The sequence below is a fragment of the Rhinolophus sinicus genome, linkage group LG06 (genome assembly GCF_036562045.2).
Source record: "Rhinolophus sinicus isolate RSC01 linkage group LG06, ASM3656204v1, whole genome shotgun sequence".
Taxonomy (NCBI): domain Eukaryota; kingdom Metazoa; phylum Chordata; class Mammalia; order Chiroptera; family Rhinolophidae; genus Rhinolophus; species Rhinolophus sinicus.
Genome location: NC_133756.1, coordinates 115,959,764 through 116,203,147, shown reverse-complemented (window position 1 = coordinate 116,203,147; position 243,384 = coordinate 115,959,764). Strand labels below are relative to the sequence as shown.

The 243,384-nt window shown below is 43.8% G+C and overlaps 3 protein-coding genes and 1 pseudogene across 9 annotated transcripts; 2 read left to right on the top strand and 2 right to left on the bottom strand.

Annotated features, from left to right (window-relative positions):
* Positions 1-257: 257 nt before the first annotated feature.
* KCTD21 (potassium channel tetramerization domain containing 21) lies at positions 258-17,062 on the bottom strand. 4 transcript variants are annotated; one of them, XM_074335710.1, is made up of 3 exons: positions 16,073-16,145; positions 14,970-15,121; positions 258-3,247 (listed from the first exon to the last, which is right to left on the bottom strand). In XM_074335710.1, exon 3 carries the CDS (start codon positions 3,215-3,217, stop codon positions 2,435-2,437), a length of 783 nt encoding a protein of 260 aa, XP_074191811.1. In that variant the 5' UTR covers positions 3,218-3,247; positions 14,970-15,121; positions 16,073-16,145; the 3' UTR covers positions 258-2,434. The 4 variants fall into 4 exon arrangements, with proteins under 4 accessions (XP_074191811.1, XP_019581945.1, XP_019581943.1 ...); XM_019726386.2 differs by lacking the exons at positions 14,970-15,121; positions 16,073-16,145 and adding an exon at positions 16,903-17,062; XM_019726384.2 differs by lacking the exon at positions 14,970-15,121 and having other exon boundaries at positions 16,073-16,206.
* On the top strand, positions 16,361-44,857 carry USP35 (ubiquitin specific peptidase 35). Of its 4 annotated transcripts, none has more exons than XM_074335706.1 (12): positions 16,361-16,629; positions 19,238-19,341; positions 22,977-23,659; positions 24,766-24,898; positions 26,424-26,553; positions 26,945-27,046; positions 28,587-28,745; positions 32,938-33,131; positions 39,848-39,941; positions 40,880-40,986; positions 41,449-42,715; positions 43,686-44,857. In XM_074335706.1, the coding sequence occupies exons 3-12, from the start codon at positions 22,987-22,989 to the stop codon at positions 43,851-43,853; spliced, it is 3,027 nt and encodes a 1,008-aa protein (XP_074191807.1). In that variant the 5' UTR covers positions 16,361-16,629; positions 19,238-19,341; positions 22,977-22,986; the 3' UTR covers positions 43,854-44,857. The 4 variants fall into 4 exon arrangements, with proteins under 4 accessions (XP_074191807.1, XP_019581940.2, XP_074191808.1 ...); XM_074335707.1 differs by lacking the exon at positions 16,361-16,629 and adding an exon at positions 18,799-18,816; XM_019726381.2 differs by lacking the exon at positions 19,238-19,341.
* A 1,002-nt stretch (positions 44,858-45,859) lies between these two features.
* GAB2 (GRB2 associated binding protein 2) lies at positions 45,860-228,492 on the bottom strand. The gene is made up of 10 exons (XM_019726383.2): positions 228,030-228,492; positions 96,582-96,882; positions 69,161-69,404; positions 56,968-57,560; positions 55,642-55,736; positions 54,377-54,641; positions 53,009-53,099; positions 52,606-52,708; positions 50,869-50,994; positions 45,860-50,001 (listed from the first exon to the last, which is right to left on the bottom strand). Exons 1-10 carry the CDS (start codon positions 228,102-228,104, stop codon positions 49,858-49,860), a joined length of 2,037 nt encoding a protein of 678 aa, XP_019581942.2. The 5' UTR covers positions 228,105-228,492; the 3' UTR covers positions 45,860-49,857.
* LOC109444803 (large ribosomal subunit protein eL15) lies at positions 134,420-135,116 on the top strand (annotated as a pseudogene).
* Positions 228,493-243,384: the final 14,892 nt, after the last annotated feature.

Sequence of the window (243,384 nt, the reverse complement as noted above, 5' to 3'; positions counted from 1 at the left end):
ACCAAGTACTCTGCAGGGTTTGTGAAAGGGGACTTGTGGTGACCCCTGCATGACAGTCCGTCATTATCACCTCCTGTGTACCAGGCCCAGTCAGGCATTTTCACACACACTTCATTTAAGTTGCGTAACACTGGGAGGTGGGCTTGTTTTCTGATGAGGAAACAAATCAGAGAGGTCTGTTATACACAGCAAGTGATGAAGCCAGAATTCAAACCCAGGCCAGGGTTTTTTTCCTTTATAAAGCAGACACAAAGTAGTAACAACTGTGTATCATGTATATGGTATTCTCACATACATTATTTCATTTGATCCTCACAACAGCCCTGTGAGGTAGGTAGGGTTATGTATTACTGTTATGCCCATTTCACAGATGAAGAAATGGAGGTGGCTCAGTGAGGTGAGTGACTTGCCTAAAGTCATACAGCACATTAGTGGCTTCATAGGTCCTGTAGTTTCTCTAAAGTCAAGCTGCTTGAATTAAGAAGCACCGAAAAGATGGAGAAAGGGAATTTTATGGAGAAGAAAGGGCAGTGGTAATTTACAAGATTTCTTCCTTAAACTGTTTGGTTGTGGTCACAGCTTCGAGTACCATTGGCCTGGTGGCCTGGGACAGCTGTCAGAGACTCCGGGGTCCCACTGTAGGCAGAACAGGCCTTTATTACCTAAGGGATGTGGCCTTGCCCACGGCCCAGCGTACAAGCTCCGTACTCACAGGGCACAACTATGGGGAGCCCCATCCTTGGCCCGTGTCCCATGGCGCCTGTGTCACCAGGCTTTCCTGGCTCTGTCTGAGGGTTCCTGCCCAGTGGGGAGGACCTGGAGACTCCCAAGACCGTTCCCACTCTAGGGATGAATCATACTGTACAAGTGTGTGGCCTGCACTGCTCATCACACCCTGGGAAGGAAGTGGTGGCTTGGGGTGTCTTGCCCTAGATCTCACCCCACATAGGTCCATGGTCTGCTTATGAGCAGAAACAGCACTCCAGGGGAAGGGCACCTCCTTCAGAGCAGTGTCTTAGCGTCTGGACACCTACGCCAAGGGCAGCGTTATGGTTTAGACCACTCCTGAGCTCCTTGCTGCATCCTGCCCTTTGAGACACTCGTCTGCTTCCTCTGGCAGCACTTCCTCGGGGGTGGCAAATCTTCATCCTCCAAAAGATGGTCATAGAGTTGTGACTGTTGAAGAAGGTGGGGGTCACAAAGGAGGTGAAGCCATAATAAAATGGGGTTGGAAGAGGGCCAACCTTGGTTCTGAAGACAGATCCCAAGGGGGAATCCTAATATTATTTTCAGGATGAGTGTGGTCTCTCAAGGTGACTATTTTGAAAGAGAAAATACACATTGGAGTGAGAAGAACCAGACCAGAAAATGGGAATGGAAGGACAGATTTTGGCTCAATATAAGAAAGAACTTTCTAACAGCTAACACCGGCCAACCACGGCAAGGGCTGCCTTGGGGGTGATGAGCTTCCCATCACTGGAGGTATGCAGGCAGGGATAGGTGATGCCCAGGAGGTACTGGGGACAGGCACTCATCCCCAGATGCACTGGGGTATGCTGGGGTGGGGGAGGACTAAGTGACCATTGAATTATTTTCCAACCCTGAGAATCCATAATGTTTAAAATGACTTGTTTCATGATACCTTAAATTCCTGGGGAAAGGATTATAAAAGTCAGGTAACAGGCCACCATATGAAGTGCCTTTCATTGCACTGGCTCCAGATTTTCAAACCTTCACAGGCACAGCAGCCATTTCTGAAGCCGGAAATTCCCAAATGCTTAAATTTGACCTACTCAAGAGGGATAGCCCCATCTTCTGAACCCTGCCTGGATGCTCACTCCCCTAGGCCATGCCGCAAGTCAAATCTGTCCCCCAAAGGGGGCCAGTAACACAGCTCTAGGACATACTCATTTCCAAGGCAGTCAAACATGGTCGCCCTCAGGCAAACAAGTCCAAGGTGCTGGCCACATCCTCTGGACAGAAGAGCAGGCGTGATGGAAATCTCTGGGTACCTTCTGTCCTGGGAAACTGAAGGGAGCATCTTGTTCTCACTCCATCCCCTCCACCAGTGCATCTTATTACAGATGGCTGAGTGAGGCACTGCCGAGTGGCACAGAGAGAGAAGGAGCCCACGACAAAACCGCTGCTCCTCTGTCCAGCCAGAAAAGTCCTCCTGTGGCCTCTTTTAGGACACAATGGCAGACTCTTCACTTGCCATACAGACTGCCCGTCTCTAGCTCAAAATGGCAAGAAAAAAGGTGGCTCTGTTGAGAGGACACATGGATTCCTACAGGTGGGCTGCATTGTGGGGGGTGGGGGTCAAGTCCTGCTGCGGTTCCTACAGGTTAGTCTCGTGCCCTGCCTGAGGCCACCGGTGAGACACGCTGACTTGGAGCTTCTTGGGAGCCCCCCTCCAATGTGGCGGGGGTTCTTTTTACCTGTACCGTATTAATCGAATAATCTTATTGTTCATAAAATCCAGAGCGTGGGGGTGAGAAGAATCAATGCAGAAGCCGTCGCTCAGCGCGATTTTCAGCACCTCCTCCACGAAGACCTGGAAGCTGTTGATCTGCTTGTTGGCTGGCACCACCCAGAGCCTCTTGAGGTTCTGCTTGGTGTACTCCTCCTCTGGGAGGCCCTCCACATTGGCCACCCAGTCCAGAGTCAGGTGGTTGGGGTCCTGCAAGTGGCTGGTGATGGAGGAGAGATTGCCGTTGGAGCAGTAGAAGAGCTTGGAGCCGAGGAGCTTGAGGAAGAGGCAGGAGGTGCTGAAGATATTGGCGTTGAAGACCTCCATGCTGGAGGAGGAGAGGCTGTAGATCTGCGGGGCCTCCCGCACGGTGAAGTGCACCGTCTGCACGCGCTGGTTCAGCGTGATGTTGAGCATGGCATTCTTCTCGGCCTTGGAGAGCTCCACCTCCTTCTCCTGCAGCGCCTCAATCAGGGGCTGCACCTGGTAGAAGTCGGCCTCCCTGCGGAGCAGGCCCATCTCCTGGAAGTCCTCGGGCAAGTCCAGGTGGGAGGTCCGCAGGAAGTTGAGGATGTAGCGAAACACTTTGCCGTCACGGTCGATGAAGCAGTTGCCCTGGCTGTCCCTCTTGGTGGGCATCTTCCCGCTGAACATGGCACCCAGCATGGAGTCGGGGAAGCTGGTCAGGGTTGCCAGTGAGGTAGTGTAGAGCTTTCCCCCGACATTCAGTGTGATGGGGTCGGACATGGCAGGGGGCTGGGGTGCTGGGCAGTAGTCCTACAGAGGGAGACAAATGAGAAACGACCGTCACTCAGCCATAGCCGGTGTTGGAGCTGCTAGAGCAGAATACCACAGACTGGACGGCTCAGTAACAAACGTGTTCTGGAGGCTGCGAAGTCCAAGATCACAGTGTGGGCAGATCTGGTGTCTGGCAGGGGCTGTCTTCCTGCTGTGTCCTGATACACTGTGATTCCCCGAAAATAAGACCTAGCTGGGCCATTAGCTCTAATGCGTCTTTTGGAGCAAAAATTAGTATAAGACTGGGTATAATATAATAAATACCAGGTCTTATATAAGACCGGGTCTTATATTAATTTTTGCTCCAAAAGACGCACTAGAGCTGATGGTTGGGCTAGGTCTTATTTTCGGGGAAACACGGTAGGAGGAGGCAAGAGAGCTCTGTGCAGTCTCTTTTATAAGGTCACTAATCCTGTTCATGACGGCTGTACACTAATGACCTACTCACCCCCCAAAGGCCCCACTTCCTTATACCATCACATTGGAGGTTAGGATTTCATCATGAATTCTGGGGGACAGACATTCAGTCCATACCATCTAGGTTGTCACAGTTCTTAACTTCTTATTGTGGGTAGGTCAAATCTATAGTCCTCGGGGTCAAAATGAATTAATATTTGATGAACAAATGGATGGGTGATAATTGCTACACTGTCTAACGTGTATTAGGTTCACTAGGGAGTTAAAAGAGAAAAGAAAAAGAAAACAAAGCCTGGGTCCCACCCTCCAGAAATTGTTTTAATTGGTCTGGAAGGTGGCCCCAGCATTGGTATTTTTAAAATGTGCTGTCAGTGATTCTAAATGTTCACTTGGGACAGAGAACCACTGGTCTAAGGAAAGAGAGGAAATGTGCCTGGATTGAATACTGTGTTACCTGCTCTTCCATAATGGTCATGTATCTTTTGACACAGACAATACCACCACCCATCTATCGTGTTCAGATGAGGAAAATTGTGCCTGGCTTCATTCCCCATGCTCAGAGAGGGGACGGGCCATGCCCGGATTCAAACCCAGGTCCCTTTATATGAGAGGGAAAAATGGGCACACTCTGGTACACTCGAAGGACCCAACAAATGCTCTGAGATTGCTCCAAGCCCAGTGTTACCTTCTTATTCATTTTTCCATCCCAAAGAATTTACAACAGTTGGCTGTGGTCAGTGCCATTTCCGTCTACGTGCCAGGCCCACAGTGGGTTCTTTAGTCCTCTGGATTTGAAAGGACACCTTTTCTGAACTCTCCTCCTCCTGTAACAACTTGCTTTGCCATGAAGATGCTCTTGGCTCCTGGTGGCCTTCCCGTTCCCACGCGATGGCAGCACGCCTCCTCTGGAACTTGCTTCAAGGTCAGTGCCAATGTGGAGTCTGCCACCGAGCACCCTTCACCCTCTCCTTAACAGAGCCTCTCCACCCCTCACCCCCCCTCCCCCCACAGACCTCACAGCCTCGTGTCTAGGGCTGGTGTGTCTCCTTTAATCTGAAGTCTTGCGTTCTAACTTCTCTTTAACATTCTAGAAAGCAGGAGATGTACCATCTCCGCTTCCAACATGGTACTTTCCCAACAGGCCACCTGTGGGATGGACTCAGCAGTCTTTCCTTGATGCTGGGTGTGGGTGGCACAAAGAACTGACCTCAGAGCTGCCCTTAAGAGCTCAGCTCAGCGCTTAGGGGGGACCAAGACAAGGGGAGTGGCGGGAGATGTCCCAGGCGCTGGGGGGGGGGGGGGAAGGACTGGGAGTGAGTCCTTGGATGCTTACTGTCCATATGGGAAAACAGAGGTCCCAGGGGGGACACCCCCAAAACCACCCAGCAAGGGTGGCGAGCCAGCCAGAGTACTCTCAGCGCGTCTGCCTTCTGAGGAGGCTGCTGCACCGAGACCCTCTTCCTCCAGAGGCTGGAGGCCATGCTCAGCTGCCCCACCCCACTGTCTGGTGGGGGGGGTCCCCTCGTGATTGCGTCCCTGTCTAATGGAGCACTTTGATACTGCAGAAGGGCATTAACCATCTGGAGTGTCTGAAGAGAAACAAGCTGATGATGAAGGTACAAAATCAGCAGCAGCCTGAAGCAGATGGGCTGCGAGACAGTGGGGAGGCCCAGCAGAGAAGGGGGGGAGGGGCCCACGGCAGGGGCGGCTGCCGGGTGGAGACCTGCGGCTGGGGGGGTGCGAGGCCTCGGGGCTCAGTCTGGGCAGATCTCTCTCTGGAGTAGGCCACACCTCCCTCACTTTAGAACCTTCTTTTCTGTCTAGATAGTATTGTGCCTATTCTAGTTTTCAGTCTCTCCCTCTCCATGATTTAAGGCCCAGGCTCAGATGTGGCTCAGCTCCATGGAAAGAGCGGGCTCAGGCGTCAGAGAGGCTGGGCTGTCTTTCCTGACAGTTCTGTGGGCTGCAGACCCTGTATCTCCTCTGTGCATTCGTGCTGAAGAGCTCAACACTGGGGCTCGAGGAGACAGGAGCCACAGGGCATACCTGGAGGCCCTTGAGTGGGCACCCCAATTATTTCTCTGCTTGTAAAAGCAGCAGAGCACCTGCCTTCCTGTCCCCAGACACCCCAGCTTGTGGCTCCTGGTCATCTGTCCGGGGAGAGCAGCAGAGAGAGCTGCACAGTCAGTAGGGGCAGAGGCAGGTCTCCTAGGGCGCCCTCCGTGGTAGTCTCCCCACACCCATGAGTCACAGAGCCCAGTCCTTCCAGCCCGTTTTCTAGTGGCAGCAGCATGGCGCCACCATCACAGATGCACAGGCCTTATTGTAAAAAGCACGATGACAGAAGGGGGCAGGAACTGGCACTTCTGGGGGGCTGAGGAGCTTTATGAATGTGGCAGAGGGTTTGTGGTCGGGGGGGATGAACTAACATCACTGAGCTGCAGCCCGTGGTGTACCCAGCTGCCTCTAGACACCTCCCCCTGGATATCCCTTGTGTACCAGGATCCCAACACAGAATTCCTCCTCCCCCAAACCTGCTGTGGACTCTTCTCAGCCGCCCAGCTGTCTGAGCCCGAGACCCAGGAGGCAGTCCTGACTCATCCCTAAGTTTTTTCTCAACTCCATCTCCCTGAAACCATCGCTTAGCTACTCCTGGCGCTCAGGCCTCAGCCACACTCCCCTTACATCCTCACTTGGCTCCTACCGTCTTTCTCTCTCCCTTCCATTGCAGCCTGCGGCTGTTCTTCCTGAAGCACTACTGCCAGCCCAAACCACCTTGCGTTTCCAATCTCACCTCCAACCTCTCCCCTCCCCACACTTTACACGCTGGCACTCTAGATGCACTGCACACACCCTCACAGTCACCTGTCCTGCCTCTGCTCTCCTTCTACCACATTCTCCACCTTTCCTGCCATCAGTCAGCCTTTCAGGCCCTGCCTCGGAGGCACTGCCTCTCCGTAAGGCTACCCCAAATCACTAGGTTAACAGCTCTTCTCCTGGGGCTTCCAGGTCCCTTGCACAGCCTTCTCCAGCCGTGTCCACCATTCCCTCATGTTATGACCTGCTTTGCACATGGCCCTCCTCTTGGATTTATCAACATGCAGATCACTGGACATCCATTTGCAAAAAAAGAACCTTGACCCATACTTTGCACCATATGTCAACAGTTAAAACAGATCATGGACCTAAATGTAAAATCTTTTTAAAACTATAAAACTTCTAGGAGAAAATCTTTGTGACTTTGGGTTAGGCAGAGAGTTCTTGGACAGGTACAAACCATAAAAAATTTGACAGGGCCGGCCTGGTAGCTCAGGTGGTTGGAGGTCTGTTCTCCTAACTCCAAAGGCTGCCGGTTCAATTCCCACATCCAGTGGGCTCTCAACCACAAGGTTGCTGGTTTGACTCCCGCAAGGGATGGTGCCCCCTGCAACTAGCGATGGCAACTGGACCTGGGGCTGAGCTGCACCCTCCACAACTAAGACTGAAAGGACAACAACTTGAAGCTGAAGGGCACCCTCCACAACTAAGATTGAAAGGACAACAACTTGACTTGGAAAAAAGTCCTGGAAATACACACTGTTCCCCAATAAAGTCCTATTCCCCTTCCCCTAAAAAAAAAAAAAAAAAATTGACAAACTGGACTTCATCCAAACAAAAAAACCTCTTTGAAAGACACTTAAGAAAATGAAAATAAGACAAAGACTAGGAGAAAATACTTGCAAAACATATATCCAATAAAGGATGATTAACCAGAATATATAAAGAACTCTTAAAACTCAGTAAGAAGAAAATGCAACCCAATTAAAAAATCGGCAAAAGATCTGTCTGTTCACCAAAAAAGAGATGTGGATGACAATACATGAAAAGATACCTGACATCATTAGTCATTAGGGACATGAAAATGAAAACCACGATTAGATACCATTACACACCTATTAAAATGGCTCAAGTAAGAAATCTGATAACACCAAATGCTGATGAGGACACAGACCAACAGAAACTCTCTCTCATACATTGCCGGTGAGAATGCAAAATGGTACAACCGCTGTGGAAAACAGTTCGGCATGCAGCTTCCAAGTGACCCAGCAATCCCACTCGTTCTTTATCCCAGACAAATGAAAACATATGTCCTTGCAAAAACCTGTATGTGAATGATTACAGCAACTTTATTCATAATTGCCCAAACTTGGAGACAACTACGATACAAGTGGATAAACAAATGGTGGTACATCCATACAATGGAGTAAGACTCAGCAATATAAAGGAACTACTGACACATACTACGACATCGAAGAATCTCAAAAGCATTATGTTAAGTGTAAAAAGCCAGCCTCAAAAGGTTACATGGTGTGTGATTCTACTTATATGACATCCTGGAAAGGGCAAAACTAGAGAGACAGAAATCAGATCAGTGATTTCTAGGGGATGGGTTGGGGAGAAGACTGACTTTGTAAAGGCACTGTTACCGAACTCAAAGGGTTTGCCCCTTAGCTGCTTGGGGTGCTCTAGTCAACAACTAGATGGGGTTGTTGTGAGATAGTTTTATTTACTTGCAGCAAGTAAAGGAGATAGGATTCACATACAAAGCTCTGTCTCCCTGGAGGGAGGCGTAGCCATTACATATGTAGTGGTACCTCGGTTTTCAAACATCTCCGTTGACGAACATTTTGGTTTATGAATGCCATAAATTTTATGGTTCTATGATATTATTAGATAGTAAAATTCATACTAACTTTGCAGTTGTAAGGGTTGATTTTAAAGGTCTGGAACGGATTAATCCATTTTGCATTACTTTCTATGGGGAAACCATGCCTCGGGTTTCGAACGTTTCAGAACTTGAATGGTCTTCTGGAACGGATTAAGTTTGAAAACCAAAAACCGAGGTACCACTGTGTACACTACTTGGTTAATTACATGTTGATTTCTTCTTTGCAGTTAGCTAAACTTATCTGATTGGGTTCCCCTTCAAGCTCATCTGGTTACAGCTGCTTCTGCAAAATAGTGTGTTACATTTTAACGCTTAGCACGAATAGCATTTATCAATAGTAAGAACTGCCCATACCTTTTGATCCTTGCCCTAACAGCACAAGGGAATATCTTGGAGTGATAGAAATAGTCTGTCTTGATGTGGTGGTGGTCAAATGACTATATAAAGATTATAAAAAGCCATAACTGCAAACCTGAAAAAGGTGAATTTTACTGTATATAAATTATGCCTTCCTCAACTTGAAAAAAAATCAAGATTGTGATTGTGTCATGATATCCATACAGTGGTTTATGCACCAGTTATATACATATTATATTGTTGTGAAACTTTTGTTTCAGTGGTGTATGTGTGTACTGAATTGTGATACAAAGTGTATCTTCAGACTTTGGGCTGTGATAAAATTGTTTTTGCAAACCACTGCCTAGTTTGTGATCTCCTTGAGGGCAATGACACCATCTCCTGTCCCTGCATATTCACTGCCTAGCACACGCTGGGTGCTGGTGGCAGTGTGGTGGCAGAGGTGGGCAGCAGGCCCTGGGAGGGAAGGGATGAACATTTCCTGAGGGTATTCCTGCATCCAAGGCCTTTCCACTTACCAGCCCTTTTAATTCTCACAGCACTCCTACAAAACAGGCACCATTCTCCCTGGTAGCAGATAGGAAGCTGAGACTCAGACAGACTGGTGACTTGCTCAGGACACACAGCCAGCGAGCCGAGAGCCAATTCTCTTCCTACTGCACAGGCCGCTAAGAGTGCTAATGGTGACAAAAGGCTGTGTCATAGCTTCGACCAGTTTGAGAATGCCCAAAGCAGCCTTTGGAAAACACTGCTCTACAGCCTGCTTGGCAAGGCAACAGCCACCACTTGCTGAATACACAACTCCTGTTTTTACAATGTGAGGAGGCTCACATAATAGTTGGTAGCATTTGATTTATTTTTAATAAAAATACACAGAAAAGTACAGAGCATGATACTGTTGTGCTAACTGCGTTACATACATCCCCTCATTCGATGTCTTTCTAAGCACCCGGTGAGATGGATAAGGTCATTATCTCATTTTTACAGATGAGGAAACTGATCTCAGAAAGCGGAAGAGCTGGGCTTTGAACGCAGTCCCACACCGCTGGTCGTTTCCCCTCCCACCGCAAGGTCCCAGTGGAGTGAGATGCACACTGCCACGCTCTGTCTAGACCAGACGAGGGTACAGTCCTGTGGCGGCTTGTCCACTGCCAGCTGTGGCTCTGCCCACTCACATCTGAGGACATGGGGACAGGATGGCAGTTGGCTCCAAGCCCCTCCACAGTGGACACAGGGCAAGTCCACTGACAGGTCTAAACCCTTCTGTTTCAATAGCAACTTGACGCCTAGTGATAAAGCAGCGAAACACAAAAAGCCATGTTTCTGAAAGCCAGATTAAAGACGATGAATGGAAACTCAAACTGAACCAGGAAGTAGGAGATGAAGCCACCTCACCACTGTGTCTGAAGGAGTAATTTTCTTAAGCAGGATTCTTTCCAAATCCGCCTCTCGACTTGAAAAGGACCAAAAAAAGACCAGCCGTGTCTCCCTCTCTGAGAAAACCACTGGTGTCAAACCAGGAAATCATGGCTATGCTGATCACCGGACCATCTGACGGGGCAGGAAAGGCCAGGGACCTGAGAACTTGGAGTTGCAGTGGGAATTCTGAGGTGGGTCTGCGGCCCAAATGAGAAGAGGTCTTAAGGCCCAGCCTTGCACACATAAAGGGCAATTCCAGCCTGAAAATCATCTGATTACAACCTCTAATTGTGACACAGGAAATAGAATTCTTTGAGAGATGTCCCATGAGGAAAGACAGCCAAGACATCGCTCTAGAGAGTCCTACTTCAGAACTCTGTCCTGGCACCCAGGTCCCCACAGGCCTCTCGCGGGACATAGCTTATGCTTGGTGAGTGCTCATCATGTACCATACCGGTGCTAAGTGCATTATACACGTTGACTCATTTAAGCCCCAAATGAGGAAAGTACTATCTCTACTTGACAAATGGGAACCTGTGGGTAACTTGCCCAAAGCAGTGGCAGAGCTTGGATTCATGCCTAGGGCTGCCTGACCGCAAAGTCTGTGCTCCGAGAGATAACACTTCTCCTTGGGCATTCGGCAGCCAAGACCCATGCAGAGGTCTGTCACTTGTCCCCCTACCACCTCTTACCAGGTCTTCTCACACTTGCCATCTCAATTTGATTCTGACCTACACAAAGACCAGGGCACAGAGAATCAACCTTTCCTGAGTACCTAGGACATAACTGGAGCTAAGTGAGACATTTTCCTCTAGGTTATTTCATTAAAGTATCACACTGATGCTGAGGTAGGTACAATTATCCCAATTGTTAGGATTTTAAAACTGAAGCATAGAGTAGTGAAGACAGCTGCTTAAGATCACACAGCTAGAGCCTGCAGAGCTAGAATTCTAAGTGAGGTCTCCCTCCAAAGCCTGTGCTACTTTAAGTACATAGGCTGGATGACATTTTACTAAGAAGCATAAATAGGATTTGAAGAAAGACCTGTAATGTTCCTGAGAGGGAGACAAAATATCTTAAAATTGTTCTTCTAAAATTAGTTATAGTTGTTATGCTATCCTAATCCAAATCCTAATAGTATTTTTTCAAAAGATTTAAAAAAGAAGATTAAAATCTTAGTTTGGAAAAATTGATGCATGATAAACTGAAAGAATATTTGAAAAAGGGTAGTGATGTTAGTCTAATGTATTAAAGTAGATTATAAAGCAACAGCATTTCTAACTGGTATTAAAACAAGGAAAAAGAGAAGGAATTTTGTAATACATGTGTCAAAAAGACTGGAGAGCAATCAAAACACACGCGCGCGCACAGATTCTGGGACCCTGGCAGGACAGGTCACATTATCTTTATTTCACAAACTTAGGATGAATTCTTGGCCCAGGGCGTTGTGTGCATTCTTGACCTCTGAGTCATGGCTTCTGGGAGATTCTGTGTTTGGACACTGCTCAGAGAGCAGTCCTTCGGAGACTGCCCGGGTGGGGGTCTTCTCTAATTCAGGTCTTGAGCAAGAGACTAAACCCAGCCACAGAGATCCCAGCCAATAGCCTGTACACTCATGGCGCCCTAGAATAGGACCTGGAACAGGATTGGGTGCTTTCTGTGCAATTTCCTGCATTACTGCCCACTGAGTTTCCATAATGAAACTACCTTCCATGAAATCTACTCTTTTTACACAGAGGACCAATTGTGACAACAATGACTCTGCTAAGCAATGTATCCATCCATCCATCCATTTCCATCATTTATTAGCTGTGTTGACTCAAAGAGCCTAGAAATGATACCCTAGTAATAATGAGCACACCTAACCGCAGATCTCAGTTTCTAAAAATGTTACCTCCTACGAAAAGAAGCCAGGGCTTTCGGGAGAGATTGATGATTCCAGAACTTTGACAGGAAAAGTTCAAGGTGAGCTTGGAACATCTTTTGCCAGGTTGCAAAGAGGCAATCAAAGATTAATGAATGAGCTCATGTCAAAAAAACAGACGAGATCTTAAAAGTTCCCATCAAAAGAAAAAAAATCTGGTAACTACCTTAGTGTGTTGATGGATGTTAATTAAATGTATTGTGGTAATCATTAGTCAAAACATACATATGTCAAATCATTATGTTGTACACCTAAAACTAATACAGCATTATATGGCCCAAAGGGACTCTTCACTGGCCAAATTTGGGATAGTTTGAGTATCAAAAATATTAATGATGATAATGGGTTATAACACATTGCATTCTTAAAAAATCATGAGTCTATGTTACTCCAAAAAGGAAAAAAGAGGAAAGGAGAGGGTGTGAGAAAGACACAGAGGAAAAAGTTTTTCTATAACAAAGAATACCAACTAATATAGAAAAAGAATGGCATAATTAGAAAATCACCATTTTGCGACCCCCAATGTTGCAATTCAGGCAAGGATCATCAACGGATATGGAATGAAAGGTTATTGCAAACACATAATTCCAACTGTCTTACAGAATCACTCCTCAAACTACTTATTAATTACAAAAAGGAGAAATTTACCCTTGTATGGCAAGATCAGGCTGTCATAACCTTAACCAATAACCGGATTTAGCAGTCATGGATAGTAGGACCCTGATAGCATATGCTTCCTCATGGGATGCAGTAAATACTGCATACAACATTATCAGAAAAAAACCTAATCATTGATAAAATAATCAAATTAAATAGGTAGAAGGGCTCTATCTAGATCAAGTGAGTTGCTTAAAAATATAACTAAATGCAGTGCATGAATCTTCACTGCATCTGATTAAAAAACTAAGGTTTGTTTTGGCAATTGGAGATATCTGAATATCAACAATATTGACTTCTTGCTAATTATCTTATGTCTGGTAATGGTATTATGGTTATGTAGGAAAATGATATAATTAGATACATGCTGAAGAATTTAGGGGTCAAGTGTCAAGAGGTCTATAACTTTTTAACAGTTTAGTGAAAAGTGTGTGTGAAAGCAAAACCATCAAAGTGAGTTAGTACATGTAGGTGAAAGGCTATTCTTTAAACCTTTCTGTAGGCTTGACAATTGTAAAAATATTTTGATTTTGGAAGAAGAGGGAATAAAAAACACTTCCCTCACAGAACAATAGATGTCAAGTTCCAGTCAGAGTGCCCTTTTGACCCCAATAAATAGGACATTTGTTATTACTAATACTAAGAAGCACTGATATCCTAATTTTCCTCTCCAGATGTGATTGTGGTTTGGAGGATGAGGAAGCCAACCAGGGCAAAGCTAAAATAGCCCACAGTTGGTGGAGGAGTTAGAATTTAAACCTGAGTGTTCTCCCTACATGGACCCACTACCCACAGAAACTGTAACACTAGCCCTGCCTGCCTCTCTGCTGGGATCCAGGCTGGGAGAAGATGGCTATTCAGGCCTTACTTCCCGTGTCCTGAACCCAGAGACTGCTACTACAGGAGGAAAGAAACTGCTGTCATGGCTCATGGAAAATGTTCACAAACGGGGGCCACTTCTGGGCATCACAAGTGTTGTGGATGGGCAGAAAGAACTGGAGGGGCTTTGTGGGGGAGACAAAAGTGCATGAGCTTGGCCATCACCTGGGTCTGCCTGTGAATCAAGACTCTGCCACTGAACTGGCTGTGTGGGCCGAGGCCAATTCCTGGACAGATGATGTCACCACCATCATAACAATAGCAGCAATAATAATGGGAGCTGACGTTTATTGGGCAGCTATTTCTGTGCTAGGCACTTTATGCACGTTGATATTGTAAATGAAGTAGATATAGACGTACGTTTTATGGAGCTTCATAGGTGTTGAGTTTTTTACAAAGGGAAGGCAAGACCCTCCACCTGCAAAAAGATGACTTACTTTACTGTGATACTCGCTTTACTGTGGTGGCCTGGAAGGGAACCTGCACTATGTCTGAGGCACGCTTGTACTATTATTATCCCTACTTTTATGCCAGGCCCTCTCCTACCTCTGTAATTTGGTACCTGCTATCCCCTCTGCTGGCACTCTGAAGGCAAATCCCATTCATCTGCTGGAATTCATTCCTTCCTCTGCCTCTCCAGGGGGTTGTACTCTCACCCCCTACCCAGGCCCATTTTACTTAAGTAGGTGGGTGCCTGGCCACCCTGTTGGCGCGGGGATCTCCCCTCTCTGTACCCACAGAAGCAGGTAGGGGGAGGGGAAGAAAATTCTTCCCCTGTGTAGTCAGATCCATTTTCCTCATCCCAGACTGATTGTCACGTACCAATAGGGAGGTTTATCACCCTCTCCTGAATTTTCAATTTGGAATCTAAGACAACAGGGCAAGGCCCAGGTGACCACCTGGAAATAAATGCAAGAACTCCCATGGTGTAGAAGATGGACAGAACATGGTTGGGTAAATCTCAAGGATGACAGTGCTCAGAGTGAGCCGTGTCTCCCAGTAAAGCAGATGCGACTTCCCCACCTACTCAGCCCACCAGGATAAAGACTGGCTCACAGCCCTGGGGACTGGATGGGGGCACCACCCTTCACCTCCCCTTCCTGGCCTCCCTATACCCAACAGCTGCCTATCTTTAGCCATTTTGCCCAGTTTATCTCTAAGAAGTTCACAGGCTGCTCCACTGTCCCCACAGCCCACTCAGTAGGGGCAAAAGGTGTCACACATGGGCCCTGGAGTCAGCTGCCCAATAGTCCAAAGGACAGGGAAAGGTGGGCTGGAGGAGGGAAGCCACTGACCTGGCAACCTGACTTCCCCATTTGCACAGCAAAGTATTCGCTCACCTGTTACAGAGTCCCAACAACCATTTTCATCCCCCATCCTGTTCCAGAATGTTCTTTCATTCTCTCAGCTCACTCTCAGGCTTCATCTTGGAATTTTCCTCAGGCAGAAGCACCCTATTTCAACCACTCTCTTCCTTATGGTTTTCCTGCTCCTAACAATTATAATTATAAACAAAGGTCTTTTAAATCCATCTCATTTCATCCTTACAACAACCACAGAAGCACTGCCTTACAGGTTGGCATTCAGAAGGGCTGAGGAAGCTGGTCCAGTCACACAAACTGAGAAGGGCAGGGCATCAACTTCTTTTTCTTTCCTGCCACCCATTCCAGACTAAACCTCTGCCTCCCTGCAGTGCAGGAGAAAAAGCAGGGTCTTCGGAGCAAGGAGGCCTGGGTGGCTTTGGGCAAGTCACTTCACTTCTCTGAGCATTTTCCTCACCTGTAAACAGGTATGGTGCCGCCTTTACAGGGTGTAAGAGTTAAATGAGATCAACTCAGTGTGTGACGCATGGAGTTCAAGGGTTGGGCTCTTTATTTCTAGCCGGAAGGACAGGAAGGTGTTGTGCATCCCAAGGTATTTGCCCACTGTGGCACCCCCTTGCCCACATTATACCAGCGCGGCCGGCACTGGGCTTTCCAGGGCTGGGAGGCGTCCTTTTCATATTTTTGTCTCCGCCCCTCCGTCCTCAATGCTTTTCGGCCCATTCCACCCAGTCCAATCCAGGCCTGCCGCATCGGCTTTCTCAGCACCCACTCCCCACTCCGGGAGCGCCCCTCCGACCTCACGCACAGTCTCCCGTATTCACCTAGAGACTCCGCCTCTCCTTGCCCCACCTACCAAAGACTCCTCCCAACAGTTTCGACCCTCGTTATCCGGGCTTTTCCCTATCATCACCATCCATTTCAGCTCCTTCCACCAGCTCCGCCCTCTCTCCTCGATAAGCGCGCCCTCCCCTGCTGCTCACCATCCCCATCGCACAGATGAGAATGGCGAGGCTAGGGTAGGCTAGGTGACCTCTCATGGTAGGACAGGTACCCGGGTGGGCGCGCGCCCCCTCATCGGCTGTCCCTAAGCCCCGCGACCCCGGCCACGCCGCACCCACCTCCTGCCCTGGCTCTGCAGCCTCCCCTCCGCGGGCGGCCAGCGCAGCTTTAGCGAGGGGGGCGGAGGGCTGGAGCCCAGCTTAGGGGCGTGGCGGCGCGGGACCCGCGCGGGGCGCTCCCGGACTTGTAGTTCTCTCTGGGTTCTTTGTGGCTAGGTTCCCCGAGCGCGAACTCCATCTCCCAGGAGGCGTTGCGGTGGGCCGTCCAGCTCCCCACCCCGCCCTCGCCAGCGCTCACGCCGGCTGGCCTTAAAGTGGACGCGGCTTGAGTGGCGGTTCGCGGGGTGGCCCCCGCTCGGGCTCCGCCCTGTTTCCCGCAACTCGCCCCTCCCCCCCGCTTCGTCCCGCAGCCCCGCGGCTGCGCCTGTGATACAGACTTGTGCAGAGAGGGGTGGGGAGGTTGGACTTCGCAGTGGAAGGAGCATCCCTGCGGTCTGGGACCTGGCGGAGGGCGTCCTCACTCCGGGGGGAGCTGAGGACCCGCCCTGACCTGGCCTGGCCTATTCCTGCCCTGCCCAGGAGCCGGGTCTGAGGCAGGGGCCACTGGGGTCCCAGAGGTAAGCGATCTGGGAGGCATGTGTGCGGATTGGGGGAAGGAGTATCTGCACCCTGGATGTTCGAGAGCTCCGGACACCGGCATAGGGCTCTGAGGGCTCGGGGTTGGGAAGCGAAAGGTCTGGGTGCATCCTGGGCCTCGCTGTGTGACCTTGGGTGAGTAGCTGCCCCTCTCTGGGCCTCAAACATCTTCATCAAGTGTGTATGGAGGTGATCCTGCCCCCGCTCCCCTCACGGCTGAGGGCACCAATGCCCAGTAATACCAAGAAGCTCACCTGCCTTTCTCGGGTCCCGCAGCCTCAGCCTGGGTTAGGAGCAGGTGCACTGGTAAAACTGGAGGGAGGGGTGGCTTGGAGCCTGGACACAAACTGGGGGCCCAAGAGTCCTCCTCCGCTGGGAATGGGCTTCTGCTATTCTCAGCCTCCGGCTCAGGCGTACTCCTATCTATGAGAGCTTAGTGAACAGGAGACCCTGATGTGTCAGCCCGGTGCCCGCCCTTCCAGAAAATCAGGGGTGTGGGTGGGGACTCAGCCATCAGAAGTATGTGAGGGTGGCTCCCAGCGGAGATGCGTGAGTGGTGGGTTCCTGAAAAGGGCATATATGCTCCCATCCTCTTCCCCTCTCGCACCCCCCCCCCATACCTCTTCATTAAAAGAGCAGTTTTTTTTTTGTTGTTGTTTTTTAACCAGTAAAACCCCTTTTTACCTTTCTTTCCAGGAGATAGTTTGGTGGCTCAGATGAGGGCCTCACAGTAGTAGGGCAAGGGGCTCCTGCCCAGGGCTGCCTTGGGTAGAAGTTTGGTTAAAAAATACACAGAGAGATGCTGCTGCTCAGAGACTTGGGGGATCAGAGATGGAGGGACTTCTGGTTGTGGGGAGAGACAGCGTGGTGACCCACAGGGAGTCAAAGGAGGGAAAGTGGGTATGAGAGTCAGAGAGGGCTGAAATGGGCTACATGACTCCTAGGTGCTGAGCTGGGCTTGGAGGGGCTGCTGTGCTCTGGGGGAGGGAGAGGGTGAGTGAGACCTTGAAGCCCCCTTACCCGTCCCTTGAAATTCTGTGAGTTTCTGACCTGAGGGTTAACAGGGAAGTTTTTCTTTTCCTTTAGCTTTGGTTTGAGTCATTTCTAGAATGGCTAGAGCCTCACTCAGCCCCTCCCAGTGACCTCTGGAGGGGCGTTCTTGGCCCATGTTTAGAAGTCTCAGAGTTGTGGATATACGAAATCAGACCTGGGCAGATGTGGGGGCGGTGACTGGACAAAGGGTTAGGCCAGTCCCTAGAAGGTGCTTTTTTGGTCATATTCTTGGTTTTATCTCATTTTACTATCACATGTCTCTTGTTGGTCATTTGGCACTCCTCTGCCTGTGCCTGGTCCTGTGTTGGGCACTGGGCACAGATAGGGCGATTGGACCTGTTTCCTACCAAAGGAAGGTGGGGGAGGTAGACATACAGTCCAATGACACTGCTGAGGGATGAGAGAAGAAGGCTTTGGGAAGCCAGAACTCAGAGACTTGGACTGCAAGGAGATTAAGCTAGGCTTCCCAGAGGAGGGGGCATGTGACCTGAGCATTGAAGGAGTCGGAATTAACCAGGAGAGAGGAGGGGGAAGCCCTCTCTCAGCAGAGAGGACATCACTAAAGTTGGCCAGCAGGAAAAGCCCAAATTCCTGTAGATTCATCACTGAACGGTGTTTGTCAAGTTCCTCTCCACCCCTGCCCCACATCAGCTAAGTGTCCCAGAAAGGGCTTGAATGCCAAGCTCCGGAGTTTGGACCTTTACCTGAAGGTGCTGGGAGCCTTGAGAGTTCCCAGCAGGGGCATGGCAAGATGAAGCTTACAGTCTAATGAGATTAGTCTGATGATATTTGCAGGGTGGGCCAGAGAGACCAGGAAAGGATGAGGAAGCTTAGGGCATGGGGGCAGGGCCAGGCGTTGTGTACACACACACACACACACACACACACACACACACACGATGCTTTGGGGGTGATGGAAATGAGTCATGCTCCACCACACAGAACAGAGACCAATCAATACTCAGCAGAAATGCAGAGGGTCATCTGAGAGGGACAGATAACGGGATCTGGGCGTCCAGGGGCGGGAGCGTAATTTTGCTGTGTGCGTACTGTGTGCCCTGTGGAGAACTGGGTGCTGCTGGGACTCAGAGGCCGTCACGCCAGCAGTGAGAGGTGTAAGCCTAGGGTTTGGGAAGGAGCAGCAGCATTGGCTGGGAAAGGCTGGGGTGGGGGGTCATCTTCTGTTTTGGGGTTCAGAGGCTCAGAGAGGTGAAAGAGTACCAACCTTGTGTCTGGGGCCACCGTGGAGGGTAGTGGCTGGGCTCGAGGCAAAGCCTGGACTGTTCTCTTGCAGGAAACGTGCCTCTATTGGAGGAAGGATTGTGGGAGGGAATGAGGAGACTGGTGTGGAGACTACTGCACTAGTCCAGGAAAGAAGTAAAGAGCAGCTGACCTTGGGTGGGACTGGGGCTCGGGGAGACGGTGGAAATGAAAATTGGCAATGAGGGCTAGTGGGTGAAATTCCTTATGGAACCAGCAAGATCAGGAGTGTGTCTCCTTGTCTTCTTCCCTGACAGTGTCTGTTTCACCCCTCAGTGCCAGATGACCCAGGAATAGCTTTGTGACTGCCCCAGCCTTCATCTTCTTTCTACCTTGTCCCAGCCCCATCAGTGGCAGGTGGAATGGTCCCCATTTTCCAGGTGAGAAGGCTGAGGAGCCTGGCAGGGACTCGCCCAAGGTCACCTGGTGATTCTGAAGCAGAGAACCTAGGTCTCATGCTTTTAAGTCAGGCTCAGCCGAGGGAGGACATGGCTGCCATTTGTTGCTGTGTTTGGCGTGGGGCAGCTGTCTCTTGGGTCAGAGCCAGCATCCACAGGCCACGTCTCCTGGTCCAGCGCCTAGAGGGGTAATCCAACCTCCCCTGAAGAACGCTGGGTGCCTGCTTCTCCTGCCCCAGGGAGGCCAAGTGCAGGTTCTAACCCCACTCTGCTGAGGCTGTGTTCTTCTCCCTCGGGGATGCTTGGCTTCCCCATTCATGCCACAGGGATAACAGGCCTAGTCCTGCCTCACTTCTGTGGCCCCTGATGACGTCAGGTGAGCTTTGGGCCTCTAAAACCCTTTTGCATGAATGCATGGAAGATATTATTGAGTGGGTTTGTTGGTAACTATGGTGACCGCTGACCTCAGACAGTCTGTGTGGGAGTGGGGGCAGGGAGGCAGGGCTTGCCTGGAGTGGCCAGGCCATGGACCCAGAGGCTGCAGGGGTGGCCTCGGAGATCAGAGCTTCACGGAATGGCTCTCCTGACTGAGCCCCCAGAGGCTGGCACAAGGCATCTTATATGATAGGAATCAGGTAGAACGATATGAAATCTGATCCTTCACTTTCATGTGGTTCAACCTGGGATCATTTATCCCCATTTTACAGAAAAGATTTGCTCAAGGACACACAATGAGCTACAGGACTAGAGTAAGATTTGCTCAAGGTCACAGTGAAATGCAGGATTCCTCGTTCTTCATCTTTCTTTCCACTTCCAGGATCTGCCCTCATCCCAGACCTCCACTTCTACCTGCCCCATGTTTTCTTCCTCCAAATCTCTCTGATTAGGGTTTCTCCTTAGCTCCCTGAGTACAGACATACCTTGGAGATATTGTGGGTTTGGTTCCAGACTACCACAATAAAGCCAGTATTGCAGTAAAGCAAGTTGTAATCTTTTTGCTGGTGGAGGGTTTTGCCTTCAATTTGTAAAATACACAACATCTATGAAGTGCGATAAAGCAAAGTGCAACAAAACGGGTATGCCTGCACCTGGGTTACTTGGTTGAAAGCATATGAAATCCACTAGTACAGAGGGCAGGGGTAGGGGATTGGGCAGATGGTCTGCAGGGGAGGTTGAGCACTGCCTAGGAAAGAGAGGACCAGGGCTGAAGGGAGACGTTTTTAAAGGCACGTTGAAAGGCCTTTTGAGATTACGCGTTGCCTTGGCACTCTTTGCCAACACCTCTGCCTCCATGGTCAGACCGGAAGCTGCCTAGAGCAAGGGCTTTGCTTCTGATGTGAAGGACACTCATGTTTTCTGAGCACTTCCTGTGCCCAGCAGCATGGCAAGGACTTTGTATTTGTCTTCACAACAATCCTGCAGCGGGGAAACAGGCTCAGAAAACATAAGTAACCTGGATGGGAAGCAGAATGCATCCCAGGTGAATCTCATTCAGAGTAAAAAAGCAGAATCGAACACACGACTTCAGGAGGCTTGGAGTGGGCCCTGGGCCCATGAACTTGTGCTGAGTACCCAGGTGATTATCAGGCCAGTGCTGGGGCACCACTGACCTGTACCCTGGCTACACCTACAGTAATCTCTTCAGAGGCATTCAGGCTACAGTGATTGGCATAGGAGATGCCGGCCGCTGAGAAATAAGCCTCAATCCCCGCCCAGCGGAGCTCACAGCCTGTTAGGACAGAGACTGAAACCAATGGGCCCGTTGCATTGTAACACAGGCAGTGGTGGAAGGCTGGTCTTGGCCAAGAGCTAGGACAGAGGAGAGTGTCTGCATAGGGCACACAGCTGGGGTCCCACAGTATATCTGTGGTTCTGAATGAAAGTTTCTGGCCCCTCCTCTAGGAAAGTTCTTGTTTATGTTCCCACCAACTCCAGGTCTCAATCATAGTTCTTATTTTACTGAGTCAATAAGTTTAAATGCCTACTGTGTGTTGAGCCTTATATCTGGGCCTTGCCTAGAGTGGCATTGTACAGAGAAGCAAAGAAATGGCCCGGCCTTTTCGGAGCTGAAAGTTGGCTATTATGAGAGCAAGCTGTAGCCATGTGAACTAGCATGAGAATCAGGATTCAAGTGGGTCAGTGGAGGAAGGCTTCCAGCCCACAGGGAGGGGAGGGCAGAGGGAAAGCTGTTATGGCTCAGGAATAAGATGGCAGTAACTCACGCTGTAGTCTGCATTGGCTCATTTAACAAATGCCTACTGTGTGCCAGGCACTGGGCTAGGTGACGGGGACACCGTGGTGAGCAACACCTGATGTGGTGCCCGCCCTCAGGGATCTGGAGGCGTACCTCGGAGATACCTGCAGACTCGGCTCCAGACCACTGCAATAAAGCGAGTCGTAAGTTTTTTGCTGGTGGAGGGCTTCTTGCCTTCCGTTTGCAAAAGCCAGATCTGTGGAGCGCACTTAAGTGAAGCACAATGCAGGCACGCCTGCATACTCGTCTAGTAGAGGAGGAGGCCGACTCCAGTCAAGTCGTCATGATAAATGCTAGGAAGGGGGATGGGATGCTTTGAAGTTGTTAACAGGCATTGGACCCAGGCAGGAAGGTCAGGCCAGGCTTCCTGGAGGAAGTGAGTTTGAGCTGAGGTCTGCAGGGTGAGCCAAGCTAGGAGGGGATGGTAGAACACATGCAAAGGGTCCAGTGGCAGGGAGAACACAGTGAACGAAGCTAGAGGGGCTGCTGTGGGCTGAGGCTGGGGAGGCAGGCGGGGCCCTGCGTCTATGGAGCAGAGACCGGCTGCTGCTCCAAGGAGGGGATTTGGACCCATACGTCCCCGGCACTATGTGAGTCCAGCTATGAGGGAGGAAGAGACTGCAGGCGGCTCTAGGAATCCAGGGTGATGGATGAAGTGGTGCCTGGAGGTCCAAGGCTGTTCTCACTGAGGACAGCGTGTTTGGGGTGGGCTTTGAAGGAAAACAGTTTGCCTGGTTATGTGTGTGGTGGTGGTGGAGGTCTTGGGAGAGAGGACGTTTCAGGCAAAGGCACAGCGTACGCACAGAAGGGCAGTCTTGGAAAGCTGTAGGTCATTTGAGAAGAGCAAGAAGCCAATTGGGGGCAGAATAAAGTATGCAAGGGATCTTGGGAAGACCTGTTGGCCCTCCCTTGGCGCCCTAAGTCCTTCCCTGGAGGTGTGGGGTGTGTGTGTGTGTGTGTGTGTGTCCTATTTCATCTGTACCACAGGACATGACTTGGCCAAAACTCTGGACAGCAGCTTCTAGATCTAGCTCTTACCTGCCCCAAAAGTGAGTGAGGTCAGCAGGGAAGCCTGGGGAGAGAAGGGCAAAGGGGTGGGAGGTGGAGGAGAGCTCAAGTGTTGCCTTTGGGAGATTAAAGACGCACATCAGGCATAACTAAAACACACTAGGGCTTTTTATATGCCAGGCATTGTACTTTACCTCATTATGACACTTCCCAGCGAGGTAGGTATCCTTGCCACATCTCACAGATGAGGAAACGGAGGCCCAGAAAGGTTGAGTTGCTTGCCCAGCACGCAGGGGAACACGTGGGGTATTGGAGCTGCCAGGCAGAGTGTGAACCTGCGCCCTGTTCCCCACAGCGCGGCCGCCATGGACAAGATTCTGGAGGCGGTGGTGACGTCGTCATACCCGGCAAGCGTGAAGCAAGGGCTGGTACGGCGCGTGCTGGAGGCGGCGCGGCAGCCGCTGGAGCGGGAGCAGTGCCTGGCGCTCCTGGCCCTGGGCACGCGCCTCTACGTGGGCGGCGCCGACGAGCTGCCGCGCCGCGTGGGCTGCCAGCTGCTGCACGTGGCCGGACGGCACCATCCAGATGTCTTCGCTGAGTTCTTCAGTGCGCGCCGCGTGCTGCGCCTGCTGCAGAGTGGCGCCGGCCCGCCGGGGCCCCGCGCGCTCGCCTGCGTGCAGCTGGGTCTGCAGCTGTTGCCGGCGGGGCCCGCGGCGGAAGAGGTGTTCGCGCTGCTGCGGCGCGAGGTGCTGCGCACCGTCTGCGAGCGCCCGGGGCCCGCGGTCTGCGCGCAGGTGGCCCGGCTGCTGGCGCGGCACCCGCGCTGCGTGCCCGATGGCCCGCACCGCCTGCTCTTCTGCCAGCAGCTGGTGCGTTGCCTCGGCCGCTTCCGCTGTCCCGCCGAGGGCGAGGAGGGTGCAGTGGAGTTCCTGGAGCAGGCCCAGCAAGTGAGCGCGCTCCTGGCGCAGCTGTGGCGTGCGCAGCCTGCAGCCATCCTGCCCTGCCTCAAGGAGCTGTTCGCTGTCATCTCCTGCACAGGTGCGTGTGCTCTGGGGCTGGGGCGGGAGCTCGCGCGCGCGCCGAGGTCCTGGATGCACGCCTGGGCAGGTGGCTGCTCCTGCACATTCTTCTGCTTGGCGTGCTCGCGTAGGTGTGGTATGTGTGAGCCAGGGGCAAATGCACAGGTGGGAGAAGCTATGTTCCAACTTTTAGTTAGCAAGCCTGTGCGGAGCGCCTGCTGGGGGGCCTGTCCGGTGGCGGGTGCCGGGTATGTAGGGAGGAGCGGACTGCTTGATGTGGGATAAAGGACAAACCCGATTAATCTGGCCAGAAGGAGGACCTGGAGGCTGAGCGAGGCAACGGGAGGCGGGCCCGGGCGGTCATCATGCTCTGAGGCAGGTGGGTTTCTTAGCAGTGGTGACTTTTGAGCCAGATCTTGGAGAGCTGGGCAGCAGCGGGGGCAAGGTGCTCTGGGCAGGCAGACGGAAGGTCTGGAGACACAGTGGAGCCTGTCCTGTAGGTGTCACCTCTGCCGTGTAACATTTTGGTCCTCCATTGACAGCTGGAACTTGGACGATAGTATAAATAACTGAAGATAGTTCTGTGCCTTCCCTCATATGGGAAAGGAAGGTAATGGACCTGGTGGCAGGAAGAACCAAGGCCGAATGTGTAAGGACCTGGGTCCTTAGACAAATGGACAACCAATTTTTATAACTAAATGCTCTTTCTCACCTTTAGGCCTTTGTCTTTGTGGTTGCACCTGGAATGTCCTCCCTCCCCCAAAGTCCACACGGGCCTCCTACCTGCTCATGTCAGCTCCAGTGTTACCCCTTCTAAAGGCCTTGCCTGTTCACCCGCAGTTGGGGGTCAGTGCATGGGTTTGTGTGTGTGTGTGTGTGTGTGTGTGTGTGTGTGTGTGTGTGCCTAGCACACGGCTAGGCCCAAAGCAGTGTCAGTGGAGGTTTGATGAGTGAATGCGTTAGTTAAGATGGACTCAGAGGCTGTGATGCTGAGGGGGTGAGGACGTGGTCCTGATGTGCTCTTTGCAGAGGCCCAGCCGAGTTCACTCCCATCAGGAGGAATGGGATGATGGGAGGTGGGGGGCACATGTGCCTTGCAAAGCTCAGCCCAGCCCTCTGTTCCAGAGGAGGAGCCCCCGTCCAGTGCACTGGCCAGCATGGTCCAGCACCTCCCGCTGGAGCTCATGGATGGCGTCGTCCGGAACCTCAGCAATGATGACAGTGTGATGGACTCCCAGATGCTGACCGCCATTGGCAGGTGGGCTGAGGGCGGGGCGTTGGTCAGGTCCCTCTCCCTTCTAGAAGCCCCGTCCTCTGGGTCGGTGCTGGGTTAGATTTAATGTCAGAGGGCCCAGGCCCTCATGCTTCTTCATTCATCCGTCCTTTCTTGAGCCTTGCTTTGTGCCTGGCCCAGGGCTGGATGTGGGAGACATAGATCGCCCTGCCTTAGGATGCTGTCAGGCGGGGTATCAGCTGTGAGGCCCTGGACAGGTCAGTGAACTCTCTGAGCCTCAGTTTCCCATTCTGTAATAGCAAATGTGGGTGGTGGTGAAAGAAGTTGTCAGGCTGCCATGGGGTTATATTAGAAGGTGAAGGTACTTAGTAATTGCTTTCTGAGTTCGACAAGTATGACAAACAGTTTGGCTGCCTTTTAGCTCACAGAGCTCTCGCGCGTCCCCCATCTCATTTGGACATCATTGAGCCTGTGATCGAGCCACACTCGCCCATTCAGTGATCCCGGAATCTGCTGCCTCCCCTCCTGCCTGTCAGGCTTTTGGCTCTGCACACCCCCTTCACCTGGCATGCCTCCCCTTGCCATTTATTTCATACCCACGTGCAGATCCACTGTCTCCATTGGGCCGTCCTAGAGTCTTTGTCTAGTGGGTAACAGGGTGGCCTCTAGAGGTAAGCTGCCTGGGTTCAAATCCTGGCTCGACCACTTCTTGTCTGTGTGACTTTTGGGCAAGTTATTCAATTTCTGTAAGTTTCAGCTTCCTTTCCTATAAGTTGTACTATGATCGAATCCATCTTATAAGATTGTTTTGAGGATTAAATTAGATAAAATCGGATAATACATGTAAAATGCCTAGAAGCTATTATATTATAGTTACTGTCACTTTGCTCTCCATTGTTTTGCCTCGTTAATAGCATGGTTTACCGAGTATAAAAATAATCGTGACATTTTCGTGAGCACCGACTAGGTGGCAGCTTCAAGCTCTGTGCATACCGATATTACGTGGTGGGGTCGGATGGGTTAATACGTGTAAGACAGTGCCTGGCACAGAGTGAATACTACAGAAGTGTTAGCTCTCGGTATCTCTTTTAATCCATACAACAACCCTGCTGTTGGTAGGTGTTCCCATGTTACACAGGAAGAAACGGGGGCTCAGAGAGTAAGCGACTTGTTCCAGGTCACAAGCCATGGTTTGGGGAGCCAGAGCTTTTGGCCCAGGGACAATGCTCCTCCTGCTATTGGGGTCTAGGCAGAGGCACCCCCCAAACCCCGTTCTTCTACTGCAGCCAGTGTATATGGGGGTGAGGTTTGGGGTGCTGAGAGGGCCTGGCTCCCCTCCTGCTGGACTTGGAGCGCTCGTCTCTGCCAGGTGCCTTACTGGGCTCAGTAAATATTCCGGAGTTGTCTTGTTCATTCCAGGGACCCCGGGCTGCCCTGTGCAGGTGTGAACAGTGTAGGGCCTCGGGACGTGGTGGCCAGTCCCCGGGCTGCCCCCTCCCAGGCATCGGGGCCTCGATGGCCCCTGTGTCACTGTCACTCGCTTCACCAGGATGATCGACTGGGTGTCCTGGCCCCTGGGGAGGAACATTGACCAGTGGATCATTGCACTGCTGAAGGGTCTGGCTGCTGTTAAGAAGTTCAGCATCTTGATCGAGGTTTCACTCGCCAAAATTGAGAAGGTTGGTGGGCCCCTGTCCTGGCCCCTGCTATGGCTTTGCCCACTAGCCTCTTGCCAGGGGCAGTGCAGGTCTGAGGGCAGCGCACTGGCACCCCCACCCAAGCGCACTGTGACCTGGGACAATTCACTGTCTCTCTTTGGGCCTCAGGTTCCCCCATTCATTCCTCTGACTAGTCATTCAGGCATGTGTATGTTACTTTTGGTGTGTCTGTCCATCCCTTAGATATCTAAGTATAGTTGTCCATTTCACCATCTGTCTGTCCACCCAGGCCTCTGAGCACTTCTATTCTTGCTCAGGCCTGGGTCTGCTGCGTCAGCTCTAGCTGGTGGGGCTGCACGCGGCCTTGGGTGGGCCAGGCCTGGGGCACTCCTGACCAGGGATTCTCTTTCAGGTGTTTTCCAAGCTTCTGTACCCCATTGTCCGGGGATCTGCTTTGTCTGTCCTCAAGTACATGCTCCTGACTTTCCAGCACTCCCACGAGGCCTTCCACCTGGTAAGGGCCCATCCCACTGCATCCCCACTGGTCTGGCTGGAGGCCAGACATGCTGTTTCTGTTGGGGGTTAAGGGGTTGGGGCTTGAAGGCCAAGCCTTCGAAGCCCTGGATGTTAGGACTGTAGGATACTTGGGACCCCGATTTACAGATAGGAAACTGAGGCCAGAGAATTTGTATGGCCTCACCATGGGCTGGTAGTGGAACGACAGGCCTCGAATGATGGCAGTGTATGGTTCCTGGGTGCGAGCTGTGTGCCAGTCACAATGCTAAAGGCAGTTCATAGGTTCATTCATTCAACTCCTAGAGCAACTCCTCCCAAGGAGGTTCTGTCATTTTCTCCATTTTTCACTTGAGGAAACTGCAGGACGTTAAGTCACTTGTCCCGGACACATAGCTGGAGAGAAGTACAGGGAGGATTCTACCCATGTTGATCTAACTTCTGACCCAGTGCCCTTCCTGTACCCTGCTGCTTGCCAGCTCCCAGGTGGCCTGGCCTCCAGCTCAGGCCCCTTTCTGCTGGCTTCCGGGCCCTCCCTTGGGAAGGACAGACTGTGGCCCTGGGGGACTGCCTTCTGAGGACCTGAGATGGGGCCCTTGATTCTGATGGCCCCTGGTCAGGGCAGAAACTCCCTGCTTCCCTTTTTGCTGCAGTGGGAGAAGCACAGACCCAGAGATTGAGGTACTTAGGGTTGAGTCCCGGCTCTGCTGTTTGCCAGATGTGGTGACCTTGGGCTGAGCCCTTATCTTTCAGAGCCCAAACAGGGGTGTAATCCATAGGATGGTGGGTGGGGGTCAGATGAAGTAATATTTGTCAAGAGCCTGCCACGTCCTAGGGACTTGACAGATAGGGGTTTCTTTCCATCCGTCTCCTGGGCACCCCTGCTCCCAGTTCCTGTGGCCTCTGTCCATCCCTGGGACGTTGTGGTGTGGCACCCCCATGGGTTTGAAACTTAACTCTCCATAGCTCAGAGGAAAGAAACAGGCTTTGGATTCAGACAGACCTCATTCATACCCCAGCTTCTCCCATAACCCACGGTGAACTTCTTGGCAGGTTACGGATCCTCACGAACTTTAACATCTTCATCTAGAAAATGGGGATAATAATCACTGCCCTGTAAAGTCGCTGTGAGGGTGACATGCTTGACATGCATGTTTGCTGAGAGAATGATGGTGTTTGCCCCCCGGGCGGCCACCTGTGCTCTATCAGGCTGCCCGCTGGCTGGCCACACTGCGACCCCAGCATGACTCCTGGGTGGGCAGGGGAGCCCTGCTCATTCAGGCCTTCGGGCAGGGCCGGTTGTGAAGCTTAGGCTTGGGCTCAGGCCTTCCCTGTGGTGAGGAGGGAATTATAGATCCCATTTTATGGGTGAAGAGACTGAGGCAGGGCATCCAAGATCACAGATCTTGTAAGGAGAGTCACCTGCCTGCAGAGCTCAGAGCCCCATGTGGTCAAGGGAGCAGACGTCTCAGGGAGCTCTGGGTGTCTTCAGCAGTGACCACCTTCCCATGTCTCAGCCTAACCCCACTCTGCTCTCACAGCTTCTCCCTCACATCCCCCCCATGGTGGCCTCTCTGCTCAAGGAGGACTCCAACTCTGGGACCAGCTGCCTGGAGCAGCTGGCAGAGCTGGTCCACTGCATGGTGTTCCGGTTCCCGGGCTTCCCGGACCTGTATGAGCCTGTCATGGAGGCCATCAAGGTGAGTGACAGCCCTCTACGGCTCCCTCGCCCCACTCTGACGAGAGAGAGTGTCTATTGGGGCCTTGCTCAGGGCCATGCCACAGGTTGGGGAGCCCCCATCATTTGGTCCCTGGCTATCTCTATCACTTCCCCTGGTCCATCCTGTGCTTCAGACACACTGAGCCATCTGCCGTTCCCTGCACGGCTCATCCTCTCTCATGACTGCTCTGAGCTTTTGCATATGCCATTCTCTCTAACTAAACCCTTGTTTTGCCTGGATCGTTCCTACAAATCCTTTAAGGCTCTGTTCAAGTGTTACCTCCCTCAGGAAGCCTTCCCGGGTAACTCTCAATACCTTCCTCCCACCAGCAGGCTGGGTCAAGGTCTCTCTGGGTTCCCACAGCCCTGGGGCCTTCCTCTGCCACATGTTGTCACTCACTGTGTGTCTGTCTCTCCCACCACGATGAGCACGCCACAGCAGGGATTGTTTATAATTAATTGTTCACGTGATTTTACTGATTCTGCTATGTGCCAGGCCCAGGCTAGGAACTGGGGACACAGGCATGAGTCACCTCCATTGAGGAGCTTTCAGCCGGGGGGGGGGGGGGGGGTTAAACACTTGTATAAAAGTAACTGATCTAAGCAGTGTATGAATTGCCTGAGAGGGTTAGCCACAAGCAGTGAGGAACCAGAAGAGGGAAAGCTCGTCTCCAGTAAGAGGAGGAGGCTACAGGGAGAAAGGCTTCTGAATTAGGCGGCTGGGTTGCTAGGACAGTAACCAACCCGTCGATAGCGCCACATTTGGCAGCGTTTTCCCGTATATTTTCTCTTCTCATGCTCACAAGAAGCCTGTCGAGCAGATACTATTGTTACTTCAGTTTCATAGATGAGGAAAATGAGATTTGGAGAGATTTGGTGACTTGTACAAAATCATGGAGCTAGTGAGAGAGAGCAGGACGGGATTGCTTGATGCAGAGGGCAGAGCCAAGCGTGTGTGGAAGATGTGTGGGTAGGTAGAGGCCCTTTCAGAGTCTCTCCTGTGACTTCCATTTTTGTAGCAGGGCAGACAGGTCACCTGAAAAGTGTCCCACTTACAAAATACCAGAAATGGTTGTTAAGATATAACAAACATCTTTTTAAGTACATAGCTGAACTTGCAAGACAGTAAGGGGGAATCCCCAGGGGCCAAAAAGGAAAACTGAGTTCCAGAATGGTAAGTGAGAGGTGATGCTTTCGTCCTGGGATGTGGAGGGAGGGTGGGTACGACAGCCGACCTCAGTCACGGAGTGGCTTGAGCTGATGGGCACATGTGGTGAGGCTTAGGGCCCGCCCCTAGAAGGGGGTTAGCACTATGAGGCCACATAAGCCACGACCCAAGAAAGGCTTGCCCGTTCGCAGGAGTTGATCTAGAAAAAATATACACATGGTCCTCAATAGACATCAAGGAAACTTTTCTGGCTTGGTCTGGGCTCTGAATTGGAAAAAAAGAAATTTGCAATCAGTGGCCTGCTCTCATGTTGGTTTAAGGGTTCAAATTCATACCATCTTTGGGGTTGTGGGACCCCTAAGCTCAGAAACTAACATTAAAAGTGATCCTAAGCTTGTAATACCCAGGGTTGCCTAGTAGAAATGGAAATGAAACTGCTTTCAAGCCACAAAGATAAGATTCTACTGAAGATGAGTTTTCAATACAAAAATTACAAAACATACAAGGGAACAATCTACTGTGAGTGAAAGTTGGTGACAACACACAATACCTCTGGCATTGACTTGGATCGCCTCAGTGTTTTCAACTTAACATGAAAAAGTGTTTTTTAATAGTCAGTGTGCACCTACAAAAGCAGGGGCTTCCTTGCTAGGTAGTGAGTTCCCTGTCACGAGGTGGATGAGCAGAGGAGACAGGACTTCCACGTATTGGACGTGACTGTTACTGTTTCCTGCTAATTGTGAGCTTCTGGTGGGCAAGGGACCCCGTCATTTTGGTCTCTGTGCCCAGTAAATGTCAGTGAGTGCACGTGACTGTGGTGTGAAGCCTGCTGTCATGGAGGTGTGAACCGGAGGAGGGAGCAAGGCCCTCGGTGGGCCCTGAGGGAAACCCACGCTGAGTGAGGCCCAGGCTTTGCACACCAGGGGCTGTGGTCTAGTCCAGGGGACAAGGTGAGTCTGCCAATACCTGTACCACTCGGTGCGGGGGTTTAGGCTTTATAGCACAGGCACAGGTAGTGTGGGGACCCCATTTGAGAAGATCCCGGAAACCCTGCTAGAGAGAGGACAGTGGTTAGACCTTGAAGGCTGGGGACTGGCAGAGGGCTGGGTGGGGGTGGGAACATGGTGGAGCAGAGTGGAGACCAGTAAGATCAGCAGAGCAGAGGGCCTTGAAAACCAGAGCAGATCTGGGCTTTTCAAACGCTTCCGCTGAAGGACTTGACGTCAGAGGAAGGACGGGACTTACCCCCAGTAGCCTGACGCAAGCTTAGAGTTTCTCAAATATCTCATTTCATCTCAGAGACTGAAGGATGTAGTTCATAATTATATTTGTTTTAATATGAACATACATTTCTTCCTTGAATATTAGAGCATATATGTCCAGGAAGGGTTGCTACTTTTGCCCCAAGGCTTTGAATACCCGTTGGTACAAGGCAGTTTGAGAGGCAAGACAGCAAATTTTCTGCAGGATTTTGTTTATAAAATTTTCACATGTATTCTAGGAGTACAGAATACATATATTCTGTCTTTGTATACAGGCTCCTTTATAAGTTAATTCTGGAAAGTTCTCTTAAGTAGGCAGTTGTATCAGGTAATGGCAGTTTCTCTGGGAGCTGTGGTCCTTGCTAAGGGAGCCATTGTAAATTTCCAGTAACATTAGGAGCTTGAGAGTGATTTGGACGTTCTTGTTTTATGTTCCTAAGAGGACAAAGTTACCTGCTTTAGGAAGATGACATTTGATGTTTTTTTTTGAGTGTGGATATTTTTGGGTCTTCTGTGTGTGCGTGTGTGCATGTGTGTGGTTCTCTCTGCTTTTTCGTCCCTATTTGTTCATGTTGTGTGGAGTGGGGATTGGAGAGGGAACAATACGAAGATAAAAGAATGGTCTACGAGACATGACACTGAGCCATACCGTCTTATCTCCCCTCTGGCAGCTCCTACATTTTTTTTTATTATCTGTGAGAGCTGTCTAACTAATCTGATAAGTGATCCTGAGAAATGAATGAGGAGAAGGGTTAAACCACTGCTGGAGCCAGACCTGCAGTGGCCAGAGCATGTGTGCTGTCGGTGCTAATCTGGTTTGAAGCTCTGGAGCCTTGGACAAACGTAGGGACTGCTCAGGGTCTGGAAATAAGAGCAGGGCTAGAGGAACTGTCAAGAATGTTGCCTAAGTCTACGAAGTAACTCTAATCGTGCTTAGGTACATTTCTTTAAAATGTATCATCATTAGAACCAGTGCTAATATTCTTTTAGGTGCAGCTATTTAATGTGAAAAAGGATAACGAGTGGGAAAGCGTGTAGTCCCTGAGCCCGTGACTGGGGACCCGTACTTCAGACCCCTGGACCTCCCACCATTCTGACTGTAGGATTAAGTTCTGGGGTGTGGGTGGGGCGTGACTAATTCCAAAAGGCTGACTCTGTAAACCTGAAAGTAGGAGTGTCATTGTGTGCAAGTGTAGTGCGCCAAACGGACATCAGGTGGGCGTGTCCTCATTTGCCAAAGGAGGAAACTGAGGCCCAGGGAGGTTAACTGACTGAGTCACAGAGGCACATGGACCACCACAGTCAGACAGCTCATGAGGATGAGAATCGGACTAGGACTGAAATGTCGACACCACTGGATGTGGCCTGGGTGCCAGTGCTGTCATGGCTTAGACACAGACCCTGGGCTCTTCTAAGAACCTACAGATTCTTCTCTGACTGCCTGTATGTCCCTGCAAAATTCTTTATCTGAGTCTCAGTTTTTTTCATCTATCAAATGGGGATTTTACCACCTTCTTAAGGCAGTTCGACATTAATCATGTAGAAGGCCCACATGTCAAGGTGAGAACCTAGAATAAGTTTGAAAGCTCGTGGCTATTCATACCCATTTCTAGAACGTTTGTGGGGGAATGTGCTTGGGTGCGTGTGGGGTAGGCTGTAGTCCAGGAAGGCTTCCTGGAGGAGGTGACATTTTTAGAGCTGACCCTGGTGCCCACTCTCCTGCTGACTTGTTCTCTCCTCAGGACCTCCACGTTCCCAATGAGGACCGCATCAAGCAGCTGCTGGGGCAGGATGCCTGGACCTCACAGAAGAGTGAGCTGGCTGGCTTCTACCCCCGGCTCATGGCCAAGTCAGACACGGGCAAGATTGGTTTAATCAATCTGGGCAACACGTGCTACGTGAATAGCGTCCTTCAGGCTTTGTTCATGGCTTCTGAGTAGGTGCTGCTTTTGAATTCCCTGGGTGCCTCTGCTTCTCTCCTTTGGGCTCCCGGGCGTGTGAAGGTGGGGATGGGGGTTTGGAGAAACTGAATCATGCTTTGCATTGTTGGCATAATTCCCTGAGGACTGTGGGTACATGAAGGACAGGAGAGTGGCCCCAGAGGTCTCCAGCCTCCCGCCAAGGCAGTAGGTCAAGACTGGATGGGAACTCGTGAGGGGGCTGCAGGCGCTGGGCTGGTAAACATCACTGACTTCTGGAGTCTGTGGGGTGGGTCGTGTCTTCCAGAGTAGAACTCCCCCTCACTCTGGTATTAACCCCCCTCTGCCCTGCCCTTTTACTAAAACAAACAAAATCTTCATTGTCAATGGCTACCTAACTTATGGCTTACTTAAAAATCAGTCAGGGTTTCAGCCACAGAAGTAGACATCTTTTTCCCTTCCAATTGTGTGTGTGTTAAAATGCATATAACATAAAATTTACCATCTGAAACATTTGTAAGTGTACAATTCAGTGGTATTCAATACATTCACATTGTTGTGCAGCCATCACCACCATCTATCCCATAACTCTTCATCTTGTAAATCTGAAATTCTGTACCTATTAAACAATAATTTCCCAGATTTCCATTCTCCTCTCCCCACCAGCCTCTGGCAACCTCCATTATACTTTCTGTCACTGATTCTGTCTCTATTCTAAGTACTTCATATAAGTGGAATCCTACAGTCTTGTGATTGGGTTTGTTCACTTAGTGGATGTCCTCCAGGTTCATCCATATTGTAGCACGTTGCAGAATTTCTTCTAAAGGCCGAATAATATTCTATTGTATATATAAACCACATTTTGGTAATCTGTTCATCCATTGATGGACACTTAAATGGCTTCCATGTTTTAACTGTTGTGAATAATGATGATCTGAACATGGGTGCACAAACATCTCTTCGAGACCCTGCTTTCGATTCTTTTGAGTGTATATCCAGAAATGGAATTGCTAGATCATATGGTAGTTCTATTTTTAACTTTTTCCTGAACCTCCATACTGTTTTCTACAGTGACTGCACCACTTTACATTCCCACCAACAATGCAATGTTCCAGTTTCTCCACATCCTCACCAACACTTACTTTCTGTTTTTGTTGTTGTTGTTGTTGATAGTAGCCATTCTAATGGGTGTGAGGTGGTATCATTGCAGTTTTAATTTGCATTTCCGATGATTAGTGATGTTGAACATCTTCTCATTTGTTTATTGGCCATTTGTATGTCTTCTTTGGGGAAATGTCTATTCAAGTCCACTGCCCATTTTTAATCAGGTTGTTTGTTTTTTTGTTGAATTTGAGTTCTCTATATAAAGAGAATCAATCCCTTATCAGATACACTATTTGCAAATATTTTTTCCCATTCTGTGGGTTGGGTTGGCTTTTTGTTCTCTGGATAGTCTTTTTTTTTTTTTTTTTTGCTATTGAAAGAGGTTGCTTCTTATTTATTATTTTTTAATTGAGATATAATTGACAATGTATTAATTTCAAGTGTACAATATAGTGACATCCCCAGGACTTATGTATGTTATAACTGGAAGTTTGTACCTTTTGAGCACCTGTACTGATTTTGTCCACTTACCACCTTCCACTTCTGGCAACCAGCAATCTGTTTTCTATATAAGTTTGGTGGGTTTTTTGTTGTTGTTGTTGTTAGATTCAACATATAATTTGATCATACATTGTTTATCTTTTTCTGTCTGTCTGATTTCACTTCACATCATGTTTTCCAGGTTTACTCAGTTGTCACAAATGACAGGATTTCCTTTTTTCTCATGTCTGAATAATATTCCTCTCTCTCTCTCTCTCTCTCTCTCTCTCTCACACACACACACACACACACACACACCACATTTTCTTTATCCATTTATCTCTCAGTGGACACTTAGGTTGTTTCCATATCTTGGCTGTTATAAATAATGCTGCAAAGAACATGGGGTACATATATCTTTTTTTTTTTTTTACATCTTTTCTTTGTTAAACTTTTATTTATTTAAGTGTGTTTTTCCAGGACCCATCAGCTCCAAGTCAAGTAGTTGTTTTAATCTAGGGGTGGAGGGCACAGCTCACAGTGGCCCATGTGGGGATTAAACCGGCAACCTTGCTGTTAAGAGCACCGCGCTCTAACCAACTGAGCTAACCTGCTGCCCCTATCTTTTCAAGTCAGTTTTTTGTTTTCTTTGGATAAATACCCAGAAGTGGAATTGCTGGGTCATAAGGTACTATTTTTAATTTTTTAAGGAACCTCCATACTATTTTCCATAGCGGCTGCACAGATTTGCAATCCTACAAACGGTACAGGATGGTTCCCTTTTCTCCATCTCCTCGCCAACACTTATTTCTTGTCTTTGTGATAAGAGCCATTCTAACAGGTATGAGGTGATAGCTCATTGTGGTTTTGATTTACATTTTCCCGATGTTATTGATCAACTTCTCATATACCTGTTGGCCATAGGTATGTCTTCTTTGGAAAAATGTCTATTTAGATCCCATGCCTATTTTTTAATTGGATTATTTTTTGCTATTGAGTTCTATACATTCTTTATATATTTTGGACATTAACCCCTTATAAGATACATGGCTTGGCAAATGTTTTCTCTTGTTCCATAGGTTGCCTTTTCATTTTGTTGGTGGTTTCTTTGCTCTGTAGAAGCTTTTTAGTTTAATGTAGTCCCACTTGTTTATTTTTGCTTTTGTTACCTCTGCTTTTGCTATCAAATTTAAAAAAATCATCACCAAGACTTATGTCAAGGAGCTTATAGCCTATGTTTTCTTATAGGAGTCAGATGGCTTCAGGTCTTACATTCAATCTTAATTCATTTTGAATTGATTCTTTTGTATGGTGTAAGAGTGTGGTCCAGTTTCATTCTCTAGCATGTGGCTGTCCAGTTTTTTTCAATACCATTTATTGAAGAGACTGCGCTTCCCCATTGAATATTCTTGGCTCTTTTGTTGTATGTTAATTGACCATATATGGGTAGGTTTATTTCTGGGCTCTCTATTCGGTTTCATTGATCTGTGTGTATGTTTCTATGCCAATACCATACTGTTTTGATTATGATAGCTCTGTAATATAGTTTGAAACCAGGAAGCATAATGTTCCTCTATTTTTGTTCTTCTTTCTCAAGATTGCTTTGGCTATTCAGGGTCTTTGTGGTTCCTTACAAATTTTAGGATTGTTTTTTCTATTTCTGTGAGAAATGACATTGGAATTTTGATAGGGATTTCATTGAATCTGTAGGTTGCTTTGGGTAGTATGGACATTTTCACAATGTTAATTCTTCCTATCCTTCCATTTTTTTTCTATCTTCTTCAGTTTCTTTCTTCAGTGTCTTAGAGTTTTCTGAGTAGGGGTCTTTTATCTCTTTGGTTAAATTTCCTCCTAGGTATTTTATTTTTTTGATGCAATTATAAATGGGATTATTCTTAATTTCTTTCTGAAAAAAATTAATATTCAGAAATCAGTGCATTTTTATATTGGTGTATAAAAATGCACTGATTTCTGAATATTAATTTTGTATCCTGCCACTTTACTGAAGTAGGTGTACTGTGGGGCCCAGTGGCACAGTCTTTCTGGTCTCCTTTACTGGGTGTCCCTTGTGTGGGTTGTGTGTGCCTTTCTGTTGTAGTTGAGCATTGACTGCTGTTGGTACATCAGTGAGTGGGATTGACCCTCAGGCTGACTGGTTGTGAGGAATGGCCCCACTGAGCATGATTCGCTTTAGCAGGGCTCTAGTGCCTGCCAAGTTCACCCTTTGGGTATATTGTTTGTGGAACTGCTTGGGTGGTGCTCTGTTGTGATCTGAAGCTGGCCGCCATGTATGTTGGTTCTGGGGCCTCTTGGCAGGGCTCTGGTGCAGGTCAAGTTCAGCTGCTGCCTGTGCCTGGCCTGGAGCCACTTTATAGGAGCTACAAAGTTATCTGCAGATGGTTGCTGCCTGTGCTGGGCTTGGAGATGCCTCAGAGAGGCTAAGCTGCAAACCAAGGCCAGCTGCCACTAGTGCCAGGCTTGGGGCTACTTAGCAGGAGGTATGTGGCATGCTGAGGCCAGATGCTGCTTTTTAGGGGTTTGTGGACCTTTGGGAGATTTTAGGTTAGTCTGCAGCGTGAGGTGAGACAGGCCATTTGTGTAGAAAACCCACTGGAAGAGGTTCTGGCCACATACTTGGGTTGGGTGAGGTGGGTTCTCAGGGGATCACCAGCGCAGGGTGAATGGTGTTAACTAGGTTGATGGAGAGCTCAGATTTGGCACCTGCTTGTGCCTGCTGGCTGGATGGGCAGAGAGCTCAACAAAGGAGCAGTGGCATCTGCTGGCACTTCTGTCCCTGGACTGAGCTGCCCTGACCCCTGCCCCTCCAGCCCTCATCCTCAGCCAGATAGTTCAGTTCCTCCTCCTATGTCCCTGGCACTTTTTGAGCTGCTGCCCCAGCACTCGAGCTCAGAGCAAGTGAGTCTGTCAGTGGGTAAGATCATGCATGGGCCCTTTAAGAGGACACCTGGGACTCCAATACCCCACCCCCCCTCACTCAGCCACAATCTCTATGGGCTTTCTGAGCCAGAAATTAGGGAGACTTCTCTTCCCAGCACTGGATCCCAGTGCTGGAGATCCTGGTGTGGGGCTGGGACCCCTTGCTCCTCCGGGGAAACCTCCACAGCTGAGATATCCCTTCTGTTTCTTAACCACCACATGTGGGTGTGGGGTCAGCCTGTTTCATGCTTCTGCTTCTCCTACCAGTCTCCATATGACTTCTTCTTTATATCCTTAGTTATAGGACTTCTGTTCAGCTAGTCTTCAGGAGGTTTTCCAGGGTATGTTTAGTTTTGTAAGAAACTGCTGAATTAACTTCTAAAGTGGCTGTACCATTTTGCATCTCCAATAACAATGAATTCGAGTTCCTTTTGCTCCACATCCTCGCTGGGCATTTGGTGTTGTCAGTGTTTTAGATTTTGGTCATTCTGATAGGTATGTAGTGGCATCTCGTTGTTTTGGTTTGCATTTTCCTGATGACATATGATGGTGGAATATCTTTTCATGTGCTTTGTCATCTGCATATATTCTTTGGTCAGGTATCTGTGAAGAGGTTTGGCCCATTTTTTAATTGGGTTGTTTACTTATTGTTGAGTTTTAAGAGTTCTTTGTATATTTTGGATAATAGTCCTTTTATCAGATGTGTCTTTTGCAAGTATTTTCTCCCAGTGTCTGGCTTGTCTTCTAATTCTCTTGATAGTATCTTTTGCAGAGCAGTTTTTAATTTTAATGAAATCCACCTTATGAATCATTTCTTTCATGGATTGTGTCTTTATTGTATCTAAAAAGGCATCACTATACCCAAGGTCATCTAAGTTTTCGTCTATATTTTCTTTTGGGAGTTTTGTTTTATATTTAGCTCTGTGATCCATTTTGAGTTTATTTTTGTGATTGGTGTAAGGTTTGTGTCTAGATTCATTTTGTGTATGCGTGCGTGCATGTGGATGACCAGTTATTCGAGCATCATTTGTTGATGAGACTAGCTTTGCTTCATTGTATGGCCTTTACTCCTTTGTCAATGATCAGATGAGTATACTATTTTGGGGCTCTATTTTGTTCTGTTGATTTATTTAATTATTCTTTCAATAGTACCATACTTAGAAATCTTTAATAAAAGTCAGTGAAAGTAAGCTTTGCTTCTGGCTTATGTAGTATGACCTCGCTTTCTTCTCCGAGGTTTTGGTCCAGTAGGAGGAGGTTGGAGCTGATCTCTAGGACTTGCTCATGTGTGGCTGCTGTGCTTCTCAAACTGCCTGCTGAACTAGTTTTAGTGTTTCTAATTTCCAGTCTGCTGCAGACTTACTTTTGCAAAATATAATAAAACGACTTACCAGAAAAATGATCTTATGCTTGTATGGTCATAGCAATGTCAAATTGCTACACAAGTTTCTAAATGCTCAATCTCTGAACTTCATCACAGTCTGCTAAGTGGAGCCCACTTTGGTAGCGCTGTTCTACACAGTGGGTTTAGGTGGGAGAGATGTCTTACCCGTCCGCCCAGAGCTTCTTGTGAGAACAGGAACTAAGCTGGGTCTGGAAATCTTCCTGTCCCGGGGAATGTGGGTGTCAGGAGGGGCTCCTTCCCATCTCCCAGAGGATCAGTTGTTCACCTGTCACTGGGAGCTAGTACCCCTGCAGCATCTTCTTTGAGCACATTCCTCACAGTGATGCCTGCTTCCCTCATTAGAAGGCAGGGAAACAACTTGGGGTGGGCCTAGGGGCAGGGGCAGGGGCCTTGAGAAGGGGCTGTCACTTGGAAGGTTGATGTCTGAACAAGGCCTGGTGCTCTAAAAGGGTCCAAAACCATTTCCGGGGGAAGTAGGGCAAAGGGTATGAGTGGCCAGTAATGACACTGGCATGGACTCTGGAGGATGCCAGAGAGTTCCAGCCTTAGAACCTTGGGAGCACAGGACCTAGGACATTCAACTGTTTGACTCTTGGATGGGCTGTCAGAAGTGGAAGGGGCCTCAGGGATCACCTCATTGGCCAAACCCAGCTGTTCACCTCTTCCTCCTCCCTGGTCCCTGGCCCAGACTGGTGCTACAAGGGTCTGTTCAGCCTTTAGCCTGGAGGCCCCATTGCCTGCAGTACGGCTGAGTGGAGGCTCCCTGGGTGCCCTTCGCTCACACTGGACTCCTGCTTTATTTTGAAGCTTCAGACACTGTGTGCTCCGTTTGACGGAGAACAACTCGCAGCCCTTGATGACCAAACTGCAGTGGCTGTTCGCTTTCCTGGAGCACAGCCAGGTGAGTGCTTGGGTGTCGGGCGTGGTGAGGCGGAAGTTCCGGTGGACACCCTTTCCACAACCTGCCTGCATCTGGCTGTAAGCCCCCACTTCCTGGTGTAAGTGGTTAAAGTCCATTCCAGGCTGGCCTGGGTTCATGGCCGAAGCCCATGGGGCTGACTGAGTGCCCTTACCCGGCAGGAGAGAGGGTGCCTTCCGAAACCCTCTTCTGTGCTGTCTATCAGCACGTTCTCCCGTCAGCAGTTCAGTCCATTGCATTAGGTGTCGCTGTGTCATTTGCTGTCATTTTTGAGCAGTCACATTGCCAGGCACCCGGAGGGCCGTTTTGTTCTGTCCACTGTCTCTGCCCTCATGGCACCTAAATCCCTTGGTCAGGCATGAGGCAAGGCCGTGTGGGGGCATGGGATTGGTAAGCAGCAGTGCCTGCCCTCGTGGAGCTCAGTCTGGTGGGAGACGGGCCTGCAGATAACAATTATAGCTTGAACAGGGAAATGCAGTGTGTGGTACAAATGCAAGGGAGGGAACGCGATTCTGATGGGCAGGGGCCACTGGGAAGACATCACGGAACAGGGGACACTGTAGAACAGGAGCATCTGGGACTTGAACTCTATAGCTAAGCTTCTGATGGGGAGGAAGGGGGTGTTAGGTCCAGGGCAGGGCCGTGAGCAGGGGCCTAGAGAGAAAGCAGGAGGAGCGTCAGGGGGGAACACATGGCTAGAGGACCCTTCATCTCTGTGAGCCCTGCTCGTGGCTGTAGGGCTTAGTGAGATGGGTTGGGTCGAGGACAACTTGGCGGGGGTAGGACTTCTGTGAGGAGGCTGGGAAGTTTGGGGCACCCAGTTCCCAGGTAGACCCTCAGGCCTAGCACGCCACAGAGCTGGTTAGCGAGCGGCTCCTGCTCCTGCTCCTGACCCTGCTTTTCACTTGTCTTGGTCCTAGCGGCCTGCCATCTCTCCCGAGAACTTCCTGTCTGCATCCTGGACACCCTGGTTCAGCCCCGGCACCCAGCAGGACTGCTCAGAGTACCTGAAATACCTCCTGGATCGGTAAGGGAGGCGAGGCCCCGGGGAAGGCGCCGCCTCTTCAAGCTCTTTTGCCTCTTCCCGGAAATGAGGGTGCTGCATCGCAGTTGTAGAAGCTCGGAGGAGATGTGTGCCATGAGTGTGGGGGCAGGGGCTGAGTGTGAGGGAAGTGGGGGAGATGCTGACTGGGACCGTGACCTGGGAGGGTAAGTGTGCGTGTATACATATTGCGCTGTGCATGCCTGAGTGGGCACATGTATTTTCGTCACAGTTCCGGGGGCATCTGCACACAGATATGTACGTGACAGGTTTGTGTGCCTGTATGCAGTATGTAGCATGTGCACAGATGCCATTTTGCACACATATGTATATTGCCTGTGAATACTCCTGCATGTGTGACTGTATGGCCAGCTGAGTAAGGTAGGTGGCATGAGTCACTGGAAATGGATCCATGTGTGTACGAAGACCCCGTGCTTCCTGCTCCAGGCTGCACGAAGAGGAGAAAACGGGGACACGGATCTGCCAGAAGCTGAAGCAGTCCAGCTCGCCGTCCCCACCTGAGGAGCCCCCCGGCCCGAGTTCAACCTCCGTGGAGAAGATGTTCGGAGGCAAGATTGTGACTCGGATATGCTGCCTCCGTTGCCTCAATGTCTCCTCCAGGGAGGAGGCCTTCACGGACCTCTCTCTCGCCTTCCCCCCGCCTGAGCGCAGTCGCCACCGCCGCCTGGGCTCAGTGATGCTCCCCGCAGAGGGCGTGGGGGCCCGGGAGCCCCCGCCACCATCCCCGGCCCACGTCCCAAGCAGGGTGGGTCTGCGGAGGCAGAGGAAACACTGCATCACAGGGGACGCCCCCCACCCTGTCCTGGACATTGAAGGCCTGAGCGCCCAGGGCCCCGGGGAGCAGAGCAGTCGTGAGGAGAAGGTGGAGAGAGATGAGGAAGCAAAGGAAGAGAGAGCAGAGCAGGAGGAAGTGCGAGAGGAGCAGAAGGAGGAAGTAAGGACCAGGGAGAAGGAAGAGAAGGAGAAAGAGGTGGAGGAGGAGAAGGGCGAGAAGGAGGCTGAGAAAGAGACTGAGGAGGAGGAGGACGGCCTGGGCCCAGGGACCCCCAGGGCCACCGGCGCCTCTGCGGAGGGCTCCCGCTCCGTCCTGGACCTGGTCAATTACTTCCTGTCCCCTGAGAAGCTGACAGCAGAGAACCGCTACTACTGCGAGTCGTGCGCCTCGCTGCAGGAGGCGGAGAAGGTGGTGGAGCTGAGCCAGGGCCCGCGCTACCTCATCCTGACCCTGCTGCGCTTTTCCTTCGACCTGCGCACCATGCGGCGCCGCAAGATCCTGGATGACGTCACCATCCCCCTGCTGCTCCGCCTGCCGCTGGCTGGGGGCCAGGGCCAGGCCTACGACCTGTGCAGCGTCGTGGTGCACTCCGGAGTGTCCTCGGAGAGCGGTCACTACTACTGCTACGCCCGCGAGGGCGCCGCCCGCCCGGGCCCTTCCCTGGGAGCGGCCGACAGGCCTGAGCCCGAGCACCAGTGGTACTTGTTCAACGACACCAGGGTATCCTTCTCCTCCTTCGAGTCTGTCAGCAACATCACCTCCTTCTTCCCCAAGGACACGGCCTACGTGCTCTTCTACCGGCAGCGGCCAGGGGAGGGCGCTCAGGCTGAGCCAGCCTCCCCCCGAGGCCGGACGGAGCCCACGCTCCACAAAGAGTTGATGGAAGCTATTTCCAAAGACAACATCCTCTTCCTGCAGGTGAGCAGACCCGCCAGGACGCCATCCGAGCTCCCGGGGGGAGGGGCTTCCCAGCACCACTCCGGGCTCAGAGAAGTGGTTGCTCCTCTCTGAGTCTTTTCCTTTTTTTCTCGTCCTTTCATCGGCCACCGAATGCAGGGCTATATTGGTGAGCCAGACAGACAGAACCCCTTACTTCAGAGGAACAGACATTGAATAATTGTTATTTATCCAGTTTTCGAACGTGTGCTGAAGGCGCAGCGTGGGGTCTGTGAGTGAAGAATCTAGTGGGCGAGCAGAGTGAGCGCCTCTGTGGCACCCGGCAGACTGCCCTCGCCAGGGACCGCCTCTGTCACAGGGCCTTCGACTCTTCAGTGTCAAGGGTCGTGTCAAAATACTTAGCAACTGGAACAGCAAGGGCTCTGACCAGTGGGGGGGAGGGGGAGTAGCCACGCTGGGACTTACGGGCAGTCAGTGTTTCCGTGGGGAAGGCGGCACCCGGGGTGGGGACATTCCTGCCAGGCTGTCCAGGTGATGCAGGGCCAGGCTGAGGAGGAAGCGCTTTCTCACAGACGAGTGTGTTCCTAGCGCCCTGAGAGGCGCAGAGCTGGACAGCCGTGCTGGGAATCCAGTGGCGAGGTCCGCGTGTGCTGGGACGTGACCTCCTGCTGCCTGGTGCCCATCATGCCCTTGTCGGCTATTACAGCCTAGTATGAATGAGTTCCTTTCCTCCAAGGAGCTGGGATTTTAGTGGGAGGAGGAAGAGTGATTCTGTAGCCTGGATCTAGGCTGGAAGGACGGGTCCATCCCACTTAGTCTCCCATTCAGCTGGGCAGAAGCTGTGGCTCCTCTGCGCTTGGCCTTGGGGATGCAAGGCGACACTCAGAAGTGCTTTGCTGAGCCCGATGGTGTTGGGGGAGGGTTTGAAGGGAGGATACTCGCTTCAGAGCCTGAGCGTTAAGCTTCCTTTCCCACCTGCCTCTGTTTCCAGGAGCAGGAGAAGGAGGCACGGAGCAGGGCGGCCTACATCTCGGCACTCCCTGCATCTCCGCATTGGGGGAGGGGTTTTGACGAAGACAAGGATGAGGATGAAGGCTCTCCTGGGGGCTGCAGCCCTGCAGGTGGCAATGGCGGTGACTTCCACAGACTGGTCTTCTAATGCGACTCCATCCCTGGCCTGCTTCTACCTGTGGGTGTCACAGCCAACCTCACGGGAGGCCTTGACCCCTTTCTTCTGGCAGCTGGGTGGGGGCCCAGGTCCTGGGAGAGGCACCCTGCCAGATGGGCTACGAGGGAGGCAGGCCCAGTCCTGAAGGCAGGCCCTTCCAAGGACTAGAAAGAAGGGTGCAGAGGGAACTTCTGGGACACCAGTCCTCAGCCTGCAGGTGACATGGAGACTCAGACACAGAGGTGAGAGCCAAGCCCCTTAACCTGGGCCTCCGGTCCTGTCACTGGCATCAGCCCCCTTAGGATTTTACACCCAAGTGTCCTGGTCAACTTGAAGCAGCTTAGATGCACACTGGCCTTGCCCCCCGCACTCCCGACAGGGCTGAACGTCACAGCTCCAATGTTTTGCCATCAAGTAGCATTTCCCTTCCAGCTCCTGTTAGACAATCCTATTACTCTATAGTATGAAAAGCAGAGTGGGATCCACGCCCTTGCACAAAGAAGCGGGCTCAGCTCTGGCTACCTCCTTGTTTCTCTGAGGGGGTTTCAGAGGCGCGTGCGTGGGTGCCTGCACCGTTTGTCCTTGTTTTGAGAGTAGAGGTGGGAAGTACCCCGACACAGGAGCAGACACCAAGTGACAATGCATAGAGGTGCGGACAGCCCCCGTCACAGTGGGAGACCCTTAACCCCCTCTCCCTTCGCCTGCCTCAGTGCCTGAGATGCTGCCGTTTGCATCCCCCGTCTGGTTGAGATGGAGAATCCTCATTTTACTGGAAATACGTGTGTTTCTCATGAAGCCATTGTCCTGAGGAACGCTGGCTGGCTCGGCTCCTCGTCAGGTGGCCAGCAGAGCAGCGGCCTGGGGGCTGGTGGGGCGGGTCTGGTGACGAGTAGCCACTGACCTCATGTGCCCTGACACTGCTGTACCCCTTCTATGGAGAGAAGAGACCCGGGGTCTCAAACAGGAATAAAACTAGTTCTCTGAAGCCTTTCCCACCTTAGGGTTGTCCTGTCCTCCATACCCCCCGTTTCTTGATGTCTAGGCAATAAGGAGGGTACACCCCTGCGCACTGACCTGTGCAACGCACCATAGGAGGTGAAAGCACCCTCCACTGCCGTGCTCCGTAAATGCAAGGGGAGGGCCCAGAGGGCAGAGGCAGGCGCGAGCGGGCTCATTCTCCAGAGAAGCAGGAGCCCACTGCCTGTGCAGGGCTGGGCGGGTCCACAGGCTGCCCAATGGGGTGTGGGCAGGGGACTCACCGACAGTGGGGCGGAGCCTAGGACCTGGGGATGTTTTCAGACTATGGACTGTTGAGAAACAGCTACTGCTGATGCCCGGTTCCTCCTCCCTTCTCGCTGGGAACCTAGGGGTGGGTGGCCTCTCCTGGGCAGAGGCCAGGAGGAAAGCTGGGACGCAGGGCCTCCCCACTGGTGCTGTCCCGCTCTTGGAGCTGGAGAGGCATGCAGGAGCCCCTTTCTGCCCGTCCCTCTGGGAGAACAAAAGTGGGGAGGCAGGGGTAGAGGTGGTGGCGTGGCCAGGTCTGGGCTTCAAGGGCTGCCCGCCTGTGCTATAGGTGGAGTTGAATTTTGGTCCAAATGTCATCAACCCTTAAATGTCAGACCTCAGAGAACAGCGAAAGTGGCCGACAGTCTGTCAGAGACCAAGTCACACTCAGAATTCCGTCCCCATCCAGGGGTCTTTCTAAGAAAGACAAATTGGCAGGTGTTACTACAATTACCATTTTACACATCAGGAATACAGATTCTGAGGTAAGGAGGGTTCATTCTTGTTTCCAGCCAAGAAAAATACCAAATTCTTTACTGACTTCCTTCCTATTAAAATGAAAGTGGAGCAGACTGGCCCAGAGCCTTCCTGGGACCATGAGAGAAACCATTTTCTCATCAAGAACGTGTTGAAGCCGACACACCGCAGCCCCCTGGCTGGCGTATGCCATCCCCCAGCCCCTCAGATGAGGGAGACTTGGTAGCTCGCTCTGGTGACTTCTAATGGACTTTATTGTTGTCCTGTTCCAACACCACAGTAAAAAGGGACCCGCAAGCGCCAGGCCTGTACCATGTGTCACCACAGCAAAAACAGGACCCACAAGAACGCATGCCCACCCCCAACCCAGAGCTACTCACAGGATAAATACGTGTTACAAATTTTTAAAAAAGAAAACAGAATAAATTAATAACTTAAGTGATTAGGCACCAACAGTGATTTGAAAAATTAAATGTCAATTTTAAATGGTGACAGGACAAGAACCTAAGACTGGGCTTCCAGCCCATTTTTCCCTTCCCCACAAATAGCAACAATTCCTTGTGAAATGATTCTAAATTTCAAGACATATGTACCAACAAACACACAAGAACACGTATCACCAAATACCAGGACAGCCTGAATTTCCAGTGAGACCCCCTCAGCAGGGAGGGCCCATGCCTCAAAGAGCTCGGAGGGTCCCAGAATTAGGGCCCCATAAGAGGGGCTAGGGCTCCTGCGGCCAGACTCACTTCCCCCACAATGTGCAGACAAAGGCCCAGAGAGAGGAAGGATGAGCTTCTTTCCCTCCCGTCCTGCACTCGGCTTCCAGACCTCTGTCCAGGGTGTGCGTGTCGGTGGGGGCAGAGTTGGTCAGCGTGGCCTGGGGCTGGGGCCTTAGCCCTGTGGCAGGTAACACGGCCACAGTGCATACCGAGTTGAGCCTGTGCTCCAATCACGTCAGAATGGTTGTGCTTCTGTCCTAGGAATGGGGCATACTTGAATGGTTTCAAATGTCGAAGTTGCCAAAATTAATCTAGGGAGGGGACCCTGTGTTCACTGGCAAATGCTCTGTGTGCTGTCCTTCCCTGGTGATCCACACCCTTGAGAGAGCAGTCACAGAGCTGGGAGTTCTCCCTTAAAACAGCTGCGTTATCAGCCATATCAGGGGCCCCAGAAACCATCCACCTGATCCAACCACCCATTTCACAGACAGGCAAACCAAGGTCCGAAAGAACCACAGCTCCCATAGCACTCACTCCCTCTTCTCACTGTCCCTGCTCTACTTCCATTAACCTTGCAGAGATGGAGCTGGAAGTGGGTAAGGACGGCTCCTTCTGTGGGGAGCCCCAGGCAGGGTGAATCCTATGAGCTAAGCTGACTGAGAAAGCATCTCCACTCTTGCCAGGCCACCAAGGGAGGTGGACTTTGAGCCACGGATAAGCCAAAGGACCCGTTTTTTAAACTGAGCTGACGGGTATGTATGAAACACCGGGCAGTCTGGAGCTTGTGAGTTCCTCTTGTTCTACTTTCCATCTCTACCCCTGCCTCCAGCCTAAGAGTTGGGGAGTTATAGGAACCAAGAACTGTGGGGAGGTCTCCTTGCAGATTAGATCTGAACACCTTAGTCTCTGAAGATGCCAGCCAGTTTCATTCACATCATGGCACGTTCAGAAAATGCTTCCATTATTAGGGCACCAGGGGTCCACAGGAGGCTGCTGGAGCGGGAACCGAGGGCATCAATACCTGAGACCACCTGTAGTCATTCAGAGCACTGCCCCAGGAGACCCTTCGTAGAAGGCCTTTAAGAGACACAGTCAGGGCTGCGCAGAGTGAACCAGCAAACCCCGCTCCTGCAGGCCACTGTGGCCATTGCCACTGCACCTGTGGGAACACTGGGGCATGGACACCCCGAGGTCTTTGTTCCCAAAGCACAAGGATTTGCAAGTCTCCCCTCCCTTCTGCTACTGGACCCAGCGCTGCTCTCTTTCCCTGTGAAAATCTGACCCACCTTCTTCTAAGGTCTATCTCAGGCACCTCTTTTTCTTAGAAACTACCTTCTCTGAACCCCACCCCCGTCCCACTTGTGCCCCCGGCACCAACCTGCCACAGAAGCAGTCTTGCTTCCTCTGCACATGCTCAGTCACGTCAGAATGGTGGTGCTTCTGTCTTGGGAATGGGGCATCAGCATTTTAAGTCTCAGGGCCATTACCAGTATCTTTTGTCTTTGTCCTTTTCTTTCCTCACCAACTGTGACCTTCTCAAGTTCACAGTCTGATTAATTCCTTGGTCCTCAGTGTCTAGCCCAGAGCTGGTCACAGCAGCCATGAATAAAGGCTGGTTGAGTTGATCTGAACTAATACTAAGAGGAAGAGGGTACTGTTGAGAAAATAATTTCTCCCAGGATGGGATTTCTCAGGGAATGGTCAGGCCATTGGGCTGGAGAGGGGTGTGTACACACACTCAAGGACGCTACAAGGTGAGTGGTAGCCACCTCCATTCAACATGGTGGGAAGTTTTTTTTTTTTTTTTTTAGGAGGAAGAAGGGCTACTCATCTCAGGGTAGGATGACACGTCTGGTCTGCCCAGTTGCCTCTGAAACTCTAGAAAATTTGGCCAAGTGCTTTCCACATAAAAAATTTGGATCCCCTCTCTCCGGGCTCAGGAGCAAGCCTGGGGTGAAGCCCTGCCTACTGTCCGGGGCAGGGAGGGAGGAGCGGCCTGGCCTCTCCTGTTCCTGTAGCCTGGTTTCAGTCCACCATGGCACCTGACGCGAGGGGAGCAACAGAAGGTGATCTGAGCTGAGAAAACACTCTGAGCCTGGCACTAGGCCACACGTACCTGCCCTGGGACCTGGCACAAACCCTCGCCACACAAGGCACAAGCTGTCAGCGATTCCCACCTGTCACCCCCCAGGCTCCATTCTGCTCCGCTCTCTCCCTTGCACTGCTTTACCTGTCGTCCTCAATCCGGGTACCTGCCCTCGTGTCATGCCACCACGCACATGCTCTCCTGACACGACATCGCCCCGTCACTTTCTGCTCCACCTGGCATCCCCGTGGGACTGCCTCGGGCACACCAGGCCCTTTGGGTGTATCTCCCCGCTTGCTACGCTGTCCCCCCATGGCCTGCCCACCTCTCTCATCCCATCAGTACCTGCGCCTGCCCCTGCTGCACCGCCCCCTGCAGTGGCCTGTGCAGGGCTCTGCCTGTGCCTCCGCTCTGCCCATTCCTGTCCCAAGGTGGCCCTCAGTCCTGGCAGCCCCTCTAGTGACCCCCTGTTCCCACATCCCACACTATGCGGTGCTTTCCCACAGCTCCACCAGCCTCCCTCACGTGCAGGCACTGCCACACCTCACGCTGCTCCGCCCGGCACACACTCCTCGGTTGTGGGGACTTGGGGACGTCCTGGGCAATCTCTGTCCTAGAGCAGACTGTGTGGCCTGTGGCTGCACAGTCCAGCAGCCACCCGCAGCGTCCTGTCTCCCCACCTCCTGGGCTCTGAGCCCTGCTCCTGGCTCTTGGTGGCCCATCATCCTCGTTCTCCCTCCCTTTTGTCCTCATCCTCCTGCCTCTCCCACCCGCAACAGCTGCACTGCCACTTGGCTGAACGTGGGGGGCCACTCCAGGTACCAACTGCCCCTCTGGATGTGGGGACCTAATTCCTTTGTCCCTCAAGACCACCTGTATGTAACCTTCCTTCTCGACTCCTGCACCTTTTGGTGGCCTTGCCTCCTCTGCCGAGATGGACAGGGATGAAGTTCGTTTTTGCTTTGGTGCTGGTCTCTGACTCCCTGGTCAGTGAGACGCGGCTCCTTCCAGGACGGAGGGACGTAGCCCAGGGGCTGGGGTAGGGGGCTGAGGGCGGGGCGGCACGTGAGGTGTGGGATCCAGCTCAAAGCCCCAGCCCTTCCGCCCACACGTCTGGTAGGTACTCAGGTCTAAAGGGCAGGAAGAGGCTGAAGGATGCTTTTTGGCAATAGCTCTAACTAAGGTAGGAGGAGGCATGGCCATTATTGATAAAAATCAAAGGTGGGGCCCGAGCGGGCAGACGAAGAGCCTCGATCAGGCTCTCACCTCCCAGGGGAAGGGTTCAGGGTCCCTGATGTCAAGTGCTTTGAAGGCCAGAGTGGCAGAGTGGAGAGAGGCGGGCGGGAGGGGGCAGCGGGAGAGGAGAAAGGGGAGCTGGAGGAAGCCGCTGTGGCGCCTGCAGGCCCCTCTCCGCGTGGGGCCCGGGTCACAGCTTGGCGCCCTTGGAAGGCTCCGAGGACTGCCGCACGTCCGTCCACTCCTGCATGGTGCTCTGCAGAGCCTGCGTCTTCTCCTTGTCCACCTGGACGTAGTCCACCTTCTCGTCAGACGTGACGGACGATGTGGATGGCTGAGGGACGGAGCGGGGAAGCACGCGTGGCTGTGAGTTCTCACGAGCTGGGGGCCAGGGCTGGGCTCTTCCTGAGCTGTTCCAGGGGAGAGGAGGCGGCCTCCGCCTGCCACCTGACTGGCCTTAAGAGCCTGTCTGCTTTTACCCAAAGTGGGCTTTAGAGCCTGAAGTCCAAACTGCATCCTCCTTCCTGGTGCCACAGCAGCTCCTGCCAGCCCTGCTGACTTCCCAGCCCCTAGGAGGACCCAGGCCCTTCCTTGGCCTAGTGGATGGGCCCATGCCTCCATTTCTGCCTTTACCCACTTATCTGTGGCCACTCATAAGGGGAAGGAATTTGCTGGGTGCAAACAAGCACCAGCCACAGGCCCTTGTGTGTATGCGCAGTGAGCACGCATGTCCACCCCGTGAGGGGACCGGTGCTGAGGCAGCGTGCCCACCCTGCTGTCTGGACTGGGCCGCTAAGTGGTCTTCCTGTGGAGAGCATTCCTAGGCCTGGGGGTCCCTCCAAGGCCCCTACATCAACAGCAGGGCTCTGGGACCCTCCAGACAGGGAGTCCTCCTCAAAGAAGAGCTTGGGACCAGGCCACGGGAGGCCTGAGTCTTGGATCTGTAGCCCTGAGCCGATCGTGTCTCTCCGTGTGCAGTTACCTGCCCATCTGTACACGGGGGATGGATGGGCTGAGGCCGTCCCATGGGCGTGGGGGGCCTGTGTGCTGAGAAGGGGGACGTGAGCCATGTGAGACCCAGACTAAAGCACAGTCAGGTCGCAAGCAGCTGAATGCTGCTGTTCAGGGGTGAAGGCGCCTCCCCAGAGCCCGGGGAGCACCAGCTGACACCCCGCCCTACTGCGCCCCTCCCGCCACGTACCTTGCGGTGGGGGCTTGGGGAGCTTGGCTGGAAGTCCAGGGCCAGGTAATCCACGCTGCCAGTGCTCTTCTTGGGGGCCGGGCTGTTGGTGCCACTGGGAATGGGGGACGCAGACACTGGGTTTTGCTGTCAGAAGGAGGAAAAAACTGTTAGTTAAGTTTAGGAAACAGACTAAGCCACCACCCAAAGAACAACACCTCTGAGAATAAGAGCTACGAGCTCCCTGAAGGCCTCCTCGGAGCCGTGCTCTGTGCTAGGGACACTTCTTGTTCTCATTTAAACCCTCACAACAATCCTGTGACATGCGTATTATTACTATTCTTATTCTTGTTATTTTTTTTAAAGATGAAACACTGGTTCAGAGACGTAAAGTGACTGGTTTATGGCTGTATGGCTGGTGAGCAGGGGTGGGAAACGCGTGTGCTTTCAGACCCCCGACCTGTGCTGACCCGGCTGTGCCATGTCCCCCCGCCAGGGCATTGGCCAAATCCCATCTGCTCTCCCTGACAAACCCAGCCTTTGCGTGCTGGGCTCTAAGGAGGGAGAGTATTTCCTTTACGTACTGGACATGGGAAAGTCTCCAATTGCAGCCAATCTGCTTCTCTGAAGCTCCTACCCACGGCCTAGAGCGGGGTTGTCACCCCAAAGCAGTTGCCCTCCCCCCAGCTCCCGCTCCTCAGAGACGTGAACCTCGTCCCCGGCTGCAGGGGCCCTGGTCCCTTCAGCAGCACTTCACACGACATGCCCTCGGATCCTGTCTCCATCCCCACACCAAGACTAACTTGTCTGGGATTTTCTGGACGTCTTAGTCTAATGAGGAAGGCAGTATCGTTCTATTTTGGGTTTTGGCTGCTCTATTGGGTAGTTGGTTTGTTCTTTCAATACGCAGCCACTACCAGGTGTGGGACAGCTTTTCTCTTTTCGATGACAGTCTCAGGGAGGACACTTGCCCTGCACTGCCCGTGTTTCTACCTCTACTATGGCCTTCCCTGCGGGGTGTCAGGGATGAGTTTCCCCACCGATCAGTAGATATTCAGCACGTGTTTACACTCACAGACATGCTCATGGGCATAGGTACAACAGGACAGGGTATGAAGGGAAGACCTTTTAAAAGGTTATTTTAACAGGATGGAAGAAGGAAGGTAACTTTGAAGGGTGCTCTTGTCCCCAGCGAGTGTTCTGAAACACCTCTCTAACGACTTGGCCTGCTCATCCTTCTGCGGCTCCCTCCTGCCCACAGGAAAAATCCAGACCCCAGACAGCATTTGAGGTCCTTCGTGATCTGGCTTCAGTCTAACCTCCCCTCGCCTATGTCTGCTTCAGCCACAGTTCATGACTGTCATTCTCCATGTTCCCTCCCTGCCTGGCCACCCCCACCTCAGGGTCTCTATTTCCCAGGCCGGTGTGATGACCTGCCCTGCAGGTGTACCCCCTGATGTCCTCTCCAGGGGCACTGACCATGCCACCTGTGTCAGAGCCACAAGAAAGCCAGGCCTTCTCTGCCCCTTATGGCTGTGGCCTCCTTGAGGGCAAGGACCACGTCTTTACTGCCTCTGACAACGACCCCACAGCGCTTGTCATATATTTGGCTCAAGACAGATGTGCAGCAGCAAATGAAATCACAAAGTGGGAGCCCCTGGGCCAAGGTGAGTTAGCCGCGCCAGGAAGCAGGGACCTGGGAGTCAGAGTCGAGGGGACTCCGCTGGGAGTCGCTCCTGCAGACCCCAGGGGACGCACCATAGGGACGTAGTTCTCTTCGCTGTCCCCCGAGTCCGTGCTGGTGATGCTTTGTGTGGAGATGGGACGGCAGTACTGGGAGGCGCTGGAGCTGAAGGTGTGGCTGCGGAGGGAAGACAGGAACCCGGGTCAGTTCCAGCGCCGGCTCGGCCTCTGACCCTCACACGCCCAGACCGCTGCCCTCAGAGCTTCACACCCCATTATTAGATGAGGCGCTGATACAGAGTGGGTACAATTATGTCCCCTTACAGATGCGGAAACCAAGCCCTGAAAGAGTTACTGACTGCCCCGCTACTGACAGCATTACCATCGTGCAGTTTTCCTGACGCACAGCCCAGCCCCTGGTCCCCTCACCAACCCTAATGGCCCTGCGCCAAGCTCCCATTTCCAAAAAGACACTCACATGGCCCTAGACCAAGACTTGGTGACAGGCGACTTGAAGGGGAGCTCATCGATGACAGCGTTGTTTCTCAGGTCGAGTGGTGTTGGCTTTGCTGGGGCAGGAACAGAAAGTCAAGAATCAGCCAGTGACGACGCCGCCACACACACGTGCTTACACAGGGCACACAGGTGTATTTATGAACGCTTTCATGTTCACCCGTTTTACAGAGGGAAACTGAGGCTCGGCAAGGCTATACACTCTTTGCCCACGTTGACAGGGCTTGAAGTCATGTCTTCAGGTTCCAAATTACATATTATTTGCCTTGTATCTATGGCAATTGTGTTTTCAGAATCCAGAGTGGGGACACGGGGTTTGACAACGGATTGTCCTCCCAGATTTGTGACTACACAAATGAGACATGATATTTGAATTGGAGAAGGCCACCATGAGGGCTCCTTGCTGCTCCTGGACCAGAGCTGGGGGACCTGAAGTGGGGGAAGGGGAAAGCCATGAGACCCGAAGGTTTCAGTTCAAGGGCTAAGATCTGAATTCCCTGTTGGCCAGAGCAACGGGGTTTATCTCTGCCGAAGGTGACTCTACTTTTCCTTTTGAATCCCTGCTACTGTTCCAAAGCCAGCAGCATGAGGGAGAGGCAGGCCTGGAACCTGAACTCCAGCACTTCCTCCTGTCTAGACGCAGGGGGCACAGATCTACGTTTACTGAACACCTGCGATGGACCGAGTCAATGTCCTAGATGCTTTCCTTGGAAACAAACCCAGGAGGCAGAAATCACCACCCCCATTTCACAGATAAGAAAACTGAGGCTCAGAGAATTGGAATGATTTGCCCAAAGACACACGTAGGAAGTAATGGATAAGGATTCCAACCTACATCTACCTGGTTTGAATACTCAAGCCTTTTTATTACATTATAAGGTATCTTTATTTAATAGACTCCTTTGTCAGTTCTGCCCTACCCAGCCCCAGATCTAATACTAACCCTTTATCCTTGATAGATTTTATGTTACGAAGCACTTCCAGATAGATGACCTATGTCCCTCAGTGCCCCCAGGAAGTAGTATTGCAGTTCCCATCTCACCAGTGAAGAAACAAGGCTCAGAGATACAGAATGATTGGTCTGCAGTCACACGTGAGCAGGTGGCAGAGCTGACACCGAATCTGTCCTGTCCTGGTTCCTGCACTCCTCTGCCCATCAGGCGACTGGGCAGCCAGTCCCCAGGCTGCTGGACCACCAGGATGAGTGTGGAGCGTGTGTAGGTGGCCCAGAGGCTACCGCTTCCTTGCAAGCAAAGTTCAGGAGCCACCTGATCACTAAGTGAAAGCAAATGATCCCTGGCCTTTGTCCAGAGATGAGACAGAGCAGACTTACCTTTCCGGTCAGGCTTGAGGTTGCGGTTGACAGGGGGGGGCTGGATCTCACTCCCTCGGCTGGGGCCTCGGTGCATAGGAAGGGCTGCAGAAGGGTAGCTAAGCGGGTCCAAGTGATGGGGCCCCGGGCTCATGGGGATGTAGACACTCTGGGAGTTATCACCCGCGCGCTCCATGGCCAGCAGGCTGGAGGAACCTGGATTCATGGGCACGTAGTTGTCTTCGGAGTTGGTGCTGTCCGATCGGCCTATGAGCGTTTTCCCTGGCTAGGAGGGAAAAGAGATACAGCCGTCACTAGCAAGAAGAGACAGGAGGGAGTTGAGAATTTATATACGAGTGAAGACAAATCATGACGGAGTGAGCAGAACTGTGACGCTACGAGGCAGATCCTGGGAAAACCAAGTAAGAAACAAACTGGCAGACAGGAGGAAATGAGGTGTGTGGGGCCCTTCTAGCTGCCGTGAGCCCTTGGGACTCACTTAGTTCATGACAAATCTTAAGGGTGAAAAAGCCTTGGTGGCTGGGTGCACCAGGCTTTGTGGACGCCTCAGGCAGAAGGTGGGTAGCCCAGGCTGCTAGTTTGGTTCAGGACCCACCTTCTACCTCAGGTCCAGAATCACCACTGGGAGGTAGGCAGCTCAGGCCCCGAGCTGGGCAGGCAGCAGCCTAGAGGCCTGTGCTTCCTCCTGGGCCAGCTTTCATTGTGACCGCCGAGCTGCCATCAGACCCTGGCTATAGCCTTCCTCCAATTCGTGCCCTGTCTGTCCAGACGTACAACTAAGCTGTTTCTGCTTTGATTGCCTAATTTTCAGTCTTTTTCGTGGGACTGAAGTCAGGCCTCGTCTGCTTAGCTGGGGCTGACTCCTTGCAGGACTGTGCTCAGCCCCGTCTAGAAGCAGCCGGAGATCCTGTGCTCAAACCATAATTCTGCCCCCGAGCCTGACTCAGCAGCACCCGGGCCCGCTGACCTCGTGGGCAGGGATGCTTAGACCCACCCCCCCACAGCCTGGTCCTCTGGATTCTAGAGCCGTCCCGCTTACCTGCAGGGTTGGTGACCCCTGTCGTCTAGTATAACTAAGCACGCACATTTCTCTCAGAGCAGGACACCTGTCTCTGACTTTCTGAAAACTCAACCCAGGGTTCTGAACTGAGACAAAAAGCTTGGCAGGGTCCTAGATGGGAGATGCTGTCACCTTTTGGGCTGTGCTCTTAGTTCTGTGGGCGTGACTGTTAACGCACCTGCGCTGGCCTGAAGACCCCACTCACCAGGAAAGAACTGCCTCCATCCGTCGTGGACTCCGCAGACCGGCCTGCACTCTCCCCACCACGCTGCGGGCACTCGTACGACTCACAGGAAGCAGCTACGACACAGGAAGGAAAACCCAGATGGACTCAGTTGATCTGTGCGCTGACACTCACCCTCACCCTCACCAGTGTGACTGGAACTCCAGGAGATACTACTCTCAACCCCCAATGCTAAGGTATTACTCCTATCACATCGCTCCTCAGTCCCAAAAATTCCTCCCAGGCTTTAGCTCTAGCGCTAGTGCTGGCACCCACACTGAGCGTTTCCTGACCACTCTGCCCTCATCTATGCACCTGTTCTCTAACTCCTATAGCGCTGACCACGTCCCGCTCACCCTAGCTGTCACTCATACAAATACTACAGTAACACTGATACTCGAGTAATTTATAGATGTTGACTTTATTTCCCAACTAGATGTGAGCGCTCTGAAGTGCAGGGACATGATTTTTATATGTCTCTGTCACCTCAGTTCCAAAGCACAGGGTGATCGATCAAATAATTGATGGACTGAAAGACGACAATGAGTCCTGAGCCAGGAGTCAGGACCCTGGGTCCTGCCACTGACTGAATTTACAACCCTGAATAAGTCTCTTAACCACCAAGGGCCCTGCATGTGAAACAGAGATGAGGCCTTGCCCCCCCCGTTCCCCCCCCAACTCTCAGAATCATTACCTGGCTTAAAGAACAGAATGGATATAATAATAAGCTTTGCAAGCTCTAAAGTCAAGGCAGAATGAAAGGAATTAATATTATTGTACTTCTACATCAAACAGGAGATTATATGCAGAGTCGGAATACTCTAAGTGGAAACCAGTGACAACAGAATTTAGATACTTCAGATAGAAATGCAGACTTTAAAAAGAGATTCAACTGTGGCTTAGAAAACATTTTGAAGATCTAATTTTGTTTTACCAGTCTGTTAGTCCATATAGGTTTGGCTGCAGTTTGGACAGGTGCTATACATTTATTTTTGCAATCTTTGGTTTCATTTGTAAATGAAGAAAATACTATGGTTTGGCCTTCTAAACCCACAGTATGTTGTACTGTGGTTAACCACGAAGGTTCTAGCTCCCTTAGTAGAATATCAACTTCTCTGAGGGAGGGTCTTGCCATTGTGGGTGCCCACTGATGGCCTCCAGTGCAGGAGGACCAATTCGTAAGGGGTCTGCGTAGAAGCAGCCTTAACCGCCGCAGTGAGCTGGGCGTGGATGACCAAGGGCTAGCAAACCCCTGAGAATGTGGCACTGCCTCCCTCTCCCCTGGGCCTCAGCCAGGGCTCCTCTGACCTCGGTGAAGTCGGCTGTTGTCCATCGCAGGCAGGGTATTGCGCCTGGGGATGGTGGCGGTGGCCGGGACTGAGCGGCTGTTTTCGCCGACTGGAGGTCTCTGCTGAGGGCTTCCCCATCGAGGTGTTTCTGCCTGACTTGGCTTGGGGGGTCGGGGCGGGGGGGCTATGGCGGAGTCCCCGGGAGCGGCCACTGCCATGGCGTTGTGGTTCTTGTCCAGCGTGAACGTCCTGGGGATCTGGTAGGCCGAGAGCGGGGTGGCCGGGATGTCCATATTGTCCACCAGCAGCTCCCCAAACTCCCGGCACAGGGTGTTGCTGGGCGTCTTGAAGGTGTACACATCCTCGTTGTCTGTCTCCGAGCCTGTGAGGCTGCCCTTGGTGTGGCCCTGGGAGGCCAGGCTGCGCGGGAGGTCGTAGGTACTGTCTCTGAATTCCGCGTTGTGCCGGCTCGGCTTGGGGAGGCTGTAGAAGCCGTGGACTTGACCGCTGACCCCGTTCACACAGTGGCCGTTGCCCTGGGCCAGTTTCTGCACGGCTGTGTCACTCCTCATGAGGAACGAGGCCCTGGTGCCCTGAGAAAAGCTGGCACTCCTGAGAGAGAGAAAGAAGAGAAGGGGCAGAGGGGTTAGAGGCGGCCAGCATTGCCTGCCCAGGGCGCTGGCTGGCATGGTCAAAGCCCCCTGCACCTGGCTGGTGTGGAGAAAACACAGGCTGAGGGGGCGGGCAGGCCTGAGATGGATCTCAGTTTACCAGGTGTGTGACCTTGAGCAAGTCGCTTTCTCTTTCTGAGCTTCACTTGACACGTCTGTAATAATGGTGATTATACACATACTTTGAAGGTTATTCAGAAATGAGACTCTAGTATCCTAGTATACAGATGTTCAATCAGTGTGAGCCTTTATCCGTCCCCTACCCCCGAATAGCTGTGATTAGCAGGAGCTGGTCTCACCCACCCTCTCGCCCCCAACAGCTGTCAACAAGCCAGTTACACTGACCACTTGTTCATTGTTTTAAGTCAGAATACCGGGGGTGCCAAAAACATGTGTACAAGTGGACGCTTTGGTCAGCGTTGCTCAAGCAGTAGTTCATTGTGATCAGAAGTGTCTGGACGCTGATGGTAACCACTTTGAGCACCTCTTGTGATTGCGGAAGTCAAACGTGACTTGTATTCATCTTTTGTTATTGGTATATATTACTACCATTTTAATAGTGTTTTCCTTTCTTAAAATGTGTATACATTTTTTTAGCACCCTCTGTATATACATTTGGATACCAAGGCTGAGAGAGAGAAGAAAGAACCATCTTTCGTCTGTCAGACAACAGCAAGCAAGTCATTTTCTCTGAGTGTCAGTTTTCCCATCGTAAAATAAGTCAGCTAACGAATGTTGATATAAGTTATAAAGAACAATTCAAATGTTAAGCTATATTTTTATTTTATATCATGTTATGGTTTTCTGAGAGGCATTTAGAGGGAGAAATATCTCTTTCCAGAAGTCTAAATATCTGTGGGAAAAATTGTTTCCTGTGTGGGAACTCTATTCAGAATAGAAAAAGTGTAATTTTTTTTTAAATTTAGGTTTTTGGGAAATAAGGCAAATCTGATCAGTTTAAAGATTCAGGAGTGGAGGGATTTGTGTTAGGTTTCAGTGCTGCCACTGCCATGCTCTGTGGGCTTCACCCAGCCCCCCGCCCCAGGTGTGAGCTAGTGGGTCGCAATGGCTCTTAGGGTCCATCCGGCTCTGAAGCTCTGTAAGTCTGTGGCTTTGTAAGTGTGGTTTGCAAAGTGAACTCTGTGCTGTGTGCAGGGTGAAGTTGTAAGCAAGTGCCAGGGATCCAGGTCTGCTCTTCTCTCTCTTATATTATGATTCTTCATAGGATTTCATATTTGGGGGAAAAAAGTGAAGAATCACTGTTTTAGGACAATCCTTTATAGTAGTGCTTCTCAGCCTTTTGGGGGCTATAAACCCCTAAGAATCGAATTAAAAGCTCTTGGCACTTCTCACCAGAATAAGGCAAATTTTGTATACATACACATTTGCACGCTGTGTCTGAGGGGGAGGGTGTCACAACCCTCTAGGCCCATCCAAGGAACCACCCTGCCCTGTACCAGCTGTATCAGCTCCCAGGGAGCTTGTGATTATGGATGTGGCCACCAGATGGTGGTAGAAAATAGGGCCCAGAATGAGGAAGGGAAACAGGTGTCTACGTCAGGCTCTCGCTTGTAGAAACTTGCATCCATCTCAGTCCCCAAACCTTCAGCAGCCGTCCTCCCTAGTTCTCTGTGCTCTTTTTCCCCCTTCTAGTCCATTCCACACACATAACCACACCACCAGCCGTAGGCCTGGAGCACCGAACATCAAGCCTTTAGACAATGCAGTGCTTGGGGTAGAGGACGTGGAAGGCAGTGGCCCGCATGAGGTGTTCATGTGGTTCACATTTGTCTTGGGTGCTTTTCATTTGTTTTCTTTGGAATTTCCAACTCTGCTGGATATCTCCACCTGGACTGGTTCACTGAACAAACATTTACTGACACCCCATTTTGCACAGGGGCACGACACAATGGAGACAGAGATGCTGCCTGCCCGGGGCAGGGCAGAGAGGCAGAGGTGCTGACACGCATACAAATCACTACAATTAAATGGGTGAGTGTGCACTGTGGACAGATTTATACTCACCCTCCCTGGGGGAGGTGTGTGGGGGGCTGGTACAGAATGTGAAGGATGCTTCTTCAAAGATGTTGCCTTTGAGCGAGTCTAGCAATTGGCCAGGCCAAAGGCAAGAAAAGGGAAAAGGTGTACTAGTTGGAGGCACAGAGAAGTAGAACACAACCTGGCAAGTTCAAGGAACTGCAAGCTGCTCAGGCTGGAGCAAGCGACTTAGGAGGAAGAGCTGACAGATGCCAATGGTGGAGGGGCCTGGCCAGGGTTGATGGGCCTGGGAGGTCCCCTGAGGGTGGGGGTGGGGATGGCTTTACAGGTATCCTGCAGTAGCCTTAAACATATTCAACGATGAAGTCACCCTCCACCTCCTGACGCTCCTGTCTTGAGAATGGCACCGGTCAGGCAGGCTTGAGAGTTACCCACATTATGATTTCTCATTCAGTAACCCCACGAGTCCTACTGAATCCACCCCAGTTTGGGTCCTCCTGATTTTTCTGATAAGAAAAGGCCTAAGAACAAGTCTCGCCACCATCTGCCCAGGACCTTTGTGATCCTCTGTGTATCCCACTGACATTTACTTTCCGAGCTTCCCAGCTTCAACATTTTCAAAACGGTTTCATTTCCTGCAGGACGAAGCCGCGTTCCAATTCCCACTCACCTTTGCAATCTCTTCTCCTTAGTCCCCCTCCCACTCTGGGACCCACTCAGGCCAGTGTTCCCAGTCTGCCCTACACAGCCGAGTCTGTTGAAAAGTTCTTACTTCAATTTGGCAAGCTCCTGCTCCTATTTGTGCTTCAAACTTAGCTCAAATGGCACATCTTTGAAAGCTGTTTCTTACCATCCTCTACCCCTCAGCATAATCAATCACTCTCTCAACTCTGTTCTTGGAGCAGGAAGCAATTGTTATCTGTGTTATGTACTATTGTTACTTGGCTTCTCCACCAGACTGTGATTTCCTCAAGGAAAGAAACTGTCTTATTCATTTTCTCCCCCAGCACCTGGATTCATACTTGTTACACAGTATTATAAATAACGAATAAATGTTTGAATGAACAACAAATGAATGTATAAACAAACAAATGAATAAAGAAAAGTGTTGGTGCTACCACCCCCCTTTCTGAGCTTAGCCGAAGCCCTTTGGATCAGCAGATGGAAAACCTCCCCTTCAGTACCTACCAGCAATGGCCCAGCTGGCATCCTCCTCTCTAGCTCACAGAACTATGTCCCACACGATCTAAGCTCCAGCCCTGGGCTTTCATTATTCACCTTTCTCTGGAATGCTTCCTTAGTGCATGAAAATCTAATACCTAATGCAAAAGAAGCCTTTTGCTCCACAAAGGTATATGGGTCGTCTAATTCTCCTTTTTATTTCAATGACTCCTTCCTCTTTGCTCCCACAGCACTCCGTGCTTCCATCATAACACTCACTCTGCCTTGTGTTAAAGTTGTTCGGGTCTGTCTTTCCACTTCTACCAGATCCCGTGCTCCTAGAAGGCAGGGGGCCATACCCTGCGCCGGCGTAGTGTCTGGGACGTGGTAGACAATACCAATGCATGTGGAGAGGGACTCTGTTACTTCAAGAATCAGGCAGAAGGAGTTGAACAAGGGAAACAAACTTGCTTTAAGTTCCAGACTCACATGGCAGCAGAACTGGTTCTAGCACCCAGGTCTCTGGATACCCTGCTCAAAGCCCATGCTGTTCCATGCGCTCCACTGGGGCAAGAATCGGAGGTGTGTGGGGGGGAACTCTGTGTACTGGGAAACCCGGTGGCCTTTACTACCTTCACGTGAACCTTTCCTGAGGCCTATGTCACCATGGTGTGCTGATGTGCTTTCCTGGAATGGATGGATATCTGGAAGCCGGGGATCTGGAGGGAGGCTTCTCTTCCAGGGCTGTGGGCTGACAGAGGCCTCATTAAATGGGCATTAAATGGGGCTGTGCCAGACACATCTCGTGTGACGTAGCTTTTAATCTTCCTAACAGTTATGAGAGACAGGTATTGCCCTCACATGCCAGATGAGGAAGACAGCGGAGTTGGTAGAGGAAGACACATTCGAAGGCAAATGTGTAGGGGAGCCCCCGGGGGGTCAGAGAGCAGTTTGGGAGAAAACCGCCCCTCAAGCCAGGAGCCCAGGGCCTTTCTTTGTCGTCTGCAGCGGCAGCTCCCGAGGCTGTGGGTGGGTGGGACTATCACACCACCTCAGGCCCACGCTTCCGTCTTATTATCAACCCCAAACCTTGCCCTTGGCTTTGAGGAATGGTTTCCTAGTTTTCCCAGCCACTTTATTTTATACTTGTTCTTTTGCATATTTTCATATCATTGTAGGTACCACACTACAGCACAATTTCACTCTTTTCCACCCTACTGGATAGACTCCCAGTACCTCAGTGAGGAAGGGCCTGGTTTGATTTTTAATGGGCACGTTCCTATTTAAGGAAACCGTGTACATGATTGGAAGTAAATTAACCACAATTTAGAGCTCCATAGCTATCCCTGGCGATCTTAAGAGGTCATTTGGACCATTCTTCTGCATCTGACCCGTCCCAAATGGATCCTTCCTGTGAGGGAAGAAAATTCACGAAGTTCTGTTTTGCAATCTCTAAGAGGTGAGGTGATCTTTGCATCTATAACCCTTCTGGCTACAATTTGAGTCCGCCTTCTCTCTGTGGTTATAGAGCAAATCTGTATATGTGAAACTAAATGAAACTGAAAGTTGTATATACTGTGTTTGGTCAGTCAAAGCCACCAGAGGAATGAGTCAAAGAAGCCTTAGAAATGATTAATCACGGCTAAGTTCTCCACTGACGTTTCCGAGTTTACTTTTCACCCAGCATCTCTCTGTAGAACATTGCTGCAGAGTCAGTGGTGCCTGCATCTGGCATCTCAGCACTTGAAATTTCACTTCCCTCAACCCTCACCAGAATCATGGCTTTCCACAGCATGTGACTCGCCACTGTGTGTCACCTGTTACAGGTGTAACAACCTCTTTGACATAAGAAGACAGAGACTGGCTCCAATCTGGAATGAGGCCCTTAGGGCTGGAGGGCAAAAATCAATCCAGTGGAATTAATCCATCTTCGGAAATAAAAAGGGCTTTGCTTGTTTTGATGGTGTCAGTTCAAAACTCCTTCCATTGTAAATAGTTACTATTCTTTGTTTTAACTAAAATATAGCTAATATACAATATTATATTAGTTTCAGGTATACGCAATAGTTATTCAACATTCAAATACCTAAAGAAGCGATCACCATGATATAAGTCCAGCAACTGTCTGACACAGTTCCACGCTATCCCAATATTATTGACCATATTTCCTATGCTGTACATCACATCCCCATGACTTATTTGTTTTATACCTGGAAATTTTAACCTTTTATTCCCCTTCACCTTTTCCCCTTGTTTTTTAATTTTTCAATTACAGCTGGCATTCAATATTACTTTATATTAATTTCAGGTGTATAGTAAAATGGTTAGACATTTATATAATTTAAGAAGTGATCCCCCTGACAAGTCTAGTACCCACATGGCACTATACACAGTTATTACCATATTGTTGACTACATTCGCTATGCTGTACTTTACATCCTTGTAACTATTTTGTAACCAGTTTGTACTTCTTAATCCCTTCACTTTATTCACCCTACTCCCCAAGCCCCCTCCCACCTATCACCCCAATAAATCTAGTACCCATCTGACAACATACATAGTTATTACAATATTACTGACTATATTCCTTATGCTATACCCTACATCCCCATGACTACTGTGTAATAACCAATTTGTATTTCTTAATCCCTTCCCTTTCTTCACCCATTCCCAACCTCCCTCCTGTCTAGCAACCATCAAAATGTTCTCTGTATCTATGAGTTTGCTTCTGTTTTATTTGTTTGTTTATTTTATTCTTTACTTTCCACATATAAGCTAAATCACATTGCACCTGTCTTTTGCTGTCTGATATAACTTCATTCAGCACAATACACTTCAGGTCCATCCATGCTGCCACTGATGGTGAGAATCCATTCCCTTCCCTGGCTGAGCAATATTCCATTATATGCTACTTTATCTTCTGATTTGATCCTCTGCTTCATCTTTTATACACACACACACACACACACACACACACACACACACACACACACACACACACACACACACACACACGACACCTCCTCTTTATCCATGCATCCATCGACGGACACCCAGGCTGCCTCTACATCTTGGCCACTGTAAACACTGCTGCAATGAACATATGGGTGCACATATCTCCTGGAAGTAGCATTTTGGATCTCTTTGGGTAAATACCCAGAAGTGAGGTTACTAGGTCCTTCTTTGTTACTTGTTATAGCCTTTGTTTGAAAGTCTATATTGTCTGGTATAAGTATTGCTACCTCAGCTTTTTGTTCGTTTGCTTGTTTCCATTTTCATGAAATATTTTTTTCCCAGTCCTTTACTTTCCGTCTGTGTGTGCCTTTCGATCTGAAATGAATCTCTTGTAGGCAGCATATGGTAAGGGTCTTATTTTCCTATCCATTCAGTCACCCTATCTTTTGACTGGAGCATTTAATTCTTTCACATGTAAAGTAACTGCTGACAGATATATGGTCATTGCCATTTTATTGTTCATATTTTTTATCCTTTTTTTCATGTTAAAGAATTTCCTCTAACATTCCTTGTAACACTGGTTTGGTCCTGATGAACTCCTTTGGCTTTTTCTTGTCTGGGAAGCTCTTTATCTGTCCTTCGATGCTAAATGATAGCTTTGCTGGTTAGAATAATCTTGGTTATAGGGCCTTGCTTTTCATCAATTTCAATATTTTGAGCCAATCTCTTCTGGCCTGTAAAGTTTCTTTTGAGAAATCAGCTGATAGTCTTATGGGAGCTCCCTTGTAGGTAACTAACTGCTTTTCTCTTGCTGTGTTTAGGATTCTTTCTTTAACTTTTGGCATTTTAATTATGATGTGTCTTGGTGTGGGCCTCTTTGTGTTCATCTTGTTTGGGACTCTCTGTGCTTTCTGGGCTTGTATGTCTATTTTCTTTGCGAGGTTGGGGAAGTTTTCCATCATTATTTCTTCAAATAGGTTTCAATTCTTTGCTGTTTCTCTTCTCCTTCTGGTACCCCTATGATGCAAATGTTGGTAAGCTTGATGTTGTCCCAGAGGCCCCTTAAACTCTCCTCATTTTTTGGATTATTTTTTCTTTCTACTGTTCTGATTAGGTGTTTTCTGCTAGTTTATCTTATGATTCGATCCTTTGCTTCATCTAATCTACTGTTGATTCCCTCTAATGTACTCTTTATTTCAGTTATTGTATTCTTTGTTTCTGACTGGTTCTTGTTTTGTTTTCTATCTCTGTTTTTATGTTTCCTATCTCTTTGTTGAAGTTCTCTGTGAGATCATTGAGCATCCTTATAACCAGTGTTTTGAACTCTGCGTCTGGTAGATTGCTTGTCTCCATTTTGTTTAGTTCTTTTTCTAGAGCTTTGTTCAGTTCTTTTATTTGGGACATGTTTCTTTGTCTCCCTATTTGGCTGCCTCCCTCTGTTTGTTTCTATGTATTAAATAGGGCTGCTATGTTTCCTGGTCTTAGTAGAGTGGTCTTGTGTAGTAGGTGTCCTGTGGGGCCCAATGGCACAGTCTCCCTGGTCACCTGAGCCATGCATTCCAGGTGTGTCCACTGTGTGGGTTGTGTGTGCCCTCCTGTTGTAGCTGAGCCTTGGTTGCTGTTTGCATGTCAGTGGGAGAGACTGACCCTTGGGCTGATTAATTGTGAGGACTGGCTGTGACTACAGTGGAGGAGCTGTGGTGCAGGGGCTGACCCTACAGAGCAGGATTTTTTTCAGCAGGGCTCTGGTGCCTGCCCAATCTGCCATTTGGGTGTGCTGTCCTTGGAGGTGGCTGGGTGATGCTCTGGCTTAGTCAGAAGCTGGCCACTGGGTGTGTCAGCCCTGGGGCCTCCTGGGAGGGGACCCACTGCAGGCCAAGTTCAACCCTGTCCAGGGCCACCTGGAAGGAGCCACAAAGCAATCTACAGATGGTCACTGTCCATGCTATGCTTGGAGTTCCGTTGGGAGGCCAAGCTGCAAACCAAGGCTGGTTGTTGCTAGTGCTGGGCCTAGGATTTCTCAGCCAGAGGTACGGGACATACTAAAGCCAGACACTACTTGTTTGGGTTTTATGAACCTTTGAGAAATTTTAGGGAAGTCTGCAGCATGAGCTAAGGCAGGTGGTTTGTACAGAAAAGCCACTGGAAACATCTTGGGCAGGCCCAAAAGTTGGGTTAGGTTGGGGTCTCAGAATCACCAGGGGAGGGCAAACAAATGGTGTTAGCCAGCTTGATATTCAGATATGGCCCCTGCCTGCCTCTGTGTGCCATGAAAAGGGAGGGCTCAACACAGAAACAATGGCTTCCACCAGCTGCTCCCTTGGGAGAAAACTGTCCCTCTAGCCCTCGCCCTGAAGCCAATTCTTCCCCATATGTCCCTAGTGCCTTTTGAACTGCTGCCCCAGTGTTGGAGCTGAGAGAGAGTAGGTACATCAGTGAGTAAGTCCTTGCACAGGCCCTTTAAGAAGAACTCCTGGAACTGCAGCCATCCTCATCTCACTCAGCCACAATCTCTGCTGGTTTTCACAGCCAGAAGTTAGACGTCTCTCCCTGGCACTGAAACCCTGGGCTGGGGAGTCTGGTGTGTCACTAGGACCCCTCCTTCTGGGGAGAGCTCTGTAGCCAATATACCCCTTCTGATTTCTAATGGTCATACATGGGTGTGGGACCAGTTCGTTCTGTGTCTCTGCCCCTCCTACCAGTCTTGAGGTGGCTTCTTCTGTATGTCCTTAGTTGTAGGGTTTCGATTCAGCTAGACTTCAGGTTATTCTCTATGATGGTTGTTCTGTAGTTTAGTTGTAATTTTGATGTGGTCATAAGAAGAGAGCACAGTTTCTACTTACTCTGCCATCTTGACTGGAAATGGGGTCCTTCCCTTTAAGAGTCAAATCTTTTCTGGTTTCTGCCTGCTTTTTGATTGCTTTTCAGTGCTTTCAAATAATTTTTTAAAATGTTTTGTCCAGAGTTTATAATTGTAACAGTATGTTTAGTATCATGCAAGCAAATCCACTACTACCAGAAACTATATCATCTTTCCAGACTGAACAATGCTTCCTTCCCACCCTCCATCCCCCTTTGGGATTCTGCAAATAATAATTGAACTTATTTTTTCCAAAAATCTCCCTGAGATCCTGCTCATCACCCTCTTGTTCCAACACCCACACAAGTGAAAACAAAGATCGAAGAAAGCAGTTTAGTCAAGGCCCCACAATAAACGTGCTTCCCAGCTGTAGATAAGTTGCATTTCCTCTATTATGTTATCTCTCCACAATATGGATTTGTTCAAATATTTATTATGTACCTACTAGGTGTCCTGGGTCTTCAAAGAGCAGTAACACATTAATATAAAAATCCATAATATGAGACAGAAAGTTCCAGGTGCTGTGAGACAGATAATAAAAAAAACACTATGGGAATTCACAGAAGAAATGAATTCCAGCTAGGAAGACTAAGAGAGGTTTTACAGAGGAGGTGGGGGTGCAGAGAGTGGGCACTAACTTCTAATTCAAGCAGAGACATTTATATATTTGTTCTCTGTAGCTTTAGCAGTTATCATGGGGCTGGAGGTGGTGGCAGTTGTTAACATTACATAAGGTCTTCTACTTAAAGTGTGAACTGCACACAATCTAAACACACATCATCTGCAGTTTAGCAGAAAGATAGGATCTCGGGACCCACCCCAGACCTACTCAATCGGAATCAGCATTTCAACAAGGTACGCGAGTATCTCATAGGCACATTGAAGTCCGAGAGGCATTAATATGAAGCACTTTGTCTTTCACTGGAACTAGGACTCTAAGAATTCACACACATTCTCTACTCCCGGACAATCATCTTTGTAGAACGGGATGGTGCATAGGACAACTGGTAATACAATATGTTCTAGGTTAACTAAGGGACCAAAGATCACAAGGAAAGTGGCAGAACCTGACTCTGAACCCGTATTTGAATGACTCCACAGCCTGCAATATGCTTTTCCTTGTAACGCACTGCCTATCTCTGGTCTGTGAGTCAGGAGGATCAGGTGCTCTGTATGGTTCTGCCACTAACTAGTTCAGTGATCTTGGCCAATTCATTCTACCTTTTTAGAACTCAGTTCTTCATGTATAAGTTGATGGAGGCTGAACTAGTGAAAGTCCACAATGAATCAGACAGCTTCAGGAAAATGGGTATTTGAGGTCTCCGAGGTATCAATAAAATTGAGAGCTGGGAGCCTCTGATGGCTGATGTAAATGACTCAGAAAACCAGAACCCACTTAGCACAGTGTAGAGAAAAGAGTACAGGACCGGAAATGAGAAGACCTGGGTTCTAGTCCTACCTCTGTCGTTTACTAGTTGTGAGCCTCAGTTTCTTCATCTATGAAATAGATGAGATAAATGATCTTTACTGGCTATTAGTGTGTTTGACTGGCTCAAGTGAGATTATGCATGAAAATATGCTATGAAGTGATATATTGATACAGCCAGTCCTCTGTCTTAATTTTCATAACACAAATTAGATATTTCTAAATTAATTAATTAAGGAACATGATTTATAATCTGCTGGCGATGGTAGCAATTGGGAACTAGCTCTGGCCAAGCCCATCAGCTCTGTGCTTTTGTTTATCCTAACAATGGAAATAAAAGGTAATATTAATAACAATATGTACAAGCTCTGCACCTGGAGAGAGCTGGTGGTGTTAGAAAAACAAAGACCAAGACAAATACCATATGATCTCACTTATATGTGGAATCTAAAGAAAAGAATAAATGAATGAACTAATCAGAAAAAAAAAAAGAAAAACAAAGGCATTATCCTAGGGCAGGGAGTCCTAGCCCTAAGACTTTCAGTGATGATGCAACATTTCATATCTGTATTATCCAGCACGGTAGCCGCTCTCCACGTGCGGCTACTGAGCCCTGGAAATGTGGCGAGTGCAACCAATGAACTTCATTTTAAATTGTACTGAATTTTAATGAACTCGAATTCAAATAGCCACGTGTGGACAGTGGGTACTGTGCGGAATGGTGCAGCTCTAGAGCAAACGTGGGAGACGGATTTGTTCATTAATGTTAACGTTTTGTAACTGTACTCTTAAGGCCAACAAGTAAACTGACTGATCTTTTTTTCAGTGCTGAAACTGTAGCTCCAAATGCCTGTTCTCCCAAAGTAAACCAAAAATATTTTATAGTGTGATTTTGGATAAGGGGAGGTCTCTCTGGAATCCAGTCATCACAATATAGCAACACAGATGACACTAATGAAATGTGATGGTTACCTGAACAACAACAATAATGATGTTTTGTTTTATAAACATATATTTACTCACCTTGATGTAATATAACATTTAACATTTTACCTGCTTGTCTTTAAAATGAAAAAACAGAGACTGAAAAGTATGAGGCCCTATGACAGGTCACGCACCCAACTACTGCTCCGTCTCCTACCTGGTGTTTTCTGCTCTCCGGCTGATGCACTGGTGCAAGTAGAGATACTCCTGAGGTGCGCTGGTGGACAAGGGGGGCTGCATGTGGTTCAACATGGGGGCTTCGAACGTGAACAGGGTGGGCTGGCTGGAGTGCGATGGGGCTGAGGATTTGCGTTCTCGAAGAAGGTGCTGATTGGAGCTGCTGAGCTCTGCTGGAGAGGAGCGGGGGCCGTGACTGGCTGAGGAAATGTTTCTCAGGGAGTCTGTGAAAAGGAGAAAGCGCTCTGTGAATGAAAAAGGAAAGGAAGGTGCCCTTGTCCCAAAGTGGGTTGCCAGAGGAAGAAGAAATATCAGGAGCAGAGGCGACGATCCAGCAGCTGCATCCTCCCTCTCTCACTGACCTGCTCCCTCTGTCCCCTGCCAAAAAGGAGGGCTGTGGCCTCGCGGCCATCTTGGTGAAAAGGAAATGCTCTGTACCTCGGTATTGTTCCTGGAGTCACCTGGAGGCCGCTCCCTGTCACAACCCCAGCAGCATCTGCCCCACTTCCAGGAGGTGTGGCTACCTGTGGTCCAGGAGTACGACTCTGGCCCTGAGGCAAGGCCAGCCTCTGGAGCAGTGACCACCACTGCCTTCCTTCTCTTTGGGGGCTCCTGCTGTCATCACCTCCTTCCAAGCTAAGGCTGGCTTTGTTAAATGAAGCTTTGCTTCCTGCAGGCTCATTAACTGAGACCCTTGGATGGTGCCTTATTGTATTAATGATAAAAGCACAAGTGCATTTGGAGCTGTTTCTTAAGACTGGTTCCAGCTCCTCCTGCCTGCCCTTCCAGGTCCGCTGTGGACAACAGTGCTCCCCATCTCCCAACTCTTGTACCCACCACTCTGTATTGGTCTTTTTTTCTCTCTTAACTCTAATCTTAAGTTCTTGTCTGTGATGTCAGAAAGGAAGCAGGTACTGAAGTCAGATAATAGCTTAGCGAGCTACACCCCAAGCCAATGGCATTATGCATTTGGCCAGCTCCCTAAGCTTGGTTCAGATTCTTAGCATAACATGCAAGGCCTTGCACCGTCTGACCTATTTCCTGCTTTTCTCCTCCCATACCCAAGGCATATGGAAGCTTCATCAGTCCTTGCACACAGCCCCTTTCATGATTCTTTGTTCTGGCTGATGCTGTTCCTTCCAACTCAATTTCACTTCTACTTTTCTGGCACTCATCCGCAGACTTGAAGACCCTACACGGATATCAAATTCTCTCTGAAACCTTCCTGGACTCTGTCATTTCTCTGGGTGTCAACAGCACTTGGCCTGTGCTTCATTACATCCACTGTCACTCTGCTTCCTTGGCTAGCGCACGGGTTTCTAAGAACGGTGACTGATGTCATTACCTCTCCAGTCTCCGCATTTACCTAATAAAGGCCAGGTACATTGGAAGTTCTCAGTCTGTGCTTGCAGAATAAGCAAACACATTCACTCAGCATATAATAATTCCAATAGTGAAACTTCTTGTACAAAAGAAATAAAGGTTAAAAGGTGAATTTCTGGCGATGGGATAACAAGTAGGGGATAATGTGTTAGTGGTGGTGATGGTGGCTGTCTAGGGTTATTCAGATCATTTCAGAGGGGACACAGTTCTGTTCCCACTCCCTGTTATCTGACCTATTTCAATCTGCACCGTTCGCAAGGCCCCAGGCAGTATCACCACCTCATTAAAGCTCCACAGCATTAATTACTCTCCAGTCTCTTCGGAAGCTGGGCGGCCAGCGTCTGCCAGTGCACAACACAAAAAGCCAGGGGCCTCTGGGGAAAAACGTTCCACTGACTGCTGTGTTGACCTCCAAAATGAATTCCCATTACAGGTCTCAGAGTGAACTGGACATGTGTTAACAGAATCAATGGCTTCATTACTCCATTAGGTTTGCAAAGTGAACTTTCTAATGGCAGAGGAGAGCAGGCTTATGCTAGGGGACGCAGTAGCCATGGCACCAGGGATGAACACAGCCGCTGCCTGAGATGACACAGGGAAGGTGCAAAGAGAAAGCGTCTGGGGCAATTCTACATTCGCCATGGCCCTCCGCCCACGTCTTCAATGAGCCTCTTCATTTGTCAGGATTCTGCCCCCGACCTTGCCATAGCCTCACTCTCATTTAGGAGAATCTCCCGGGGTATCCTGTCCACTCTCACAGCTCCAGGCACCACCTACGTGATGACAACTCTCAAGTCTTAACGTCTAACTCAGTTCTCTCTCCAGGGCTCCCTCCACTTGCTGGGCATCCCCGTTCAGATGTTCCCCAAGCAGGTCAAGCTCAACGATCGAAACGGAAATTCTCAAGCTCTTCCCGTGTTCTCTACCTCAGCGAAGTGCATCAACATCACCATCTAACTCTCCAAGCCAGAAACCTGTGCATTATCTATGACTCTGCCCTGTTTCTCAACAACCACCTCCTGCCATTATGTCACTGCCCTGCTTAAAATTCTTCGGTGGATCTCTGTTATCCTCAAGATGACTTACAAAGCTCTCTCTCCTTTAAAAACCGTTTTCTTGTTTATTTCTTCAACCTTGTTTCTCATCAGTACCTTCTTATATTTCAAAGAGAATTTCAGGAAAAGTACCAACTTCTCTCTTGTCAGTCTATACGTGAGGCTGTAAACTCAGCAAGGGCAGAGATTCTGTCTCGTTTGTAACCCTTCATCCCTAACATCGAACACGTTAATTAAATAAGTGAAGTACATAGCGTAATAAGTCCTACTCCCTCAGGAACAGTCACTGACTCCTCACTGTCCCGGTTTCCCCAGTGTGACAAGGCATTTTGTCACAATCGACTTATCCTGCCTTGTCAGCCAGTACGTCCTTCATGTCCCCCATGTTGAATGCTTATACTGCGGGTCTGTATAAAAGAGGAATGACCCGTCCTCACTTCTGGGGCCCGCCTCCTCCAGCTTAGGCTATGGAATCAAATCTGTGACCCAGTCTATTTACTTGCAGACCTGGAGAAGTCACTTCACCTCCGAGTCTTGGCTTCCTGATTTACAAATTGACACAGGGTGGTTGTAAGGATGAAATGAATTAAGGGTCCGGAAAACTCTGCACGTTGTAAGGGCTTAAAATGAATTCTAGTCACTTCTGTATCCCTGGTGCCTAGAACGGTTTCAGCACACAGTGGGTATTCAATACGTATCTGTTGAATAAATAAAAGAATTTTCCCTGGCACAAAAATCCAAATGGGCTTGCTTGTTGTGGTCAAAGCCAGGGAGGTTTTAAGGTCAGTGAATAAGATGAGGCAGGATGAGTTGGGCCCACAGACGCTTGGAATTCCATCGGACCAGCGTGAAGCCATGTGTTTGAAACCAGTCAGCTCCACAATGGTTTGCAGCCCAAAAAAATTCTTTTGAAGCTGTTTCGGCACTACACTTGGCCAAAATGCTACTTCTGCTTACGACTTTAAAAGATTTCTACCTGAATTTATGTGATTATTCCTTGGTGCCTATACTGGGTTGAAAAGTGTCCCCCTAAATTCATGTCTACCTGGAATCTCAGAATGTGACCTTATTTGAAAATAGGGTCTTTGCGGATGTAATTAGTTAAGATGAGGCCCTAATGGAGTAGGGTGGGCCTTAATCCAATGACTCGTGTCCTTATAAGAAGAGAAAACGGACACAGGGACACATGGGGAGAACGCCATGTAATGACAGAGGCAGAGATTGGATAAACAAAATGCAATATAGCCATGGAGTGGAATACTATTCAGCGATAGAGATGAACGAAATACCGACCCCGCTACAACATGGATGAATCTTCAAAACACTCTGCTAAGTGAAACAAGCCAGTGATAAAAGACTGCAGATTGTATGATTTTATGTACGTGAAATATCTAGATTAGGCAAATTCACAAAGATAGAAAGTAGACTAGTGGTTGCCTGGGGGGTGGGGGAATGGGAGTGGATGGTGACTGCTAATTAAGTATAATGCTTCTTTTTGGGCTGATGAAAACTTTCTAAAATCAGATTGTAGTGATGGTTGCACAACCCCGTGAATATATTAAACCAGTGAAATGTATACTTTAAGTGAGTGAATTTCATGGTATGGGAAATTATCTCAGTAAATTTATAAACACACACACACACAGTTTGGCAGTTCCTAAAAAAATTAAATATAGAGTTACCATGTGACCCAGAAATTCTATTCTTAGGTATGAGGTGTGATAAAAAACTACAATGAATGTTTAAATTAAAAAAAAAATTATTACAGTAAAAGACACATTGCCATTAACCGCCTCAAAATGTCCCCCTTGCTTCGAACACTTATCCCATCGTTCTTGCCACTTTCTGAAGCAGTTCTGGAAGTCCTCTTTCGTGTCTTTAGTTGCATTGTCATGGCTGCCTCGACACCTTGAATCAGTTCAAAATGCTTACCTTTCATGGTCATTTTGACTTTGGGGAAGAGCCAGAAGTCGCAAGGTGCCAGATTCAGTGAATAAGGTGGATGAGGACACACTGTAATGTTTTTATTTGACAGAAATTGCTGTACCAGAAGCGATGTGTGACACAGAGCGTTGCTATGATGGAGGATGAAGTAAAGACACTCACGAAAGAGGACTTCCAGAACTGCTTCAGAAAGTGGCAAGAACGATGGGATAAGTGTGTTTGAAGCAAGGGGCAGTATTTTGAGGGAGATTAATGGCAATGTGTCTTTTACTGTAATAAATTTTTTTAATATATATTTTTTATTGGTGAATATTGGGGAACAGTGTGTTTCTCCAGGGCCCATCAGCTCCAAGTCATTGTTCCCCAATCTCGCTGTGGAGGGAGCAGCTCAGCCCCAACTCCAGTTGCTGTTTTCAATCTTTAGTTGGAGTGGGCACAACCTACCATCCCATGTGGGAATCGAACTGGCAAAGCTCGTGCTCTAACCAACTGAGCCACCCGGCCGCCCCTAATACATTTTTTAAAATTTAAACATTCACCATATCTTCTGATCACAGCTCCTAGTTATAAACCGAGGCAAAATGAAAACATATGTCCACACAAAAACGTGTACACTAATGTTCATAAAGCATTATTCATGATAGCCCCAAGTGCAAACCCAAATGCCTACAAACTGACCAATAAATAAACAAAATGTGGCATATCTATACAATGGAATATTATTCAGCAATAAAAAGAATAAAGTATGAACACATGTTACAACGTGTGAACCTTGAAAACACTATGCTGAGTAAGAAGCAGCTAGATTTCATTTATATGAAACGTCTAGAATTGGTAAATACTTACAGACAGAAAAGTAGATTAGTGGTTGTCTAGGGTTGGCAATGGGAAGTGATTGGTAATGGGTATGAGATTTCTTTTGGGGATGATAAAAACATTCCAAAATTAGATTGTGGTAATGGTTGCACAACCCTGTGGATAATTAAAAAACATTGACTTGTATACTTTAAATGGGTGATATATGGTATGTGAATTTAAAAAACACACACATACGCACATTAGGCAGATGCCACAGATTGACAAAAGTCTAATTAAAGACATTTGTATCCTCTGAGAAAACTGCACACTCACTAAATACCAGGTCCTTACTAAAGTACTCTGAGTAAGAGACATTCTCCCTCTCCTATCTTCGGTTCCCTGTACTTCCTCCAACCCCACTGTTCAGGGCTTCACCCCATAATCATAGCAAGGCAATGGGAATTTCAGCAAAACAAAATAGCAAGAATGCATGGTTTGGGGTCCAAGACGGAAGCAGTTTGAAATGCCACCTCTCAGTGATGGGACCTCATGCACATGACAGGAATCAGAGACGCCATTCACTAGCTGCGAGGTGGCAGACAGGTCTCTCTCCGAGCTCCTCGTTCCACACCCATCAAGCTGAGAGGATAAGATCTGGCCTGCCTCTCTCACTGGGCTGTCATAAAAGATGAGTGAGATACGGGTGTGAAAACACTGCATAAACTATTCAAAGGGTTTGTTTTTGCTGTGTGGGTACCTCTGGAGGGAAGGACAGAATGGTACAGAGAGGGAAACATTGCATTATATGTGGCTGGGCTGTTTTGGGAGGTGGCTGCAATGATGTGTCTTAGGTCATCAGGAAGGGCAGTTGTGCAGCAAGAAGAAAATGGATGTTTCCAGACTCCTGGCCTGGGCTTCTATCTCCAAGTCTAGACTAAAGATAATGCCAGAAATGCCGGAGTCAATTTGTTTTCTTTTAAACAGGGTTTTTATTTTTTCCTCTTCTTCCTGGCTTCTTTTTAGGGCCCTACAAAATCACTCCCCTTCCTTTCCACAATCACTCCTGGGAAGCCTGCCCAGCATACAAACACTCCTCCCACCTTCTTGCAAAACTCTAGAACAGGAAAGCGCTGAAGGATTTCAGTCGAGGAGCCCAGCCCAGCCCAGCCCAGCCATCACTGGCTAGTGATAACAGGAGCAGGAAAGGGGTGGTTGGCTGGACTTTCTGGAAAAGATGACTGGCCAAATAATGACTGGTTCCCTTATCTCAGTGCCGTTTTTATCTTTATCCTTTCCCCCCAAATCCCCACCCCAAGCCTCAGTGGGTCTCAGAACCCATAAAGTGGGAGATGAGAGCTCATGCTGGAGCCAGGAAGGATTCAAAGCCTGGCTCTGCTAACCCCTCGTTCGGTGAGGAGTTACATAAACCTCTTTGATCCTAAGTTTTTCAACAGGGAGAATACGTACTTTGCAGGGCTGCTGCGAGGACTGGAGATCATTTACATAAAGCATTTAGCATCGCACCCCACCATTCTTCCTGCTATTCCTGGAGTACACACGGAAGTGGTTGAGGCCTTGAAACTGGCCAAGAGGAATGGAGCTTCTCTCCGAGGCAGCACGAGTGCTCGGAAGGTAATTGTTGTCCCAGTTTTAGTCACAGCTACAGCCTGTTATGGGTGTTATATGAAGAATGAATGAGAACAAAAAGGACAATATTGACTATGAGAATCACAGCGGCCATTGACTAAGCACCCACTGTGTGTCTCTATCCCAGGAGGTAGACATTATTACCTTCATTCCATTCATTTATTTATTTTTGCACGAAGAAAGTGAAGCTCAAAGAAAAGAACAGAAATCAAAGCTCAGAGAAGTTAATAATGAGCTCGGGGGTCACACAGCTAGCCAAGTGGCAGAGCCCAGATCTGAAACAGATCTCACGGTCTTTAAAGCCAATTCTTTTCACCCATGTGTAGAGAAAAGCATTCCCACGAGATCCCTAGGACGTGAATGGTATTAGCCTTTGGGAAAGCAGAGTCAAATAACAGAATGAGGGTCTAGGCCTCGTTCTGCTGCCCACTGGCCCAGTGACCGTGAGCATGCCATTCCCCCTTCCTGGGCCTCGTTCTCTCTGTTTATAAAAGGAAGAACTCGGATTAGAGCAGGGATACACATCAAAGTCATCTTTGGGAAACGTAAGAGAGCTGTTCCACATGAAACATACATAGTGTGCCGTGTTTACCCAGAGATTTAGATTAAGATCCACTGGTGTGGTTTGTAACAATCTCTGTCTCTTAATTCCAAGGAAGAGGTGGAAGGGTTAGGGTCAACTGAAAAATCAAGGGCAAAGCGAGCTCTGCAAGCCAAGTGAAAGAACAAATTCTTCCAAAAATCTTTCTTTGTATCATCAAAATTTGCAATTGGAAACCGTCCATGTTCCCACTGGCCCTTCGAATCATCTGACTACGGCCAACTCCACAGGAACAACGTGTAACAGAAAGGGCACTGCCATCAGTTCACAAACATGGGAGTCCAGGTTCTGAAACTATGTTACCCCAAGGCCTTGGGCAAAGCTTTTCTCTCTCTGCACCTCATTTCCATGCTGTGAAATGCCAAAGAGAACACCCATCTCACAGGGTGCTTCTGAGGAGTTGATGAGATGAAATATGGGTAAATGGTCATTATGAAGAAATGCTCAATAAATGGTTGTTGGCTTGACACCGACTGTTCATTCCACGGTTTATTTCTAGAAGTGGAATGGTGTAAAATTCTAAAGGTTCTAGTGGGGAGAAGAGGATTGATGACATAATATTTAAAACAGTATAGATACAGGATTCTATGGGGTGAGTGATCCCTGTAGAAAGCTAACTGGAAAACATGGATTGGATGGGTGGAGGGCTCTAAAAACAAAAGTATGCTGGCTGGGACTGAGGGTAAGATGGGATCAACAGCTCCAGATCATTTTAACTCATAGTCACAAGCCTGAAATTATTTCAGAAGAAAAATCCCCCCGAATCTTCTGATACGTATCATCATTAGAGGAGTTATTCATAAATTTAAGGCCAAACACAAAAATGGCTTCAGTCTACACAATAACTCACATAATATGGCAATTGGAAGGGATCCTGGAGTCCAACTGCTGATTTATCACCGCCACCCTCCCTACCCCCAAATCTCTCATTTACAGTTGGAGACACTGTGGCCCAGAAAGGAGAGGCTTCTTGTCCAAGGCCACACAGTAGGTCAGACGTGAACCTTGGAATTAGAATTCGGATCTCTTAGCCTGGGGGTCTTTCTACAGTACCAAGAGAAAGATGTATCAATGTGAATGAAGATGTATTCTCTACAATGCATAGCGGGGAGGGTGGGGGGGAGGGGGGAATCACGTCAGGAAATCTGATCACTGGGACCCTGGCTGGCAGGGCTGTTATTTTGTTATGAGTTTAAAATTTACTCACATTTGCATGGTAAGTGAACATTTGCTGGCTCAAACTACTAACGACTAGTATAAATAATTCCCCAAGTTCAAAAATATAAGTCTCCGAGTGTTTATAAAAGCTGAAAAACAGAGAAAGGAGAAAGGGGAGGCAGAGACAGGCAGTAGCATGAGACCCTGTGAGATCTTTCAGGGACTGTGCTCCCACCCCCCACGCCCGGCCTTTGCAGAAAGGAGCTGAGAAAGAACACCATCTCAGAGCTCGGAGAGCCATGTCAGAACGCCCTGACCTTGTGTATATGATCTCGCTTGCGGTATACTTGAGCAGAAATCGATTCTCTGAAGGGCACAGGGGAAAGAGAGTGAGTGGCTGTAGCTTAGAGGCATGTCACAGTCTCTGGCCACACATCCTCACATAACCTTCTTGGCCCCGGGGCATCTCATTTTAGAGATGGGAAGCTAAGGCCCAGAGCCAATGCCACAGGCTTTCCATAAGGTCTCTATCGCTAGAATGAATCATGCTTTCCTTTAAACCCTTTCCAGTACGTTGTTTTGCTGTTTATGTTGGGAATTCACAAACCTGTCACACAAAACCAGGCTGTGAGCTGTTAGAAGTCAGGATCCAGACCATCTCTGTTTCTCAGACAGGGTTTAGCACGGTGCTCGGGGCCTCGTCAACATCCAGACTAAAACAAGAAGGTGTTCAATAAACACCCCACGGCAGTACGTTTGGTCGGAATCAGCTATCCTCCTTAGGTTGGAAGAATAAATGAGTAGCTCCAGGATCCAAATGTAAACTGTTCTTTAGGGTGGAAGGAACTGTGGTCCCTTCACAAGGTTTTCTGGGCTGTGTTTCTGTTTTTGGACAGTGAGTCTATATTTAGCCATGCACGGTCCTGTTCATTTGAGAGAGATCAGGTTACAAGCTTTGCTTCTCACTTTATCTGCCACACCTACAGCACACCTCACTTGGGACAGACCTTATTCCTGCTCCTTCCAGTGGGGCGTGGGTTGACTGGGTGGTTCCCCTCAAAGGGTTGATTTATGTTTGGCAAGAAGCATGCCTGTCATTTACTGAGGGTCATGAACACTGGCTGGGTGCTATGCTACGTGCTGCTGGCCCATCAAACGGTGGATCTTGTACTTGCCCTCTGAGCTTGTACTGCAGTTGGAACGAGCACATTTATATTCAGGGCAGCACTTCTCCCTTCCCCCACCGGAGCTTTGGGAACCCATTAGCATTCCCATAGGAATCAATCCATCAAGTCGGCACCATAAGCTCACATGTAAATGATGCATTTGACCCTTGTGACCTTCCCACAAAAATACTAAAAATATATCACTGTACTTTCAAACTAAACTTCAATAAGAGGTAAGCTTACCCATCTTTCTTTTACAGTGATTTTCACTAAGAGATCACTGGAAATCAGTGTGAAACATGAGTGTTAGACATTACGATGGTGGCAGCTTATCAAGAATCATCAACAGTGGCAATAAGCACAAGACCACCACCTGAAACTGCTCTAGTCCGGATGGCGAGGCTGGGATCCACGAGTGCCAGCCCACGTAGGGAATTCTGAGATCCGCAGCGTACGCAGAATTGTGACTTCAGGAGAGGCCGTGTGGTATGGGGATAGTAAATGGATTTTGAAATCTGAATCTTAGCTTACCTGCTGTGGAGCCCAGGGATGCTATCAGAACCTAAACGTCCTAATCTATAAAGTAGCTACCTGTGCGGTTGTCCTAGGGAGTAAAGAAATGCCAGTCCCTGCACATCAGAGCTCCACAAATGGAAGTTCTTCCTCAGCGCTCCAGGGTGGGAGGCAACCTGGTGTGGGCGAACATCTTAAACTCTGCGCTCACAAACCTTCCGGGTTTGACCCAGAGGGTGCAAATGGACTTAACTGGCCTTTGTGTGGTGAGCAGAGGACTGCAGGGGCAGAGAGCCTGGCAGGACTCAACGTTCTAATTTGCTTTGGTATCAATTAATACCAAAAAAGCCTGCTGGGATTATGTCAGAGACTGGACTGAATCTATAGATCAATGTGGGGGGAACTGACACATTGATGTATCTCTCCATTTACTGGTTTTCTTTAATTTCTCCCACCAATGTTTGTCATTTTCTGTATAGCGCGATCTTGCATGCTTTTCATTAAATTGATTCCTTTTATTTTTTGATACTATTGTAAAAGAAATTTAAAAAATGTTTTCCAGTTGTAGGCAGCTCTCAATAACTTTCTCATTTATAATAGCCCTGAAAATTTGGCAAGGCGGCGATCTTCGCAAATTCATTTAATATATGAAGAGACTAAGACTCAGAGATAAAGTGACTTACTCAGTGTTACAGAGCTCTTAGGAAACGCCCACACCAGGATTCAAACTCAAGTCTTTTGCACGCAAAGTTGAGGGCGCATTCTAATATGCAGCTCTCTGTGAGGTAAATGAGAAGCACATACTTGAAAGTCATAAGTGCTACACAAATATCCAGTGGAATTAAAAAGGAAAACTATTTAAATATGACTGATAAAGAAACCAAAACCTAGAGAGGCCTAAATAGCTTTGTACTCACTCCTTGTCCCATTACTTTATCTTATTTTCAGCAAAGCACTTACTGTTAACCATTTAAATATTTTGTTTTTGGTCTGTCTCTTCCCACTTAATTAGAAGCTCCTTTAAGAGTTGGAACCTTAACTGTCCTGTGCATTACTGCTGCTTCAGCGTGGTGGCCATGAAAACAATGCCTCCCAGGTCTCCTGACGTGGGTAGCATAATGGCTGGCCTTTTGCATCTCCTCAACTCCCCATGTGCTGTTCTCTTCCACTGACAAAGACTGGCTGGAGTACTAATGCAGGTCTGCGCCTGTGAGACACGGGACTCCTTTAACAGGAGCTCTTGGCTTGAGAACTTCCACTGACCTGGCTGAAACGGTTTTACCATACACGGCAGTCTAATCCTCCTTCCTGCCTTCTCCCCTTCACAGGTGTCAGACGCACATCCCATGGGGGCTTTTCTGCTTTCTCCCACCCATTATCCCTCACAGGTGTTTCACCCAATAAATCTCTATCACGTCGAAACACATCTTGACAGCTGCTCCTCAGAGAACCTGAACTAACACACCCAGTGTCTAAAACAGTGCTTGATGAACAAATGGTTGGCCTAGGTTCATACTGCAGGTAAACCACAGATCCCAAATCAGAACCCAGGTCTCTGCTTCTTCAGTCCAAAGCCTTTTCCCCTCAGATCGCCAATCTGAGAATTAGGCCCCTGGTGCCTTAGTCCAGAGGGCCGCTGCTCTGATGAATGTGAGGGGAAATGTATCCACCAATGGCCAAGCCCCACAGCTGGACTCCCAGTTCTGCTTATAAGTATGTGGGCTCTAATGGGCGTGAAAACACCAATCCTAGAGTCAAAGAAAACTAAGGCTATGGCTTTGGTGAATGGAGAAAACCTGGCTTCGGTTGAAATTAAAGGCAGCAAGGATTGTGTGTGATGTCCTCTTAAAGGGATGTAGGGAGAACAGCCACTCTGGCAAAGCCAGAGGTCCTCACGAAAGAGTGGAGATGGCAGTGAGTCTTTCCCAGGTCTCTGTGCACAAACAGAATCTCCTGCGCAGGTGCCGTGGCAGCTAGAGGCAAGGAACTCCAGCTAGAATTTCAACGTATGGCTTAGCAATTAAGAGCATGCATTCTGGAGCCAGGCTGGGTTTGAATCTCAGCTCTGTTACTTATACTAGTTGTATGAACTAGGGAAAGTTACTGAACCTCTCTGTGCCTCAGTTTCCTCACCTGTAAAATGGGAATAATAATAATAGGTATCTACCTCATAGGATTATATGAGTGAAGATCTGTGAAATGCTTAGAACACTGCCTTGTAGATAGTAAGCTCTATGTAAATACTAGCTTTTAGTAGTAGTAGTACATTTATAAAGACACCTTTGTTTCTGAGCACCTTAACAACTTACGTACAATGCATCTCCAATCAGGAAAGTCAGCAAGGTTTACTTGATAAAATATTAATCACACACAGTAAATGTTTCTGAGTTTGGGTAAAATAGAGATAGAGTTATTTAAGATGTTTTAGTTTGGGGAGATAAGAATAGCACAGTATACACACTCAAAGGACTGTGTAGAGAAGGCAGCGACAATTTATTGGCCGTTACATTCAACAGGTACTTAATATGTGCTCATCATATATCAAACACTATGCTATATGCTTTAAGTGGAATCTTTTGCCATCCTCATAATAATCTTGTGAAAAATGTCTTGTGTCTAGCTTCTTTTTTTTTCTTCAGTTTTTGGAGTTAGTATCTTTAATATCATCATCATCATCATCATCGTCACACCAACAGCAATGCCAGTATCTTTTGGGTAGTTATCAAATCACTTATATGGCCTAAGTACTTTTCTAAATATTTCCCATTAATCCTCACCCATCTTTAAAACAAAAGGATGCCATTCATTATGCGCTAATTATGTGTCTGGCACTGGGCGTGGCTTTATTTATTTATTTATTTATTTATTTATTTATTTAATTTATTGGGGTGACAAGTGTTAGTAAAATTACATAGATTTCAGGTGTACAATTCTGTATTACATCATCTATAAATCCCATTGTGTGTTCACCACCCAGAGTCAATTCTCCTTCCATCATCATATATTTGATCCCCCTTACCCTCATCTCCCACCCGCCTCTCCCCTTACCCTCTGGAAACCACTAAACTATTGGTGTCTATCTTATTGATGTAGAAATTGAGGCTCAGAAAAGTATATGAACTTACCAAGATGATGTTTACACTGAACTCATCAATGCTGTGGGGTCAAGTATTTATAGGATTCCAAGACCCATGCTCTTTGTACGAAATTAGCCTTTTAAAGGAGTATATACATATGGAAGCACTTTATAAATCATATGGCCTTATACAAATGCAGGGTGGTATCATTATCAACATCAACTGGAATACTAGCTAAAAGTAAACAAAACAAAACCAAACAAAACACCAAAAAAATGGGTTTCAATTCTAGTCTTGCTGTTAGCTAAATCCTCTTGAGCAATTTAGCTCCCCTCTCTTCACCTCCAAGTATTCTGTCATTGGAGGAGTTTGGAGCTAAACACTCTCTAAGGGCCCTTCATGATCTAATATTGTAGAATTTTCTCATGCTATGAGATCTACTCCCTCCTCTGCCTTGGCTGTTTGGCTAAAATGATTCACTAGCCACGATGAGCTGTGTTCATTGACCTCATCCACAAAAGGGGGAGAAGGTGGGGAATAAAAGCAAACAACAAATGACAGACATGTAACATACAGTTTAGGTTATTGACATACCCTGCCTCTTCAGCCTAGTTAGTTCATCATCCATTTTAAGTTTTCCTTCTTTTTTTGTTTTCATTATACTTTATACCATTGTTTCAACTGACAGAATTTTAGACCGTATGTCTTGTGAATAAGGTTAGAATATTTTTGAAACTTTTTCCCTTCCTGAACAGTGAATTTCTCAAAACGACAATCTTTGAAAATAAGTTGGAATTTTTTAAACTGTCATTTTGTATAACCATTTACAAAGTTACAACCAGACACTATAAGTACATCCTCATTTGAATAGTCACTGGGCAGTTACTATGTGTCCCTACTAACGTGGGAATGGAATGATGAAAGAGTCATATTCTCACGCTCAAGGTTCTCACACATCTCCTTCCCTCACCCAAACTCTGTGTTCTAGCCTCAGTGAACTGTTTCCAGTTCCCTACGCTCTGGGAATTCAAGGAGAACTCAAGAGAAAGCTGAATTTTCAGGTGATAAATATATTAATTGACCTGTTTGTGGTGATCATTTCACAATGTATAAATATATCATACCATCACTATGTGCACTTTAAATACATACAGTTTTTAAAATTATAATTTGACAAAGCTGGGGAAAAATATCTGGTGTATATATTTCCATTAAAGGGGGGAGAGAGAAGTCTGAATTAGCTGAGAAAATCCTATATTGACCAGTTTTATCCCAAGTTGATCAAAACTTCAATTTCTATCACTGGCCGGACGGGGGCTTGCTATTGACGTTAAATTCAGAAGTTAAAAAAACTTCTTTTCTTTTCACACTTGAAGTTAACCTCACATGTTTTATATGCTACCTATATCTTGGTGCAAAGCCAGGCACCGTCACTTAAAAGCAGGTGAATCTTGGTGTAAACTGAGGGGCCTAGGGCTTTGAACTAGACGCGGAGGGGGCAGCCAGTTCTAAGAAGAGCTCCAAGGGTAGTTTGGTGAAAAGACATCAACCAGAGAACGTCAAGGCTCAGAGCTCACGGAGAGCGCGTCCACGTCTTGTGCTGTTCTCTGGCACTTGTCCCTAGAACAGGACCCGGCAAAAAGAGGTACTTGGTGTGCTGAATGAGTGAACACAGAAACAGAAACTGGGCATCACCTAGACATGTGGGCAGGAGTGTCCATGAGGAAGAGGAAGCGTGTTGAGGAAAAGCAGAAGCAGATTTTCTTCGGAAACTCAGGCAGACAGGGCACCGACAACCCAGAAGTTTGCCACTGGATAGTGGGGTCCAGCCACTGGCTTAAGGGTTTGGGCAAGACTGTGGTCTCGGAGACGGGCCAAATAAAAGCAGGGTAAGGTCCAGTCCTAGATGGAATTTGAGACTACAGTCAGGTTAAAAGAGAAATGACTCAAGAACAGGAGAAGTAGGCAAAATCTCAGGGTTGACCCTAGCTTGCACACAAGATTAGGGCCAGAGTTGAGCAAAAGGGACAAAGGACCCCGGAGCACTGACTGTTTGCTGGAGTGCAGGGTGGGCCTGCACCCGGAGGGGGACTTGTACAGAACTCCAGGGTCTGAGGGTCAGGTGACCCTGACACCAACATAACCTTTAGGTCACTGTTTCCCAGACTTCTCCGTTTTATGGATGTGTTAAAACACGGCCTCCTTGTTATGTTCACACACTTTTTAAAATGACACACAGGGTTGACAATTTTAATTACATCAAACATGGAAAAGTTATGTTATATTTACTAGTATGACCGCCACTTCACACACACACACACACACACACACACACGAACACTTTAACGAACGCGCACACTTATACAAAGAGAAACTGAATAAAGGGAAGTTTTAAAATCTGACTACATTTAGCTTTATGAAAACTAACTACATCTTCTTCATGGTTTTCATTTTTGCTGTGGACTGAGGAAGATTTTCATAGCTCAGCACTGGTCTGTGGGTCCCTGTTTTGAAATGTCTGTCACAGGTCAATATTTTCCCAGGCTGCCACGGCAGAGAAGGCGGCGCCGGCCATTTGGGCCCAGCTCTTGCCGGTAGCACTCAGCTCTCTCCCTTGCAGTCTCCAAAGCAGCCTCCTCTCGCCTGTTTCATATATAGCATTCCACGTAAGACTTGGTTAACAAGCATTGCAAAAAGAGAAAACAGAAAAAAAAAGAAAAAGAAAGAAAAAAGAAGAAAACATTGAAAATTATTGTTTTGGGTCCCAAACTCCCTGTTTACTGTTGAAGAAACGGAGGTAGGTCTCCACAGTGAATCAGTACGAAGCTGAAATTCCCAGTTCAAATCCTAGAGCTGACCATACCTACTGATTTTGTAGAGCTCAGGATCCCACGCAGGGCTGGACATAACTGGATGTGTCAAGTCATAATCGAGATCTCCAGAGGTCCAAGGTAACCCTACCGCTACATGCAAAGTCCTTATTAAACCTCTAGCCAAAAATCAGAGTTACACTGGGCTTTGGAATCTGGTCTGGGATCCATCCCACAAGGAGTTTTCACCCTCCTTCACTAGAGATAATCAGAAGCTCTCAAAGAACAAAAATAGGGGAGGGGCACCTCAAGAGGTGTTTGGGAGCCATCCAAGGCTGCTGGTGTGGAGGAGCTGGCATGAGACGCTTGCATCCCAACAGTCTGTGGGTGTTGGCAGGTAACACTAGACTCACTAGACTCATCTATGCTGGCTGGCTGGGGCGGGGCGGGGGAGTGTCTGGTGTAAAAGGGACAGCAGGAAAAAGGATCAAGGCGTAGGAAGAAGAGAAGAGGCTCAGGTTTCTCCCTGTCTCCTTTCCTCCTCCAGAGGCTCTGGACTTCCCTGCAGATCAGGGCTGCAGCCTGTTCCAGAACAATGCAGACATGTCTGTGGGGATTCTGTGGAGTTCATGTCCCAACTCACAGCCTACTCTCAGGGTGACCAGACACAGCTGCAGACAAAAAACAACAAACAAACAAAAGACTGAGGAGGAAAGCCTGATGTTCCAGGGTTATGGAGAACAGCATTATTTTTTTTAAAAGGCATGAGGATTTCAGATCTGGCTGGAAACTGGTCTGGATGTTTATTTTGCTCTTTGTCTCAGTGGAAAAACAGGGTGGGTGACTGAGACAACAGCCTCCGCCTCTGGGCTGGGGCCCAGGTCTGTCTCCACACTGCGCTCTGCTTCTCAAGGGACCTCTGTAAGCCTGGGGAGAAGCTGTATTTTACCTCCCACGTTTGCTCTAAGCTTCCAAACAAGGATCCCCCAGAGGAGTTGAGAGATCTGAGATTAGTTAAACAAAACAAAAGGTAGGGGAGGGACGGGGTGAGAGAGTCCTTCCAGGGATGGGGATGAGAAGAACGAAGGGCAAGTTCTCCAAGGAAGGCCCCTTTCCTCCCCACCCTCCTCCACGCCCAGTTTCTCCCTGGCTCTCCCACTCACTGCATCGGACGGCCAAGGTCACCAGAAGGCATCTGAGTGGGCTGCCTGGCTCCACCAAAGCCCTCTCTGCTCTCAGAAATCCAGCTGGAATAACGGGTCCCAATTTTTAATCACCAATCATTCTCTCTGGAGGAAAGGAGCTGTTTGAAGAGCCCCAATAATGTTCCTCCATTGGAGGCTGAGGATTTCCCCAAAAGTATTCCTATGGGTATTGCCTGATCTCAGATGGGGCCCAGGACTTAAAATAACTCCGCTGCTGAGTTACTCAGGAGACTCATGGATTTCTACAAGTGTAAATATTTACAAAATATTTAAGAGGGGAAGGACAGCCTCACCCAAAATTGTAACAGAGAAAAGGTGGGGAAGAGATAAAGAACAGTTGGTTGGAACTCTGAAAAGTCTTCATTCCATTGAGTTATACATGTGACTGCTGTGAAATTCCTGCCAAGGAGTTCGAGAAGAAGAGAAAAAGCTAAAATAATAGCCAGGATATGGAGGCGGCTCTGGCCTTATTTCAAAATCTTCACGAGTTACAAACGGGGCTCTGGTGACCTAACGTCCGTGAGCTCTAGTTCACAGCAGTTTGTGGCTGCTCTAAGATGGATCATGTTATCTTGCTAATTTAGCCCTCAGAGATTAATACTAATGTACAGACACACTTTACTTTCCAAATGGTCAGTTCTCAGTGATTTATAAGCTTGCTTCTCTTCCTTGCCGGCTATTTTGTGACTTACAAGCAGCCATGGTAAACAGGTTTGTGACAACGGGTTAGGATAAATGAGAGAGGTAGAGCACACAGCCTGACTGAGGATGGAGTTAAAAGCCTTGGATTCTGGACCCGGCCACTCTGCTTTCTGGCACTGTCACCGAGTGCCTTTAAACCATAGCTTCCTTACTTGTGCAGTAGGAATAAAGCTAGCAGCCCTGCCTGTCTTATTTTGTTTCTTTATACTCACAGGAGGCTGCCTAAGCATTTTGTAGATTACGGCAAAGTTCTCCGAAAACACCAGATACTTAAATCATATCCTGTTCATCTTGACCCACCGATATAAAAATCATTGTCACCACAACCACTACATGGAAAATGGTGCCACGGGCTGCTAATGCCCACAGTGGGCACCCACACAGGCTCCTAGCTTCCTCCCAACAACTCTGTGAGGGAGCATCATCTCCACCTTGCAGAGGATAAAACCTCAGACATAAAGTTACTTATTCAACAGCATAGAGCAAATGAATGGCAGGGCTGGGACTTCAGTGCAGCCAGCCTGCCTTTCAGAGTCCCTGTGAGAGGGGCTGGGCAGGCCCTGGAACAGCTACTGAGTAAATGAAGGAGGGAGGGGATGAAAGGGAAGCAGTCCTCAGCTGAGAGGATTCAAGGGGGGGGGGGGGGGGGGCGGGGCTTTCCCAACAGTGGATGACTCCTGATGCCATGAATAATTCATCAAAGCTTGGTGCTGAGAGCCAGTTCTTTTTGTGTGGGGTACATCTGGTCAGGGACAGCTGCCCGCGACTGTGCCACAAATGTGAGGACCAGGGCCCGCCTGCTTATAAACACAGCTCAGAACAGCTTTCTGCTCCCTAACTCTGGGGGCTGGAGGCTATTTTGACTCCCAGAGAATGCTGGGGTGCTTATTTTTACTTGTGCGCGCGCACATACACACACACACACACACACACACACACACATATACACACACCCCAAAAGCCAAATTCCACACGTGTGATATGAAATCTTCTTGATATTCATTCTTGGAATTGCTTTTCCCTCCTGAGCATCATCCCTCTCTAGGTTCCTTTTGGAAAGAGTTCTCTCTCAGGAGGTTGTTTCCTCCACCCTTATGTCGATATTCAGACTCAGTTTCACTCCTGGTCTGGTCTTGATCTTAGGTTTTATCCTAGGCATTTTTGGCTGGAATATGTGAGGAATTTGAGGGTAGCAGCAGAAAGAAGCTGAGGGTGGCAAGGATTTTAAAAAAAAACCAAAAAAAACAACCCTCCATCTGCCACAAAACCTCTTCCAGCTGAAAGTGAAAAGCAGAAATTTTTTTTATGGGTCCTCTTGCAACTCTTTAAAAAAAAAAGAAAAAGAAAGAGAAACAAAGAAAAAGGAGTATTTGCTTGAAGGAGAGTCCCATAGGAAGCCATTTCTGCAGGACGAAGCAGCAAGCAGGGCAGGGCTACTGCAATGCACAGCTGCAGGGGTCCTCTCCTTAGAACACAATGCGAATAAACCTTTGGGAAACAGGAAACTTGAGGTGCTGCCCGTGGGCCTAAGGTGTCCTGAGGAACCAGAGAGAAGCAGGAACACTGGGTGAGAAGAGAATCTTATCCCTATTCGACAAAGGGAAACCAAGGCTTCAGTCAGGGACTTGTTCCCATAATCCCAGCGTTGTGATTTACACTCAGGCGTCCTCGCCCCCAGCCTACAGCCTCACCGATACAGCCTGATGAGAGGATTCAAGCCTGGGAAGTGACTAAATTAGTGGACTATTCTGGCCTTACCATTGGAGCAGTGTGGGTGGGTGAGGAGGGAAACTAGAGCCAGCTGCAGGACCCCTGGTGGAGGGGGTCAGGATCTGTTTCCCAGGGAAGTGTTCAAAGAGGCAAAAATGGCCGGGCTTGGTTCTGGCCGGCGGTCGTGTTTCAGGAGGTCAGCGAGAAAGAGACAGCGTATTATGGTGCAAAGTCAGATCTGGGTTACACTGGGATCCTGGCTCTGTCATTTTCTAGCTGTGTGACCTTGGGTCAAAAATCATTGCTACCTCTAAGTTTACTGTCAATTGTGAGTGGGAATTTATGTCAAGTCCCTACTTTACATAGGGTAGATGCTCAACACAGAGCTGCCATTTCTTTTTGTGGCCACTGGGTGTTGGGTATCAGTACAGGGTGCCCCACATACGGCAGTGATTGGACTGTTCTCAACAAGCCCCTGCAGAGGGACAGCCGTGCTACAGGAAGAGTCTCAGGCAGATGAGGGTTGGACAGCCCATCTGCACCCAGCCAGGGCAGGGGTGTGGACAGAGAAGAGCTTTAGTCCCGGAGTACTAGGCAGGGAAGCAAAAGCACTCAGTTTCCTTATTTGGAAAAAAAGGAAACACAGTTGATAAAAGCAATTAAATGAAATAAGGTACATAAGTGAAAGTAGGCAGTCAAATACTAACTTCCTTTTTGCTTTTCCTCAGATCCTGACTCTCTACTGAAAAATCAGATTTGGGTGATTAAGCTCTAATTCCTTACCTGAGGGATGTATGGATATAATCCACTTTTAAGAAAACCTCTAAATGAAAACACAACCCATTATGTGGCCGAATCTTTTAACACACCAGAGTCTCCTATGAGAGGGAAGAAAAGCCTGTGGTCTTCATCAGAAAAGATCTTGTAAAGAATCCTAAAGCTCTACCATAGATAACTATTAGGTTGGTGCAAAAGTAACTGTGGTTTTTACAATTATTTTTAACCTTCTAAATCACAATTACTTTTGCACCAATGTAATAACATTACTGGACAGCTAATAAAATAATCCACTTAAAAAAAGAAGTTAAAGGTTTAAGGGAAAATCTATCTATCTATCTATTTATATCTATAGATATATCTATATCTATCTATATCTATATATAGATAGATATAGATATATAATAATATACATATTATTGGGGTGACAATGGTTAGTTAAGTTACATGGATTTCAGGGATACAATTCTGTAGTACATCATCTATACATCACACTGGGGAATATACCCTTTAATAGACAAAGCTGTTGAAAAAATATGGACTCAATTATTTGTCACCTTAATGTTCCCCCTGCTTCCTTTCCTCAAGGAGCTAGTGGTCCATGCCTCTGTGACAGCATTCCCCTGTGACTGTCTGGTTACATGTCAGCCCCTCCTCTGGACTATGATGTCTGAGTACTGGCACCCTCTCGCTCATCTCTGCACCCTCAGTAGTTACGACAGGGACATAGAACAAGTGTTCCGTAAAGGTTAGTGGAATGAATGAGTGAGTGAACAAGTGAGTCTTCCTACCAAAGAAAGCAAACTCAGATGATGTGGCTCTAGATACTGGTATTTGGATGGTATGTGACTCCTATATGGCAAAAGTAAGGATTCAAACAATAACTATTTTTCAAATGTGTGATTAAGAAAAGACATTTGCACCAAGAATAATTCTTGCTACATCTCAAGGATATAGTTTTCTTGGTAGAAACACCTCTAATCCCAAAAGGAAATAATTCAACTAAAAGCAATTTGCTTTCTGTTACTCCCCCCCCCCCCCCAATCATACCTATTTCCTAAAAAGCCGTGGTATTCCTTGAATCTATTTCTCACATTTATGAAAGCTTTCAAACTGGGAGGTCTATGGGTCGGGGAGGGGGGGTTCTCCCTGCCTTTTTATTCTTATTTTCTCTCCCCCGACTTTTTGTTGTTGTTTTGTTCTTTTCAATGAGCACTTTATTTCTTTAACAGGAATAAAAGAAAAGAAAAAACAAAAACAAAATCCACGAAGCTTATAAATGATAAAGATTTGGGGAAAACAGGAAATTTCAAAGATTATACCAAAGAATTTAAGAGTAAAATGGGGGCTTATAATCCTTCCTTAAAGGAAGACAAACAAAATCACAGAATTCCTAGAGCAGAACAGCTAGTCCAGGCCCAACTGAATACATAATTTGCAAAGCCTGGTGCAAAGTGCAATCACGGGGCCCCTTATTCAAAAATTAAGAACTTCCGACACCAATAAATGGAACGCTATCTTGTGCTCATAAATTGGAAGAATTAACATTGTTAAAGTGTCTATACTACCCAAAGCCGTCTATAGATTCGGTACAATCCCTGTCATGATTCCAATGGCACTTTTTATAGAAAAAGTAATCCTAAAGTTCATATGGAACCACAAAAGATCCCAAATAGCCAAAGCAATCCTGAGAAAGAACAAAGTTGGAGGTATCACACTTCCTGATTTCAAATTATATTATAAAGTTATAGTAATCAAAACAGTATGGTACTGACATAAAAACAGACACAAACACCAATGGGACAGAACAGAGAGCCCCAGCATATATGGTCAATGAATATTTGACAAGATAGCCAATAATACTCAATGGGGAAAAGATAATCTCTTCAATAAATGGTGCTGGGATTTTTACACACAAAAAAATGAAACTGGATCCCTACCTTAACACCACTCACAAAGATTAACTCAAAGTGGATTAAAGACTTAAATGTAAGACCCCAAACTATAAAACTCCTAAAAGAAAACATAGAGAAAACGTTCCTTGACATTGGTTTTGGCAATGATTTATCTGGATGACACGAAAAGCACAAGCAAAGAAAGCAAAAATCAGTAAGTGGACTACATTAAACTAAACAGCTTCTGCATAGCAAAAGAAGCAATCAATAAAATGTAAAGACAACTAAAGAATGGGAGAAAATATTTGCAAATTACACAGCAGATAGGGGTTAATATCCAAAATACGTAAAAATTCATACAACTTAATAGCAAAAAAAAAAATTGATTAAAAAATGGGCAAAGGAACTTAGTAGCATTTTTCCAAAGATGATATTCAAATGGCCAACAGGTACCTGAAAAGATGCTCAACATCACTAATCATCAGGGAAATGCAAATCAAATCAAATCAAAACCACAATGAGACATCACCTGTTAAATGGCTGTTATAAAAAAGATAGGAGATAAACATTAGCAACGATGTGGAGAAAAGGGAATCCTTGTGCACTGTTGGTGGGGATATAAATTGGTACAGCCACTGCAGAAAACAGTATGTAAATGTTCCTCAAAAAGTTAAAAACAGAACTATCACATGATCCAGCAATTGCACATGTGGGTATATATCTGAAGAAATTGGAAGCACTATCACAAACAGATACCTGCACCCCCATGTTCACTGCAGCATTATTTACAATAGTCAAGAAATGGAAAAACCCACCGGCAAATAGAGAAAATGTGATATATCTATAGATATATAGTAAAATGGTATTCAGCCATAAAAAAGGAAATCCTGTCGATTTGGAACATGGATGAACCCTGAGGTCATTATACTAAGTGAAGTAAGTCAGAGAAAAACAAATCTAAAAAAGTTAAACTCACAGAAACAGAGAGTAGATTAGTGGTTTCCGGGGCGGGGGTGGGGGAAATGGGTGAAGGTCAAAGGATATAAACTTCTAGTTATAAGATGAGTAAGTCCTGGGGGTATAATGTACAGTAGGGTGACTATAGTTAACAATACTGTATTGTATATTTGAAAGATGCTAAGAGAGTAGATCTTAAAAGTACTTATTACACACACACACACACACACACACACACACACACCACAAATCGTAACTACGTGAGGTGACAGATGTGTTAACTAATCCTATTATGGCCATTTTGCAATATAAATATATGACAAATCATCACATTGTATACCTTAAATGTACACAATGTAAACAAAACTAAGAACTTTAAGACCACAACAGTAGAGTGTTCAACCAAGTGTAGGGTTAAGGGTGGGCCCTGTGAGACTGCGCAGGTCACGTGCCCATGAAGTTGGCCCTAACTCCAGGGGGTCCCAAACCTGGCTAGTTGTCAGAATCAACTGCAAAACTTGAGAAAAACACAACAAAACTGAGATATAATTCACAGACTGTATATTTTACCATTTTAAAGTGTAAAATCCAGCAGTTTTTAATATATTCACGAAATTCACAACCGTCACCAGTATCTAATTCCAGAACATTTTATCACCCAAAAGAAACCTACTCATCAGCAGTCACTCTCCTTTCTCCCAACTCTCAGCTACCAATCTACCTCCTGTCTCAATGGATTTGCCTATTCCGGACATTTCATATACACTCATCCCTTGGTATACACAGGGGATTGGTTCTAGGACCCCAAATCCACAGAGGCTCAAGTCCCTTATATAAAATTGCGTACATAGTACTTGCATTAACCTACACACATCCTCCGTATATGTTAAACAATCTCTAGATTACTTACAATACCTAATACAAGAAACGCTGTGTAAATAGCTGTTATACATTATTGTTCAGGGAATAATGACAACGGAAAAAAGTCTGTACGTGTTCAGTACAGATGCAACCATCAACCATCACAGGCCTAACAACATAATACTCATCAGCAACACCGTAACATTTTTTCCGAATATTTTCTAATTTTAGTATATGTGCTGCCGAAGCGAGCACATTTTCCGAATATTTTCAATCCACAGTTCGTTGAATCTGTGAATGCAAACCAGTGAATTCAGAGGGCTGACTGTAAATGAAATCAAACTATGTGACTCTTTGTGTCTTCTTTCATTTAGCATAATGTTTTAAAGGTTCATCCATATTGTAGAATTCATCAGTATTGCATTCCTTTTTATGGCTAAATAACACACACACACACACACACACACACACACACCACACATCACGTTTTATTTATTGATGAATGTTTGGGTATCTAGTTTTTGGTTATTATGAATAGTGCTGCTATGAATATTCATGCACAAGTTTTTGTATGAACATATGTTTTCATTTCTCTTGAGTATATGCCTAGGAGTGGGATTGCCGGGTCATAGGCTTAACTTTTTGAAAAACTGCCACACTGTTTACTGCAGTAAGTGTGCCATTTTGCATTCCCACCAGCAATGTATGAGGTGGGATATACGAGCAATGTACCATATTTCCCTGAAAATAAGACCTAGCTGGACCATCAGCTCTAATGAGTCTTTTGGAGCAAAAATTAATAGAAGACCTGGTCTTATTTTACTATAAGACCAAGTCTTATAATATAATATAATGTAATACAATACAATACAATACAATACAATACAATACAATACAATACAATACAATACAATATAATATAATACCGGGTCTTATATTAATTTTGTAGGAGGACCTTTAAAAAAACTACTAATTCCTCAATCCTCAGTCAAATCTATTGAATCAGACCTATAAGTTAAAAAAGTTTTCAGGTGATTTTGATGATCCACAAGGTTTTGGAATATTCAGACCAGTGCTCCTTAAACTTTAATATGCACACAAATCACCTGGGAATTTAGTAAAACGTGGATTCTGAAGGAAACAGAACATCACCCTTAGAATACCACAGTAGTAACTGTTGCAAACATGATCCATTGATGGATGCTAAAATTAGTGGGCAGCAACTTAAGGACAAATAGGATATTTGCACATCACTGAAGTATTTCTTCCAAATTATTAATTACAAAAGTAAAGACAGTAGCTTTACAGGGGAGAAATCTGGCAGATGCCACCTTAACCAAGGGATTAAGGTTAACAAGACTAGTAATAAGACAGATTGACATCATGTGCCCCCTGATACAACATACTTGGAAAGAAACATCACCTCTGGGGTACTGATGTCTCACCAAAATTGATAACTTCAATCTAATCATGAGAAAACACCAGAGAAACTCAAATGGAGGGACATTATACAAAGCTTCTAAGCAGTGCTCTGTAAAAGTGTCAAGGTCAAAACAAGACAAGAAAGACTGGAAAACTGTTACAGATTGGAGGAGCCTCTGAGACATGACCACTAAATCTAATGCGGGATCCTGGATTGAATCCTGAACACAATAAAGACACTGGTGAGAAACAGGTGAAATCCAAATAAACCGTAGTTCAGTTAACAGTATCGAACCAACACGTTTTGATAATTGTCCCATGGTTAAATAAGAGGTTAACATTAGGGAAAGCTGAGGGAAAGGGACATGGGAACTTACTGTACAACTCTGCAATCCTTCTGCAAGTCTAAAATTATTTCAAAATCAGAAGTTTGAAATACATGAGATTCTGATTCTGCACGTCTGAGAGGAAGCCCTGTGTCTAACATGTTCCCAGGAGATGCTGCTGCTGCTGCTGATCCACAAACCCCGCTCTGAGCAGAAAGAGTCCAGACCAGTGGTTCTCAAGCTTCACTGTCACCTGGCGGGGGGTGGGTGGGGGGGTTAAAAACACAGATTGCTGGGCCCTGCACCCAGAGTTTCTGACTCAGTAAGTCTGGGGTGGGTGCCCAATAATTTGCATTTCTAACAGGTTCTAGAGAATGATATTATTGATAAGCTAAGAATGGTTTTTATGCTTTTAAAGTGTAAAAATTAAAAAAAAAACAGGAATATATAAAAAACAGACTATATGTGGTGTTCAAGTATTTATGAAAAATGGTTCATGAACCCTGGACCTTAGCTACTTGGAATGAAGCTTTTAAAAGACACTAATGCCTCAGATTCTTAGCTGATTTGGCACGGGTCCTCAGCATCAATATTTTTTAAAGGCTTCTCTTTAATTCTGATATGCAACCAGGTTTAAGAACTACTGCTTTGGGCTCTCTGCCTACCTCAAAAAAAAAAAAAATTAATAAAATTCACACAAAAATTCCCTGTTCCTCAATCATCCCAGAGTTGGGGATGAATCCACACCAATGTCAAAGAGAATTTCTGCAATTTAAAACTCATTCAAAAAAACTGAGCTATTCTTTTGTGAAGGTTAATGAAATCCAAACATACATCAGCATTTCCCCGTCTCACCTGTCCCCTCCCAAATGCACATACACAAACACTGGATTATACATCAATAATAATCCCAAAGAATCCCATCCCACACCTCACCCCACCCCAGAGTGGCACGTGTAACTGCGCAGGATGGTATGAAATCAATGGGCTGGAACAGACAGATGGAGCTGAAAAAAGGAGCCAGGTGAGAGCTGCCCTGTGGAATGGCTGACAGGTAACAGGCCAGAGGGCTAGAGAGCTGAGGGAAATGGAGAAATGGGGTGGTGCTGAGGTCCCGGAAGAAAGCACCTCTACCTTCATCTCAACCCCCTCCCCCCAACGTATGCTAGTTTCCCATGTGAGTGTAACTAGGGGTAGGGGCCCCTCTAATATTTGGCCAACCCCTTCACACTCTTACCCTTTGCCTACGACTCCTCTGCCAAAGAGGCAAGAAAGCTTTTAGCTACAGCCTGCTCTCCCGGCGCAAGGCATCTTAAGGCCTCACCGCAGCCCGTCGCTAAGCCTCCGCCAGGAGGCGCCTCGCCCCTCTGAGCCAGGCCCGCGTGTTTGCGTACCTGTGCTCTCCTCCGCCTGGTTGAAGCCACAGATCTGGCAGATGCTCTGGACCCACTTGTTCATGTCCTCCTCGGTCTCGGCCACCAGGTAGAAGGTGCGCTCGCTGGTCTTGATGTCAAACACAAAACTGTCCTGCAGCTCCTTCTTGTTGAAGGTCAGGCCCGCGTCCACCTGCTCACAGAAGTTGAGGTTGATGACCCTCAGGGGCTTCTTGGAGTGGTCATTCTTGTAGTATTCCAAAACGTCTGGGTCACCGCTCATTCGGCCACTGCGCAGGATAAACCAGCGTTTCTTCCAGGCCTGAACGGGAAGGAGGAAGAAGAGGGGAAAGGTCATTAGTTATTTCAAAGCTTTTCACAGGTGCTCAGATATCATGAGGTTAAGGACGGGGGCTGTTGGACCTGCAGGCTGACCATGGCCTCTATCTCCCTTTCATATTGTCCCCGCGTTTCAGCAGGGAGGACAATTTTAGAATGTGCGTTAGTGAGCATTTCACTATGGAAACAGGGTCTCCTCACTATTTAATGAGCTGTGGCATTCCCATTTTTTAGATCAGGAAGTCAGTTTGGGACGAAAACACTTTAGAACAATTATCCATTAGGCTAGAATACAGACTCAAAGTCACTGTTCTTTTAATCAGGGTGGAACTTGCAAAACCATCACAGCTCAGTGTATAGATGGAATCCCCACTAAGACGCGGTGAATTGAAGCAACAATGTCACATACAGCACGTAACAGAAAAACAAGTTTCCCAACTTTCAGTACTTTGTGTTTTTTACCAAATCATGATGCCATGAAAGAATCACAGAGAAACCCTTCTAAAACTTCCCTGAAGCGCACAACTATAGGACTTTTCCCATCTCAGTCACCACTGTATCACCAGTACTTACAATAGAGCCCTGCCCATACTGAGCTCTCAATATGGATCACTGAGTAAACGTGCATCGTTCCACACTGTACAATTTAACATGTGATTACACATTCCCTATGTTGTCTTCCACATTCCATCTCTTCAACAAGGCTGAGTAAACTGTGAGCAGACATCACAGAGTGGTGAAAAGACGTTACATATAACAGAGAGCCTTGGGTTGAATCTACGTTTTACCACTTATTGGCTGTGTGATTTTAGATTGATTTACCTCGTTGGCTGTTGTCTCATTTATATAACGTGAATGAACATGACCACCTGGGTGGTGAACATATAATGTGATATATAGATGATGTATTACAGAATTGTACACCTGAAACCTATGTACTTTTACTAACCATTGTCACCCCAATAAATCTTAATTAAAAAAAGAAAAGAACATTCTGCCACCACTGACCTACCTTATAGGGTTTTTATTATGCAAACCCCGCGAAAGCACTTTGTACAAAACCCTAATGTACTTCAGGAGCCAAGGACTTGGTTATTATCATCATCACTTAGAGCCCATGGGGACATAATCCTACCATCTTTTCTCGCGCACCTTCTTTCCCTGTCCTCCCCTGTGTACCCGATTTCATTTCTGTGATCCTTCATTGTAATCATTCCCTTGCTTCTTCCTACACTGTGCTCATTTATCTGGGAAAAGCATCATCTCGGGATAACTCTAAGGGTCTGCTGTGCCCACACAGCTGTACGGAGCGGGAGGAAATCACACAGCTCCACTGACAGGTCTCCCTTTAAATTCAGGTGGGCGCTTGGGCTGCCCAACAAGTCGACTACATTCCTTAGTCCACATCTTCCTCCTGCTCTTTGGCAACAGTCTCTGAACTTCTCTCTCTTTAAACCTCCAACACCTCCACTCCTTTGTTTATTGTTTCTCAAGGAAACAAAAGCAATCCAAAGAGAATGTACGCATTCCGTCACCACAACCCGCCTAAATCCGCTCTCTGTTACCAGGAGCGTGGACAGCCTTCTTCCCTCTGTGCGTCCCTCTCACCTGCATGGGGACATCGCTTTCACAACTCTCTACCACTTTAGAATCACTGCATTTCCCCTCCCTACTAGGATCCTTCCCATCAGGATACCAACTTCTCCCATCTTAGGAAAAAAAAAAAATTAAAAGCCTGACTTGATCCCACGTTTCCCTCCAACGATGGCCCAGTGTTTCTACTTTTTACAGTAAAACCTGGAAGAATTTTCCACACTCCTCATCTTAGTCTCCCTTCCTCCCGTCCTCTTTGCGTTGGAAAGCAATCTCATCAGGCCGCACCCCCATCCCTTCCACGAAACTAACTCAACAAAGGCCCCAAAGACTTCAGTGCTGCTAAATCAGCGCTTGGGCCTTACTCGACTTCTCAGCAACATCTGCTAACAGTTTATTATTCCATCCTCTTTGAAGCACTTTCCTGATCTGGCTTCAGTGTTAACGCTCGGTTTCCCTCCTAGCTCCCTGTCCTCTCTCTTTTCATCTCCAGGGCTGGTTCCTTGTCACCTCCCTGACCTCGAAACACTGGAAGACCCCAGCGCTCAGTTCTCAGACTTTCTCTTCTGCATCCACTTCCTAGATTATATTATTCAGTTTCACAGCTTTAAAAGCCACCCAGTTGCTGCAATTCCCAAGTGTATATCTCCAGCCCAGACCAATCTGTTGAACTCCAGAGTCTTGTATACAACTCTTCACTAACAGGCATTTCAAATTTAACGTACTCGAAACCGAGCTCTTGATATCCTCCAATCCTCTGCCTCCTGTGATCTTTCCCATCACAGTTAATAACAACTCCAGCCTTTTCAGTTGCTCAAATAAAAAAACTGATGTCCTCCTCATCTTCCTTCTTCCACATTCCCCATCTAATCCCAACAGCAAATCCTGTTAGTTCACACAGTTCAAAATATACCTGCAATCTGGTCACTTGTCCACACCTCCACTGTTACTCACCTGATCTAGTCCACTGTTTTGCACTCTTCCTGCTTCCACCCTCTCAGCCTGTAATCTAGTCTTAACACAGAAGCTGATGTAAATTGGATGTACATCAGAACATTTCAATGTGCAAAGCCTCCAATGGCTTTCCATCTCATTCAGAGGAAAAGCCACGTCACAATGGCAAAGGGGCTGATGCGATGGTCCCCCCTCCCACATCTCCTGCCACTTTCCACCTTGCCCACTTGCTCTGGCCACACTGGCGTTCACCACTGGCCACACAATCCTGCCTCAGGCTCTTTGCTCTACTTGCTCCCTCTGCCTGGAATACTCCCCCCACAGACTTTCCCATTGTTTATTCTTTCCATCAAGTCTCTGTTCAGACGTCACGTTGTTGAAGAGGCTGTCCCTGACCACCCAGCCCTCACACTCTCTTTCCCCCTTACTTCACTATACTGGTCTCACTAGCACTTACACCTCCTAAAATACCATATTTCTGTTGGTTGTCTGCACCCACCTCCAGAATGTAAACTCCACGAGGGTAGGGGTTGGTTGTTTTTTATCCATGCTGCATCCTCAGTGGTTAGGACAGTGCCTGGCACACAGCTGGTTATCAGTGAATACATACTGAATTCATAAATGAACCATTTTCTTACATGAACTCCTTACAGCATCTAGTAGGTCCTGGGGATGGGACAGATGCCCAATAAGCCCTAGACTGAAATGAAGATTAGCGTACAGCCAGAAAGGACAGAGCTGAGGAGAAGAAACTTAAGTACTATTTATTTATAGTCACCCAAAGTCTTGCCCAGGCCACTGCTTACAACACTCTGGTGTGTGTGCGTGCAGGTACATGCATATACACGTACATGTGTAAGGTGCATTTTAAAAAAGTATTCTTAATAGCTTAGCTTGTGTTCAGTTGATGTATCCCCTTCAGTGCCAGTCTCTGTAGAAAGAGCTGTTTTCAAATCACTGGTGTGCAGGTGCAAGCACACACACACACACACACACACACACACACTCACTCAAGAACAAGAAGAAGGTGTTTGCTGCAGGTAACATCAGCGCCTGTCAGATTTCTTCTCAAGTACACTAGGAACAACATCTCCTCCAATTCCTCTTTGAATCTCCATTGCAGCATTTGCTAGATGTAACTAAGCAAAACTCTTTATCACTGAACCTTTCTTATCTCTCTGGCCTCATTTGTTTTCCTCCTTCCCATCCTCCCATCCATCCATCCATCCAATATTGATTTATTGCCGACTATGCCACAGGCATTATTCTAGATGCTGAGGATACAACATAAATTCCTGGTCTTACAGAATTTACAGAAGCTTAACAAATTACTGATTATGTGCCACATAATTGCATGACTTCATGTCTTTGCACAAGCTGTTGCTTCTTCCTAGAATGCACCTCACTTCGTCTATCTGGAAAATTTCTATGTCCTCTCAGTACCTGCTCAAGTATCATTTTTCCTGGAAGGAAGGGCTTTACTAACTTTCCCAGGTAGATTGATGCTCCTGGTTTATGTTACCTTAACAACCTGTGCTTTCTTTGGCTATTCATTCCCTCAAATTTGGCATTTCAATTGCTTATATGTTCTCCTTGCACCCCCTTCCCTTAAGCTCTGAGCATCTTGAGGCTAGGGTCCTATGTGGCCAATAGTTACTTGCAGAGTGCTTAGCCTATATGGAAACTCGTAAAGATCTTTGACTTTTTCATTCAATTAATATATTAGTTTATTCAAACTAATAAATGCAATTTAAAAACATAAGTAAGTTGCCACAGTGGGAAGTCAGAAAGAGGATTACAGACAAGAGAATGAGAAAGAGACGCATGCTGTGGATTCTCTATGATGTGAGTTCTTTAGCATCTTGTTCCCTTCATTCTGGCAAGTGCAGTGACCATATAATAAATATTTATAAGGGAGTCTGGGAACTCTGACTTGAAAGTATCCCATGATACAGAAATGAAAAATTACTTTTGGATTACTGACACATAATGCAAAAAGAATATGGGAACATGAGTCCTGAATAAGTTATTAAGAAGAAAGCTTTTTCAGGACTGTTCTTAAATCTATACAAAATCTACAAAAATTAACTCAAAATGGATCATGTAATGTAAATGTAAAATACAAACAGAATTAAGCAAGATATAAAAAGTATTATATACCATGACCAAGTGGGGTTTATTCCAAAGATGAAAAACTGATTCAATATTCAAAAATCAATCACTGTAATCCACCATATTAATAAGGCTAAAGAAAAAAAACCCACATGGTCACATCAACACAGAAAAAACATTTGACAAAATTCAAAATCTATTCAGGATAAAAACTCTCAAAAAAAAAAAAATAGAAGAGCGGAGGAACTTCCTCAATTTGATAAAGAGTACCAACAAAAGACCAACACCAACATTCCTTAGTACTGAAACACTGAATGCTTTTCCCCTAAGATCAGGAACAAGGCAGGATGTCTACTCTCATCATTCGTATTTCACAGAGTGCTGAAAGTTCTAGTCAGGGCAATAAAGCAAGAAATCGATATAAAAGGAATTTTTATATCCTTAAAAATTGGAAAGGAAGAAAAAAATTGTCCCTATTTGCAGATGACATAATTATCCACATAAAAAAATTCCAACGAATTTAGACAAAACCTCCTGGGACTAACAAGTGAGTCCAGCAAGGTCACAGGATACAAGATAAACACAAAAATCAATTTTCTTCTATGATAGCAAATTAACATACGGGCATAAAAAATAAAAATACAATTTCATTTATAAACTATTTCTTAAAAGTGAAATAAATGTAAATCTAACAAAATATGTATACACCATGTTTGCTGAAAACTATACAATGCTAACGAAAGAAAATTAAAAAAAGAAACCCTAAATGGAGAGGTATACCATGTTCATGGATTGAAAGATTCAACATAGTACATCGCCCTAAATTGATATTCAAGTTTAATATAATTCCTATCAAAATCCTAGCAAGCATTTTTACAGATGTAAACAAAATTATTCAAAAATGTATATGGAAAGGTAAGTATAATAGTTAAAACAATTTGAAAACATAAGAGGGGGGAATCAGTCCACCAGATTTCAATAATTAGTATACAGCTACAGTAATCAAGATTATATGGTATTGGCAGAAGGACACACATATAGACAATGGAATAGAACAGAAAACCCAGAAATAGACCCACACAAATATGCCCAACTGATTTCTGACAAAAGTAAAAAAGCATTCAGAAGGGGTAAAAAATGCACCTCAATCTACATCTCATAACTTATACAAAAACTAACTCAAAACGAATCAGGAACTTAAATGTAACACTATGAAACATTTAGGACAAAAATTAGGAAATCTTTGTGATCTAGGGCTAGGCAAAATGTTCTTAGACTTGACACCCAAGCATAATCCATAAAACGAAAAACTTACAAATTAAACTTCATTGAAATTTAAAACTTTTGCTCTGCAAAAGACTTTAAGAGGATAAAAAGACAAGCTACAGAGGGGGAGAAAATATATGCAAATTATATATTCTACAAAATGTAGTATCTAGATCATATAAATAACTCTCAACACTCAACACTTAAAAAAGGAAACAATCCAATTAGGATGTGGGCAAAAACACATGAAGAGACATTTCACTGAAGAGGGCTTACAGATGGCAAGTAAGCACATGAAAAGATACTCAACATTAGCCATTTGGGAAACACAAATTAAAAACACAGTAAGGTATTATCACAGACCTTTCAAAATGGTTACAATAAAATTGTCTTTGTTTTGTTTTGTTTCTCTTGATTTTTTAAAAAAAATTTTTATTGGGGAAGATTGGGGAACAGTGTGTTTCTCCAGGTCCCATTAGCTCCAAGTCAAGTCGTTGTCCTTCAATCTACTTGTGAAGGGCTCAGCTCAGCTTCAAGTCCAGTCGCCGCCCTCAATCTTTAGTTGCAGGGGGCGCAGCCCACCATCCCAAGTGGGAATTGAACTGGCAACCTTGTTGAGAGCTCACACTCTGACCAACTGAGCCATCCGGTCGACCCTCCGGTAGCTCAGTGGCAGCTCGTTATCTTCAATCTAGTTGTGGAGGGTGCAGCTCACTGGCCCATGTGGGAATTGAACTGACAACCCCGTTGTTCAGAGTTCATGCTCTAACCAACTGAGCCATCTGGCCACCCATAAAATTGTTTTTAACAACACAAAATCCTGGCAATAAGGCAGAGAAAATAGATCACTCATATATTACATGTGAGAATCTAAAATGATAGCCGTTCTAAAAACAGTTTAGCAGTTTCTTACAAAACTAAACTACATGACCTAGCAATTGCACTCCTAGGCATTTATCCCAGAGAAATGAAGATTCATATTCATACAAAAACATGTACATGAAAGTTTATGTAAGTTTTATCTACAATAGCCCCAAACTGGAACAATCTACATGTCCTTCAATGGGTGAATGGTTACTTAAGCTATAGTATATCCATCTTATAGAATACTACTCAGCAATAAAAAAGGAAAAAAGTATTGACACATGCAAAATCCTCAACGAATCTCCAAAGAATTAAGCTGAGTGAACATGGTCAAATCCCCAAAGGTTGCAAACTGTATGATTCCACTTATATAACATTCTTGAAATGACAGAATTTAGGAATGGACAGATTAGTGGTTGTAGGTGTTAAGGAGGGGATTGGAATGGGGTAGACGTGGATGTGGCCATAAAAGGGCAGCGTGAGGGTGATGGAAATGTCCTGGATCTTGGCTGTATTAACCCCAACGTCCTTGCTGTGACAGTGCATTACAGTTTTGGAAGATGTTATCACTGGGGGAATCTGGTAAAGGGCACATGGGATCTCTGTATTATTTTTACAACTACACGTGAATCTAAAATTCTCTCAAAAGAAAAAGTTTAGTTTAAAAAAACAGATCTGCAAGCAAATTAGAATGATCATAGATAGGAAGTGTATTTAAAGAAAACCATAAGGACGAAATGCATATTTCTGTGAGAAGATCACAGAAAGGTTTGCAATAGTTGGCCAATGATTGTAGCCATATTCAGTTGTCCTCAATGTTTCCCACTCATGGATGGAGATGGGTTCTTAAGGAATCACTTTGTGAAAATATGAATAAACTTTTAGAATGCAGGCTCCTGAGCAGGAGGGTACAAATTGGAGTGAAGTAAGAGTCACTTGGTATTTCTGAACCTACCAAACTACATGTCAGTTCTAGGGAATCTTGGCTGTCAAGGCAGGCATGAGTCTCTATTTTGGGGAATAAAAGTTCCCAGAGGAAAAAAATATAAATAAGGTGCCAACCAGTTTCTTGTATTTTTCGTATAGTAGCCAGCCTCCAAGACAGCCCCCACTGAGTCTCATTTCCTAATACAGTACAGCCTTACGCAGTCCCCTTCCATTGTGAATAAGGATGACCAACAGAATACTGCATAAATGACAGTGTGTCATAACTTCCAAAGCTAAGTCCTAAAGGACATTGCAGCTTTTTTCTTGCTCTCCTTTAGATCAGTTGCTACATTGCGAGGACACTCAAGCAGTACTGAGGAGTACTAAGTACACACAGTGAGCAGCTAAGGCCTTCTGCCAAGCGTGTACACGAGCCATTCTTAGAGCAGATCTTCAGCCCCAGTCAAGCCATCTGATGAATGCAGCTGTAGACAACCATTTGACTGCATTTTCATGAGAGACCCTGAGTCAAATCCACCAGCCTAAACTGCTCATAAATTCCTGACTCACAGAAACCATGTGAAATAATTAATATTTACTGTTGGTTTTAGCCAGTAAATTTTGGGGAAATCTGTTATGCTGCAATAAATAACTAAGATATTCTATTTTCTACTTCCAGTGCTGGGTGGGTGTAACCAATAGAAGGGAACGCCTTGTCTGTGTAGAAGACTAAAAGCAGAACCTAAAAGATAGACTCATAGGTCAATGGAATAAAAGAATCCAGAAACAGACCCATACATACATTGTCACTAGATTTATGAAAAACATAATACTGCAGTGCTGTGGAGAAAAGAACTGTCTTTTCAATAAGTGGCACCTGATCAATTCGATAACCACGGGAAAAGAAAGATTCTCGATCCTTATTTTTATGCCATCTGTGAAAATTACTTCCAGGTCATTATAAACCCAAACGTGAAAGATAAAACAATAAAGCATTTAAAGGAAAATAAAGAAAAAAATATCTTCGTGACTTTGGAGAAGCAAAGATTTCTTGAATACACTAAAGGTACAGATACAAGAGAACAATTGTATTGCATTAAACTTAATTTCTGGTTATCAAAAGATCCCATTAAAAGATGAAAAGCCAAGCTAAGAGAGTGAGAGGAGATATCCGCAATACATATATCCACTGATGGACTCATATTCCATAGATGAGTCCATATAAAAAAAAACAAACTCCTACAACTTTGCAAGAAAAAGACAGATCACTCAATAGAAAAATGGGCAAAAGACTTCATTAGGCACCACACAAGAGAAGACATCCAAATGGCAAACAGCATATAAAAAGATCTCAATTCATTACTCATTAGAGAAATGCAAATCTACACCACTACACAACCACAATAATGGTGATAAGGAAAAAGGCTGACAATAAGTACTGGGAAGGATATGGAGAAACTGAAACTTTCATACCCTGTTAGTAGGAGTGTAAATTGGCATAATCACTTTGAAAAACTAAGGCAATACCTACTAAAGCTGAACATACACTCTGGGGCCTTGCAGTTCTACTCCTAGGCACATGTCTAAAATAACTTTACCTATAGTCACCAAAATACATATATATATCGTCACAACACCATTTATAGTAGCCCTTTTCATGGCTGACTTTTGGTACTATTTCAAGTGCTTGTTACCAATTTACTGGACTGTTGTCATAGCTTCCTAGTCAGTTTTCCTAATTTAATACTTGTAAGTGCTTCCAGTTTAATCAGAGCAAAACTCTGATCATGTTACTCCCCCACAACTATTGAAATATTTAATGGCTCCCATCACCTGCATAGCAAAGTCTGAATTCTGTGGTTTAGGTTTTTTGTTTGTTTGTTTTTAGTTAAAAAAATTATTTATTTTCAATGTGGTAAAACATACGTAACATACAATTTACCATTTTAAGTGTGTAGTTCTGTGACATTAAGTACATTCACATTATGGTACAACCGTCAACATCATCCTTCTCCAGAACTTTTTTGTCTTCCCAAATAGACATTCTGTATCCACTAAACACTAACTCTCCATTTCTTCCATGTCCTGTCCCTGAAAACCACCATTCTACTTTCTGTCTCTATGAATTTGACTACTCATATATGTGGATTCGTATATTTGTTCTTTGGTGACTGGTTTATTTCACTTAGCATGATGTCTTCAACATTAATTTATGTTGTAGCATAGGAGTCTGTCAGAATTTCATTCCCTTTTCAGGCTGAATAATATTCCATTGTATGTATATATCACATTTTGTCTATCCATTCCTTTGTGGATGGCCTCTTGGGTTCTATGACTCAGGTTTAAGGCTTTCACAGTCCAGTTCAAACCTACCTTCCCATCTCATTTCTTCTCTCTCTCTTTCTACACACACACACACACACACACACACACACACACTTTGTTAAAATCAAGCAGAATTTCCAATGTTTCTTAAACATGCCTGATGCTTTTCCACCTTCACACTCTCAATCTACCTCTGTCTTAAAAGCCTCCCAATCTTCCATCTTTCTTCCTTTCTAAATTCTCCCAAGTTTTGCTTATACTTGAATGCTACCCTGTCATGTCACCATTTTTGATCGTCCTTCACCCAATGTTCCATCACTGAGCCCTCTCTCAGAACAGAGCTGTTTCTCTTCCCCAGAACCCTATACAGGGCCTCCTTCGGCCCTAAACTAGGTAAATTAGCCAAATCTCATTAAAATACAAGTATTCTTATGCTTAAATCTCACATCATGAAAGTATTTTTTTTCTTGTTTCAGTAAACTATACTGTGTTTCCCTGAAAATAAGACCGGGTCTTATATTAATTTTTGCTCCAAAAGACGCATTAGGGTTTATGTTCATGGGATGTCATCCTGGAAAATCATGCTACGGCTTATTTTCTAGTTTGGTCTTATTTTTGGGGAAACACAGCAGTAAGTCAAACAGACAGTATGCAGCAGGAAAAAGGATATCAGTTTTTGCCTAATTCCTGGTATAACCCAGCCAGGCAAAAGAAACGCTAGTAATTCAGATCAACAAAAACTCAAACCTGGGAGCTAGAGAAATAAGGAGAGCAGAATGAGACAGGTGATGCAGAGTGTGATGAGAAGAGCTTGACATTAGAGTGAAAAGACCAAATTACAGTTCTGGTTCTTGCTCAACACCCTTGGATAAATTTCTTAACTTCGCTAAGCCTCAACAACCAAATATATAAAAGGAGAAATATAAAACTAATAATATTGCTTTGAGAATTAAGTAAAATTAATAAATGTGAAGGCACCTGGGACCACACTCTGAATGACAGGTGCCAAGTACAGTCATTGAGTCTAAAGTGGCCCAAGAACATTCTGAGATCATGTAATTGGCAAAAGAGGTACCGTTATAGAAGATTCCCAGAATTCCAATTTAGTGTTCTTTCTACTATATCATCACGATGGAGGCTTTTCTTGGTCCTCCCTCTTGCCCCAAACCTCACACATCAGCACTCCTCTGAGCTCCACCTCTTTTGGTTAATGGCATCACTATTCTTCCAGGCTCTCAGATTAAAAATCATTTATTGCCATTCAATTCTTCTGCTACTTCACTGCTTATGCCAAATTAATGAGCTCCTTCTATAGTATTCAATAAGACAAGCACAAATTCTGTTCAATGCTTTGGAAGATAAAGAAAAGAGGCAAGGGGAGGCTGGTTAGCTCAGTTGGTTAGTGGGCAGTGCTCCTAACAACAAGGTTGCCGGTTCAATCCCCGGCCACTGTGAGCTGCGCCCTCCACAACTAGATTGAAACAACTACTTGACTTGGAGCTGATGGGTCCTGGAAAAACATACTTAAAAAAATTAAATTAAAATTTAAAAAAACAAACAAAAAAAAGAGGCAAGACCTAAACACTCCTTTCATGTAACTTACAATGTTTACAATGTTGCAAGAAGACAAGAACACATATCCCTAAAATAAAAAGCAGATTTTTAGAAGTATCATAAAATATAATATGCTATTAGACTACTGAAGCAGGGAATCAAACCTCTGGGGGTGGGGTGAGGGAAGAGAGAGAGAGAGAGAGAGATGAATGAATATGAACAATGAAGGTAGGGTTTGACCCATGGTTTTGGGGAAGGAGAAAAGGACACTTCTTACAGAGCACACAGTACCAGCAAGGCCTGGGAATGAGAAAATATAAGACCGGTTCAGAGAACGTGGAATAGTCCTTTGAATGCGGAAAAGGATGGGGAAAGGGAAAGGTTGGTGGTCCTGGGAAGCCCTGGATGCCCCTCCAAGGAGCTTTCTCTTTCCGTGATTAGTAATGTGGAACCAATGAAGAGTACAGGTCAGCAGAGAAATGATCATGGTTGCTGTGCTCTTAATTGGCAGAATGAGGAAGACCAACCGGAGAAAAGAAAAATGTGAGGCAGGAAAACGACTTAGGAAGCTGTTGCAACAGTGAGAGAAGATGGCAAGGAGACAGAGGAAAAGACAATGCAAGTCATTTTACGCGGCAATGGGGCTAAAAGAAGTACACGGCATCGGGGCCTACTCTTAGTTAGAAGCTTCCATTCACGTGTGTGGTTGAGAACACCACCACCTCTGATGAAACAGAGAAGGTGGTGGTGTACCTTTTGTACCCGAATCCAGTCAAAAACAAACTATTTCACAATGACCCAGACCACAGACATGCACTGTGGGTACATACGGCCCGGAAGTTGCATCATTCCTAGCTGTTGAGCAGAGAGTGCGCGTCCCACGTGAACTTGTCTCTGTCATTTGGGTTCGATTACAGGCTCTCCAAGCATGGAGAATGAGGCATGACTTCTTGCTGTTGCTCTTGGCACCTAGAAAACTCAGGTGTGCCCCAAGTAAACGTGACATGGGCCAGATCACGTGGGAGTGCTTGTGTGCGATTCTGGTGGTGATGAAGGCACTTGAAACCCTGTGGTACCAGGATTCAGTGAGCTTCTGCCTGGAATCATACTGCACTGTTCTAAGATGCCAGGGGCTGACACAGGAACAGCAGTTTGATGTATTTTGGGTGATCCCACATACTAAAGGTGAACTAGTGCCAGCGGGGGCATGTTACAGATGAGCAGATTTTGGCTCAGGATAAGAACTTTCTGAAAGCAGCGGTCTAAAGGAGCGCCCCCAGAAACTGAAGGATTATGCATCATTGGAGATACTTAAGAGGAGATAGCCTAGGCCAAGGGTCAGCCAACTTTCTCGGTAAAGGGTGGAGAGTAAATATTTTAGGCTTTGCAGGCCATATATATAGTCTGTCATAACTCCCCAAATCTATAGTGGCACAGAAGAAGCCACAGACAATTTGTAAGCAAACAAGAGTGGCTGTGTTCCAATAAAACCATTTAGAAAAAGAGGTGGCGGGTAAGACTGGCCCAGGCTAGGGGTGGGGAGGGGGATTGGAGGGGGCGCTCAAGCAGTGGATCAGCAGACAGACAAGGGACCAAGTAAGGTCTCTTCCAACCTTGAGAGCCTTACGCTTCTTTAACCAAGAAAATCTGATATGGTTAACACCTCATTTAATCAGATTTCTCAGATTCTTGGAACAGAGCGATGGGTTCTACTGAATAACAAAGTGTTAACTAGAACCCCCTTTTAGTTTCAGCCTTGACAGTTGAAATTATTTCTAAAACTCCAGAATCTTCTGCCCTGCCTTAGGTATTAAACCAAAGATTAACAGAACTTTGATGACTAAGGACTTCTCAAAGCCTCAAATCATCTTTCCAGATACCAAATCTCACATGCCTTGCGGCTAAAGTTGTAGAAGGGTCAAGACACTTCTTGGAAGAGAGTTTTGTGTAACTCCTAGAATTGGGCGTGTCCTTTTAACTTCCCTCTTTCTTTTTTTTTTAAAGCTTATAAGAAGAGTTTATTTGAGCCAAACTGACAACAATTGCCAGGAAGCAAAATCTCAACGGATTGAGAAAATGCTCCCAACTTCCCTCTTTCTGATGAGGGTAATGCTAAAAACTGCCAGCAAACCAGGAAAATTCTGTCAACTAAGGATTACAGTTCATCAGAATCTGAGCTCACTGGATGATATCAATAAACTGAACGTATTAGTCAGGGATACTAAAAACATAATATTTGCATCTTCAAAAGCTCTTTGCTTTATATAAAAAGAATTCACCAATAAAACATACACACACAAACACACACACACACACACACACACACACACACACACTCACGTCTCTCTTAGTGAAACTCCCAGGTGGTGATGTGGTTTGAGTTCCAGCTCAAACAATCACAAAGACATAGAAAAATTTGATCTGACTTGTGAGTACACGATGTACAACTATATCTCAATACACCGCAACATGAAGTACAGGCCAATCTTATGCCCCATAAGAGTTAAGAGCAAATAACAAGGGAGTCCAGGGGGTCAAGTAACAGTCACACATTTCTGGAGGAACACTTTCTGAGTGAGGAAGGGCTTCTTGCTATCCTTCCTCTAGGAATCCTTCAACTACTCTGGACCATAGTGACTTTATAGTCTGATGGAGGAAAGAAAATGGCACTTGTTGAGCTCCTGCTATGTGCCATGTGCTTTTTATTCATTAAAACATTTAGTCCTCAAACCAATGCTGCACGGCAAATCCAATCTCCTTTTTTACAGATGAGGAATATGAGGTTTATCAAGGTTAAACAATTTGCAGAGATCATTGCCCCAGATATTCTGTTTCAGTGGGTCAGGGTTAGGGTACAGAAAGAACTTGAGAAGATGCTAATACAGATGAACTATTGACTACTCTTTGAGAAAACACTGACCACAGAGTTTATACAAGGTCAAGTTCAGTTATTGGTGATGGCAATAGACGGATTAGAATCTAGGTCTCAGCTCCTAGTCCAAAATTATTTCCATTCCTCAAATCCAAATCCCTAGGAGAGGGCAGCATAAATATATATATGCTCCTGACTCATTCTTCTGAGTAATAAAGTTTCTCTCTGACTTCAGTGAACCTTATTTGTTCCTAGGGCACAGAACGAGCTTTATTTTACCACAAGACTGCTACATTCTGAGATCAGGGGCTCTTTTATCTCCAGAATTTAGCACAGTGCTTGGTACATGTTACACACTACATAAATCAATACAAAGTATATAGAAAAACACACAAAAAATATCTATTTGCTTCTCTTTTGGTAAATACAAACAAACAAACAAAACCTCTTAGTCAGATGACCTGCTAAACACTTCCAGGATTCTCTTGCTGTTGTTTTTGCTTCATTTTATTGAGGTATAATTGAGATATAACATTATATTAGTTTTAGGTGTACAAGATAATGATTCAATATTTGTATATATTGCAAAATGATCAGAACAAGGTCTGGTTAACATCTGTCACCATAGAGTTACAACATTTTTAAAAATTCTGATGAGAACTTTTAAGATCTACTCTCTTAGCAACTTCCAAATATGCAATACAGTATTATTAATGATAGTCATGTCACCGTGCTGTGCATCACATTCCCAGAACTTATTTACTTTGATAACAGGAAGTTTGTACCTTTTGACCCCATTCATCCATTTTGCCCTCCCTCCATCCCTTCTCTGTAACTTGCTTTCTCAGGCAGTAACACCTGGTAGAATGTTCAAATAAACTAGTATCTCTGTCTCTAATTTGCTATCTCTAACTCTTTCAATGACTGGAAAACATTCCATGGTTGTAGATAAATCATGACTTATTGAACCAATTCCTCCATTGAGGTGCATTTACTCCCCCGGCCCCACCCCCCATTTGCCACTTCTATGCACAATGCTATAAAATAAGAGTCCTTGTACATGTATGTGCTGGTCCTTTATCTCAGTAAACTTACCAGCTAAGAGTGGGTCAAAAGTTTGTCTACATCTTATAATAATATGTCACCAAATTGCTTTTCTTTTACAATATCTTTTATTTTTCAATTACAGTTGACACAGGTGTACAACACAGTGATTAGACGTTTATATAACTATGAAGTGATCACTTTGATAAATCCGATATCCATCTGACACCATACATAGTTATTACACTACTACTGACTATATTCCCCATGCTATACTCTATATCTTCATGACTGCTTTGTAACTACCAATTTGCACTTCTATTTTGTTTGTTTTAAAGATTTTGTTGGGGAAGGGGAGCAGGACTTTCTTGGGGAACAGTGTGTATTTCTGGGACTTTTCCAAGTCAAGTTGTTGTTCTTTCAGTCTTAGTTGTGGAGGGTGCAGCTCAGCTCCAGGTCCAGTTGCCGTTGTTAGTTGTAGGGAGTGCAGCCCACCATTCCTTGGGGGATAGAACCTGCAACCTGGTGGTTGAGACCCTGCGCTCCAACCAACTGAGCCATCTGGCCACCCGGGAGCTGAGTGGCAGCTCATTCACTTCACTCTAGTTGTGGAGGGTGCAGCTCGCTGGCCCATCTGGGAATCAAACTGGCAGCCCCATTGCTCAGAGCTTGCGCTCTAACCAACTGAGCCACCTGTCCGCTCCCCCCAATTTATGCTTCTTAATCTCCTCCCCACTTCACCATCCCCAGCCCCTTCCCCAATCCAGCAACCATTAAAATGCTTTCTGTATCTATGAGTTGTTTCTGTTTTGTTTGTTCGTTTATCCTTTTCTCTAGATTCCACATGTAAGTGAAATCAAATGACATTTGTCTTTCTCTGTCTGACTTACTCCACTCAGCACAATACCCTCTAGGTCCATTCATATTGTTGCAGAGGGAAAGATTTCATTCTTTTTTATGGCTGAGTAATATACCATTGTACATATGTACGACCTCTTCTTTATCCACTCACCCACTGATGGACAACCAGGTTGCTTCCATATCTTGGCTATTGTAAATGATGCTGCAATGAACATAGGGGTGCATATGTCCTTTCGAAGTAGTGTTTTGGGTTTCTTCGGATAAATATGCAGAAGTGGGATTACTGGGTCCTTCTTTGTCTCTTATTATAGCCTTTGTTTTAAAGTCTATTTTGCCTGATATAAGTATTGCTACCCCAGTTTTTCATTGTTTGTTTGTTTCCATTTTCATGAATGATCTTTTTCCATCCCTTTACTCTCAGTGTGTGAGTGTCTTTTGATCTGAAGTGAGTCTCTTATAGGCAGCATATGTAAAGGTTCTCTTTTCTCAATCAACCACCCTATGTCTTTTGATTGGAGCATTTAATCCATTTACATTTAAAGTAGCTGTTGATAGATATGTAGTTATTGCCATTTTATTATTCATATTTTTGATCTTTTTTTTTCATCTTAAAAAAGTCCCTCTAACATTTCTTATAATACTGGTTTGGTGGTGATGAACTCCTTTAGCTTTTCTTGTCTCTGGAAAGCTCTTTATCTGTTCTTCGATTCTAAATGATAGCTTCGTTGGATAGAGTAATCTTGGTTGCAGGTCCTTGCTTTTCATAACTTTGAATATTTTCTGCCAATCCCTTCTGGCCTACAAAGTTTCTATTGAGAAATCAGCTGACAGTCTTATGGGGGCTCCCTTGTAGGTAACCAACTGCGTTTCTCTTGCTGCCTTTAAGATTCTCTTTTGTCTTTAACCTTTGGTGTTTTAATTAAGATGTTCCTTGGTGTGGGCCTCATTATTGTGTTTGGGACTCGCTGCCCTTCCTGGCCTTGTATGTCTATTTCCTTCACCAGCTTAGGGAAGTTTTCAGTCATTATTTCTTTAAATAGGGTTTCAATTCCTTGCTGTCTCTCTTTTCCTTCTGGTACTCCTGTAATGTGAATGTTGGTATGCTTGATGTTGCCCCAGAGGCCCCTTAAACTCTCATTTTTTTTTTATTCTTTTTTCTTTCTCCTGTTCTTATTGGGTGTTTTCTGCTGCCTTATCTTCTAAATCACTGATTCGATCCTCTGCTTCATCTAACCTACTATTGATTACCTCTAATGTAGTTGTTATTTCAGTTACTGTAGTCTTTGTTTCTGACTGGTTCTTTATGTTTTCTATCTTCACTTTTATGTTTCCTGTCTCTTTGTTGAAATTCTCTGTGACACCACTGAACATCATTATAACCAGTGTTTTGAACTCTGCATCTGGTAGATTGCTTGTCTGCATTTTGTTTAGTTGTTTTTTTGGAGCTTTGTTCAGTTCTTTCATTTGGGACACGTTTCTTTGTCTCCCCATTTTGGCTGCTTTCTTGTATTCGTTTCTATATATTATGCAGGGCTGCTATGCCTCCTGGTCTTAGTAGAATGGCCTTGTGTAGTAGGTGTCCTGTGGGGCTCAGTGGGACAGTCCCCCTGATCACCAGAGACAGGTGTGTCCCTTGTGTGGGTTGTGTGTGCCCTCCTGTTGTAGCTGAACCTTAGTTACTGTTTGCATGTCAGTGGGAGGGATTGACCCTCAGGCTGATTGGTTGTGAGAACTGGCTGTGATCACAGGGAGGAGCTGTTGTGTAGGGGCTGATCCTAAAGAGCAGGATTTGCTTCAGCCAGGCTCTGGTGCCTTCCCAGTCTGCCATTTGGGTGTGTCTTTTGTGGAGGTGGCTGGGTGGTGCTCTGGTGTGGCCTGAAGCTATTCACCAGGTGTGCTGATTCTGGGGCCTCTTGGGAGGAGCTCTGTTGTAGGCCAAGGTAAGTTGCTGCCTGTGCCCTGCCTGGGGCCACTTGATATGAGCTACACAGTGATCTGCAGATGGTTACCTCTTGTACTGGGCTTGGAGGTACCTAAGAAAGGCTAAGCTACAAACCGAGGCTGGCTACCATTAGTGTCAGGCTTGGGGCTGCTTAGCAAGAAGTATGGGGCATGCGAGGCCAGATGCCCTTTCTTTGGGGTTTGAGAACTTTTGAGAGTATAAAAGTCCGCAGCATGAGCCACTGGTTTTCACAGCCAGAAGTTATGGAGACTTCTTTTCCTGGCACTGGAAGCCTGGGCTGCAGAGCCTGGTGTGGGGCTGGGACCCCTCGCTCTTCAGGGGGCCCTCTGCAGCCAAGAAATCCCTCCTGATTTTTAATTGCCACATGTGGGCGTGGGACCAGCCCACTCTGCTTCTCCACTCCTACCAGTCTCGATGTGGTTTCTTTAGTTATAGGACTTTTGTTCAGCTAGACTTCAGGTGATTCTTAATGATAGTTATTCAGTAAGTTAGTTGTAATTTTGATGAGATTATGAGAGGAGGCAGGTACAGCATTTACCTACTCGGCCATCTCAACTGGAACTCCCAAACTTCCAGAATGCTTAACCATCTCTATCCTGGGCAAAATGGTAGACAGACATCATAGACACAAAAGATCACTTGGAAAGGTTCATGCCTTTTATGTGACACTGACTCCAATCCTGGGTTTCAGTGGGTAGATCATGGGAGCCCAGACAAAACCAATTAATGCATTTCATCCAGTGACTGGTTCAGCGATGGGCACGTGATCCAAACCAGCTCAGTCATTAAGATTCAACTCTAGGACTTTTGTTTGTGTTACTCAAAGTGAGTTCTCTCTTTTACTGGACAGAAGGCTATGATGATATGAGCCTGAAGTTGAAGGGACCACCATTTGGAGTCTGAGAACAGCCAACTTAGAGAAGTCTTGCCAAAAAAAAATGTGCTGGAGGGGGAACTTTTCAGGAAAAGAGAATAATATGAGAACAGTTGACTAAAATAATTCATGGTCGTTATGGTCTCTAAAGTTACCCTGAACATGGAATTAGTGAACACTGAATCATTTTTCCTAGAAGAAATACAGGATCAGGTTCTTGCAAGCCTCTGGTCACAATATTTTTTGTCAACCGATCAATACATAATCCTGCTTTATGTTTGTTTCAGTGTAGCGACACCTTATTTAACACATATTTTGATTCATTAACATTGACTTGTAGCCAACAACACTATAACGCAAGTCTGAACAATGCTTATCTAACACAAATATTCTCTCCATAAGGCACATCATAATCTTCTTGCTCTTAGGAACACTGAACAGCACTTCAGCAGTATGCTCAGGGGGCCATTTTTAAACAGCAAAACCACCAACAAAAAGCATTAAACGTGAAAAACATGGCATTAAATAGATGGAGAAAAGGACACTGGTTTATAGTGTGAGAGCTTAAACAAGAAGGCAGAGTGTGGCTTTGTTCTACCTTAGCTGGTAATGTGTGTGTGGGGGGAAGGGGGAACTCAAATTTTTCACTGCTCTGCACATATGCATGTCTGTGACTGACCATGAAAGTGCTGTATTAATTTGGGGTTACAAACAAATTTTAGCAAGTAGGTGAATTCACAAAAACAGAATCTGGAATCTATGAATAAGAGTATTGACTTTATAAGAAAAAGGTTGGTGTGTTCAAATGAGAAAGCTAAGTTTGGTGAAGCTGATGGGAGGATGAAAAATTGGAAAGAAAATCTCTGAAAAGAAGGATGGAAAAATGCCCTGGGGCTATTTTATGAAGGCCTTCACATGCTGAGTTTAATGTGTTTTCTGTAGGTCAATGATTCTTAATACAATTATTAATGTAAAATTGAAAATTTGAAAATTCCCCCATAAAACAAGAATATACTTTTTAGTATTTATTATCTAATAAATAAAAGACACTATAAATTCATTAAGGCAATTATTTTAAGGCAATTATTTTATTAATCACAATATCTATTTAAGTACGAGTACATTCAAAACACTTATTTGGAGTACAAGTAACGCTTGGTGTGTGTGTGTGTGTGTGTGTGTGTGTGTGTTTCAAGGACCAAGTCCACCATGTGGGAACCACTGTCATGACTATCATGTACCTCGGCGAGCAGCCCAGGCAGAGGCCATAGCATGTGCAAAGGCCCTGGGGAGGAATGAAGCTTGGCTCACGAGAGGACCTGAGAGGAGGTCATGGCTTGAGCATAGTGGGCAAAGGGAAAGGCAGGGAGAGATCATAATGCAACCTTGTCTGCCATTTTATGAAGTTTAGATTTTATCTTAAATAGAACAAGATCCTTCAGTGGGGCAAAAGTAAATAACTGGTATATCAGCAATTGAAGAAACAAGCTGGAGAACAGTGTAGTATGATCCTGTATTATATTAAAAACCTTGTAAGTTGATGAACACACATATATGTACACCACTACCCATTACATGTGTATATACAATATACATCATGTATACACACACGTACATGTGCACACAACCACACACACGTTTTGCAAATGTTAGGAAATCATTCAAAGCTGTTACCAGTGGTTCCTTGTGGACGGTGATGCGTATACAGAGAAATGAAACACAAGATTCTCACATTTTAATCTATACAGTTCTGCATTTTTAGATAAATAGAACACAAAGCCACTGAATGATTTTATATTTTTTCATATTTACATGTCCTAACAATCATTCTGGCTAGTGGCAAATCCTATGAAGGGAACAGGCCATGAGTAGGGAGCCCAGAGAGACAGCTGCTCAGGAAAAAATGTTGATTTGGACCAGGACAGTGGCAAAGTACGTATATATATCCAAGGTATACTTCAGAGGCTGTAATGACTGACCTTGGTGATGGACTGAATATGGGCAGATGGGAGAATGAAGAAGAAAGAAAGACTCGCGATTACCCGCTTGAGCAAGTAGGTGGGCAGTGTTACGACTTACGGTGGGGAAGAGAACCATAGCCACATCTCTCTGACAAACATATCACAGTGAACGCTGCCCATTCTTTGCCTCACTGTGTCAAAAACAAAGGGGTAAAATAAATTTGACATGTGTGAGAGGGAGAGGGTCACATCTGGGAGACCAAAGAGCCTTGTACCAGGGATTATACTGACTGAATTCTATGAGATTGATTCCCCAAAGATTAGATCAATCTTTCTGCTGAGGGCTCAGGGAATCCATTAGCAGAATTACCTCTCCCATCATCAAAACAACAAATGAGATGCTGCCAACGCTTTGCATTTTGGAGAAACAGAGGTCATTCCACCGAGGGACCTCCCTTTCATGTCCTTGAATGTTCTCATCTAAGTTGTCTTTAAAGCAGTGAATTAAGTAAAGGTTACCGGAGAAAACGAGGGAAAAGTTGGGGGAAGAGCAGACATAAGTAATGCCCATGAATATAGTGAAACTGTTTTCTTTCCTCTAGGACAAGGGAGGCTTCTCTCATCAGCCTCCCCTGCCCCAAGTAACGGGAGAAGAGCATGGGCTTTGGTTTCCCTAAAGATCTGGTTTCACACTTTCCAATTGATTGTGTGACTTGCTACAAGAAGCATTTAAATCTTTAGTACGCACCAGAGTCACTGAGACACCTGTTCTAACGCAGATATTCCCAGGTCCCCATGTCAAGAGATTCAGACTCAGGAGGTCTGGAGTGGGGTCCAGGGATACAACCCCCAAATGAATCTACTACATCCGAGAACATCCAAGAACCCCATTCTGGAAAACACTGCACTACAATTTTAACAATAGTTGATAAAAGGTGGTTACAGTTTAGTGAGCTGTACTGGAGGAATAAGCGGACCGTAAAGATCTGGGTTGTACTTCCAGCTCTGTCTCTAGTTAGTTAGCTGGGCACGGGAACCCAGGCGGGGGGTGGGGGGAGGACACTTTTCTTCTCTGGGCCATGGTTTCTTCATTTATAAAGTACAAATGTTAAATTCATGGATTTCCAACTTCCCTTCAATTTCTGACATTTTAAGACACAGAAAAAGACAAAGGGTTGGAAGTGTCAGGTAGGGCTTCTTGTCCAACTTTATCAGACTGACTCTCCCTAAGGTACTCAGATTGTGGATATACATGAACAAGAGTACAAAATCTAGTGCTTTCTGGAATTTGCTGGTCATGAACAAATATTGTAAAAAGCTGCTTCTAAGGGACAGGATGAACTGGACATGAGGCCCTTCCAGAACCTGGCTTCTCTGGCCTAATCACACCACTCAATAAAAATGCAGGGAAGTAATTCAAAGGATGGAAGAAGAAACTGAACCTAATTCTGAAGATCAACTCAGATGCTCAAATAAATGCCCTGTCTGCTTCTTGGGAACCCTTATTTACATCAATCCAGCTGCCTTAAGTATGTATATCTGAAAAACATTCCCATATAGAGACTGTTCATCACCTCTATTTGATTTATTTAAAAGGGTTTTGTTTAGTTGATAAGAAGTCAGTATACAGCATTAGGAGAATGACCTTTGAGCTAATGCCTCCATTTTCCCTCGTTTTTAAAAGGTCAACATTATAGAGGTATAATTTACATATAATAAAATTCACCCACTTTAAGAGTTCAGGAAATGGGTTTTGACAAATGTGTATACCATATAACCACCACCACCACAAGACAGAACACTTTCAACACCCCAGAGGGTTCCCCGGTACCATTTCCAGGTTGCTCTCCATTCCCCACCTTTGCTGGCCCCAGGGAACCACTGATTTGCTTTCTATCACTATAAATTAGATCTGTCTTTTCTGGCATAGAAATGGAATATATATATATATATATTATTTTTGTGGCTGTGCTTTTACTGCCTGTGGTTTTGGTATTATATTAAAAAACATCATTGCCAAGACCAATGTCAAGGAGCTTTTTCCCTGTTTTCTTCTAGTTAAAAAAATTTTTTTTAAATTTTACAATTATAGTTGACATACAATATTACATTAGTTTCAGGTGTACAACAGTGATTAGACATTTATATAACTTACGAAGTGATTGTTATGAGAATTTCGGTTCTTTTTGCTGATACAGTGAAGAATCAAAGGTCAGCAAGCTGATTAATATGCAAACAGGGTTTATTAGTGATACATTCTCAGGGAAGAGAATGGGCCTAGCAAGGTGGGAGGGAGGGGGAAGGGAGGAGAGAAGGGGAGGGAGGGAGGGAGGGAGGGAGGAAGGCAGGGAGGGAGGGAGGGAGGGAGGAGAGAGAGAGAGAGAGAGAATGAGAGAGAATGTGTGGGCGAGAGAGCTGGCTCAAAAAGGGCCGTTTTTTTTTTCATTTTTTAAATGGTGTCTTTTAAAGAGTAAAATGTCTTTAATTTTCACGAAGTTCAATTTATCATTTTTTAAATAGTTCAGGCTTTTTTGTGTCATACATTTCTTTTCTAAGAAATTCCTGTCTACTCCAAGGTCAAAAAGGTTTTCTGCTTTTTCTTCTAGAAGTTTTACAATTTGAGTTTTTATGTTTAGATCTATGATACATTTTGGTGCATAGTATAAGGTAAGGATCCATGTTTTCCATATAGATATCCAGCTGTTCCAGCAGTGTTTGTTGAAAAGAAACATCCTCTCCTTATCAAATTATCTTGGGCTTTTTGTTGAAAATCAATGACCAAGTATATGTAGGTCTATTTCTGGACTTTCTATTATGTTCAATTGGTCTCTAGATATACTTATGCCAATACCACACTTTCTCTTACTGTAGTTTTGCAAGTCTTGAAATCAGATAATGTGAGTTCTCCTTTTTCAAAAATTTTTTGGCTAGTGTAGTTCCTTTGCATTTCCATCAAAATATTAGAATCAGCTTGTAAGTTTCTACCAAAAAAATAAAATTCTGGGATTTTGATTGGGATTGCATTGAATCTAGAGATCAATTTGGAGAGAAATGACATTGTATCATTCCTTCTTTAAATGTTTTGCTAGCATTTACCAGAGAAGCCATCAGGCCTGGAATTTTCTTTGTGAGATATTTTAAATTAGAATTTAATTTATTTAATAGATATGGGGCTATTTGAATTTTTACTTTCTTCTCTGTCAGCTTTGATAACATGTGTCTTTCACAGAATTTGTCCATTGAATGTTATCCAATTTATTCAGGTAAAGTTGTTCTTAATATTCTATTATCCTTTTTTTAAAAAATAAGATAATTACATGCCATAAAAGTCACCTTTTTGGAGTATACAATTCAACAGTTTTAAGTATATTCACAAAGGTTGTGCAATCATCAATGCTGTCTAATTCCTGGACATTTTCATCACTCCCAAAAGAAAGCCTGTACCCATCAGCAGTTAATAACCATTCCTCCTTCTTCCCAGACCCTGGAAATTGTTAATCTTCTATTATCTTTTAACGTCTGTAGGATCTGTAGTGATGGGCTGATCTATTTTTGGCACAGTCTGCCAAAATAGAGATCCAGTCCTAATGAAGGAATCTAAAGAGTTGAAGTCCCATGACAATCTGGGAGTCAGGGGAGATGGAAGAAGAAATAATTTTCCTGAAGTTTGTTAACTAGGTTCATCATTGCCTAGCAGTACTTTTCAACCAGGGAGTGTGTGCCAATTATTGAAAGTTTTTTATTACACCGGCACTAAGGAAAATGGAAGTCCTTGGGCCAGTCACCTCTGGCCACAACTACGTGTAACCTGACATTAAAATACTTTTTAAAAATGGGGTACAATATGGAAAAGTTTGGGAAGCACTGGCCTACAGTACCAAGCCCAAATTAATCAGGATAGCATTTAAGGGTCCTCTTTCATTTTGCCCCAAACTGCTTCTGACAATTGTTTTCTATACCCTTCTGCTTCTCCTGTCTTATCCTTACTCCTGCAAATATCCTAGACTCCAAGTAAAAGAAAGTGCTTTAATCCAAGAAGCCCTGCAATTGTGTATCTTTGAGATGTTCCCTGTCAAATACTACTACTAATCCTTCTAGATTCTGCTCAAATGTATTTGGGGAACTCTTTGGAATGGCAGGGACCACCCTCCCCTTCATGAAGCAACAGCTGAACTGAATGCTGGCTAAGGACCCAGTACTGACAGGCTCTCAGAGTACAAATCTCTCTTTTGTATTTTCAAATTGTCTTAGAATGAGGGCAAGAAAGGGATTATCATCATCATTTTGTAGATCAAGGAATATTCACCCAGAAAACAGTAATCACCTACTAAATTCGAACATGGAAGTTCCATTTAGAGCTGGAACAAGAGCCCAAGTCTCCTTTTGCCACGCCATGTATTGTTACACTAGTATGCGTGTGTGTGTTTTTTTTAATATTAGTGTTTTGTTTTGTTTTAACTCTAACATGAGTCCAATCTTTTTTTTTTAAATTTTGGGAAATGTATTTATTTTTCAGCTCTACTGAGGTATAAATGACATGCAAAATTGTAAAATATTTAAGGTGTACATTGTGGTAATTTGATATATGTATACATCCTACCTCTTAAATTGCAAAAGTTTCCTAGCAGTGGTCTATGCTAACCTGCATTTCCTTTAAGATGCCAGGCTGATAACAGATTGAAGATCAGGATTGAAGGCAGGAGTGAATCCTGAAAGCGTAGGCAGGGAACAGAGAGTTCCCCGGGGAAGGCGGGGTGGCACACAGACTCTGGGTCTCCTGAAGCCTCTTTATAACTTTACAGTCTAGTGTTGGCCCTTTAGCTGATTCAGAGTTGTCTGTGTGTGTGTGCAGGTAGGTGCTGACCACTTCAGGAAATAGAAGCACCAGGATTTTTTCATCTTAACAAGTAAAAACCACCTAATCCTTTTATTTCTAGGCACTCTCTCTACCTGTGTCTGAATGAACACTGCAGCTGAATAAATATCAGAGTTGAAACTCAGTTTTTAGATAATGTTTCCATCTTTAGGCATCTTTATTCTGCGACACAGGGGCCTCTGGGGGGCCTAGACACTTTCTCAAGGTCTCAGTTTCTTCCAAGACTTCAGAGCAAAAGTTCATAGATTCTAATTGGGGGCTATGGCTTCCTCTAGGAAAAGTCAAGTATCTCCCAGGCTCAACCCTGGTGACTATCTAAATAAAACTCTATGATTGAAACAAACCATTTCTGACCTTAACCCTTCTCTGAGCAAATAATGTTACACTGTACGTAGTACTGGAAAATGCAATCAAGTCCAACAGTTTGATATGCAGAATGCATACTCCCCCCTTAAAGCTCCTGTACTCATTCACCACGCCTGCCCCATACTTAGAAAATGGGAACTTTATTTTGTTAGCACTTTCAACTGTACTGTACTGTACTCCCAACTGAAATGAGCTTTTCATAAACCAGAATATAACATGATTTATTCATCTAAATAAATCAATTCCAACAAATTCAAGCCTAAACACTTTCTAAAACTATCAATGTAGAGTCAAAAATGATTAGAAATTATCTCCAAAAAGATTATAAGTAGAGATTTCATTTGTAAACAGTCCTTAGTTTATAGCTCCAAGTTCCATCATGATGTTATTTATATTATTTCAGACGCACAAGTATGCTATAAGCTTCTTGAAAGCAGAGACAGAAAATATACATGGTACAGTAGAAAATAAACAGGATTTTGAATCTGAAGATGTGGGTTCAAATTCCAGGTATCACTTACTGGTGATGTGACCCAAAAGAGTCACTTAACCTCTGTGAGCCTTAGTTTCTTCATCTGTGAAATGGAACAAATTTCGTGTAGCTAACATTGTGATAGACAGGAAAAACGAAGGCACAGAACGTATCTTTTAAAAATGTGTGTGCATTAATATAAACTTTATCTTCTAATTGTTTTGAACATGTGTCTCATCACCCCTGTATTTGGGCATAACTCAGTGTCAGAGAGCATAGCAGGTCACTAAAAATACTTCCTGATATCTATGTAGGAGAGCATCTCTGTGGTCAATAAAACTACATACTCTAAACTAGGCACGGCACCAATATATAAACTCGTAAGTTTGGCAAAATTCACTTTTCAACTCAGTCACGACGAGTGGCCCCGGGCAAAGCACCACCTTCTCTTGTGCACCTGCAGTCGTGGGGGTGCATCCTTAGCATTATTCTCCGCCAAAGGAATCAGAACTCTGTGGGTGGGAGCTGATTCCACAGCCGTGGACCACACCGTGGAGTTAAAAAAAAATATTGGAAAGGTCTGAATGTGCTGTTTACTCAATAACAAAAGCAAGGGTGCTTTAAAAATATACAGAGAACTGTCAAGGACTGCTGAAAGTCAAACGGATTAGGTTTAAAGGGGTTCCCAATGGCCACATTGTAACATTTTAAGTTTAAAAGTACATGGAGCCTGTGAAAATGAGTTCATAACATTCCAAGGAAAAAAGTATACAAAAGTTTTTAAATTTAAAATAAAAGTGACTAGGGGTAGCCGATTAGCTCAGTTAGTTAGAGCGTGGTGCTGATAACACCGAGGTTGCTGGTTCGATCCCCCTATGGCCACTGTGAGCTGCGCCCTCCTTAAAAAGAAATAAATAGATAGGTTTTGTTTGGTAATTTTATGATTTTAATAGGAAGGGGAGTCTTATTTAAATATTAGTTTCAGGTTTGTTTAAATTCTCTTAATATAATTGCAGTTACAAGTTAGTTTGGCTGATACCTCCTTTCTTCTATTAAAGCAATATATTCGATATAAAGTATATAGATGTTTACCTGTTTCTATCTGTATAAGTAGAGAAAGAATCAACACAGGGACCTATGAGTGAGGAGACCAGGACCAAGCAGAAATTACACAAAGAACAGGAAGGACTGAACAGGACTGGCAGTCACACATAATAGCTAACACGAGGGGGGTCTAACAGTGAGAAAGCACTGGTGGTCATGTACACGGACCAAGGGGAACGCGGGTTCAACAGTATGTTCTCAGGTGATACGTCAGCTTGCAGAGGAGACCACACTGCCTGTGCTCCTATTCCTTCACCTTCTTCCTAGCGGTGTTCTCAAACTCGAGCACGCATCACAGTTCTCCAGAGGGCATGCAATGCAGAGTGCTGGGCCCCTTCCCCAGGGTTTCTGATTTAGAGGGTCTGAGAATCTGCATTTCCAGCAACTTTCCAGAAGACGTTGATGCCACTGGTCCTGGAACCACCTGTGGAGAACCACTGCCCTCCACGCATGACTAATTATAATGACATCAGGCCTAAGTTCTGAAAAACATTCAGGTCACTATATCATAACACCTGGACAGTGTTTTATAACCTTGGCCAAGTGAGGGACTAAAACGCTCCTCCTTTCACGGGAAGAAGCTAGATTATAAGAAAGGAAAACCTATGCGAAAGGCATGAACTGAATGTGTGGAGTTCATCTATATCAAGGAAGGTCAGCCTCAGCACCAGGGCAGGGGTCTGAAACACCCGAGAAAGCAGCCAAGACGTGCCCCGACCAAGGCTCAATTAGTTTATAACAAGGTGCCAGAACCTTGCCAATTTGAGAAGGTGTTCCTTTTACCTTCTGTTTTCGTTACATTATTCCCTCGTTTTTTTACCTGGGAAAGGTTATTTCCATGGGAAAGTCAAATCTATAACTTAAATCTTGGGAAGATATCAAAATAAACATTTTGTTTCATGCAAGGAGATTATGCAAATAAGTACCGAAATAATGAAGAAATTAATAAAACCTAAGGTGCTAATGTTTTACAATAAAATTAGGAATAAGTATACAGATAAGATTTGTAATCATTATATTTGTAAATGTCTTCTCTCCTATTTGAGGTTTTTGAAGTATTCGAGAGAACCAGCCAAATAAAATTTGTGGCTGCAGTTATATTAAGAGAATTTAAATCTGAAACCAATATTTAAATGCGCAATAAAAATTATTTTTCTGTTTTGAAGTTAAATGTTAAACAAAGTATAAACAGATGACGACATTCCTCGCTGGCACAAAAGCCTCTTGGTAGTTCCCGATACCTGACAGATTGCTCACATTGGCCAGAAATTTGACCATCAGGTGTGGAAAGGTGTGGAAAGATGCTCCAGAGTAGATCAAGTAACTCACAATCCCTTATACTGCTGCTTTAAAGGTGGGATGCTGTCATCCCCAAAGAATTCAACTACAGGATTGAATATCCACTATGGAAAGTGGGGAAGAAAGTAAGATTGATTGAGCACCTACTTAGTACCAATTCAGTCTTAGCACCTGGCTCATGGTACATGCTCAATAACTGTTATCTGTTATCCTAGTACAAAATTATGTTAGAAAATGGGAAGGGCATAAAGAGTTATGGAACACAGGAAAAAGACTGACTTATTGTACCTTGAGAAGGGAGTCAAAGAATATGTCAGGATGAAAGGGTAGGAAGAGAGTTCAGGTTTTAGGCACAAGGATGAACAGAAACACAAGGCATCTTCTGGAGATAGTGAGTTGTTTGGTGTGATTATGGAAAAGGATGGAAAGCCTTCAGTGCTGCCACACCAAGGAGCATGGACTCACCACCTAGGTGATTGGAAGAAACCAGATCAGACCCAGGTTTGAAGAAAATATAACTGAACTATACACAACATGCATGAATCTCACAAACATGAAGTTGAAAGAAGAAAGCAAAGCTGAAAATGTGATTTCTTGTATATAAAGTTGAAAACTAGACAAAAATAAGTGTTGTTTAAAGATGTGCACACTCAAGGGAAAGCTACAAACAAAAGCAAGGAAGCGATGACTACAAAAGTCACTGTACTTGGAAGAGGGACAGAATGGAGTAAGAAGGATACGATTGGGAAGGGACATACAGGGGTTTCTGAAATGCTTTTGATTTTTTGACCTGGGTGGTAGCAACATGGGTGTTTCCTTTACTGAACTGGATGTGATATAATTTTTTGTATGTGTATTATATTTCACAATAAAATGTTGAAGACAAAATTGGAAGATTCCTGGGAGGATGATGAGAGTGGGCAGAGTCTGGAGACAGAGAGAGAAATTAAGAGCTGGTCACGATCATGCAGGCAAAGGAAGAGGGCTTGAGTACGGTCATAAGTGGTAGGGACACAGAGGAAAAAAGGGGACATCAGAATTACTTAGAAGTTAGCTCTCAGTGACCTATTAGAAACTGAGGGAAAGGAAAAAGTCAGAAGTGACTGTAAGATTTTTTAAGTTTCAAGCTTGGGAAAATGGATGACAGGCAAGGAGAATACTAAGAACAACAGACACATACAATTTTTTTTTAAATTAATATGATTCTCATACCATAAAATTCACTCTTTAAAGTTTACAATTCAGTGGCTTTTAGCATATTTACAATGTTGTGCAACCATCATCACTACCTAATTCTAGAATATTTTCACCAACCAAAAAGAAACCCCACACTCATTTACTCATTAACAGTCACTCCCCATTCCCCGTATCCCCCATCCCCAGCCCTCATGTAATTTTATGAGAATAAAATCTCGTGGTTAAACCTGTCTTGACAGAATAACAATGCTATTCAGTTGTTCTCAGCAGCCTAATTCCCAAGGAGATCTTATTTCAGAGCCCTAATTTGTTTTTCTGCAAAGATGGGAGCTCTGGAGAAGCTGGAAAACCTTCTTTTTCCAAGATGTAGAGAGTAACATTCCCATTCCTAATTCCAACTTGGACAGGTACTCGAGCCAGTGGGGATCAACGTGGCAGAGACAGGCTTTCAACCAGTGGTTGTCCTGCCCACACTCTGGGGTACTGGAAGTGCCCGTGGTGGGGGGTAAGTTGTCACAATGATTGGGGAACAGCAGGGACAGAAATACTAACCTCAAACAATGCAGGCGACAATCTTGCATAACAAAACACTGACCCACCCCAAACTCCAACAGAACCCCCTCCCCTCTGAGAATCCTATTATTTCTGCAAGTACAGAAACCAAAACGTCCACCTTGACCACTAGTTTGATCCCATCTCTATTTTGGGTGACCTGTTTCACCAGCAGGCCTGTTATTCTCCATGACTAACTGTTTAAGCGCTTATAATGGAATAAATTGCTTTTCTACATTAAAAAACAAACAAACAGAAAAACAAACCCAAAATGGAGAGTTATGATTTGTAATTGGGAACCAGGCCCAGGCCCAAGAATGTGTGGTTAAGAATAGCTTAGAGAACAGAAGATTTAAATTAGCTCACAGTGAAAAGACAGTATTAATAGAAACCCAGATATTAATAGTGATGAGTCTCAGGACTTGCAGTGTTCCCATCTCTGCGCTTGAGTCTGTGCTGTGAGTTAGGCCTGTGGCTTTAGATGCGGGAAGGGGAAGGCTGTTCTCCGTGGCACAAACCATCAGAAAGTGGACGGCAGGGCTGTGCCCTCCAGTCCTACAGTGACGAAGGCCCACGAGGGAGCTCTATACAGGGGGAAAAGTTTCACTTGTCTTCCCCTTACAACTTTTGTTGTTTTCTTGACACTGATTTTGTAGGAAGTTCTGCCATTGGCCACCCCTTTGATTCTGGCATCGAAGAACCTTGTTAAACGAGGCAATTTACTTTCAAACTCTTGTTTTTATGTGGGAAGCATAAGCAGCAGGATGAACCAGCTCTTAGGTTAAAAGGGTTTCCATTCTAGTGGGGAGGTTAAGACATGAACACCACTAAATGAAATACACATCGGCCTGTATGACATAACGCAACAGAAATAATGTAATAGCTGAAAGTACGTTTTTGGGTCAGTTTTGCTACTTACAAACTTCATGAACTTGGGATCTCTCATGTCACCTAAGTTTTAATCAGTTTCTTCAACTCTAAAATGAATATGATAATCCTGGCAAGGTTGTTTGTGAGACTCAGAAGTGAAAGGTTATTTTTTTTCTTTCCCTAAATAGAGACTATGAAAAATTATGTATATAATTATATATTTATATATAACATATATTTATATATGTATATAATATATTACATAAATAATATAAATTTATATAATAAATTATATAAATTATATAATAAAATATATAAATATATACCTATATAAATCTATATTTATATATAAAAATATATTTATACATATAACTATATATTACATACAATATAATGTATAGTTCTATATATATATATTATATATATAAACTTTCCCATAAAATTCTATTAAAGAGGTAGGAGAGTTCATATTTGATATTAACAAAGGAGGAAGCATTCGAAGGCTTCAGACACATGGTTAGGATAGTAAATATGTTACACCAAAAGTAATAATTTATTCAAAAAATCTCCATTGAACCACTGTTTTGTGCCAGGCCCTGGGCCAGGCAGTAGGCGTTGGTGACTTGGTACAGCTTATTACATTGCCTTAACATTGCCTCAATACATTTGTTTATTCATTAATTCTTTCTACAAATACCTCAAATGCAATTAGTTTGCCAGAGTAGCTAGACACCTTCGAAAGCCTGAGGCCATTGGACTTAGGGCCAGATGGCCATCAGACGGGGCTGGCGGGTCCTGAGAGAAGTGCCTATTAGGAAGCTCAGTCGGCCAGTTAATGCAGAGACAGACACGTGAGACCCTGAGATGGGCTGGAGGACACAAGGACACAGGCACAGGAGAGTGCTACCAGCACGATTTTATCGCACGAATGATGCTGCCCAGTGCTGGATCTATTGACAGCAATCAGCTTCATGCCTTGCTGCAAATGACTAAGAAAACCAACCTCCCTCCCAATTCTAGGCTTGGAAACAATTCCTTTGCATGTCTATGCCACACTGCAGACCATTATATACAATGCCGGAACCAAATGAATGCCTTAATCAACAGAATGCCCCCTAGTGTTTACTGTAAGTCCAAGCCAGGCTGTCCTGTGGAGGAAGGTGGGGGTGGGGGTGGGATGGAGGGGACGGGGAGGAGAAAGCATAGATTATTTCCCTATAATTCTTCAAGAAGAAAGCATGGGGAAAGCAAGAGGGAGATTATTTTGGGGTTTTTCCATGCTGTGTGGTGTTTACCGTAAGAACAACTAAATACATTCATTCTGTGCCAGGCACTGAACTAAGCACTTCACATATATTAACTGCTTTCATCCTTATAACCATGCTATGAGTAGTTGCTATTATTGTAACTGTCCCAGTTTAAAGATGAAGAAAACAGCGTGTGGGGACAGAGTCCCAGAGAGCAGTTTCCAGGCTCTGAGCCTCATGTGGAAAGGTGCTGGCTCGGGTAGTAGATGGCCATTAGAGTGACTAGTTGGCCATCAGCTGTTACCGATTAGCCATTAGCCACTGATATAACTGCCGTGGCTACGTTGGTTGGTTGGCAGAGAGGCAGACGGCAGGTTGCGGATAGTGTGGCTCCTGCTTCCTATGTCTCCAACCCAGCCACCAGCGAGACTATAGTGGTATGACTCCCCTATCTGTGGCTCCATGGGTGTTCCTTTTTGGCCTCACCATGTCCTGCGTTCTTGTGCGGGGAGCACCACAGATCCTGCATGACACAGGGGCACAAAGCAGCTTAGTAACTTAACTGTAGATGCAAAGCTATGAAGTGGCAAAGCAAGGACTTGTGACTGTCTCCTGAGTATCTCTTGCTAACCAAGGCTTCCTCTGTTAACCAAGGCTTCCTCAGACCCGCCTTCACCTCTCAGCTAGGAATTTTGGCACCTTTCTAGGTCTGAAGTATTAAGACTCTCAACACGGGTGGTAGAAACAGGAACTGAAAATAAGACATGGTTAGGTATTGCATTATTTTATGTTGAATCTTAGAATTAGAGAATCTCTGAGTGCTGGTCTATTAGAAAACCTGGCTTCAAAGCTCAGTCTGCTATTTATTGTGTGATCCTGGGAAAGTTCCATGATCTCTCTGAGACTCATGAAGAAAGAATCACCTGCTCTAATTACGTTAAAAGGTTGTCATATGAGAATCAGATGTATCCAAGCTTTGTTGAGTGGGTTGGCTTTGGGACCAATCTGAAGATTGTCTTTTTCAGTACTTCAAGTGATGTGGAGGAATGCACTGCCGGGTAAATAAATCGTTCCGTACTCCAATGAAGCAGATAGTTCTGAGGCTGGATCAGAGCCCTAGGTTGCTGGGAATATAAGAGCCATTCCTGCTTTACATGTGAGGCCTATTGAAGTACCTCATGCGATTCTGTCTGACTCAGGTGCTGAGTGCGTGGTTCGTTTACTTCCCTTCCCAGGCTGTGTGCATTACATGGGACTCGACACTCTACAGAGTAAGGAACAATCCAGTTAGAAACAGAATAAGAACTCTCTGGTATTCCGCCATCGCGGGATCATTGGGGATCATGAGCAAGACTCACAGCCTCGCTATGATTCAGTGTCACCAACCCCCAAATAGACTGATTCATTTGTTCAGCGCACACCATGGCATCCTGCCAAATGCAAATCAACTGTCTATGGGGCACATGCCAAACTATGCTGGGGGCGGGCTCATGACTGCCGCAGTCACTACAACAAATAACAACACAAGCCTCTAGGTGCAAATTACCACGGATAATAAACTGAATTCAAGAAACACTGAAGAGACCCTTCATTTCATTTTAATTTATATGGCGCCATTTATCACACAAGTGCCCTGGGGCCTCTATAAACCGAAAGGAAGACATCAGTACAGATTAGCTTCTCCTATGCCTCCGTGATCCTACCACTGTAAATCCACCGACCACAGAAAATGTGACAAGAACACAGGGAAGACGGCTGAGTAACTGAGAAGAACTCACAGTCTGGAAAGTATGAGTTCTGTGCCCCATTCCTAACTGGATTATTCCTTAGCCTGTGGACTTAGAAGTATCAAATCCCATGTAATGCACCCATAAAAGCACCACGCCAGGAGGGGAAGTAAAGGAACTATTCACTGAGCGCCTGAGTCAGACAGCAATCACATGAGGTGCTTTACATAGGACTCAGCAAGAGTGGCCGTTAGTATTCCCAACAACCCAAGGCAAAATCATCGTGACGGTACTTGCAAGCCTGTTTTCCCAAGCAATACACAGTGTGTTAAAACAGGGACAGAAACACCAGCTACCAAGACAAGTATTAATAGCCAGCATTTGCACACTGGAGTCGCTTACAGTGGTTAAGCATCTTGCCTGAAGTCAGTCAGCTGGGTTCCAGTCCCATCTCGATCCTCTAGCTGCATGACCTCGGCCAAATCCCTCAACCCTGCTGTGCTTTAGTATCCTAGTAGTGAAATGATGATAAAGCCAGTCCTCCCTGCCATTCATGAATGTTGCAAGGACTACATGTAATAAAGAATTAGTAAAGTGTAAAGTATGTAAAAGTGTCTTGTCCTCTCCCACCTAGACTGCAATCGCTGGGGGGCACAGACCATGTCACAGGACTTTCTTTAATCCCTGAAAGTAGGACGACATTGCACTTGCTGAATGACCGTGCTTTCATCATCATGATGAATATATGATGTTAATATGAGTATAATAATAATGATTATGCATTCATCATTGCAGATGAACAAAAACTGTCTAGTCGCCTTTTCAACACATTTGCTGAGCACCCATTTCTGTAACTGGCATTGTGCCATATGCCACAGAGACACAGAAATGAATATGTGCCCCCCACCCTCAGGAGGCCTTGGAGAAAGACAGTCGTGCACTAAAGGCAGAGTAAGTGTCAAGACAGGGCTCATTCCTGGAGCAGTGAGAACAAACACAGCTCAAGTATAGGCTTATAGTGGGAGGAAGGGAGTGTCACACATAAGGCCGAGGAAACAGGTTGGGGACAGATTGTGTTAAAGCTTTAAATGACCCTCTTCTAAGAATTTCAAAAGAGAGCAAACTAAAGGAGCTACCTTGAGAGAGTCGGAGAAGCATAGTCAGAAGAGGAAGCAGAATAAAAGTGCAGACGGAGAAGGGCTCTCCAGGGAACGCTAAACACACTTCAAAGTTCTGCTCAGGGCAAGCTGCCCACACAATTATTTTTTTCCCCCTTTCTCCATTCCTTTCTTTTTCTCACCTTACATTATAAATGGTCCGTTTTTCCTTTCTTTTATGCCTTTGGCCTGCCACCTTTAAGAAGGGGCCTTTAGGGTGTCCTCAGGGATATTTCAACTTCTGTTTTCTCATCCATAAGACAGTTATAACACACCCCAGGATTATCATGCATATAAAATGAGGGAACATCTATCTTTTCAACAAATGGTTCTGGGAAAACTGGATATCCACATGCAAAAGAATGAAGCTAGATCTTCATACCATATACAAAAATTAAAAATGAATCAAAGACTTAAATGGAAGATCCCAAACTATACAACTATTAGAAGAAAACATAGAGGAAAAGCTTCATTGCTTTGGATTTGGCAATGATTTCTTGGATTTAACACCAAAAGCCCAAGTAACAAAAGAAAAAATAGATAAATTAGATTATATCAAAATTCAAAACTTTTGTGAATCATAGGACATAATCATCGAAGTGAAAAGACAACCCAGGGAATAGGAGAAAATATTTGCAAATCATATATATATAAGGGATTAACATCCAGTACATACAAAGAGCTCCCAAAACTCAACAACAACAAAAAAGAAAAACATAATTAAAAATTGGGGAAAAGACTTGAATAGACATTTCTGCAAAGAAGATATACAAATGTTCAATAAGCACAGGAAAATATGCTCACTTTCACTAACCATCAGGGAAATGCAAATGAAAACCACAACGAGATACCACCTCACATCTGTTACGATGGCTACTATCAGGAAAAAGGAAATAACAAGTGTTGTCAAGGATATGGAGAAACTGGAACCCTTGTGCACTGTTAGCGAGGATGTAAAATGGTACCACTGCTATAGAAAACAGTTTCATGATTCCTCAAAAAATTACAAGTAGAATTAACATGTGACCCAGCAATTCCACTTCTGGCGATACAGCAAAAAGATTTGAAAACAGAGTCTCAAACAGACACTTGTACACCAATGTACACAGCAGAATTATTCAAAATAGCCAAAATGTGGAAGCAATGCAGTGTCCATTAATGGATGAATGGAGAAACAAAATGCAGTATATACACACAATGGAATATTATTCAGCCTTTAACAGGAAGGAAACTCTGACACATGCAACCACATCGATGAACCTTGAGGACTTAATACTTAGTGGAATAAGCTAATCGCAAAAAAGACAAATCCTATATGATTCAACTTATCTGAGGTACCTAACGTAGTCAAACTTATCAACATAGAAAGTAGAATGGTGGTGGCCGGGGGCTGGAGGGTGAGGGAACAGGGAGTTATTGTTTAATGGGTACAGAGTTTCAGTTTTATAAGATGAAAAGAGATCTGGAGATGCATGGTGGGGATTGTTGCACAACAATGTGAATGTACTTAACACCTCTAAACTGTACACTTAAAGATGATCAAGACAGCCCTTTGCCTCTTGCCACACCATCAGGTAAGCCACGATGGGCACGTACAAGTCCATCCAGGAGCTATGGAGGAAGAAGCAGTCCGCTGCAATGCGGTTTCTTCTCAGGGTGCACTGCTGGCAGTACCACCAGCTCCCTGCGCTCCACAAGGCCCCCTAAGCCATCAGGCTCTATAAAGCTCGTAGGCGGGGCTACAAGGCCAAGCAAGGTTATGTCATATATCGGATTTGTAGCCACAAATGCCCAGTTCCTAAGGGTGCGACCTACGGCAAGCCTGTCCATCATGGGTTAACCAGCTAAAGTTTGCTGGAAGCTTTCAGTCTGTTGCTGAGGAGCGAGCTGGACGCCACTGTGGGGCTCTGAGAGTCCTGAATTCTTACTGGGTTGGTGAAGATTCTGCGGACAAATTCTTTGAGGTTATCCTCATTGATCCGTTCCATAAAGCTGTCAGATGGAATCCTGACACCCAAAGGATCACCAAACCAGTCCACACGCACAGGGAGATGTGAGGGCTGACATCCGCAGGCCACAAGAGCCGTGGCCTTGGAAAGGGCCACAAGTTCCACCACACAGAACCATACTATTGGTGGTTCTTGCCGTGCAGCACCCTCCAGCTCCACCGTTACAGCTAATATGAGTAATGTTTGTAAAATTCTTACCTAATAAACACTTTAGAACAGTCATGTCTGCTTAAAAAAAAAAAGGTCAAGATAGTAAATTTTATGTTATGTATATTTTACTACAATTTTTAAAAATGGAATGTTTCCAAAAATAAAAATAAGGTAACATATAGTATAAAGCATCTAGCCAAAAACTTGGCAAAGAACCTTAGTTCCTTCCTCTCTCCCTGATGCAATTCTGTATGTCAAGGTTCCTTTCAAGTTACCTAAGGAATTCAGTCCCAAACAGGTTCTCCAGCTCTGCCATTAAATCCAGCTAGCTGTGCATCGGAGGGGGAATTCCTTCCCTCACTGAGCTTTGATTTTGTTAACCATTGGAAAAAAAAAAAAGATTAAAATACATTACATTCCCTTTCAGCTCTAAAAATAAGAACACATTGAGGATTAAATAGATTAAGAATAGGCTATCAGAAAGGAAGGAAAGGAAACATTTTTGAGCATTTATTATATAAATATTGTGGTAGGGGCTGGGGATTCACAAATACAGATATACAAAAGGAAGGTGATAATTCCTGATTTGGGGGAAACAAACACAGAAATCCCAATCTGTGTGTAGATGTGACTGCTAGGGGAAATCCAGGAAAAATCCATCAAAGAGGTGATAATTGAGGGGGTCCTGCTTTTAGAGAAGGGATGTGAGAGATTAGAAGGAGTTAATCAGGCAGAAGAGAGGCAGAAGGGCAAGCTGGCGGAAGGAGCACCTTACTCGGAATGAACGCACTAGTCAGGGCACAGACCAGACAGAGGTGGAGGCCTGTCTGGAAAAGCAGTTTGGGATCTGATTGCAACATGCCCAAAAAGCTGGGAAAAGGAGCTTGGATTTCATCCTACAGGCAGCAGGGAACCCCTGACAGTTGAAACTGGGGAGTGACAAGATCCAAACGTGCGTGGTGGAAATATCACTCTGGCAAGAACATACAAGAGGATAGATTAAAGGAAACAGGAAGCTATTGCCATAGCCCAGACAAAACAGGATGAGGGCTTGAACCAAGGCAGTAGCGGTGGGAAAGGAAAGAAGCTCCCACAGATAAAGGCAGGAATGGTGCACAAACTCCAGAAGCTTGGCTCTTATACACTGTGGACCTTGAACCACGTTCTTATTTCTGAACAGTTTCTGACTAATTCTGAATGTCCCCAGGTCCAGGGCAATCACTCAAAGGGAGGAAACTGGCATAAAAGTTAATCTGTTTCAGCTGCAAGGCAACCCCCCACCCCACCCCCACCCCTTCTCACCAGAAATAATGGAAGGCAGCGCTGGAAAAAAGAGCATCTGGCTGCAGTGAAGACCCATCCCTTCCCGTGCTGGAGCTGTTGGCTCATCCTTGGAAATCACAACAATCGAGAATGGAGAATCGTTCTTTTCATCCTTTCTCCCAGCATTATCCCAGCGACCTCATCCCCTAACAATGGCATGGTTTGTGTTATGTTTTCCCTCCATCGCTGCCCCTCCCCGCAATGGAATTGCGTAGATGCTGTGGCCAGAGGCCGTGAGGTGGTGAGCCCCACCACCTCTGAGCTAGTCTTTCAGGGGCAGAATGCTCCTTCAGGAGGACGAGGCATGAAGAATCAGACCAAAAAGACCAAACATGAACTAAAAGGGATGGGGAAGACCATTTTCCTCCCTCTATTAAACTAGCAAAAAAAAGAGTTTAATTGGCATTTCCTAGGGGTGGTAAGAGTGTGATTAAACAGGCATCCCTGTCCATTGTTCAAAGCTGTTTGTTGTTATCATGCCTTTGGAAAACAATTTGGCAGCATTTTAAGAGCCTTAGAAACGTTCATCCTCTTTTATCCAACAATTGACTAAAGGAATGAAAATGATATACGCATGAAGCTACATATTATAGCACTAGAAGGAAAAAGAGGCAGTGAAGTTTCAGTTCTTTAGTTTGTTTTAATCCCTGCCTCCCCCTCTAACTTTCCCTTAGACTTTGTAAAGTTGGTCTCTATGGCTCTGGACAGCACCAGATAAAGTGACAGAAACTGGAATCTCTCACCTGTATATACAACCTGTAAGAAATTTTACTATGTGACTAATCAGACTTACCAATGAGTTACATTAGAGGACGTCTATTCACTTTATAGGATAGCAAATTATTTAAAAATTTATTTAAAATAATGAACTCATTTACACATTCAGTAGTCTACTGTGTACCAGGCACTGTGCCAGGGGAGTAAACAATACAGACGTGGCCTGGATCTCAGAGCCTAGTATCTAGTAGAGATGCCAATAAGAAACAAACAATTACAATAGAGCATGATCGATATTAGGATAAAGGGAAACACGGTGTGCCAGGGGAATGGGTTATCCTTATTGAAGGGGTCAGAAAAAGCCAGTGCAAAGAACTTAAGGAATTTGGACTTCATTCTAAGGACAACAGAAAACACTAGAATTTTTAAAGGGGAAGTGCTCTGGCTGGCTTTGTATTCTGGAAAGAATACTCTGGCTGCTACGTGAAAAGTTGGAGAAGAGCAAGAGTAGGATTAGGCACGTCCCAGTGAGGAATGGTGGTGGCTTAGACCATAGTGAGGCAGTGGAGGGAAAGAGAAGGTAATGGAAAAGAGATTGAATAGCTAGAATCAACTTCTTAGTGACTGTTGGAATGTGAGGGATGCCCCAGAGAAGAATGACTTCTAGACTTCCGGCTTGAGTGAACTGTGACATCTGCTCCTGCAGGTTTCCTGGAGCACGAGGAATTTTAGTAGAAGGTGCATGATGGATAATGAGTTCGGTTTTAGACATTTAGAAATGGACGGTCTTAAAGACATCCTTGCGCAGCTGAACTGTGGGTGAAGGATTTGGTCCTCAAAATGCACACAGGCTGGTGACAGAGACTTAGAAGTCATTGCATACAGGGATGGTAACTGAGGCAATGGGAGTGGAGAGGATCACCCTTGCATCAAGGATTTATTGAGCTTAGCACAGCACTAAGTGCTGTGAGAGAGGAAACAAGGGGAAGAGAGTTTTCCCAGATCACTCCTTCCGGGATGCCTTCCCATAATCCTGGGCTAATGGAAATCACTATACCCACCGCTTACCTCTGTTACTATTTGCACTTACCATTTTGTGTTATACTTGTTGGCTAACTTATCTCTTGCTTGTAGATTGTAAGCTCCTTGACGGCAGTAAGCATGGCTCAGACCTTTCTACTCCCAGCCCACAGCAGTGTCTGCGGCCTAGTATAATATGTGTTTACTGTTTGAAGAACTGATGCTGTAATGAGGAGATACAGCACAGATTACACTGCATTTCCTCTAATACCTCTTGTTTTTTTAAACATTATACTGGAGGAGGGAGAAGCATAGATAAGGTGTGATTAAAAACCACGGTGAATGCTGCTGCAGAGTGCCATCCAACGGAAAGGCAGGGATCTTCAACACGGGAAGTAGGGCATCGAACCTTAGTAACAGAGTGTGACAAGTTTCAACTTGTTCGCTGCTGTCAGTCGGGTGTGAGCTACACTTGAGAGAAGGTGTGTTTTAAAGTGTGCCATAAATCATCCTCTAACATGACAATGCCCCCTGTCACACATCACTTCTGGTACAGCAATTTCTGTCAAATAAAAACATTACGGTGTGTCCTCATCCACCGTATTCACTGGATCTGGCACCTTGCGACTTCTGGCTCTTCCCCAAAGTCAAAATGACCATGAAAGGAAAACATTTTGAATTGATTCAGGACATCGAGGCAGCCACGGCAGTACAACTAAAGACAGTCATGAAAGAGGACTTCCAGAACTGCTTCAGAAAGTGGCAAGAATGATGGCATAAATGTGCCTGGAATGAGGGAAAGTATTTTGAGGGGGATTAACGGCAATGTGTCTTTTACTGTAATGTATTTTTTTAAAATGTGAACATTCACCATATTTTTTGATCACACTGTGCATATAGGTTTTAACTGAACTTTAGTTTTTGGACAACTTTTCAAGAGTACTCCATTTGCAGGAAAAAAAGTCTTCTTAAATTGTGAAATTATTTCCAGATGCTGTCAGGTGTTTTGTCACGAGTACATACTAGGTGTCTACCGCTATGCTCTGGACGGACTGACTGCCCTTCAGCAGGCTTCTCTGGTATTCGTGTAAGAGGAGCTCCTGGCAACAGCTTTGATACAAGTTTGATCCCAAGAGCAGTGACTAATTAGCACTTAGTCGCACAGGCTGTTGTAAAGGAAGACAGTCCCAGAGGGTTAACACAGGGCTACTCCCTACCTACAAGCGTGCCTCTAATCTGACAGCACAGACTACCAAGAGAGGATCGGCTAGAGAGTAAGTACAGATAAAATGTTAGGAATAGGGAAGATTAAATATTTATATTCTATTCAGACGGAAGATTACGTACATTAGAGCAGAGAGACACAGAGGAAAAGAGAATGTAAAATGGTTATAAAAAGAGAAGGCCTGGAAGGAGAGCCATGACTAGCCTTTGTGAGTCTGGAAAAGATAAAGACACAATCTAACATGGCAGCCTCCCACACTGGTAAGGGAAGGGGAATATTCTAGAGGTGCAATGATTGTTAGGCCTGCTCGGAGTGATTAACACGCAGTCTCTCATTCCTGACTGTGGACCTACGGGGTAGGAATCCTTCGTGCCGTCTTACAGAGAGAGTAACTGAGGCTCAGGGAAGGAGAATACTTTCACCAAGGTCTCATGATATTCAAGTATTTCCAAAGTCCCAAAGACTGTAAGGTAAGAATGATGCCTCCGGGTAAAATTCCCTGGGGAGGATGGTCATTTTTCACTTATGGCTGTGGCCAGTTAATCCAAAGTCATCAATTTTACAGAGATGTGCTGGCATCAGCTTTTATCAGCTCATGAAAACAGACTGTTAAATTTTTAGGAATTTTGCAATCCACTTGATTTCACCTTAGTGATTTGAAATCAGCCATGGTGGGAGTATTTATATCATGGATATTGGCAGATACTACAAATCTGGACTTTTATTTTTCTTTTTTCTGAGACCGTGTTAAACATTTACCAGCACACTGCTGCCGCCTGAGAGCCTTAGAGCATACGTTAGGGAATGACTTCCCTCTCACTGCCAAGTCCTACCCAAGTCCCACCTGTTGGTTCTAGTTCCTGAGAAGGCAGCTGAGACTTCACTTGTGGTTATCTAGCATAAAGAACCTGCCAAAAATGTGAAGTGATGTCTGTCACGGGAAGGGAGAGAAAGTGGTAGCAGCTATGCCATGTACCTGCCATCCCTGGCACAGTCTAATGCTCTAATTTTAGAGCTGAAGGAAGAGAGCCAGAGGGGGAAGGTGATTTGCCTGAAGCCACATCGTGAATGAGAGGCAGCGCTGAGGCGAGAAGTCAAATAATCTGACTTCTAGTCTGTTGATCTTTCCAGGCCAGCACAGAAACCACAGAGTTGAGGACCTCTTGACTTCGCTAAAATCTCTATTAATACAAATATTAAGCAACATTGTAGTGACAATGACCACCACGCAGGAATACTGCCGACGGCATACAAACATATAATGAGGAGTGGACTAGAATGAACTGGTTCTTTCAGCCCTGGAAGTTTATGGTCCTAGGTTTCTCAGAACTCTATCTATGCTCAGATGTGCCTTCCACCTGACCACAGAAACTACTATCAACCTGAAGTGTGCGATTTCTAAGAATCTTATGTGACTTAGGCACACCCCGACAACCAACCACTACACTGTCAGCGGACAAAAGATACAGAGATTATCTTAGAGGGGGATTTTACCAGAAAACATGAAATGAATAATACCATGAGTGAAAAGGAAAAGTCACAATAGCCTATTCCCATGAACATCAGTACTCAGTTATCTGCAAACTATTTTTGTTCATTTCTTTTTAAATGCTGCATTTTTGAAAAAGTAATATGGCTTAAGAGTCAAGAGGTATAAAATGGCAAACAGTAAAAAGTCTCCTTTCACACTAACCCCAACCATCTTATTCTGCTCTGCAGAGATAATCATTGTTATAAGTTTCTTGTGTTTCATTTCAGAGATATTTTATGGGTGAAAGAGTAAATATATACAATACGTATTTTCCTTCTTATACAAATAGTCACATATTGATTTAATATCATTATAGATAATGTAACTGAGGCTCACTTTTTTCCATTCAAATTGTACCTTGGAGTTTATTCCATATCAGTATCTAAAGAACTTCTACATTAATTTTTATGGAAGATACTTCCAACCTTGTGAGAAAGTCAGAACAGGTATTATTTTCAGATAAATGTCTTATTAAAAATTATCACAACTTGATGCCAGAGAGCTAGCAAACACAAACACCATTCAGATGAGAAAATTACTTAAGCTCACGTTGATACACATTAGGGGATTTTCTTATTGCATTTATTTGGTTTTCCTTATAAAATGAAGTGACATATAGTAGTCACAGGTCAGTAAGAGTAGTAAACTCTGTTGAACCAAATTTGTACTAATTTTTTTCCCTGTGGTTCAAAAAAAAAAGGCTAAATGAAGAACAAATAACTAAAATTATGGTCATGAAAGTGTTTTGAAGGGCTTTCCTATAGGAAAAGAAATTGTTCTTTAAATTAGTTCTGTCTTATTCCCAAAAAGATTCCAGTTATTTATTATGATTTGTGAAGCTGTCTACATTCTGCTAGGAGATCCTTGAGGGTAACAGTGTGTTCATCTTTATATGTCAGACACAGACAAAGTCACAGACATACGAGTAACTAGGACCCCAGGGACTGCCGAATAGATGAAATGATATTAGAGGGAATATTTAAATTACCTGAGAACTCAGTTTGCTACCCTTGAACATGTCCAAAGAATATACAGTTGAAACCCAGTGGAACGAAGGCTAAGGAGAAATTGAATAGAAATCTATTTGGGCAGAGACCCCTTGCACGCTCTTTAACCACAGCAGGGAAACCGCCGTTCCTGCCTATGCAGAAGATCATTTCAACTTAGCCCAGACGTATCATGTCTGTAATTCAATACAATTCTACAAATACGTACTGAGCAGCTTTACGGGTACACAGTGGCAACTCAATAAATCTATATCTGAGTCAATTTTTAAACCCTATGCTATATTATTCTCACTTCTGTACATGTCTAATTCTCCTAGTAGACTGTAAACAACTTCAAGGGATCTGTTTTAATCATCGCTGTATCTGAATGTGGAATGAGTATACCGGGCAGTCAAAGTCAAATATAGCAACAGAATAAAGACCCATGTAACTCATTCTGGGAGTCATCGGGGGCTGCAGGAGGAAATGGTGAGGGGAGGTAAGTGATCAAGGGATGCTTCATGTGAAAGTAATAACATCTGAAAAGAGTCTTAAAGGAGGAAAAATATTCCCAGAAGCAAATTCTGGGAACAAGAGATGCAAGACGGATGAAAGAAAAAATATTCTGAACGTAAAGGGGAAGACATCATCATTAAAATGCATGGCGGTAGGGATAGTCAAGAAGTGTTCAGGAAACGACACACAATTGAGTGTTTCTAGAGCCTCCAGGGTCCCAGGAAAAGATGAGAATGAAAAAGTAGGTTGAGTCCCAATCACAGACGGTCTTCACTAATGGCTTGAGTTTTGTCTTGAAAAAGGATGGGGCGGCTCGAAATTTGAGCAGAAAGAATATGATATAAAGAAAACATCAGGATTTAAAGAAAAAGGCAAAGGTGGATTTATATCCTAAACTCTTAATCACTAGCAGTGTGACTTCAGAGAAGTAATTCAATCGCTTCGAGCTTTAGCATTTCCTTTATAAGTGTAATATATACCTTACTAGATTGAAAATGAGAAGAAATGGATGTTAAAGGGTTCTATACACTGGGAAGAGCAACATAAATATTAATTGTTGTTATAATCATAAGCTGTGCTTTGGGAAAAAAGCCTTATTGAGGATTTGCTGGAGGTGACAGGAAAACCTAGAAGTGGAAAAGACAGGACGTGGTGGTGGTGGCGGGTGATTACTGGCTAGCGCAGATGAAGACATAAGTCCTATCACCTGTCCTCACCTGCAGACCCAAGGACCTACCTGTCCTTAACCCTTCCTTAAGCAAGATTCTCAGGAATGGACGTAGATACCAACCACGAGGCATTCATGACTCTAATTTATTTGCGAAAATAAATCCTGGGTCAATATCCTCAATGGGATGACAAAAATGACTTCCCATTACAGGGCATTTACTGGTAGTATTGTATCTGCAGCCTTCCCCAACAGCAATCCATTACGCAGCCAGCCAGCCAAAAACACTAAGCCAAAGGGGCCTTAAGAAAGACATTAAGTGTAAGATATTAATGACTGGGGAAAGAGGATGTGGGGTACATGGGAACTCTCTGTACTATCTTCTCAATTTTTCTGTAAATCTAAAATTGAAGAAATTAAAGTCGATGTTTCAAAAAGTACATTACAGGTCCAGAGTGGATTTATTTGTAATAGCCCAAAACTGGAAACAATCCAGGTATCCATCCATAGGAGCAGGATACACCACCTGTGGTACATTTATGCGATGGAATACTACTCAGCAATAGCAAATAATGGGCTATCAACACAATCAACAACATGGATGCATCTACAAAGTGTTACACTGCGTGAAAGAAGCCTTACATAGCAGAGCACATAATATAAAATTCCATGTATATGAAGTTCTAACAGGCAAACATAATGGATGGTGGAAAAAAGTCAGAACTGTGGCTGCTTCTGGAGGGTGGGGTGGGAACTGTCTAGAAAGGGGCATGAGGAAACTTTCTGGGATGATGTTAATGTTTCATAGCTTGACAGGGGCTTGAGTTGCACAGGTATATGCATTTGTCAAATCTCAGCGAATGCTCACTTAAGATTTAGGCATTTCACTTCATGTAAATTTTACCTCAAAGAAAAATACTAAACAAGTACTGGACTCTAGTTAATGAGTTAACGATATGCATGCATGCTGAAATATTTAGGGAGAAATATACTGATGTTTGCAATTTACCTAAAATGCTTTTAAAAAATAAGGTGGATAATGGATGAGGCAAGGGATGGATAAGTGGATAGGTATGTGATATGGCAAATACCATAAAATATTAATGGCAGAATATATAGATGGTAGGTATTTGGGTATACACTATAAAATTCTTTCAACTTTGCTGTATATTTGAAAATCATTTTTAAAATGTTGGGTAAAATAAAAAACATTTTGGGGTCCTGTGTCTAGGTTGGGTAATTAGGAGAAAGAGATTATATTTCAGCTTATAAGGCCAGGCTTGTAGGCTCTTAATATTAATAAAACATCTTAACATTTAACTCTTTACATGAATACAGACAGCCTTTTCATATTTTTCTTCATTTCATCTCCCTATCTGATTTATGTACCTCTCAACTGTGTTTTGAGGATACCTTCATTACAGCATTTATAACATACTTTTGTGACCACTTTCATCTTTGTATCATGCTACTGGACTACTGAGAACTTGAAGACAGGGCCTTGTCTTTCTTTTTTGACTTTGTGTTCCCTTTGCCTGGCACAATACCTGACATACATAGAGGGTACTCATTCAAGTATTTGCTGAGTACGCCCCATGGGTTACGAGGCAAGCAGGCTGGGGCCATCAGACTCTTCTCAAGGCCCTGGGGAAATAAGGAAGATTTCCCACAGAGACCTGTGATCCAAAACATATTCTATGGGAGAGATTCAGGACTTGGAAGGTAACAACTGGATGCAGAGAAACCTGTATTTCCTCATCTGCTTTTACCCTGTCATACTGCTGCCTGAAGTACTTGGTAGATGAAGCTGGTGTAGTATATACCGTAGGTTGGCTCATTCAGACTCCACACACTCACCTCTAGTTGGAAAAGCTGGAAAACTAAAAAATCACCCTTACTAGCTTGCTTGCAGTGAATCTGCCAATTATCTGCATTCACACAAGACTGGCAAATTGGAAGTGACAAAGACCATTTTCCTGCTCTGTTGGCTGTTTCTTGTTTCTTCTGGCAAGCAAGGGTGTAGACACAGAAGGGTTTTACGCTGCTGAGGCATTTTCCAGCTTCCTGAGTGTCATGGGGTAGTTGCAGCAGCTTTTCAAGTCTGATCTCCCAATTGCTAGATCACAGCTTCGGAGTGGGGATGGGGTGTCAGACTGATCGCTAGGGATATTCTGAGGGGGTGGGCACTGTTATTTGTGGACAACACCCAGCTTTAGTTCTTCCTCTTGGTAAGCATCTAATTCTTTGTATTAAATTCCTTCCTGTTCAAAGTATCTGGAGTAATTTCCATTTCTTACACTACTCTCTGGGTATCAAGAGATAAGCTTGAGTGATGAGGGGCCAGGCCCACATGGATGTGAAAGGGGTTGCATTCTGGAGTTGCTCACAATGAGTACCTATTCAATATTCAACTAATTGCTGAACCCTACTTTGTGTCACGCACTGGGCTAGGGGCTGGCCTCAAGAGACAAATGGGTGATTCATGCCAACGTGTGGAAGAAGAGCCCATAGCGATGGGCGTCTGAGAGAAGGGAGGAATGGCCAGGATAGGGGTGCAGGTGAAGAGGCAGCCTTAGAAGGAGATAAAATACTCACTCTCAGACCTCAAACCCAATAGTAACTAAAATGCTTAGCCTTTTATGTGCAGCATATTCATCTAAATTATCTCACTTAACACCCCTTCCTATCCCCCTTTTATTAGGGTTAACATGTGGCAGGCACTTTATACATTTTGTGCTTATTTAAACTTGGGAGCACCCTAGGAAGTAGAAACTGCCTGAGGTCCCACCATTATTAAACAGCAGGACCAGCACTCAAACTCCTATCTTTTGATCCAAATCCTACCTTCTTCGGGATAACAAAACCAGAATTTCAGTTCCTCAAGAGATATGTTTAAAACCTAACATTGTACAGACATGAGGAATTGTTATCCTTCTCATGAAAAACCTCTTTCTCCAAATTGGAAGTCTTCAAGGAAAGGGAAGAGTGCCCCTACTGCTCAGGCCCAGAAAGGGAAAACAGAGGTCCTAGGCTGGCTCCCCTCAGACCAGACTCACAATGAACAAAGGGGGTGGGGGGCAGAGAAGGAAAACCAGTTGCTGCCACCACAGCCTCCTCACTAAGGCAGCTCTTTATCTCCTGCACCATTGTTTCCAGCTCAGAGGACACCATCCGGACCTAAGAAATGAAAGTGTCCATTGGGAAGGGGAAGAACACACACATGCCCCCTCCACATACAAAAGGACATTTGTGTCAGGCTGCCTAAGAGGCTGACACACACCAAGGGCTTGCCCCTCCTCCCTTCACCCCTAGAAACAGACAAGAAAGGCAGCTTTCTGGTACCCCACAAAGGGGGGAGGCTGTGGCAGGGAAGAGAACACACACTCTCTAAATCTGCTGACTTGATTCATCCCCAAACTGACACAATGAGGAGAGGAAGACTTCAGGAAATGGGCAGATTATGTCCAAGAAAAGATTTCCTGCAAGCAGTGAACGGGAAACTTACATGAAAAGCGAGGACTAAAAATACACAGGCTGTTGGAAGCTCGTGGGGAGGCCCCTAGTTCTTCGCGAACTGTCTGAGGAAGCTACTGGGCTTGAATTCTCAGCGCCCACCAACCCAGTGAGCTCAATGCAGCACTGGCTTTATTCCCCAGGAAAGCTAATCAGGCACCTGAGGTGATTTACATTTCAATTTAACCTTCTCAAGTCCTCACTGTGTTCTAGGCTCCCTATTCTTTTAGTGGTTGCAGCACTTCAGAAGGTAAGAGCTCTAGTGCCGTAGACACATAGTAGCTTGATTCAAGTGATGAGAGAAGTGGATAGGTAGTACAAACGATATCCTGTTTAAGTGAATTTTGATTATCAAGGAATAGAGCCCACAATTTAAGAGTTAGGAAGACTTAAAGGGTTAGCCAACCTGTGTAGAGGTGGCAGTGGAAGGCCAGAAATTTATTTGTGCATGAAGGCATGTGTAATGAATGACAACACCAGGAGACCAAAACGTAGCTATTAGTGAGTGTTAGTATCTGATTTTGAGAAAGAACCTTTCTGGAGGGGCTTCACAGCAGAAGCTGGCCTGTGGTGCTCCCTCCACGCTTTGGGCCTGGCCAGAAATGTGACGACGATGGAGTTTGTTTTCAGAGCCGCCTTCATCCCCTTCTCTGATACTTCCAGAAGCTTCATTTTGCCAAACATTTACTGAGCCCCAACATCAGGGGACTTCCTATAGCACACAATGCAACGGAGCAAGCACCTCACAGTCTAGCAGCAAATACTTGTCCTACAAATAACAGAAGGGAGGGAGCCGCGCTGGGCTGCCTGGGACCCTGGCATCACTTCTGAAGGGCTCATCACACTGCCGCCCAAACAGTTTCTCCTCCCAATCCAGCAATTTCCAGTCATCACACCCAGAAGCTTTGGGCCCTGATTACAAAGGAAAATCTTATCACCAATCTTCCTTCAAACACACAGACACATACCTCAAGTCCTTCCTCAAGATTTATAATAAACAATTTGAGGCCAAAGATCTTTCAGTGTCATATTTTTATACCCAATGGGAGCCAGATGTGAAGGTACATTGGAAAACAAAACGTAGGTGGTCCCATGTGATTAGAGTCTAGGGACGCTGGGCTAGGAGAACAGCAAGTTGTTTGTGTTTTTTTGTTTTGTTTTTTTTACACGGATGATCTAAGATTTCTTTTGTTGTAAAATCCCATGGATGTGTTTGTTGTTGCTACTCATACCTTCACTGATGTCTTGGCAGTGTTTGGGGCAGGCGAGCACTCCTTTCCTAAATGCTGCTCCCAAACCCTCTGGATTAGCTGACATCACAACTTCCTGCATTTCTGCTCCTTTTCTATCTTCACAGGGATCCCCTTAAGGTCTATGATCCCCAGAATTCCATCCTCAGCGTCTCCTTTTCTTACTCTGCGTATTCCTTGGTGATTTGGATTTCTCAGCGCACGGCGTACTCCTAGACTTACATCTCCAGACCCAACTTTAGGAGCTACTGCGCAGCTTTGAGTGGAGTCGATATCTTCACTTCCACTTGGCTCCTTCTTCCTATTCTACACATTAGAAGGAAGGGGGGATTATTAACTGGCATCCCAAATCTTCCAAACCTTGGTGAACTGTTTTATAATGTAAATAGAGAATAATTAGAATTGTGTGTTTTGTTTTATCTGTGGATGTCTGCACATTAAGTTTATTTTAGAACTCAGAAATATAGGTAACACAGCTGTCATTTCATATGCTATATCAAAACAATAAGCATTACGAAACCGTGAAAACTGGACAGGAATAAAAAGTGTGGGAAAATTAGGTGGCCAAAGAGTATGAGAAACATATTCGGAAATTCTTGGGTTTTGTGCAGTTAGAAATGAAACAAAACAAACAAACTGGATCAGTGACTTAAGAAGGGATATAAACTATACTAAAATGGGTTAGCAACTACTCTCATTTCTTTCTAAAATCGCAGAGTTATGGGAAAGAGAAGAGACTCACTGGATTCAGCTGCTCTGCAATCTGGCTGTGATTACTCGGGCATCTACATTTCACTATGGACTTCTGAAGACTGCCGCACTAGCAGAGAATGATGGTGAAAGAACCTTGGGCTGGGCAACAGGGTTCTCCAACTGGCTTTGCTACTGAATACTCCTTGATGAACATTCATCTAAGGTCTTCAAGTTCCCAAATCCATACACGTTCTTAGCATGTGGTCTCAGCAAAATATCAGACAATCGTTTACACCTCACGGTAGATTTCAGTCAATGGGTTTGATTTCTTTCTTTTTTTTTTTTTAGGGTTTGATTTCCTTACCCAATAGTACTGGCCTCTTAAGCCAACCCTTCCAACAGACATAAGGACAGTGGCAGAGTGTCCAAAAGACACCAAAGAAGCTACACTGCAAGAGTTGCCTTTTGGCCGAAGTCTCACAGACGTGGTGAGAGGGTATGAGTTTTTGTCCTACTAGAAATCAGGGCAAAATTCCTCATAGCTAAGTCAAAGACTTAGTGAAAAAAAAAAGCTGGAGAGTAATAAAAAAGGAATGATAATACTTCATCCCTTGACATCCCAGTCTCTTAGAAGGAAAAGAACAAGAAGGGGGAAGTCAGAAAAAAAACCAGTGGAGGTTTAAGAAAATAAAATTCTCCCCCCATAGAAGAGCATCATTCTAATCACTCCCCACCCCTACATTACCTCGAATTCAGCTAAGGATGGGAAACAGAAAACATGCTGTCAATAAATGAATAGCAATTGAGTTCGCCCCTACATTCCAGAGGGCACATTCTATGGAGGCCCTGAAATTTAGGAACTCCAAACCTAGCTAAGAAGCCATGCATATCTTTAAAACATAAAGTAGTAAGTAAACATTGTAAGTCATAAGTGATAGTAGGAGTTTAGAGCAGTGAGCAATTGCTGCGGTTCTGGGTGGTCTAGAAAGACTTTGTAAGCAATAGACCTGGAGCTGGGCCAGTTCTCAATGGGAAGGCTTGGACTATGTGATCCTTTCTGGTTGACCTTTCTTTTTGGATTAATCATCAAGGAACTTCTAAAAATACAATAACAACCACCACGACAAAAACTTATCCATGTAAGTAAAAGTACTTCATAAAATAGAAAATGTTAAATATCGTATCACTTGAATCTTAAATATCATATCACTTATCTGTCACCATCATCATTACAATAGCACTGAACACTAACTGAATGTTGTGTCAAACACCACACTGTTGACTGGATAACATAAAACTCCTTCACAGTCTCCATCTTCCTTATTTGACTTTATTATACAGTCTAGAAAAGCAGAACATCTGCTTTGCTAGCTTTCCTTCTAACTGGAGTTATCCATGTGTCACGGTTCTGGACAATAAGACATAATCAGAGATCTGCTGGGGGCTCCTGGGAAAGCTTCTGATTGTCTTGCTGCCGTGAGGTGGAAAGCCGGCAGATTATGGATGCCTGAATGCGGAGCTGTGAAGAATAAGCATCCTCGATCACCACACTGAGTCTCTAAAACAAAGGCAGTTGCTGCTTATTCGAGACTTCTCATAATGTGACGTTATTTAAACCACTATCAGCTTAATAAACTGAAAATATTCCTGATATAAATGCCACATGCTTAACCAAGGTTATAAAGTAGGTAGGTGACCTAAATAGAATTCAAGCCCATGTCTGACAGATCCAAAACCCTGACTCTTAACCATTATCCTATCAAGGGTGCAATCCGTGCTATGAAAACTTGTTTCTTAATGACCAGTCCTGTGGTTGTTTTGGTTGTAGGGACTAGACATCCTATGATGATCACAGCCATTCTCATCATAAAACTTTATATTCTGGGTATATCTTAAAAATATGTTCCAAAAAGCAATGACACCCATTTCATTGGCTCTTGGTCTAGGAGCAAAGGTATTCAACCTATGGACTTATATCAATTATCTTCATTGATTCCCTTCTTGACAAGTCTATGACCCTCTTCTTTCATTTTAAATTTCTTGCACATTTGAAATCCAGAGAAATTGAACATTTGCCTACAGAAACTTTCCATTTCCCCTTTCTTTTTTCTGTACCCATTTGGATTTTCAAGATGGCCACAAATGAGTTCTGTCCTTGTTTTCCATACAATAGACAAGTGTCATTTAAACAAACTCAGCATCTGATAACACTTAAAAATAAACAGCTGACTGTTTCTGGAGGGTCACTTATCCCCTTACAATAGAGCAAATTGGAAGATCATTCAGAAATATTTCAAAGCCTAAAACAACACTGAGCTGATGGTGACAGTGATCAGCTGCTGGCAGCTGTTAGGGTTTTCATGGCTTTACTCTCAAGTGAAACGTACTCCTCATCTGTGGTGAGGACTGGCCATTACATAGGATTAATGGGGCTGCTTCTGGCTGTCATGGAAAGCGTAAGATATGTTCTTTATGTGGATCCCTCAGAGCACACATCCTCTCTGCAAAGCTGATAGGTCACCTCCCTCAACCAATTAGCTAATTGTCTGAAATCACTCCTCATAGATCAAGAAAAACTGTCTTGTGAATGAACTCTGTTCATGCTGTAAGCAAGAGCCTTTTGTTTCTTTTTGAAGACCCTATTCAACTCTAAGGCCCTTTCCATCAACAAAATTCTAAATTCTACAAATGTGAACAATCAGCTCCAATGAATGAATCCTTCCAGCTTTACAGCGAAAGAGTGCTTTTTTTTTTTTTTACATGTTTTCTTTCTTTTCTTTTTTTTTAAGAGAAAATTGTTTTTTAAATGTAGCTTCCTGACTGCACCAGGTGTGAAATGGTAAATAAAAGAACAAACAGTTGTGCCGGTCATCTTTGGTTGTTTCCTTTAAAACTTGCCAGACTGATGTCACCGTGGGTGTGTTCTATTCTGCTGACCAAGGAAGGTCTTCCCAGAAAAACCTATAGACTGACTGCCCAATTCTAATCAAAACATAACATCATATTCTAAAAGTTCAGAGCTATCTGGAACACTGGTAGCTGGCTCTCACTGAATAAAGAGAAGCGAGTGGTCCCTTTTTTGTGGTTGATACTAGGTACTATAAAGAACCTTCGTATTTGGCCTACAGGGATAAGATGGGCTGAGAATCAATCACCTTGCATTCAGTGACAAGACACCTTGATTTACACCATTTGCACACTGTCACTCAATGACCTTTATTTTCTTGCTTCCTATTACAGCACTATTTTGTTCAGATTTCTACATTTTCCTGTGCCATTTCCCCTGCTACTTAGACCTCTTTCTTTAAAAGGTGACAATCCGAGAAATGAAACATACACAAAAGGGAAAACCCAAATCTCTTGCATCTGGGAATACTGGAAAAGATTTCCTGGAGATGATATAAAAGCTACATAAAAATGGACAGATTTTAATAAATAGAGAAGGGGGACAGCTTAAAAGGAAACTCTCCAGAAAAAGGAGAAACGAATGAGTACTTACTATGAGACAGATACCATGCTAAGTACTTTAGCATAAATTCTCATCTATACCTTATCGCAGGCTACGTTGGTATTATCATTATTCTTGCAAAATGTTTAACCAGCCTAAGAATTCTGTCCAAGGTAACAGACCAAATAAGAGGTGAACCTAGTTTTCAAACCCAGACCGAGCGTCCAATCATCTCTTTCCCACCACACTGCAGCAGTGGGATGGAGGCAGGGAAGCCAGTAGGGTAGGCGATTGTGTAGCAGCTGCCGAGTATCTACTGTCTTTGGGAATTGCCTTTTTTTTTTAAAGGGGGGCCCTAAGAGAAAGACTCCAGTAGTGCTATTAGGTAAAACCAGAGGGAAATTGTTGACCATTTCGATAAGTTGAATCAGAACAGGCAGTAAATCACATCTTTTAAGAAACCATCAGCAGCCCTGGCGCTGATCACGCCAGTTCAGGACCAGCATGGTTGCTTCTTTTATCAAATCCCCATTTGGCAACATATTTGAATTGAACTTAAATGCTTCCTGAGCCTTGACTGCAGTGTCTGTACCAGCCATCTAGCTCAGCACATCCGAAAGACAGTGATTATTTGAGGGGACTACATGGGCACTTCCTGTCACACCTACATTTAGTATGTTATCCATTTCCCCAAATAAGATCTCACGGTCTTTTCCCACTTACCAACATTATCCTCTTTCCTACTACTCTAGTTACAGGCTCTAAGATATATCATTTGCTTAATAAAAGTTGACTGAAGAAATGATATATAACTGGCATTCAGTAAGTGTTTGTTGAGTAAATAAATGAACCAGATGCCTCTATTGGAAGAAGTGGATGAGAGCTGGTAAGCCATAGATTGACTCGAGGTTAGAGGACTGGGGTACATTGTAAAGTGAGATGGTAAACACACACGAGAGCTGCTAGATGGGCTGGAGGTACCCTGCATGCTAGGCACAGGGATTTGACTTCATTTTATAGGCAACAACAATAAAAAAGGAATCCTGAATGTTGCTGAGGATGAAAAAGATCTTTGGCACCGTGGTCCGGAGAAGGTGGGTGACCCCCAGAACAGCTCTAGGTTGTCAGAGAACAGCCTGCAGATACCAAACAACTGTGGAGAAGACAGTGAACTCCCAGAAGGAGAGGGCCAGTAAGATGGACAGAAAGCAGCATCCTTATCTTTGTTTCACAAAATTCCTCACTTTTTCATCATGACACCAAACGTCTAGTTCCCTCACTATTCTCTCTCTACTGCCAGCGTATCCTTTGTCTCAGTTATTCTTCTCCTCAGGAGTCTTCTTCCTCTGACCGCTCCTTAGTGTTTCTGATGCAAGTTATCATCATGTGTCACAGCCTCAGAACTATTTAAAATGCCTCAGAATTTCCAAACTCTGTGGGAGAGAAAAGCCAGTGTAAATTTTCTTTTTTGAAAGATTTATTGGGGAATATTAGGGAACAGTGTGTTTCTCCAGGGCCCATCAGCTCCAAGTCGTTGTCCTTCATTCTAGTTGTGGAGGGTGCAGCTCAGCTCCAAGTCCAGTCGCCATTTTCAATCTTTAGTTGCAGCCCACCATCCTATGCAGGAATTGAACCGGCAACCTTGTTGTTGAGAGCTCCCACTCTAACCAACTGAGCCATCCGGCTGCCCCTCCAAAAGCTCAGCGGCAGCTCGTTCTCTTCAATCTAGTTGTGGAGGGTGCAGCTCTCTGGCCCATGTGGGAATCGAACCAACAACCCTGTTTGTTGGAGCTCGTGCTCTAACCAACTGAGCCATCCAGTGGCCCGCCAGTGTAAATTTATTGTGTTCTTGTCCCTATGGACAAGACAAACGTCACCTACTCAATGATGGCCAGAGCCAAAACTGAGTAAAATGATTTCTCTCTGCCTTCCCTACTGGAGTACAGCAGAAATGAATACAGAAAATACCTCATTTAGTAGCACATGAAAATAAGTATACTCAGAGAAACGGAAATGTCTACCCCCAATTTCTTTTCCTTACCTTCTGTCAACACATTCTAGTGAAGTGCTATCAACTGATCTGCCTAGAACTCACCCCTGTGCCTTCGCTGAAGCTCATCTTCACACCTCATGCAGCCCCCCCCCACCCCCAACCGCTCCCCAACTATGTTGAAATTATACTCCTCCTTCCAGGGCTACCCTCACATGCCAGCTCCCCTGGGCTGTCTTCTCTGATCTTTTAAATGGAACGCAAATCCTTCCTCATCTAAACCCCCTTAAGTCCTTTTCTGTACCTCTTCCTTCAAATCACAGTAAGACAACAAGATAGTTTCCTCTGAGTATTTAGAACTGGGTTGGGGGCCGGGGTCCACATCACGTGGGCGCCCTCCACAGTTCCTAGTGGGCACATGTACTTAGTACAAGCAGGAGGCTCGCAAACACTGGCTGAAATGAATTAATGAAAATGCTACCTTCCGAGCTTTCACATACACTACGTTAGGACCTGATTATCACGATTTTACAAATAACAAAATGGAGGCTCATAATAGTTCAGTGATTCAGAAAAGAGGGCATGCTTTCCACAGAAGTTGAGTTACAGGGCCCAATAAGAGGATTCAGATTGAATCTGGCACCTCTTGGATAACTGCTCTCATATTTTATTGAATGGCCTACTGAGAACATAAACTGGTACTTTTCTTGGGAGTAAATTTGTCAATATGTATATCAAGAGCCATAAAGAAATTCATATAATCTGAACCAGTATGTCTCCTTTCAGAAATTCATCTTAAGAAAATATCTAGAGACGCACACAGACTTATGCATAAAGATGACCATTGCACTGCTGTTCAAGATAAATTAATGCCTGTGCTTAGGGTGGGGAGAGAGGAAAAAGGGGAGGAAAGGCACAGAGCAGAAATAGAAATACTTTTCAAAAGACGGGAAGTAGGTGAGATTACACTGGTAGTTGTGCTATACTGTGGATGTACTACAAGGTAGATGTGTCGACAGGTAACCCAAGTGATGGAAGCCAGGAAAAGAACACAGTGGAAAGCTGGACGCAATAGCCAGTGCTGGTCCTTGATGAGCCTGGAACGGTGCCATGTTGGAGATTAGAGCAGCGCTGTCCAATAGAAATGTAATACATGCCACATATGCAATTTTAAATTTTCTTTTGACAGGTAAAATGTAAAAAAGAAACAGGTGAAATTAATTTTAATAACATGTCCAAAATATTATCATTTCAATATATAGTCAAACTAAAAATATTTTCTTTCTTTTTAAAAATCTGGTGTGTATTTTACACATCTCCATTTGAATGAGCCAGATTTCAAGTGCCCAACAGCTCACATGTGGCGCACAGGCTGTTATAATCGAGTGCAGTTAGAGGGTAAGGAGAGCAAGGTCAGGAAGAGAAGCAGAAATCAAGGTGATTAATTGAAGGACTCTCTAAAGGACAGCTGGGCTAGACATTGTAGATATGCAAGGACTTAGAAAGTTTAATTTCCATGCATGCTTTCTGAAAAAAATAACCAAGGATGCTTTACAGCAAAATTAAAAAAGATTTTAAGAAAGAGGGTAACATGGGGTGCAAGAAAGGAGATGTAAGCCAGGACTTCAATGAAATGGTAGCAGGCCTTGAAATTAGAACAGGAACTGTAAGGACTTAGAGAAGAATATGTCAAGATGAAAGTCATTTCCCTACAAGAAACAGTATGATTAGAAAGCTAAATGACGTTAGTCATAAGGTAAAGGCAGATGCTTCTTTCTTCAATCAGGAAAAAAATAGGCAATTAGAAATTCCAAGAAAAACAAAAAAGCAAAAACAAGCTATAAATATGAAGCAAAGAAGATGTGGCAAGACATAGAATTCAGAAAGAGAATTAATTCCCTATTTGATCTTAATGTTGGAACATTCTCCTTTAAATGTCACAGGTTTAATATTATACAACTTCATTTTCTTCCTGTGGGTCAAATTATGCAACTGAACTCTGCTGTCAATATTTACATAATTGTAATATTGCAAAGGATATTTATTGGTTTTTAATTCTTAGAATCAATCCACCACTTCTGTGGAAGGAAAAAGCCAGTGTAAAGTTACTGTTCGATATTTTATAGATCTGAATGTAAGATTTACTTATTTTATAGATCTGAACGTAAATGTTATTTAGCTATATAAAACATACCTTAAGATAGGAAGGGACTAATTTTCTTATCTTACTTGTTGGAGAGTCAAAATATTCTGTATACAGTTAGGGAGGGGAAAACAAAATCTTAGGCATATGTGGTAAGCTGCCTAAGACAAATCTGATTGAGGAGTTGTAATGAGTCAGGGATGCCCAATTCCTTACCTAGGAATGCTGAGGCTCCAAAGTTCTGGGGGTACAAAATGTTTCAATGAGAAACAGAAAATATCTAGAGATGCAGACAGACTTATGCATAAAGATGACCATCGTACTGTTATTCAAAACAGTGAGAAAAATCAGTCAGATCTCCTGTTTTGCACTGCAGCCATGAACTTTTCCTCCAAGTTTATAAAAAGCATTTTAAAATTTGCAACGTTAAGTGAAATAAACTGCATCCCAAAGTGTAGAGACAGTACGAAGCCTGGGCAAATGAAATAAAATTTGAGCTACATGTATGCATTAGGAGAACTTTAGGTCAGAGTTACATAATTACCAGACTTCTGAGGCAATCCTGAAGGGACTTGGGCATCTAGTTGAGGAGAGAAAACTGGTACACGGAACAGTCAAAGCTAAGGGCTAGCACTGGTCCTGCCTCCTGTCTGTCTCTGTCATCAGTCCCCCTCCTCCAGCACATGCAGTTTGTGCTCATTCAATAGTCACAGATTTAGGTTCTCATGGCTACTTGAATGACTCAGGATGGCCAAGGATCCATGAAACTGGGCAGAGTCGTCCAGGGAGCGTCTTGGAAGAGCGAAGCCCTGAACTATACCTCAAACGATGTATAGGTTTGGACATGGTGAGCGGGGAGACCACAGGGTCCTTAGTGGGCAAAGGGGATGCGGTCCCCCCCGAGTGAAATGCAAAGATGCTCACATGGCAAAGAGGAAACTGAGGGCAGCCATGGGGCAGGGCATCCAGGAGGTACTTCCTGAGAGACACCAGCTCGTGCTCATCCCACCGCTGACAGAGACTGACATTTTTCAGGGCTGCATTTCAGAAGATGGAGGTATATACGCGGATACTCGTAACTCTATTAAATGTGAAAACTGGGTTCTCCGCTCCTTCCCTTCAACCTTACTTGATCCTCTCTGTATCAGATGGACAGACTGTCTTTTCTCCTCCATCTTTTTCCTAACTCACACTTCTGCCCATCAGATAAGCTTCTCACTAGCAAATGATCACATCATAGTGGAGTTTGCTTTCAGAGACCCAAGACAATCTACTTGGCAGCTACAAGGAAAACAACACGCAGCATGACCACAATGTTTCACCCTCTATGACTGGACTTGGAAAGCAGACTGCCCAGCGCCACTGAAGAGAACGCAGGGGATCTGTTACAGTACCTTAAGCAGCGCTCTGTATTCAAAAACCATCCTTTATAAGTCTCAAAAACTCCTTATTCAGACTTTTTATGAGTATCCCACATCCTTACTCCTCCGAAAGAGATCGAATAAAAGAAAACAGGAAGAGATAATATAAGCACACACAAGTCAGACACTGTACAGACATTTTACAACAAATCCATAAAGTCCATGTTCTTCCCATTTTACTGACAAGGAAAAGGAAGTTGAATTGATAGAGACTGAGTGATTTGCTGGCTATGTCAATACTGGAGCTGGAATTCAAACCTACAAACCTCTCACTCCAAAGCCCCAAGCTCTTCCTTCTATACCACACGCTGCATCACAAAAAGAAAGGAAGAGAGTGAATTTCCTAAAGCTACTTGGCCGAAAAGCAAGAACAGAGAGGTACAGCTGTTATCTCCACACTCCCTCCCACATTTTTTAAAAAGAAACAGAATAGCCCTGCTAAGTAAGACTCAGAGACTCTTCAAAGATGACAAAAGTGAATAGCCTTAAATAGACCGTTCTTTAAAAAGTGTGTGTGGGGGGGTGCATCAGAGGACAGGGGACTTTTCCCACATTATTCTGTCATGGCACAAAGGAAGTTTTAGGGAAAAGATTATTTACCTAGTGTGACCACAGCATCTAAGAGAATCCAGCAGGAGTGGTGAGAGAGAGAAGGGAGGCTGACTCACTATTTGTTTTCCAAAAATAAAAACTTAAATCAAACACAGTGGGACTCAGCCATCCAGCCGGGTACTCTAAGGATTAACTGTCTGTGTGGCCAGGCACTTAACTTCGTATTTCTGATGGACCAGCTGTAAAATAGGAAAATAATTCAGAATAAGGCTCCTTGTCAAGAGAGTTGTATTTATAGCTTCTGACGTACAGCCCTAAGCAAATGGGCTGACATGGATCCCCAGCCCTATTAATAGTTCCCAGCATCCCTGTGGTTAAGGTCACAAGGTTGGTCTGGGATGTGAGCGTCCTCACAATGGCAGTACCGGCTCATATTTTTATATCCCCTTTGCAAGCTGCAGCTAGACATTTTTTATATGGATTCGAATTTAATGTTGAAAACACAGTGCCAGCATAATAGGTAGAAAGAATATGGGCTTCGGCTTCGGGAAATCATGGGCTTGAATCTTGGTTGTATGATTTGAGCAAGTTACTTAATCTTTCTGAGATTTCTTTTCCTCCTCATTAAAATGGTGGTATTTACCTATCGTAGAACATTTATTTACTGAGAATTAAATAAAGTTCCTGATACATCATAGACACTCAAAAAATAATTTCCATATTAACCCTTACCTCACACCGTATATAAAAATTAACTTGAAATGGATCATAAATCTAAGTATAAAAGCTAAAACTAAAAGCGTACAGAGGAAAATATATAAGAAAAGGCTTTGTGACTTTGAGGTAGGTAAACAGAAAGCATAACTCATAAAAGAAAAATAGACTTAATCAAAATTCAAAGTCTCTGCTCCTCAAATGGCACCGTTAAGAAAATAAAAAGTGAGCCAGACTGAGGGAAAACATTCACATGTTTTCACAGACTGAAAGAAAAATTTCATATATTTCTATCTTATGAAGAGCTGATATCCAGATCATGTAAAGAACTATAACTCTGTAACAAACTATACAATTTTTAAGATGGGTAAAAGGTTTGAACAGAGATTGCATGAAAGATACACAAAAGGCCACAAAAAGATGTTTAACATCATTAGACATCAGGAAAAACACAAACTGAAACCACAATGAAACACTAATACCTGTAAACCCATTAGAATGATTAAAATTAAAAAGACTGATTATACTAAGTGCTGGTGAGGACGTGAAGCCACCGAAAATTGCACACACTATTGGTGGGAATGTAAAATGGTACAGCCAGTTTGGAAAAGAGTTGGCAGTTTCTTCAAAAGTTTAACAAACAACTACCATATGACCCAGCCATTCAATTGCTGGATAGTTATCCAGGAGAAATGAAAACAGTTGCCCATACAAAGACGTGCAAATGAATGTGCATATCGGCTTTATTTAAAATAATCAGAAACTGGAAACAACCCACATGTCCATCAACAGATGGTATGTCCATATAATGGAATACTACTCAGCGATAAAAAGAACATATACAACATGGACCCACCTAAAAATCAGTATGCTGAGTGAAAGAAGATAAAAACATACATACTACATTGAGTCTATTCATGTAAAATGCAAATGAATTTATAGTGACAACAGGTGATTGCTTGCCTGGGACTAAGGGCACAGGAGAAGGGGCCACAGGAGTCTTTGGGGCTGGTTCCCAAAGTACATTCCGTACGTTGACTATGGCATTTCATGGGTACAGACAACTGTCAAACTCACTGAATTTGAACAGATGCAGGTTAGTGTGTGTCAATTTCCTTGAAAGTTGATAAGGAAAAAAAACATTAATTCACTCTGCCACTCTGACTGCCACTAGAATCAAGTTAGGAAGCGACCATTCCCCATCTCATGGTCACAGGGAAAAGAGAAAGCTGTACCTAAGTTGCTAAGGAAAGGGGTGGTAGTGCAAAAATCTTTTAATTTATTGGGCATCTATCAGGTGTGTGGCAATGTAGTAGGCTCTTTATACACATCAGCTTATTTAATTGTAACAAATGTGATGAGGCAGGCACTGCCATCTTGGGCACAGAGGAGGAAACAGGCCCGGAAAGTTTCAGGAACTCAGTCCCAGCCTCCCAGATGGTCGATAGTTGATTTGGATTCAGTGGTGGATCTGGAATGGAACCCCGCCAGGTAAGCCTGACTTCACAGGCCATGCCTCGCTTCGCACAGTGCTGGGGGTGTCCTCAGGAAGGCAGCCCTGATGGCCTGTGCACCGGAAGAGCTCTTGGAGATTCCCCTCATCAGCACTGGGAAATCCGCTCAAGTAGGGGCGCTTCAGCAGTCTTTTTCAAAGGAGCCTTGGGTGGGAGGTGGAGTCTGCCTCTGCTTGGGAGGCTCCAGCATCTGCTGGTATTTTGTTAACTCTTGGCTCCTCCATATTCACCCACCCACTGGTTTCCCAGAGAAAAAAACGCCAAAATATCTTGGCTGAACAGGCGAATGGGTCACAGATGACAGAGGTAAAAAAAAAAAAAAAGTCAAGAAGTTCTGTAATATGTTGCTTTTTAAAAGCAAAAACAAATTGCCCACTTCCTTGTTCTGGGTTTTCCTTAGTCTCTTGGAGTTGTCTGTCTTGTGAAACATTCTGTTGTCTACATTTTCATTCATCACAGTGGAAAAAGTGAGGCAAATGGGTCTTGCTAAAAGTTTAAACAAATTTATAGTCTTCCTATTTCAGACCAGCTGCCGCTCATCTCCCCTGAAGCCAGGCCAAGAGATCAAGGAGAAGGTGGCTTGAGCGGCAGAAAGTGGGTGGTAGGAGAAACCACGGGAAACTCGGACCTGAGGGCTAGTTCAGCATAGAGCCAACTCTGGGGACAGAGAGTAGAGAGACCTGGGTTCTGGGATTAACTTTGACCATCTGTGAAACTTTGGCAAATACTTTTCCTCTCTGAGCCTCAGAAGGTTGGATGGATCATGTTTTTAAACTTTTAACAAAGGCCCTCCGTTTATAATCAAAAAGAATCTTCCCCCTAAACCCTTCAGATTCTCGTGTACTTCCTCTTCGAGAACTGCTCTGCTGCCTGTTTATGTCCCAGCAGCCAAGCTTTACTTTCTGAAATCTGCACTATAAAAACAGGCAGCTTTTCACTGTATCAGTATAAACGACAATACCAAACAAAAACTTTTTAAAAGTATATACAAATATGCACTGAAATTCTGCCATAATCCTGCGTGTGTTGCCGAGAGCTGGGGATTAAATGCCCTGATGCACGCTGCAGTGTTTTTGCTTGTTCCTCATTTCCATTCCTGATTCAGCTGGAACAGCAGTTTTACAGTGGAGTTCCTCTGCCCCATCGCTCTTCACACACGTTCAGAAGTCACCACAGGGACCTGTGCTTTTGTGCTCATTTAACTTGAGCCTCCTCCCCCAAAGTAGGCTCTGCCAAATGGTTTCTGGTAAGCAACTTTGGAAAATAAAAATTCCCTACACGTTCTGGACAAGGGTGTGAGGGGAGGACACAGAACCCGCAGGGGAACTGAAACATTCCCCCTTGTGTCCGCTTCTGTCCTGGGAGGATGGGGGAGGGAAGTTGCGGAAGAAGCATTTAGAGGAAACAGACGTGCAGGACTTTTGCTGCTTACAGCTGGCTACTGTATCCAGCTGCTGACCGAGACAAGTGTCAGCTCAAAACCAGGGGGGCGCCAGGGGGTCAGAGTTCTAGCTCTTAAAAAGGAGAGTACTGCGTTCCCTTACGTGTCACGTTACCTGCATTCTAGCTCCCAGCCCTTGAGCTCAATGCCAGTGTTGGAAGGCGCCTTTGACATCATTTAGCCACTGCCTGCCCCTGCTTTTTAAAGAAGTGGAACTCTTTATTTCTGCATACGTAATTTTGTCCATAATATACCCCCAAAAACCCCCCAAAACTAAAAGCAGAACTGCTCTGGGTGTAGGGGCACAGGCGGAGATCTCCGCCAGCTCAGCTGCCATCAGCCCTTTCATCAGGTATCTGCCTGGATTCCCAGGGCTGCAAAGAACACTATTAGGGCTTCTGATGTGCGGGTGTGCGTGTGATGGGTAGGTCTATTGATCTGTGGACTTGACAGATAAAAACATAGATGACCAGGCCCTTAATTCGATTCCATAGGCTGGGGTGGGAGCTCTCAGCTTTTTCTCTTACATCATCTCCTTCGATGATCTCATTAACTCGCAGTGCTTCACTTACTATTTCTACATGGAAGACTCAGTGGTATAATTTTAGACATGATCTCTCTACTTAGCAAAGCGGAGTATCAGACGCATACAGATGGGAGAAGACAAGCGGGGATCCAGGCCTGTAGACAGGGACCAGAAGCCTGGCAGCAGAATCCAAGCGCGGGGTCCCAAAAGTCAGGGCCCAGACTCTAGTTCTACGGGGACTAGTGAGAGAAAAAGAATAATGGGAATCCCTAAGGAATCCAAGTGCAAGGCAAGGGCTTGGCCAAAGGAACCAGGCAAGAGCCCTTTTGAGAACTGGGGCCAAAGTCGGAGGGTGCCAGCTCCAGGCTGCCTTAATGCCCACTCCAGGAGCCTGGATCCGGGTCCTAAGTTCCACCCCACCTCACCCCCACTAGGGGTCTGAGAGGACGGAGCCAAGTAAATCTTCACAGCTGAGCTTGTCCAGGCCCTACGTGTCTAGCAGGTTGAAAGCATGTGATGAGCTGAAAAGATGCAGACCACACGTTCCTAACGGTTTTTAGGTCACTTGTTGAGCTAGACAGAGATTCCTATCCACCCAATAGCCATTTCTCCCTTTATCCCTGTCACAGAATATTTTGTTTGGAGAACTAGTAGAGACCCCACGGGCACAGGAGGGGGACCCCTCAGCTCCGGGGATTGTATCACAGTCGGTCTAAAAGCAATTATGTAAATCCTATTGCCTTTTTGCCGGGACTGGTCTAGACGTGGGCACGTAACCCAGTTCTGACCAAAAAAACCTAAGGGGTTTCCTGGGGAGGTAAAGTGCCTGATGTTTTTGGTGACATGCTTGAGCCACTGGAGGATCCCTGGAACTTCCTGCCTCTTGCTTTGCTAAATGAACATCTACGTCCTGGGGATTTAAGTCACGATTAGTCAGATTTTCTGTTCAGTGCAGCTTAAAGGTCTCCTGACTGATCTGCTGACCCACTTGAGAATCCAGTTTAAACCATGGGCCCCATATCCCGTCACCTTTGTTATTTAGAGACGTACAATATTTTGCCTTTATTTTTAGAAGATTCACAGGTTTCAAGTCAAGAATCCTTACTGGTTCTCAAAATGTGCTCCCGGGACCACGAGCAAGCAGTGGCAGCCCCCGGGAACGTGTTATAAGTGTAAGTTCTTCAGCCCGACCCCAGACCCACTGAGTTAGAAACTCTTACGAGGGGCTTTGGGCTTTCGTAAGTTACATGTTCCCGAGTCCTCCAGGTGATCTGACTCATGCTGACGTGTGAGGACTGTTTCTTGGAGCCCAGCATTATTCAATTGCTGTGATGGTAAAAATGCTGATTTCTCTGCTGTCCAGTACGGTAGTCACTGGCCACATGTGTCTAGTGTAACTGAGAGGCTGAATTTTTCATTTTACTTAGTTCTAATTTCTTTAAATGTAAATAGCCACCCATGACAAGTGGCTGCTGTACTAGACATTGCAACTCTAGATGAACAAAAGGGATTTCTATTATCAAATGGTTCCTAGTAGTAACTCATAAAATAAACCAGTGGTTCTCAAACTTCTGCATCTGAATCACGAGAGGGCTTGGTAAAATGCAGACTGTAGGCACCCCCTAGAATGTGGGGTTCAGTAGGTGTGGCTTGGGGCCTGAGAATCCGCACATCTAATAGGTTCCTGTGTGATACTGAGGCTCAGCATTTGGAGACCCACTGAGGTAAGCAAAACATGCGCACGCCTTCTACAACCTGCGTCAAAGCACCTTTTCTACAGTCCTAACCAATGCTTCCCTTTGTGTGCATTAAATTAACAAATGGGTCAAGGTCCCCGACAGCAGGAGCTGACGGCTTCTGATTCTGTACATCCCACAGAACACACCAGCTCAGGACCTTGGGTCCAGCAGGTGCTTGATATTACAAACAGAGGAATGGCTCTCTCCCCAAGGAAGAAAACTTTCAGAAGGGTCTATCATGTCCCAGAGACCATGACTACCTCCTCCTCCTCACCATGTGGCCGGCTGGGCTGTATGTTGTGGAAGAGGTGCATAAAAAGCTTAACAGATGTGCCCAAGGCACTAGGTCCTATTCCTTATTTTTATGTATTTTAAAGTTATTACCTCATAAACCGTTTAGATGTAAGCTTATTTGTAGAGGTGTGCGTGCGTGTGTGTGTGTGTATGTAGATACGGAAATGTTGAAAACTAAAATATTCAAGAGTCAAAAAGATTTTTGACACTAAACGGTGGTATGAAAGGCAATAGGACTGAGAATCTGGATGGGGGCTAATCCTCCTCAAATAGCACCACATAGGAAACCACCTCTGCTAAACACCTGCCCTGGCCAGCAATACAGCTTGGAAGCATTAAGGAGAAAGGCAAGAATCAAGGACAAACACACAGGGGACTTTTCTGAAGGTCAAAAAAGCAACAATAAATACCATGCCCAGAAAAGCTTTTAAATCCGACCTTTTCCTTTGCTGAAGCCATTCGCCTTCCAGCATCTTCAATCTAATAGACTGAAGTGGGCTGAAATGGCTCTTAGGAGAGAACTGGGGCTAGTCTTTTCCTTAATGCTGCCTCTCCACCACTCCTCTAGCAGCAGCAGCATTACTGGTAATTACATCATTATACCATAATGGAACACATGCGGTGCAAGTGAAACAGCCCAGTGAGCTCCCCAGTTGAGGACAGGAGAAAAGGACGCCCACTTCACTGTTCAATTTCTATTAACCCTGCAGGCTCTGGCTTATTCTCCAAGGCAAACCACCCTTAGGACATTTCACAATCTTAACACACAGACCATGGAGGTGGAGCTTCGTTGCAGACCAAGAACGAAGTTAATGTGTTAGTACAACGGAATTCCTCCACTAGAATAGGAATTAGGCGACCTGGGTACAGCTCTGATTCTTCTATGGACACTTTACATGACCCTGGGGAAATCCTTTGCATCTTTTATGTGTCCATTTCCTCATCTATAAAGAACAGCAAAGCTCGAAGGCGGAGGTTCCCAAAATGTCCCTGCAGGCAATTTGGTACTGGACCAAATGATCACAAGAGTTCCCCCAGCTCTAACAACTGATTATCTACAAAGACTCCATGAATAGGAGAGATAGGAGTAAAATATGGAAGGCCAAGTCTATTTGGTCATCAAGCAGTTATTTAGATGAGGATTTTTGCCTCTGCTCTGACCCATGTATCAGTGTCAGGTCATCATCTTCAACATCCATAGCAACTTTTCAAAAGACCAAGTTCGGAACTCATTAATGGATCACAGAAAGTCACCCCAAAGAGAGAAAGGACATGGGAGCAGAAGTGAGGCAACCAAAGTTCTCGCTGTCAGACTCCTTCTGTGACCCTGAGTCAGTCATTTAACCTTGGCTAACTCATCTTTAAGACACAGTGATGGAGGGAAGAGGGGTTTGAATTAGACCCTTTCAGCTCAAGCAGTCTACAATTTTTACATTTCTGTACAAGTTTCAGATGCTACTACTAGATACTGGGGCATGTAGGGGTGGGTGGAGGCTGACACAAGCAACATGTTAAGAGGACCACATACTGCAAGACAGAGATGAGTTTTCTTATGATGTTCTACAGGTTTTCTCATAGATAAGGAAAAAAATCATCTAACAGACCTCAACGAAAGTATTAAAACATATAAAACTATATATTAATTGTTGCATATCTCAGAATCTTCCTACCCTAGTGCCCTAAAACAAAGAATGTAAAAATACATTCTCTGCAGTTGTCTTCTGGTCTTCATCATATAAAAAGTATGTGACTTTGGTTTTCAGAAGTAAGGTGGTTTAGATACTCTGAATGACCATCCCAAAGAAAACAATGAAAAAGCTAAATAAGTTATTCCTAAAAATTAATTTAAAAAATGTATCGTAATGAGCTGTCAAGAAAATAAGGACTCTGCAGAGAACAAAACTGAAATAAAATGAAAACCAGGTGGAAACAATTCAAATGTCCATGAACAATGAATGGATAAAACAAAACGTGGTTTATACATACAATAGAATATTATTCAGCTTTAAAAAGGAAGTTCTGATACGTGCTACAAGATGGATGAACCTTGAAAACTTTATACTAAGTGAAATGAGTCAGACATAAAAGGGCAAATTTTCTATGATTCCACTTATATGAGATACCTAGTGTTGTCAAAATCATAGAGACCAAAAAAAGAGAATGGTGGTTGCCAGGGGCTCGGGTAGGGGGCAATGGGGAGTTATTGTTTAATGGGGACAGAATTTCAATTTGGGACAGTTACACATTATACAACAAGTAAATGTACTTAATGCCACTGAATTATATACGTAAAGGTAGTTTAAATGGTAAATTTTATGTTCTGTATATTTTATCACAATAAAAAAGAATGAAGTGAAAGCAGAAATCTTGGAAAGAGAACATCAGAGTCAGCTTTTTCCCTGAGGCTATGTAACAAACACGAGTGACCCCTGTGATGACCGTCTGGGGTCTGGGCAACAGAAGGTGAAGCCTAGGGCCCACCCTAGGTGGACAGTCTTACATGAAACCCCCTTATAAACTTGGGATACCAATGGATTATACCCCTCAGGGTAGAGATGGACCATAAATAAGTCTTGAGCACTGAAACAGGCCACATAGAAACTGCCATCTTAACCAGTAGAGAAGGAAAAATGTCTCTCCCGAGAATCCGTAAGGAAAAGTTGGCTCTAGGGCAGGTTAACAAGGAACGAGAGTGTAAAAAAGGAACCAAATGCATTTGAAAACAAGCAAGGCAGAACTTCCAGGAACGAAAATTATAATTGAAATTTAAAAATTAATGGCTAGGTCAAACAGCAGATTAGATACAGTTAAAGAAATAATTAGTGAACTAGAAGAGTGATCCAAAGAAATTCCACAGAGTGTGACCAAGAAATAAACATATGAAAAATATAAGAGTTTAAGAGACATGGATGATAAAGTAGGAGGGTCTAACATATATCTAATATTTTAACTGAAGTTCAAGAATGAGATTAGAGAAGATGGAGAAAGTCATTATTCAAACAGCTAATGGCTAAGGATTTTTCCAGAATTATTGATAGAACACCATACCTTAGATCCAGGAAACTCAACAAATGTCAAGCAGGATACATAGAAATAAAGTGAACTATTGTAATGAAATTTAAGAACACCAAAGACAAAAAAGAAGATATTAAAAGCAGAAAGATTACCTACAGAGGATTAATAGCAATTAGATTACTATGCAACACAGACTTCTCAACAGCAACAGTAAGATTTACAAGATCACAGGATAATATTTTCAATGGGCTAGGAAAAAATAACTGTCAAGAGAATAAGAAGATAAGCCACAGACCAGGAGAAAATATTTGCAAAACACACATCTGATAAAGAAATGTTATACAAAATATACAAAGAACTCTTAAAGTTCCACGGTAAGTAAAAAACCCAATTAAAAATTAGGCCAAAGACCTTAAAAGATACCTCACCAAAGAGGATATACAGATGGCAAATAAGCATATGAAAACATGCTCAATATCATACGTATTCAGGGAAATGCAAATTAAAACAACAAGGAGATGCCGTTATACACCCACTACAATGGCCAAAACCCAGAACACAGACACCACCAAATGCTGGCGAGGTGGTGGTGCCAACAGGAACTATCATTCATTTTCTGGTGGGAATATAAAATGGTACAGCTATTTTGTAAAACAGTTTGGTATTTTCTTACAAAACTAAACGTACTCTTAATAGACAATGCCGCAATCTCACTCCTTGGTATTTACCTAAAGGAGCTGAAAACTTCTGTCCCCAAAAAAACTTGCACATGGATGTCTGTAGCAGCTTTATTCAGAATTGCCCAAACTTGGAAGCAACCAAGACATCCTTCAATAGGTGAATGAATAAATAAACTGTGGTACATTCAGACAACGAAATATTATTCAGCACTAAAAAGATATGAACTATTCCCAACACTAGGAACAAACAATGATTATGCAATGCAATAGAGGTGTTAGCTTATGCTACTACGGCAATCATATTGCAAATAAATGCATCAAATCAATATGCATACACCCTAAACTTACACAATAGGGTGTGTCAAATATAACTCAATTTTTAAAAAGCCAGGAAAAGACATGGAGGAAACTTAAATGCATGTAATTAAGTGAAAGACGCCAGTATGAAAGGCTACATAGTATATGATTCCAACTATATTACATCCTGGAAAAGGCAAAACTATGGAGACAGAAAAAAGAGTAATGGTTTCTACAGGTTGGGGAGCTGGGAGAAGGTAAGAAGAGGTGGAGCACACAGGATTTTTAGGGCAGTGAAAATACTCTGTATGATACTATGATAGACGCATGCTGTTACACATTTTGTTCAAAGCCACACAATGTACAACACAGGAGTGAACCATAACGTAAAGTATGGACTTTGGGTGATTCTGATGTCACTGTAGGTTTATTAATTTTCACAAATACACCACTCTGGTGGGGGATGCTGATAATGGGGAGGTTTGCGGGTCTGGGGCAGGAGGCATATGGGAAATCTCTGTGGCTTCCCCTCAATTTTGCTGTGAACCTAAAGCTGCTCTAAGAAAAATAAAATCTTAAAAATATGAACTACACAAGTCAATGCACACGTCTATAGCCAATGAAACTCTTTCAACAATGAAAGCAAAATAAAGCTTTTCAGACAAATACAGAGACTGCCACAGACAGATCCACAATGAAGACAGTTCTAAAGGATGTACTTTAGGAAGAAGAAAAATGATCCCAGATGGAAGGTCTGACATAAAAGGAAACAAGGATAAGCAAAGACATGGATAAATATGTGGGAAATAGGAACACTGACAGTGTAATACAAGAATACTACCTAATTTGTGTGGCTAGAAATAAACAAGATAGAACTAAAATATTGGACAACAAAATCATAAGTTGGGAGGAATAATCAGAATTTAAGTATTCTATGATTCATATATAATAATTCACAAGGAGGGTATAGTATATTGAGTGGTGGCTCTCTGAAAAACGCGTCCCCATTCTAATCCCTGGAACCTGTGAAAATTATATTTTTTGGCAAAAGATGTGATTGAGAGGAGGCACTTATCATGGATAATCCAGGTGAGCCCTAAATGCAATCACACGTTTCCTTTTGAAGGGGAGATGGAAGGAGAACAGACACACATAGTAGGAGATACAGAAAAGGAGGAGACATGTTGCCATGGAGGCGAGATCGCAATGGTACAGCCACAGCCAAGGCAAACATGGCGCTGGGAGACGCGAGGAAAAGGTTTTCCTCCAGAGTCTTCAGAGGGAGCATAGCCTTATGACACCTTGATTTTGGACTTCTGGCTGCCAGAACTGTGAGAGAATAAATTTCTGTTGTCTTCAGCCAACAATTTTGTAGTAATTTTATATAGTAACTACAGAAAACTAACATAGAAGGTAAAGATACTCCTTTAGGCCAAATTAAAATATATATGCTAATAAAGAGCTCAATTCTCCCTAAGTGGATTTATAAAATTTAACATGAACTCGGTAAAAAAACATGTTTGAATAGAAAAAGGTAATTGTAAGGTTCATGTAAAAAAATAAGAATAGCAGTAAGGGGAGACTTCGGAAGCCATATGGTAAAAACATACTATACAGCCTCACTAATTAAAACAAAGTGTGTTTCCTAATATATAGACAGACCGACCATTGAAATTTAATACGTTGTAAGTCCACAAATAGGTACCAATGCATAAAATACTTCGGGTATTGATATGGTAGAGGTGGCATCTCAAATCATGGGGAAAAGATTTGAGATGGTCTTTGAGATTTAATTGACTTTGTGACCAGCTTGAATCTGTTCCTGTAAGCATAGATCAAGATAAATTCCAAATGGACCAGAGATTTAAATGTAATCTAAAATGAAACTATAAAAGCAATAAAAATAAAATGTAATATATTCCTTTTACAACTTCTAAGTGGGAAAGTCTTTCTATTACATGATGTCTAGGAGCCATAAGAAAGAAAAGATCGCTACAGTGACTACCGAAAAAGCTACAAATCCTGCATGGTAACGCAAACAAATAAGCATGCGTGCAGCACACACACACACACACACACACACACACGAAAGCAAGAAAACAATAAACTGTGTTAGAAATAAATATTGTGTTTAAGCTTGCAATTCCTATTATGAAAGGCTAATCTCTTAACTAAAGAGTTTCTACAAATCAATTAAAACCAACAAGGCCGCAGAAAATGAGCAAAACGTATAAACACATCTTTCGTGGAAAAAGAAATACAAATAATTTTCAAACATGTGAAAAGATGATCAGTGCTGACTTACAAAAGGAATGCAAATTAAAACTACAGAGAAATTCTATTTTCCACCCATTAGATTGGCAAAACCCCAGGAGTTTGATAACTGCGTTGGCAACACTGTGGGGAAATAGGTGCTCTCAAACGCTGCTGCTGGTGGGAGTAGTTACAAACTCTGGGGAGGGTACCACGGCAAAATGACATATATCAAAATTATAATAGTGTATGTCCTTTAACCAAACAATTCCTTTCTAGAAATTTATCCCAGAGACAAACTAATACATGTGCACAATGACACATGTACATTTTGCAGATCTGTTTAAAAGAGTAAGATTGAAAACAGTGTAAATGTTCTTCAGTAAAGTCATTTAGTTATGGTTCCATCACTTAATGGAAAACCGTATGTTGCTGTTGAAAAAAAAATAAAAAGGAGTAGGGAATGAAACTCTTCATGTGTCAATATGGAAAGCGTATGAAAATATAATATTAAGCCAAAAAAGCTAATTATAGAGAAAGTTGTACTTTCTGCTTCCATGTATGAAATAGTTAAATAGAATATCTATACATTTGTATCTGTATTGATAATCTATATTGGACTATATAGGCTAATATATATTATAGACATAGATATATTGGGGGATTGGAATTGAGCAAATTAGGGGCAGAAGGACAGAAGGGAGACTCTTCAATGTATATTTTTCAAATATTTAATATTGATACATGTGAATATCTTATCTATTACATTAAAATTTTTTAGTAAATATACATAATAGGACATCTAGGATAGCTTCTAACAAAGTAAACAGAGTATAACTTCCAAATCAATAGAGGAGTAAAAAAGAAATGAGAAAAATAAAAATAAAATACTCAATCCAAAAGACAGAAACACACTGAAGGCACAACACTAGGTAGTTGATATAAATCTAAATATTTCCATAATCACAATAAATGTAAATCAATTAAACTGACCAGTTAAAAGACAAAGATTGTCTCACTGTATAAATAAATATGAATTATCTAAATAAACCAAAATAGATATGAATTATCTAAACTCCTCAGTTAAAAGACAGACTGTCAGACTAAACAAAAATACAATCCAGCCATGTACTGTTTTTAAAAGACACAACTAAAATACAAGGGCACAGATAGGTTTTAAAAATTATACAAGGTATATACACACGTATGACTCAAAAGAATGATGCTGTATTAGGTTGGTGCAAAAGTAATGCAGTTTTTGCAATTATTTTTAACCTTTTAAACCGCAATTAACTTGTGCACCAACCTAAATAGCTATATGAGTATCAAGCAAACAGATATTAAGGCAAAAAAAGGTCACTTTACAAAGACAGGAGGTTCAAAGGTCCAGGAAGATATATCATTCTAAAATACAGTCTCAAAAGATACAAAGCAAGAATTTCTATTACTTCAAATAGAAACTGACAGGTCCATTGTCATAATGGAGATTTTCAACAACCTCTGAGTGACTGATACAGAAAGGATAAGGCTCCTCCTCCTCTAATTAACCTGATTTGGAACTGCTAGGTCACCATTATCAGAAACAAGGTTTCTCACTTCATTCCTGAGAAAATAAATCAAGATGGAAAGACATTCTTCCTGTCTGGTTTTGGTGACCAATATTCAAACACATTATCTACGTAGCAACCATATCGATAGACACTAACACTAATGGCTTTGTTAGCAACTCTGTGCTTACGCTTTAATTTCTTAATCTCTAAGCTCCTCAAGAAAAAAATACTGCTCTTTTACACTTATTTGTATCTATCCCAGCACCTACCACATGGCTGGTATATAGTAAGTATTCAATAAGGGTTTTATTGAATAATCTATTACATGTTCCTTTTAAAAATACTTGTTCCTTTCAACATTTATGGAGGACCTATTATTTCCCAGGCACTATGATAAGTACTGGGAATCAAACAGTGTCTGTTCTCCAGTAGAAGAAAACCAGAAACATATATTTTAAAAAGCTATAAATAGAGGTTTGAGTGAAGAAGTAGGTATTAGAGCCCAGAGAAAGTACCTGGAGATTTGAGGGAAAGTTCTTATCTATTTAACATGTACTTATAAGTACCTACTGTATTCCAGAATCAGGTAGATGCTAGAGAAGGGACATTTGAGTTAAGTCTTACCAAGCAGATGAGGGGGTAAAGTCAGGCAAAGGGTATTCAGGGTAATGAGAGAATTGGAAAAATGAAGTTCCAGAGAAAATGTGATTTGCTAAAAGTCAAAGAACTTTGGTAAAGACGAGAACTGACATTCCCAGTGTCTTTTCCATGTTGCCTCTTGATATTCCTTCCCCCTCGGACCTGATTTACTCCAATACAGACCCCTGTCTAGATCATTGGCTTTTGACCACAATCCAATAATAAATTCTTTTAAAATTGCAGCATGGTACCCCTAAATTTAACCTAAAAGTTTCACGAGATACCCTTATTGGATACAACACATGCTACTCTCTATTCTATTTCACTTTTAAAGATGCTTCTTGTAATTCACTACCACTGACTTTCCACTCACTAATAGCTCTCAACCCCATTTTGTAAAATGCTTATTGCTTGTAATGGTTCATAATGTGCTTCTCTTTGCAAAAATTAATAAACAGAAACCTCATTTAAAATGGAGCCGGGAGGCTAGAAGAGAACTCTCATGCACGTGTCACTCATACACACTACTGACCCCAACAGGAAGAGACTTACCTTGTATCTCCGACAGGAAGTGATACTACCTTACTACCTGAGCAGGAGGAGAAAGATTCCTTCTTGCCCAGTAACATCTTAGCCTATGAGAGACTGCCATAACTCAGCCAATAAAAAGTCACCATACTTCCAACTTTCAGTGTCCTCCAATGGACTCTTTGTTTATAACAGCCCCCCTGAAGTCCATGAAAGAGTGGTCCTCCTCTTTGTTTCTTTGGATTTGCATATGGTTCACCATTAGGCCACATGTCCTGAATTGCAATTCTTTGTTATTCCAGAATAAACCTACTTTGCTGGAAAAAATATCTGTCTGTTTATTAAGGTTCCTGACAAGCCAGAGGCTGGTGAGTAAACCGCTGTGGTACCCACAAAGCCCAATGAACTCAATGCTTCCTCGCTGACCCTAGAATTTGAGAGTAAGTTTTTCTCCTGGTTCCGAGCTTCCGTTCTGTTTGCATTTTTAAGTTCTCCAGGCTCTATATGGGTCTATTTTAATGCTTTGTCCTTTTCTGGTTAAGACTTCATCTTTTTCTGGTTAAGGCTTTGTTTGGTTTGCAAATACCTGGTTGGCACGTCTGCCCAACTCTTTTGAAATCACGCTGTTCCAATGGAACCACACTGGTCTTCAGTCTGATTCCTCTTGGAAATGGGCGGTTCCACCAGAACTGTGCTGTTCAGCCTTTGGTCTGAGTCCTTTTGGGACTGGACTGTTCCTACTGGAACCACGCTGGTAGTTGGCCAGCAGGTTCCTTAGGCTTTTGCTCTAGAGAAAAAGCTGCTGAAAAATGGGATCCAAGTTATTATGTCAATACTTTGAGGGTGACTCCCTTCAGGTACCCTGACTGATTTTATGTTTAGAAATCATGGTTCTTCCTCACACACATTTCTAACTAAATGGAGTGATTTGATCAAAAGTAATTCAGAATATCAATGGCCATTATGGGAAACTTTGGAACTCCCCACACTTTTCTTAAGATCAAGTTGGACAACTGTAGTTCTGAAATTTCAAAACTGAATGGAATGCCTATTCTGAGTGGTATTTTGAGGCTTCCAAACATTACCAGGAGTCTAAAATTGCCTCTTTACAAAACAAAGTTGTAAGATTAACTGAGACAAACAGATGATTAAAGACAAAATGGCTTCTGAAGCCTCATGCTCTTTTCCCCTTGTCCTTTTGTCTCGGGATCTGTGTCTGGCACCATTTCCCTCCTCTTCCGAACCTCTCCCCACCTCCTTCTCTGAACCTATCAGAACCTGTCCCTTTAAAATTAAGCCTTCTGGGGCGGCCGGTTAGCTCAGTTGGTTAGAGCGCGGTGCTCTTAACAGCAAGGTTGCCAGTTCGATCCCCACATGGGCCCCTGTGAGCTGCACCCTCCACAACCAGATTGAAACAACTACTTGACTTGGAGCTGATGGGTCCTGGAAAAACACACTTAAATAAATAAAAGTTTAAAATAAATAAGTAAATACATAAATAAAATTAAGCCTTCTGACGATCGAAAGGCTAAACCCTTAATTTCTTATATTCCCTGCACTAAAACTGAACTGCATGCCATAGTCAAAGATTTTCCCAAAGTAACTAAGGATCCCTACAAATGTGTTCAGGAATTTAATATAGTCATTCAAACTCATCACTCCGGTTTCTCTGACTTACATCTAGTTCATACACTTGTGGGTGAAGGTCAGGATCAGCACTGGATGAAGACTCCTGACAGGGAAAATCCTGAAAGGTCTCTAGGATTACAATTGGGAGACCAACCTGCAGCTTAGTATATGACCAGGCTCGTGCAATCACCAGGCGACTTCACTGGGCAATTCCTAGGGCTTTCCTAAAGCCTGCTGATCGGAGCAACATTCAGAATCACTCATAAAAGCATGATGACTCTGTTCATGGCTGTTATAATTGACTTCAGATTGTTTTCAAAGAAAAGTCTGGTCTTCCTTCAAATGTTGATTCCACTTGGGTAGCTTTTAACTGAGACCTTTCTCTTTTAGTTAAAAAGACGAGGGTGGAATGGGAGATCACGTCCACTCCATATTTGGTCACTTTGGCAAATCAGCGTTCTCACACCCTGGAGGAGTCACCTGAAAGAAAAACTGCAAAAATTCTGAAAGAAAAACTGCAAAAATTCTGATTTTTAAAAATTCTGGCAAATGGAGGTCCGTATGCAAAATGAAAACCTCCCCCTACTTGCTGCCATCACTGCAAAGAACCAGGATATTGGGAGAAGACATTGTCACAACATATGCCCTTGAGGCGCCTTCAGTCAGTCTTCTATCCAGCCCTTCCAATGTGCTCCTAATTCTCAATGATGGGGCTCTGAGGTGCCTTTCCCTTTCCTCCCTCTTCATCGGCTTAGAGAACCCACTTTTCAGATTGGGACTAAATCTCTCTCTGTCCTTACTGTCACCGGAACCACACTTCAGAGCTCAACTCCACTGCTTAACGCTGACGGCTCACCTCTTGACCCCTCATCATGATCCGCAGGAAACTCCTTTGAGTAACGCTGACTTCTCATGGTTTGCTGATGGTTCTTACTTAAAAGGTGACAACGGCAAATATTGTACAGGATGTGTGATACCAATACCCTTTGATGTAACTGAAGCGGCTCCTTTGCCTTTAGCTACCATGGCCCAACAAGCCAAATTCTATCCACTCACACAGGTCTGCACCCTAGGCAAAGGCAAAACTGCCAACATTTATACAGATAGCAGATATGCGTTCGGAGTAGCTCACGATTTTGTAATGTTGTGGAAGCAAAGAGACTTCCTTACTTTCAGCAGAAATAAAATTAAGAATGGCCAGTATGCTCAGGAATTATTGGATGCTGTGTTTTTACCTGCTGCTTTAGCTATTATTCTGATATCAGGGCATTCGAAACTTGACTCTCCCTCTGAAAGCTGAAGAAAATCACCTTGCTGACACTTCTGCAAGGAATGGTGCCTTTAAACAGCAGTCAAACATCTGTCATGGTCCAAAAGGTTATTTCCCCAAATAACAACTTAGAAAAACTGGCTAGAGAAGCCCAACAATTGGCCCCAGAAAAGGAAAAACAAGATTGGAAATCCAACAATTGCTGGTTTGATAAAAAGAGAAAGCTCTGACCTAGGCCAAATAGCAATCCAGTCCTACTGAAGACTCTAAAATTCCCAGTCCTAACTACTATACATACATCAAACCATTGGTACACTGAAAAGTGATAGCATTCATGAATCAGCATTTGTAGAGAAATATTAATAAGGCTGAAAAAGCACCTACCTCACTTGTCCCACTTGTCCAAAGTAGAACCAGGGAAGCCTGTTCCCACTGCTCCCAGGAATTTTTAATTCCCTAATGGACTATTTGAGGTTTGGCAAACGGATTTCATACTCGTACAGCTTCCCCTGCCTCATGGATATAAAGATGTTTTAGTCATGGTCTGTATGTTTTCTCACGGGACTGAAGCTTTCCCTTGTAGTGAGACTATTGCTTTTTTAGTGGCTAGAAGTCCCTTTGGAAAAGAGTATCCCGACCAAGGGAAAGGAAACCCTCTTGAACTCCATAGTGAGCAGGGAACCCATTTTACTGGTCAGGTGCTTTGAAAATTCTGTGCTGGTTTGACAACACTTTCACTGTTAATCCTCAGGTTCAGTCGAATACACTAACGGCATTATTAAGCATCAACTGGCAAAATTTGTGGAGCCCCTGTAAGTACCTTGGCCAAAAGCTGTTGGTCATTCTAAGTCTCAGATCCACCCACTTTGAGACTCATAAACTCTCACCCTTTTAAATAGTTATAGGGCACCCAGGTCCCTGCCTTTTTTGATCTGCAGCTTATAGCAGAAGATATACTTCAATATAGGAAAGGCCTAATTTCTTCTATCAAAATTAACCATGTTCTGGAGGAGCAGTCTTTTCACAGTCCTTTCACTTAAAGGACCTTAAGCAACGTACTTTACAAATGGGAGATTTTGTCTATTGGGAAAGATACCTCCAGAAAGACTCTCTTGCACCTCACTGGAAAGGCCCACTAACCAACACTTGTGCTGCCAAACTCCAAGGAATAGACTTCTGAATTCATGCAACACACCTAAAGAAAACATCAAACCCTGACTGGACCTGCACACCAGCTGGTGACCTGAAGGTAAAGATTTCCCCAAACTGAAATAGACAATACTTGATGAGACAGCTTTCCCAAGATGTTCAGATCAGGACAGTTAGAAGGTTTAAAATTCACAGAAGACTCTCTTTCATTTAGACTATTAACTGACTGGATTCCCTGCCCCTCCAAATTCATAGCCTCTGAATTTTCAACCTACAGGCTATATTACTGATATTTTGTTCTAGTTTCTTTTGAAATAATACTGTTTAATTGCTTCATGTTTATTTCTGCATTGTCTTCCCAAAAGACTTGTTTAATTCTTCTAGTTCTGAGTCTATCTTTGCCATATTCACCATTCTAAGACACAGATAAGAAATGCCTGAGAGATCTCCCTCTTACCCCTCCTTGTGACCCCTCAAATGTGACCACAATAGGTTTCCAATCTGTGCAATTTCCCTCCAGCGTGGGACATGATACCCAGGAAAGGTCCTTCCTAGGATCCAGGGAGAAAAGACCACTAAAACCAGAAAACCTGACTCTTGATCTGCAATATTTTCAGGGAAAGATCTTGTTCAAAAAGGGTAAATGTGAAACTTAGTAAACAGAAACCTCATTTAAAAATTAGTAAACAGAAATCTCATTTAAAATGGAGCTGGGAGGTTAACAGAAAAGAGAACTCTCACACAGGTGTTATTCAACGCACATTACTGACCCCAACAGGAAAAAGTGTACCTTGAATCTCTGACAGGAAGTGACACTATTTTACCACCTCAGCAGGAGGAAGAAAAGATTCCTTCTAGCCTAGTAGCAGCTCAGCCAATGGGAGACTGCCATAACTCAGCCAATAAAAAGTTACTATACTGTAAACTTTGTTTCCTCCAATAGACTCTTCATTTACAACAGCCCCTCCCAAGTCCATAAAAAAGCATTCCTCTTCTTTGTCTGGACTTGCATGTGGTTCATCATTAGACTACGTGTCCTAAAATGCAATTCTTTATTGTTCCCAAATAAACCACTTTTGCTGGAGAAATATCTGGCTGTTTACTTATTTAAGGTCACCCTCTCTGTTGCTTCTCCCAAATGGAATTCCACTTCTAGCTTCTCACTTGGTGTCCAGGAAAAGCCGCCTCCAGGTAGATTACTGAGCAAATACTAAATGCAGAGGAAACACTGCGCCTTGAGTTTTGCTGTATGTGGCTAAGTTCTCCAAAAAGACATAAATCAAGGATATTATCAAATTTTCTTGGGAAACTTTCCCCAGACTATATATGTTTACTACAAATATACTGCATCTCCTGAGATAGCTAGAGTGAGATTTGGATATGTGAACGTTCAGGAAAACTTACCAGGTGATTATGACTTGATGATCTGAGGCCCCTTCCACACTTACAAAATAAGTATTTGTTTAGGAAAGGAAGCTTAGCAAAGGAGTAGACACAGACAAGAAAAATGAAACCTCAGATAAGTAAAGGGACTTGCCAAGTGGCCAAAAAGCCATTAGTAGGGCAAGGATTAGAATCCAACTCATTTGATTCCCAGTCCATTTCGGAAAGCTGCCACTAGGAAAATTAAGCCTATCAGTGTTCCTTCTCCTTTGGCTCTGACCTTTTCCTTATCAGAAATTCCCCAAGGGGCTTTGGCTTACTAAGTGCTAATTAGATTTCCTCCACCTGCTCTGGGATTTAGAGGGCAGTGCTAATGCAGTGCCCTCCTGGCTAACAAAGCCACTGGCATTCCTGGTATGTAGGGGCTGGCCTCCTGTTCTTTAGTCAACAGCAATTAAAGAGCTCCCATCCAAAGCCCTAAGGAGGAAGACGGAGAAGGGAGGGGTACTCCTTGATCCAAAAAGTAAAGTACAGCCACTGATTGGGATTGATTGTTACTGAAGAGCTGGGTGGAAACAAAATTCTGGGAGGTAGGAATGGAATCTGGGTGAGGCAAGCAAACTAATGACGACTCATCCTTCTCACTCCCCCTTAGGAATGCTATTGTCGTCCAGATTGAGGGGATAAAGTCTTGGATGGCAAAGAGCCCTCATCCCAAAATAAATTATCAAGAAACATTTCCCTTCCTCTTCTTGTTTCAAGACACAGGTCCAAATTCTCAGCCAAGAATGACAAGCCCTCCAGAATTCTATCCCTCCCCATCGAGGCACCGTAATTTAGTGAATATTCAGCCACTGACTAGCAAAGTGCCTGGATGGCCAGTCATTAACTGCCACGTGACTTTACACAAGACACAGTTTCTATGGCTTTGATTTTCTTTTTTGTAGCTTTCAGAGTTGATTTGAAGATCAACTGAGACAATGAATATGAAAATGTTTTATAAATTACAAAGTGGTGTAAAGGCTGTAATACAACTCATACTACAGACTCAAATTTAGCCATTTAATGAGTTCCTAGAACAGTGCTTATGCAGAGCTGGTGCATGAATGTTGTAACATAAATATTAGCTGTTAGATACACAAAAACAAAAGAGAATCCTTAACTATGTGGAAATCACTGACTAGAACAGGAGATAAGGTCTCTAAAATAATGAGTATTAAGTAAAGTATGCCCAATATGAGGAATGGGGAGTAATTTATCCTGCTACTAAAGAACAGGGGTGATAAATGTCAAAAACCTTCTGTGGTCTTGATGGTGAGGGTATAGAGAAAAAAGATGGAGAAGAAACTCAAATGGGCCATTAACATAGTCATTATCATCTCCCTGCTTTTATTCACAACGTTATTTTTCATGAGAAATTAAAATTTCTGCCAATCATCCAAGGAATATTTAAGCATCTATTATGTGCAAAGTATTATTAAGGATACAAAACATTACAAGGCAGGTCTTTGAGCCCAATGAGTTTACCATCCAACAAGGGAGATAAGTCATAAATGAAAATTATAATGCTAGGCCATATACAATGCCTCAAGGGTAAAGGGGCACATTCTATTTCTGGAAGAGTTCAAAATTGAAAAGCTATCTCATTTCCCCCCATAAAGTCAGACTAAGAGTCACAGATTCATTCTTTCCATCACACAATATTCTTTAACCTACTAGATGCACTCTGGTCATGACAAAAAAAAAAAAGCAATGAACAAAACAGAAGAAGCCTGCCCTCAAAGGGCGTGTGTTCTAGAGGTATAAAGGGTCAAGCAGGTACAGCTATGTGTGATCCCACGGCAAGGAGGGGAGGCCATACAGAGAACTGGAAAGCACATGCTTTGGCTAAAGTGGGCAACTGCCACCCAGTTCCAGCGAATTGCTGCTAAGCAGAAATTTAGGACCAATGTTCCAAGATCTGTAAGCTGGAAATTTTATGTAAAATCTCTCAGCCTTTAATAAGCTACAACTAATTAAAATTGCTTAAATCTCTGCAGGCAAAGCAAAGCACTCTGTGGATGGAATTCCGGCTGAAGCTCCTGTTTCTAACCTCTGTCTTAGAACATGGATCCTGATTTTTGGTTTAGAGACAGTCACTACATGTAAGTGTTATAAACTAGGTGCCACTGGGCTCGAGAGGAAAAGGAGAAACCAGTTCTAGCTAAGTAGGGCTGGGCAAGCATCAAGTAGGTAAAGACATTTAGCCTGAACCTTGAAGTTTCATGTCCTTCAGAAAATATCCCAGAATATTTTATAGTTCTTAATTCTCTCATTAGTTTTTCATTTCTCACAGCACTTGCCGGCTACACTGAAGTGTTGACACAAAATGGCAAGACCACTTTCTTAAACCAGAAAGTCTGGAAATAGCAATACTATCAAAGCAGCTGCCTCGCTGGTTTGTCTGGTCTATCAACAGATTAACACTGCTCATTAATATGATTAATTCTCATCCACTCTTTAGTAGACTTGCTATCTGGAAAGATATTCAGAAAAGTTCTGTCATCTCCAATTCTCAAAGCAGAGACTTTACGCATGTTATTCTAGGCCAAAAAAAAAAAAAAAAAAAAAAAAAAATTACCTTAGAAATATATGGGGGAAAAAGTGAACCCAGTCAGCCCTCCTTTACGTCTGTCTCATCACTCCTTTCAAAGGCAATTTGACAATGTTTAAAATGCACATACTCTTTAACCCAGAAATTCTATTAGGATATGATCCTGTTGCTAAATCATGTTTGCCCAGAAGTCACTAAAATATGGTACTGGTGATTGAAAAGCACACTACAATCTAAAATAAATGTACACGAATTGCTATACAGGTAGTCACAGCACAACTACTTCAATAAAAACTGGAATAAGCATACTATAAAAAGCAAGAATTTCACTAATTAGTGGTACAAAGTTAAGAGAAGAAACAATGAACTCTAATAGAAGCTGGTAGTTCAACGAATACAATTATATACCTAGATAACAAACTATACAGCATAACAAACAGGAAAAAAAATAAGAAACATAAATAAATTGTATACGTTTTTATCTTCAATTTCAGACCCTGGAAAATCAAGGTCAGGTAAATCATCCCCAGTGCCAGGAAAGTCATTCTCCCTGCTAGTCACCAGTTGATTCTCTTAATTAGTGGCACTCACTGCAATTGAAACAGTCAACTTTGCCTTGGAAACAGGGTCCTGTTGCCCATCACCGACTGGGTTGGTTTGTAGTGTACAGTTGAGCTTTGAACAACGCAAGGGTTAAAGGCACCAATCTCTGCACAGTCAAAAATCCACGTAGAACTTTGATTCTATAGCCAACCCTCTGCATCCATGGATTCAAACAACTACCAACAGTGGATCGAAAACAGTATTTTTTTTTTCTATTTTTTGGGGTCCAGCATGTCATTTATTTAAAATGATAACTAGAAGCAGGGCACTCTTTTTTTATGCTTCTCCTTTCTTTTAATTTTATTAAATGTATTAGAGTGACATGCTTAATAAAATTACGTAGGTTTCAAGTGTACAATTCTGTAATATATCATCTCTATTGCATTGTGTGCTCACCACCCAGAGTCAATTCTCCTTTTGTCACCATATATTTGACCCCCCTTACCTTTTTCTATCCTCTCCCTCCCACTTTCCCTCTGGTAACCACCATACTGCTGTGTCTGTGAGTTTTTGTTTGTCTTGTTTGTTTGTTGCTTTCAGTTTCATATCCCACATATGAATGAAATCATACAGTTCTTGACTTTTTCAGTCAGACTTATGAAAACAGTACTTTTGAAACACCATTGGAAATGTGAAAATACTGTTTTTTATCCACAGTTGGTTGAAGCCACAGATTTGAAACCCAAAGATATGAAGGGCTGACTTATTTCTTGAAAAGACCCCGCGTAAAAATGGACCTGGGTAGTGCAAAACCGTGTTGTTCAACGGTCAGCTGTATATGAACTTAATGATAAATCAGCGCCTCTACTACTTTTGAGCTATTACTTAGTATAGCAAAATTTAAATCTAAAATGTAATGGGAAAATCCAAAGTGTACCTCTGATGGGCTGTGTGGCCTATGGCTTCTTCTGGTTGCTAAAACTCTACAATGGGACACTTGTATCTCTGTCATGTTTTGTGTGCCCATTCTCCTCCATCACAGGAGTCACATCAGGGCAGATTGCCTTGCTGTTAAATACCTTTTGCTTTGGCCCAGAGACTTTCATATGCAAAACAGGAGCATGTGACGCAAGAGAATATCTGGATAAAATATGGGGGGTGGGGGAGAAACATGTCTTACGTGACAGTCACAAATGACGGCAATAACAAAGGCATTTATCCTCCACAATACCACACAGTTGAGGTTTGTGAGAGCTGCATGGAATGTTATTTGCCTCATGATCATTTTCAGATGATGGAATTTGGGGGTGAATTTTTCTGAATTTTAAAAATTTGTAATGAACATGGTCCATTTTAACAAAAGCGATAACCATTTCTTTTAAAAAATAAAACAAATGCAATTGCTCGGTATATGCTAACATGGAAATATCTCCATGGTTGTTTTTTCTCCTACGTCTGTGCATGTTGATCATAAGGAGTTAGACAGTGTCTGGCACAAAGGCATCCAAATATTACCTCTTAGTGCGCTGTGAAGTGAAATATAAATAAGGTGCAAGACCAGGTAAACTGGGCAAGGATACGGGGTGGGAAAGATACTTATTTTCCACTGACTACTACTCTACCTCGGTTCCCTAGAAAACAACCAGGGCAAAACATACCTGCTTTTTATCAGGTGTTGAAATTTCAGAGCAGAGAGAGGGGAGAAAGATTAGTGAGTCAGGGTAGGAAGGGAAGCAAACACAAGATTGTGCATTAACAAACTGGCTACAGCTTAACATGAAAACAGCCATTTGCCTGATTATTCAGAATGTTTAAAAAAGACTGCAGAACTACTGTACCTAAGAATAAATAGTGTTATGTGAGGAATGGGGGTAGGGTTGGGGGCTGGGGAGAAAGCAGACAACAAGTAAGTTATCTGCTGGCTTCCTTCCTTCCTTCCGCAGCAGTAACTGCTCCCCCGCCCCTGCCCCCAGCCACCTCCCCACACCCAGGCTGTGTTATCCAGCCCCTCTAGACAGTCACTGGGGAATAACACACCCTACATTTGCATGTGGAAGAGGCAGGAGGAGCCAAAGCTTTCTTGGGTCTGGTCAGGTGGAGCTTGGGCCTCTGAACTGCTGTGGTTCTCTCCACGATGGGCACAACAGAGAACAAACCAGAGCCCAGCCCTTACCCGGACAAGAGGCTGACACAGCCATCAGTGTTAGGAAATAAAACAAAAGCAGCAGCATCTGGGACTGGCCACAGAGCAACCAACTAGGGCTTGGGGGACAGGTAGAACCAAGGGAATGTGAGTAGATATATTGAGTCCCATACAACCAATACACTTGTGTATAGAACGGAATTTTTACCATCATGTTTGTATTATTTTTATTTTTTTCTAATTCAGAGAATATATTGTTTTTTAAAAGCTTAATAAAAATAATTTTAATATTTGTATCTATTATGTTTTGACTAAAAATTCTTTTTAAAATAATTTTTCAATTACACTTGACATACAATATTAGTTTCCAGTGTACTACATAGTGATTAGACATTTATGTAACTTACAAAGTGATCACCCTGATAAATCTAGTACCCATCTGACACTATTGTTATTACAATATTATTGACTGTATTCGTTATGCTGTGTCTTACATCCCATGACTGTTTTTAATCCCCTACCCTTTTCACCGCCCAGCCACCCTCCCAGCTGGCAACCATCAAACTGTTCTCTATTTCTATGAGTTTATGTTTTGTTTATTTTGTTCTTTAGATTCCTCATATACGTGAAATCATGTGGTATTGTCTTTCTCTGTCTGACTTACTCCACTCAGCACAACACCCTTTAGGTCTACCCATGTTGTTGCAGACAGCAAGGTTTCTTTTTTATGGCTGAGTAATATTCCATTATACATATATCCCACCTCTTCTTTATTCATTCATCCATTGATGGACACCCAGGTTGCCTCCATATCTTGACCATTGTAAATAATGCTGCAATGAACATATGGATGCACATGTCCCATGGAAGTAGTGTTTTGGGTTTCTTCGGATAAATACCCAGCAGTGGGATTACTGGGCCCTTGTCTATTTTTATAGCCTTTGTTTTAAAGTCTATTTTGTCTGATGTAAGTAGTGCTACCCTAGCTTTTTTTCATTTTCATGAAATATCTTTTTTCATCCCTTTACTTTCAGTCTGTATCTTTCAATCTGAAGTGAGTCTCTTGCAGACAGCGTATTAAGGTCTTCTTTTCTCATCCATTTGGCCACCCTATGTCTTTTGATTGGAGCATTTAATCCATTTAAAATAATTCTTGATAGATATGTAGTTACTGCCATTTTATTACTCATATTTTTTATTTCTTCTTTCCCTTCCCTTTCCTCTTCTTAAAGAATTCTCTCTAACATTTCTTTTAATACTGGTTTGGTGTTGATGAACTGCTTTAGCTTTTTCTTGTCTGAAGAGTTCTTTATCTGTTCTTCAATTATAAATAATAGTTTTGCTGAGTAATCTTGGTTGTAGTTCCTTGTTTTTTAAATCACTTTGAATATTTGTGCCAGTCTCTTCTGGCCTGCAAACAGTTTCTGTCGAGAAATCAGCTGACAGTCTTATGGGAACCCACTTGTAGGTAACTAACTGCTTTTTTCCTTGCTGCTTTTAAGATTCTTTCTTTGTCTTTAACCTTTGGCAAATGTTTTAATTATGATGTGTTTCAGTGTGGGCTTCTTTGGGTTCATCTCGTTTGGGACTCTGCATTTTCTGGGCTTGTATGTCTATTTCCTTCAACAGGTTAGGGAAGTTTTCCATCATTATTTCTTCAAATAGGTTTTCAATTCCTTGCTCTCTCTCTTCTCCTGGTACCTGTATGATGTGAATGTTGGTATGCTTGATGTTGTCCTAGAGGCCCCTTAAACTCTTTTATTTTTTGATTTTTTTTCTTTTTACTGTTCTGTTTGGGTGTTTTCTACTGATTCAATCCTCTGCTTCATGTAATCTACTATTGATTCCCTCTAATGGGTTCTTTATTTCAGTTATTGTATTCTTTATTTCTGACAGTTTCTTTTTTATGTTTTCTATCTCCATTTTTATGTTTCCTGTCTCTTTGTTGAAATTCTCCCTGAGATCACTGAGCATCCTTATAACCAGTGTTTTGAACTCTGTCTCTGGTACATTGCTTGTCTGCATTTTGTTTAGTTCTTTTTCTGGAGTTCTTTGTTCTGTTCTTTTATTTGGGACATGTTTCTTTGTCTCCCCATTTTGGCTGCCTCCCTGTGTTTGTTTCTATGTATTAGGAAGGGCTGCTGTGTCTCCTGGTCTTGGTAGAGTGGCCTTATGTAGTAGGTGCTTGGAGGGGCCCAGTGGCACAGTCTCCATGGTCACCTGGTGTCACTGGGTGCTCCAGGTGTGTCCCTTGTGTGGGTTGTGTGTGCCCTCCTGTTGTAGTTGAGCCTTTGCACATCAGTGGAAGGACTGACCCTCAGGCTGATTGGTTGTGAGGACTGGCTGTGACTACAGTAGAGGAGCTGTTGCGCAGGGCCTGACCCTATGGAGCAGGATTTGCTTCAGCAGGGCTCTGGTGCCTGCCACGTATGCCCTTTGGATGTGTCGTCCATGGAGGCAGATGGGTGGTGCTGAAGCCAGCCACCAGGTGTGCTGGCCCTACCACAAGCCAAGTTCAGCTGCAGCTTGTGCCCTGACCAGGGCAACCTGGCATAAGCCACAAAGCAATCCACAGATGGCAGCTATCCACACTGAGTTTAGAAGTGCCTAGAGGTGCTAAGCTACAAACTGAGGCCAGCTGCCCCTAGTGCTGGGCTTGGGTTGCTTAGTAAGAGGTACAGGGCATGCTGAGGCCAGATGCTGCTTGTTTGGGTTTTGTGAACATTTAAGAGATTTTAGGAAAGTCTGCAGCATGATCCAAGATAGGCCATTTGTATGGAGGAGCCACTGGAAGTGGCTTGGGTGGGTCTGCACGTTTTGTGGAGCAGGGTCTCAGGGAATCACTAGGGTGGGGGGAACAGTGTTAACCAGATGATGGAAACCCAAATGTGGCAGCTTGGGAAGGCCCAACAAAAGAACAATGGACTCTGCCAGTACCATTGTCTGGGATAAGGTCGCCCTTCCAGTCCTCACCCCAAAGTCAGATAATGCAGTTACTCTGGGCTGGAGCCCAGAGCAAGCAAGTCTGTCAGTGAGTAGGTCCATTCACAGGCCCTTTAAGAGGAATGCCTGGGACTCCAGATGCCCTCCATCTCATTCAACCATAATCTCCTCTGGTTTTCACAGCCAGAAGTTGTGGGGACTTCTCTTCCTGGCACTGGATCCCTGGGCTGAAAACCCTGACTCCTCTGAGGGGATCTCTGAAGCCAAGACCTGTATGTATTAGTTTTTAAAAGAGAAGAAACTGTATTTAGACTATACTCAGTAGCCTAATAGAAAGGGCAAGAACTTGGAGCCAGACCATTCTGAGTTTGAGAATCCTATTCACCTAGGATTTGCCGGGAAACCCTGGGTGGGTTGCTCATTCATATAATTAGGATATTACATGGTTATAGTGAAGATTAAATGAGCTTAGGTGGCTAAAAGAAATGTTAGGCTCTGAAAAACAATAAGAGAGGCTGATTCTTTTCCTTCCTTCATTCAATCCCTCCTCCATGCTCCCCCCAGGACTCCTCAGATTACACTACTAACATCCAATTTAACATTATTTATATTTATTTATTCATTTAAAAAACTTTTTAGCATTATTTATATTTATGATCACTCGCTACACTGGGAGCTCCTTGCGGAAAGGTTGTTATTTGATTGTTTGGTATCTCCTTTTTGGTGCCTAGCACAGACATGCTCTTATCTGGGGCAGAGCACATGTTTGCTGAATGGACCAGAACTCCAAACACCAATTCTTAGGAGAGATAACTTTTCATATGACTATTAGTAAAGTCACTTGAAGGACCCATGAGACTTTCTAAACACCTCCTGGCATCTGTTCTGGCTAGAAAGGTAGGGGAAAAAAAATATCAAAGGCTTTGAAGTTAGACAGATTTACATTGGAATCCCAGTTCCATCTCTTATTACAAGAGTGAAATTTGGGCAAGTGACACAAACCCTCTAAAACTTTAGTGCCCTTGAACAGAAAATGGGGATCCCACTATATTTTATAGGACTATTGTAAGGACTAAAGTTAAATATAAACTACGAATGGCATGGTGTGAATCTATGTTGCAGGGCACTCTTATCCCCTGGTACAGTCTTACCCTGACCAAGGCTGATCAGTCCTACAGCTCCTGTGATTTTAAAGGTCTCATCCTTCTCCTAATCTCTAAGGATACTTTTCTGCAAAGGGAGACCCTGTGAACCCAGGTGAGGGTGTATATGAAGCCATATTAATGACAGCATTTCTTTCTACTGGCACAAAAGGTTCTTTCACTCCTTTGATGGACACTTACCGTCAGGGAGGCTCTAAGGGGAGGACACTTGAGCCCTGTGAGCAGCAACCTCTTGCTGGTTTCCTTCTTTTCTAACAATTTATAGCCAGAGAGAAAAAATGGCCTATTTTCCTTTCTAGGAGAAAGAAACTTTTTTGAAACACTACTGGATCTTCCAGATTTCCTTCATTGTTAGTACTGTCGTATAGATAACAGAAATAGAGCAGATTTAGCAACTACCCAGGCTGTGTTTTGGATCTTCTGGTCCACGTGGACTTCCGGAGCACTACTGTTATGTCTCCATTCCAGGTAGCAGCAGAAGGGAAAAGAGCGTTTCCAGCTGATTAAGAATGAAAGTCACCAGCAGCAAAGACAGAAGGAGCCTAAGTCCCTGAGGACTCCATGGACCCAAATCTCTGAACTTTTTTTTATGTTAGAGAACAATCCTTGTATATTTAAGCCACTTAGTGCTAGGTTTCTATGACTAGCAACCAAACACAATTCCTAACTTACTGAAGAGTGGTCCACAAATTGGGCATCATATACATAGGAAAATCACCAGTTATGGGTGATTTGGGGAACTTCTTGGCAAATGTCCCAAGTTGCAACATAATTTTTTTCCACCTTGGTGGTGGGGGGCCAAAAAAAGAAAAGATATTCTGGTATGAATAAAAGGTATCTGCTTCCCTCCCCACACACTTTCGTCTTTTCATTCAGCAGATTTTACATGAATATCAGCTCTGTGCCAGGCTTTGTACAAAATACCATCCTTTGTAGGTTTACATAGTGCTTTCACATTAGCCTCTCTTTCAGCTGATACCCTGCTGACTTTGCTTTTGACCTGCCAAGGATACCCACTACCGTGTATTTCTGAAAACAAGACCTAGCCGGACCATCAGCTCTAATGCGTCTTTTGGAGCAAAAATTAGTATAAGACCGGGTATAATATAATATAATATAATATGACATAATATAAGAAATACCAGGTCTTATATAAGACCGGGTCTTATATTAATTTTTGCTCCAAAAGACGCATTAGAGCTGATGGTCCGGCTAGGTCTTATTTTCGGGGAAACAGGGTAGAAGAGCATCCACGACCCCTGGAACAGATGTGGATTGCAGCTGCAACCACAAGGGCAATAAATAAGATGTACAAGTCTTAGTTGATGATATAATAAAAAAAAATAATAATAACAGTATTTCAAATAAATCTAACCAGCTCCTTAAGGTTCAACAGTGGGCACTTAAGGCTTTCATTATTCCCTTGTCCCACTCTATCCCTCGAAAAGTTTTCTTTCAGGAAAAACTCTTCAAAAAAAAATGCAAGAATTTCTCATTTATCAGTTACTTGCCTAAAGAGAAAAACTATTAAGCAAGGAAAGGGACAAAAAGCCAGCTAAAGTGGAGAGACATGATATGTGCAACCTGAATAAATCCCAGCAATCTAAGTGCCTTCGTCCTGGGCAGAATGGCATTTAAAGACATTTCAGCAGTCGAAGGCAAAGATGAGTAATTCTAGACTTTACTTGAATTTCTCGATGGGTATCAAAGGAATCCAAGTAATAACCCACAGTTTTCATCTTCTCCTCACCAATTCCTACAGTTGTTCAAGGGTCTCTCACTTACCAACCTACCCAGCCACCAACCTTCAAAGCCCAGTTTTAAATTTGCACTCGGCTCTCTCCCCATTATCTTTTAATTCTTTATTATGGAGATCCAATGTGTCTCACTGATTTTACATGTTCACTCCACTCAGCCTATTAGAACAAAGTAGAGTCCTGGGAGAAGACCCAGAATGCAAGGATCTGTTCAACTTAGAGGACAGGAAGAATATAGGGGGAAACAATGAATACTGATGTGAGTAACTTCTCTGTTATATACACTGGATAAATAAGAACTAGATCAAAAGCTGCCAGGTGTTGTAATGATGCCCTCTAATCAAATAAGGGATAAAACAAAAAAGGTCAAAGGTTCTAAGTATAGACATAAAAATCTTTTAATATAGTGAAGGGGCCCAAGACACCAAAAACTTCCAAAAACATAAACAAATATTATACTTAAATAATACATATAAGTTGCTTAGAATATTGACTGGCTTAGTACTCAATTAATGTAGCCATTATTATTATTATATTATTATTATTATTATTATTATTGCCCTGTCCACCCGTTCCTTTGCTGTTAGATTATCTATACATACCTCTATCACAGAACTTACAGACCAGCAATCACTAAATAGCTTAATGACATATGGAGGTACAGCTACCAATGTGGCCACTGATGTAGAGGCAAAAGCTTGAGATTTATCAGTTACAAATGAGTTTCGGATCCAATACTAGAATCAGGTACTAATCTGAATTAAGCTAGAGAGGCAGAGAAAGGGCCCCAGACCTGGGACCCCCCCCAAAACCTGTCAAGCTTACCTGTCAATGAGAGTAATAGGTCCCTCCACTTCCCTCTCTGACTCGGTGACTGATGTGTCACACACAGTGTTCAGATTCTCTCTGCCATGTTGTCCTAGCTCTTCACTGAGGAGATCTGATTCCATTTCATTCAAAAGCCACGCACGCAGACTCTGTGGGGTCCTGGTCCCTGCCCCCGGTGCCCAGGGCCGCCCACTCCTTATATCAACCTTCAGCCAAATCACCCTCAACACCTTGGAGGCAGTAAGTAACCCTGTGCGTCCCAGACTCATCTGTTTCCCACAGTCTGACAGATCTGATGGAGAGGAGTTTATTTAAACTCTTGTGTTTAAAAGATTAGTACGGAGGTATGCTAAGGGGACGTATGGGGGATATGTTAACTGCAGATGTGTGAATAGGGCCAGACAGACAAGGAGACTGTTTCCCCTTAGAACTGTGCTCCCTGGATCATAAGTAGTTTATTTCTGCCTTAGATTATAGTAAGATGGGTTTACTCCTTTGAGAGCTAAGTGCATACATCCCAGACGTGAACGCAAGCAGCAAAATGAAGATTCCTCAAGCAAGGAGTCTGCCTGTCTGGGCATTAACCAGAAGAGTCTGTTAATAATAACAAACTCTAAAAAAGAGAGCTAACACTGATGCAGTACTTGCTGTGTGCTAGACTCTGCTCTAAGCGCTTTCAGTATTAACTCATTTAATCCTCACAACAAACCCTATGAGCTAGGTTCTATCATTAACCTCACTTTATGGATGAATAAATTGGGGCACACAATATGCTGCCTACCTGGTAGGTAGTGGGATTCAAATACAGGCCATGCAGCTCTTGCCACAACTTTGCACTACTTTAAGTAAATGTGTCCCCCAGTTTTAGGTTAGCACACAAGCCCTTCTGTTGCTAAGATAGGGAACACATTCTGTCTATTATGGGATGAGGCAAGAATATCCTTGTATGTCTGAGAAGACGTAGGTTTCAAGTTCTAATGCAGGCTCATAATAGGGGAGAGACAGCAGGAGTGAAGAGGGGTGAAAGCGGGAATGGCACGTTGACCAGGTAAGTGCGGTTTACTTATTCTGAGGAGCATGATACACTTCGGAGACAAGTGTAAGCGGCTTTAGCTCTTGGGCCTATCGCTTGTATGCTTTCTGGTTCTGGGCTAGTTTCTTAGACTGAGCTTCTTTCTGGCTGAAATCATAGTATTGTAGTAAAGATTAAAGAAGATGAAATAGGCTAACATATGCAAAGGCTACTTACAACATAGTAAGTGAACAATAAAATTCATACTTACTACCGCCCCCCTCACCCCACACACACTCTTTCCCATTTCCCTCTCTCTGTCCCCATTACAGAGATAAAGGAAATAAATATGCTTGGAAGGAAAGCAATACTGAATCCCGATGGACACTTGTTTTACTACTCAGCAGCACCGTTTGGAGGAAACTGTTTTCCATGCAATGCAAACGCGGTTCTGGGTGGGGCTATCCTCATCCTCCTCCACACCTGCCAAGGGAGTGTCAGGAGGAGCACGTGACCCTGGTCTGACCTACCAGGCTCTCCAAGCCCTGGCCATAGCCACTGGCCCAAGGGTGGGAGCATGGCCCAAGCTGTCAGCATCCTTCCCAACACTTTTCAGCATGGAGTTCCAGGAGTAAGGACCTTGCCTTCTGGGTCCCAGAGACGGGAGGACTGGGGGCTGCTGGTAACCCTCTTTCCTGTCACCTGGAGAAAAGAAACCCAACCACAGACAGGCGGTGATGAGACACAAAGAGCACGTGGGGGTGAGTGAAATACAATTCTGGCGTCCAAAGCCCCCAGACTTTCCCAGATATCTAGAACATTTTCTTTAATTTTCTGAGCTTCCTTAGTATCATTCCAATACAGTTCTCATTTTGCTTAAGTTTGTCTGAGGCAGTTTCTATCATTCGTAGTTCAAAAAACCCTTAAAACATGAATTGATATTATGCCAGACTTTCCCCAAGGTGCTTTACAGACAAGGCCCCAGTCAATCCTCACTGCAGCCCTGATGGGAAGGCATTGGTTCTCTTCCCCCTTCACTCCAACTGCATAACTGTAATGGTGTGAACCCCTTTATATGCCTAGAGTCAGAGAACGGGAGCAACAATTCACTTCTTGTATTAACTAAAACACACCCACACACCATACCAACTAGGATTTCCTCAGATTGTATCTGCTTAGGTCACGTGCGCCATCCAACATGATGACGGTAGTGAGGTGGATGGAATGCGCTGACCAGCCAAATTTAAGGACAGATGGAGCCAGCTTCCCTAGGACCACACAGATTCTTCACAGAAATTAAGGCACTGCTAGGACGGAGAAACGGGGAAATAGATTCCGGGGAGGCAAGCAACAAGTGTTTACTACAGACTTCAAAGGAAAATTGCAATGAGCAGTTTTTAAGATTATCTAGATTTCAGAACCAATCGATCAATAATTCCTTTTGTTCACATTACTTTCTCCAGGGACCTCACACGTCTTCAGGCTAATTTAAGTCTGTCCTCCTCCAGGGGCTCAGCTAGTCTCCACAGGGAAGCTAGTTAGTTTATCAATGAATACCAAATTGAAATGCTGATTTGGCGAGGTGATTAAGAGATCTCAAGGCACACTAAAGACCTGATTAAAAGCCTGTCCCACTTGACTCAATTACAATGTCCTTGGCTGTCTTCCTTATCTTGGCTTCCTCGTTAGTAAGCATAAACTCAAAATCATGAGAAAATAGGAGAGGTAAGGCTTTCCTTAGAAGAGGGCTTTATCACTCAGTTGAGCAACAAAACAGATTTCCCACTGTTGGGCTGACAACAGTAAGCAAATGGATTTTTTACAGAAATTTGTTAGAATGTAATGAGAAGACAATATAAATTTCTAGCTCTAGACTGGGATTCAGGAGACTTGGCTTCTAGGGCCAATACTTAGTTACTCACTCTGAGCTCTTGAGTAGAAAGAATCCAAGTTTTCACGCTGAACAGATGTTCACTGTTTAGCTTCAGGGTGAGAGATGCCTCACCTCTCCTCATGGTTGCAGTCCTGAACAAGCCAATTTTCCTTGGAGCCTCACTTCCTGAGGACACCACAATCTACCTCATTAGACTGGTAAGATGATTACATAAAGTTTAGCTATGATTCAAACCTATGACCTGAACATATGTTATTTGAATATTAGAAAAGAATATGAATTCTGCAGTTGCGGAATACAGTACCCATTTGGGTGTTTCCCCTTTTTGACAGTTATGAATAAAGCTGCTATAAATATTCTTACAAAAGACTTTCATTTTTCCGTTTTTATAAAAAAAAATTGAGGGATACTACCATGTTTGCCCGAAAATAAGGCCTAGCCGGACCATCAGTTCTAATGCGTCTTTTGGAGCAAAAATTAATATAAGACTCAGTCTTATTATAAGACCGGGTATAATATAATACAATATAATACTGGGTTTTACATTAATTTTTGCTCCAAAAGACACATTAGAGCTGATGGTCCAGTTAGGTCTTATTTTCGGGGAAACATGGTATAGTTGAGTCTTGCATTTTTACCCAATGTGACAATCTGTAATTTAATTAGTGTTTAGTTCATTTATATGCAGTTTATTGATACACTTGGGTTTAAGTAGACTTTACTGCTGTTTGTTTCTTTCTATCTTCTTTAATCAAGTTTTAATTTTTTAAATTTTTAAATTTTTATTTTTTTTAGCTTTTTTCTCCTTTTCCCTCCCTCCTTCCCTTTCTCCCTCCCTTTTTCTCTCTTTCTTTAGTGCTTGCCCTGGGGAGTATAATATACATCCTGAATTCATCACATATCTTTAATTATTATTAATATCACTTTAAATTGTAATGCAAAAACCTTCAAATTCCATTTACATTCCATCCTTTATGCTATAATATATATATTATTTGCTTTCATACGTTTTACTTCTGTATATGTTATAAATACAACAATGCATTGTTATTATTTTTGGTTTAAAAGTCAATTGCCCTTTCAAAAACTGACTGAAAGAAAAGCAAATTTTTAGATTTAGCCACATATTTATCATTTCCTATGCTTACTCTTGCTCCCTTCCTTTAAAATTAACTTTCTATTTGGTATTTCCTACAGCCTGAATTATTTCTTTTAGCATTTCTTATATTAGGGTCATCTGGTAACAAATTTTCTGTTTTTCATTTTTTTTAATCTGACAATGTTTTCATTTTGCCCATATATGCAGAGGGTGCCAAAAAAATGTACATACATTTTAATAAAGGAGAACTGTATTAAATTGTAATAATATATACTGATAACAAAAGATGAATACAAGTCACGTTTGACTTCTGCAATTACAAGAGGTGCTCAAAGTGGTTACCATCAGCGTCCAGACCCTTCTGATGACGGCGAACTACTGCTTGAGCAACGTTGACCAAAGTGTCCACTTGTATACATTTTTTTGGCACCCCCGGTGTATTTATATATATTTCATTGGCTATAGAGTCTAGGATGATAGTTTTCTTCTTTCAGGGCTGTAGAGATGTCATTACATTATCTTCTGGCTTCCATTGTTTCTGATAAAAGTTGGCTGTCATTCTGGCAGGGTGTATGTATGTGTTTCCCTCCTTTGGGTGCTTTTAAGATTGTTTTAAAAAATATTTATCTTTTAGCAGTTTGACCATGATATATCTAGGTATGTTTTTCTTTTTGTTTATCCTGCTTGAATTTAGCTGCACTTTCAAAATATGTGGGTTTCTGTTTTTGGCCAAATTTGGCAAAATTTCAGCTAATATTCATTCAAATATTTTTTTCTGCCCTAGTCTCCCCCTTCTCCTTTTCCCTCTTCCCTTCCTCCTTTTTCTTCTGGAACTTCAACTATACATGTGTTAGATTTCTTGATACTATCCCACAAGTCAATGAGCTTCTATTCATTTTCTTTAAAAATTTTTTTTTTTTTTTGTCCCTGTGCTTTGGTTTGAATAATTTCTTTTGACCTTATGTCATGTTCCCTAATCTTTTTTTTTTAAGAGTTTATTGGGGAAGGGGAACAGGACTTTATTGGGGAACAGTGTGTACTTCCAGGGCTTTTTTTCCAAGTCAAGTTGTCCTTTCAATCTTAGTTGTGGAGGGTGCCATTCAGCTTCAAGTTGTTGTCCTTTCAGTCTTAGTTGTGGAGGGTGCAGCTCAGCTCCAGGTCCAGTTGCCATTGTTAGTTGCAGGGGGCGCAGCCCACCATCCCTTGTGGGAGTCGAACCGGCAATCTTGTGGTTGAGAGGATGCGCTCCAACCAACTGAGCCATCCGGGAGGCAGCTCAGCTCAAGGTTCCGTGTTCAATCTTAGTTGCAGGAGGCGCTGCCCACCATCCCTTGCAGGACTCGAGGAATCGAATTGGCAACCTTGTGGTTGAGAGCCCACTGGCCCATGTGGGAATCGAACCGGCAGCCTTCGGAGTTAGGAGCATGGAGCTCTAACCACCTGAGCCACCAGGCCGGCCCCCTAACCTTTTTTTCTTCAATGTTCTGCTAATCCCACCAATTACTTTTTTAATTCATATTATATTTTTCATGTCTAGAATTTCCATTTGTTTTTTCCCCCCCTACAATTTCTAAATTTCTACCGAAATTCTCCATTTGTTCACTTACTATATCCATTTCTTGCTGTAGATACTAACATACCTATCATAGTTCCTTTAAGACTCTTGTCTGCTAATTCCAATATATGGGTTTTCTAAAAACTGATTCTTCTCGAGTATGGACATATTTTCCAGTTTTTTCATATATTGAATACCTTTTATAAGTTGTGGGTGATACATTGAGGAGATTCTGGATTCCATTATCGTTCTCTGAAGAGTGATTTTTATTCTAGCAGACAGTTAAATTACTGAAGGAAAACCTTGAATTTGTGGAGGCTTTATTTCGTGCTTTATTGAGACACATCTATTTTGGTATTGCCCTTAGACCTAGCGTGATTCCCTTTGTCTGGGGATATAATATTTAATCATAAGGTATAGCACTTCTAGGATTTCAGTGAAAAGCTTGAGGTGTTTACCAAGCCTCTCCAACCTGGCACTTCTCTAACTGTAAAATCTATCCTCCCCTATGTTGGGCAGCTGCTGAATCTCACATCAGCAATTTTAGCCTTCTAGTTAGTTTCCTCGGTGGATCCTGAAAGTCTCACTCATCCAAGTACTATTCAGACATCAACCAACTATTTGAGGGGTGTTATATATAGACTCTTGCTCTTCTTTACCAGGATTTTCTCTCAATTTCTAGTTCTGTCAATTCCAAACTCTTCAGCACAAGACTACAGCTTTGTATTTTCATTCGAGCCACTCTGCCTAATGCATACTGGGGGAATAAAACCTTCAAAACAAAACTCACGTAACTGTGGCTCTCACCTAATGTCATTCCCTTTAAGAGTCAAATCCTCTCTAGTTTTTGCTTACTCTGGTTGCTCTTCAGTGATTTCAAACAATTGTCTTTATATATTTTGTTTGGAACTTACAATTTTTTTTTCTGCAAGAGATTTAGTATGATACAAGCTACTTCACAATGATCAGAACTGGAACTTCTCCCACCTCAAAATGTAAGGATGAAAAACTCCAAAATCATACAAGACAAATCATCTTCAATCTAGACATACATAAAAACAGTATGAAAAAAAAGTGTTTGAGGCATTTAAACCATATTTTTCTCAATCATGTAACTGCTTAATGCCTTTACAGTGCTTATTTCACTAAGCTATTGTGAAATTCCTCACAAAGTTTCCTATTCCCTCATTACATCTTTGACTTCACCTCCTACCATACTCCCCCTTTCTGGGGCTTTCCAAATGCTCTTCTGACTCAGAGCCGTTGCCCATGCAGTTCCTTCTTCCGGAAATTCCTATTCTAGACAATGGCACGAGTCCTTCCTTCACCTCTTTTCAGTTTTTGTTCTAATGTCATTTTCTCAGTGAGAGGCCTTCTCTATCTGACTTACAACTGTACCTCACACACACACTTCCTATTCCTCTGCTGTGCTGTTGTTTTCCTCCAAAGCATCTTTTGCTTTCTTATTGTCAGTTTCCCCCCCACTGAACTATAAACTCCATGAAGGAAAGGGTTTTCGTTTTCATTCTCTGGTGTGTTCTAGAACAGTAATTCATATAATACAAGCCAGGAAATCAATAAATAGCTTTTTGAATGAATCTTGTTCATTGATTTAGCTGCCTGCTCTCAACCTCGTTCTTGCCTCCACGTACCTTCCTTCTTCCTGACCGTAAGCAGCCTGTCAGGTACCTGATCTCTCGTAGTTAGCTTTACATTTAGTGTCTGAGATATGGCTTCCTATATAGTAGGTGCTTACTAGATATTTTTAACAAATAAGTGCTAATTTTTATTATTTATGCATAAAGTACAGCATTCTCCAAAGGTAGGAACCTTCGTTTACCCTACTGAGGCTACTAAGTACAGTGGGGGCATAACTGTCTACTCAATTAATTTAGTATGATCGGATGGAAGACAGCACTTAACTACCAAGTGACAACCAGATATGTTTTTTGATGCTTCGGTCTTCATCAGTGGCATTTAATATAGACGTTTTGCTAAGATAGACTTGCATTCCTGGTGTGTACTCTTACCTTCCACTACTATGATCATTTTTCCTTCCAAGCAACCTGTACATTTAATGCAGCGAAAGAAATTGGTGAACATGGGTATCTACGGAACAGTGTAAAACACTAATGACAACTAATTTGGGGAGTGGAAAAAACACGTTGGAATCAAAAGACTAGACAACAACAATAAAGATGGACGTGAAGGGAGTGAGCAGAATGAAAGCAGAAATTCCTAAGGACCTTGAATTTGAAGGAAGGGATAGATGTTTTTCTTTAGACTTTAAGTAAGGAATTTGCATTAAAAAATACAAGGAAAATCATCAAAATAATAGAAATAGGATGTGTGCATTCCAAACCATGGGAGAAAGAAAATGAGAAATAAAGGAAACCAGATGAATCCAATGGAAGGGAGGGAAATAGAAGCAGGATGGACGACATGAAATAAGATGACAGAAATATACCCAAATATGTCCGTGATCACAACAAATAATTACAGTGGTTTGGGGAAAACTCTAGATAAACTGGTCAAAGAAAGTATCTCTGAGATAATGACATTTTACAGTAATAGCAATCACTTCAACAGGGCTTTCCTCAATGCCAGGCACTATTCAAAGTGCTTTATATCTAGTTTTAATTGAATCCTTACAACCTAATGAAATCGATATTATTACTCTACTTTACAATGGAAGAAACTGGGATGCAGAGCAGTAAGTTGCCCAACGTCACAGAGCCAGTAAGTTAACTGGAATCCAGAGTCCATGCCATTAACCTTGCTATGCAGATACTCGCTGACACCAGAAGGATGAGAAGGAACCAGACATGAGGAAGGGGTTAGGGGCGGGTGAGATACTCTAGGCAGAAGGAAAAGCAAGTACAAGGGCCCTCAAAGTGGGGAAGAACTTGGCTCTTCCAAAGAAAAGAGGCCACTGTGGCTGAATAGCAATGAACAATGGGGCAGTGTGGTATATGAGACTGGATTTGGGAGGCAGTACAGGCCTGATCAAGTAGTCTCTTTGATTGCTTACTGTATGTCAGAGACTGAGCTAAATACCTTATATTGGCCTTATATTATGTGACTTTTAATACAATAGTCCTTCTCCGATCATTCCCAGTCAATTAGTTGTACCCTTCTCTGTGCGCTCATGGCACTTGGCTTATGTCTGTAGTGCGGCACTTTTCTCAGTGGAACTCAATTAACTATTGATTGATTGATAAATTTCCTTCAGGCTTCTGAAGGCCACGGACTGTATCATTTACATCCCCAGTGAGAGGCATTCTGTAGGCACTCAGTAAAAGCCTGCATTTCCTTAGTCTCTTCTGCTGGGGCCACCGTATTCCAAAACAAAGCTTTCCAGGATCCACAAATGGGAAAGGCTCAAGTTATGCTTTTTTTCTAACACAAACACAGAGATACTTATATTTTTGTACCTAATGGACCTTCCAAGCACAGCAATTATGTAAGTCGCTGTGTATTGCATAGTCCCCTACACAGAGCTCAGTCACCATGTATGGAAATCAACTCATTCCTCCCTTTTCACAGTCAGTTGTAACCACGAGTGCTTTTAGACTTAGTCACAAGAAAGCCTATTTTTCTAACAGCTCAAAGCACTAGGAAATACTGTTCCTCCAATTTTAATAAAGTCCCTGTAGATTTGGGAGCAGAAAACATGTATTTTATTTGTGTCTACCAATAATAAGGAATTCCAATAAGATCAATGATTTGAGATCAAAACTTGTGGTTACGAGCCTTGATTCTTCTACTCATACTGAAAGTTTCATGCTTCTCAGATTCTCTAGAATAATGTTTCTTAAAAAATAAACTTAGCTCTGACTTTAGAAATAGCCTTCTAGAGGAGGCAGTGAGTCATGTAGGGAATACTAACATTTCCATGGGGAGTAGAAGTAAGATACAGAATTCATTAATTCAAACATTGGAGTACAAGAAGTATCACAGCTAGAAGAAAATAAATCTCCTTTCTGTTCTTTTCCTCACACCAAAAGGGCTCTGAGGTGCCCACTACTCCCTTTTTGACATGGTTCCCACATGATCCCCTGGTTGTCTTCTCTGGCAACACTATGAGCATTGGACAAGATTTTAAGACACATACTTTCTGAAATACGCATTCCAAAAGTCTGAGGTATAATCTTCTCTCTCTGTACTGACAGCAAACTAAATTGATCATCACATTTCCAAGCTCTCAATGAGTTCACATCACCAAAACATTTCCCACTGGGTCAGAATCGAGTCCATAGTTACAACTGTCTCTTGGTGAACTGAGAAAGCAAAGTTGTCAATATGGTCAGCAAAAGATGGGTTGAACAGCTTACTTGTTACACCACCAAACTCCAAAACACTTCAGTTGAAATCTGCTCTCACTCATATCCTGCTACTGTCAGGTTGTGTAATGTTAACAGAGACATAGCCACAAAGAAGTGGCAGAGGGAATTAAAATGGAATGAAGAACTTTAAACACAATCTACCAACTACCCCATGTAGTAAGTTGTCCAACGTCACGTTCTTACTAAATAATCGAGCCAGGATTCAAACCCAGATCTGTCTGACAAAAACAAATGTTTATTCTATATAGAGAGGCCAGCCAGGCACTGGGGGAAGACTGCTTGGGTTCAAAATTTATTTCCTTTCTTTTCGAATGGAGAAATCTTATCAAATTTCCTAAATTCTCTGTTCCTCAGTTCCTTATCCATAAAATAGAGAAAATAAAGGTGCCTCTCTCTTAGGGCTGCTGTGAAGATTAAATGAGATAATACACAAGAAGTACTCAGAACAGTACCCATATATATGAATAGTATCCCATATATATGAATGTTTGCTTATCTATTAATAGGCAAACGTATGTATACGTATGTATGTAATTTTTCTACATACAGGTGTACCTTGGAGATGCTGCAGGCTCGTTCGGTTCCAGACCACCACAATAAAACAAATATTGAAAAATTACACAATTTTCTTGGTTCCCAGTGCATATAAAAGTTATGCTTGGACACGTCATCAAAATGGCGGCATGAGGTGAGCCTCTGGAAATCTCATCAGGAATTTCCAACAAATTGAAAAACTATAACTCCACAAAGGACTCCCTGCACAGCAGAGAGGCAAGACGAAGAGTCTCACTACTGAATTCACCTAAAGGTGGGCAAATTGCGCGAGCAGGGGAGGAGGGGAGGGAGAAGTGCGGAGATGGAGCGGCGCAGGCACAGGACGCAGACCTAGCTCAGTGCTCCGAGCTCGCTGCATCCTGGAACTACCGCAGCTGCTGGAAAGGGAAGAACTCAGACTGCTAGGGCTCCGTTTATGGCCCACAGGGCTGAGGGGACAGCATATAACACGGCTGAACCCAACGCTCACGGCAGAGCCCTCAGAGCAAGGATTGAGGGAAGAAGGCTGAAAACGGTGGTTGAAGCCCTCACTGCCACAGAGAAAGGAAGCCTTAGGCACTAAGCCTTGCTGCCCCCTCCCAGAGCTCATCCTGCCCCCACCTGCCCAGTGCTAGAAGTGGAACAGTAGCAGTGTCAGATCAAAAGAACAGAATATTTGCAGTTCTGAGAACTATGGTCCACAGACACAGATTCACAGCCCAACTAGTTCTGGCAAAGGGGAGGGAGCTGTGAAAGCAGGACTGGCTGTGGTGGTGGTCACCGCCATTGCTCTGGGCCACCTCTCACAACCCACCCCACCCCTGTCCCCACTTATCTGGGTGGATCCCTGCAGGAGTAAACAGAACTGCTGAAACACGGGCTCTGAATCTGGTGAAGGAAGAGCTTTGGAACTTCAAAAGCTCTCCGCATCCCCACAGGGAGGTGGTGTTCTATGAACCAGGTGAACTGTGAACAGAGGAGAAGCCCGCCTTCCAGGGAATCCCCCCATTGTGTGAGAAGCTGGAATAGAGCAGAGAAACATATACCACTACAGTGTGAGAGAGAAAAAAAGGCTGCAGTTGGAGAGAAAATAAAGCATTCTACAAACACGTACAGGAAAACAAAAGAAACACCTCTTCTTATCAACCTGTTGCAGAACCCACTCCTGTAGATGTCTAGGAAGAGAAATAATAAATCATTAATTGCCATGAATAACCAAGGCAACAAGACAGCTCAGAAAAAAAGTGAAAAGTCTCCAGAAAATGAACTTAAAGATACGGAAATATGTGACTTAAATGACAGAGAACTCAAGATTGCAGTTCTCAACGAGATGCAAGAAAACACAGAAAGGCACTTTAATGAACTCAGAAACACAATCAAAGAACAACATGAACATTTTACCAAAGAGATTGAAATTTTACCAAATAGAATTTCTGGAGATTAAGAACTCAATAGAAGAAATTAAGAATGAAATAACCAGCTTAGGTAGTAGAGTTGACCAGATGGAGGAAAGAATCAGTGACATCAAAGATAGAAACATGGAAATGACACGGATGGAAGAAGAAAGAGACTTGAGATTTAAAAGAAATGAAAGAATTCTACAAGAACTTTCTGACTCCATCAGAAAGAGCAATATAAGAATAATGGGCAGATCAGAAGGAGAAGAAAGGGAGAAGGGAACAGAGAGTAAGTATATTCAAACAAATAGTTGATGAGAACTTCCCAAATGTGTGGAAAGAACTGGATCCTTGAATCCAAGAAGCAAATAGAACACCTAATTACCTCAACCCCAACAGGTCTTCTTCAAGGGACATTGTATTGAAGCTGTCAAAAATCAACGACAAAGAAAGAATCCTCAAGGCAGCCAGGGAAAAGAAGACGGTAACCTACAAAGGAAAGCCCATTAGATTATCATCAGATTTCTCAGCAGAAACTCTACAAGCCAGGAGGGAGTGGAACCAAATATTCAAACTATTGAAAGAGAGAAATTATGAGCCAAGAATAATATACCCAGCAAAGATATCCTTTAGATATGAAGGAGGAATAAAGACCTTTCCAGACATACAGAAGCTGAGGGAATTTTCTAATACATGACCTGCACTAAAATACATACAAAGGAGGCTATTCGACAACCATCAACAGGGACAATTTGTGGCAACCAAAACATAAAAAGAGGGAGAGTAAAGGCCTGAACCGGAATATAGGAGTGGAGAAAGTAGGCATGCTGAAGAAAATGGAATACTCTAAATATCAAACTTTCTTTTACATAAACTTAAGGTTAACTACTAAAAAAAAAAATCCAGGACTGAAATATATACTGTAATAAAAGAAGAAACAGAAGGAAACATCATAGAATACCACCACACAGAAATAATAGACAACAACAAAAAGGCAAAGAAACAATGGAGACACATTCTTACCAGAAAACTAAAGATAGAATGATAGTAAATCCTCACAAATCAATAATCACCCTAAATGTAAATGGATTGAACTCACCAATAAAAAGGCACAAAGTAGAAGATTGGATCAAAAAATTAAACCCAACCATATGCTGTCTCCAAGAGACACATCTCAGCTACAAGGACAAGCACAGACTCAAAGTGAAAGGGTGGAAATTGACACTCCAAGCAAATGGTATCCGGAGAAAATCAGGTGTAGCTATACTGATATCAGATGAAACAGACTTCAGGGTGAAAAAGGTAACAAGAGACAAAGAAGGACATTTCATAATGGCAAAGGGGCCTATAAAACAAGAAGACATAACAGTCATCAATATTTATGCCCCCAATCATGGAGCACCGAAATATACCAAGCAACTACTAACAGAACTAAAGGGAGAAATTGACCAAAACACAATTATACTAGGGGACCTAAATACATCATTGACAGCTATGGATAGATCATCCAAACAGAAAATAAATAACGAAATAGCAGCCCTAAATGACACATTAGATGAAATGGACATAATTGACATTTATAGAGCACTTCATCCTAAAACATCAGACTACACATTTTTTTCTAGTGTACATGGAACATTCTCAAGGATAGACCATACATTGGGACATAAAATCAGCCTCAGCAAATTTAAGAAGATTGAAATCATACCAAGCATATTCTCTGATCACAAGGTTTTGAAATTGGATATCAACTGCAAAAAGAAAGCAGGAAAAACCACAAATATATGGAGATTAAAGAACATACATTTAAAGAACGACCGGGTCAAAGAAGAAATTAGAAGAGAGATCAAAAGATACATAGAAACTAATGACAATGAAAACACATCCTACCAAAATTTTTGGGATGCAGCAAAAGCAGTTTTAAGAGGGAAATTTATATCATTATAGGCCTATCTCAAGAAACAAGAACAATCCCAGATAAATAAATAAGTTACACCTTAAAGAACTAGAAAAAGAAGAACAAACAAAACCCAAAGTCAGCAGAAGAAAGGAAATAACAAAAATCAGAGCAGAACTAAATGAAATAGAGAACAAAAAGACAATAGAAAAAATTAATGTGACAAAGAACTGGTTCTTTGAAAAGATTAACAAAATTGACAAACCCTTGGCTAGGCTCACTAAGATAAAAAGAGAGAAGACACTAATAAACAAAATCAGAAATGAAAAAGGGGAAGTTATCACGGATGCCACAGAAATACAAAGGATCATCCAAGAATACTATGAAGGACTATATGCCACCAAATTCAATAACCTAGAAGAAATGGACAAGTTCTTAGAAACATATAGCCTTCCTAGGCTGAACCATGAAGAACTGGAAAATCTAAACAGACCGATCACCAGTAATGAAATTGAATCAGTCATCCAAAACCTTCCCAAAAGCAAAAGTCCGGGACCAGATGGCTTCACTAGTGAATTCTACCAAACCTTCAAAGAGGATCTAATACCAATCCTGCTCAAAGTCTTCCAAAAAAATTGAAGAAGAGACAGTACTCCCTAACTCATTTTATGAGGCCAACATTACCCTGTTTCCAAAACCTGGTAAGGACAACACAAAAAAAGAGAACTACAGACCAATATCTCTGACGAATACAGATGCAAAAATCCTAAACAAAATTCTAGCAAATTGAACGCAACAATGCATTAAAAAGATTATTCATAACGACCAAGTGGGGTTCATCCCCGGGGCACAAGGATGGTTCAACATCCGCAAATCCATCAATGTGATACATCACATAAACAAAATAAAGGACAAAAATCATATGATTATATCAATTGATGCAGTAAAAGCATTTGACCAGATACAACATCCATTTATGATTAAACACTTAATAAAATAGGTATAGAAGGAAAATACCTTAACATAATAAAGGCCATATATGACAAACCCTCAGCTAATCTCATAATTAATGGTGACAAACCGAAGCCCTTTGCTCTATGTTCAGGAACATGACAGGGCTGTCCCCTATCACCTCTGCTTTTCAACATAGTGTTGGAAGTCCTTTCCAGAGCAATCAAGCAAAAGAAAGAAATAAAAGGCATCCAAATTGGGAATGAATAAGTGAAATTGTCACTCTTTGCAGATGACATGATACTATATATAGAAAACCCTAAAGACTCCACCAAAACGCTATTAGAAACAATCAAAGAATACAGTAAAGTTGCTGGCTACAAAATCAACGTACAAAAGTCCATTGCATTCCTATATACTAACAATGAAATCTCAGAAAATGAAACAACCAAAAAAAAATTCCTTTTGCAATTGCAGCAAAAAGAATAAAATACCTAGGAATAAACTTAACCAAGGATGTGAAAGACCTATATGCTGAAAACTACAAGATGTTTTTAAAGAAATTGAAGAAGACACAAAGAAATGGAAAAACATCTGTCCTCATGGATTGGAAGAATCAACATAGTTAAAATGGCCATATTACACAAAGCAATATACAGATTTAATGCAATCCCCATCAAAATCCCAATGGCATTTTTTAAAGAAATAGAACGAAAGATCATCAGATTTGTTTGGAACCACAAAAGACCCCGAATAGCCAAAGCAATCTTAAGACAATAGAACAATGCTGAAGGTATCACACTCCCTGACTTTAGCTTGTACTACAGGGCAACAGTAATCAAAACAGCATGGTACTGGCAGAAAAACAGACACATAGACCAATGGAATAGAATTGAGAACCCAGAAAAAGAACCACATAAATATGGACAATTTTTGACAAAGAAGCAAAAAACATACAATGGAGAAAAGACAGCCTCTTCAATAAATGGTACTGGGAGAACTGGAAAGATACGGGCAAAAGAATGAAACTGGACTGCTATCTGTCACCATGTACCAAAATTGATTCAAAATGGATCAAAGACTTAAGCATAAGACCTAAAACAATAAACTGCATAGAAGAAAACACAGGTACTAAACTTATGGACCTTGTGTTCAAAAAGCGTTTTATGAATTTGATTCCAAAGGCAAGGGAAGTAAAAGCTAAAATAAATGAATGGGACTATATCAAACTTAAAAGCTTCTGCACAGCAAAAGAAACCATCGACAAAATAAAGAGGCAACCAACTGAATGGGAGTAGATTTTTGCAAACAGTACCTCCGATCAGGGGCTAATATCCAAAATATACAAGGAACTCATACAACTCAATAACAAAAAAAACAAACAACCCAATTGAAAAATGGGCAGAGGACCTGAAGAGACATTTCTCCAAAGAGGGCATACAAATTGCAAATGACATATGAAAAAATGCTCAACATCACTAATCATCAGAGAAATGCAAATAAAAACCACAATGAGATATCACCTCACCCCAGTCAGAATGGCTATCATCAACAAGACAAATAGTAACAAGTGTTGGAGAGGCTGTGGAGAAAAAGGAACCCTCATACATTCGGTGGAATGCAGACTGGTGCAGCCGCTATGGAAGGCGGTGTGGAGTTTCTTCAAAAAATTATGAATAGAATGACCCAGCAATCCCTCTCCTGGGTATCTCCCCCAAAAAATCTGAAAACATTTATCCATAAAGACACGTGTGCTCTAATGTTCATTGCAGCTTTATTTATGGTGGCCAAGGCATGGAAACAACCAAAATGTCCTTCGATAGATGAATGGATAAAGAAGTTGTGATATATGTACACAATGGAATACTATTCTGCAGTAAGAAAAGATGAAATAGGAAGCTTTGTGACAACATGGATGGATCTTGAGATTATAATGCTAAGCGAAATAAGTCAGACAGAAAAAGAGAACCATATTGATTTCACTGATATGTGGTATATAAACCGAAAACAATAAATAAACAAGACAAACAAATGAAAAACAAAAACTCAGAGACACAGACAATAGTTTAGTGATTACCAGAGGGTAAGAGGGGAGGAGGGTGGTAGATGATGGTAAATGGGATCAAGTATATGGTGATGGAAGGAGAACTGACTCTGGGTGGTGAACACACAATGGGATTTATAGATGATGTAATACAGAATTGTACACCTGAAATCGATGTAACTTTACTAACAATTGTCACCCCAATAACTTTAATTAAAAAAAGAAAGTTATGCTTACACTATACTGTAGTCTAGTAAGTGTGCAACAGCATTATATCTAAAAATGTACATACCTTAATTTTAAAATGCTTTATTGCTGAAAACTCCTAACCATCATCTGAGCCTGTTAGAAAAATGGTGCCGACAGACTTGCTCCATGCAGGGTTGCCATAAACTTTCACTTTATAAAAAATGTACTATCTGTGAAGTGCCTTAAAGTGAAGCACAATGAAATAAGGTTTGCCTTATACCTCTATAGATGTATGTGGGTGTATGTATACATCTGTATGGCTCACAATACAGTCTTAGAAAATAATTTTTCTTATCTTTACCCAAACGCTCTCTACCAACCTCTGACCTCAGAACCATGGAGATTCCTAAAGAACATAACTTCGTAATAAGTAATGCAATGATCCTACTCCCACATAGTCCTGTCTACTTTTGTTTCATTAAAAAAGAAAAGAAAGGGAAAAAGTTAACTCTTACCTTTCCTTAACCATACTTCTTTGGGTGGAAACATAATGAGAAACCTTAACACACAAGTGAACTAGGGGTGTCTTGGTCACAAAAGAATTTCCTCTTAGTATCATCTTGAAAAGTCTAAGGACGTTAATATAATTCAAATTAATATTTAGTGGGTAGATATTCAGCATAGGCTCTACAAGTGGTACAAACGTGAGCACAAGACTTCGTCTTTGCTCTTGAGGTCCTCATAACCCAGCAGGGACGAGGTACAGACACTACTGGCTCCTTGGCACAGAGTGTAGTGTCAGGTCAGAGTGTCAATCAACGTGCTCTGAGATCAGAACAGGGAACACCACATTTTACTATGGGAGCAACTTCTGAGACTGACAGGAAGAACAAGTCCATGCTCTTCTCCCTTTTCTTTTAGAAACTCTGATAGAAGGAGAGTAGCTCCTCTACTGTTTTGATTCTTCCACTTTACCAAATATTAAGGGGCAACGGAACTTGGCAAATTCCAGAGAATACTATCAGAATTGGATAGACACTCTTCTTAGCATCATGTGTAATACTTTCTGTTCTGTTTTAAAAGCAATTTAAAAATTGATTTCATAAGTACAAAAATAGTACATGAATATATACTTATTATTAAAAACTTCAGACAATTTGGCAGCTCCTTAAAAAGTTAAACATAGTTACCATATGACCCAGTAATTCCACTGCATCCTTTAGAAAGAATGGGATGGTAAACTCATTTCCATGCAACGCATCCAAGCATTCATTTAACAATCAGATTAAACTTGTTAAACAGAATGTGATATATTCATACAATGGAGTATCATTCAGACTTAAAAAGGAATGAAATATATAAGTGCTACAACACGGATGAACCTGGAAAACATTATGCAAAGTGAAAGAAGCCAGACATAAAAGGCCATATATTACATGATTCCATTTATACGAAATATCCATAATAGGCAAATCAGTAGAGACAGAGTAGTTCCTACGTGCTTTGAGGCGGGGGACGGAAGTGAATGGGTAGTGAATGCTTAATGGGTACGGAGTTTCCTTTACCAGTGAGAATATTCTGGAATTAGGTAATGGTGATGGTCGTACAACTTTGTAAATATACTGAAAACACTGAATTGTACACTTTAAAAGAGTGAATTTTATGGTATATGAATTATATCTCAATAAAGCTGTTATTTAAGAAAAGAACTGAAATACTATAAAATTGAAGCCCCTTTGACCATCTCTCCCAATCAAATCCACACAGGTTACCAATATTAGCAGTTTAGTACGACTCCTGGTTATAATAACTCTTATCCCTCCCAATGCCTAGCAGAGTTTCTTGCACACAGCAAACATTTTAGGCATTTTTTTTTTTTTTTGCACAATAACTTTGTACAAGGATAAAATAATACTGCTTTGTTCTCTTCAGGATAATACAGATCCTTTTGTATCCACTGCCACGCAAATTCATTAGCGCAGGATCAGGCAGCTTTAGAGGTATGGTTTCCATCAACAGCACACACACCAAGTGCAGTAACAAAAGAGCATCGCACTTACTGGCTCAAAGCTCTGGTTCCTAGAAAACCCTGATGTGGACGTTCACGCAAATAAGGAGGCCCTTTGCATCTGCCCCTTTGGTTTACAGAGTTTGGAAGAAATGAAATTGGGCTTGGCAAGGCCGTTATTTCGGAGCCCACAAGAGCAAGCTGTAAATAAGTGATTTCTAACTTCACCAAGTCCAACTTAAACAGAAGCCATAGAAATCTCAAAAAAGACTTGCTCCAAGAACTCTACAATATTGTATTTCTAGTCTTTTTTTTTGCGGAAGTTTTTAAACCATAGTCGCACAAAGTCACATGAATTAACTTTTTAACATACATCTCTGGGTCCTCAGAGGTTCTGATTTACTTAGAGCAGGCTGGCATGTATATGTTTTAAAGCACCCCAGGTCATTCGGAAACAGTGTTAGGAACCTTTAGGACGACTAGGACGGAAAACTGGTTTCCATGCAAATCATGCTAAGTGTGTAATAGCTGCCAATCACAAGGCTGGCAGCATATCCTAATTTTACTGAAAAGAAAACTGAGGCTCCAGGAAACACTCCGTAAAGTCAGAAACAAGGCTGGGGCAGCACTTCAGAGTCCTGACGATGTCCCAACATCTTCCTGGTGAAAACTTTCCAAACTCTCTTACAGGACTGAAGTTGTGAAAATGTGGTTTGGCAGAAGAAAGCTAATCTATAATTAGTTTAGGTCGTTTTACTTCAGCCTCCGTATAATGGGGAATAATTGTTATAGTATTTTTTAAATGCTTCCTAATTTGTATCCTCTTGTTGACAGAGAAGTTTCTCTTCACATACTTCATATATAAAGTACCTCCTCATTTGCAGCTAAGCTTGAGTGAAAGGAGGATGTGATGCAGGAGAAGCCCGAGCCGTGGAAGGGGAAGTCGGCCCGGCCCTTCTGGCCCTATGCGGAAGGAAAGGGGCGGAACAGGTGAACAGAGACACAGCGCTCATTCACATCCACACTCCTTCGCACCAAGCTGCTTCAACTCAGGGAGCGATGGAGCTTTAGGAATATCGAGATGCCCTTTTCCTAGACATAACACGAGGGTGGGTTGCAGGCTACTAACGTTCACTCTTCAGCTCTGGGCCAGTGTGTGGGATGGGAGCAGGTGCTTGGAGGTAGTAGCGGGAGGCTGCCAGAAAGATGAACTTGGGCAGCACTGTTCACTCCCTAAAACCTGAGCATGACAAGCAGGCACCTGAAGCTGCAGAGGTCTGTGGTGGGAGCAAAGAATTCTCAGTGCACAGAGACTTGGAGACAAACGTCTAGCACCACCACCTCCATAGTGGGTTCCTACGTGACTCCCAAAGGACAGACAGAATTGTTTACAACTCAACAGACAATTCAAGGACACATTCCAAACTGAAGCAGAGGATACAACAGATAGCCTCTTCTCTCTAACTCACACGGAGACATAGCACACATTCTCATGAAGCAGTTAGTAATAGGTATTAGGCATCCACTATTTGCCAGACACTGTTCTACATTGATGAGGATCTGGAGATAAATGATGCAGACGAAATGCCTCCCTGCCTTGACCAAACAAGATTTGGAGGTAGAGAAAGGGAAGTGGGTGTAACTCTGAAAGATGGAGTATTTACTCAAAGATCTCTGATTAGGAAGTTGAACTTTGAAAAAATTCAAAGGAGACTGTTTAGACTAAAGTTAAAATATTACGGCAGTTTAAAAACCATGGTCTAAAATTATTTGATGTTCTGTCTACTAAGACATTGGGAGTAGGGTTTCCAGGTGGGAATTCCCACTCGTTCTCAGGAATTATTTTTGCATTCCCATTCCCGAATCCCGAGATATAAACTGTTTTCTGTTCTCCACAATGAATCATTTCCACAAAGTGACGGCCGATACTACCAACCACCTGGGTTCAAGGAATGATTCTCCCGATTTCGCGGCCAAATTTTCTTGGGATTTGGGAACGGAAAAGCGAAAAGAAAATCCCAAGAATGGGCGGAAATTCCCGCCTGGAAGCCCTAGTTGGGAATCTATGTTCCCTTTCCTTGAATCTGAGTGGGCCTGTTTCTCCTTCGACCACTAGAGCCTGGCAAAAGAACATGTGTGACTTCTAAAGCAAGAACATTAAAAAGGTCCATGAAGTTTCCATCTTCCACTACGACATTCAGTTTTGGAGACTCTGAGCCACCGTGTAAGAAGTCTGATTCCATAGAGGCCACCATATTGGGAGGAAGCCCCGGATGTGTGCACAGGCCACGTGGAGAAGCCCTAGTCAACAGCCCCTGCTGAGTGGGACCTGTGTGTCCTCCCAGCCCTGATGACAGTTATGTGAGTGAAGACACTTTCAGAGATTCCACTTCCTAGCCATTGAGGTACCCCTTGCCATTTAAGTCTTCCCAGCTGAGGCCCCCGATATTGGGGAGCAGAGATAAGTCCCTGCCATGCATTGTCTGCATTCCCACCCACAGAATTGGTGAGCAAAACAAAATGGTTGTCTTATGCCATTAAGTTTTGGGCATGTGTTCTCATGTCCAAAGATTTATCATGAAGCAAAAGTAACTGGAACAACAGATGGGAACTGTCACAAAAGAAGTAGATCAGTTACAGAAAAAAAGATGAAGCTATATTTTCTGTGATTGTCTAAGCCAGGGGTGAGAAAAACTGTTATCCTATCACAGGGAACTAAATAAATTTTAACACTCTTTTGATTGTTAAGAATATCTATTTTATCTACAACTGCTGTAACAGAAAAGGTCTCAGTTATTTGGAAGAAAAGAATTTGTCTAGATTTTCAATATGGGACAAACATTCCCAAGATGCCATCCAGAGTTGTCCATGAATGCATTTCTGTCTCTTTCCTTTGGTGCCTGGTACATAATAGGTATTTAGTAATTTTGCAGAGTAACTGATAGGGTCTGAGGAGTCAGGGGAGAGAGAATATACTCTAGACAAAGCAAAGGGATCATGGTGAGTGAGTAAAGGTTAATGATGATGGGATCCTGGGGAGAACAGAGGGGTCACTCGAACCTCATTCTTCATCCTTGCCCATCTGTACACTTTCCCTCAACATTTAAGTGCCCCCATCTTTAGGTCTTTAGTTAAGCTGTTCTCATTACTTGAAATGTTCTTTTCCCATCTGCTTAATGAGCTCCTACTTACTCTTCACAGCCTACCTCCACTGTCACTTTCTCTTGCTCTCTCTGATACTGCCACACTCCAAGTAGAATTAATCACTCCGTTCCACTCTCCTGCAACGCTTTCCACAACTCTAGTATAGCAGAACACGCTGCGTTATATTTAATTAGTAAATTTAGATGTCTGTTTTCCTTGATAAACTGTGAGCTACCAAAGAGCGAGGCTGATTCCTATTCATCACCTGATCTCCTGCTTGTGTGCCTCTGTGCCAAACACTAGGTCAAAAAAGAAAAATAGCTGCCTTTGAGGAGCTCATGTAATTCAGGGGAGAGAGCTAAAAACACAGTTGCATTGCAATGTCGTAAGCGCGATACAGAGGTACGGTGGGATGACGTGGGAAGTCAAATCTCCTTCAGGAGGAAATCTGGAAGTGGCACAAAGTAGGTGACATTTGAGGTAGGCCTTGAAACCAAATTAAAATCAGAATGCTGCACAGGAGAAATCCATGGACTCAGAGCTGAAAAGGTCTCAGAAGGGAACTGTGAAATAAGAGGCACATCTGGTCAGGTTTGGTCAGTCCTTTCTCTCCCGACTCCTGGAGAGTCCCTGCTCAAGTTATTCCAAGTTTTCTTTTTACATTACCCACAGCCATTCAGTCTTCCCAACTCCATCAATTATTTATATCAAAAAGCACCTATTTGAACAAGCAAGTCATTAAAAAACACGAGTCAATTAATAGATGGAAATGTATTCAAATCAGCAGCAATTATAGAAATCCAAATTAAAACAAGGAACTACTTTGTCAAATTGTCAGGTAGTTTTAAAGATTGTAATATCGGTATCAAAGAAGAATCAAGAAAACCAAAACTACCCTTTCTGAGAGGCAATATGGTACGGTGTATCAAAAGCCTTGCAAATAACTGCACCCTTTGAATTAGAAATTCCATTTACAGGGATTTGTCCTAAGGATAAAAGTCTTTGCTATAAAGATCACAGTGTTATTTAAAGTAGTGGAAAATAATCAACGATCTAAATGCCCAACAACAGAAGAGTCAAATAAATTTGGCCTTGCATTAATTGTAACAGTTATCACTTATAGAGTGCTTAAAATGCATCTGACATTACTATATTTAACACAACAGCAGCTTATAAAGTAATTGTAAGTGAACGTTGAGTGGGACTTTTCCAGTTGCACCAGAATTGGCAAATAGAAACCAAAGCTAAGAATAGAGAGGAGGGAAGTTCCCCGTAAGGTAAAGAGAGCCCTCCATAACTCGGGCTGCGTGGATTCAAGAATTTAGTAAGAAGCTACAGTGTGAGACCTTCTAACCCAACCATCACTGGTGTCCCTGCACTGCGTTCCCCCCACCCCTGCAGCCCCTCCACAACACACACACACAGAGTCCACAAAGAAGAGTAGAGATGGGAAGGGGAAACCTTGGATCCTCTGACCTAGTGGATAGTGCTGTAAGTTGGGGTGGTACTCTTCCTACCTCTACAGTGGGCTCCTCTAAGAAAATCGGTTACAGAGAATAGGGATGGCACAAAACAAGGACTGGGACAAAAAATGTTTTAAATTGCAGAGCCTGGTGAGTATCTGCTCAGACAGCTGACCTACCGACGGGCCCTGTGTCATTCTGGACAGGGGAAGGGGAAATGGAGTGAGAAGGGACAGCAGTGCTGTTACCTCCTGTTCAGCATGGATACGAGTCCCCTGCATCAAGCAGTCCCATGGGAACTGCAGGCCTTAGCCTTCTTGCCAGGTCCCCACCCAACAGGGTTGTCCGTTGTACAAGTGGACCCCAGCCGTGGGGCTCTGGGATAGGGAGGGGCTGGCCTGAAAGAACTTAATACCAGTTTCGTCTCCAGGTCTGGAGACCAAGCAGTGGGAGAGCCTAAGCTCCAAAGAACTCACAAGTTTGGGGTGTGTACTCAGAGGCGGTGCTGGTCAGACAGCCAGTAAATGTCATCAAGGAGAACCCAACAAGAACTATTCAAGAGCCACCTGTCTCTGCCCCTCTCCCTCTTGCCCTTCCCTAGACACCGTAACAACAAGAGAAGTCCAGAGAGACTCCATGTCCCCCACCTCCACACTCTCCAAATAAACCAAGCCCACCTTTCCCCACTTCCATCCCCAGAGCCATAAGTCTGGTCAGCAACAGGAGTAGGAAAAGCTTCCAATTAGATATATTGAAATCTTAAAATGGTGGACTTTCTATAACCCAGAGTGATCAGAAGGTGTCAGGCTCTGCCCAAGGTCATCAAGGGATTTGTCCTCTAGAAGAGAAAGAGATTTTGACAAAGCACACTTGGGAGTTCTGACTGGAGAAAAATAAAAGCATTCGTATTTGCACCCCTCTGGGTTCAAACTGTTCAATTAACTGGTTAAAGTTACCATTATCTCCACTACACGGACTGAAATGAAAGCTCCAAACGATTAAGAGACTTGTTCTAACCACGTGGGAGGCTTAGTGTGGATTCCAACCCAGAGCTAACCCTCAGAGCCCATGCCGTGTACAGTGAAACCAGGACTTTTCAATACAGGGTCCAAAGACACATCCATAGGGATCTCCAAACCCACTTCAAAAATTTTTTTTCAATATTGAGTTTTCATCTCTCGAGGGCAAGGGTGATTTTAAAATACGTCATAAGCATAAGTCTCAATCATCTGAAAGATCATCTTACAAGTGAAAGGTGCTCCTTGATTACCAGCATTTGCATTTATAATCTTATTGATATCAAGAATTACGTTATTTAATATCCTACACTAATGACTAATGAGAAAGGACAAAGGTGAATGTATATGTAAATAATGTAGTCATACCAACTAAAGCCAAATGGCTCGCTATACAAACCAAAGCTTCGCTGTAGTTCAAACATAGACAAGAATGGGACACAGAACAGACAGGCTCCATAAAAATAAGGGCCATATTTACATTTTAAGCAGCAATTTAGTTTCAGCAAAATGTCCACTGTTGTTAATACGAATTATATTGGTTCTGAAGTTTTTATTTAATTTGTAAATTTATTTTGGTTTTATAATTGTAGAAGAGCTATAAGTATACAATTATATCTCATAGTTTTTGTTTATAGACATTTCGGTTACATAATAATAAAGATAATTTAATTCAACATCAAGAACTTGTACAAATGTTTGTTTAAAGTGTCCTTCTATTACACATGCTTGAGACGCTCTGTCTTATGTCATTCTGCCTAAGCAGCCATTAGAAATCCTGTCGTAGACGACTGTGACACAAGGAAATATTTTCAATACATTAGCTTAAAGCATACAAAAGGTGATACAGTCTTACTCTGATTTTAAAAAATATACAAAGCACATAGGAATACAGGAAAGGAAATACACTAAAATGTTAATATTTATGCCATGGTAAGAGTATTACAGGTGATCTTTTTGAATATTGTTATTTTTAATAGTCTGTTTACAGTAACATTATAAGAGTGAATTTTTAAGTATTACAAAAGAATTCAATTTTTAATAGCCTAGCCCATGAAAGTTCCCAAAACCTGTTTCTAAAAAAAAAAAAATTGCACTTTCAATCCAATTTCAGCTCAAGTTCTTTCTTTTTCAAAGAAACGTCACCAATCCTAACATAACCAATCCTATTTGTTCAAAACTTAAAAGCATATAAACTCCTCATCAACAATAACTTGTAGTGCTTTAGGTGCCAGGGCTACAAGGATGAATGAAGGTCAAGGTGCCATCTAGAAGCTGCCCGTCTGGGGGAAGCACAGCACAAACAACAGCAAGTCCGAGGTACTAAGGCGTATGACACAGGAGCGTGGAGAAGGGGTTCCCCAACTCTTTCTGATGGGGAGGGTGGGGTGGCACAGGCTGCCACAAGGTGACACGCAAACCGAGTCCTCAGAATGAATGAGGAACTGAGTACAGGAAGGTGAAATGGCAGATTCCCCAGCACGTTAAGTCTAAATGTAGGCCTTGTGACACGGAACTTGGGGACCACACCAGGCCAGTCTCTCCTGGGCTCCGACAGCACTGATCTTTGCCACTCGTAGGGCCTGCCATTAGAAGCCGAAGCCCAGCTGACTCCCCAGCGAGCTTGTAAACCCAGAGGGGAACACGCACCCACTGCAGACGCTCACTATTTGTTAATGACCGCACCTGTAGTGAGACTACTAGTGGGCATTCAGCTCGGCACACTGTAGGTAGCCTCTGTCGGTATCCCAAAAAGTATGTGTGTGTAGCCTATACCCATTTTTTTCCTCTAGAAAATTATGTCAGAAGATCAAAGCGACAGTCTCATTCCTATAATCCTTACAAGAAAATCTACTACATAGAAAAAGCTCTTGCAAGCCTGCGGAGCGCCCAATGGCACGTTCTTCCAGAGCAGCTAAGGAAAGATACACTGATTGCCTGTCCAAGAGAAGCTTCCCAGTAAACTGTGGGGATGCTACTGATATCTGTCTAAATGCTGTGGCTCATCAGCTGAGGTGAAACTCTCAGAGGTTCCACCTGTAGAAGAGAACAGGCCTGTGCGGCACGTAACAGTGAATAACGAAGTAACACAAATGTCTCACCAGAGGAAATGTGCACGTAAGGTCTGGTACATTCACTCACATGATATTATAAGACCTTGGTACACTTCTAGGATCTGCTTTAAAATATTCCAGCAAAGAAATAGTAAAAAGGATAGATGAAACACATAATGAAATCTTGTTAATATTGGAAACTGTGTGAACTGGTGTTTCATTAGACCATTTTCTCTACTGTTGTACAGGAAGGTGAAATGGCAGATTCCCCAGCACGTTAAGTCTAAACGCAATTTTTCATAATTAAAAACTGGAAAAAAATACTAGGTAGAAGTAAATAAAAGTATTCACAATGATGGTTTGTGGAAAAAAGCAGTACATGAAATGACAGCTCATGTTAATTATAACCATGTGAAAATTAAGTGTGACCAGCCCAACAGCAAGAAGCACCCCTGGGTATTACCATGTGGGTTTCTAGAGACCGTTTTTTGCTAAAAGAACTCTTTGAGGAAATGGCTAATTCTAGGCCTGGATCAGGAAATGTACGCGATAAGCCTGGAACACCTTGTCATACCAGACAACAAAGAAACTATCAAATACTGGTAAGGTCGTGTCCAAAGAACTCAGAAGACAAATTAAATAGGCTCCCACTGGCTAAAGATAGCACACACTGAGCATCGATAAGCATAACAACTAAAACAGATGCAAATTCATCAAATATGTATAAATATGTGAGCTCAGAACAATACTGAAAATACCCTAATTGATCACTTTGAAGCATACTAAGGAACCCACTCACTATTTTGACAACTGGTAGATACATGAAAAGAAGAAAGCATAAACCTGGGGGTGGGGGTCGTCGTAAGACATAAATGACAATGACTTTGACAGGTTCTGCCTGGCAAGTCGCACCGAGCGCTCCGAGCGATGCTTACACCACCATGTAAAGTGCACGTAACCTAGCAGAGCGAGACAGACACAAGCCCAACGTGAGAAAGCCGAACTAGAAGTGAAACAAGTGCCATGGAAACAAGCCAAGACACGGACTCACTGTGGAGGGGCGTGGAAGGTGTGAGCCACCAGCCTCAAAGGGTGACCACTTACTGGGAAGTGTCCGCATTGTAAACCGTTCTCAAACACGCGCTCCAGAATCCCACACATCGATCATTAGGGCTCCTAGCACACACGTATTTCCCAGGGACTGGTCAAAGGGACAGCACCAGACAAATTCCCAGGGGGTTTCATTTCCCTTCCTGGACAACAATCAGGAGACCTCTGAGATGTTCCTTTCAGGAAAAATTAACTCCCTAGAACCTGATGTGGTATCTAGCTTGAGAATTCCACCTACATTCTGACCTTGTAAACTTCAGGTCTGGCCCCAACTTGAGAGGGATATGAAGACATCCACGCTCTGTTCAGCGTTCCTAGGAAAGGGTTAGAGCAAATATAAACAAACAGCCCCTCCTGTCACATCCCCCAATATTAACTACCTACTCTGGGCTAGACACTGGGCTACTCTGGGCTACCATTTCTTTCACCTGTTATCCCAGTAAATTCTCAAAGCCAGTGAAGTAAGACATATCACTCTAATTTCAGAGTCAAGGAAGTAGGCTCAGAGAATCAAGTCATTTGCTCAAGGACCCAAAGGCCCTTGAAACACTTAGACACTCTTCTGAAGGTAACCACTGTCCACACACCACTGACATTTCACACTGAAGGAGTGGCCGTCTGAGAGGCAAAGAGTTATTGAGTTAGATTGATGTTCTTAATTAATAAATGTCATCCTCCCATCTCAGGCCTGTTACGGACTAGCCCCCTCAGCTCTGCCTTTTCCAAACCTCTTTGGTTTCTACTATAGACTCTTCTACTCTGGTTGGATTTTCACTGCCCCCAAATCCCGTGTGCAGTGCCCCTTTCCCACTTGAATGGCCATTTTCCTTTCTAGGCCCTAATCTTTTAAGTCCAGCTCACATCCACACCTCCCACTCCAGGAAGCCCTTCCATTTTCCCCAGGCTCAGCGCTCTCGCCTCCATAAAACTTGCTGCCTGGACCACATAACACCATATAAGGGCATTGTTCTGTTTCACATGTATACTTCTGGTCTCCCTAGCCTGCAAATTCTTTGAAGGAAGGGAAAGGATACAAAATAAATGCTTGTCAACATGAATGTGGACGCAGGTAATAGCCTGGGCAGGAACCTATGTTTCTCAGCATATCTGCTGAGTCTGAGGTAACTACATTCCATTATCCCCTTCTCGCCAGAGAAAGGTCAGCTAAAGATGGAAAGCAACATGAAAGTCGTTTCATTAAGCAAAGCAGCGGGGATGGTCCTGCTTGGTGCAACGGCACTGCCCCTGGTCCTTTAGACAGCCCCGAGAGAACATTCTATTATCGTTCATGGCTGTGAAGGTTCCATCCTGTCCTTTTTCCTTGGATTACAAGTATTAGCAGGGCCAAGTACTAACCCTTAGCAAATGAGGAGTTTTGGTTTTTATTAAGATTATGCTAACATACATATCACAAAATTTACCATCGTAACCATTTTTACTAAGTGTACAGTTCAGTGGCATCAAGCGTTCATATTTTTGCGCTACCATCACTTGCACCTGCCTGGAGAACTCTTTTCATCTTGCAAAACTGAAACCTTGTACCCATTAAACAATAACTCTCCATTTCCTCTGCCCCCTCCCGCCAGGCCCAGGCAACCACCCTTCTCCTTTCTGTCTCTATGAATTTGACTCCTCTAGGGATCTCATATAAATGGAATCACATAGTACTTGTCCTTTTGTGATTGGCTTGTTTTACTTAGCATGATGTCATTTAGGTTCATTCATTTTGTAATATGAGCACGTGTCAAAATTTCCTTCCTTTGTAAGGTTGAATAATGTTCCACTGTACGCATATACCACCTTTTGTTTATTCATTCCTCTGTTGATAGACACGGATGTTGCTTCCAAATGAAGAATTTGACCCAATGCTGGTGAGAAGAAACTCAGGAGACTGGGCCTGGGTTAGAGCGGTCTCTTTGATGTTGTGAACACAATCAAAGAACCAAACCGGTGATCAGGACCACAGAACAGAAAGCTGCTAAAAGGAATTTCCATCAGGTCATCTGCCCCGGGAACTGGAACCAGATAGAACATTTATTTAAATACTCAAATAGGCTATTGGAGTAAAGCCCTGGCTGCTTAGGATGGTCTAGAAAGAAATCTTAAATTCACTCTAGTTTCTAAAGACCTCCCCTGTTCTTTTTTGTCCCCCAGCTTTAATGAGATGTAACTGAAATATAACATATTGAGACGTAATTGAAATACCACACTGTGTACGTTTAAGGTGTACAACATGCTGGTTTGATATATAATGCAATACGATTACCAACGTAGTGTTAGCTAACCGCTTCGTCATATTACATAATTACCATTTCTTTTTTTGTGGTGAGAACATTTAAGAGCTACTCTCTTAGCAATTTTCAGGTACACGATACAATATTATTACCTATAATCACAATGCTTTTCATTCGATTTCTAGAATTTATTCATCTTCTAACTGGAAGTTTGTACCCTTTGGCCAACATCTACTCATTTCCTCTACCCCCCAGCCTCTGGTAACCACCATGCCACTCTCTATTTCTGTAAGTTTGGCTTTTTCAGATTCCACATACAGGTGATATCATACAGTATTCGTCCATCTATCTGAATTATTTCACTTAGTACAATGCCCTCAAAGTCCATCTCTGTTGTCACAAATGGCAAGCTTTCCTTCATTCTCATGGCTGAAAAATATTGTTCTGTGTGTGTGTGTGCGCATGTGTGAGATCTTCTTTCTCCATTCATGCATTATTCGTAAATGGACAATATAATCCATGGTCCACCAATATAATCTTGGCTATTGTAAATAATGCTGCAGTCAACATAGGGATGCAGATATCTCTTGGATATCCTGTTTTCATTTTTTTTGGATATATAGCCAGAAGTGGAACTGCTGGATCATACGGTAGTTCCATTTTGAATTGTATGAAGGACCTCTATACTCTTTTCTCTCATGGCTGTAGCAATTTGTATTCCCACCAACAGTGCCCGGGCTTCCCTTTTCTCCACATCCTCCTCAACACTCATCTCTTGTCTTGTTGATGACAGCCATTCTGACAGGTGTGAGGCGATATCTCACTGTGGTTTTGATTTGCATTTCCCTGGTGATTAGGGACGTTGAGCATCTCTTCATGTACCAGGTAGCCATCAGTGTCTCTCCCCGGTTCTTACCAGCCCACCTGTTATCTCTTGCCTACCTTTCCAGCCTCACATCGCCCTGCAGACAGTCCAGCAACACCAAACAGTGTTTGGGGTCCCTGCATACTTAGGCAGGCCCCGCCATCTGGCCCCCCGCTGTCAGTGGTTTCTCTGGCTGGAAATCTTTCTTCTCTTGGCTTAATTCTAGTTATAGCCACCTCTCTAGGAAGCCTTTTCTTTTTCTTTTTTGTAGTCCCAGAACTTGAGTGCTTGGCACATTATGGCAGTTTTATAAATTATTGAACTAAAGTGTATTTGTTACACTTACATTCTCTGTTGAGAAAATAAGTTTAAAGAAAAAATTCAAGGTTAATGGGATTACAGGTAATTTTTATTTACACTTTAATACTTTTGAAATTTTCTGATGAGCTGACTTTTCAAAATTACCTTTAGGCAAATTTAAGAATAACTGGATCAAGAATAAAGTGGAGGAGTTGGTTTACCAGATTTCAAGACTTTTTGTACAGCTACAGTCATCAAGACTGTGTGGTATTGGCAGCGGGATAGTCACACGGAACAATGGACCAGAACAGATAACCCAGAAACAGGCCCATACAAACACGTCCATACAACTGATTCATGGTGAAGGTGCAAAAGCAATTCAATGAAGAAAGCATGGCCTTGTCAAAAAGGATGGTGCTAGAGTAATCGAGCATATGCTGCTAGAAAAACAAAACAAAACACTAAATCTAAGTGTCACCACAAAAATGAACTCAAAACAGATCATGGACTTAAATGAAAAATGTAAGACTATGAAGTGTTTAGGGGAAAAGGAGAAAAATCTCTGTAACATGGGGCGAGGCAAAGAGTTCTTAGACTTGAGGAAGTCAAATAACAAAAAATTAATAAACTGAACGTCATCCTAATAAAAAAATTTTGCTGTGAAAGAATATTGTGAAGTGAATGAAAAGAAAAGCTACCGACTGGAAGGAAATACCTTCAAACCACATATTTGACAAGGACTGGTATCTTGAACATATAAAGAACTCTCAAAACTCAATCGTTAAAGAAAGAAAAGCCATACAGAAAATGGACAGAAGACTTGGAGGGAGACAGCTGACCAAAGAGGATACACAGATGACAAAAAGTCACATGAAAAGATGTTCAATATCATTATCCATAAGGGAAAGTGTAAATTACAACCAGTGGGTCAGCTGTTAAACAAATGAATTGTGGTACATCCATACCTTGGAATACCAGGCAGCAGTAAAAAAGAAATGCATGCAACAACTTTGATGAATTTCCAGATGATGTTGAATGAAAAAAAACCCAATATTTAAAGTTCCACACTGCGTGAATCCATTTATGTAACACTCATGAAATGACAAAATTATAGAAATGGAGAACAAAATAGTGGTTGTCATGGGCTAAGGATGTGGTAGGGAGGGAAAGTGACTGGAAAATGGCAGCACCAATGGGAGGGATCGTGTGGTGATGGACGTGTCCTGTATCTTGACTATATCATTGTTAGGATGCGATCGTGACACTGTACTAGAGCTTTTGCAAGATGTTACTACTAGGAGAGACTGGGTAAAGGGTACATGGGATCTCTCTATACTATTTCTTACAACTAGATATGCATCTACAATTATCTCAAAAAGTTTAACTTAAACAAAGCTCAGGCTTTGGGACAAAGGTAGGTGATGCTGGGAAAGTCACTTCCTTTTTCCTAGGGCTAAAAGGATTAAATTAAGAGATCGGGGGTCTAAGCACAGTGCCTGGCACAGGGTGAGTGCTCAATGGACAGCTGTTAAAATGATAATCCTGAGTCATGGCAGGAGGGATGCAAAAGTGTATAATAAAAGATACCGGATGTTGGCACTAGTGGATTTTGGTGGAAGATTAGATGTAGAATAGCGGGTGACAGAGAGTCATGGATGATTCCCAAGTTTCCCACTTGAGCCACTGGGTAGTCAGCGGCACCATTTACTGAGCACACATGGGTAAAAAAGAGAGAGATAAAGAAGAGTTTGGTTTTGGGAGTGGTGAGTTTGTGCTGACGGGGAGACATTCAGCTACAGGGGTCCAGGTAACAACTGCATATGCAAGTCTGGAGTTCAGAACACAACCAGAGGGGTGGAAATTTAACTTGATAATGACCAGCAAATAATAACTCAAGCCAGGAAGGAGAATGGACGAGATCTCTGAGGAGGAGAAAAGAGCCTAGACCTTAGCCACTGTGACTAAACAGGAGCTTCAAACTTTAAGGACTGGGTAAAGAGGGTTGGTCTAGCAAAGGAGACATGGAATGGCCAGAAAAGGAGAAAAACCAGGCATATATGGTATCATTCAAGATAAGAGGAAGGTGTTTCAAGAAAGAGTGAGTGGTCCATTGTGACCAAGCAGTGACAAGAGAAATTAGAATGAGGAGTGAAAAATAAACCTCTGAATTTAGTGACCTGCGTGTCACTGGTGCTTTACTAAGAATAGCTTTGGTGAAATGACAAAGTAGGTTTCACATTGGAGCTGCCTGAGAGGAAGATGGGAGACGTGGAAACAATATAAAGCATTGTTAACGAGTTTAGCCCTAAAGAAAAAGAAAGCATGGTGAGAAGGAATGGGGGCGATATTGAGGGAGAATTTTTTAACAGCAAGTATGTTTAATGGAAAGGAATACGTACGTAGCTGGGAAAAAGTTGAAGATTCATGATAGAAAGAAGGAGCTGCACAGGTAGGAGAGGACATCATCAAGAGCACAGGGAGCGGGCTGGCTCAGGTAGAAGGGGTACCCCATCCACTCTAAGAAGAGGGCAAGAGGAAAGGAGCCACGCAGATACACATACACTTGGAAATTCCATCACACTATGTGCAGACAGCTGCTGCCTGATAGCTTCAATGTTCTTTGTGAAAGAGAGGCAAGGTCATCTGCTAAGCCTGAAGGGCTGGCTTAATTTTTATTCCCAGCATCTAATCCAGCGCTTGGGACACAGATACTTAATAAATAAACGTATTTAATAGATATAATAAAAACAATTAGTTTCCTTAATTCAGTTGTTCATGAGAATCAATACTCAACTTTCTCCAAATTAGCCACTAGGGGGCAGTGCTGCTGCCAATCTTTGCCCCTAAATCTTTTAACAGGTGAAATTAATACGTAAAAAATTACAGAGCAGGATATGTCATAAAGTGTTTTTCCTCAAGAAAATCTGGTTTCAGCTTTACATACGTGTACACACACGCACACACACACACTCTCTGAAGCGGGATGGGAGGGCTGTTCCTTGTACCCGCCTCCCAAAGCACTCACATCGTGATGACCCAGAGGCAATACTCGCCATTTTGCAGAGGTCACTTTCTGTGATTCCTCCAGGGCACACAGAAAACACTGAATAGACTTTCACACTTTCTTATGATTAACAAATTAGAAAAAGCTGATAAGAAAAATCCCTAAAGCTAATTCTTGGTAACATTTGCCATAGCTTCTTTCAAGTTATTGTTTTCCCTTACACCTACCCCCTCCCCAAATTAAATAAGAGGTAGGTTTGTTAAATTAATTTTTAATAGTTGTGATCTAGTTTATCAACTGCTTTTTCCACTATCTCAGACACTTGATACATTCTTATAATGAAGATTTATTCATCTATAATATCACATGGCTACTATATACCATATATACCAGAATAAACAGCTATTTGAGAGTGTGTGTTTAGCAATAGGGCTGTAAAATACTTCTTCCCTAGGTGGGTTCTAGTGAACTTAGGCCTCTAGTGAACAGAGGGAACTGGCAGAATTCTAACTCAAAACTGGGTACAAAAATTCTCAGTACCTAAAAAGAATACAAGATATATAAGCAGACGGTTCCTCAAGAGTTTAGGGTTACACAGATCAGCTCAGTTTCAACTAAGAGAACTACACGTCCATAGTAAGGGAGACTTCCAGTCATACCAATGGAACACATCGCTCCTAAGCCTAAGAAAAGCTGTTAGTTTGGTCAGACGCCTTATGGGCTAGAGCTGTGGGGAAGATGGGAAGGAGGCTGAGGTCATCGCATGACTGCAGGGTGTCAAGTATGTACAGACATACCTCGGAGATAATGCAGGTTTGGTTCCAGACCACTGCAATAAAGCGATTGTTGCAATAAAGTTAGTTTCTCATTAAAGCGAATTGTAATCTTTTTGCTGGTGGAAGCCTTGTCTTCCATTTGTAAAAACACAACACCTATGTAGAGCAATAAAGCAACGCGCAATAAAATGAGGTATGGATAAAAAAGGTGCCTGATCCAAAAGCCTCCAAGCTTGGTTATTTTGAGCTAAAGTTTTTTGTTTTTGGAAACAAAAATACCCAAGAAATGGGTCATACAGTCTGGGTGATAGAATTGAAGTAGTCATTGGTCAAATGTAGATACAATATCAAATTGTTTGCAAACTGTTTCAAAAATCAAGTTTCAAGGTTCTTGGGAATAGAGTTCTAATTTGACAGTTAACAGTCACATTTTTACTGGATACTTTATTTCTACTAGCTGGTATGGTCTTACACTTTTCATAGTTTTCAGAAGCTCTTTGAGGGCCAAAGATTTTTTTTTAAACTCTTTTTTAAAATTCATTAAATTTATTTATTTATTAGGGAATATTGGGGGACAGTGTGTTTCTCCAGGGCCCATCAGCTCCAAGTCGTTGTCCTTCAATCTAGTTGTGGAGGGCGCAGCTCAGCTCCAAGTCCAGTCGCGTTTTCAATCTTAGTTGCAGGGGGCACAGCCCACCATCCCATGTGGGAATTGAACCGGCAACCTTGTTAAGAGCTTGCGATCTAACCAACTGAGCCACCAGGCAGCCCGTTTTTGTTTTTTTATAGTTATAAAAATATTAGTAGTAAATTACTGTTCCTTAACCTAATATAAAAATTCACCTTTCCTAATGAACTGATACAACCCTGAAGAGTAGAAAAGTTTCTTAGTGATTATAATTCTTTGGCTACATGGACACCCCTGAAAATGAGCTTTAAAACTGAGATGAATACTTCATTGCCACATCCCTACTATATTTTAAATCTATGTCCACTTTCAAAAGTCCTGTGCTAAATCCTTAGAATGCTTTCCCAGCAAATGATATAAATAAGAGCCTGATTTCATGTACGTACATACACATACACTTGCACTCCCCAACAACAACACTTCCTTTGAAAAACAGAATGTCACTTCCTCAATCCAGAGGCCAAAAGTCCCTTGGTTCTGATCTGGGGAGCCAAGACAGGAAACTCTGGTAAGCTTCTGCCTCTCCCCCCATGGACAGCCACTGGTGCAGCTGACAGAGGGCAGGGTCTATTCAGAGCTCCCTTGATGCACTGCAGCTGGAATGCAACAGCTAGCTCACTTCCACGCTGTGGGAATGCTCCCAGAGCGTCGAGCACTACTAGTCAGTTTAACAAGGGCATTTCATAGGAAGTGAAGAAGGAAAGGATGGGAGACCTTGACACGTTTTAGCGACCTTACTTCTATTTCCAAACTCCTGCTCACAGCCCAGAGCTGATGTTAGCCAAATCTCAGTAATTGGCACCCGCTTGTACTTTGACCCCACCAAGCAAGGCGTCTTGTTTTTAGTTTTGGGTGGGGGGCAGGAGGGAACCAGACCTCCTGACCGCTCAGCACCAGACTGTACCACCTTTCCCATGATGCTGCCCGTTTTGCACCTAGCAGGGAGGGAGTGGCCGTCCCAGCAATTTCAGTAAACACTGTCGGTTAGCACCACCTGGCAACTGAGAACCTTGATCTCTCTCGACCCCAGACACCCAGGACTGCACAATACAAAAACCAGGGCCAATTATAGCAGACCAAACTGCAGTGTCACCATCGAGGAGTTGGGGGGGGGGGGCGGCGGCATGTATGTGAGACACATACAGAATAAAGGGAAAGAAGGGGGACAAACAAATGAGTCACTTAGTACAAGGGCTGCACATGCCGCTGACGCTGCCCCATGATGCAGAGACCGGACTGGAAGGAAGCAGGCGGCCACCGGGAGGGGCGAGCAGAGGCAGGGAAGGGGGAAAGGGTGTGAGGCGCCTCGCCCTTTGTGGGGCCGCGCGACACGGACCCACAGCCTACGCCCCCCTTTCCCGCCCACTCCCCCAACCTTGCAGGCGGAAGCCGCTCCGGGTTACTAGCGTCCCCCAGCTCCGGGAATCAACTCCGAGCTCTCCAAAAACAATCAATACAAACTTCAATACTGTATGTAGTTTACAGGGAGGCTGGCTAGGGAGGCGCTGCCGCCCCGCGGAGAGAGAGCCGCAGCCTCCACCTGCCCGCCCGCCCCGCCCCTCGGCGGCGCACCTGTGACAGGTGTGCAGGTGCCCCACACAGACCCGAGGCGCGAGGCGCGCCGGCCGATCATCGGCCCCCCGGAGGTCCCGGGGTCCGCCCTCCCCGTCCGCACGGTCCCTCCCGGAGCCCCCAGCCCCTCTGTAGGCCGCGGGGCGCCCCCCGCCCGCGCCCTCCGGGGCCGCGCCCGCTAACCGCCCGCACTCACATAGCGCCTCAACTTCTTCTCAGGGGGCGATTTCCTCAGCCAGCCGGTGCACACAACGTCGCCGCCGCCGCTCATGCTGTCGGTCGCCTGGAGCCCACCGCGGGGTCGGGAGCACAAGGGCGCGGGCGCCGGCGGCCGGGTCGGCGGGCAGGCGGTGCGCAGCTCGCGGGGGAGGGGAGGGGCCGGGGCGTCCCGCGGCCGCGGGGTGAGGATGAGGCGAGGCGGCGCGGCGCGGGCACGGCTGCCGCGCGCGCCCGCTCTCCCCGCGCGCTCCCGTGCGCACTCCCAGGTGGGGGCGCCACAGCAGGAAGGGTGGCGCGCGCTCGCCACGCCCACAGCCCGCCGCGCCCCCGGCCGGCAGGCTTCCTAGAGGAAAACACTGCCTCGCGTCTTTGGACTCGAGAGGCCCGAGGTTCGGGAGGGCGCCGAAGCCTGCAGCCGGCCAGGCTGCCCCACTCCGCCCGACCCCGTCTTGTTTTATTCCCGAAGCCTCCGGCAGCGTGCGGGGGAGGCGGCCGCGCCCCTAGTAGGAGTGGGGGTGGGGGTGGGGTGCAGGGAAGGGGCTGCGCGCCCTTCATCGCGAATCGATTTTTCACAGAGGGTCGTCAGGAAGGGACCCGAGGGCTGCTCGAGTTTCCTATCCATTCCCAGAGTTTCAGGTTTCAGTGGGTCAGGTTCTGGCTGAAATTAGTGATCCACTTCCCAGCAACAGTTTCTTTAACTCTCGCACCCCCTTGGCGGGAGAAGGAATGATAAAAACAGACTACTATACTGTGTGTTGGGTGCTTTTCATTCCTTGTTTACATGATTGTCTTGACGAGTCTACAAATTCGGCGGGCAGTATTCCCATTTTACAGATAGTTTAAAGTCCCAAAGCCTGTGCGACGCAGAGCGCAGTTTCGAATTCTGGGGGTATGGGGTGGTCCTGCTCATCTGCTTTTTAAAGTGGGGGAATGGCTTTAATGTATGCCGATCAACTTGGGGGCCTCTGTATCTACCAGGAAATAAAGTCCAGCTGGCTCCTTCACTGCCTCTGGGAAAAACAATTTAGTGAAAGAAAATTCATATTTGCAGAAACAAGGAAGTAAAAATAAGTCAGTGTATTTCATAGTGAATTGGAAGGCAAGGTGGTGTAGAATAACAAATTGGGTCAAAATTCCACAGCAATCCAACTCATTGACACAGGTTATGAGAAGGCTCTGGCGTTCATATGAAAATTGGGATATAATGGTACCTCTCTCACTGCATTGTGGTGAAGTTTATATATGAATGAAGTCTGTGGAAGCACACACTAGACAACCCCACATTTCAGGGGGAGTGTGGAGGGGGGAAACCTTTGGTAGGGGCTCTTTCCCACTCACAGGGTACCTTCACAAGCAATATTAAAAGGTAGGTCCTCCCCCAACTTCTTTGATAAGCGTAACCCACTATACAAACAAGGAACTGCTGTGGCCCAGGTGAGTGCGAGAAGCAGCATCTTGCACTCCCTGTACTTTAGACGAAGGCTGTTTTGTTCATTTCCTAACTGCAGCAAAGCTAGTTGTTTCAAGCAGTTGGACATCCTTCTGGCTTTACAGATCCTGGGAGGTTTTACTTTGGGAGGTTTAGAGACCTGCTCCCCTAGAGCCAACATTTCACTGACTTTCCTCACTATTAGTGTGCTGCTGGATTGAATGTAAAGCCAGAACTATCAGGCTATAGCTGGGACCAGAGCTCCCCTTACCTTCCAACTTAGGGATTCTTTAGTCACATACAAGGGCCACCACCAGAATTATGACCATTTTTAACCTCTGTCTTTAAAATCCTGTACTTTAAAACCCTGTGAGACATATCAAAATACTCAAGTCTGCCAAATCAATCAGGAGGCAGTGACTCCCAACCAAAATAAAGCAACTTCTGACTTCATTGACATCTGAGTCATGGTGCCAAGTCCCTGGGATTGCAGAGCCTGAGTAGTCTGCATGGTTTGTTTGCAGCTACCCTACCTTTCTCATTGCTAAGCTGCCAGTGCCCAGCTTAGGCTGCACATAGGAGGCAGGACTGCCGAGTGCTGAGGTCCCTGGCTGTACCCTGGTATGGCTCCCATCTTCTGAGCCTGAGGTACGTGCCAGGTCTGGAAACAGAACTTGGACAGAACGTTCCTGCCTTGGCCCTAACTAAGTCCTCTCCACTCCCTGATTTTTTTTTTTTTTTTTTAATGCTCCCTGCCTTTCGCTGGGGAGAAATAGAAAACAAATTGAGTGGTTCATTTACATGAAACTAAGCGCCATCTATTGGAATCAATTGGGATGACAGCCCCCCAACCTGTGAGGACATGCACCACTAGTCTGTAATTGAGGCAATTTTGATTACAGACCACGGGTATTTCCTGGAGGAATTAATGACCGGCTGCAAGGGGTGCTCTGGGTCATTAATTCTATATTCTCATTAAATCCCCAGGAAATGACCATCTCGTGGGGAGGGTTTCTCTGGAGGGAACATCGAAGAGATGAGACAAATGCACACCTGGGAGGAAAGCATGGGCACCACGTTTGCTCCCCACCCCCCGCCAAATCCTGGGTTCTAAAGGGTGCACTGTGGCTTTGTGTGTCGTCAGCCACAGCCTGCATCCGTGCCTGTCTGGGCGTTGAGGGTTTGTGGCCAGCGGCAGGTGCATGGTTGGCAGAACGCTCCCAGAAACGGGTTGGAAGGACTGGAAGGAGAGCTGTCCTCAACTGCACACCAGGCTGGTGTGATTAATCCCACCCACGCCAGGGCTGACGTCAGTGATTGGACTGGGGGTGGGGATGGACGCTTGTGTCCTAGAGCTTCTGCCTTTTCTCCTCTTCAATTTAGTTGAAAGGTTAATTTCAGAGCTGAGTGCTGCTGGCCAAGGTCAATGTTGCCAGCTGAGCCACCTTGGCTGGTGACTTTGATGACACTTGTCTCTCAGGCATGTTGAGGTTTGCACTTCTTTAACCCCTGGGTGCTTTGAGCCCACTTGGTTCCCTCCACCAAGTTATTCTGACCTTCTCAGATCAACTTCTGGCATCTGGTTGGGACAGAGATCTGGAAGTGGGCTTGGGGTGTGGTTGAAGACCTAATTGGGTTCCCTCCCTGTCTGCGGCTGCCAAACAGTCTGTTACTTGCCATTACACCCAGTGGGAGACATTTTGGAAATAAACTTCTTAAAGAGAAAAGTTTGAGCAAGTCCAGCTTCCTAATTTTCCTTTGTCAAGAACCAGAACCTGTGTTAATTACTTTGGGGCAGTTAGACTCCTGGGACATTTCTACTGACACTGGTGGGGTGGCAACATCAGTGTTCACAGATCCTGCTGCAATATCAGTTATCATAGTCTCCCAACAGCAAAGTCTGTCAGGGTCCCTGGGGAGTGTGCCTTAATACCCCACACCATACTTGGCACGATGGCCCCTTGAATTAGATCTTGAACATAGGTCAAGACCTCATTCCCTAAAACTCAACATCCTCATTTCCCAGCATAGTTGTTCATTCTTGTCTTAGATCCACACTGCACTTACATAAATTGAGTTGTCACACTGGACTGCAAATATCTGTTTCTTTAGAGCCTCCCAGCATGGTGCCAGGCACACAATAGATACTCATTAAATATTTGTTGTGAGAATAAAGGAACCAACCCTTGAAGGATAACGTGTGGGCACCGCGAACATCTGGAACTCTCTGATCCATGCAACCCAGGGAGGAGCACCTGTGGTCTTCATAAGCAGCGGAGCGTTTAAACCCACAGGGACTGGCCTGCTGGGAAGGGCTGAGCAGGTGGAGGTAAATCCTATGCACTTTCACTTTTAAAAGGTGGCTAAAACCCTTGGGTAGTGGCAAAAACAATGGCTCCTTAGACCTTTTGACTTCCACCCCCAGGCTCCAGAGAGCTAACTGTGTGAACTCTTGGTTCCCATCCCTGACCCTGTTGTACAGACTATCCATACACCCTCCTCTCTGGGACCAAGAATGAAGTCACTGATGGTTTATCTGATATCTGGCTTCACTGTGACAGTCCTAGAGGAGCTCTAGCACTTAACCGCTTGTGCCCACACACAACACTAGCAAAGCTGGAAAAATCAAGTCCCCTGACTCAAAGTAGTTTTCATCCAACCGCTGACCAGAAATACTATTTTCTCTTGCACTGAGTGCAGCATAGTGACTGTGCAGATTTACTAGTCTTTGTTGGGCTGGGACTCCAAGGCCCACAGGACATCATCTCATCTGACACTCTAATTCTACCAGAGTCACCCAAGATGACTGTCTGACCCATACAGCTGGTAAATGTTTAAAAAGCGGCTGTCCAGTGGTGGTAGCTTTGATTTGTAATATGTGACAATTTTTGTGGAGAACATACTACACCCTCCACATACTACACAATTCCACTTTCAAGCTATCAACTTCATGTTTTTTTAATACAGAGTTAAGAGATACATAGTAATACACCATTATTTAGTATTTCCAAATATAAAAATACAACAGACATAAATAACACCAAGAGCAGAGATTATAGCATAATGTAGTAAAATAACTGATGAGTTTTTGTTTATTCCCTTTGTTTTTAATTTAATTGTAAGTTTATATGACTTATTTTAATTAAGATTATCATTTACCTACCACAAAAGTCACCCCTTTAAAGTGTACAGTTCAGTGGCTTTTAGTACAGTCACCAAGTTGTGCAACCATTATTGCTATCATCTAATTTCAGAACATTTTACCTCAAAAAGAAACTCCACATCCATTCGTAGTCACTCCTCATCCCCCCAGTCCTAACCCCTGGCGACCACTAATCCACTTTCTGTCTCTATGGATTTGCCAGTTGTGGACATTTTGTATAATCAGAATCATACAGTATGTGGCCTCTTGTGTTTGCCTTCTTTAATGTTTTCAAGGTTCATCCATGTTGTGGCATATGTCAGTTTTCCTTCATTCCTTCTTATGGCTGAATAATATTCCATTGTATAAACTCATTCATTCATCAATTGATGGACATTTCAGTTATTTCCACTTTGTGGCTATTACAATGTTGCTGTGAACATGCGTGTACAAGTCTTTGTGTGAACCTACGTTTTCAGTGTTCTTAAGATAAAATCAGGAATACTTAGGATAAACACAGGAATACTTAGGAATTGAATTGCTGGATCATACTCTTTGACTCTGTGTTTAACTTTTTATGGAACTGTTTCCCACAGTGTGTACACCATTTACATTTCTACCAGCAATGTGTGAGGGCTCCAATCTGTCCACATCTTCAATACTTATTTCCTATTTTTTAAATTATAATTTTAATAATGTTATTTTTTAACAACCAGCTTGCAAATTTTTTCATAATTTAACAATCCACTCTCAGAGGCTGGGAGGAGGCAGTGCTAGCACACCATTGCATGTAGCCAACCACAGAAAGCTCCACCGACCTTCTCTGTAGTCAGTTCCACTTCTTTCGGTTGACAAGATCATACTCAACAGATTTGAATTTCCTTCTTCTTACATTCTTCCTACTGAAACCAAAACAAGAGGTCTCAGGTTTTCTTCTCTCAGAATTAAGAGGATTCTTGATGCTGGGGAATTACAAAATTTTCAGCTCCCACCGAGCATTCTGGGAAGAACAGTGTTTTCGACCTAAATTTGTGTTGCGAAACCAAAATAAAAACCAAAATGTATCTTCCTGACACCCAGATGTATCTTCTGGATGAGCTCTCAAGCAGTTGCTTCAACAGGGCAAACAGCTGTGGTCGGCTTCAACATAATTTGATGTAATCAGGGTTAATTTTGATGATGCAGTAACTCTGAAGGCTGTTTTTTAACTGGATTATTGTTGGGTCAACAATCATGTGGCATTACATTTAGTGGCTGAAACAAAAGCCAGAATTAAAACAGCTTCCCCTCAACTCCTTTCTAAATGACAGCCCCACTGGGATTGGAAGTTATGAGGCACATCTAACACAATTAACTAAAAAAGGAAAGTAGTTGCAAGTCAAATTACATGCAGGCTTCTTCAAGGTCCATAATATTGACCCAGAAAAGCTGGAAACTTATTTGTTGTTTTCTTTTCCTAGAATGATTAGAAATAGGTTGGTAGCAATCATTACAACTTAACATTTTCTTAACATTCTAGGAAAAAGTCCTAAGATTTTCCTCTGAAATTTTCTTGAACCAAATAATTTTAGCAGTCCACACATTTCCCTCTATTTTCCATGTATGTTTTCAAGATGATTAGTTTAAGGGAGGACTAAATTCAGGGTGTGGCATGCCAGGGTTGAATGAATGTGGTCACAAAGCCCTACACACATTTGGGACTGTTTCTGAAGAGCAAAATCTTTTATCTTTGATAATTTTGGCCATCTTTGTTTATAGCCAGCCCAACAGCAGGGTGTGGGCTGCTCTAAGCACACACACTTTTTTATTTAGTCTCTTCCAGTTTTCGGCTTTGGCTTGTCTGAAACACAGCTAAGGCCCATGACAAAAGCCATTCTTATACAGTTCTGGAAAGCAGAATCTTCAAAAATAGATGTCTTGGGAAGCTGCCAAATGTGTTGGTTCTCCAAAACCTCTCTAATCCAGTTTTGTAGTTCAAAAAAGGTCTGATATGTGTCCAATTCCCTCTGTAAACAAGCCTCCATGCATTTGTTTTCTGTTTTTGTGATTTAGGGGATCAAGAAACTTGAAAAGCAAAGAAGTCGCTTACCCTCCTATTGCATCTTATTTATCAGAAATTCCTCATCTAAATAATTTCCCGATCCACATTTTTTGGGATAATATGTGGGTGCAACTAAAAGGTAATCTGACAAGAAAAAAAAAAGTAGCGAATTCTTTCCAGAACTCAGATAGTGTATTAGTGTCTTTTTAGTTGCAAAAGGAGATATCCATTTTATATTCACTTAAGCCCCAATAGGGAAATTATTGGTAAGAAAATGAGGTATATCCCGTGTAACCAAAGAAAAAGTTGAATAATCTGGCCTCAGGAAGGGTAACAACCAAGTGATAAATGCTTCCCCTCTAGGCAGCCGGTTTGTATGCGCATGCCTAGCTCTCTGTCTGTCATGGGCCCTATAGTTTTTCATCTCTAAGCACTGTGCCTTCCTTCCTTTTTCTCTGCAGACTGCTTCCTCCACCTCGTCAGGTATGACTGCCCGGTACCTCCTAAGTTTACATGTTCCCGGTTCAGACTCTCTAGTGTTCTCAACCCCCGTTTTACAAGAGAAAATGAGACTGTTCCATTTTGGGTCTGGTGTCCACCTGTAGTCCAGTCAGTAAGGGAAGCTCATGTCCCAATATGTCTGCTGGGGATACGCTGGCTAGGATGGGGGTGGGGAAATTCTTAGAGGAGGGATGGGCTTGATAACTAAGCAGGCACCTTGAAGGGTATTTAATAGAGACATGAAAACCAGTCTTGTTTCTTTCAGGACATACTGAATATCATTTGGAACTCTGAAAACACTTAGAATGGCATATATTTCCATTCAAATACAAAACATACTTATATTCAAATACATTACTTAGGAAAGATTATTTATGTACTTGTTATTCAATTCTTTTTAAAAATTTTCTAAGAACCTACTACCCCAAGTTCAGTGTAGGAATACAAAGATGAGTAAGTCCACGGTCTTAAGTTCAGGGTTTTTCTGGGGAGAGAAATAGGTAGGCAGATATCTACATATCTACAGTAGTGTGTGGGCAATGTTATAATAGAGATACGTTCAAAGGATTGTGGGAGCACAGAGAAATTAGTAACCAACTGTAGGGGGACTGAAACTGGAAGTGCTTAGGTTTGACTTGTTTTTCGGTGCCCCAGAGAGCTAGGCACACAGTAGGCATCAACGAACATTTGCTGAATTAAATGACGTTAAGCAGTAGCTACTTCAATTTGGAGGCAAGAAACTTGTTTAGATTTAGAGAGTGAGGTGGAGAAAACCACTAACTGAAAATCCAAACTCTAAGTTCATCGGGGACTTGGCTTCTGAATTTCTTGTCAATCAAATACATTCACTCAACAAACATTTGCTGAACACCTGCTGTGTGCAAGGCACCTGGCTAGGTGCTGGGTATACAATGACAAACAGCAGAGTGAGGTTCTTCAGAAGTGGTCTACTAGGTCACGGCACTCCAGAAACAGCGCTGGGAGAGATGCCCTAGAAACTCACCTTTAGTAACAGATCATAAAGACAAATACAGTGACTTGCGATTCCTGATTTTTTGTTCTATGTTAGGCAATGGCTCGAGTCCTGGATTTATGCTGAAAGGGCTAGTTTAAAAATTTATGAAATATTTCAGACACATAAAGAGGGAAAAGCCAGCTTGGGAATTACTCTTTAAGGACTATTGCACTTTTGTCTGATGGACCTATTTCCTTTTTTTGGACACCTCAATGATACCTAATTCATTCCTGAGTTATTTAATGTGTACCTACTATGTGCTAGATACTCTCCAAAGGCACTGCAGATACCAAGATGAGTGCACTTTCCTCTCTGTTTTCGTGGAGCTCTCATTCTGGCAGAGAAGACAAATGACAGCAGAACGTGACCAGAATTTGCGTATGGTTGTGAGGGAGCAGAATGAAAGGAGTGAGTCTGGAAGTCATTGTCCAACACTTGGTATCTTAAAGTACAAGTAATATAAACACTAACATTAGTAACGCAAACATGTGAAAATGGAGAAATGCTAGCTGCATTTTGGAGTGTCACCACTCTTAAAATAAAGCCTCATAGCCTCAGACAGTGTGATTACAGTTGTAATATCTTAATTCTGGGTGACTAAGAAGTGACAGGTGTGGAGCCTGGGAAAGCCACCCAAGCCCATTCATAGGCATGTGCTGAGTCAGGGTGCAGGGCAGGGCAGGAACCTGCTGAGGGCTGCCCACACGCTGGAAGCAAGCAGATCGAGAGCCAAATGCCAGTCACACAGAAAACACACAAAAGTTTCCCCACATGGTATTTTTTGTGGTTGTTGATCATTGAATAGTCCATCCTAAGTTTTCTGAGAAACGTTACCATACGTGAGAGCCTTCAAGCACAAGCTAGTGAACTAGAGATAAGTTGGTTTGTTTTTTATTTCAATAAAGTTGATATGTCTGGTTGGGGGTGGGTGGAGAAAGGAAGGGGGAACATCTGGATAATGATATGTTACTAGGAATAGGAGGAATCAGAGTGGGAGAGAAGCACATGCACAGAGAAGAAAACAGGAGAGTTGGTGGAAGAGAAAGGGAGTGAGGAAGAGAGGTCACGGTTGCGAGGTGTGGTACGTTCTATGCTGCATAGTAACCTCCAGAGAGCTGTCACTCTGCAGGCTGGCTTTCCTGTCCTGGATATTCTAACATACAAACCAGCTCAAAGGTGCAGACAGAACAATCAGAGTATGAAGATTTGTGGAATTAGCACTTATCTTTTACTGTAAAAATATTAAAACCTCACTGAAGGTTTCTCACAGGGTGGAATTAAAGCACCTACATCAGAATCATTAGACTCACTCAGGGTAACTGTTTAAGAAGCACACATAGTAGGCTGTTCCATCCCAAACCTACTGAATCAGGCTTTCTAAGATGGGATCAGCATAATCTGATTTACTCAGGTGATTCTTTTACACAAGAAACTTGGCAAAGAATGAATGAAACGGGAGTTCCTGAGACATGGGAGCATGTCATATTTCTCTCTGTATCCGGAGTCCAGCACCGGACCCGGCAATACGTTTTCTGAACTGAACTGAATATACCAAAGAGATTTTTAAAGAAAAAGTGACTCAATTGCACAGCCCGAAAACAGCTGATTTCATTTTTCCCCATATGCTTCTAGTTCACGTACATAGCTTTTATACCGTTGTAACTGCGAACTACACTTACATTTTTCAACACATTTTCTCTTATAATTTTTAATGGCTGTAAAATATTTCATTTGACATGCAATAAAATAAATATCTTAGTTCACACAGATTTTGAGTTTTGAAAAGGTTTTGCTTAGAAGACCTTACATTTGTGTAGTGCTTTCCAGTTTATGAAATGCTTTCACACAGTCTTGACTGTTTCTCACAATACTTTGTAAGTATTACCCTCAGGCTGCAGATGTGTATGCAAACTCAGAGATAAAATAAGTTGCTCAAGGTTCCACAGCTCTTAAGTAGAATATCAGATCTAAACCAGAGTCTTCTCCCTCTACGTCTAATACTCTTTCCAAGACACCAAACATGCAGCACACTTTCTGGCAGGAATATGACCCCAGTTTCCTGATACAAAAACCTAATGCAGAATGTGGAAGATGGAAATTACATTTAAAGACATCATCGGCTAGCCATATCCTAACTGTACAGGAATCAGTTCCTACCTTTGGGGGCACTGTCAATAAAATGTGTATATTAGTGGAAATCTTCAGTGAAAGAACTTACTATTCTTCAACCCAAGTCCATTTCTGCAATCCCCAAATGAAGGGGGTTGGGATGGCCCTGAACATTCTAAAATTGTAATTACGATGATTCAGTAGTATTATACACACAGGAAGAGGGACAACTACTACAGGCTGTACAACAGATACAAAGAAGGCGCTGGATACTTCAAAGCATTTCTAATATCAAATATCACAGGATAGTTGGAGATCAGCTGAGTAGATAGTGGAGGGAAGTACTCGTCTACCAAGAGAAAGGCCTATTTAAAGGAGGATATACTGCCTGATGAATAACCTAATGGGGTGCAGGTTGCCCAACTGAGCAATTATAGAGATCTTATTCTGGAGAAGGCTGGGGAGAAGAAAATGTGCTGCGCTGTTTCCAATTTATTACATTTTGCAGGCTATGGAGCGGCAGATTTTATTATTATCAGGTCACAATCAGAGTTCTCCAAGAATGAAGTTATCCCTTAAGGTTAGAGAGCTCCTATTCACTGAAGGGACAGTGGATAAATGACTAGGAAGTGGGGAAAATGACTAGGAGCTCTCTAACCTTAAGAGATAACTTGTAAAAAGAGGAGGGTAGTTTATACATCATAGACAGGGAAAGAGATACGATATGTAAGAGTTTTCAAATCTAGGATTCTAAGAAAACAGCACACCAGCAGTTCTTGTTGAGCCAATGTACAAAGAAGGTTGTGAGTCCGAGTCACAGTTGTAAATGGCCCAGATTCTGCAAAACACAGTTCTAACTGTGTATATGTATATTTGCAGTATGAAAAAAACCTTTCCTGGATGGGCCCAACAAGTTTCTATTCTCAGTGTATCATCTTGAAATATTAAAGGTCTATCACTTTGGGGATGATATTAATAATTCCCACCAAAGTTCTTTCATCTGTATTTCTATGTATATTCTAGAATGATCCTAAGAGGAAGGTAGGGGAAATATGAGTATAAACTCATAAAAAAAAAAGAGGCATAGTGAGTTTAAGTATATTGCTGGACCTAGGGCCCTTTACTCCATTTTCAATGTTTCTCTTTACGAGAATGTATTTGAGTTCAATCAACATTTCTTCACATTCTTAAGTCTCTTCTTTCTGCACAGAACAATGAAATCAGAGGCCAAAGTGTTTTGCAACATGTCCAGTAAATTCTGGGGCTTAAGATGCAAGAGTCTTTAATTACTATAAAAAGTTCTGTGCTTTCAGTTTCTCTGGAGACTGAGAGCAGTGAACTTTATTTGCAGTCTTACTCTCTCTCAATATTAGGAATTCCAAATAACCAATCTTCCTAACAAATAAACCAATCTTTCATTAAACCAGATGAATTTGAAGCACAGTAAACTATAATGGAACAAGGTCCACAATATATTGTGAATATGTTAAAAAATTTTGTACACTGTAAAGCAATGTACAAAAAATAGTCATTCTATTAATAGCAATTATGAACAGTAAAGATGCAGCAGAAATTATTGAAGGGTCATGAGCTATGTTAATTCAGTTGCTGCCTGAATGACAGTTTAAGAACCGCCTCAACTCCTGACTTCTTTACAAAGATATCCTAGAAACTCCCACCCAATGTGCTAATAATGGCTATAGATTCACTGGACAAGAGCTAACTGGATAAGAGCTATAACTGGAGCCTTAGCTGACCAGAGGGGCAATCTAGGGCTCCTGGTAAGGGCAGAATGTCTAGGTTTCTGGAGGGGTGTTGACCACGATCTAATAAGATCTGTCTTATGGAAGTCCTATGAATCATTTTGGTGTAGGGTGATTACGGATGCTTTCTGCTCTTAATGATTTTTCTATCTTTTAATTTGGAATATAGACTGGGAAGAAACTACAATCAGATATTACTCCCACCTGTTTTCTTTTTATTATGCATACTTTAGATAGCATACTGACTACAAATATTGATCAGAAGCCAAAAAGCCACACACATTTCTTATCAATTCAATCCAGGCCAATCTGTCTTTCAACTCTGCATTTTTATGTTCTTGCCTCATCACTTACTAAAATAAATATATGAATAAATAGCAATCCTATCCAAGTAAGCATCTTTCATCTATAATTATCTGAAACAAGAGATTTAAAGAAGAGTAGAATTAATACATCTCACCAATTGCATCTTCAATGCCTGTTCAGTCATGCTTAAATGACTAGATTCAATTTATAGAGAATATGAATGTGTAATATTGTAGAGGGACGTTTCTGGCAAATCCTGTCTGAGAGGGACAAAAGGTCAAACAGTTCCTCTGCTGTTCTGTGACAGTCTCTGGGCTGGGTCAGAGGGTTGGAGAGTTATGTCTAGATCTGGAATGGATCACTCACACAATTAAGGTCCTGTCAGACTTAAAAAAAAAAGACAGAGAGACAGCACAACTTCCCCAGGCCAGAGGACAGCCAGATGGAAAGTAACTATTTTTCTCCACCTAATTCAAAATTTGAAATGAAAATGAGAATTAATGATGGAAAAAACATTTCTAAGTTTTAGAATACACTCTTTCTTGGGTGGCTGGGGTTACTATTTTGAGGTGATGTTTGGAAATCTTGGGAAAACAAAATCTGATTTTTTTCCTCACCGGAAACTGGTTATTCAAGTAAAACAAAAACAAAAAACAAAAGAAACCCCAAAACACCCTCAAATCACCTTTTAAATCGCAAATTAAGCCCTATAAGAATATCATTATAATATAGATGGTCCTCAATTATTAAATCCATACTTTAATTTTTTTATACATAGAATTATATAAAGCTGTATGTAGAATTTGGATATTCATATATCAGCTGACAAGTGGACATTTTACAGTTTCTTCCTATTGATGCTACCTGTAAGCAACACTTTAGTTTTGGCATTTTCATACTTATCTGATATCAATGTCTGCTTTTGCTCAGTTAGTGATAAAACAGAAGTATTGAGCCAGAGATGAAAATGATTGTTATAAGTGGCAAGTGTTTGGCTTCAACCAGATACTCACTGTGATCAGTTGCAAAGGAAAAGAATAACCAGGGACGTATGAAAGTTTAGGACTATACTGCTGAAGACGATCCAAAAGGTAACGAACACGTATGTTTGACTCCGTGAGCAGGACCTACTCCCACCTCACACACACACACACACACACACCCAATACACTTAAGTCTATTGTTACAATTTCAGTGATTTTGATTTCCCTATACATTTTCCGAGTCCTTGTATGTACTAACATAATGTCTAAAAGTTAGACTCCGAATCAATGATTATTAGTGACAATGTCCAGCAGTGACAATGTCCAGCACAGATTCATGGAAGATTAAGAGACAGAAGCCTCCTGAGAGTTCATCTCCTTCGAAAGCTGCAGATGAAATAACTGGAGGCCACAAGGATATTCTTACTTGCCTAATGCTCCGCAGCTAAATTAATGGTGGCACTGGGACCAGAACCTGGGGTTCCTCTACTTCAGTATTCTTTCTATCACTATTATTTGTGATGCTCTGCCAGCATGTTAACATTACAATTCTAGCTGGTTCTTCGCAAATCACTGCAGGCATGATTCCTGATAGCCTTGGAAACCGTTAGTGCCTCCAGGTTTGGAGCCTGTGAACGTTTGTGATTCTTGCTCCACAAAATCAATGCGGTATCAAGACCTGAAAGCCAAATCAATATTGGCTGATGTTGCAAATGTTTTAAAATGGTTTTTGCATTTTATCTTCCAGGTCTAAGGTTAAACATCACCTTTTCAGAGATGCCTTCTCTAGCGAGCTTCTTTATGCTTGCCCTGTTCTTCATAAAATTTTATAGCACGTGTCCTATTTTGAAATAATATATTTTGCTTACTTATTGATTGTGTATCTTTTTTAATAGACTGTAAATTCCACGAAGGCAGGGGTCATTTGTTTTGTTCACTACTGTTTATCTAGCACCTAGTGTAGTTCTTGGCATGTATATGGCATATGTTCAAATAGTATTTGTTGAATAACAAATGAATTTCTCTCTTTAACCCATGGTGGAGGTAAGCTTTATTGAAGCCCTAATTATCTCTTTTATTCTATCCTAAAGTTGGTATCTAAGCCCCAGGGATTAATGTTCCAGGGAAGCAGATTTTAGCTCAGCAAAAGCTACCAATCAGAGAGATTCAGACGTAAAATGAGAGATTTTGTGGGATACTTAACTCTTTGCCCAAAGAGGCCACCCAAGTTCACAGGATGTCTATGTATTAGGTAGAAGTTTGACCTTGACAACCTCTCAGTAACTTCTATGGCTGCCAACTCAAAGATTCTGGAGTTCTTTTCAGCTATTTGATTTTAAGTTAGTTTAAAATAAAGTACATATACAAAATCATCGGGAAATAACCTAAGATAAATCTAATGAGACTTAGAAAGTCGATTAGTCAGGTACGCATGTCTTTTTACAATTATTTGATAATACAAATTCTACTGAATATACAATTTGCTGTAAGTCCATGTGTATGTAACTCAATGAAGACTAAAAGTAAAGAGTTAAAAAAAATTGTGTGGCATTTCACAATTTTAAACACACACACACACACACATGCTTTCATGTAATTATTTTATCAACTCTGAGGAAAAGGATGTATGAGTTCATACAGAGTTAAGCGGCTTGTCCAAAACCACACATACAAACTGGTAGAACTGTCAGTTCTCACTCTAATAGACAACATTATTTTCAACTCCAGAATTACCCATCGTATAGGTTTAGCTATATTTGCATCCTCATCTTGGATTGAAAATACCTTTCTTCCAAATCTCCCTGGGAAAAGGCCAAATGGAATTTTAAAATGTAACTTTTTATAGGTATTACAAATAATTTTATTATGAGAAGTTATAAACATCTAATATAAACTAATCATAACACAACTGGGAATAGTTTAAAATAATCAATACATCTCATTAGATTTCACAATAAAAGATTAGTTTTTTTTAAATTAAACCTATTGGGTTAACATTGGTTAACGACTTTATGTAAGTTCCAGGTGCAATTCTATAATATA

Coding starts and splice junctions, on each gene's coding strand:
- GAB2 (XM_019726383.2), bottom strand. CDS start 228,104: ATGAGCGGCGGCGGCGACGTTGTGTGCACCGGCTGGCTGAGGAAATCG. Junction 54,642..55,641: donor ATGGAGGCAGTTCTTTCCTG/GTGAGTGGGGTC, acceptor TTTCCCTCCTAG/CCAGGGAAAACGCTCATAGG. Junction 52,709..53,008: donor AAGTCTTGGTCTAGGGCCAT/GTGAGTGTCTTT, acceptor TTCCCTCCGCAG/CCACACCTTCAGCTCCAGCG.
- USP35 (XM_019726381.2), top strand. CDS start 22,987: ATGGACAAGATTCTGGAGGCGGTGGTGACGTCGTCATACCCGGCAAGC. Junction 23,660..24,765: donor CGCTGTCATCTCCTGCACAG/GTGCGTGTGCTC, acceptor CCTCTGTTCCAG/AGGAGGAGCCCCCGTCCAGT. Junction 42,716..43,685: donor ACAACATCCTCTTCCTGCAG/GTGAGCAGACCC, acceptor CTCTGTTTCCAG/GAGCAGGAGAAGGAGGCACG.